The 237,322-nt window shown below is 40.2% G+C and overlaps 7 protein-coding genes and 1 long non-coding RNA gene across 11 annotated transcripts; 4 read left to right on the top strand and 4 right to left on the bottom strand.

The window, feature by feature from the left end:
* Positions 1 to 36,968: 36,968 nt before the first annotated feature.
* LOC134301275 (C-C motif chemokine 20-like) lies at positions 36,969 to 43,484 on the bottom strand. 3 transcript variants are annotated; one of them, XR_010007427.1, is made up of 3 exons: positions 43,325 to 43,484; positions 38,690 to 38,807; positions 36,969 to 37,637 (listed from the first exon to the last, which is right to left on the bottom strand). XR_010007427.1 is itself a non-coding variant. In XM_062985914.1 (3 exons), the coding sequence occupies exons 1-3, from the start codon at positions 42,387 to 42,389 to the stop codon at positions 37,466 to 37,468; spliced, it is 306 nt and encodes a 101-aa protein (XP_062841984.1). In that variant the 5' UTR covers positions 42,390 to 42,497; the 3' UTR covers positions 36,969 to 37,465. The 3 variants fall into 3 exon arrangements, 2 of the variants coding, with proteins under 2 accessions (XP_062841984.1, XP_062841983.1); XM_062985914.1 differs by lacking the exon at positions 43,325 to 43,484 and adding an exon at positions 42,374 to 42,497; XM_062985913.1 differs by lacking the exon at positions 43,325 to 43,484 and adding an exon at positions 38,917 to 39,086.
* Positions 43,485 to 55,115: 11,631 nt separating this feature from the next.
* LOC134301335 (uncharacterized) lies at positions 55,116 to 57,220 on the top strand. Its single transcript, XR_010007440.1, has 3 exons — positions 55,116 to 55,264; positions 56,256 to 56,337; positions 56,921 to 57,220. It is a non-coding gene; the product is annotated as an uncharacterized LOC134301335 (long non-coding RNA).
* A 4,751-nt stretch (positions 57,221 to 61,971) lies between these two features.
* On the top strand, positions 61,972 to 62,720 carry LOC134301266 (C-C motif chemokine 19-like). The gene is made up of 4 exons (XM_062985896.1): positions 61,972 to 62,047; positions 62,138 to 62,249; positions 62,371 to 62,445; positions 62,539 to 62,720. Exons 1-4 carry the CDS (start codon positions 61,975 to 61,977, stop codon positions 62,624 to 62,626), a joined length of 348 nt encoding a protein of 115 aa, XP_062841966.1. The 5' UTR covers positions 61,972 to 61,974; the 3' UTR covers positions 62,627 to 62,720.
* A 5,050-nt stretch (positions 62,721 to 67,770) lies between these two features.
* ccl34b.4 (chemokine (C-C motif) ligand 34b, duplicate 4) lies at positions 67,771 to 70,988 on the top strand. The gene is made up of 4 exons (XM_062985461.1): positions 67,771 to 67,874; positions 69,290 to 69,416; positions 69,518 to 69,585; positions 70,835 to 70,988. The coding sequence occupies exons 1-4, from the start codon at positions 67,802 to 67,804 to the stop codon at positions 70,855 to 70,857; spliced, it is 291 nt and encodes a 96-aa protein (XP_062841531.1). The 5' UTR covers positions 67,771 to 67,801; the 3' UTR covers positions 70,858 to 70,988.
* Positions 70,989 to 71,304: 316 nt separating this feature from the next.
* Positions 71,305 to 74,491, bottom strand: ino80c (INO80 complex subunit C). The gene is made up of 5 exons (XM_062985460.1): positions 74,183 to 74,491; positions 72,942 to 73,043; positions 72,371 to 72,482; positions 72,222 to 72,289; positions 71,305 to 71,613 (listed from the first exon to the last, which is right to left on the bottom strand). Exons 1-5 carry the CDS (start codon positions 74,378 to 74,380, stop codon positions 71,482 to 71,484), a joined length of 612 nt encoding a protein of 203 aa, XP_062841530.1. The 5' UTR covers positions 74,381 to 74,491; the 3' UTR covers positions 71,305 to 71,481.
* Positions 74,492 to 81,312: 6,821 nt separating this feature from the next.
* On the top strand, positions 81,313 to 193,261 carry galnt1 (UDP-N-acetyl-alpha-D-galactosamine:polypeptide N-acetylgalactosaminyltransferase 1). The gene is made up of 13 exons (XM_062985270.1): positions 81,313 to 81,793; positions 124,857 to 124,951; positions 144,353 to 144,499; positions 153,730 to 153,898; positions 169,387 to 169,553; positions 175,789 to 175,996; positions 177,850 to 178,020; positions 179,856 to 179,973; positions 181,579 to 181,759; positions 183,508 to 183,647; positions 187,287 to 187,385; positions 187,491 to 187,625; positions 191,339 to 193,261. The coding sequence occupies exons 3-13, from the start codon at positions 144,361 to 144,363 to the stop codon at positions 191,483 to 191,485; spliced, it is 1,674 nt and encodes a 557-aa protein (XP_062841340.1). The 5' UTR covers positions 81,313 to 81,793; positions 124,857 to 124,951; positions 144,353 to 144,360; the 3' UTR covers positions 191,486 to 193,261.
* Positions 193,262 to 199,473: 6,212 nt separating this feature from the next.
* tmem245 (transmembrane protein 245) lies at positions 199,474 to 227,268 on the bottom strand. Its single transcript, XM_062985907.1, has 17 exons — positions 226,672 to 227,268; positions 222,398 to 222,515; positions 221,464 to 221,559; positions 220,254 to 220,376; positions 219,651 to 219,839; positions 218,499 to 218,668; positions 212,458 to 212,562; positions 211,925 to 212,007; positions 211,747 to 211,837; positions 210,870 to 210,968; positions 210,391 to 210,522; positions 210,100 to 210,222; positions 209,812 to 209,957; positions 204,275 to 204,375; positions 202,646 to 202,820; positions 202,322 to 202,516; positions 199,474 to 202,242 (listed from the first exon to the last, which is right to left on the bottom strand). Exons 1-17 carry the CDS (start codon positions 227,251 to 227,253, stop codon positions 202,197 to 202,199), a joined length of 2,574 nt encoding a protein of 857 aa, XP_062841977.1. The 5' UTR covers positions 227,254 to 227,268; the 3' UTR covers positions 199,474 to 202,196.
* A 3,141-nt stretch (positions 227,269 to 230,409) lies between these two features.
* LOC134301234 (DOMON domain-containing protein FRRS1L) lies at positions 230,410 to 234,424 on the bottom strand. Of its 2 annotated transcripts, none has more exons than XM_062985851.1 (5): positions 234,212 to 234,424; positions 232,643 to 232,727; positions 232,360 to 232,498; positions 232,000 to 232,246; positions 230,410 to 230,683 (listed from the first exon to the last, which is right to left on the bottom strand). In XM_062985851.1, the coding sequence occupies exons 1-5, from the start codon at positions 234,405 to 234,407 to the stop codon at positions 230,511 to 230,513; spliced, it is 840 nt and encodes a 279-aa protein (XP_062841921.1). In that variant the 5' UTR covers positions 234,408 to 234,424; the 3' UTR covers positions 230,410 to 230,510. The 2 variants fall into 2 exon arrangements, with proteins under 2 accessions (XP_062841921.1, XP_062841922.1); XM_062985852.1 differs by having other exon boundaries at positions 232,000 to 232,168.
* Between the last annotated feature and the right edge of the window lie 2,898 nt (positions 234,425 to 237,322).

Below are 237,322 nucleotides of genomic sequence, written 5' to 3'. Positions count from 1 at the left end.
CTGGGGCTAAAGAAAGCTTACATCCTGCTTTGACTGTTAAGATCCACCAGGAATACCCAGTATGTACCCTGACATGGCTGTCCCAACAACTTGTCAACTTTTAGTCGGAAGACCTGTCATCTTAGTCCTCACACCATGAAAAAAAAAACACAAAAGTGGTTCCTGGACAACAGCCAGAACTAGCTTATTCTATTCCTATTCTGACTTTTTCTCCTGTATAAAGCACAGTATCACCAATACTTTCTCACTCTAACACATACCTACGCTTCCAAATCTGGTTGCAGCAGCATTGATTAGATTTGTTATTCTTTCAGAAAGTAACAAGGGGCTGGAGGCAAAGGAGTTGTCAAGCTTGTCGACAGAAAGTCATGAACTGCAGTAGTATATCATAACTAAAACACATGTGTTCAGCAGCAGATGTTGAGCTTCTGCAGATAGAGTAGCCACCAAAATATCAACACAATCTTTCAGACGGATCAGAAAGATCACCAGGCTCACTGTGGTAGACCAGTAAGCAGATGTTGACTCGGATCCTTCTCTTATCCAAGCTATAACAGAAAAAGAGACCGACCCAAGCATGAGAAGTCCTTATGATTCCTATGATGACAGGTTTCATTTAAAATATCATATAAAGTGTTACAAACCAAACCTAAGTGAAAAGGCCAATCCCATGTATTATGTAAACATAAGCTTTTTATGAAGAACAAGTCATTTGTGTCTGTCTAAAAAGTCTTAAAAAACAGAAAGAAATAGAAACAGTGATTGAGCAAAGCAGAAAAAGGCAGCAGAACCATTCAGCGAGTTAATAGTGTGTATAATGTGTGCCACAGAGCACTGACAGGCTCCAGAAAGCAAAATTTAATGATGAGTGGTACAAACAAGGGTGCTAGATGTAGCGTGAGATGATGGCCTGTAGGAGCAGGAGCTCTTGGGATGCTTCATTACGAGAACACACATCTTGTCACACACCTGCCTCCTGTTTGTGAGATTACATGTGTGTGGCTCTCACCAAGGGTTATTCCTGTTCTGGAAAGCTGATTAGATACCAGGTCCCAGAAGAAATCTTGCTATGTTAACAATGCCATCACAAGGCACAGACTGGGACCACACACTCAGAGACTGACATCAGTGTCCAGATTTGAACTGATCGAGCTGTTATGTGCCATGTTTCTGTGCAGAAGCATTAAGGTCTAAAAAAAAGACAATGTTACCTAAGACAAACATGTTTTTTCAGTGGAAATCTGATAATGCATTAACTTAAGCTACAATATGTTGAGGATCACTGTAGGAAAGCAACTGGGTAAAGACAAAGCTCATCTAAAGAAAATAATTCATTTATTAATTATCTGTTTTACCACCATTTCATCCTGGTCAGGGTCGCAGTGGGTCTAATTCATTGGGCGAAAGGAAGGAAACACCTGGGACAGGTCACTAGTACATCACAGGTCAGACACTCACACATTTACACACAAATCATACTTAGGGCAATTTTAGAAGTTCTGACAACATGTCTTTGGACTTGTGGGAAGGAAACCACACAGACACAGGGAGAATATGCAACCTGCACACAGAAAGGACCCTGACTGCCCAGTTGAGGACTAGAACCCAGGCCACCATGCCGCCCCTTTAACACTATTACAGTAAATTAATAATAACTTAAGAACAACAGTATATAAAGGATGTTTTTAGGAGTATTGTCTGCTTGTTAAAACATACTTAAGCTGTTAAATGCAGGAAAGTTTATAAAAGCATCTTGCAAGCTGTTCTTGTTCTTGTTCGGGCCACCAGATTTCAGCAGTAACGTTATTTACTTATTCCAGAACCATGCCTTTTTCATTTTTCAATTCATTTCACACAACTTCACGTCAAACACTGCGTTTCCACTTTCTGCCCTGTTTCAGAAGGTTATCTGTGATAGTTTGGACAGGTCTGACAGGAGAGCAGCCGAGACCGAAATGAAGTTTTTCATGAGGGACGAAAGTGAGGCGTTTGATAAAATCACCTTGAAGAGCTGCAGGAGAGAGCAGAGCCACATGCAGCTGAATCAATACATGCCCTCATCACACGTTAGATTAATCCTGTTCAGCAAATACAGCTGCTACACTTGAGCTTCACAGGCAAATTTGAGCCTCTTCTAACAGTAGGGATGTGAACTAGAGGAGGACATTTCAATTTCAGATATTCGGTATATGGCCAGACATATGTGAACATTTGACCTTGACTTTGTAAAGATACCGTTCCAAAACCAAGGGCTTTAATATCAAACAAACATTTGTGAGGTCAAGATCTGACAGGCTCTCTGAAGGCGCATATTTTAAGTGAGGGGGGGATGCCAACTGAATGTAAAATGTAAAGCAATGCAATTCAAATTATTTGAGTGCACACACACACACACACACACACACACACAAGGACTAAAACAAAAGCATGAACAGACAGTGTGGTAGCACTTTTACCAACAACACTATTAACTTTATCCTACCTGCTGTCACAGATGCCAAATAACTGAACCCCCACTACCGAGCAGCAGTGTTTTAATAATATCATACTCTAACTGCAATTTTGGTGTTTTGAAACTTCTAAAAATGGTGCATTTGCATTACAGCATGTGTGACAGCATCTTTTAGATCATTGTGCTTTACAACTAAGTTTTAAGTGGCCATATAGACCTTTGTGAATAGAACAGCTAAGTCTGGGTTTTGGATGTAACACTTGTCAGAAATTTGGCAACCTCTTGCACATTTTAAGTGCATGTCCATGATTAACTGTTTGCATAATACACTTTCTCATCAAATATTGCAGTACAATATAAAGACAACTGCCCATAATAAAAAGCAAAAAGTATTCAAATAAAACATAAGAAATGTTGGTGAGATACACCAATACAGTGCATGATCAGGGCTGCGAGTGAGCAAAATGTCAACAAAATAATGCAAATCAAATCTAAAGAAATAAGAAGAATTTGGTAAAATGTGTATCCATACTAGTTAAATATACATTCATTTTTTTTAATGTAGCCTATTTGCTTAATGTAGATTTTGCACGATTTGCTCCAGACCCCTTTACTGATACATCTTGGCAATCTGGTACTAAGCTACAAATGGTTCAGTGATTGGGAATCTCTGAAATATGACATGTAAAACTCAATCATCATTGCAACATTCTTCATAATGCTACATTAGGCATAAAACATATAGTAAACAACACTTAAATAGCCTATGACTCAATCTGTTGCCTCAACCACACTGACCATGTTAATGACTCTCTAGTCAATGGGGTAAAGCTAAGACTGCATATTGGGCCAATTAGGAGACTGTATTATTACTCTCACACAAAAGCTAGCGTTTCATTCTCCTCAAAATCTAGGAGCCCAAAACAAGCAGAGCGACAGCAAGAAAGAAAAAAAAAGGAAAGACCCAGGCCTTCCTTCACCATGGCCACTGAACATGGTTGAACTGGGCACAAAAGAGAACTTTTTCTCATGCAAATTTCTCTGCCACAGCGGAAAGAGAACAAAGACAGTGAAAAGGCCTCTCCAAACAAAGTAGGAATGCTTACAAAAAGAGAGCTAATGAGAGCAAGCTGCAAAAGATGGGGATCCTAGAAGGTCTCACAAAGACACAGGGATCATGAATCAATGGGCAAATTAAGTTATTTGAACTACCTGTGTGTAAATCTCATAAATGTATAAAGTACCATAGATAATGACGGGTGCATTTAAATGTGGATAATATTAAGGCAAATCTTTATTTGGTTTGGTTTCATATAAAATGTATGTTTTGTTTGTTTATTAGGACTTTAACGTCATGTTTTTACACTTTGGTTACATTCATGACAGGAACGGTAGTTACTCATTACACAAGATTCATCAGTTCACAAGGTTATATCAAACACAGTCATGGACAGTTTTGTATCTTCAATTCACCTCACTTGCATGTCTTTGGACTGTGGTAGGAAACCGGAGCACCCTGAGGAAACCCACGCGAACACGGGGAGAACGTGCAAACTCCACACAGAAAGGACCCGGACCGCCCCACCTGGGGATCGAACCCACTTAGCCACCGTGCTGCCCTAAAATGTATGTACAATAGTATTCGGGGACACCTTCTAATTACTGAAATGATCTGTTTTAGCCACAACAATTACTAACAGGTGTAGTCAATTAAGGAAATAAAGGAAATTATATGCTTCTAACTTCGCAAATTTTGCAGCAACAATTTAGGGAAGCTTATTTGCTATTCCAGCATTACTGTACATTGGGCACAAAGGTTGCAAGAAACTCCAGTGGCCTGCAAAGAGCTCTGACCTCAGTTTTATATGAATATAAACCTGAAATTGAGACTTTCTTAACCAACATTGGTGCCCAGCTACACAAATAGTCTTTGGACCTAATGGGCAAGTTCCTACAGACACAAGTCTGGTGAGAAGCCTTCTCAGAAGTTTGGCTGTGTTTGTAGCTAAAAAAAATCACATGAAGGTTTTTTAATACCATTAATACCATTTGTCTTTTAATACCATAGCCTCTTTTTGTCAAACTGGACCTTTTCACAAGCATGTAAACACAAGTCTTACACTTGGATGTAATATATAATACATTTTGCTGTATTTATCTCACCATTGTTTACTGTACAATGATGTTATTTACCTACTAACAATGGTTTTCTAGCTGAACTAAGACCTTTTCTCTCAGTCATTTAAGCTTTTGTGTTAACATGACTAAGGATTTAATTAACTCATAATGTGTTCTGCCTTACGAAAACCAAAATTAGACGTCTGTTGACCAGATTTACTCCACTAACCTCTATTCAGACAAAACAACATTAATAGAGCAATGCCCCTGAGGACAGGGCTTATGACTCGCCTGTCTGCACTAAGCTTTCACACACATACACAAGAAGGGCCTCCAGGGTACCACCTACTGTCTATTACAAGGACTGCAATCCCCTGAACTAATGCTGATTTTCCAATAAGCACACCTCAATAGAACCAACACAATTAACATCACAAACCACACAGTGACGTGATTATATTGACAAAGATTGCAATAATCAGAAAATCATGTATTTGTAGTCCAATCCAGAGGCACTCTATTATGCTAGATTCTAACCTGGATCTCAGCTGTACTATCAACTGGTCGAGCGTCTAGACTTAATTGGCTATGTCTGTTAGGGGTGGGGGATTGGGGGGTAGGCCAAAGCTCTCCAATGAGTTGGCGCTTTCTTCAGGATATTCCTGCTTTGCACCCGGTGTTTCCTGGTGGAACTGCCATGACCAGGAAAATGTGGTTGATGAAAATGAAATATTAAAAGAATCATCTAAAAATCATTGGCTGGGTGTTTGGATAGTAATTCACTTGCTTTACACTAAGGTCTTGCCAAACCTTTAAATCATTTAACACAGCACCATGGCACCAGGGACCAAGTTCAAACCTTGTCTTTGTTAACCGTCTGATTGGGGGCTGGCATGTTTACATCTTTTCCACATGGGTTTTGTCCAAGAAGTCCTGTTTCCATCCACCTCCAAAAATCTGCCAGTGGTGGATTTACTTCTCTAAATCTCTCCTACATTTGTGTTATTCATTAAATTAATGGAATATATAGGGTTTATCCACCCCCTGTACCTAGTGTTTCTGATTGGCACAATACCTCATTTGGAGTTAAAGTAATTAGTTAATATCTTAATATGTTAATAAATTAATTACTTAGTAACTAAATCCAAGTTAGTTTTACCACAAACTTCATGCAGTACCAGTAGTAACAAATACAACAAATTATCTACAAGTGTGACTAGGAATGCACTGAGCATCAGTTTTGGGACAGATACTAGTCTAAAATTATGGTTCAGTATAAGACAAGACATTTCAATCATGCCACATTGTTATCCAAGCATGTCGTCATCACTGACATTTTGAATAGTTTATTTACAGAGAGTTAAATAAGCTACGGTACTGGCTAATAATGAGCTATGATATCTGTATTATATAAAAAATGACAAATGAGAAGGTGTGACACACTGTGAGAGTAACGTTGTTTTTAAAGAAATGCCAAAGCCTAAAAATAAGCTTTTTACTGGTCAGAATCATTAAGGGCCCAGAGCCTATCCCATTTATCAAATTCACGCTAAACAGCATGTCAGTCCATTACAGGACAACAGGCATTCACCCACCCACTCAATTATTCACAGCTAAGGGTGTGAAATTGGCATAAAGCCATGTGGACATGGGGAGAAAATGCAAAACTCAACACAGACAGTCAGTAACTGCAAGGGGGACTGACAGTCCCTAAAACTATAACCAAATCATTTAATACTTTTTAGAGAATTATTTATTCTGTCATTACATTTGATTGTGTTAAATCTCAGGAAGACACTCTATCAATTCTACTCACTTTTCCAGCCTTACTTATAAACCTAATGAAAGCTTTTTAAGTCTTGCTGAGCTGATTTGGTTGACAAATTGACAAAACTGACAAAACAAAACTCTTCTGCTTTCCATATTAGTAAGAAATATTACTGTTACTAGACAATAATTCGCAGTATTATTCCTTTATCCTGGACAGGGTTGCCGTGGGTCCAACTGAGCACAATGCAGCAACAAATGACGATCCATCGCATGTCCCCAGCCATCCCTTACCCCACAGTCGTAGCTAATCATGTCTGTATCTAGACACTCCACCAGCCGATAGCACTGCAGGGGATTTAAACTCTGGATCCTAGCTGTAGTGGGCAAGTGTAGTTTCCCGCTGTGCCACCTTAGCACTTTAGATTAGTCATATTTCTGTACAGATCTGTAGAGGGCTTTTAAGATTTTAAAGACCCAATTTAATGCTTGTAGCTCACTCTAATGGGTCGAACTACTTTATTTAAGCTATATAGATACATAGAAGTCACCAGCTGCAGTTAATCCAAACTGTTTGAAGTATATGTGTGTATATAAATCTGTGTGTGTGTGTGTGTGTGTGTGTGTGTGTGTGTGTGTGTGTTTAAACCCCATTATAATAAAATAAAAGTCTTATTCAAACATTAAGCTGCATGAATGATGAAACCCCAAGACTGGTCATCACATTCAGGTTGCTTTGACAGTAGCTGCTGTAGCTGGCTTGTCTGTTTAACTCTCGAATCAGTTAATAAATCCTTAATTAACAGCTAAACAAAAAAAGACAAATTAGCCACATTTGTTTGTGCATTTTGTGCAATTTATCTGTTCTGTAGTGGTAACAAACAAACACCCAGTAACAGTATGATATACATCAAATGAGTTCACTTTATTATGGAGTTTTGTTATATCCAGGTAGGGCTGGGCGGTATGATGGTACATTTGATATACCGTTGTTGATTCCTCGTACTGTATGGATTTTTAAAATACCGCCATACCGTAGCATAGTTAATACAACAGCTGTAGGCTTCAGTAGGCAGCAAATCACATAATATTCCTCTATAGACAGCTGAGAAAGAAGCTTTCAGAGCAATAATTAAAACACTGGATTCCAGGTTTGTCTTAAGGGATGAAAATTGTTCAGGTCAGTTGCTAAACCAACGATATAAGTGAACTAGAAGCGGAGATATATAAAGTCGTCCACTTTTCTACAACATACCAGTGGTCAAGTTGTACAGTGAAGTTTGCAATCGTCGTTTTATTTGTTAAATGGAGAGCTAAGGGTAATTGTACAATACTTAAATACTAAATAAACAATAACAATTTTATATATTGCAACAGTTTCACGCGTACTGATTCCATCATATGTATACTGTGTCATTTTGTGGGGCCAAGCAAAGTTTATAGTCCTCAAAACCTGCATTATATACATGGTGAAATAAGCACTTTTTTTTTTCTATGTACTTATGACAGTAGAATAATCCACAGACATATAAAAAGTCCCAATCATACAAAAAAACCATACTGTGGTATACCGTGAAACCGTCAGAATTTTAAAAAATACCGTGATACAAATTTTTGATCATACCGCCCAGCCCTAGACATTGTGACTACAGGGAACTTACCCTAAAGTGTCTCTTTTTGTCATTTAAACCACTTAATAGTACACTATACAGCATAACCACTGTCAAATCAAACACTAGTTTAAACTTATGAGAAATATATTATCTGTATTTAAGCATTTAATCCACATTTACATCCCTGAACTGACCTGTTCGGAGGGCTGTTAATGCGCGAGAGCCGTTCAAACTCAACCGAAATTTCCGTTAGCGAAGCCACCAAACCAAACAGCCTTAAGAAATGTTCGGGAATAATAAAAAACACTTCTACCACTTACCTTCATTATCGGGATAATTCCTTAACGCCTGACAGTCTATTAAAGTGTGAAGAAGAAGGAAAAGAAGGAAAAGGGAAGAATAAATCCGATAGAGAGACATGTTCACGCCGCTCGCGCATCCCTGTGCGCTAACTTGGTTTGTGTGAGCCTGAGCGACTGGAAGGAGGTTCGGTCAGGCGCGCGCCCTGTCAATCATCCCAAAAGTAGGCGGGGCTTGTGTGTGTGTGGGTATAAAAGACCGACCGTTGGGCTCAGGAGCGCATTGATGAATGTTTATCGATTGGAAACAGCCTGACTTCGAATCGAATGTATTCGTTCATTGATTGACCATTTTCCTAATCGGGGTTGCGGTGGGTCCGTCGCCACCCATAAAGTCGCAGGTTATCGCAAACCAGCTCACGTCTTAATAAGTAAAATCATATGTTGGCGTACAGCCTTTTTATATACTGTATGTTATATTAATAAAATTTCATATATAAATTAAATATATATGCTAACATATATATACAACATATAATGGCATATAAAACTAGTCCTATAAATATATTTAATATATGTACATACACATTTTATTAAAGATATTCCATATATGTTTTAAACTTATATTTCAAGTAAATACTTCTGAAGTGAAAAAAAGAAAAATAATTTTATTATTCTGTCTGTTTTTCTATAAACATTTCTAATTGATATTTAAAATGTAATTAACATGAAAACTAAGAAGAAATCAATATATTTTTTTCAATTGAGCTCAAGATAACGAGTAGAATTATTGGGAAAAGCAGTTGGTATAACAAAAAAAAGAAAGTTTAATCAACTTGCTTTTTAGGTGTAATAAATTAATGTTTTAAGTTATGCTAACTCAAGTTTTCATTATACATTACTTAACTTTTTTAAGGCAACTGGTTTCCTCAATTTTTTTAAGTAAATTGAACTTATCCGGGCTTACAGTGATCCAGAGGATACATGTATGTTACAATAATATATCACCTTACATGTAACATATGTGGAAAAACCATTATTGCTATAGGGGCATATATGTCATACAGTATATTACATTTCTGTGGGGGATGTTAGAGCAGCCAGTCCACCCTTCGCATGTCTTTGGGAAGTTGAACAAAATCTAACTCCTCAGTCAGGGGTGAAGATCAAACCCACCTCTGGCTCATCTGGAAGATTGGTTGGCATACAGCAACATAACTTCCTAAATACCTGTCAAATGTACATGCATTCAGTTTTATGGTTATATATATATATATATATATACACTGTATATATATATAGTTTTATGTTTTATACCAGACCCAACTGAATCACCAAGTAGTTTTATGTTTTATACCAGACCCAACTGAATCACCAAGTAGTTTTATGTCATATACTGAGAGATTCACCAGATCCTACTTAATCACCAAGTAGTTTTACATTTTATATACTGAAAGATTGACCAGAGCCAACTGAATCACCAAGTAGTTTTAAAGAGACCATGGACAAGACCTTAAATAAGCAAGCAAGAAGCAACAGTGGCATAGAAAAACTTCCTGCAATGCATAAAGAAGAAACCTTGAAAGCAACGTGACTCCAAATAGAAACTCATTCTATGTGACGAAGGACAGTAAGGTTAAATAAAAAAACTAAATGAAGAATTTATAAACTCTTTGTAATCTTAGTAGTAGTTCTTGGTTAGTTAAAGTCTCTGGGTTAGATAATGCAGCAAGGGAATGCTTACAATAAATTGTGGAAGCACAGAGGTGCATCAGGATCATGCACCACTATCTAATCAGCCAGGACCAGGGGTGAGAACCCACAACAGGCAAGTGTACTGGGGTTTTCATTCAGCAAAGGGATCATGATCCACAGCAGCATTAATGAGTATCCTAAGTACAGTTCCAGACAGAGAGAATTGATTATAAGAAATATAATAAAGTGTACAAAATCTTGAACAAGGTGTAACTGCTGATCATAGAGCAGGTATCTATTGTGTTTTGGGTTTTTTTTTTATACGTCTGATTTTTCAGTTAGTCAAATAAAAAACAAAGGTGCAGTTGGCTTTACATGGCAAGGAGGTCATGTGCTAGTCAACTTGCATACCTAATATTGGTGCAAATGGATAGTAGAAGTAGAAGTTTAAATGTTAAAAAGTGGTATTGTTTTAGGTGACCTCAAGCCCATCTTAACATATGTAGTGGTTATAACATCAATTTATCTGTATGCCTTATTTTAACTGACAGAGAATCCATTGTGCATCCAATCCAAGCTCCATAATCTCCATAACCAGAGTTTAAATGTTAATTGACAGTCGAAATTGTTCCCTAAATTGTTGAATTGTTTTCTGATTTGTTTATTTGGTTTGTCAGTTGGTGCCACAGTAGTTGTAATTACTTTTTGCTTACTTCATTTTTCCTACTTCATTACTTTGCATATAGACATTTTCCTATCATCATTTTATACCAGTGTCAACAAAAACCCTCTTTTTGTGCCTCTCTTCTGTCTCTCCCAGTGACAGATGGGACTGAATGTGTGGGTGATTTTAGTAAAAATTGATGACCCATAAAAACAACCTCTTCATGCTGGATAAAAAGCATTCACTTGACTTAAACCAAGCAACAAACACACTTCTTTCAGTTTGTGAATGTGTGTGTGTATGTGTTGTCGGTTAATCTACATATGGTGTCAGGTGTCATTAAATCTGCATGGTGTCTTCCACTCTTTTGTCCCTCACATTTTAACCGCCTTTCACATTTTTAATTGACCTCCTTAACCCCCATTTACATGCATGCTTCACTGAGACTCACTCTTGAACAAATACAAATAAGCTGTCTACTTTATTCTGTAGCAAATTATCACTGCTATTAATTTATCAGTCAGCGCTGTGAAGACAAATCATCTACATGCATGTTTAGTGCATTAGGCTAAGTAGGATGAAAACAGGCTATTCCTTTCCCTCCGCATATAGGCAGCCAGGCTTTGACAGCTCCAACAAGGCTAAGGAATACTTAGCAACCTTTAAACAGAAACCTCCCCACTGCTCTGTGGTCACAGTTCGAGCCTAATAAGATGTGTTCAAGCTCATAGGGCCAGCTCTGATGATCACCATATTCCAGTGGCGGCTGCTGGTCTTTCAAAGAGGGGAAGCTCATTGTCGGCTTACATCATAAAATTTGTCAATTTATTTACACATAAATTCTGCCCTCTGTTCCTTTTACAAGAAAATGGCCTGAAATGGGTTGCAGTTTGTCTTTCGACTTCACTCGCAAAATCCGCGATGGGACTGAAGCTCCTAGTGATTAAGTGACTAATGAAGTGTATTGCTTTGGCAATACGAATGTCCCTATTTGTCATGCCAATAAAGCTTCTTTTGAGTTTGAGAAGTGACGGTGTAGCGCTCAAACGAGCTGTCAATCAAAACGGGATTCAGTCTTTCCACTGATCCTCCAATCATCTTGCAGAAGCTCAGCGTCCGTTTTTTATTGAGTTTACTTGTAAAAATCGGCCAATCTTTGTGAGGTCTATCGGTATGGTGTACTATACAAATCAAATTAAAGAAATGTTATTCAGAATATGCCAATGCCAGGGATCTAATCATAGAGATGTACATACCTTTTTATGTCAGTTTGGCATGTGGGTATGTGATGCATATCAATGGTCCAGGATGTATTTTCACATTTCAGTGTTCCTAGAATAGTCTCTGGACCCACAGATTCCATGATAAGAGTAAAGTATGACTATGAAAGACAGAATTAAGCCTTTAGAAAAGAATAAACGCTGTTAAACCAACTTGTGAAAGTTCCAATGAAGTTCTTTGTAGATCATCCTCAGTTGCCAAGTCTTAAAGTAGAAAAACAAATAAATGCACATAGGACAACCCCAGGTGTTTTCAGGCTTATAAATATTTAGCTTTTCTGTCATCAGCCAAAGCTAAACCATGTATTATACCTCAAGTCGTTTAATCTTACTGAAAGTAAAGTGGTTCTAAAGATTCAAGCAGGCCAGCTTTTATGTTTTGCCCTTTAGTGGTCTCTTGGCCTTTCCTTAAATAAGTTTCTCATTTAGATAGCTGGCAGCAGAAAATGTACCATTCATGAAGCCAAACAAAAACCTGCTACCCTGCTGCCAACTTTCTAGTGCCAGTAGCTTTAGTTTTAAGGTCATTGAGTGTTTCCCAAGTGTTTACCCTCCACCAGACACACATTCATACATTAGTGTCTGTTTGCACAGAGTCAGACAACTACTTGTGACAACAAACTCTGCTCTTCTACCACATTAACCACTACACTAACCTACTGCAAGTTCACTATGTCCTTAAAACTCTGTAAAAGAAAGTTCCTGGATCTAGTAACAGCACCCCCCGCACTTCCTTTTTTGCGTCCTGTGCACTAGACATCCTTTGAGCAACCAAACAAAACAGCGACTGCATCTTTTGTGACAAGAGCGCGGGCCATTAGAGGTTGGACGCTGCTGGATTGACAGGATCCCAGGCCCTACCCATCAGAGGTGAACAGGAGTGTGGGAAGTGCCTGGCACACAATGCCTATCTCGGAGAGGGGTGGAGGCAAGGGGCCAAGGCCTCAGCTCTGTGGCAGATAGGCCAAGCTCTCATTCTCCACACTGAGCCCCTGGGTCAGGACTGAGGCCCTGCAGCACTATAGTTCTGGAGAGTAGCACAGCCTTCATGTAACCTTGCCCATATGGTCCTGTTCTGCCTGTTTAAAGGCAGCCGGTGCTAGACGTGGCCAGTTCAGTGCAAGACTGTCAAGTTCAATGTAGAAATGCAAATAAGTTAATGAGTTTCATTTTTCTTTTATTTTCTTAGCTCAAGGCAATGTAATCTGTAACTCCCAACCTTGGCAAAAGATAACTTACTCATGACAACATAACAGTACTGAATTCTTTCTCTAATACTTGATGAGATTGAAGTATACAGACCAAAGAGATCTCAAAACACTCAATACAGAATCTCTCTGATCCTCTGGACACATGTATTTTATCTTGTGGAGTTCACTTTTCAGCTCACCCCACAGAAGACAGGAATTTTAAGGTAGTGCAGTTGTTTAGATGGTAGTGGGAATGTTTGACAGTGCAAGATTTTGAGGGATTATATATAGTTTTATTTTCATATCTTTGACAGAGGTTCTTCCTGCAGTCATAAAGATAGGGATAATAATCAAGGGCAGATGTAACGCCTTTATTTGTCATATATGAATGCTTATTCTTGATTTGATGGCTGCAACAGATTGCAAATAATAGGGAAATAGGAAATGTAAATCACTTTGCTATATAACCTATTCTTTTAATCTGTAATTGTTTGGAATACACACCAATCAGCCATAACATTAAAACCACCTCCTTGTTTCTACACTCACTGTCCATTTTATCAGCTCCACTTACCATATAGAAGCACTTTGAAGTTCTACAATTACAGACTGTAGTCCATCTGTTTATATACATACTTTTTTAGCTTGCTTTTACCCTGTTTTTCAATGGTCAGGACCACCACAGAGCGGGTTTTATTTAGGTGGTGAATCATTCTCAGCTCTGCAGTGACAATGACATGGTGGTGGTGTGTTAGTGTGTGTTGTGCTGGTATGGGTGAATCAGACACAGCAGCACTGCTGGAGTTTTTTAATACCGTGTCCACTCACTGTCCACTCTATTAGACACTTCTACCTAGTTGGTGCACCTTGTAGATGTAAAGTCAGAGACGATCGCTCATCTATTGCTGCTGTTTGAGTTGGTCATCTTCTAGACGTTCATTAGGGGTCATAGGATGCTGCCCACAGGGCGCTGTTGGCTGGATATATTTTTGGTTGGTGGACTATTCTCAGTCCAGCAGTAACAGTGAGGTGTTTAAAAACTCCAGCAGCGCTGCTGTGTCTTATCCACTCATACCAGCACAACACACACTAACACACCACCACCATGACAGTGTCACTGAAGTGCTGAAAATGACCCACCACCCAAACAATACCTACTCTGTAGTGGTCCTGTGGGGGTCCTGACCATTGAAGAACTACAAAGTGCTTCTATATGGTAAGTGGAGCTGATAAAATGGACAGCGAGTGTAGAAACAAGTAGGTGGTTTTAATGTTATGGCTGATTGGTGTATATATAGTAGATATAACACTTTTATTGTTGTATATTGTACTCCCTCCTTCAGACATAGCCAAATGTGCCTGTTGGGCACCCCAGCCAATTCAATAGCACCACTAAGATTCAAACTTGAGAGCTTAAGCTCACTACAGTCTCACTAGGGCAGTGATAGCTCAGTGGTTAAGGTACTGGACTAGTAAACAGAAGGTTGCCGGTTCAAGCCCCGCCACCACCAAGTTGCCACTGTTGGGTCCCTGAGCAAGGCCCTTAACCCTCAATTGCTCATCGTGTTCAGCTCATTGTGTAAGTCGCTTTGGGTAAAAGCGTCTGCTAAATGCTGAAAATGTTAATGTAAATGTACAGTGGTAGGCTAGTGTTAGATGACTGCTTTTCCTGAGCACCCTGGGGTAGTAGTTGTTAATGAGTGCAGTTAAACAAGCCTTACTTATATTGGTACAACACAAAGAAATCACTAGTTATAGTCAATATTAATTACTTATTAGGTTATTAGAATCACTAACTAAATAATCTAAAGTTGCTGTATTTAATTGTTTACGTAAACAAAAAGCACAGTTGCAAAAATTATATATGTAAACTTTGGACAATACAGTCAGTATTGAAATCATTTTCCTGGAATCTCAGAATGACAAATATCTTTTCTACTTTTGTCTTTTATTATTACCATAAGGCTGAAAAAATATTTTACTGATTTTGTCTGTACTGAAGCGTAAAACTGAAACCAAGCAGATCAATTCCTGGTGCTACTACCCTGCTAGGTATTTATAATTGTTCAGAATCTCATTATTAAACAGCTGCTTAGCCTAATTTGATCAATATCTAGTGATCAGATATCAAGCGTGTACTCTAAGTATTGGCAAACAGACGCTGGAGGAGGCTGTTTATGGCAATCAAGCGAATCCTTGTATAGCATCTACTTAACTGGGTCAATATACAGAATGCTTATAAATATTATAATTGTGTTACTTGGAACAGCAGCAGTCTGTGAAAGTGAATAGTGAGGCTCGTTTTCTAAAATCCTTGCAGTTGATTATGTTGCAGATATGCTGGAAGGTCTCTCCAGGGGTGTTGCTGTTTCTATATGGCAGTACACAAGGATTAAGGATTTTCTTTAACACAGTTCATTTTGACCTGTTCTACTCGCAAGACCTCCTGGGAACAACGGCACAGTGCTTTAGCAGACACTATTAAACACCTCTTCTTTCCAAATGCAAATGTTCTATAGGGTCAAACATCAAATCCCTAACATATAGGCCAGGCTCTAATCTGGAACACACAGCCAGGCCCTCTGCCCTCTTCCAACACAAGGTTTTAATGACCTCAGTTAACCCCTTAGCTTTAACACCAAAATCCCCAAAGCAAACTCTGCTCTCTTATCTCCCACACACAGTCAGAAATATGTTTAACGCACATAACAAGAACAATAAAAAAGAAACAAGTACAAGGACACAATCAATGTCAGTAATGATTCAAATCCTAAATATATGGTGCATGTCAGTTTGGCTCCAACAGTAATTACAGTAATACATTTCTTGATGAGGCTGCTTAGGTAAGGGAACATGATCTTAGCTGATGCTCTGGACCCAGGCTGGACATTTATTTAGCTAATAGACAAAGCTCTTTATTAGATGTGTTAGTACCGTAGAAGTTTTTTTTTCTGGAATATGGTGTATGACAAAGTTGTTAAAAGCAATCATTTATTATTATTATTTTTATTATTATTTTATTGTTTTAATTTCCAGCAAGAGCTTTATCCTTGTCAGGTTTGCGGCTTGTTTGATTCCACTAAGAAACCCTAGGTGCAAGCCAGGAACACCCTGGACAAGGCTTTAATACAGGGGCAAAGTAATGCTAGAACAAAAACTGACTTTTCACAAACTTTAGCTACAAATGTGGAAGCTCTTCACTCACTCACTCACTCACTCACTTTCTTAACCTCTTATCCAGTTAGGGTTGTGGGGGGGGTGCTGGAGAATATGGGCGCAAGGCACACAGTAACACCCTCCAATTAACCTGACTGCAGGTGACTGACAGACACAGGGAGAACATGCAAACTCCGCACAGAAAGGACCCGGAACAACTGCCTGGGGATCGAACCCAGGACCTTCTTGCTGTGAGGTGACAGTGCTACCCACCGAGCCACCTTGCCACCCGGAAGCTCATTAATTATTTTATATAATTAATTTTAGACACCTGTCAGTAATGGATTTTGCTGGGTTTAGGGCATAGTGATGCCACTTCAGAATGGTAATTTTTAATTGAACTGTTGTTTTTAGATAGCAGTTTACTTTAGAAAACAATTAGCTGTATGATTCAGGTTTTGCACAGCAAGACACCCAATGGACACCACTTTATACGGGCACAAGTACAAAAGAATTAAAATACTCGTATTCCTTGTATTTTGACGGTTGGCACTTCCAATCAAGAACCTTCAATAATGGTTCATCGTAAGGTGAGATTCCAGTATTGCTACAGGGCAGTGGACAGTCTTTTACTTTGCAGTCTTCCTCTCTACACAGTGAAGGCCCAAGCCCTGCTAATGGCACTAAACTACATTGACAATGAGCACCTTTCCCGGGCACTGATTTGGACTGACTCCAAGTCCTGCTTACAAGCAATGGAAACTCTATCACCCCACCACCCAATTATAAACAGAGTTTTGGAAAAATACAAGAACTCACCAATATAAACTACAACATAAGATTCTGCTGGATTCCGGGACACTGCAGAATTGCTGGTACTGAAAATGCAGACCAATTAGCAAGAAACACAGCAGGAGATGAAACAACAGACTGTAAACTTCCCCCATCAGATGCTAAACCACTTATATCTGTCTAGATTAAAAATATGTGCCAAACAGAATGGAACACAGAATGTGAAAATAAACTTCATGAAATATGTCCTGTCATTTTCACCAAAGTAAAAATACAACCAGAGAAACGTATTGATCTACACCAGATGCCGCATTGGACACACACATTTAACACACTCTTATCTTGTAAGGGGGGAAGCTACACCACTCTGCAATATTTTCCAAATACCCATTTCAATCAAACATATACTAACTGAATGCCTCAAAAACTTACAAGACCGACAATGTACAGCAATAACAAAAACTGTGGAATTTTCTTTTTCACCAAGACAAAGTAGAAACAATCCTCAAATTCTTGAAATAGATTAATCTAAAAGAATGCATATAAAACATACTAAAACAACACTTGACAATGGCTATAGACTGATACCCTTTCCTGCTGTGAATATAACCATTGTGTTACTTTGCAGTCTTCATTTACAGTTTTTTTATTCTAATATGTGAAAAGAAGTTTGTGGAGGGAACACAGCAGTATATTGTATGAATTTTAAAAGATTGAACCCATTTCTTTCTTACTGAGTCACAGATGATGGTGATGATGATGAAGCGTTTGCATCATTGTATGCTCTGAAGACCATGGTCTATGGAAAAGGTCTCTGTATTGATCCTCAAGAGATTGTGGATATTTGTATATATGTTTTCTTTTATAGATTAGGATAGATAAGAAGGCAGTGGCAAATATTCCATAAAAATAGCAATCAGAAAGTTGGAGTGTGGATTAAATACATTTAAAAAACATTTTACTGGAAGCTAGTTTAACCAGCTGTTTTTTTTTAGCCAAATTATTTTTTTAATACACCCAAATTATACACTATTCAGCTTGCAAAATTCAGTTGATATTATTTTAATCTACATTATTTTGTTTTATAATTTAAATTTTACTTTATTTTTTCTCAAAAATGCAACTGGAAAATATGACCCAAACTGTCATTATTGCATGTTGTGTTCCCAACCATCTGCTAGACAGTGCATATAATTAGTACACTTGCTCTTTTATTTATACATTCAACTGCATCATCCTGATCAGGGTTGTGGTGGTCGTGTAGCCTTGCATACAAAACAGGGATTGACTGATGAATTGCTCCCCTAATCCTGCCTTGTGATCAGTGCTTCTTGGGTTGTGAGAAGCAACACAAACCTGATTTGGGTGAAGTACCTACTAAAAATAAAATATTATGTTCAAACCTCAGTTAGTAACAGTATGATTAGAAAGCAGTGATTTATAAATTCTCTTTAACCTGTATTAAATTAAAAAGTGTGAGTACTCCCATTATTCCCATTATTCCCATGCTGGTGTGTGTATCAGCAAATAATCAAGTAATACTTTCTGAATGAATGTGACCTGGACTAGCATTAACATTACTTGTGTTGTACTACACTTTTTGAGTGAATGGGAACAGGTGCCCCCTGGGTAATGCAGTTTCTATATAGTCATTTAGAATTTCCCAAAACTTGAGAAGGCAAAAAAGAACTGGCAGCTTATAAAAAGGGCTGGTACACAAGAAGATGTAACGGTACGCCATTGTAAAAGTGCCATTACTGCCAGTACTATAAGTTGTGCTATATAGTATCTATAAAGGTTTTTTTTTTGTATATTTGTCAGTTTCTACTCAGAGCTTGTGTGGGTGTTTGTGAGAGTAGGGTATAGGTGTTTGAAAATAAGCTCCTGGTGGTACTCTTGATTTGATCTTCCTGATCCAGAGCTGCTGTGCTCTCCCTCTGGCCATGTGTGAAGAGAGCAGGTGTGTTTTCCATTGCAATTTACACTCACATGGCATCTAATAGCATTCTGCTTTATACCTCCAGCTCCCCATATGTGCACATTCACACATACAGACACAAAAAAAAAAAATGTAAACCATTTGGAAAGACCAGGATTTCATCAATAAGTCCCATTAATATTATTATTAATATATTGTTTAATAATAATAATAATAGCTGTAAATTACACTAGCTCACACCCACTGGGATCCAGGGTGCTATCCCCAATGTGGCTATCGGCTGGTCAGGCATCTATATCCAGACTTGATTGGCTCTGTCTTTGTGGCCGAGGCCCCACAATAAATTGGCGTCTTGTCTGGGGTGTCTTACTGCATTGCGCCCAGTGATTCCAGGAAAGCCGGTCCCATCTAGGACCCTGAGCAGTGCTAAAACTAAAAATGAAATAAAACGTATTATCAGTGTTTGTTGTATCATTAATTAATTAGAAGATGACATTTAAATGCAACAAATGCAGCCTTTTAGACTGGGTTTATTTTAGGAATGTCCATGCTTATTTTAACATGACAATGCCAAACTACATTCACATGTGTTACAACATCATAATTGCATAATCAGAGGATGTGGGTGATAGACTGGCCTGCCTGCAGTACTGATCAGTCCTTGTACAGCCTCTTTTATACAGTTGATGTATTATGAGTTTTCATTTTTTAAGTAATATAAAAAAAACAAATATTGTAAATATGAAGCCATCAGCCAACATCTCTAATACACAAATAAAGAATGTAGTCTCAGTTTTTGTAAAGATTATACAAGCTAATACGAAGTACCAAAGAAATGACCAGGATGTCAATCATTTTCTCTTCTACTTGTTAAAAGGTCAAAGGAAACCAGAAAACATGCAAGGATTGATTTCTAGTGATATATGGCACTCACACTACCTGACCTTTATTAGGACTCATGATGAGCAATTTTCTAGCGCCAATGTCCAGTTTTAGTTTGACTGAATGCTCAAAAATTAGACAAGTAAAGTAAGACAAACTATTTCTTGGTCCACATGACTAAGCCATTGGGACAAAGTGTAATAACATTCCAGAGATACAGCATACAACGTCAGTGCGTAGTTAAATGATGCAACATTAACATTTGCCCTCAGATGACGACTATTATTCTGCCTTATAGTCTAGTTCATTTCTGTGCTCTGGAAATCTGCTTTAAAACACTGATACCCCGACTTTATGAAATGCATTTCTCAGAAGTCCTGCCACGAATGCATTGCACACTGAGTGTAAAAAGACAGACTGGGCTATTAGACCTGCTGCTGGCACATATACAGTGTATCACAAAAGTGAGTACACCCCTCACATTTCTGCAAATATTTTATTATATCTTTTCATGGGACAACACTATAGACATGAAACTTGGATATAACTTAGAGTAGTCAGTGTACAACTTGTATAGCAGTGTAGATTTACTGTCTTCTGAAAATAACTCAACACACAGCCATTAATGTCTAAATGGCTGGCAACATAAGTGAGTACACCCCACAGTGAACATGTCCAAATTGTGCCCAAAGTGTCAATATTTTGTGTGACCACCATTATTATCCAGCACTGCCTTAACCCTCCTGGGCATGGAATTCACCAGAGCTGCACAGGTTGCTACTGGAATCCTCTTCCACTCCTCCATGATGACATCACGAAGCTGGTGGATGTTAGACACCTTGAACTCCTCCACCTTCCACTTGAGGATGCGCCACAGGTGCTCAATTGGGTTTAGTCCATCACCTTTACCTTCAGCTTCCTCAGCAAGGCAGTTGTCATCTTGGAGGTTGTGTTTGGGGTCGTTATCCTGTTGGAAAACTGCCATAAGGCCCAGTTTTCGAAGGGAGGGGATCATGCTCTGTTTCAGAATGTCACAGTACATGTTGGAATTCATGTTTCCCTCAATGAACTGCAGCTCCCCAGTGCCGACAACACTCATGCAGCCCAAGACCATGATGCTACCACCACCATGCTTGACTGTAGGCAAGATACAGTTGTCTTGGTACTTCTCACCAGGGCGCCGCCACACATGCTGGACACCATCTGAGCCAAACAAGTTTATCTTGGTCTCGTCAGACCACAGGGCATTCCAGTAATCCATGTTCTTGGACTGCTTGTCTTCAGCAAACTGTTTGCGGGCTTTCTTGTGCGTCAGCTTCCTTCTGGGATGACGACCATGCAGACCGAGTTGATGCAGTGTGCGACGTATGGTCTGAGCACTGACAGGCTGACCTCCCACGTCTTCAACCTCTGCAGCAATGCTGGCAGCACTCATGTGTCTATTTTTTAAAGCCAACCTCTGGATATGACGCCGAACACGTGGACTCGACTTCTTTGGTCGACCCTGGCGAAGCCTGTTCCGAGTGGAACCTGTCCTGGAAAACCGCTGTATGACCTTGGCCACCATGCTGTAGCTCAGTTTCAGGGTGTTAGCAATCTTCTTATAGCCTAGGCCATCTTTGTGGAGAGCAACAATTCTATTTCTCACATCCTCAGAGAGTTCTTTGCCATGAGGTGCCATGTTGAATATCCAGTGGCCAGTATGAGAGAATTGTACCCAAAACACCAAATTTAACAGCCCTGCTCCCCATTTACACCTGGGACCTTGACACATGACACCAGGGAGGGACAACGACACATTTGGGCACAATTTGGACATGTTCACTGTGGGGTGTACTCACTTATGTTGCCAGCTATTTAGACATTAATGGCTGTGTGTTGAGTTATTTTCAGAAGACAGTAAATCTACACTGCTATACAAGTTGTACACTGACTACTCTAAGTTATATCCAAGTTTCATGTCTATAGTGTTGTCCCATTAAAAGATATAATGAAATATTTGCAGAGATGTGAGGGGTGTACTCACTTTTGTGATACACTGTATGCTTTCTCTTATTGCTTCTATTCATGGTTTATTAGAATCACAAAGCTTAGCAATGACAATGTCTCAGTAGAGACATTATCCTAGGAACAATCTCTCTTTTACAATCACAAAAAACTGTGTGTCATATGTACAATGGTGTGAAATTGTAATAGCACCATTCTTTCATTGCTATGTATTTGTCACTGAATAATTTTGATTCATAAAACAAAACATGCTATGACACTTCATGAATTAAGGCACACTACTAATTTTCAGGCCTGAGATGCTACTTTAGGTCTTGCCACACCATCTTTACTGGTTTCCAGTAAAGTCGAGGCTTGTTTATGTGTTTGGAATCACTGTATTCCTTAATAAGCTAGTATTACATCTGCTTACAGACAGATGAACATACCTTCTCCTCAAGACTCTTATGATGGCATGTATACTTAGTCTTATCTGTAAGGACACCATTAACATTGAAATACATTTAAATGCAGCATATGCTTTCTTTTAAACTGGATTTATTTTAGCAATCTTTGTGCTTATTTTAACTTGACAATGTCATGCCACATTCTACATGTCCTACGACATCATATCTGCATAATCAGAGGATGTGGGTGATAGTCTGGCCTGCCTGCAGTACAGACCACTCCTTTGTTGAAATGAAGTTTAACAACTAAGATCCCATATGGTTGTACAGCCTGTTTTATACAGTTTTCAAGTTAATACGAAGAAGTGCAAACATTGTAAATATGAAGCCATCAGGCAACATCTTTAATACACAAACAAATAATGTAATGTAAATGTAATGTAAAGATAATAATAATAATAATAATAATACAAGCTAATACAGATTAACAGGCAGAGGTCAGCAGTAATTCAAAAGAGAATTGTAGAAAATAAAAGACATAACTGTTAGATAATAATACTTAACAGTGGTTATGATACTACACAGAATGTGTGAGTGTGGAATACAAATCAATTTCAACAGTTTTTACCTCACAAAAACACCAAAATGCTAATAATCATCATGCTAATTTGTGATCACATGTTTTAAAGAACACGTGACAGCACTGTGACTAAGTGGCTAAGAATGGAAGAAATGCTCTTGGAACTTTATAAGGGTCTCAATAAAAGAGAAATAAAACCTCTACTATAGTGTAATTAAATAAGTGAACATCATTTTTCAATTATAAGTGGTATTTGTAGTATGCAGAGCAATAAAAGTCAGTTAACATTATTCACACTGTAAAATAGAGCGGTATGATGTTTGTGGCAGAAATCTGCTCAGGATTAGAATGGTATTTGTCCCATAAAGTGTTCATAAGTGTATATAATCTTTAAGAAAATATGGAAAATGACCATTAACAAGAAGCTACATTGCTAACGGCCAAGATTAGCTGACTTTATAAAAGGTCAATGGTAAATACTTAATTTCTTGTCATTTAGCTCCTCCTGGTGGCCATTTAAAGAGATGCACTCAATCCATTATTTATATATATATACTGTATATATACAGTATATACTGTATATACAGTATATATGTGTGTGTGTGTGTGTGTGTGTGTGTGTGTGTGTGTATGTATGTATGTATATATATATATATATATATATATATATATATATATATATATAATGTATGAGGTGTGATCACATGAGGTGTGATCACATCATTATATGAAGAGTAATGATAAGATAAGATTCCTTTATTGATCCCCATGGCGGAAATTCGTGTGTTACAGCAGCTCCAGTACAGTAACTATAGTAAATAGAGTAAATAAAATAAAAAATAAGGAAATTATAGAAAAAAATTAGCTATGCAAATAATAATGACCACTGTGTTGGGTCAAAATGCATGGTGCACAGTTAGAGTTTCAGTTCATTTTAAACATCAAATTGGGTTAAGGTCAGAGCACTGTGCTGGACAGCCTCTTCAAGTTTTTCCACATAACAAGGAATACTCAAACTTGTTGAAGCGTTTACAAAAACCACAACACTTGGTTGTGCAAAAAAACCCAAACACTTTAAGGGCATTAATACAGATGCTTATCAGAGGTGGGCGTCACGGTGGGTAGCACTGATGCCTCACAGCAAGAAGGTCCTGGGTTCGACCCCCAGGTGAGGCGGTCCGGGTCCTTTCTGTGTGGAGTTTGCATGTTCTCCTTGTGTCTGTGTGGGTTTCCTCGGACTGGCTGGAGGGGCAAAGTTGCCTTTGTGAAAGTCAGGAAGTGTTGCAACAGTGGATGTTTGATGTTGGCTGGGTCAGTGAAGTGGGTAGGAAGTGCATGGAGTAAAGTAACATCCCCTTTGGGCACCGGGAGTGGAGCGATGCCCTCAGGTAGAGCAGGGTCAGCAGTGCAGGGTGCGGGCCACAAGTTATCAATGCAGCTAATCATGTTTAGTGTTTGGACTTTCCTGATACATGTGGTGCACCAGCAGGGCTGAAAATGTTTGCACTGTTTACAGAATGGAGCAAAAAGCCAGATCATAATTCCAATGGCACATCCTTCTCCTGCTTGGCATTTCTCTGCAGTGATTGGCACTTCCCTCGCCAAGTCGTGGCAAAGTCCTCTATAATGAAAGGCAAGCAGAGGCAAGATGCAAGTGCAATCTATTAGCAAGTGCTTTATTATGGTAAGTCTAATAAGCAAGTCCAAAACAAAAGTCAGCGCACATGCAGACAATCAGATACAAGGATAATCCATCATTAAAATAGTATTAGAAGTATCAAGCACAGGTCAGACACAAAGCATCAAACAAAGAACAAACAAGATTGTAAATACAACAACACATTTTCAAAGAACAAGGACACACGGAAGATGTTCATGCAGAAGGTAATTACGATGTGATGGGGAACAGGTGTAGACAAACAAGGTACAAACCACATTCAAGGGCAGAGACACAGACATAAAAGCAAAACAGAAATGCACAAGAAGGCGTTGCCATGGGAATGGATGTTACTGCTGGAACTTGGCATTCAGGAAGGCAACATTCTACTGGCATCCAGCACACCCAGATTTTTCAGACAAATACACCAGATGGTGAAGTGTTACTTGACCAATAATAGAGTTATATAAATATGTAAATGTTAATAATGATGATGATGATGCTGCAATTGCAGCGCTCCAGAGTACAAGAACAGTGTGCTTTACACTTGAACTGTTGTTTAGTTCTGCCCATGGTGAACTTTGTATGCAGTTGTTTGCTCACATGCATCTGAACTTTGTCACATAGGTTTCTGACTCCAGAAATGCAAACCAATATATTTCGAAAAGGATAAAAACAACATGCCATGAATTGATTCTGGACTAGGATTTAGTGCAACTGAGAAAATCATCCAAATATGACACAGTTTCTATTTTTAACTTGGGTTAAAAACCACTGGTTTGTGGGTTTACATCAGAAACATTTTTCTTATGATGGTTTTAATCATAGCTGTAACTAGGTTAAGAGGAAATGATTTTGCTGAAATCGCTACTGTATGTTTCAAGGTAAATACATCAGTTATGTCAGTGTTAAATGAACCAATACTTACAAATTTCAGAAGGAAAGTATCATAAATAAAACACACAGCAACGAAGGTTGCCATTTGAAAGAAAATATTAAATTCAATGTATATCAATTTAAATAGATACATTAAACACACTGCACATGCTTGTTGCCATATAGCAGGGGTGGGGAACCTCCAGCCCGTGGGCCGTATACACCCCCCCGCTCAATCAAATGTGGCCCGCCATATGTTTCCTAGATTTTATTGTCTGGGCTTTATGCAATTAATTGAACTTTAGACGAGACAACAGACATAACAAATACGAGTTATGTTGCCACATACCAGTTGCGTGTTGCCACGACGTCATTGCCCCCAGATATTCCACAGCTGGTCAAGACCAAACATTCACAACCGTCAAATTGAAATTATGATAAGGTAAGTCTGAGATCAAATATAAACACTACATACCATCAGCATCATGTATTTATATAGCCAATATTATTTGGCTGTATGTTGCATCATTGTAGTCTGTGGCCCATGACCAGATATGTAATTATTAATCTGGCCCTCAGTGGGAAAAAGGTTCCCCACCCCTGTCATATAGATTTAAACAATCTGAAATCAAAATTTCCTGCAAATGCAAATGGTTAAATTCACTCACTCACTCACTTTCTTAACCGCTTATCCAATCAGGGTCGGAAGAGGGGTGGTGGTGCTGGAACTTATCCCAGCTTTTCAATGGACGCAAGGCACATAGTAACGCAGCTGGCCAGCTGTAGCCTAGTGGTTAAGGTACTGGACTAGTGATCAGAGGGTCGCTGGTTCAAGCCCCACCACTGCCAGTTTGCTGCTGTTGAGCCCTTGAGCAAGGCCCTTAACCCTCAATTGCTCAGACTGTATACTGTCACAGTACTGTAAGTCACTTTGGATAAAGGCGTCTGCTAAATGCTGAAAATGTAAATGTGGACAGGGCGCCAGTCAGTCGCAGGACAGACACACACACACACCCATTCACCTATAGGGTAATTCAGTGTCTCTAATGAACCTGACTGCATGTTTTTGGATTGTGGGAGGAAACCGGAGCTCCTGGAGGAAACCCACACAGACACGGGGGGAACATGCAAACTTCGCACAGAAAAAATCCTATTTATTCAAATAATCCTCCAGGCCACCCAAGAAGGATGGAGGTCCCTGCTGAGTCTGGTTCCTCTCATGGTTTCTTTCTGTAATTTTTAGGGAGTTTTTCCTCGCCACTGTCGCCCTCGGCTTGCTCAACAGGGGTTTTTGTATCTGTTGGTCCTGGATTCTGTAAAGTTGCTTTGAGACAATGTTTATTGTAAAAAGCGCTATATAAATAAAGTTGACTTGACTTGACCGCCCCGCCTGGGGATCGAACCCAGTACCTTCTTGCTGTGAGGCAACAGTCCTACCGTGAATGGTTAAATTGTGCACCCTTATTTTAATATATGTCAAAGGGCCCCCTTTGACATTTATTAAAATAAGTAGTGCACAGTTTGACCATATGCATATACTAACTAGTGCAGGGGTGCAAGCAGGTTTTGTGGTTGTAAGACTGATGAGACAGATGATCATGATGATCACTGGTTTCTAGGTAAAAAGGAAATGGTTTTACTGGTGAAGCTATGCCTCAGGACAAACTGTAAATCTGTCAGAGTTTTAATAGTATAACTAAAATCAATTATCAATTGATATGATATAAAGTAGTTGTTTAAGTGTATAAAGACACTTGACATATGTGATGACATATGTACATAACAGACATTTCCAAGCTTACCGTAATATAGGTAAAATACAGTAAGTTTACTACAGCATTTTACTGGCTATGATCTTCTCCAGCCACTGTCTGAGAGGATGATTGTTAAGTTCTCCTCATGTCTGTGTTTGCTCCAGGGACTCTTGGTTCTTCCCACACCCCTAACACATGCTACCAGTGATTAATGGATTGATCACTCTAAATTTCTACATGTGGATGAGTGGGTGAATGTTTCACTGTTTTGGCATCATGTCCAGGATGTATTTCTGCCCTGCACCCAGTGTTTGCGGTTGGAACCAGAGTCGCCGTGAATCTGACCAGTGTCATGACAGACTTTAAGTGAAGTGTTACTCAAGTAAAGGCAATTTATAATGGTCTAAAAATTCGATTACAATATGAATACAATTAAATAATGCAGTATAATTTATTAAAAACAATGACAACAATATATTACATATTACAACAAGTGCAACAGATCATTTGAAAATATATTTCTAATAGGACAGATAACAGACTAAACATTTTAAAAATCCACTTTAAAGATTTCAAATTCAGTGTTTATTCCTCTGGTTCTTCTGCCTTTTTCTTCCATGTCTCCTTTTATTCTTTCCAGTCGATTTGTGGTTTTTTGCTACACGCATTATACATGAGGTTTCATTCACCACGACGTGTTTATTAACCCAGACTGAGTCCAGATCATAACACAGTTTCTTGTTTATTATTGTCTTCATCCTAAAAAGCACATAAAAATTTAACATGCTGCAATATGTAAATTAGCAGTAAGACTTATTAAAGGACAGTATCTGTTGAATTAAACTGAAGTACTAACCTGACTGCTTTAAAAGGACAAAGTCCCGGCTGCTGGATTTCACAACTCTTCACATTTCTGATGGGTATTTCTTTATTTGACATTGACAGACAGCACTCAGGGGCCCAGTGCACTGCTACAGGTAACAATCATTCAGTTAGGAATACAAACTTCTCTAATAGAAATACTAAACAAAATACATTTAATAATGTTATGGAGCCTTTATCATTGTTGTGCTAATTTAGTAAAAGATAGCATTTCAAAATCAGTTTAGATGAAGTTACTCACCAGCAGTGCTACAAAGGCAGCAGAGCATGCAGAAGAAGATGGACTGGTACAGATTCATTCTAACACACAATTCTGTCTGAACAGTTCCTCTTCAAAACTACAAGCTTTATACATCATAACGCCCTTTCTTTCCATCCCCCCTCAGCCCCCAACCCACAATATAGGAGAAAGTACAGAGGTGTGCTGTTGTGTGGTGTAAAAAGGAAGACAAAAAGTGTGTAGTGTTAACCAGAACCCATATAGAGACCACTGCTGCTGTAGGTCAAATTATGGAAACTTTTGACTTAAGTGACCAGTTCTCAGTAGGCGATGATGTATTTAGGGCCAGTTATTTACATTTACAGTGTTTAACAGATGCTTTTACACCAATCAGGCATAACATTACGACCACCCTCCTATTATTGTGTTGGTCCCCCTTTTGCTGCCAAAACAGCCCTGCAACTGTGATGCACTGTGTATTCTGACACCTTTCTATCAGAACCAGCATTAACTTCTTCAGCAATGTCAGCTACAGTAGCTCATCTGTTGGATCAGACCACACGGGCCAGCCTTCGCTCCTCAGATGCATCAATGAGCCCTGGCCGCACATGACCCCGTCATCAGTTTACCACTGTTCCTTCGTTGGATCACTTTTGATAGAGACTGACCACTGCAGACCGGGAACACCCCACAAGAGCTGCAGTTTTGGAGATGCTCTGACCCAGTCGTCTAGCCATCACAGTTTGGCTCTTGTCAAATTCTCACGCTCACCCATTTTTTCCTGCTTCTAACATCAACTTTGAGGATAAAATGTTCACTTGCTGCCTAATATATCCCACCCACTAGCAGGTGCCGTGATGATGAGATGATCAGTGTTATTCACTTCACCTGTCAGTGGTTATAATGTTATGACTGGTCTGTGTATGTTGCAAGCAATTTAGTATTGAGGACCTTTGTAGGCTGCAGTCATCTCTGTTGCTTGTGCACATTTTCCTACACGTTTACTTCTTCCAGTCAACTGCATTCCATTTGCAAACAGCCAGTCTTTTCAGCAATGTGGCTTCTTTCACCTTCTGTGGCTTACGGTCTTTGTGAAGTGTTTCAATGAACTATCCTGTGCGGGTCTTTTGGACAACTATCAAGTCAGCAGTCTTCATGACAGTGGTTATGTTTGCTGACCTTGAGGATGTGAAAAATGTCCGAACCTTAAGAGCCAGACTAAATAGGAAAATGAAACTTTTCCTGGATGATAATGAATATATGTCAGGTGTAGCATGTTGCTAGAGTCATGATGACTAGGTTTTACCTGATTAACCTCTAATAAATAAACTCCAAAATAGAAAGTTTAGTCATTTTGATTTTTGAAATGAATAATCTAAACACAATAGGAATCGAGGCAATAATCAAAGTGAAAGTAAAAGCTTTACTGTACTTTTTCTCATTTTTGGTGAGAAACCACCAGTTTGTGGTTGTAAGACTGATGATGAAGATGTTCACGAATCACTGGTTTCTTAGTAAACAGGAACAGTGGTGTACATTTACCTCAAGACAAACACACTTTAAATCTTTTAGAGTATTAATAAACGAAAACTTGAGAAAAGTACAGATTAGAAATAGAAAACTGTGTGACAGGGCCGGCACTGGGCTTTGGGGGACTGGGGTGGGCATTGCATTGCAAATTGGGACTGGGAATTGGGAATTACACCTGTGTGCACTAAGGGGTGCTGCCAAAATGGTAAATCTTGTCTGTTATTTTAAATATAATTAATATGAAGCCCAATGACAAGGAATGACAGTTCGAAACACTCAAAAAACCATGGCAAACCACTACAGCTATAAATTTGGATCAGACTGTATATTTAATTTAAAACCTATTAAAAGACCGTAAAACTGTATATGAAATTTATTTACTTATAAAATGACCTACCCATAAAACACCTATATAATAAAGTTTATTGTGACTTTAATGGTCACCTGACGTCCAAGACATCATTCATTTATTTTTCTTGTTTTATAGTATTTCTTTGGCCTCGGCCAATAAACATACAAACATACAAACAACAAATATATTTCAAAAAGTTATTTAGTAAATTTTTAGTTAAAGCTGTTTCTTAAATGTGAGGTTCATCAAGGGAGCGTCTAAAAAGTGCATGAAGCAGAACGCTGATTAAAATGCATTAAATCTTGTAATAGTTACACAGTGACGTACGATTAGTTATGCCTGTATTACAGAATTGAGTCCTACACAGTAAAAAAAAAAAAAAAATTCTCACTGCCCCCCCAAGCAAAGCAGTCCAGAACCGGGGCTGCTGTGTGATCAATAGAAACTGCATTTTTAAATATAAGAAATACAGCAGTCATTCAAGTGTTAAAATACAAAGAGAAAGCATTTGATTAAATGATACATGTAAATGACACACGTTTACAAACTTACAGCATTTTACACAAGAAACACAGTGTCCCGGGGTTCTCCAGTCACTATCTGTGAGGATATTCGTTGTGTTCTTCTTATGTCCGTGTGGATTTTCTATCCATGTGGGTTGGTTACACTGAAACTGCTAGATGTGAGTGAGTGAGTGAGTGAGTGAGTGAGTGAGTGAGTGTGTGAGTGTGTGATGGATGTATTTATACCTTGTGCACAGTGTTTGCAGTGGTACCAGAGTCACCATGAAATGAACCTGACCAAAATATAAAATATGGGAATCTGTAGATCATATCAGTGTCATGACACTTGTCTAAGTAAAGTTTTACTCCAACATTTTTCAGTATTCTTGGTGGTATTGACATGGCTATTAATAATATGATAATTAATATTCAGATTAGAATATGAATAAAATTATGTAATGCATTCTAATATATCAAAACATGCATAGTCCAATACAAACATGTACATTAAATTACATTAGGACAAACTTTTTAAAAGTCCACAGTTTTAATCAGCCTTACTGGAGCTAAGCACTGGTATCCGGGTGGTATGCTTCTTATTTCCATTGTTCTTCTGCTTTTTTCTCCCTTTTTTTGTTTTTTTGCTGTTTCTGGGTTTCTTCGATTTTGCTAAATGCAATTCACAAGAAGTCATTCCATTTATAACAACATTTTGTTTAACCCAGTCTGAGTCCAGGTCATAACACAGCTTCATGCCTTTTTGTGTGCTGATTCTGAAAAAAAAAAACATATTCACAAACTGAGTCCTCTGTGTTTAAAAAAGATTGAAGTTATTGAACTTCACAGGTAGCAGTTTGTAAAGTAGCACAAAGAACTCACCAGCACAAAATCAAATGAAATGAAATTTAATGCAGAGCATTAAAGTATTTTACCTGATTGCCTGAAAGTGGCACATTCCTGCATCCTGGATTTCACATTTTACAATTCTTCTCACAGGCAAATTTTGGTTTGACCTTTTTAGACAGCAACTGGGATCCTTTCGGAACGCTGGAGGTAACAAACATTTATTTAGGAATGATAAATTCTAATAGAAATACTAAAATGTCATGATGCTCACATGACCTCTATTGTCTGTTTCGCTGATTTCCTCAAAGACACAGATGAGATGAAGTTACTCACCAGCAGTGCTACAAAGGCAACAAATCATGCAGAAGAGGATGCACTGGTACAGACTCATTGTAACGCCACACAGTTCTGTCTGATCAGTTCCTTTTCAACACTGCAATTATGCAACATAACACCCTTTCTTTCCATCCCCCCTCAAACCCCAACCCACAATATAGTCTGAACAAGTACAGGGGTGTGCAATTATGCGGGTGTAAAAAAAAAACACGGGAGAAGAATGTGTAGCATCAACCAGAACTCATATAGATACCACTGCTACTGTGTTGCAATAAGGGAAAGTTATGACCTAATTGACATTTGCAACCGTTTACCACAGTAGGCAGTGATGTATTTTTCCGCCGTATTCAAAACAATGAACCATTAGAGCTTTATTAATGGACCAATCAGGTCAATATCAGGTCAATCAGTTATTCAGTTAACTGAATAATTATGCAGATTATTATATATATATATATATATATATATATATATATATATATATATATATTATATATATATATATATATATATATATATATATATATATATGTATGTATACTGATCAGCCAAAACGATTAACAACCCACCTTTTTACTAAGCACTTAAGCTGACTTGTACTTATTTTCTAACATTTTTTCCATTTAAAACAAAAACAAAAAAAAACCACACTTTGGTTCTAACAGGTTTCAGCAGATTTGTGTTCTTCGACTGTTGTTTACTAAAACTTGAGAAATGAAATGTTTACTATGGACGCACTTCTGTAAGTCGCTCTGGATAAGAGCATCTGCTAAATGCTGTAAATGTAAATGTAAAACCACCTCCTTGTTTCTACACTCACTGTCTATTTTATCAGCTCCACTATAGAATCACTTTGTAGTTCTACAATTACTGACTGGAGTCCATCTGTTTCTTTGTTAGCCCCCTTTCATGCTGTTCTTCAATGGTCAGGACCACCACAGAGCAGGTATTATTAAGGTGGTGGATCATTCTCAGCACTGCAGTGACAATGCCATGGTGGTGGTGTGTTAGTGTGTGTTGTGCTGGTATGAGTGGATCAGACACAACAGCGCTGCTGGTTTTTTTTTTAGTAAATATATATTTTAAATATCTGTGTATATATATATATATATATATATATATATATATATATACACAGATATTTAAAATATATATTTACTAAAAAAAAAACCAGCAGCGCTGTTGTGTCTGATCCACTCATACACAAACTCACCACACACACTTGTGTGTATATATATATATATATATATATATATATATATATATGTATATATATATATATATATATATATATATATATATATATATATATATATATATATATATATATATATATATATATATACACACAAGTGTGTGTGGTGAGTTTGTGTTTGTCATAAAGTAATATTTTGCTTGAGATTCAGACAGATCTCAGAACACTGGAAAGACTCTCACACTCAATGCTTATGCTTGTTCTTTCAGACTTAGATAGAATAGATAATAGATAGAATTATCCCAAGTGTCATGATCTCCTATAGATTATGTAAAATTAAACAGACAACAATGGTTGTCCTAAACCTTTACAAAAGTATGTCATTTAGACCTCTACACTGCTTTCAGTGTTTATTGCATTTTTAGAAAGTGTCCCAACTTTTCTGGAAAGGGTGTGTGTATCTGGCATATATCTAGTTTTTTTCTCCAAAAAAGAACAGTTAGGACAGGTAGCAGAAGAAGAGTTAAAGGCAAGGTTTAAAATACTACAGAAAGGCTACAAATGCGTTTACAAGATGTGATACTTGCCAAAGGGGGTCTTACTAAATACTAACTATGCAGGATTTGGGCCCTTTTCCTTTTATGTTATTTTGAAACTTTAAAAGTTGGAAATTAAAAAGTAAGCTTGCTTAAAATAAAAATGTTTTTATGACTTTGGAAAATCTGGTTTACACAATCTTTTACGTAGTGTGCTATTCACAGAAACACAAATTTTAATCAGAGGTGTCTGGTGACCAAAACTAGAAGTGCACTATGATTAACGATGATTATAATTATCATTACATTTGTGGCATTCAGACGCTTTTATCCAAAGTGACGTACAGTACTGTGACAGTATATACTGTCTAAGCAATTGAGGATTAAGGGCCTTGCTCTAGGGGCCCAACAATAGCAACCTGGCAGTGGTGTAGCTTGAACCAACAACCATTCAATTACTAGTCTACAACCACTAGGCTACAACTGCCCAACTACCCAAGCTGTATACATTGTGTGCTATCTTGTAGTGTATGTACAGTGTATCACAAAAGTGAGTACACCCCTCACATTTCTGCAAATATTTCATTATATCTTTTCATGGGACAACACTATAGACATGAAACTTGGATATAACTTAGAGTAGTCAGTGTACAGCTTGTATAGCAGTGTAGATTTACTGTCTTCTGAAAATAACTCAACACACAGCCATTAATGTCTAAATAGCTGGCAACATAAGTGAGTACACCCCACAGTGAACATGTCCAAATTGTGCCCAAATGTGTCGTTGTCCCTCCCTGGTATCATGTGTCAAGGTCCCAGGTGTAAATGGGGAGCAGGGCTGTTAAATTTGGTGTTTTGGGTACAATTCTCTCATACTGGCCACTGGATATTCAACATGGCACCTCATGGCAAAGAACTCTCTGAGGATGTGAGAAATAGAATTGTTGCTCTCCACAAAGATGGCCTAGGCTATAAGAAGATTGCTAACACCCTGAAACTGAGCTACAGCATGGTGGCCAAGGTCATACAGCGGTTTTCCAGGACAGGTTCCACTCGGAACAGGCTTCGCCAGGGTCGACCAAAGAAGTTGAGTCCACGTGTTCGGCGTCATATCCAGAGGTTGGCTTTAAAAAATAGACACATGAGTGCTGCCAGCATTGCTGCAGAGGTTGAAGACGTGGGAGGTCAGCCTGTCAGTGCTCAGACCATACGCCGCACACTGCATCAACTCGGTCTGCATGGTCGTCATCCCAGAAGGAAGCTGACGCACAAGAAAGCCAGCAAACAGTTTGCTGAAAACAAGCAGTCCAAGAACATGGATTACTGGAATGCCCTGTGGTCTGACGAGACCAAGATAAACTTGTTTGGCTCAGATGGTGTCCAGCATGTGTGGCGGCGCCCTGGTGAGAAGTACCAAGACAACTGTATCTTGCCTACAGTCAAGCATGGTGGTGGTAGCATCATGGTCTTGGGCTGCATGAGTGTTGCTGGCACTGGGGAGCTGCAGTTCATTGAGGGAAACATGAATTCCAACATGTACTGTGACATTCTGAAACAGAGCATGATCCCCTCCCTTCGAAAACTGGGCCTCATGGCAGTTTTCCAACAGGATAACGACCCCAAACACAACCTCCAAGATGACAACTGCCTTGCTGAGGAAGCTGAAGGTAAAGGTGATGGACTAAACCCAATTGAGCACCTGTGGCGCATCCTCAAGTGGAAGGTGGAGCAGTTCAAGGTGTCTAACATCCACCAGCTCCGTGATGTCATCATGGAGGAGTGGAAGAGGATTCCAGTAGCAACCTGTGCAGCTCTGGTGAATTCCATGCCCAGGAGGGTTAAGGCAGTGCTGGATAATAATGGTGGTCACACAAAATATTGACACTTTGGGCACAATTTGGACATGTTCACTGTGGGGTGTACTCACTTATGTTGCCAGCTATTTAGACATTAATGGCTGTGTGTTGAGTTATTTTCAGAAGACAGTAAATCTACACTGCTATACAAGTTGTACACTGACTACTCTAAGTTATATCCAAGTTTCATGTCTATAGTGTTGTCCCATGAAAAGATATAATAAAATATTTGCAGAAATGTGAGTGGTGTACTCACTTTTGTGATACACTGTATGTGCTTTAAATGTTCTATGTAAGTGACCAGTAAAACAATCGTTTCTGTTTTTCCTTAGTCAGGCTGTGGTTTTCTTTATGAGTATGGAAAATAACCACCTACTGAGTTCATTTAACCCACTCACCCATTCAGCTGGTTTTTCTCACCTCCCCCACCGCATTTTTATATTCATGAAAACTGTTGCTAAATTTAAATAAGCCTTTTGACTACCAAAGTTCATTTCTCTACACCTCTTCATTTGTACTGTATATACACAGAGTCAAGAGCATGCCGAAGACTGTGAGAAATAACTTATTTTGTTACTATTTGTTACTTTCTTTATTCATTAATAGTTTCACAAGTAAGCCTGTTTAGATGCCCATGGCATGGGTGACTTGCATTTGTGTAAAGTTACCATTAAAGCAAAGGCATATATTTGGAATTTAGAGAGACGTACGCTGCCATTTAGATTATGTATTTTCCCAGTAAGTTCATCTATCATTAAGAGGAGAATCAGACAATTACAACCACAGTCTTTCGACCAGAATAACCAGAAAAATAGCCAAAAATAATAAATAAGAACAAATGAAATAACTTATTAGAAAAAAAAAAATTTTCTCTTTTTATTTTTCCTTTGGGTGGTACCTGGGTTTGATTCTCAGATGGAGCAGTTAGGGTCTTTTCTGTGAGGAATTGAACTGATGAATCATGTGTAACCTGTAAACAGCAATAACTTTAAGTGATTTTGATACTTAAGTACATATTATATAAATAAAGGAAATACTGTGCTCTGATAGATCAATACTCTGTATCAGGATGAATAAATTAATAAAAAAATTCCAGTATTTGTCGTATGGGAATAATCGTATGGGCTACTTTAACTTTTTATTTAGTACATTGTCTAAAAATATATAATTTGCAGAAGTACGATGACTGAGGATCCTTAAACCACAAACTCTCTACTACCACATAAATTATATTCTAACACACTTGTTCTAAAATAAAAAGCATAAAGCATATCCTAAAACGAATTTTCTTTTCTAGCCAGTTCAGCTTGTAAAAGTGCATTAGGTAAGGGTACATTTTGATTGTACAGGGGAAAATACCCACTTTTATGGGTGGTTAAACCTGCACGCTATGCTAAACCTTCAATGAAGGTTGAACAAGTGAACGCTCACCCAGAAATGTCAAAACTTCACACACAGACCACTGTTCTCACTTTCAAACCCATTAACATTTACAGAATCATACGCATTCATGCATACCTACATGTACTGCCACATTTAAACTGTCAAAACACAAGATTTTATTCTTCACCACTTTTCACCTTAGTGTGTATTAAACACTGAATGTATCATCCAAATATCTTTATTGGATTAATTATTGCACAAGAGTGTTACAAAATACACGGCATACAGAGTAAAGATACATGGACACCCCTTCTAATTATTAAGTTTAGGTGTTTCAATCCCTCCCACTGCTAACGTATAAAATCAATTACATCATATAAATTATTAGCTTCCATATTCTAAAGTAAAAAGTAGCACTGTCGCCTCAAAGCAAGAATTCTGGATTCAATTTCCAGGTGGAGCACTCTGGTACTTTCTGTGTGGAGTTTGCATGTTCTCTCCATTTTGGCATGGGTTTCCTCCAGGTGCTCCGGTTTCCTCCAAAGACATGCAGTCAGTTTAATTAGAGCTACTAAAATAGCCCTGTGTGTGTGTGAATGTGTTTGTGAATTGGCCCCCATCGCAGCCCTGAATAGGATAAAGCGGTGGTACAACAGTAAATAAATGAATGAATGAATAAATGTGCTATACAATAATTCATTTGACACATATAGAGTAGATTATGTGTTTATCTGTTGTCCTGCTGTATTTAATCTTGTCGATCTGAAAGCAGCTCTTGTAGGAACTGCTGTCGTGGATTTATTTTTCTTGGCATCCAGTATCTTCTTGGCTCTTTCCACCCATGGCTTCTTTGGGTCTGAGCAAACCACTTTACCTTTCACAGTTTTAAATCTGTAAAAACATAAGTAAAAACCAGGTTAGTACTGCAACAATTTAAAGCCCAGACTTTTTCTTCATAACATAATTACTGTACCACATATATTCTTAACAATTAGAGAAAAGATTTAAGTGACCTTATGCAAAACATGTCTGAATGGTTAGATTGATTCCAAGAAACATGAAATAACATAAAAGTAATGCACAGCTTTTACTGTTCATTTTTAAGCAAGATTTCTATTGTCGACCTACAGGCACCTGACTTACGTTTATTGCTAATTACAGCCAGAAAAGGAAGGAACTTGAATGTCATTCTTGCCTTGTAGCATCTAAACTCATACTGATGTAAACCTTGCTTGAGTGTAAACAGAGATGTCGATGTTTCATAGTGTTGTAATCTGGTCAAGTTTCCTCTGAGCATAAGCGTTAGTTTGAGTTTTTTTCCTGATTACAGAAGATTCTATTCCACCAAATTAATAATCTAATATCCTGTATGTATAGTTTGACATCACTGAAATCACTGAAATCCCAAGACTACCATGACATAAATGTATGTACAATTTTGACTTGAGTTGTCACTGTTTGGCATTCAGAGACCTCCCCTCCAAAAATATTTCATCCTTTAGATCACTTTGTGTCTCAAGAACAAGTTTGGATTCAAATTAATGTAATTGTCAGAAAAGTTCTAGAGTTGTGATTTTATTTCATGATGATTAATACTGTTTGATAATTAAAACATCTGACCAGAATTCACATGGTTAGATTTACATGTTTGTCACAATGTTGGCATTTAACAGCCACTTTCATCCAAAGTAACATACAATTATGATTGAATACAATTCTAATGAGGGTTAAGAGCCTTGCTCAGGGCCCAACAGTGGCAACCTGGCAGATATGGGGCTTGAATCAGCAACCTTCAGATCACTAGTCTAATACTTACCACTGCCAAACATGATATGATATGCAATACATTAATTCTGTATTTATAATGACATTCATAAATAAATAAAAAAAATATATATAATTTACACTCAGTATAAATTATATTAAATAGCAAGTATACTCACACAACAGCTGCAACATGGCAGAGGCCTAACTTTTGCTCATAGTAACCTCTTATTTTTGAAAGAGGAAGAATCGTTTCTGAAATTTTAGGACAGGAGCATTGAGATCCAGTCCTATATGCTGAGAGAACGAAAAAGGAGAGAGAAAAATTAGACACCAGTGTGCGAAATATTAAAAATAAAAAAAGAGTAAATTATGAACAATACACAGAAGAAAAAAAATATTTCACCTTGGCAGGTTGAACCTGCAAGCATTACTACAGCAAGACAAAACAGTGCCGCTCTCATGTTTACCAGTGCCAGACTGAGAAGTGAAATCTGATAAAGACCACCTTGACTTTATACGTGTGTACATGTATACGAGGGGAAAAAATTTCTCAAATCTTCCTATCACATACACCCCCAACAATGCAGTCAGCTGGCACCTTTTTTTTTTTTTTACCAGCACACCTTTGGTCTTTGTTCACTATTAATGACTTTTGACTGCTTGACCAACACTGTGCACAAGGTGTGACTTAAAGTAGAAAGTACCTAAACACACACAAAAGTCCAGAGAGACATTATACAAAAGCGAAACCACGTCTCAAATTTACTGTCCAAATAGATTCCTAATAGATAAATGTATGTTAAAATGTGTTATATATACATAAAAAAAGTGAGATTAACTTAAAATGACACTTTAAACATTGTGATTCTGAGTTACTATGTACTATGTGTATGAGTAATATTGAGAGAACAGTGCTGGTTTCCTGTAGCATCCTGTGGTCGGGTATAGAGGGTGTGAGATGATAGTGGCTGTGTGGTCATTGGTAGCACAGAAAGGAAATGCGCAAAGGGTTGATGACAAGTAAAAACAGTTTCCAAGTAGAAGACAGGTCTTTCTAATTAGTGAGCCACTATATAGAGGAGCCGTGTTCTTAGAAATGTAAAAACACTTTAAAATAAAACATGTTATGTGTTCATTACATAAGAATTGGACCACACACTTCTTTGTCTAAAAAGAATTTTGAGGATTTTGAGCGCATTAATAGAAGTATTGTGAATTGTCTGAAAATATGGCAGGTCAAAAATATCCAAATGGCTTACATTATTTTATGGTGTAAAAAGTATACTATACTATAATGTAATTTAACTTTGTGGCATGGCCTCCAAATTCCTCATTACTGAATAGGAACCACAAATTTTTCTCTGTCCATATAAATAAGGGTTAGTTAGACGGCACCCATGAATATTTGTTTCCATTTTCTACAGAATTTGTAAGTCATGATCTAGTTATTATTCAGTAGCGGTCCCTGACCAATTTAATGCTGGTTGGAAATAATTGGTTTGGTTAAATTAATCTGAACCCAGCAGTGACGTTTGATATTGTGGTCTTTAAAAACCCAGCCATGCTGCTATTCTTGACACATTGTATACAGACAAGTTTGTTCCTGTCGTGACAGTGCTGCTCGTCTGAGAATGGCAAATAATCATCAGCGGTGTCCCTTTTTAGTGGTAGAAAGTGGGGGCTGACAAATAAATTTTACCATAAATGTAAAACCTTTTTATTATGGTTTATTAATGTTTAAATCTGTTGGTTTATTAATTAGGAGTGCGTATGCCACTCAGTTCTACGGTCTATCAAACTTGTTTTGAATCTCCTAGTTAGTGTCCTACAGGGGTTTGACATGTTTTCCGAATGCCCACAGGGGTTACATTTAGGTATCTATGGTAAATGGTACATGGTTTGACCCTAGACATGACTGAGTGCAAGACTGAGTGAACTGCTAAGTGTGTTAAGTGCTACAAACCACTGGTGCCCTTTTTAAGGGTGTCTTCTTATCTCACACACAGCGTTTTCAGGCCTAGGATGGTGGATAGTGGAAGTATATAGTAATGATATATGAATTTAGTTTAACATTATTGGGAAAGATGAAGATAATCTACTGTAAAATTGTTTCATGTTTTTAACTATGCACCTATATCACTGAATCTAACAACTGATGCCTGCTTATAATAGTATGGTACCACATTGTACTTTTGGCTTGAACAATTAAATGGGGTCTAAGTATTGTGATGTGATGAGTCCTTGTGGAAAGGCAGTAATTACATCATATTTATCTAAATAAAATCATTCGATTTAGCACTTGGGTGGCAGAGGGGTAAATGACTCTAGCACACTATTGCTGGAATCGAGGATTTGAATCCCTATCGGTGCATGCTATTAGCCAGTCAGGTATCTATTAACATACATTATTGACTATGTCTAAGGCGAGTGTTTCACGAAGAGACAAATTGAAACTTTTAAATTAAGGGTTACCTTATATTCACAAAGGCAGCATAGAGGTAAAGTTTTAAAAAGTTTACATTCATTTGTAAGTAACATGTCCTGTGTTTAATGGTACTTCAATGATTTTAATACTTTCTGGATTTTATTGTTCTTTGACCAAATATATTTTTATTTTAACTTCTTTCACATGTTTACTGTGAGAGTTCTAGAATATTTGCTAGGTCAAAAATTCACATACAGCAACTTAAATCATCAAAATCATTCAGAAGTTCTTGGTGTTTCATTGCCTTCAAATTCCTTGTTGGTGAATATAGACTTCAGTTGGGGACTTCTTTTCTGCCACATACAAGGACATTTAAAAGCTGTCTTTTGTGAAGCCTGTGAAAACAAAACTGTTTTGTCCAAGCATTACGCTAAGGGAAAATCTATTTGAAAGGTCAGGTTTCATTTAATAAAAGATAGTAAACACTGTGCGATGTCAAGAGAGCTACAAGTAGTCATGGACTTCTAAATATATTAATATTTTGTTCATCTCTGCTTGCAAAATACTGGATGATTAGCCTGTTTTAAGCTTTTTGAACATAAATAGGCCAAACATGTTTATACTTACATCTTCAGGTAATACTGAGAATTGAACAGTTCAGAGAGACATGACTTATAATGTTTCAGTTGTGTCATTCCATCCTGTCTCTCGTATTTAAAAAAAACCCCACAGACATGCTACAGGCAGGCAATGTTTACATTGTTTATTTTACAGTCTCTACGGTCTGGCAGTCTGAATAGTCTGAAATTAACATTATGGGGAAAAACCCTTAACCCCATTTTTTTACACAACCGGGGGAAAACCCGAGAGCTATAAATTAGCACTTATAAATTAGCATCGCCAGAAGGTTCTGGGTTCGATCCTCAGGTGGGGCGGTCCAGGTCCTTTCTGTGTGGAGTTTGCATGTTCTCGCAAGTGAGGTGAATTAAAGACACTAAATTGTCCATGACTGTGTTTGATATAACATTGTGAACTGATGAATCTTGTGTAATGAGTAACTACCGTTCCTGTCATGAATGTAACCAAATTGTGTAATCCTAATAAACAAACAAACATTACCATTGCTACGATTTTCTCACTAGATGGCACCAGAAACCGCCTGAAAGTAAAAATTTTACTTCACAACAAAACATTCCCCATTGCATTCTGTGATGATTTGTTTTAAGCCAATTTAAAAAAAAACTATTTCCAGCTATTGTTAATTATAATGTTTTTCTATGTGTTTATATTGTGCGATAGCCTTGTTAATATTGACACATTTATCTTGTTTAGCTGCTTTAATTATAATAACAACTAAAGAGTAAAATAATGAAAGTTTAGTTGGAATATATACTCTTAATTTATATTTAATTTGTTAATTTTAGTTTAGTTTTACCTTTTCTCCGCAACATTCAGCACGTTTCTCCTGTTTTATCAGAAAGGAAAGTACAGAAAGTAAAGTCTGTACAGACTCTGCTCCTCTCACATCTTACAGGCACACCTTACTGCTCCTTACTCTTACTGTGTTATGTTGGTAAAATCCTTACAGACATCAGTACATTTGTAGGCATTGAAAGATTGTAAGTTTTTGAATACTTTGCTTTGCACATACAGAAATCGGGGCAATTTTATGGAAAAATAGTGTAAAGTATTAGTACGTAAAGTACGGACGCACCTTACGTACTTTGCGCAGCCTACGCATTGTACGCAAATGAATCGGCGCATGCGCAGTGAGGCTCCTGTTCCGTGTTTGTGTTTTGGTGAATGAGAGCTCTTTTCATTTGACTTTGTGCTTATAAATGTAAACAGAATAGCATCTACTTATTTTAAATTAACAATGACACGTGTATTCGGTCACTATTAAACATTTACAAATGTATTCACCCAGCAAACACAACTACGTGGTATGAGTTAGCCGCTTTGTGGTAATACATGATTGTAACGAAGTGAGAAAGTAAAAACACCCAGAAACAAGAGCGGACCGCTTTAAACAACTGAATTTATCTACAACTTTACTGAGAGCAGCTGCTTACAAATATGTATGTATTACAATATTAATATGATGAATAATTATAAATACAGAGTGCTTATATAGAAACAGAAATCACTGCAATTAGCTTAGCGCTAGGCTAACAAGTACCGGTGTTGTTTACCTCAGATATTAACTCACATCTGTAATATCTTTCGTATAGTTAGTTTACTGCACACAGTGCACAAGTCTTTATTGTATCTTTCATAATAATAATAGTTATGGTGTATTTATGGAGTTGTTTGGGTTTAGTCAGTATCTCAGCTGTGAACTAGTTGGCTAGGCTAGATACTGACACATTCACACGGATGTTCTAACCTTATTAGTAGGGATGGGCGGATCGATCCAAATATCGATAGTATCAATCCTTCAGTTTTACTTTTTCTCCGCTACATTCAGCACGTTTCTCCCGTTTTATAAGAAAGTAGAAACCATGTTAGTACAGACGCTCCTCTCACATCTTACATGAACACATTACTGCTCCTGATCTGTTGTGTTGTGGTCACGTGACTAAGCGGCACATGTAGCAGTACAATTAATTAAAAAATTACAAAATATTGTATATGATTGTATGAAAAACCTCTAACTGAATATGAATTTAAGTTATTTAATAATTTTGTGTATTTTGTTTATTTTACAAAAAGCCAGAAAAGTGGAACTTTGGTCAATAATAAATACACGTTTATTATTCATGTACGAGTATTATAGCACTGGACACTCAACTGTTTCTATCATAAGAAGAAAACAGCCATATTGCGTTAAATGTGTGATTTATACATCGTATTTTAAGAAGTAAAAACACGTTCAGTTCGTATAAAAGCACCCGGTTTCTTGTGCTCACTTTCACTGTTCAGTTTGACAGTGAAGCTGCTTTTTCCTCTCGTAAATCACTCGATCTGCTTCAGTGCTCAAAACACAACATGGAAACGTGTTGAATTGTATTTTCTTTAGTATTTTAGCTCCTGAACAGACGCTGTTGCGGTGCAGTCACATTGTTTAATGTTTATTTACTCTTTATATAGTAAATCTCCCCGGAATACGAGCAAATCCAAACTAGGAACTGGACAAGTTACCTTAGCAAATATTCTGAAAACGCTTCTTTTGGTCACATTTCCGTTTATTATCAGAACTGTCATAAATAACGAGCACAAATTATTATTTTCATATCTGGAACTTCAATAAATTAATTTATTTTAATGTAAATAAGCAGTATTATAATACGCCCTAAAATGAATGATGTCGGTTTAGTGATTCAATAGTTCAATACTAGTTGCTCAGTCAGAGGTTTTTCACGTGTGTTCAGTAGTAGTGTTCGGCGATACTGCAAAATTTGGTATCGATCCGATAAATCATAATTCATCCCTTTCATTGCACTTTTCTGAAATTATCCCCACAGCTCCTCTCTCTCTCTCAGCTTCTACTCTCTCTCTCTCTCTCTCTCTCTCTCTCTCTCTCAGCTTCTACTCTCTCTCTCTCAGCCTCTACTCTCTCTCTCTCTCTCTCTCTCTCAGCTTCTACTCTCTCTCTCTCTCTCTCTCTCTCTCTCTCTCTCTCTCTCAGCTTCTACTCTCTCTCTCTCAGCCTCTACTCTCTCTCTCTCTCTCTCTCAGCTTCTACTCTCTCTCTCTCTCTCAGCTTCTATTCTCTCTCTCTCTCTCTCTCAGCTTCTATTCTCTCTCTCTCTCTCTCTCTCTCTCTCTCTCTCTCTCTCTCTCAGCCTCTACTCTCTCTCTCTCTCTCTCTGCTACGTGTTCGGTCTCGGTGCCGCTTAGTCACGTGACCACAACACCACAACAGATCAGGAGCAGTAATGTGTTCATGTAAGATGTGAGAGGAGCGTCTGTACTAACATGGTTTCTACTTTCTTATAAAACGGGAGAAACGTGCTGAATGTAGCGGAGAAAAAGTAAAACTGAAGTATCGATACTATCGATATTTGGATCGATCCGCGCATCCCCAGTAATAAGGTTAGAACAGCCGTGTGAATGTGTCAGTATCTAGCCTAGCAAACTAGTTCACAGCTGAGATACTGACTAAACCCAAATAACTCCATAAATACACCATAACTATTATTATGAAAGATACAATAAAGACTTGTACACCGTGTGCAGTACACTAACTATACGAAAGATAATACAGCTGTGAGTTAATATCCAAACACGGGTACTTGTTAGCTTAGTCGCTAGTGTTAGCTGCTAAGCTAACTGCAGTGATTTCTGTTTCTATATAAGCACTCTGTATTTATAACTCTTCATATTAATATTGTAATACATACATTTAGTCAGATTTCTTGTTTCTGGTGCTTTACTTTCTCACAACGTTACAATCATGGTGTAATTTCCCTCGGGATAAGTAAACTATCATCAACAAGCGTAGCCATTTGTGTTTGCTGGGTAAATAACCATGTACATTTTTAGTAGTGACCGAATACATGCGTCCTTGTTAATTTAAAATAAAAATAGATGCTATTCTGTTTACATTTTTAAGCAGAAAGTCAAAAGAAAAGAGCTCTTAATCATCAAAATACAAACGCGGAATGAGAGCCTCACTACGCATGCGCAGACGGAATGGGCCTGGGAGCCTCACTACGCATGCTCCGATTCACGAAGCTGATCTACGTACTCGGGTGGTTTCGTGAATTTGCGTAAAGTGCGCAAAGTACGTAAGGTGCGTTTGTACTTTATTTATGTATAATTTACACTATATTTTCCATAGAATTGCCCCTATTTCTGTATGTACACAGAAAAGTATTAAAATACTTACAATCTTCTGACAGAAATAAAATAAGAATGAAAAAATATGAATTAGATCCAAGAGAAAGTTTCAGCAGGGAGATTGATATTATGCTTCTGCTAGCTTTAAGTGGCATCAAGGACACAAAAAATCGTGGACTTACATTAAATGTGGTTTGCATTATTTGTTTTTCTGATGATAATTAGGCTACATTTTATAAGTTTTTATAAGTTTTTCTACAAATGAACCATCGTCTTGACTAAAGAACCATTGTTTTTCAGTGTGTGCAAATCAGGACAGTAATCAAGTACAGTTATGTATCATTTCAAATATATGTACTTTATTTGTACTTGTAAACAGACACAAACAAAAACTAAGTACTCTGTACAAAATAAGCAGCATGAACGATACAAACATTTACCGCTACAAGCGCAACATGGTCGCTCTTCCACCTGCTCACAGCCAACTTAGCTCATCAATGCTGTTAACAGATGATCATTAACAGATGATCATCATCATCCAAACAACGATCCCTGGTATCCTAGCTGAGTTTGTCTGGTATTGTTTCCTCTCATTTCGCTTCTGATTCTCCAGATTTTACTGCTTCAAAAGAATAAAACAAGTGTCTCTGCTGCTACTTTCATTCCGTGTTTGTGTTTTGATGATTAAAAGCTCTTTTCTTTTGACTTTGTGCTTATAAATGTAAACAGAATAGCATCTATATTTTTATATTAAATTAACAAGGACGCATGTATTCGGTCACTATTAAAAATGTACATATTTATTCAAGCCGTAGCCTAGTGGTTAAGGCACAGGCCTACTAATCCAAAGGTTGCTGGTTCAAGCCCCACCACTGCCAGGTTGCTGCCGTTGGGCCCTTGAGCAAGGCCCTTAACCCTCAGTTGCTCAGACTGTATACTGTAACTGTAATGTAAGTCGCTTTGGATAAATGCATCTGCTAAATTCTGAAAATGTAAATGTAAATTCACCCAGCAAACACAACCGCTTGGTGGTGATAGATCCGTTACTAATACTAAGGGAAATTACGGCATGATGATAACATTGTGAGAAAGCAAAGCAGCCAGAAACAAAAAAATCACTGTAGTTAGCTTAGCAGCTAACACTAGCGACTAGGCTAACAAGTACCGGTGTTGTTTACCTCAGATATTAATTCACAGCTGTAATATCTTTTGTATAGTTAGTTTACTGCACACGGTGCACAAATCTTTATTGTATCTTTCATAATAATAATAGTTATGGTGTATTTATGGTGTTATTTAGGTTTTAGTCAGTATCTCAGCTGTGAACTAGTTGGCTAGGCTAGGTACTGACACATTCACACGGCTGTTCTAACCTTATTATTAGGGATGGGCGGATCGATCCAAATATCGATAGTATTGATACTTCAGTTTTACTTTTTTTTACTTTTATGCTCCTCTCACATCTTACATGAACACCTTACTGCTCCTGATCTGCTGTGTTTTGTTGTAGTACCGTCACGTGACTAAGGGCCACATGTAGCAGTGAGGGAGAGAGAGAATAGAAGCTGAGAGAGAGGAGCTGTGTGGATAATTTCAGAAATGTGCAATGAAAGGGATGAATTATGTTTTATTTATTATATAATTGGTTATGAACAAAAACCTCAGACTTAGTTTATTATAGTAATAAATGTCCTACTAATAAATCATGACACACTGCTCTCCCCCACATAAAAGTAAACAGTATTGGTATCGCATTTCTAGCTATTATTATTTATAATGTTTTTATGACTACATATTGTGTAATAGCCTTGTTAATATTAACACATTTATCTTAATTTGCCACTTTAATTATAATAACGACTAAAAGAGTAAAATAAGGAAAGTTTAGTTAGGAGACAAAATGTTGCCTGACCACTTCATTATTCCTCTATTTTGTAGAGGTGAGTATTACATTTCCACATGGGCGGGTAGCACAGCAAGAAGGTCCTGGGTTCAATCCCCAGGTGGGGCGGTCTGGGTCCTTTCTGTGTGGAGTTTGCATGTTCTCCCTGTGTCCGCGTGGGTTTCCTCCAGGTGCTCCGGTTTCCTCCCACAGTCTAAAGACATGCAAGTGAGGTGCACTGGAGATACTAAATTATGATGAATCTTGTGTAATGAGTAACTACCGTTCCTGTCATGGATGTAACCAAAGTGTAAATTTTAAAATATATATTTCCAGCTATTATTAATTATAATGTTTTTATGAGTACATATTGTGTAATAGCCTTGTTAATATTGACACATTTATCTTAATTAGCAACTTTTATTATAAACAAGAGTAAAAGAGTAAAATAAGAAAAGTTCAGTTTGGAGACAGACTCTTAATTTGTATTTAATTTGTTTAAAATGACCACTTAATTATTCCTTCTGTTTTTTTGTAGGGCAGGGTGTTACATTTTCACACAGTTCCAAGCAATGTAAGCAATGCTAATATGTGTACATGTTGTGCAATAGCCTTGTTAATATTGACAAATGTATCTTAATTAGCAACTTTAATGATAAAAAAGAATAAAAGTTTAGTTGTATTTAATTTGTTAAAAATATTGCCTGATCAGTTCATTATTCCTCCTTTTCTGTTCTGTAGAGGACAGTATTACATTTCCACACAGCTCTTTTAAATACCTACTGTTAGATTCAGCAACATCATTTTTATATCCATCAGTAATTTATTCAGTCTTATTTGCTGTTTTTTTTTTTTTTTTAATCATACAGCTTTTATTTTTAAAATGTTTCATCTCACGATGAGGCTCCACGTTTTCTCATTTTGTACACCAGGTTCTCACGAAGTTGGTAAAGTAGTTATGAAAGTCTGAGTTGTGACAGCATGGGTGAAACTTCTTCCACACCCTAACCGACTGCCTGTATATTTACCCATCATTCACTTCTCTTCAGCGTTGTGAATTTTTACACCCACCTCCTCCCCATTTCCTTCCCCCATTTTCTGCACAGCTCTTTAAAATGTCATGTTTTCTTTATTTAAGTAAATAACTTAAGGAGAGTGGGTTCTGTCTGTCCAGCACAAAGCAAAAAGAAGCCAACTTGTGAGACTTACATACAGTATGTGTTAATGTTCCATATGTGGAGGCATATATTGAGATATTTGAGAGACATGCTACCATAAAGGTGACATCTTTTGCCGGGAAGTCTGTCCTAGAAAAGACAGTGCCAGGCCTTTTCCCATGCCATACAACATTGTGGCTTTGTAGACAACGAGTGCCTCTGCTTGACTGGCCAACCACTGACTGTTAGTCTGGTATCAGGCAAAAATTTGAAAAATTCCACTTGCAACAATTTGTGTCCATGTATGAACTGATTAAAAAGTGTAATTTATAGAAAAAATGTTGTAACACAGTGGTAAACATGCCTTTGTCCCAACTTTTTGAGTCTGTTGCAGAGGCATCACATTCTAAATTTGTTTAGAATTACAAATGACCAGTTTGTCAGTGCAAAGCTGGTCAGTGCAAACACTTTAAATCTTTTTGCCAGTTATAGAAAGGTTCAAAGGAAATTAGCAAATCACAGATTCTTAATTTTATTGCATTTTACAAACTGTCTCAACTTTTCAAAAAAAATTGAGGTTGTATTAAAAACATAGGACCAGTACACTAAAATTTGATGGATGAGTAAGTCCTAAGATTTTACAAATGTTGAAAGTACTGAAGTATGCAGTTGGTGGACAAAATAATAGAAATCCAAAATATAAGTAGATAAACTTTGAAGTGACTCACACCTATCATCACGGCCGCGCAATATGATGCCGATGCTGTTTGAGATAAGTCATAAAAATACCTGTTATCGTGACACCATCATATTCTGTGGTTTGTGGATAAGTTAGCGGATCCTGAGATTTATGAGATATATACATATAATAGTGAAAGTACAGTGGCGTACAGTTGGTGAACAAAATGATGGAAACACTACATAAAAAGTAGCTTGACTGAAATGAAGAAAAGTCACTTATGAAGACAGCTGCACAGGGGGTGTATGTGATGCTGATGCTGAGGTTAGTCATAAAAATACCCTAATCAGATACCATCATGTTCTGCGGTCGGTGTAAAAAATAGTGCAAGGACATGCTTGTTTTTCTTTTGATTCTATGCAATGAGTTACCTTATTACGGTGGATTAATAAGATATGATTTCCTTTTAAAAACTATAAAAAGACCTTTTTGTGAAGGATGTGAAAGTCTCCATGCTTTAATTTATCTTAAACCCCAATTAAAGTTACTTAATTTCTGAATTAAAGTGTTCACATAAAACAATTATTAATATATGTGGCAACAATAAGCTTTAGTATGTTTAGTGGAGAAAAGTTGAGGCATTAAAACCTAACAGCACATTACATTTGAGAAGCAGTATTATGTCCTGGAACTGTTTTGCTAAGCTTTGGAACTGGTGAATAGCATAAAGTTGATGAAATGCTTCAGAATTTTTGAAACTGATACAGTTGGGTGGTCCAGAACGACCATGGCTATATTGGGTTAAAATTAAGCTTTTGGGATCCTGACCTTAACATTATGAAGAATATGTTACTTGTACTGAAAAGTCAAGACAAGAAAATGTACAAATTAGGAACACCAAAGTTGTGCCAAAAGCTTGTTCACGGCTTATAAATATCTGATTTCGATATCTAAATATCGAGATGAAAATAGCAAAACCCACAGTCTATTTCCTCGGCTGCTCCCGTTGGGGTTCGCCGGCAGATCGTGATCCGCATTATTGATCTGGCACAGTTTTTTATGCCGGATGCCCTTCCTGACACAACCCTCCCTATTTATCCGGGCTTGGGACCGGCACTACAATGCACTGGTTTATGCATCCTAGCGGCCGGGTACCTATAGGACAATTCAGTGTCTCCAATTAGCACCCGGAGGAAACCCACGCAGACACGGGGAGAACATGCAAACTCCACACAGAAAGGACCCAGTACGCCCCACCTGGGGATCGAACCCAGGACCTTCTTGCTGTGAGGCGACAGTGCTACCCACTGAGCCACCGTGCTGCCCTAGCAAACCCACAGTAAACCTATAAAATAAATGAAACCTTTTAAACAACATATTTAATCCAATCATTTCTGGCCACTTCTATATTTAGGGGTTGCCACATTTACATTTTCAGCATTTAGCAGATGCCTTTATCCAGAGCGACTTACATTACAGTTACAGTATACAGTCTGTGCAAATGAGGGTTACGAGCCTTGCTCAAGGGCCCAACAGCAGCAACCTTCTGATTACTAGTCCAGAACCCTAACCACTAGGCTATGGCTATTTCTATCCGGGTCTGAGACCAGCACTGGCCTTCCAATGGCTAGGATGTTTCAGCCATATCCCTTCCCTAACATTAGCCAATGTTGTCCGTGAAGACGTCTGATCGGCCGATAGCACTGCTGTGATTCAAACCCTGAATCCCCTGATCTTAGAAGTGGTGGTTAAGCTTACTTTACCACTGCACCACTTGAGCGCTATTTTAATCCAATCATTTAATCACAAAAAAAACTCAAGAATATCCCGACATTCATATTTAATACAAACATACGTATGTAATATATTATAAACATATACGTATGTACATATGATTCATTCCACCATTATCAGATTCCACAATTCCACTGCATTACTAGCTGTGCTTCTTATAAAAGGACTGGTTTGGAACATGTGTGCCAATAACTTTGATACATTCACTTTCTTATTTCTTATACCTGAAACTGAAACACGTCTTACAGTGCCATCTAAATGACATCATCAGACTGTGGTTGACGAATAGGTTAGCGGGTCAAATTTATTACAGAAAGGAAATTATTCAACTTTCATATTAATCCATGCAGTGATATTTAAAAATTACAGTGCCTTCCATTACAGTGTGGATGGAAGATTACTGACTCTCCGATGACTCAACCAGGGATGTTGTATGGAACATGAGTGAGAAGATGAGCCATGTTGTGACTTCCTGAGCTGTGGTTTTCAGAGTCTGCAGATGTATGAGCAGTTATATTTTGTATGCATCACCTTCATTTCTGCTGGTCTACTAGAAACTTCTAGAAAAAACTAGCTCTTTCTACCCTCAAGTTCATGTTCAGAACCTGCATCAGTTAAAGCATCATCTTGGAAAAATCCATGAATTTCACAAGATTGACCTCTTTGCCACGTGATGGATTGGCACTCCGTCCAGTGTATTTATGTTTTGAGCCCAGTGTTTCCCATTGGTTTTTAATTTACATGAACTAATTTATCCTGGTCAGGGTTGCGGCAGGTCGGCAGGCCCAGAAATACCCTAGACAGGGCACCAATTCATCACAGGGCTTTAATTTCTGTGTAGGCACCCAGTTAGCCAATATCACCATTGAGATTTGAACCCAGATCTTAGCAGTAGTTGGTTAGCATAACAGAACCCTCAGTTATTAGATTAGATTTTCTGCACTGTATTTGCCCTTTAATGTCAACTTCACTGTCTGTCATGTGTCTGGTGGGGATTTCCTCTAATGTCCCTCTATGTGACACTGAGTAAGCTCTCATGTCACAGGGGTTACTCATGGCTGTCAGAGCCTTAAATAAACTTCCTGTGTTAATTATACAGATGATTGTTGAGCAATTAACTTTTTCCAGAACCACTCAAACACCCACCTTTTTACAGTATGAAGTATAAAGATAGCCCTAAATGGTATGATAAGTGATTTACTCATCAGCTTTACAACCATTGAATCACAACCATTGAATTACGATCAAATCAGATGTCTGTATTATTTCTGTATAGTTTTCTGAAATATCTGAGTTGTACTGTATATTTGACATTTAACACAGTTTTCCCTTCAGTTATTCATTCATTCGTTTTACCACCACTCCATCCTATTCAGGGTCACACTAGGTTCAATTCACTTATCCATTTTTGTCCACTGTTTTTTTTCTAATAGTAGAATTAAAAACAGCCTGCAGTTTCTTATACAGCTATCTGAAATCTTTTGTGACTTTGTGGATTAACCATTAATGCTTTTTAAATAATTTTGGTAGGTCAAGTATCTGTGCCTAAATTGGAAACCAAGGTTTGAATCTAGGTCCTCAGGACACCTATTCCTGTGTGGCAGCCACTCTACCGGTAGTAACACACAGACAGTAGTAAAAATAAAACTGGGTGCTCTGGTGTCTTAGCAGTCTAATCAGCTCTCCCACTGCTCTAGGAGAGTTTATCCTCCTGAGTTCAAGTCTCAGCGGTGAAGCCAACCAGACACAATTAGCCTTGTCTGAGGGAGGAAGGGTTGCAATAAGGTTTTTCCTCATTGTTTGTTTGTTTGTTTGTTTGTTTATTAAGATTTTAACGTCATGTTTAACAATTTGGTTATATTCATGACAGGAACGGTAGTAACTCATTACACAAGACTCAGGTCACAAGGTTATATGGAACACAGTCTTGGACAACTTGGTGTCTTCAATTCACCTCACTTGCATGTCTTTGGACTGTGGGAGGAAACCAGAGCACCCGGAGGAAACCCATGCGGACACGGGGAGAATATGCAAACTCCACACAGAAAGGACCCGGACTGCCCCACCTGGGGATCGAACCCAGGACCTTTTTGCTGTGAGGCGACAGTGCTACCCACTTAGCCACCGTGCCGAACTTTTTCTTCGTTGTCACTGTAACAGCTACACATGCAGTCTGGTTAATCGATGAAATACAGAGACAGGAGCATGGTCCTCCATACATGCTGAAGCCATTTGTAAGAAATATCCAACTGCAAATGCAAAATTAAGAGAAACAAGTTTCCATTTTAATGCTTAGTTCATATTTTTACTCTTTTAATCATAACTTCAAAATTCCATCGAAATATGTCAGTGCAGTAAACGTGACATGTTCGCAAGATCTTCCATTCATGTTATTCATAGCTCAGACAGATACATTCATCACCATCACTTCCCTAACTATGAATATAAAGGTGCTGGGTTTGAATGCTGTTTCAGAGAAGAACAGGAAAGTTCATTCACAATTTATTTGGTTGTTTTAAACAAACAAGCGAAGATGCATCTGGTTTTGACTTCTCGCCAACTCTTCTGTCTGTTTTACTTACTTACACTTGTGTCCAGCTGTGTACTTGGAGGTGAGTATTTTTATACACCTGCATACAAATGTATTGTGTTTTGTAAGGAATAAATAATGTGTGATAGATTTATATTTTCCACCATTTTTTTGTGTAATTTATGCAGAGATTACTTTCTTCTTAAGGCACAACATTGCAAAACTGTACATTGTTGGCATATTGGGGCATCTGAATGGCGAAACAGAAAAGCTTTTACCATTTACCCTCATTAGGAGGGTTGCATTATTAATAAAGAAGGTTTAGATAATACAAATTGGCCTTGCTGTTCTGAGTGGGAGATATTGCAATCCTAGGCCGTTCAATCATGTGTATGAAAGTTTATCAGTCAGTGGTATCTACCATAGTTGGTAAGGATACAGTAGCTGTTTTGGTTTGACATGTCTTAAAGGAAGCACATGCTAATCTCATCCTAACAGATGACTACAGATGTGGTAGGGTAGAGTCAGTGGGTGAAAATAAGCAATGCCTGAATTAAAGAGAAACTGGGGTTTAAAAAATCCTCATTTTTATGTAAATGTTGCATTGTTCTTTTTTTTTTTTTGGTAAATGAATGTTTACTGTATATTATTGGCTTAATTGCATTATTACACACGTTTCCAGCTTACTTACATATTTAGTTATAAAATAGTTTTGCAAATATGACAATTTCTTAGTATTTAAATGTTTTCTAGTGGTCAGATGGTGTTGGATAATTCTATAACAACATCTGTTACATCTATTGTAATGGAGTTTTACTTCTATTTTTTTCGGTGGTGGAAACACTGACCCAACCTGATATGAGCCAGGCCTGTAGTTCTTAGACTTTTTGTGAGTTCCTTTGGGACTTGAACAAGTTGTTAATGCACTTTTATTTATTAAAAAAATATATAATAATATTAATAATAGGATAATAAATTCAGAACCTGAGCTCTATGTGTTTGGATTTATCTAACTGACCTTTATCTCAGTGCCTGATAGTTTGCAGTATTTGTATTTCTTCTGCCATGTCATTAAATAATGGTAACCATTAACACCATAGACATTGGAACATTGGCCTTTACTGTTTCCGAAGCACTTTGCTAACCATTTTTATGTGTTAAAGTTGTCTGTTCCTTCATGATAGAAAAACTGGGTGGTTATATTCATAAGATGTAGTTATATTCTATCTAAATAATCTTCAGGTGGTTAATGGCCCCTCTGCTTTACATGGGGTCACGCTGCACCTGCCATAATTGATTATTTTCTTCTTTCTTCAAAGCCTTCTTGCTTTGTTTTATTCACTATAAATCCATGTTTGTAACATGTTGAATTTGTTTGCAGTGCATTCTAATGACACCAAGCCACAAACATGCTGTGAGCAAACCAGCAATGTACATGTTAAAGGCCGAATCACAAGGTGTGCGTATGTTCCTGCCAGAAGGAAATGCCTTGAAGCCTATGTGTAAGTTTCTGAATTTAAAAAAATATATATAAATACTCTCATTTAACAGAACATTAAACTGCAAATGGTCATAATTGGAGAGAGATTTCAGTGATATTTCATCACATTTTGCATTGTACTTGTATGTGTAAATTGAACTTGGGGTCTAGGCGTCACAATAGTAAAGCAATTCCACATATAAAAGGTGAAATGAATGTAAACAATTAGGTTCAATGAACATTTTATAGGTAGTTAGAGAAAAAACATGTTGATGTTACTTATCTTGTGCAATTTACATACTGTACAGTTCACATACAGCACTTACTTACTTAATATTACTGATCAATCAATAACGTATAATTACAAATCAATTTATTATTTGATAAATAATTTGATTATTGTGTAGTTTTCTGAATGACCCACTTTTTGCAGGTCTACTTTTTGTTTACATTTACTAGTAAGAATAGTGGGTAACACTGTCGCCTCACAGCAAGAAGGTCCTGGGTTCGATCCCCAGGTGGGGCGGTCCAGGTCCTTTCTGTGTGGAGTTTGCATGTTCTCCCTGTGTCCGCTTGGGTTTTTCTTCGGGTGCTCCGGTTTCCTCCCACAGTCCAAAGACATGCAATTGAGGTGAACTGGAGACACTAAATTGTCCATGACTGTGTTTGATATAACCTTGTGAACTGATGAATCTTGTGTAATGAGTAACTACCGTTTCTGTCATGAACGTAACCAAAGTGTAAAACATGACGTTAAAATCCTAATAAACAAACAAACAAACTAGTAAGAATAGTAAGAAACTAAAACACTTTACTATACAAAACCTTCAATTATATTTCCTGTCTATTAAGAATGAATTAAGATTTGGTCATTTGATTTAGGTAGGAACATTGAAAGCACATTGAAAGAACATTGTGAGAAGTTAGAAGTGTATTGGATTTAATAAAGAATGAATGGTTTGTAAGCACAATGACAAAATACATTTTCTCACTTCAAGTTTGAATCCCTTCAGGTTCCTTATGGAGAATGGACAGCTTCACTGCAGCAGCATGAATGCCAGAGGAATCAAAGCAACACTAAAAACATTAGAAAAGGTAACGACTGATACATTTAGCTGCACTTAGAATAAATTCAGTTATATGCACGTTAAGGGTGGCTTGGTCTTGGTGGGTAGCATTGTTGCCGCTTGACAAGAAGGTCCTGGGTTCGATTCCCAGGTGGGGCAGTCTGAGTCCTTTCTGTGTGGTGTTTTCCTGTTTTCCACGTGTCTGTGTGGGTTTCCTCCTACAGTCCAAAGATGTGTAAGTTAGGTATAGAGATACAAAATCAATCTGTCATAAATAGAACCAAAGGTTAAAACATGACGTTAAAATCTTAAATATAAATATATGCAGCTTGACTATAATCAGGGAAATGCAGTATAGCAATTTAAACAAGGAAAAGTTCAGCAGCAGCACTAAAAAGGAAACTATTTTAAAACCAAGTTACCATGTGACCTTTAACCACAGCTTAGCAATATGGAGGAAGGAAGACAAAGAACTGTCTAGACAGATGCCTGGATTATAATAACCTGTGTATTTAAATTTTTTAAACCTGTGTTGTCTTGATATTGTTTAATTCCAGCTTATTATCCAATATTCATAATATAATAATACATTTTTGTTACATTTACAACAGAAAGGAAAACCATGTGCGGGCATAACCAGGATCTAATATTTACAGCTAAGAAGACCAGAGGTTCCAGTCATCATGCAGCACACTACAAAGCATTCATGTTCATTTATTCATTCATTTTCAATAACTAATTTATTCTGGTTAGGGTTGTAGTGGGTCCGGCATCACCTGCTATTATGCCAGTTGTCAAGAGGAAAATGTGTATTAATAGGTCTTTATTTTTGTATTCCTGTATTCTGTGATATTTATTTAATATTGTGTTAACCTCAGATTAGATGTAATAACTATTTATTTGAATTTTATTTATCAAACAATGTGTATTTATGGAGATATATTTTGTTATTGGATTGTGTAATCCTATGTGTGTTTTCTTTATTTTTTGTTTTGTTTACAAAAGAAAGGCAAAAAAGTTTAAGTGTTACGGATACAAATGTCTAACTGTGTTGAATGTAATTATTGTTTACATTCTTGGTTAGTTACAACTTTTCAAGCAAAGAAATGGTTGGAATGTCATTGGAACAAGAAGTGACACTGGAAATGTGCTAAAAAAAAGTAGTAATTTAAACCCACTTTAAGTCAAAAGTGCACATAGACTTCCCTTTAAGCCGCTCCTGTATTTTCCTGAAATGAAAATAAATTTCTTAATATAATCCCTTTATAGCTTTTTTGTCTTTCAGCTCATGCAGTTACTAAATATAAATCAGACAGCTATAACCGGTTTGAACCAGTTATAAAAATAAAAAAAAACTGGTTCAAACTGGTTTTGAAAAAAAAAAAAAACTAGATCAAACTGGTTCAAATCAGTTCAAACCAGTTTTGAAAGGAAAAAACTGGATCAAACTGGTTCAAACCGGTTTTGGGGAAAAAACCTATTGTGGGGATTAAACCGGTTCAAACTGGTTTTGAAAAAAAATGGATCAGGCCGGTTTAAAAAAAACCCAACTGGATTAAACTGGTTTTAAAAATAACTGGATTAAACTGGTTCAATCCGGTTTTGAAAAAACAAACTGAATCAAACCGGTTCTGAAAAAAAATTGATCAAATCGGTTCAAACTGGATCAAACCGGTTCAAATCGGTTTGGGGGGGGGGGGGGGGCTGAATCAAATCGGTTCTGAAAAAAAACTGGATCAAACCGGTTCAAACCAGTTAAGAAAAAAACTGGATTGAACCGGTTTAACAATTGATTAAATGGAAATATTAATAATATCAGTTTTATATTTGTTTTTTTTCCCTCGTAGTATGGTAGTGGGTTGTGGAAATGCTCTTTTTATGTTAATAAGCCACACTGTAAGGAATAAGTGGTTTTTAGTGGGCGTGTAAGTTTCAGGCGGATTTTTACTATTGGTAAACTTGTAATTCAGCACACGCCAACTTCTGCCGCATTGACAACCGGCTTGTAGGTGGTCTGGATTTACAAAATCACACGCATCTATATTTAGGGTGTGAGGTGCAAGGTGTGAGATTCGGAAATTTGAAAAAAAGCTTACAGAAACATTAGTGTGTCGCGTCATGTAAGCGCTACAATAGCAAAGGGTAAAAGTAAATATCAATAAACAAAAAGAATTATACAGGAGATATACAAAATAATCTAAAAATATAACAATATATTCATTTAAAGGAAGTAATAGGGAAGAGGGCTAGCTCATAATTCTCATAATTTCCAACATATGACTGCTCATACCATTATGTGTCCTACATGGGCAGCTGTAGCCTAGTGGTTAGGATACTGGACTAGTAATGAGAATGTTGCCGGTTCAAGCCCCACCTCTGCCAGGTTGCAACTGTTGGGCCCTTGAGCAAGGCCCTTAACTCTCAATTGCTTAGATTGTATACTGTCACAGTACTGTAAGTCGCTTTGGATAAAAGCGTCTGCTAAATGGCGAAAATGTAAAATGTAAATGTATGCTATTAAGCTTAAAATTGCCACCTTTGTTTCTCTGCGCTCATAGTAGAGCTGGGCGGTTCCTGAATCGCCCGGGTTAATGATTCGAATCTTTGTACTGAATCAGGAATCACGAGTCTGAAATCTCAATTAACCCGGATCCTATGAGTCCTCTGACTGGCTGTACACTAGGCGAGTGAGCAGGCCCACCAAAACACCGCGGAAATTTGGCTGAACCGACTTTACTCCAGTCCGTGAATCTAAGTAATAAGTTAAATATTCCAATAAACAAGCAGTTAAACTCACTGGTGTTCGTTATGTGGCTGATTTTATGCACATGCTATTATTATTATTATCAGTAGTTAAGGTATAGATTAGTAATGCAGCATATTTTCTCGTAAGCAAAACAACAACAAAATATAGTTATATTATTATTAAAATGCAAATGCTTACAGGCTACTTTATTACTGTACCACTTAAGGAGTATTATAGCCCCCATGGTCATTTTAAACCCTTGACCCATTAATATACCCACCTGATTGGTACGTGAGTCCACCCCCCTCTCCCACATGATCAAGATTCCACTTTTCATGCAGTAAATCAATCGCAATCAGAATGTCAGTACAAGTGACTCAACTGACCCAAGTGAACCGGATCACATTACTGAGTGACTCAGATTAACCCGAGTCTATAAAATGAACCGAATTTACCACCACTAGCTCACAGTGTATTTAAAACACTATTTAATATTTAAAAAAAGTAGTATTAACTATTGTGGTATGTTTTTAAGAGAATACTAGACAGTGGTATAAGAAAAGATGTAGGGTAAAGTAAGCAGGGTATTGCATCATACTAAAAAAAATCAAGGAACATGTTCAAAATGTTTGGTCATGGAAAATGTGTTGCATCAGTTTAATACACCAGTCACTTAAACTCCAGTCTCAGAGGTGCCACCGCTCAGAGCCAATGATTAAAGTCATTTTAACTGGAACACTGGAAAGTACCAAGAAGCATCAAGAATGATGACAATGCTGTAAAAATATTGGACAGCAACAAATATAGACTAAAAAGCAGATGTCAGTTCTGCACACAGAAGATTTGCCGGTGATATGAGTCATTCTAAGAGATGGGTACTACTTACTAAATGACACGGCACTTTAAACACATTCTAGCTGTTACAGAGGAATAAGAATTTAGTAGTTACATACACAAATTCAAGGAAATCCAATTTACAGGTCTTGGTAATAAGCTGTATCATTATGAGAAACCAGAACACATCTAAAGCCCTTAGCCATATGTAACAAGCTTTTTAAGTCACAAGGAGAACTCAGGAATCTCAAAGCACATTTTGCTTTCCGTCTGGCCCTTTTATCAATGGAGCCTGGATAATTATTAACAGCTTTTCTAATTAATCATCTGCTTCTAAAGTTTCTAACACATGCCCTTGTACAAGGTAGAAAGGTTTATATTTATTTATTTATTAGAATTTAAACATCATGGACAGGTAGTTACTGGTTACACAAGATTCATCAGTTCAAGTTTAATATCAAACACAAACAGTCATGAACAGTTTTTGTATTTCCAGTTCACCTCACTTGCACATCTTTAAACTGTGGGAAGACACTGGAGCTCCCAGAGGAAACCCACACCGACGCGAGGAGAACATGCAAACTCCACACAGAAAAGACCCACAACACTCCACCTGGGAATCAAACCCAGGACCTTCTTCAAATTAATTTAAACATTTTCACTAAAATTTGAATGATCTTTTAAATAAAGTAAAATAAAATGTGTTCAACAGTGTGTATTGAATGACTTGGCACATAATTTCCTCTTTAAAAATTATTTGTATGGGTTTTGTTTTACTTTATGCATCTAGAGGTCATACACAAACTGTCATTATTACGATGCCCAATGGTTATGATTATGGCATATTATGATTTTTATTATGATTTCACAATAAATCATATTATTTTAAATGAATGTAATACATTTTCACATTTATTTTAGCTAAAAGCTTCATAAAGACTGTGATAAATCTTTAAAAAATAAGCATAATTGTGTACATTACTTTTATAATAATGTTTTAATATCATAATCAGTTATTCATTCTTTCATTTGTCCTTCGAGCTTTATCATCGTTAGGTTTGTGGTGGATCCACTGAGCAAAGGGCAGGAATACAGCCTAGACAGGATGGCGAAAGAAGTTTACAACATTTATTTATCCATTCATTATCTATTTTACCACCACTTTATCATACTCAGGGTCGCTGTGGGTCTGATTCACTGGGTAAGAGGTAGGAAACATCACATGGCAAACACACACACACACACAATCTCTCTTTCTTCGGCTGCTCCTGTTAGGGGTTGCCGGCGGATCGTGATCCACGTTATTGATTTGGCACAGTTTTTATGCCGGATGCCCTTCCTGACACAACCCTTCCTATTTATCCGGGCTTGGGACCGGCACTACAATGCTCTGGTTTATGCATCCTAGCGGCCGGGTACCTATAGGGCAATTCAGTGTCTCCAATTAGCCTGGCTGCATGTTTTTGGACTGTGGGAGGAAACAGGAGCACCCGGAGGAAACCCACACAGACACGAGGAGAACATGCAAACTCCGCACAGAAAGGACCTGGACCGCCCCACCTGGGAATCGAACCCAGGACCTTCTTGCTGTGAGGCGACAGTGCTACCCACTTAGCCACCGTGCCGCCCACACACACGCATACACAATAAATTCATTCATTGTGGGAGAAGCAAATCTAAATTTTCCATGTTTTTGGATGGCGTGTGGATGCCAGATTGTCTGTAGAAAACCTACACTGAAACAGGGTATTAACAGAGTATCAAGCCCAGTTCCTTGTTGGACCAATGTTGCTGTGCAGTAAAAGTTTAGGCAGTAAAAGTGACCATTGTCCCACAGAGGTTTCCAGGTTGTGGTCAGATTCACAGATGATGTCTTAAACAGGAAACGGGGAAACTACCCAGAACTGCCATGTATGGTGATACGACAATTAAAAGACTGCATTTTTTTCTCAAATACACACTCTTGTGAAAGAGTGGACACAGTCTTCGAAACTTTGTAGTTCCTCATTTGCTGCTACTTAAGATCCGGGCTTGGTCTGCAATAATCAGTTTCTCCTTCTCAAGAGATAAAGATCTGTCAAAACAATGCAGACCAATGCAGTAGTGAGGAGCCTGGCTGTAGTAGCTGTTATTGCTTTTACAATCTGGACTGTAACAGGTACGTGTCATTACTCACCTGTTTTGAGATTGATGGTTGTGAATAGGAAAACATTTGTTTGATGTGTTTTTGGGGCTTTTCTTCATGTAGATGCTGAAAAGGTCAACACCTGCTGTACAAAAGTCTCTAGGTCCATGAAGAACGAGACCATCACTAATTACAGGTTTCAGAAGAAGGACCCTCCTTGTGTTAGAGCTGTCATGTAAGAACTGTCTCCTGATTAAATCACAATAATCACACTTGAAGCTACACAATTTGTCTCAAATTCTGTAAAACATATTTATAAAACATATACTACATTTTTCATGATTTGTCTTCCACAGTTTTTACACAGAAAGAGGGCAACTCTGCATCGATCCAAGTCAACCCTGGGTCCAGAAGAAGATCATTTCATTTAAGTAGGTTTAACATTTGCTTTTAAAGAATGTAAGCACTATTTTCGTCCCATACCAGACTAGTCTTATTGTTTTCCTCTCATTTCTATGGTATAGGAATTCACAAAAGAACAAAACATCTTCAACTTCTGCCTCACCACGTGTGACTGCCTCAGTATCGATGAATTCAACTGCCAGCAGCTAGAAGCCTTAAAGAAAGAAACCAAAAAAATAGTCATGGCTCGTTCCAGTGTATATTAAGAAATTAATGCACACTATAAAAGTAAATATTTCAAATGTAAAGCTAATGTTACTACTAGATTTCTTATTTATGGTCTGTAAGTTCCAAAATCAAGTATTTATTAGAACATTACTGTGTCATATATTATACTGTATACTATTTATAACTGAAAAGCCATTTGTGTTAAAACTATTTATTTGGATTAAAAATAATCCATGATTCTCTGTATTACTGTCATTAAATGACAAATAAATAAATTTAAAAAAATAATCAGTGTGGATTATTAAAGCAGTGTTGCATTTAGGTTCAGACGGGTTCAGACGGGTTCAGACGGGACTTTGAGGGTTGATTGTTGTTGATTGTTATAACCAGAATTCACATATAACATAATAACTACAATCAAAGAAAAATAAGACAAAATGGGTTCAAAAGTTTATCCAGTCAGCTAGCACACCAGCACCGAGATTCTGAACTACCGGGTTCGAAACTGGTCGACTGGGCGCCTTCTAGCTAATGCTTGCAGCAGACAAAATTGACCCCCAGTCTGCTGGGTGGGAAAGACTGGACCAAGGGGTGGGGTTATCGATGCTGTGTAAGGACCTTGGTTTCTAGGGCAACTGTACAGAAAGTGGAGGAGCAAATCCACCAAAGTATGGGAGAATAAGATCCAGGGACACTGTACAATGGCTGACCCTGCACTCTGACCCCAGCTTCCAAACAAGCTGGGATTAGAGAGAAGAAACATTTTATTGTACTGTCATGTGTATGTACATATGACAAAGGCATTATGGTTTGTAGCTGTAGTGTAACAGTTACAGGTTTGTAAAGCCTTTTTCAAGGTTTAATATGTGTTTAAGAAGTGTATCATCCACTAAGAGTGTTGATTGTTGTTAATTATACTCAGAATTCACAAATAACATAATAACCACAACCACAAAACCAATGAAAAAATGACAAAACCGTCTCTAAGTCCATAAGAAAAACCCAAAAAGAAAACAAATAAATTAGGTAGCTCTCACCAGGATGTGTTTTAACTGTAGCATACTCCAGAAGCAGTCAAGAACTATTTTGTGTTTTCAGAATGCCCTGCCCGAGCCAGTGTATTCCACTCTAGTGTTGTAAGACTGAGCCTGTCCTGAAAACAGACATAACTGGAAGAAAGGGAACAATAAAAAATAGGTAAAATATAAAACTTACACTGAGATTGGGTGCTTTGGGTTCCTCAAACAAGGGTCTTAAAGCACATCCTAATGAGGCATGACTAACCACTTTTACTAGACCTACCATGCTACCTAATAATTCCCCTTTTTAGCCTGCTAACTGCTCCCCCACCCTAATACTGACCTCTAGTGGAAAGGGTGGGAATTACAATAAAAAACGTGACAAACTCTCCCAGTAGTAAATCAAATCACTTTATTATCACGTCACATAGTGCATAGTCCCTCACAGTTGTAATACACATTAAATACAAAAATATACACATTTACTTACATACACTAGCACTATCTGTTCGATATACACTGATCAGCCATAACATTAAAACCACCTCCTTGTTTCTACACTCACTGTCCATTTTATCAGCTTCACTTACCATATAGAAGCACTTTGTAGTTCCACAATCACTGACTGTAGTCCATCTGTTTCTCTGCATACTTTGTTAGCCCCCTTTCATGCTGTTCTTTAATAGTCAGGACTCTCCCAGGCTCACTACAGATTAGGTATTATTTGGGTGGTGGATCATTCTCAGCACTGCAGTGACACTGACATGGTGGTGGTGTGTTAGTGTGTGTTGTGTTTTAAACACCTCACTGTCACTGCTGGACTGAGAATAGTCCACCAACCAAAAATATCCAGCCAACAGCGCCCCGTGAGCAGCGTCCTGTGACCACTGATGAAGGTCTAGAAGATGACCAACTCAAACAGCAGCAATAGATGAGCGATCGTCTCTGACTTTACATCTACAAGGTGGACTGTCTAATAGAGTGGACAGTGAGTGGACATGGTATTTAAAAACTCCAGCAGCGCTGCTGTGTCTGATCCACTCATACCAGCACAACACACACTAACACACCACCACACATGTCAGTGTCACTGCAGTGCTGAGAATGATCCACCACCCAAATAATATCTGCTCTGTAGTGGTCCTGTGGGGGTCCTGACCATTGAAGAACAGGGTAAACGCAGGCTAAAACTTATGTAGAGAAACAGATGGACTACAGTCAGTAATTGTAGAACTACAAAGTGCTCCTATATGGTAAGTGGAGCTGATCAAATGGACAGTGAGTGTGGAAACAAGGAGGTGGTTTTAATGTTATGGCTGATTGGTGTATATGTATGTAGATGTGGTGGATTTAGCTCAGTGAGTAAAGTGCAGAGTGCAGTATGGGGTGTGTATAGTGTGGATTGTCTATGGGGATCACTGTACTGATGATGAGGAGTGTGAGTGTCCATTACTGTTCAGCAGCCTGATGGAAGAATCTGTCTCAGAACCAACTGTTTCTTGAAACTAGTACTATTATATATCAGGAGTTATAAAATCGATGGTTTAGTGTAGCATTTCTCTATCCTGTACCTTTCTATACTGGGTTTGAAGTCGAGACTGCCGTGCCAACGATGCTGCTCCTGCCGGATGTGACGGACACCTAGCGTGTTTGTACCAAGAATGTCAAGAACTCACTACAGACTTTATCACAGACTGGACTGAATAATAACTCCAATTATTTTTGCTAGTTAAAACTTTTAGTTTATTTAAATTTTGTGTGTGTATGATATTGTGTAAATCCTATTTATTCAAATTATTCTTCAGGCCACCCATGGAGGATGGGTCCCTGCTGAGTCTGGTTCCTCTCAAGGTTTCTTCCTGCCACTGTTGCCCTCGTCTTGCTCAACAGGGGTTTTTGGTCTGTTGGTCCTGGATTCTGTAAAGTTGCTTTGAGACAATGTCTATTATAAAAAGAGCTATATAAATAAATTTGACTTGACTTGACTTGTTTATGGTGGCTGTTGGGAAGCCCACATGAACATTAAAACCTTTAAATGTAGCAAATCAAATTGCTTTATTGCAATACAGACATTTGATTTCAAGCAGGACATGTACAGTGTATCACAAAAGTGAGTACACCCCTCACATTTCTGCAGATATTTAAGTATATCTTTTCATGGGACAACACTGACAAAATGACACTTTGACACAATGAAAAGTAGTCTGTGTGCAGCTTATATAACAGTGTAAATTTATTCTTCCCTCAAAATAACTCAATATACAGCCATTAATGTCTAAACCACCGGCAACAAAAGTGAGTACACCCCTAAGAGACTACACCCCTAAATGTCCAAATTGAGCACTGCTTGTCATTTTCCCTCCAAAATGTCATGTGATTTGTTAGTGTTACTAGGTCTCAGGTGTGCATAGGGAGCAGGTGTGTTCAATTTAGTAGTACAGCTCTCACACTCTCTCATACTGGTCACTAAAAGTTCCAACATGGCACCTCATGGCAAAGAACTCTCTGAGGATCTTAAAAGAAGAATTGTTGCGCTACATGAAGATGGCCAAGGCTACAAGAAGATTGCCAACACCCTGAAACTGAGCTGCAGCACAGTGGCCAAGATCATCCAGCGTTTTAAAAGAGCAGGGTCCACTCAGAACAGACCTCGCGTTGGTCGTCCAAAGAAGCTGAGTGCACGTGCTCAGCGTCACATCCAACTGCTGTCTTTGAAAGATAGGCGTAGGAGTGCTGTCAGCATTGCTGCAGAGATTGAAAAGGTGGGGGGTCAGCCTGTCAGTGCTCAGACCATACGCCGCACACTACATCAAATTGGTCTGCATGGCTGTCACCCCAGAAGGAAGCCTCTTCTGAAGTCTCTACACAAGAAAGCCCGCAAACAGTTTGCTGAAGACATGTCAACAAAGGACATGGATTACTGGAACCATGTCCTATGGTCTGATGAGACCAAGATCAATTTGTTTGGTTCAGACGGTCTCAAGCATGTGTGGCGGCAATCAGGTGAGGTGTACAAAGATAAGTGTGTCATGCCTACAGTCAAGCATGGTGGTGGGAATGCCATGGTCTGGGGCTGCGTGAGTGCAGCAGGTGTTGGGGAGTTACATTTCATTGAGGGACACATGAACTCCAATATGTACTGTGAAATACTGAAGCAGAGCATGATCCCCTCCCTCCGGAAACTGGGTCGCAGGGCAGTGTTCCAGCATGATAATGACCCCAAACACGCCTCTAAGATGACCACTGCTTTATTGAAGAGGCTGAGGGTAAAGGTGATGGACTGGCCAAGCATGTCTCCAGACCTAAACCCAATAGAACATCTTTGGGGCATCCTCAAGCGGAAGGTGGAGGAGCGCAAAGTCTCGAATATCCGCCAGCTCCGTGATGTCGTCATGGAGGAGTGGAAAAGCATTCCAGTGGCAACCTGTGAAGCTCTGGTAAACTCCATGCCCAGGAGAGTTAAGGCAGTTCTGGGAAATAATGGTGGCCACACAAAATATTGACACTTCAGGAACTTTCACTAAGGGGTGTACTCACTTTTGTTGCCGGTGGTTTAGACATTAATGGCTGTATATTGAGTTATTTTGAGGGAAGAATAAATTTACACTGTTATATAAGCTGCACACAGACTACTTTTCATTGTGTCAAAGTGTCATTTTGTCAGTGTTGTCCCATGAAAAGATATACTTAAATATCTGCAGAAATGTGAGGGGTGTACTCACTTTTGTGATACACTGTATTTTATGTATTTCTGCTCATCTTTCTGATCTTCTGATAGCACTTTAGATTGTATTTAATAGCTAGCAATCTGAGAGTTTCTGATAGAGATGTCAGGATGTTCCTGCACTTTCTGTAGATGTTTTCTTCACAGCCTTGAGCTACAAGCATGCTCATTTCTGCTGACTCTGTTGCAAGGGGCTCAGTTTTGGTTAAAGGTGTTAGGCAAATTTTTTAAAATGTGGTCAGTTTTAGTGTGAAGTTGCAGAGCAATTTTTTTTGCAGAGGTGTTAAGTTAGTGACGCACTTTTGGACTGTTTTTTTTCCAAGCCTTGATAATAAATAGAAGCATCCTTACAATTAACAGCAAGTAACTAACCAGCACCAGCAATCAACTTAAGTTACCTAGACACGGAGAACCATGTTGGATAAACAGTTGACTTTGGTTGTACTTCTCATGCTGTTTGGATGCATCACTGCCGCACATGCTAACTGTAAGTATTGAGTTACATCAGCAGATTAATTTGTAAATCATTTTTCTTGATAATTTCTTGATATTTAAAATACTTAAAGTTCTAGAATGTTACATTGGTAATAATGTTTTAATATAATATTTGACACTTTAAACAAGCTATTAAACACCAGAACTAGCTCTAGCATATTTTTTTATTACCTTTATTCACATGGACTTTGTTCGCAGTACAGTGCTGTGTCGCAAAATATTACTTTAGTTATATTATAATTTTTATAATATTACATACAGGCACTCAGGTGCAGCAGTAATTTACGCTATAGCTGTTACTGATGAAAACCAGGGTTCTATAATTCCCAGTGGTACTGGTGGATTATAATTCCCAGTGGTACTGGTGGACTTAACACTGTTCATTTTCTGTGGTTATTACTATTTTGTACTTTTAATTCACTGTACTAAGTCTTTATAATTATAATAATTTGATTACATACAGGCACTCAGGTACAGCAGTAATTTATACTAGTAACTAGCTGTTACTGATGAAAACCAGGGTTCTATAATTCCCAGTGGTACTGGTGGATTATAATTCCCAGTGGTACTGGTGGACTTAACAATGTTCATTTTCTGTGGTTATTACTATTTTGTACCTTTAAGTGGTGGTATTTGTTTTCATACATTAATTCACTGTACTTTAATTCAAGTCTTTATCATTATAATAATTTGATTACATACAGGTACTCAGGTGGTACAGCAGTAATTTACACTAGCTGCTACTGCTGGAAACCAGGGTTCTATAATTCCCAGTGGCTGGTCAGGTGTCTGTATACAGACATGATTGGCTAGGTCTGAGAAAAGTGTGGATGGCCAAGGCCCTGGGATAGACTGACATTGTCTCCAAAAAGTAACAGTGCCCACGGCCCAGTGATTCTGAGATGCATATACACACAGTGTTCAGTCAGACATCGCAACCACTTGCCTAATACATTGTCAGAACAGCTCTGACCAGTCGAGACATAGAATGAAGATGACTGCAGTATTTGGTGCCAAGACATTGCCAGCAAGCCCTTTGACTTCTGTTGTAATTTGGATCATCTTGCAATGGATCTTTTGGACTGCTCCAATGTCCAGTCACGATGCCTGCGTGCCCATTGTAGGGGTTTGGCTGTTAAGACAGATTCACAAAGAAATTACATCAGTTTTAAAATGATCTGAAATTTGAGCAACAGTAGCTCTTCTGTCAGTCTGTACCAGATGCCATAGCATTCATGTCAGCTGGCATTAATGAATCTTCACCACTAGACAACCTGTAGGCAGTTCATGATGACCAGTTAGAGTAAAATAAGGCCAAAGCTGCCACTGTACACCATGCCTAACAATAAATACATTATAATGTGCTTATTTTCTAACACTTTCTTTTTCTCTCTCTTTATTTTGTAGATCGCCGACCTACTAAAGTTGGTGTTTTGTGCTGTGAAGCAGTTTCCAAAGCCATGATACCACATGACATAAAGCTCACCGGCTACAAGCACCAGAATGATCTGTCACCTTGTGTGGAAGCGATTGTGTAAGTTTTTTACCACCATAATAAACATTGGTATTTAAAAAAATATAAATTTGCTTAATCTGTTCACTTACTTAATTTTTCTCCCATACTGTTGCTTATAGATTTTACTCTAAGGATGAAAGATTCTGCTCAGACCCTTCTGCACGCTGGATCAAAAGGAAACAAAAAGGTACTGTCCTACCTACAAACTATTCTTTATTTTAAATCACTACTCTAAAACTACACTAAAATCTGCCTTCATCTGACTCAAACTGAATCTGATTTGCTTGTGATGCCACTGCTTAACTTGACTGGAACAGAAATAAGAACATTAATTATTCTGAATATGTAAATCAATGGTTCTGCAAGCATACTCATCTTAATTAATAAAACCATATTTTCATGGGTATAACAGTGCTACAACTGGTGCCGCTGGTGACACACAAGAATACATAACCTTCCTTTCAACATTAATTTTAAATCATTTTATGCTTAATAGATTTTGCTATGGAAATAATCCATCCTTTTAAATACAAATTAGCATTTAAAAAAATACATAAATAAATAAATAAAAATAATAATAAATAATAATAAATGCATCTTATTTTTCCTACTAGTTTTGAAATAGAAAACGAATTAATAATAAATAAATAAAAGATAAAGAAAATAAATAAAAAAGTTAATAATAATAACAATAATAATAATATAATCATATGTTTATTATACTACTTTTGCTAAGATCCTAATAAATAAATAAAAGTAATAATATTATTAGTAATAATAAATAAATAAAAATAATAAATAATAATAATAATAATAATAACTACTTATAATAATATGCAATGTATTTTACTACAAAAAGAAAATAACAAATACCCTATTAATGAAATACGTGGTAAATTATTTATTTAAATGTTTACGCAGACAATAATACATTCTCTTTTTTATAAAACCAAAAATCTGGCAGGAAAGATTGGTATTTGGTGTTTGGTATTTAACTTCAAATTTAAAACACACCCATTGCATTTATTTTGCTGACACACCTTTCAGAAAGTTCAAATTTTACATATAAAACAGAGACAAAGCTTCCAAAATTAAGCTGTAAAACCACCGACACTTTGTAATATTAGTAAAGCTTAACAAGAGAACAATTCAAACAAATAAAATTGCCACAACCCCAGTACACACTTAATAACATCTATATTGATCGTCTAAATTTATAATTACTAAAATATTACATGTAATAAATAGATCAATTTGTTTCAACAAATAATTACAAAACCTCATAACCTAGAGTTTTTAAGTTGGTACTAGCCTGTAGAAATATATCTGTAATATGTCTGTAGTTATATACAGTAGCTGCACAGATTTAATGTCATTTACAGCAAAATAAAATGGAAATCTTAATAGTAAACATGTGATTGTGTTCTATTTCACAGGTCTGCGAGAGATCAAGGACTAAAATGCCAAGCACCAAAGGATTGTTCTGTTGCATTTGCTGTGTTTGTTTAATGTTGTGATATTAGCCTGGTAATTTAAAGTAATGCTTTTTCAAGAATTAAAGAAAATTAGCCAAATCATTATTTTTATTACAACTTGATTTAATAAAAAGAACCAGTCTGAACAGGTTTGAACTGTTCTGATTTGAACTGGTTTGAAAAAAAGAACCAGTTTGAAAAAAGGGAACTGGTCTGAATCAGTTAAAAAAATTTTTTTTTTAACCAGTCCAAACTGATTTGGTTGGAAAAACAACTAGTATAAATCAGTAAAAAAGAACAGGTCTGAACCGGTTTGAATCGATTTTAAAAAATGATTTAATAACTCATAAACTTAACCAGTTTAAACCAGGCTAAACCTGCAGTCCAAATATGTCAATGATTATAATAGACAATACACAATCAGAGAACCATTGACTGTTGAGCAGATAAAGTATTTTATTAAACAATTACGAGAAAACTTTACATTTATGAATAACAGCAGTTGGTGTTTTCAGTTCCTAAATGATTACAGAACATTATTAAAAGAACAGGTGCCGTAACAGTGGAAAACATGTCAGTACATGTGTGCAATCTTGTAAGAAGTTGCGTCAGGGCACAACGCAGGTCGCCTTTCGTAGAATCAGATACCCTGACACGACATCTGTTGGTAGAAGGCGGATGTATGAAAACTCTTCTGATGATGTGAAGCGCAGTTTAGTCTGAGGGTCTGTGTAGTTTGCCTGATAGACAAAAGAGTCCAAAACCAACAATAAATCAATCTGGGAATGTCAGTCTGAAATATGCATATTAAGACATTTAAACAGTTTGTCTCAGTAGTATGTTAGTCATGTCAACTTCAATCTCTATTTAATAAGTAGCATTTGATTTAATGTGCAGCCTTGATTAGCCAAAATGCCTTTTCTGTACAAACAGACAATTATCGATTCATATTAGTCAATTTTTATGAAAGGTCCCTGGTACAAGCCCCACTAATTCCAGGTTGGCACTGTTGGGCCTAGTACTGTAAGTCGCTTTGGATGAAAGCATCTGCTAGGTGCTGAAAATGTAAATGTAATACACCTGGTATATGAACGCATTCCAATATTAAACCAGACAACATATATACTGATGCAGAATTTGTTCGCAGACCTGTGCCTATAGCCCACTGAATGTTTTCATTTCATTTTTACCACCGCTTTATCCTGATCTGGTTTCCCCAAGAAACACTGGACACAAGGCAGGAATACACCCCAGACTGGGTGCCAATCCATCACAGACTTTGGCCCTGGTATGGAATGACTGTCTTTTTAAACAAGGCTTGACATGGATAAAAAGCAATCATACTCACCGGTAATCCAGAAATATCTGAGTACTTTTTAGGAGGGATCAATGAAGGATGTGTATCTATGTTATAATCTGTCAAAAAAATTTGAAATAAAATCAGAATTTGTTAAATGGAATTTCTAAATAAACAGAAGGTTTCAAACTGAGACATACAGTTGGGATCACTGATTTTCCAAGGCAGCGCTCTCTCTGCTGCTAGGATCTGCTTTAGATTCTTCCATGTTCTGTTCTTCTTCCCTGTTGCTGCCCCACCTATACCAGAATGCTAGAACATAAAGAAGAGTGCAGACAGTTCAGATCAGCTAGTGTGAAACCAAGGAGGATTTACATATTTACTGAAGGCTTACACAGACATGGAACTTTGTACCAGTTATTTCATCGTGTAAAATTCTTGATTTGACATGTCATACATTTACAATTATGACCTTCATCCTCTGCTCAATCAGTTCATGAATATGTGCCATGTTGCTCCACCTTTAGCTGTTTTGCACTTTTTGTAATTTCCTCTGGATCACTAATAGTGATAATCTGGCAAATGACTAAATTTAAATGGTCAAGCCTTGCATTTATATTAATATTCATCAATGAGCCAAAACGTTAAAACCACCCAACTAATGACACAGAGACTCTATAAGACATCTGAAGGTGACCTGTGGAACCTGGTACCAGGACATCACCAGCAGGACCTTCAGCCTCATTGAAAGGTGGATGATCTTGGGCTTACCACAAAATTTGGGTTCTTGAAGAACAAAGGCTTTGCAACGGGCTCTGCAATGACATCCACCGGAGTAACCAACTTCCCATCTGCCAAATCAACTGGTATTATCTGAGAAAGAAAAAAACAGACAATGTGCATTTAGTTTGTGCTAGATACAAATATGCTTTGATAATATGTGATCATGTGGTCTTGAGTGCTGAGATGAAACAACTAAACTTATTTTTAGGTTTCTGGAGATGTTTTACTTCTCATCCGAAAGGTTCAAGAACTGAATGAGCCTTTCGAATAAAAGGTAAAACGCCTAAAGAATCTAAAAAGAAGTCCAGTCACCATACAATGACCTGGATGAATAAGAACCTACACAGACATATGTGAAAGTATACTACAGGGTGTGGACAAAACTATCAAGACCCAAAATGATATAATTTGAAGGAGCTGATAAGAAGTTAAGCCAAATGTTCATACAGAAATCCTGGATTTTTGTCAAGTAGTACTAGGCCATGCTTCAGGAACAGAATTCTTTAGTACTTACAAAGACGAAGGAGACAGGTATAGCTTGCATACTGTGAAATGCCAAACAAACGAACCCAATTTTTTCATCTGGTATTATTCAGCTGCAGATAGATGTGGTGGGAGGGATGGACAGACAGATAGATAGATTTATTGATAGATGGATAAGTAGCTGGTAGGGCAGACAGACAGACAGACAGACAGATAGATAGATAGACATGCAGACAAATAGACAGACATATATATATATATATATATATATATATATATATATATATATATATATATAGAGAGAGAGAGAGAGAGAGAGAGAGAGAGAGAGAGAGAGAGAGAGAGAGATAAACAGACAAACATATATATATATATAGAGATAGATAGGTAGACAGACAGACAGATAGATTAGATAGCTGGAAAAAGAGAGAGAGAGAGAGAGAGAAGAGAGAGAGAGAGAGAGAGAGAGAGAGAGAGAGAGAGAGAGAGAGAAACAGACAGACAGATATATATATAGAAATTGATGTGTACTACAGTGCAAATATAAAAAATGTGCGGACGGATGTACAAAGAGGTGCAAATGTGCATGTCTGTGCATGTACACACACACACACACACACACACACACACACACACACACACACACACACACACACACACACACACACACACACACACACACACACACACACACACACACACACACACACACACAGAGATATATAATGCATGTTGATGAGTTGTACCTGACTCTGACTGGTACTTGATAGCGGCGGTATTTTCTTCCTCTTGTTGTTGCTGCTGTTGGTCGGTGTTGCTGGTTGAGCTGCTGGGCTGGCGGGTCGTTTCTTTCCTTTAGCTTGAGCGAGTGGTAACTGCTTAACAATATTTAATTCTCCAGTGAACGAGGATACCGGAGTTACCGGAGTTACCGGAGTCGCCATTTGTTATTATAAATTAAACTCTGTATACAAAACCATGTGGCTACATGTTTATGCTAAAGTGTTTATTCCACAGCTCCACTTCTTGCTCTTCTCATTCTTTAGCGCTCAGTGGAGGTTATTAGACCAGCTTAAGGTTTATTACCGCCACCTACTGAACTAAAATATGTACAAAAGTTACTCAGGATTTCGGCTACTGCGTGAAAAACATGATATAAACATAATTAAAAGATTCTGTAACTCTTTATCTTCTAACAAACGTGTTTGTGTTTGTTCTCTATCAGCATGGTTACTAATTGTTCAATTTCTCTGTTGTATGCTTAGCAGTAGTAGATGTTTCTCGCTATTGGTAGAACCATGAGCCATGGTCATTTTAGATAGAAGATATACTGTACTTCTTCATGTAAACATATACACGAGTGCCGTACAATGAAATTCTTTCTTTGCATATCCCAGCTTGTTTGGAAGCTGGGGTCAGAGCGCGGGGTCAGCCATCGTACGGCGCCCCTGGAGCAGACAGGTTTAAGGGCCTTGCTCAAGGACCCAACAGTGGCTGCATAGCTGAGCCTGGATTTGAACTGCCAATCTTCCGGTCGATAGCCCAAAGCTCTACCCACTGGGCTACCACTGTCCCTTTTATTTATTTATTTATTTATTTATTTATTTATTTTTAGAAGAATAATCTTTTTATCTTTTTACTGGACAGAGTCAGATTTTTTACAGGAGTCATCTCATTACTGTTGAGGCTAAGACAAGTATTTGCAAGTAGGCCAACTATTTGTTTAATGAGATTAAGGTTCTTTTCCTCTTTAACCAAGAGAATTTGTTTGTTTATTAGGATTTTAACATCATGTTTTACACTTTGGTTACATTTATGACAGGAACAGTAGTTACTCATTACACAAGGTTATATCAAACAATTTAGTGTCTTTGATTGACCTCACTTGCATGTCTATGTCTTTGGACTGTGGGAGAAAACCAAAGCACCCGGACTAAACCCATGCAGACACGGGGAGAACAGGCAAACTCCACACAGAAAGGACCCAGACCACCCCACCTGGGGATCGAACCCAGGACCTTCTTGCTGTGAAGCGACAGTGCTGTCCATTTAGCCACCGTGCCGCTCGGCCAAGAAAAAAAGTAGTTGGAGTAATACTATTGATACTACTACTACTACTACTACTACTACTAATAATAATAATAATAATTATTATTATTAACAGACATCTAGATTCTGAAAAAAAACTGTTCTTTTACCTAGACAACTGTTTACTGAAGTTCCTCTGGACTGAAGCTTCAACTAAACGCTGTAGAACTAAAAGTAAAATGTAAATTTTAATTACATTTAAATAATTTCTCCTGCAATTATCAGGTGTGTCAACCTTAAACAAAGAGTTTTAAGCTTCTATAGTATGTGCAAAGTGAGATTCATCTCATCATTTCTTTTCATTTTTATTACAGTTCTCAGTTTTTCCTCACTATCTCTACTCATTCAGGCTACAAACACTCTGTAGTAACGCAGTTTCTCTTTTTTCCCCCGAGACTATGGCCTAATTTGTCTTTCTAGGGCCCTCTCATTATAAATGATAAACTGTCCTTATTTGATTAATGACAAACAAAACTACAACTGGGTTTCCTAATTTAAAAAGTTAAATAAACAAGAATCACTTGGTAAGGAGAAATGTATAAAGTTGGAAGTTTAACACTCTTAGATTTTATATGAACCTTAATTGTCAGAGCAGACACAGACGCAAAGAAAACAAGCAAAGAAAAATAATGTAATCATAAACCCATAAAGGCCTGTGAAGGGTGGGGTGGTTTGCACCATGCACCAAAAGAAAAACCAGACACCCTTACCATCAGGGCTGTACTGTGCCCAAGAATTAACAACAACCAGGACACCAGAGCACTAACTGTCACCATTCTGTGGTATATATGTGGTATTATGTGTGTATAAAAGTGTTTGTAATACACACTTTATTTTGCTAATTATTTTTGAGAGGAAAATGAGTGCTTTGTCACCTAAGGCCAGAGTGTGAATTTTCAGCTATGTTAATGTCATATACTGTATATAATGTCACTTCATAATAACATTTATATACAGTGGGGCCAAAAAGTATTTAGTCAGCCACTGATTGTGCAAGTTCTCCTACTTAGAAAGATGAGAGAGGTCTGTAACTTTCATCATAGGTACACTTCAACTATGAGAGACAAAATGAGAAAAAAAATCCAGGAAATCACATTGTAGGATTTTTAAAGAATTTTATTGTAAATTATGGTGGAAAATAAGTATTTGGTCACCCACAAACAAGCAAGATTTCTGGCTCTCACAGACCTGTAACTTCTTCTTTAAGAAGCTCTTCTGTCCTCCACTCGTTACCTGTATTAATGGCACCTGTTTGACCTCGTTATCTGTATAAAAGACACCTGTCCACAGCCTCAAACAGTCAGACTCCAAACTCAACCATGGCCAAGACCAAAGAGCTGTCGAAGGACACCAGGAAGAAAATTGTAGACCTGCACCAGGCTGGGAAGAGTGAATCTACAATAGGCAAGCAGGTTGATGTGAATAAATCAACTGTGGGAGCAATTGTAAGAAAATGGAAGACATACAAGACCATTGATAATCTCCATCGATCTGGGGCCCCACGCAAGATCTCATCCCGTAGGGTCAAAATGATCATGAGAACGGTGAGCAAAAATCCCAGAACTACACGGAGGGACCTGATGAATGACCTGCAGAGAGCTGGGACCAAAGTAACAAAGGCTACCATCAGTAACACACCACGCAGAGAGGGACTCAAATCCTGCAGTGCCAGGCGTGTCCCCCTGCTTAAGCCAGTACATGTCCAGGCCCGTCTGAAGTTTGCCAGAGAGCATATGGATTATCCAGAAGAGGATTGGAAGAATATCATGTGGTCAGATGAAACCAAAATGGAACTTTTTGGTAAAAACTCAACTCGTCGTGTTTGGAGGAAGAAGAAAAACCCAAGAACACCATACCTACTGTGAAGCATGGGGGTGGAAACATCATACCTTGGGGCTGTTTTTCTGCAAAGGGGACAGGGCGACTGATCCGTGTTAAGGGAAGAATGAACGGGGCCATGTATCGTGAGATTTTAAGCCAAAACCTCCTTCCATCAGTGAGAGCATTGAAGATGGAACGTGGCTGGGTCTTCCAGCATGACAATGATCCCAAACGCACCGCTCGGGCAACAAAGGAGTGGCTCCGTAAAAAGCATTTCAAGGTCCTGGAGTGGCCTAGCCAGTCTCCAGACCTCAACCACATAGAAAATTTGTGGAGTCCGTGTTGCCAAGCGACAGCCCCAAAACATCACTGCTCTAGAGAAGATCTGCATGGAGGAATGGGCCAAAATACCAGCTACAGTGTCTGCAAACCTGGTGAAGACTTACAGGAAACGTTTGACCTCTGTCATTGCCAACAAAGGTTATGTTACAAAGTATTGAGTTGAACTTTTGTTATTGACCAAATACTTATTTTCCACCATAATTTACAAATAAATTCTTTAAAAATCCTACAATGTGATTTCCTGGATTTTTTTTTTTCTCATTTTGTCTCTCATAGTTGAAGTGTACCTATGATGAAAATTACAGACCTCTCTCATCTTTCTAAGTAGGAGAACTTGCACAATCAGTGGCTGACTAAATACTTTTTGACCCCACTGTATATATATATATATATATATGTAGTACTAGTTCTTATGTGCTAAATGTACAAACTAATAACCCAGCCAGCTGTCAACACTTATCCATTTATGGCTTTTTATCTTTGTTATAGGTTTGGTATTTGGTGTTATAGCTTTGTTGTTACCCTTTAACATTCTTCACATCATTAAATGTCTTTGAATCTTTAAAAGAAAGAATGATCCTCAAAATAATATAACTACAATTACTGCTCTCACAAAAGCAGGACTCGTTTAGTTTCAAATTCGCTCTTGTAATTGTATACTTGCTTAACTTGGATTAAGATTAAATTATTTGATTAGATGTAAACATATTTTGCTACAATCTAGATCTGTATTTATTTCATTTTATTTCACAAATCAGAAAAAAAATCATGACTCCAGTTGTAGCATTGAAACACATTTTTAATTGAAGAAATGAAACACGTTTAGACTTGTAGGTATTAATCAGTGGTTCTGTTTCTGGGGAATATGTTGAATGAGTTGGCACAGAGACTTGTTGTGTTGTTTTTTTCAGGTGTGACAAAAAAGCAGCACACTGAAAAACTGTGGATTGTGCCACAGAACATATAAATATGAACATATGTATATAAACAAAGAACTGAAAAGCTTATCTGGACATGCTGTCATCTCTTAGCCTCCTAGAGAAATTTAGACTTCATATCTTGACTTGGAAACTCTCAGCATTAGTAATTTTCTCTTATTTTTATCACTCAGGGATCATGTACGGTATAATTTATTAATTGGTGTGTGCAGGATGTACAGATTAACAACCCAGCCAGCTGTGACACAACAGTGATTTAGTTAAGGGTATTAAACTCTCTTTGAAGTTATAGACAACAAGTCCTATCAGTATTGACAAATAATGCATGAATATGTAACAAAACTACAGTTACTGCACCAGTTATTACTGGTGTCAGTATCAGACAATGTGTAAAACTAGGAACTAGAAAGCAAACCTTGTTCCACTGTCTGTTACTCTGCTAGGGCATATGTACAGCCGTGGTATTTATATTTAAATTAATTCTTTTGAAACATTGTTTTTAAAGGGAACAAACCAAGTAGTTTTAGTTTCTTTTAAATGCCTGGTAGGTATCTATAACAGGCAGTAATTCAGGGCATATAAGAGCCAACCATGGCATGGCATCACGTTTTCAGTCCCTATAATTTGACAAGGTCTTTGCCCTTCTATTTACAGAAGAGTCTTTCAACTCTGATAATTGGCACAAAGTACAAGAGCATTGGCTGCATCTCTATGTTTTATGGGCTGCAAAATTACAACCCCAAATCAGAAAAAAAGTTGGGACAGCATGGAAAATGCAAATAATAAAAAAAAAAACACAATTTCTTACATTTACTTTGAATTTTATTTAATTGCAGACAGGATGAACCTGAGATATTTCATGTTTTGTCTGCTCAACTTCATGTCATTTATTAATAATCATCCATTCCTGCATTACAGGCCTGCAACACATCCTAGATGCCTCAGAACCCAGAGAATTCAACACAGATTCTGGACGTGGTTAACATAAGGCTTCTTTTTTGCACAGTAAAGTTTTAAGTGCCATTTGTGCATGTAACTCTGTATTGTAGTGCTTGACAAAGGTTTGCCAAAGTAATCCCTTGTCCATGTGGTTACATCAGCTATTGTTGAGTGGCGGTTTTTAATACAGTGCTGTCTGAGGGATCGAAGATCACAGACGTTCAGCTTATACTTGCGCCCTTGTCTTTTACGCACTAAAATTCCTTTCAATTCCTTGAATCATTTAATGATATTATGCGCTGTAGAGGGAGAATTATACAAATCTCTTTCAATCTCTCTTTGAGGTACATTGTTTTTAAACATTTCAATCATTTTCTTATGTATTTGTTCACAAACTGGAGATCCTCTGATCATCTTTGCTCATCAAAGACTCAGCCTTTCATGATGCTGCTTTTGTACCAAATCATGATTACAATCACCTGTTGACATCACCTGTTTGAAATCACATCATTATTTAGTTTTTTCACCTCATTACTGCCAGCACCGCCAGTCTCGGGCAAGAACCAGGCAGAATGCGACTTTTTCAACATCTGTAAGGGTTTCTTACAAGAACACGTCCACAGCTGTCAAGTCATCATATTCAAGGTATGCAGATACCCAGTAATACTGTGTTTTAATCACCATGCTCCTTTTGTACCACATTTTAGTTTGTAGATATCACGATTGCTCTGGGATTTTCTGGATGTCTCTTTTGTACCAAACCTTGATTACAATCACCTGTTGACATCACCTGTTTGATTTAGTTTTTTCACCTCATTACTAGCCCTAAATTGCCCCTGTGCCAACTTTTTTGGAATGTGTTGCAGGAAATGCAAGAATGAAGGTTTATTAACCAATGAAATGAAGGTTCCACAGGTGGAACCATAGAGTTCTGAAGTGTTCCTGTGGTCTGCCACAACTTGTTGGTACCACAGGATCAAATTGAAGACCCAAATGGAGTGCTAGATTAAACCTTTTCCTTGTAACTATGTTCAAAAATCTATCAAGTACTGATTATTTTAAGGGGTCATATTCGTACCCCTTTGGTTCATCCTAGCAGGAACACTGTTCTCCCCTAGTTCTCCCTAGAGAACACTGAAAGTAAGAAAAGTAATTACTATGATGGAAACTTTAATAATTTTGATAGATCGGCTGTTTAGGACATCAGCATGTGCCTACTTTCTTGGAATGTGTTGCAGGAAATGCAGGAATGGAGGTTTATTAACAAATGAAATGAGGTTGAGCAGATAAAACATGAAATATCTTGAGTTTAAACTGTCTGCAATCAAATAAAAGTCAAAGTAAATGTAAGGAACACTGTGGTTTTATTTGATTTGCATTTACTGTCCCAACTTTGTCTGATTTGGGGTTGTAATGTAATCCTGACAGTGACCTACACAACTGTTATGGTTATGCAATAGCGATTTTCATGCACATTTTTGGGATGAGGGGGGTTCCTTCCTAATGTCAAATGTGACCTTACGTTTCAAATAGCATTGTTAGAGCAGATTTCCTCTGGGGGGTAGTATGCACCACCTCTCTGGTAGTGATCTTGGTGGGGGCTTTTGGGCTGATCAGCCTCTCAGGCTGCAGTTTCAGACAGAACCGTTGTGTGTGCATGTCGTTCCGGGTTGAGTCAGTGGGCGGAGTTAGAAAAATCCCCGGCCCCGCCCCTTCCAGCAGCAGCAGCAGCTCTTCAGCTCCAGCCGAGTCTGATCAGCGGTCCGTCCGTCATCCCACCGGTCATTTCACCCGATATTACCGCTCAACGCTGCGATCGCGCATCGCCAACTGTAGGCCGCTATTTCTCATTAAAGGAGCAGAGGAAATTTGGCGATCAGGGTTCCGTTTCCAGCAGAGCTCTTCCTGCACCCCGTTTTGAGGTTCCGCTATATCAGGAGCGCGTTTTTTCCTGGAACGAGAGCCGCACATCCCCCCGAACACCTCCCGGCCTGAACCCCTCTCCCCTAATGACCGAATCCTCAGCTACAGGCTACACCGTGGAATAACGGAAAATCATCGTGAACCGCCTTCGTAAGGGATTTTCTAGCTTTCCTACTCAAGAAAGCCGTTTTTCTGGTTGCCAGCACCGCCAGTCTCGGGCAGAACCAGGCAGAATGCGACTTTTTCAACATCTGTAAGGGTTTCTTACAAGAACACGTCCACAGCTGCCAAGTCATCATATTCAAGGTATGCAGACACCCAGTAATACTGTGTCTTAATCACCATGCTCCTTTTGTACCACATTTTGGTTTGTAGATATCACGAGTGCTCTGGAGGAACTTACAAGGTTCACTTTCTGAAAACATGGTTCCTCAGGGTATGGCTGATTGTTCCATAGGTGGAACCATAGAGTTCTAACTTGTTGGGACCACAGGATCAAATCGAAGACCCAAATGGAGTGCTAGATTAAACCTTTTCCCTGTAATCTATCAAGTACTGATTATTTCAAGGGGTCATATTCGTACCCCTTTGGTTCATCCTAGCAAGAACATCCTAGCAAGAAGGCGTTCAATGTTCTCCCTGGAGAACATTGAAAGTAAGAAAACTAGTTACTATGATGGAAACTTTAATAATTTTGGATAGATCGGCTGTATGAGACATCAGCATGGATGTGCAGCAGGTAGTGTTGGCTCCCCAATGGTTCCAGGTTCCATAGGTGGAACCATAGAGTTCTGAGGTGTTCCTGTGGTCTGCCACAACTTGTTGGGACCACAGGATCAAACACGAAGACCCAAATGGAGTGCTAGATTAAACCTTTTCCCTGTAACTATGTTCAAAAATCTATCAAGTACTGATTATTTCAAGGGGTCACATCCTAGCAAGAACACCTAAGGTTCCCTGGAGAACACTGAAAGTAAGAAAAGTAGTTACTATGATGGAAACTTTAATAATTTTGGATAGATCGGCTGTTTAAGACATCAGCATGGATGTGCAGCAGGTAGTGTTGGCTCCCCAATGGTTCCAGGTTAAATAAGTGTATTCCAGCCTTGTGCCCAGTGTTTCTGGGATTGCTTCAAGAGCTATTACAAATCAGAATTAATCTTCTGATATTTTTTAATAAACATTCTGAATAGTTTGTGAGAACCCGTGACACTTACCTTTGACACTTACACTTACCTTTATTCAAATGACCCAGCATTCGGCTAAAGGTCAGATCTATGAACGTCTGACTTCTAACAGTAAACACTTGCGACTTGGGACATTTTCCTATGTATTCCAGCCTTGTCCCCAGTGTTTCTAGGATTGATTCAAGAACTATAACCTACAAGAATTAATCTTCTAAAAAACACTCTAAGTAGTTTTTGTTAACCACCAACAATTAAAATGAGTTTCTCTTCGAATGACTCACCAAGGGAACAAACTACACTCTGTAGGCGTGGTAGATGAACCATGTAAGCTACCGTTGCTCACTTTATTGGTTATTGCATAAGAAGAATGCCAACAGAGTACTGTATACAAGTACTCATGTACAACACATTGGAATTATTTTATTCACTTATACGGCACCCCTGGAGCTGAGGGACCAATAGTGACTTCTTGGTAGATTCAGTCAGTATTCAAACTCTCAACATTTCTAGTAATAGCCCAGAGCCCTAACCACTGAGCTACCACTTCCATAACATACAGTAATTTGAATAGACTTGATTTGCGGTGGCATGGTGGCACAGCAGGTGGTGTTGGTATCTCCAGAGGTCCTTACTTAGTCTTAAGGTATATTTTCTGTATGCCCACAAGAATTCCTACATATCTAAATGTTAGTTGTGGGGTTTGTTCATTCGGTGTATATGTACCATTTATAATTTCTTCAACAAAACCTAAATCCTAGGGTGTTCTTGTTGACCACCCACAAGTCACTCTGCTTGGTACCTTGTCTGAAAGGGTTTTTGCCTCAGGAAGGGCATCTTGTGTAAAAACTGTGCAAAATTAAATGTAGATAAAAAGTTAGGTTGACATACCAGATTGGTTACAATGACCACCACTTTTACTGTTGGCCAGCAGGGAACTGGTGGAAAATATGTTACTGTTAGGCCAGAGTGAGAAGTTGATACAGGAGGATGTTTAGGACAGGCTAGGATGGAGATGAATGATCTGCTGTGGTGACCCCCAGCAAACAATCAACAGTATTTTGATGAACACATTGTTAATAGCTCACAGTTCAGGCTGGTAGAAGTACGTGAATCTTCTGTGTTACAGACATTAGGTGATTAGGTGACATTTGTTAAGGTGATGACCTAATGAAAAACGTCTGAGAAGAAGAATTAAAGTGATGCATATATATATATATGAACAAGGCTACAAAAGCATTTTTCTACAAATGGTTTAGTCTTGTTTTTGCTTTACTTGGCAGTAAATGACTTGTAAAGATCACAGCAAAAGCACATGTGTTGCTGATGAAGGTGAAAAGTGAAGCCAAGAGTAACAACAAGACAGCTGCAGAAATCTCTTAAGTCTTCTTAAGTGTGGTTTACTACAAATACATTAATAAATAATAATAATACATTAATATATAAATTTAAAAAACAAGTTTTATTAAACCCCAGTAAATTAGACACTTACTGTGTCAGATTTAGCAGATGTAGATTAACAGTTTAAGTATTTAGAAGCATAAATTGCATCGTGAATCTCATGTGTCTGGCATTGTGGAATGTCCTGTTTGTAAACTGTCCCCAACGTACCATAAAGATCATTTGCAATGACCAAAAGTCATTTGCTAAAGAATAAATGTATTTTTGGTGCTCTGCACCCTAAACCATAACAGTGACTGCTTTTGTGTTCGGCAGAGCTCAGTAGGACGCTCTGACAGTTCATCAGTCAAAATGTCATGGCATGTGACTTTATGGTCTATTTGTGAATTTTTTGGGTAAAATACTCTGGGAATTCAACATTGTTTTTAATCACCAGTAATCATCAAAGCTCATTTTAAATTTAACAACATTTCAAATGATAACTTGATAGTTTTGTTGCATGATTCATAATTATGGGCATTAAAAAAGCATGTCTTGGCTCTGCGATGTACCTAGTATGTTGTATGTAATGGTATGTGAGACAAAATGACAGACCTGCGCTGTACACCCAATCAGAACCTCCTTTTAACCATAAGCTGCCCTGCTGCCTTAGGACTCGTCATCTACCATAATTCAGGAAACAATTTATTCAGAACTACACTGATCAGCCATAACATTAAAACCACCTCACTGTCCATTTTATCAGCTCCACTTACCATATATGAGCACTTTGTAGTTCTACAATTACTGACTGTAGTCCATCTGTTTCTACATACTTTTGTTAGCCTGCTTTTACCCTGTTCCTCAATGGTCAGGACCCCCACAGAACTGCCACAGAGTAGGTATTATTTAGCTGGTGGATCATTCTCAGCTCTGCAGTGACAATGACATGGTGGTGGTGTGTAGTGTGTGATGATCGCTCATCTATTGCTGCTGTTTGAGTTGGTCATCTTCTAGACCTTCATCAGTGGTCACAGGACGCTGCCTATGGGGTGCTGTTGGCTGAATATTTTAGGTTGGTGGCCTATTCTCAGTCCAGCAGTGATAGTGACCACCATGTCAGTGTCACTGCAGTGCTGAGAATGATCCACCACTCAAATAATACCTGCTCTGTAGTGGTCCTGACCATTGAAGAACAGCAAGAAAGAGGGATAACAAAGTATGCAGAGAAACAGATGGACTACAGTCAGTAATTGTAGAACTACAAAGTGCTTCTATATGGTAAGTGGAGCTGATAAAATGGACAGTGAGTGTAGAAACAAGGAGGTGGTTTTAATGTTATGCTTGATCAGTGTATGTTAGAAAAATTTAGAAAGAATCCATGCTGGCCTTGCCAGACGTGTAGAAATTTAATCATTTTTTCTGGATCTCCCAATCAGTCATTTCCAATTTCTGATTGTGAATCTGCTGCATCTTGCACAACCCCAATGTGATCAAAACGGGACAGATCACCATCTCCCCCAGCAATATGTGTTCAATTTGCGGTTATTTCCTTACCTGCCAATGTTGGTTCCTACACAGAACCTAAGCTCCATGTGATCGCCTTTATTTTACTGGTATATCGCAGTGGTAGTGGGAAGAGACTCTGTCTGATCTTCCCTTCCTCAAACAGCCAGTTGTGACCAGCTTGGTATCTGTGCTGAGATTTCAGCTTGTGAGTTCCAATACTATGCTCTGATGTGGTAGTGCATTAGACCACTTCGCCACATGAGCATCCAAAAACTGTTGTTTAATTAGTTTTATCTGTTATTATTACTTGAATAAAGATCAGACCACATTTAATTAGTAATTAAAGCAGAAATTCAAGTCATTGCGATGGGTTTGAAATGACTTTCTTTTAAGATGTAATGATGTTAGCAGAGTTTAACCACATAATGTTGGTTAAAGAGCTTCCTGTTACTAAACCCTCTCTACTAATAGCCTTAAAAGATTACAGCCCACAGATGACATTGTGATTCAGGACAAAGAGTTTTATAAATAGGTCCACTGACAGTCCTGACAGCGTTAACCACGCAATACTGGTCAAAGTGTTTTCTGTTGCTACTTTATTAATCCAAATAGCCTCATGAGCTTATTAAGGAGAAAAAAGCAGACATTCGCCTGACGTAAAAAGAGTGGCAACATCAATAACGTTTATGGCATCCGGAGCTGTTCGACAAGTTGTCAGTCAAGCTTACGGCATGTGACAGCCTTTGACTGCTGAGGCTGCTGCATCACTGGATTTGATTACACTGGAGACTTGGTGAATTGGACAACTTTGAAGATTCAATAGTATGATTGATGATCATTTGTGGAGTCGGAAGAAGCTCTTATGGCTCAGTAATCACTTGCATGCCCATTAGGAGATGAGAGAGTGGAGTCAGCGGCCGATTGGCCTCCGGAGGCCGCCAGCCAAGGTTTCTGCTGGACAGGGGAGCAAAGGATGACATTTATTTCTTTTTACATTACAGAGATTTATCTGCTCTTCCGTTACTAGCCCAGTGGTGCAGCGTGTTCATTGGAGAATTCCTTCAAGCCTTATTCGTTTGTGTTATTTTAAAGAAATTGATAGGCCAGATGTGTTGTTCGGGAGGCGTGACTTAGGGTTATGGGCCCGTTGAAGTAGACTTTCCTTATAATTAAGCAGCAAGGCACATCTGCCGGGTCGAAATATGACACCCATGTGTTTAAACAGAGCATGACTGCTTTCTTCCAAGGTGGGTTATCCTAATAACAAAACTTCCATTCATTAATGTCATTCATTTTCATGTTTTACCATCACCTGGTAAGGGTCACGGTGGGTCCGGTTGTATAATTCCAGTGTATCATGTCTATAATTAATACAACTTAGTTCCAAACTAATATAATATAATAAGTTCACATTGGAAGCGGTGTGACCGATCAGAAGTCATTCATGTTCTGCACAAGCTGTATGAAGGTGAAGTGACCACTGCCCAGGCAAAGTGGGTGGAGTCAGCAGCATGATAAAGTTGAGTGGAGTTTAACTGTATATAAATGAGGAGCAAATAATGTACCGATAACCAGGGTTTGAGCATAAAGGGACTGGCGGTGGACGCACCACTGGTGTAGTCCATCTGTTTCTCTACATACCTTTTTAGCCTGCTTTCACCCAGTTCTTCAATGGTCAGGACCCCAACAGGACCACCACAGAGCAGGTATTATTTGGGTGTTGGATCATTCTCAGCACTGCAGTGACACTGACATGGTGGTGGTGTGTTAGTGTGTGTTGTGCTGGTATGAGTGGATCAGACACAGCAGCGCTGCTGGAGATTTTAAATACTGTGTCCACTCACTGTCTACTCTATTAGACACTCCTACCTATTTGGTCCTCCTTGTAGATGTAAAGTCAGAGACGATCGCTCATCTATTGCTGCTGTTTGAGTTGGTCATCTTGTAGACCTTCATTAGTGGTCACAGGACGCTGCCCACGGGGCGCTGTTGGCTGGATATTTTTGGTTGGTGGACTATTCTCAGTCCAGCAGTGACAGTGAGGTGTTTAAAAACTCCATCCAATCCATCCAACTCCAATACATACTAACACACCACCACCATGTCAGTGTCAATGCAATGCTGAGAATGACAAACCACCCAAATAATATCTGCTCTGTAGTGGTCCTGTGGGGGTCCTGACCATTGAAGAACAGCATGAAAGGGGGCTAAAAAGTATGTAGAGAAAACTGTCAGTAATTGTAGAACTACAAAGTGCTTCTATATGGTAAGTGGAGATGATAAAATGGACAGTGAGTGTAGAAACAAGGAGGTGGTTTTAATGTTATGGCTGATCAGTGTACATGTGCTTACATGTGTTTGTGCTGGTCTAGAGTGACCCCGGTTTGTAAATAGTGAAACCATTTAGTGCATTATTCATTCAAGTTTTTTTTACAGTATGTGTGAGAGGTCTTGCATACAGTTAGCATGTCTGTGGTTTTGAAAGTGGTCTTGGAACAATAGTCCCATTCTACCATTCAACTTTGTCCAAGAGGTTGCCGGTTAGACACACACACACACACACACACACACATTCAAGATGGAAAGGATTGAGTTCCTGCCGGTACCTCACATCACTGAAAAGACTGACTCGCTTTTCCTGCAAAAAAGGAAAAAGCAAGGAGCAGAATATCAAGTCATTCGTCTAACAGTATAGATTATTCACTTAAAAGCCATAGAGTTGACAAAGGAACCATAGAGTTGAGAAGAGATGCGAGATTGAACCACCACAAGGAGAATACTGGCATCTGAAAAGAGCTTTTGTAGCAGAATTGATTAAGCTCTGACAATTTGGCCCATTTAGGGCTGCTCTGATATTGACACTCAGTGTAAAGAAGGTGCTGATGGTGTGGAGAAGTCTGAACAGATTTGAAAACAATGTGTTCTGCATAAAAAAACGGGAAATGTTACAGCACTGCAGTCATTTTTGGTATAAATTGCTCTGTTTGCCTAGAATTATAAATATGAGTGTTCTTCAAAAAGCTGCTGCACTTTTTAAACTCTATTTATTAAGAATTTCAAAAACAAATGGCATCACTTTCCTACACAATCACCTTCTGAAGCATTTTTCCCAGCGTCGTACCAGCTTTTAATGCCATCAGTGTGTTTCAGTGTGTAGCCACTGATGCACTGCTGCTTTCACATCATCATCACATGAAAATCTTCCTCCCCTTAAAGCTTCTTTGAGCAGTCCAAAAAGGTGGAAATCAGATGTCGCTAAATCCAGACTATAAGCGTCTCTCAGTCTCTCAGACACGACCGATTACTACTCCTCCCACCCTCACAGTTTCCAACCAAAATATAAAAGTGTATAAAAGTGCGGAAACTTTTTAAAGATCCTTTGTATTATTTAAGAGGACGCTTGGGTGGTTTAGTAGTAAAATTACGGTAGCCCACTAGTGCTGAGATCCAGGGTTCAAATATCTAGTGGTAATATGGGCCGGTCGGGCATGTATGTACAGACTGATGGGGGGTGGTCGAGACCCTGTGATGAATTGGCTTCTTATTCTGGATGTGTTACTGCAGCGTGCCCCACTACGACCAAGACCGGGATAAAACAGTGGTAAAATAATATGCTCGGACATGAATTCAAATTTGTTTCTGTTTTTCTTCCAGTCTAATCAATGCCAATCCACCTATTGCATTCAGAATTGCCACTCGCCAACATGTGCACAGTTGCCGGCTGCATATAGAATGCCTTTATTTGTCATACAGTGAAGCCCGAAATTATTCATACCCCTGGCAAATTTTGACTTAAAGTTACTTTTATTCAACCAGCAATTTTTTTTTTGACCGGAAATGACACAGGCGTCTCCCAGAAGATAATAAGACGATGTACAAGAGGCATCATTGTGGAAAAAAATATCTCTCAGCTTTTATTTACATTTGAACAAAGTGGCATGTCCATTGCTCATCTGGACAAAGAAGAAGACTTCTGGTCTTCTGTTTTATGGTCAGATGAAACAAAAGTTTAATTGTTTGGCCACAATGATGTATCCTTCATTTGGCGTAAAAAAGGAGAAGCCTTCAACCCTAATAACACCATCCATGGTGGTGGGAACCTAATGATTTGGGGGTGTTTTTCAGCCAGTGGACCAGGGGACCTAATCACAGTAAACGGCACAATGAAAAAAGAGCAATACATCAAGATTCTCAACAACATCAGGCAGTCTGCAGAGAAACTTGGCCTTGGGCACCAGTGGACATTTCAGCACGACAACGACCCAAAACACACAGCAAAAGTGGTGAAGAAATGGTTAGCGGACAAAAACATTAACGTTTTGCAGTGGCCCAGCCAGAGTCCTGACTTGAATCCAATTGAGAATCTGTGGAAGGAGCTAAAGATCAGGGTGATGGCAAGGAGACCCCCCAACCTGAAAGAGTTGGAACTCATCGCTAAAGATGAATGGGCAAAAGTACCAGTGGAGACATGCAAAAAGCTGGTCAGCAATTATAGGAAGCGTTTGATTGCTGTAATAGCCAATAAAGGCTTTTCTATTGATTATTGAGAAGGGTATGAATAATTTTGGACATGCCACTTTTTGTTCAAATGTAAATAAAAGCTGAGAGATATTTTTTTCCACAATGATGCCTCTTGTACATCGTCTTATTATCTTCTGGGAGACGCCTGTGTCATTTTTGGTCAAAAAAAAATTTGCTGGTTGAATAAAAGTAACTTTAAGTCAAAATTTGCCAGGGGTATGAATAATTTCGGGCGTCACTGTATATACATATTCAGATGTACAGTACAATGAAATGTATTTTCCGCATATTCCAGCTTGTTTGGAAGCTGGGGTCAAAGCTCAGGGTCAGCCATTGTACGGCACCCCTGGAGCAGACAGGGTTAAGGGCCTTGCTCAAGGACCCAACAGTGGCTGCATAGCTGGGATTCAAACTCTCAATCTTTCAACTGATAGCCCAAAGCTCTACCCACTAGACTACCACTACCACATATTGTTTCTCGCCAGTGGTGGACTCTTACAGGGAGACACCAGTGTGGGCATCTCAACAAGAGACCAGAGGTCATGATAGATAGATAGATAGATAGATAGATAGATAGATAGATAGATAGATAGATAGATAGATAGATAGATAGATAGATAGATAGATAGATAGATAGATAGATAGATAGATAGATAGATAGATAGATAGATAGATAGATAGATAGATAGATAGATAGATAGATAGATAGATAGATAGATAGATTCTTTATTGATCCTTTATTGATCCTTTGCAGGAAATTTCTTTGTTACAGCAGCTCAGACAACAGTCAACAACAACTTCTTGATTGTACAGCTGCAATTAAGACCCTTTGACAGCTCTACCTCAGACACAGCCAGTTATGCCTGTATGGACACCCAGACAGGTTTAAAGCACCGGTTAGGATTCAGACTTGAGTTATCAAGATCTCATCAATGATGGGCTAGCACAATACTCCACTGTTCCACCCAAATGCTCTACAATCATGGCTTAACCACATTTTACAACTGGTTTATTGTTGGTTTGACATTGAGTTTTACTGTGCTGTGTCCAAATCGGGAAGTTACGACAGTATCTGCAACATTTGCTCACCACAGCTCTTTTTAATAGAGGTTTTATGGCGCAAACATGCCTCACTTCCTTTTCAGTACACAAAAGGCTTTGTCCTGAACCACATATCCCTCACGCTTTTCTGTTCCAGCTTGAATGTGTTTTATTCTATAAAAACAGGTTCGGTTATGATGCTCTAGTGGCCTACAAATTCCCTCCCTCCCTTAGACATATCCAGTCATATCTTGTGTTTGGCATTTTAAGGCTGCATTGACATCATATGCGTTTTGTGCTCCGTTCACCATGAGACTGGGGGCATATTGCTGCTAAACACGGCGTTTACACCTTTCTCATGATGCGCAACAAAACCGCTTTCTGCTAGCGGTGCCACTGAGCGGCAAGTTTGAAAACAATACGCAATATTGACTTAAGTATTGACAAAAGTATTCCGCTGCTTTGGATCCCTGATTGCGTTCGAGGAGGGTATATTGCTTTTCACATGCCCTCGGACAGTGAGAGGATTACGATGTGGGGTTGTTTTTCAGGACCTGGGCTCGGCCTCTTAGTTCCAGTGAAAGGAACTCTTAATGCTTCGGCATACCAAGAAATTTTGGACAACTTCATGCTCCCAACTTTGTGGGAACAGTTTGGGGATGGCCTCTTCCTGTACTAACATGACTGCACTCCAGTGCACAAAGCAAGGTCCATAAAGACAGGGATGAGTGAGATTGGTGTGGAAGAACTCGACTGGCCTGCACAGAGTCCTGACCTCAACCCGACAGAACACCTTTGGAATGAATTAGAGAGGAGACTGTGAGACAGGCCTTCTCGTCCAACATCAGTGTCTGACCTCACAAATGCGCTTCTGGAAGAATGGTCAAAAATTCCCATAAACACACTCCTAAACCTTGTGGAAAGCCTTCCCAGAAGAGTTCATATTAAACCCTATGGATTAAGAATGGGAGTCACTCAAGTTCATATGCGACCCCTTCTTTTACCCCCGTGCTTCTGCACAGGCACCTCGGTCTGCTAATGCCTAGTTCACACTACATGATTTTTGCCCTGATTTTTGCTCGCCGACTGGTTTTGCTAGATTTGCCAGCTCAGGAGCAACTCGACGATTGAAACTCAGCTCTCAATTGCTATGTGTGAACCACTCAACAACTCGATCCGAGCGGACCGAAGAGAGATTTCTAGCTTGTCAAATATCTGGATCTGAGTTGCCCGACTGGCAATGAGTGCTCTGTCGAACAGCCAACGAGAGCGCAAGCTACGGTGTGAGGGGAAACGCAGGGGAGGACTTGTAAAAAGGTGGGACAGGGCGTACACAATCGGCACACACTCAAGTTTTACAGTATTTCTGACCTTATCATCCTCTACAAAACACCCAACACTGCATTGCATAAAATATTTATTAACCTCCAACTCACTATAGAACAATTAATGCTGCTCGCGTTGCCAAATCCACTCTACGCTGCACATCAGCACACAAACTTTGATCGCTCGCTACTTGTTGACGTGCATTTTTGGACGTGGTATCATTAAACCTTTCGTCACTTCTCGCGTTTGTTTTCGTGACAAAACGTAGTTTGGGAGACCAGACAGCGATTCCAGTTGGTGATAGATGGTGTAGTGTGAAACCCCCTAACGTCGATCAGTCGTGTAGTGTGAAAGCCACACCGACTTGAAAGACTCCCGATTACAAGAGATCCGGTTGTGTAGTGTGAACTGTACAGTGACTTGACGACTTGGAAAGTCGTGTAGTGTGAACTTGGCATAAGCAGGGTCCTTGCACAGCGTTTGATGACCCCACCCTATTGGTCCGACCCCCACCCCCTACCCACCCAGCAGACACAGTGGCCAATTTGTGCCGGCTAGATGGTTTCCAGTTGACCGGTAGCAGAGCCAAGAGGACACTGGTAAAACAGTACTCTCTCTGTCATGTCTGTAAAATGACATGTTTTGTCTCATTGGATGCCCTTTGAAACGGTCAGCGTCAATTTGGGTCAGAGTTCAGTCAGATTCGGTAAAAAGTGAACGTCAGTATGTGTGGATCGTGATGCTCAGATAGGACAACGGCAAGGTAAGCGGCACCTCCTCGCTTCATTGGAAACAATGGCACATCCAGCACAAAGGCCATTTTCTCACCTATCGTACGGATGCAGCCTAATGAGGTTATGCAGGGAGCCGTGCCTCTGTAGAGGTACTTCACTACAGCACATACATTTTCTAAAATGAGAATTTTATTGTCGGGTTCCTGTAATGGAAGCGGTGACTTGCATATCACCCCAATTTGCTCCGCGCCTGTTATTTTGTAATTTAATTACAATGAAAATGATTTGATCTCAAGCATGTTGTGCAACGTGGACTTGCTTCATCATTAAGTTCCCTATTAGCCGCCGTGACATTATCCTTGCCGAGCTGCTGAGTCGCCTGGCCGACTGGAGGAATCTCGAGCTGATTGACTGCCGGGGTGATCACCACTATGAAAATCTGCATTTGAGGGACTTGAAACAGAGAAGCTCTAACCTTATATTCTCTTATCTAAGCGCTTACACCGATAAGGCATAACATTATGACCACCTTCCTAATATTGTGTTGATCAAAACAGCCCTGACCCGTCGAGGCATGGAGTCTGACACCTTTCTATCAGAACCAGCGTTAACTTTTTCACTCCCCACGTGCATCAATGAGCCTTGGCCACCCATGACCCTGTCGCCGGTTTACCACTGTTCCTTCCTTGGACCACTTTTGATAGATACTGATCGCTGCAGACCAGGAACACCCCACAAGAGCTGCAGTTTTGGAGATGCTCTGACCCAGTCGTCTAGCCATCAAAATTCGGCCCTCGCTCAAATCCTCACGCTCACCCATTTTTCCTGCTTCTAACACATCAACTTTGAGGATAAAATGTTCACTTGCTGCCTAATATATCCCAGATAATCACTTTACCTGTCAGTGGTCATAATGCTATGCCTGGTCGGTGTATATTTTTATCAAATCCACCTTTTGCACTTGAATTATTTCTGCTGATTGTCGTAGTCTTAAATATTTGCTATTTACAAGCAAGCTGTAACAAGCAAGTCTAATATAAGAGGTTAATCAGAATAAGGGTGTGAATGCTTCTCAAGTTAGTTAATCCCTTCTGCTATTTAAGTCTCTAACATCTCCCCAGAGGTGCCTCTTCCAAACCTATAAACTGACATATGTAGAATCAAAGGGAAAAACAGGAATACTGCTACTCCCACCCAGAAAGCAGATTCATTCAACTCCCAGCTCCTGAAAACCTGTGGTCTGGACTCACGCTGATGAGCTATGCAGAATAGGGTGAGCACTTTAACGTTGCACCTCTTGGGAGCCGTGAGTGATGAGTCTAAGAGGGTTTTTTAGGTCAATGACAAAGTAAAAAGTACCACATTTTTGGTTGTACCCACTCTGTTGCAATGTAGGTGAAAAGGATCTGCGAGTTCAAACAGGCAAGTATACACACAGGTGGCCGGCCTTATACAAACCCCATTACCAGAAAAGTTGGGACACTTTTTAAAAATGCAGTACAAACTAAAAAGTGTTGTCATTTTGTAAATTGTATTTCGTATTGATGTTTATGGTACATCCAGCAAGCTCATAATCAGGATTCCATGTTTCCATTTACAATCTAAGCAACTCAAGGTTAGGTGTCATACTCAATCCAATAGTAGTGGTAACTTGTCAGTGGTAGGGCTTGAACCAACAACTTTATGATTACTAGTCCTGTGTCTTGCCTGCTGGGCCACCACATACTTTTAACAGTATGTAGAATATTGTGTGACAAACAAATAGAGGCATATTATATTTGATCAGCACATGACATAACATAATTTCCATTCTTACCAAGAGAATAAGACCTTAAATCCTACAGATAGTCCACTTCCTCTCTGTTTCTCGATTTGACTCAGCCTGTTCCTCAAACGAGACACTGCTTCTTATTTTTATCTTACTTCTTCATGTCTGCTTTTCACTCTAGGGAGAGGTTCAGTCAATAAACGAGCCTTCAGTCATACAGGAGCTGAATACTGCATGCTAATTAATTGATCAGTGTCACTTAAGGAAAGCATTGACTTTCAGCGAATGAACAGGAGATGTACGGGGAGTGGAAATAAATAAAGGAAACTTGTAACTAAACTTGGAAACTTGTCCTGAATTTCTTTTGGTGAAATGAGAAACCTTTGAAGGAAACATCTACATGAAGGTTCAGTTCTGTCTCAGTCTGGTCACTGAGTTTGTCATGAAAGCTGATTGACCTCATCCTGGTGTTTCAGCAGTATGTACTGGTTAGGTTTTGTACTTCTTGCACCTGCAGGGCTTTTGGGAGCTTGGGCACTTTGGCGGCCCAGTGGTCTAACAAGCCAACACACCACTGTTTAAACTCGTAAATTTGAGACTCAGCAGAGCCACAGACCTGACCATGCACCCACACAAACACAATTGGCTGTTGTGGAAAAAGTCAAGTCAAATTTATTTGTATAGCGCTTTTTACATTGGACATTGTCTCAAGGCAACTTACAGAATCTAGGACCAACAGACCAAAGACTCCTGTTGAGCAAGCCGAGGGTGACAGTGGCAGAGAAAATACAGGAAAAAACCTTGAGAGGAACCAGACTTAGCAGGGACCCCCGTCCTCCTTGGGTGGCAACTTCCAAGAAGGGAAGGTCAGACAGGGTCTCTTCACAGTTAATAATAGGAAATGACTAGATTTGGAGATAAGAGTGGAAAAAATCCAGCCTAGACATGTGTGGTGCCCGTGTCGGTGCATTCTCAGTAGCGGTCCCAAGATTGATTAAAAAATAGGTTGCATCAGGATGGACATTTGATGTAAAAACTGTCCAAGGGGCACTGTTGGCTGGATATATTTTTGGTTGGTGGACTATTCTCAGTCCAGCAGGGACAGTGAGGTGTTTAAAAACTCCATCAGTGTTGCTGTGTCTTATCCACTCATACCAGCACAACACACACTAACACACCACCACCATGTCAGTGTCACTGCAGTGCTGAGAATGATCCACCACCCAAATAATACCTACTCTGTAGTGGTCCTGAGGGGGTCCTGACCATTGAAGAACAGCATGAAAGGGGGCTAACAAAGCATGAAGAGAAACAGACGGACTACAGTCAGTAATTGTAGAACTACAAAGTGCTCCTATATGGTAAGTGAAGCTGATAAAATGGACAGTGAGTGTAGAAACAAGGAGGCGTTTTTAATGTTATGGCTGATCAGTGTGTGTATATATATATATATTAGGGCTGTCAAACGATTAAAATTTTTAATCGCGATTAATCTCAGAATTTCATATAGTTAATCGCGATTAATCGCATTTTTTTTTTTAAAGAAGAAAACAAGGATTTTTAAGTGAAATGTTACCATTAAAATGGTGAACACATTTCATGCTAAATGTACTGATGTTAAAAACTGCTGGGACAAGAGAAAACTGTAAGGGAGTTTTATTCACTCACATACTAGGCAGTAATACAGGGGTGGGCAATTACATTTTCCAAGGGGCCACTATAAGGTGAACTTAATTCTGCTCAATATTAATTTTATCTCTTTATTTACATTTACATTACATTTTCAGCATTTAGCAGACGGCTTTATCCACAGCAATTTACATTACAGTTACAGTTTACAGTCTGAGCAATTGAGGGTTAAGGGCCTTGCTCAAGGGCCCAACAGCAGCAACCTGGCAGTGGCGGGGCTTGAACCAGCGACCTTCTAATTACTACTCCAGTACCTTAACCACTAGGCTACAACTGCCCACTCTTTATGAAAAGCAGTAAATTGTACAGTTCTTGTTTAGATGTTACAATCAGAAAATTAGAAGTAAGCAGAGTAAAAACATCAACATTATTTCACTATTTATACAAACAAATGCAAAAAAACAAAAACAAATGTGAACAAAATGTGCAGGTTTTTAAACTTTACACTATTTTGTTTTGAGTCTAATTACCTCATTTGTTTTTCAGTCCTTTGTTACTGTTGGATTAAAATCACAGAGCTGGTCCTGACTGCTTCAGTTCTGGATGTGTTAAACTTTATAAAAAGTCCGTGTTGCTTTTGCAGTTTAGTTAGTGAAGCTTCAGGTGTAACCCCCCCGCATCGTTCATGTTCTTGTATTTCTCTGTTTAGTACCGTAACAGCGATTTAGAGCCTAAAGTGTGATCGTTAACCAGCGTTACACCTGACTTCAGTAAATAAATACTTCAGAAGTTCACGTCTTGTTAAAAACTCCACCATCAGTCACACTCAGTTCTGTTCGCATTACAGTGAAGCTGATACACTCGCGCACACGTCAATCCAAACTTGCGGATATTTAAAGACACAGCGCTCCCGTCAAAACAGTCCTGTTATAATGCATGTGTGATGTACATTTATTCACATCAAATTTTTAATTGCCACGAATCTCATGCGGGCCGGTTGGGGATGTCTCGCGGGCCGGACGTGGCCCCCAGGTCTGCTCAACATGAACTACGGATGACTGGCAGGGTCAAATAGATTTTGCGTTAATGGCACTATTTTTTTTAATCGCGTTAAATTGAGTTTGCGTTAATGCGTTATTATCGCGTTAACTTCGACAGCCCTAATATATATATAAATACATATCTATTTATTACATAATTTCTGTCTGAAATTGTTACTATTTTGTCTTAGCTACATTAATAATTCAGGTCTTATGTCGAAACCTCACACTACATACTAAACACTGTATCTTAAAAAAAAAGGACACCACTAGTTCACCTCCACAATCCCCATAGTTGTAACATACAGTATGTGGATGTACTGTATCAATGTACTACAGCTTGTCTTAGCAGGTAACTGGTCTCGCCTGCCAAACCTTAAGCCCTGTATGAACAGCATGCTCAGACACCAGAGCTGATTTTCTCTCCTTCAGTGAACAACCTTTGCTGAGTCACTTGTGCAGCAGGCTTTTTATGCCTTCACAACCCAATTGGCATTTTTCAGGCAGTTCAGATGAGATCAGAGTTAACAGGGTGAGCTAGTGGGCTATTGTCGGTGCTCTGGCTCAGACAGAGGAGGTGAAATGTAGTGTCACGCTGGTGGTGCTAGATGTATGATTATTTGATTTCTGGAGTGCTCTATATGGAGTGCATTGTATATACCCTGTACGCCCAAAATCTGTTTAATAAAATTTGTTGTTTTATATAAACACTAACTGTTTGTTTATGTAAGTAGACATAACATTATGACCACTGACCTCCACCTGTTAGTGGGTGGGATATATTAGGCAGCAAGTAAACATTTTATCCTCAAAGTTGATGTTAGAAGCAGGAAAAATGGGCAAGCGAAAGGATCTGAGAGAGTTTGACAAGGGCCAAATTGTGATGGCTAGACGACTGGGTCAGAGCATCTCCAAAACTGCAGCTCTTGTGGGGTGTTCCCGGTCTGCAGTGGTCAGTATCTATCAAAAGTGGTCCAAGGAAGGAACAGTGGTAAACCGGCGACAGGGTCATGGGCGGCCAAGGCTCAATGATGCACATGGGGAGTGAAGGCTGGCCTTGGTCGTCCGATCCAACAGATGAGCTACAGTAGCTCAAATGGCTGAAGAAGTTAATGCTGGTTCTGATAGATAGGTGTCAGAATACACAGTGCATCACAGTTTGTTGCGTATGGGGCCGCATAGCCGCAGACCAGTCAGGGTGCCCATGCTGACCCCTGTCCACCACCGAAAGCACCAACAATGGGCACATGAGCATTGGAACTGGACCACGGAGCAATTTCTTTTACATCATGTGGATGGCCGGGTGTGTGTGCGTTGCTTACCTGGGGAACACATGGCACCAGGATGCACTATGGGAAGAAGGCAGAGGCAGTGTGATGCTTTGGGCAATGTTCTGCTGGGAAACCTTGTGTCCTGCCATCCACGTGGATGTTACTTTGACACGTACCACCTACCTAAGCATTGTTGCAGACCATGTACACCCTTTCATGGAATCGATATTCCCTGATGGCTGTGGCCTCTCTTAGCAGGATAATATATATATGCATTACCCACAGTGCACAGGGATTAACTCTGCAATGGGGAGTAGAGGTAAGAATATAATACTTTGAGAAGCAAATCAAGTCATAAAACAAGTTCAGCTGACATTTATACGTCACATGACTTGATTAATGGTTTAATAATTAACAGAGAAGATCATAATCAAAGGAATCCGTCTCTAATGCTCTTACACGCTCAAATATACTTTCTGTCTTATTGTATTTACCACATACCTCATTCACATGTAGTAAACAGGAAGTGATCTCACACACATACACACAAAGTCAATTTCGTAGAATAAAAAAAGACTATCTTAAGAGTTTGTTAGTTTTATTAGTATTATTTTGCATCGTGTAGTGTTGTATGTACATGTCGGAGGGCTTGAAGGACCCACGTTACTGGTAACTCAGATGCCAGTTGATCTACTGGGTTGAGTTCACAATAAGAGTAACAATTTCTTTTAGACTTCCTTCATCCTGATAATTTAGCCATATTGGATTTTAGCGTTTGTGTTTCTAGCCAAGAGTTGGCACACTGCTCAGGAGTCTGACACACTGCTCTGTGGTGGGTAGGTGCCACACAGAGGGGGGTATTTATACACACTGTAATTTAGTTTTTTTTCTCGTCTCACTATTGTTCATTTTCTGAAATACCAGTTCTGATTTATTTACTGTTTAATATAGAGTCATCATCGCTTTGTCCTGGTCAGGGTCACCAGGACCACTGGGTGCAATGCAGTAACACACCCCGGATAGGATGGGTCCATCGCAGGGTCTCGGCCTTGGTCTCGGCCATTTCCATTTAGACACAGCTGATCGTTTCTATATGTAGATGCCCAACAGCACCGCTGGGGGTTTGAACCCCAGATCCCAGCACTAGTTGGCTAGGGCAATTTACCACAGTGCCTCGTTACCCTAATATAGGGTATTTACATTACGTTTTAGTTCTTACATTACTATCTGTGTAAACTAAGTACACCAGTCTGATCTGGTTCCAGGTTTGGTCCTTGTATTAGGCCCCATGGACTCTATGGCTGTACTTTCTCTCACAAATTAATCTTAATTTTTATGTTTTATGTGCCAAAAACTTTTTCAGATCATCAGAGTAAAATAAATGTAAAAAAAAAAAAATAATTGCACTTTTTATTACTCAATAAACCAATAAACCAAGATCTGTATATAATTAGTATTAAATCAGTTAAACACACTTAAGCTTAATTTCTGTAGCAGAGCTGTTAAGGTCCTGGACTATTGATCAGAAGGTTGCTGGTTCGAGCCCCACCATTGTCGAGCCCCTGAGCAAGCCCCTCAACCGTCAAATTGTTGGATTGTAATTCTAAGTTGCTTTGGATACAGGCGTCTGAACACTTTACTTGTAAATGTTAGTTTCTGCCACCCTTGGTCTGCTGGCCAAAGATCTCAGGAAGCAGGACGCTATATCTCATGTTCTTTATCTCTAATGGAACATATTACTGGTTACATTTTGTATGAGAAACCGAAACTATTTAGTGTGATAAATATGCAAAACTAGGGGAAATCTGAGGACATTAATCAGTTTTTCCAGATACTGTTTTTGATTGCTGACCTGAGCTCAAGCTGGAGTATAAAAATCTTCAGCTGAAGCTCTCCTAGTGCTCAGTTTTATCCGTGTAACAAATGGAGCATACATTTTTCATTTATATGCTAATAGATGACCATATATTAACATGCTCCAATTTCTTTTTGAAATGACTAATATAATGATACGTGTGGATGTGATAACCCACTTAACCACACGCATGGGTGATGACCATTGTTGGAGTAACATTTGCTTCAATTATGTTTAGAAAATTTAAAAATGGAGATTTCTAGATGACCTGCCAATCTGATCCGAATCTAAATGAATTATTTTATTGTAATAACCTAGTTTTAAAGTGGACGTGTTTGATACACAATTAGAAATAGACAGGACAGATAAACAAACTCTAGCCCATCCAGACACCACACTAGACACCACACAGCACTATGATAATAGTGACATAACCGTTATGATTTATAAAAATAAGATGAAGGAAATGCCTGAAAGCAAGACTGAAATGTGTAGACGAGAAAATGGAATGGCTTAACCTGACTTCTTTAACATAATAGAAAGGAAAATGACATAAATGTAACTGCACTGGCTGTGCTAGTGTTTCTTTAAGTGTCAGGCAGTACTGCTTCCCTTGCTGCTGTGCTTCCCTGAGATTCAGCACATTGGCTCTCGGTTTTTATTGCTTGCCGCTGCGCTCAAAGTTAAATCTGATTGAACTTTGATCCAGTTTGCCGCTAACCTTATCAAAGCACCACCAATGAGACAAATTGTTTGTATGTAGAGAAGCACAGACATTTTACAAAACCTTGAACTGTTATAGTCAACTATAGTGCTGCTGCTATTTTTAGTTGTACATTTGTAGTAGTTCTTCAGTTTCCTCTTATTCTTGTTCAGCTACTGGAGGCCAATCATTTCCTTCGGGATAAAGAATGGATCTATTTATCTATCCATCCATCCATTCATCCATTCATTCATTCATTGCCGGCACTGTGCGTCCTGAATGAATGCAGCCTTAGGTCTTACATGTGATTTGCTCATAAACACACAGATCCGTAGAGATTCTCCTTTTAGTTACATCTCTGTATGGCAGGTGTAGCCTTGTGGTTAAGGTACTGGACTAGTAAATAGTAAAAGGTCACTGGTTTAAACCCCACCACTGCCAGGTTGGCAATGTTGACCCTTGAACAATGTTCTTAACCCTCAATTCCTTAAACAGTATACTGTCCCAGTACTGTAAGTCACTTTGGATAAAAGCATCTGTGTGTAAATGCCGTAAATGTAAATCTCACAAGACTCTTACTTGGGCAGTTGTAGCCTAGTGGTTAAGGCACTGGACTAGTAAACAAAACGTCACTGGTTCAAGCACCACAACTGCCATGTTGGGCCCCTGAGCAAGGCCCTTAACCTTCAATTGCTTAGATAATATATACAGTCACAGTACTGGAAGTCACTTTAGATAAAAGCGTCTACTAAATGCCGAAACTGTAAATGTAAATCTCACAAGACTCTTACTTGGGCAGGTGTAGCCTAGTGGTTATGGTATAATATATACTGTCACAGTACTGTAAGTTGCTTTGGATAAACACTAGGACAGTTGTAGCCTAGTGGTTAAGGTACTGGACTAGTAAAGCCCTTGAGCAAGGCCCTTAACCTTCAATTGCTTAGACTATATACTGTATACTGTCACAGTAAAGTCACTTTGGATAAGAGCGTCTGCTAAATGCTGAAAATGTAAACTTTAAATGCATATTGGGCCTTAAGAAAACGTGGATGGGAGCTCTGCTGACATGAGTACATGTTTAGTGTTCTTATGCAGAAGTGTGGAACAATTGAGTAAAGCTTTAACTAAAGTGCAGCAGATGTACAGATTATTGGCTGGGAAATACAGTCTCATTCTTTTAACCAATAATTAGGGACAACAGGAGGGGTTCAACATAGATTTATTCTTTTCTTGTCTAAGCAGTTCCTTTCCTTTGAAACGAGCTGGATAATGAGTGGAATTAGTTTCTGTGTATGTTGTTCGGCTCTTGTTTTGTAAGAGCATGGGCGACAACCTAACATGACCACCTTACCCTCCACTGAAAACAAAACTTAATCTTTGGGGAATTGATCAAAGGGGAGATGTTGTTTCTGCACCTTCCGATTCCCTCTGTAGTCTTATGTTGCCAAAGTCTGTAATGATGGGTTTTGAGAAACTTGGAAGGGATTTTGGCTTAAAGATGAGTGGGAATTAATTCTTACCTGAGCCAAACCAAGCTTTAAGTTTAAGGTATCTTGGGTACCTGCCAGTGTTGAGATTCAGAGTTGTTTTTATGTGTTGGTATCAGCAACACTGTGTGTTTAAAATGACCTTTAATGGAAATAAAAAAAGAATGAAGCTCTTCAAAACGTATTATCTTACAGTCTGCTCATTTTCCACTCGTTTTTCAAGGCTTTTAACTCGAAAAGATCCTATTTAAAGTCTTAAAAAGCAGATAAAAATAAAAGACAGGCCTGTTTGCTTGAGATACATTTGAAACAGCTTCCTCGTGTCCCTTTGAGGACTTCCAACCAACCAGCCATCCAGCAGGGATTTACAGAAGTGCGGCAAATCGGCAGCGAACACGGCTGTCCGATCCCTTCTCTCATCCCTCCATTATCTCTGAGGCTCTAGCTGTGTCTTTCGTGGCATCAATCCACTCATCCCTCGCTCAGGTCCTGAGGATTAAATCAGATTTAGGTACATGCAGCAGAGAGTGGCTTCTGCTGGGCTCGACAGACTGCATCAATGTTTCATTGCATTACGCAGCTCTGCTTGACTCAGTTTGGATTGATTTGTCCCTGTGGTCACACTGTGGTGCTGTTTTGTGAGCCACACTAGCCCTACTGATGGGCCATCCCAGATGCCCTAGCCTTCATGTCCTCAGGCATTAATGAGGCTTGGTTGCCCAAGAACCTGTCAGCAATTTGTGGTTTTTCCTCTGTGGATCACTGTCAGTGGGGATATTTTAACCCAGTCGTCTGGTCATAACGATTTGTCCCTTATGAAAGTCAGTCAGGTCTTTATTGTGCCCACATAACTGCATCTAACACATTTAACACACAGTCTTCACACATACAGTATATTAAAAATGAGAAATGTGGGTGCTTATGTGGCGCAGCGGAAAAACGCACCAGAGCTGACATTTCAAACTCGTCGGTTCGAAACTCAGCTCTGCCATCTGGCTGAGATGAGGCTGGACAGAGATGAGGAATAATGCGTTGATCGGGGTGTGGCTCTCCGTACACAAAGCTGATCCGCATATGAACTCACCTCATGCAGGTGAAAAGATGCAGTTGGCTACTGCACACGTTTCGGAGGGGGCGTCTCGCTTTCCTCAATCAGGACGGGGATCGGCATCAGTACAGAGGAAGTGTGATTGGGTAATGCAGTTGGGTAATTGGATGTGCTAAAAATTGGGAGAAAAAGGGGAAAAATGCATAAACACATATATATATATATATATATATATATATACGTGTATATATATAAAGCAAATGTAAGGATACATAAAAATTTATGAAAAAATACAAAAGGTTTAACAAATATTGCACTGTTTTATAAAATGTATTGCACAGGCCACAACATTTAATTTGTGAATTTGTGGTAAAATTCAAAATTTAAAGTCTGTGTTTAACAGTTTAACATTTTTGTTTACATAGCCTTCAAGTGCCTCGCATTTACTGGTTAATTTGCACTATGATGCATCCTAGCAATCATATGGCAATTCAGTTAGCAATTAACTAGTCAAAATGTCCAAGATGTCACAGTGTAAAGCAGCTAAAATATGACTCGAATAACTGAGTTTGGAAAGCTCCCAACCAATTCTGTGGACGATGGGAGGGGGTCAAAACATAGATGGGTATTTTTGTCAGTGAGACGGAGCATTAAGCCTCGTACCGTCGCTTAATGTTCTAGGGTTACGTACAACAGTTAAGGTAGGCTGAGCTGCTTCCATTTATTCTGTCATTCAATTTATGAGTGTAATTTAATGACTGCCATGAAATGTTTGGGAAATCTGTGATTTTTGAAAAACGAGGTCCTTGAAATTAAACACATTCTCTCGAAAATTGAGTAGGGTCATAGAAATAGGCATTGGCATGCACATTTTTGGGGGGATGGTCGTGATGTAATTTAGAGCTTGGGGACCACACATCCTGTGCGCTGGTTAGGTTTCCTCAGGCTGATAGCTCTGGTATGTTCTTATCTGAACTACAGAACAAATGCAGCTCCTAGAAGCTCTGTATAATAATGTGCCATGTTTAAATGTGTGTAAATGTGTTTAAAGGAATGGAAGAAAGAAACGTCAGACGTGGTCGACAGATTGACTTCATGTTTGTGTATTTATTTGGGACTAGTATGTTTTCACTCATTAGCTGTGTGTGTGTGATTATATGCTGTAGGGTTTTCCTTATCAGCAAGGAAGTTGTAGAACGTTGACAAGTACAAACTGTATATACGGTCAAGGACACACACGCAGCTTTAACCACAGCACACAGTTAAATGAGACATTATGATAGTGCGCGTGTGCTCATGTGTGCTTCCGTGTGTGTATTTTAATGTGTGTGTCTGTGTGTTTGTATGTGCTTGTGTGTGTGCTCGTGGGTGCTTCTGTGTGTGTATTAATATTTGTGTGTGTGTGTGTGCTTCTGTGTGCTTCTTTGTGTATTCATATGTACGTGTCTGTGTGTGTGCTACTGTGTGTGTATCAGTATGTGTGTGTGTCTGTGTGTGCTTCTTTGTGTATTCATATGTACATGTCTGTGTGTGTGTTGGTGTGTGTGCTTCTCTGTGTGTTTGTATGTGTGTGTGTCTGTGTGTGTATTCGTATGTGCATGTGTGTGCTTCTGTGTGTGTATTCGTATGTGCATGTGTGTATGTGTCTGTGTGTGTGCTTCTGTGTGTGTATTCATATGTGTGTGTGTGTGTGTGCTAATGTGTGTTTCTGTGTGTGTATTCATATGTGCGTGTGTGTGTGTGTGCTCATGTGTGCTTCTGTATGTGTATTAGTATGTCGGCAGTGTAGCCTAGTGGTTAAGGTACTGGTCCAGTATTCAGAAGGTTGCCGGTTCAAGCCTCACCACTACCAGGTTGCCACTGTTGGACCCTTGAGCAAGGCCCTTAACCCTCAATTGCTTAGACTGTATACTGTCACAACTGTAAGTCGCTTTGGATAAAAGCGTCTGCTAAATGCCGAAAATGTAAATGTAGTATGTGCTTGTGTGTGTGTCTGTGTGTGTATTCGTATGTGCTTGTGTGTGTGCTCGTTTGTGCTTCTGTATGTCTTTTAGTATGTGCATATGTGTGTGTGTCTGTGTGTGTATTTATATGTGCATGTGTGTGCTTCTGTGTGTCTATTCGTATGTGCATATGTGTGTGTGTGTGTGTGTGTGTGTGTGTGTGTGTGTGTGTATATGTATATTCATATGTGCTTGTGCATATGTGTGTGTGTGTGTCTGTGTGTGTATTTACAGTGTATCACAAAAGTGAGTACACCCCTCACATTTCTGCAAATATTTTATTATATCTTTTCATGGGACAACACTATAGACATGAAACTTGGATATAACTTAGAGTAGTCAGTGTACAACTTGTATAGCAGTGTAGATTTACTGTCTTCTGAAAATAACTCAACACACAGCCATTAATGTCTAAATGGCTGGCAACATAAGTGAGTACACCCCACAGTCAACATGTCCAAATTGTGCCCAAAGTGTCAATATTTTGTGTGACCACCATTATTATCCAGCACTGCCTTAACCCTCCTGGGCATGGAATTCACCAGAGCTGCACAGGTTGCTACTGGAATCCTCTTCCACTCCTCCATGATGACATCACGGAGCTGGTGGATGTTAGACACCTTGAACTCCTCCACCTTCCACTTGAGGATGCGCCACAGGTGCTCAATTGGGTTTAGTCCATCACCTTTACCTTCAGCTTCCTCAGCAAGGCAGTTGTCATCTTGGAGGTTGTGTTTGGGGTCGTTATCCTGTTGGAAAACTGCCACGAGGCCCAGTTTTCGAAGGGAGGGGATCATGCTCTGTTTCAGAATGTCACAGTACATGTTGGAATTCATGTTTCCCTCAATGAACTGCAGCTCCCCAGTGCCAGCAACACTCATGCAGCCCAAGACCATGATGCTACCACCACCATGCTTGACTGTAGGCAAGATACAGTTGTCTTGGTACTTCTCACCAGGGCGCCGCCACACATGCTGGACACCATCTGAGCCAAACAAGTTTATCTTGGTCTCGTCAGACCACAGGGCATTCCAGTAATCCATGTTCTTGGACTGCTTGTCTTCAGCAAACTGTTTGCTGGCTTTCTTGTGCGTCAGCTTCCTTCTGGGATGACGACCATGCAGACCGAGTTGATGCAGTGTGCGGCGTATGGTCTGAGCACTGACAGGCTGACCTCCCACGTCTTCAACCTCTGCAGCAATGCTGGCAGCACTCATGTGTCTATTTTTTAAAGCCAACTTCTGGATATGACGCCGAACACGTGGACTCAACTTCTTTGGTCGACCCTGGCGAAGCCTGTTCCGAGTGGAACCTGTCCTGGAAAACCGCTGTATGACCTTGGCCACCATGCTGTAGCTCAGTTTCAGGGTGTTAGCAATCTTCTTATAGCCCAGGCCATCTTTGTGGAGAGCAACAATTCTATTTCTCACATCCTCAGAGAGTTCTTTGCCATGAGGTGCCATGTTGAATATCCAGTGGCCAGTATGAGAGAATTGTACCCAAAACACCAAATTTAACAGCCCTGCTCCCCATTTACACCTGGGACCTTGACACATGACACCAGGGAGGGACAACGACACATTTGGGCACAATTTGGACATGTTCACTGTGGGGTGTACTCACTTATGTTGCCAGCTATTTAGACATTAATGGCTGTGTGTTGAGTTATTTTCAGAAGACAGTAAATCTACACTGCTATACAAGTTGTACACTGACTACTCTAAGTTATATCTAAGTTTCATGTCTATAGTGTTGTCCCATGAAAAGATATAATGAAATATTTGCAGAAATGTGAGGGGTGTACTCACTTTTGTGATACACTGTATATGTGCATGTGTGTGCTTGTGTGTATGTGTGTGTGTCTCTGTCTATTCTCTCTCTGGCTTTATCACCAGCCTTTTCAGAGCTGGTATCAGTCTCTTGCAGCTGGACATGCAGAATGCACACAGTGGCCCTTCTGTCTGTAGAAAATGTGTGTGTGTGTGTGTGTGTGTGTGAGAGAGAGAGAGAGAGAGAGAGAGAGAGAGAGAGTACACACTTTCAGTCCTAAATCTTAATTACTATGGTACAAATGTTATATGAGTGATGTTCATTAAAGATGGAAGTTGAATCAGAATTGGCCAGTGTCTGGCAAAAATGGTCGTCCAGTCTCTTTAATTAGGCTGATAATTAAAAGCTCCTCTGCACACACACACACACACACACACACACACACACGCTTGCCATGTGTCTAAAATCAGCTGAGATGAAGGCACTAACATATGTGCAGCTCACATATGCCGTTACTACACTAGTTTCAATGTGTTTCATTAATATGAAGCCGGCAATTTTTCTTTTTATTCCTAAAACATGGGACTGAGACTTTCTAGGGAAAGATGGAAAAATAAAATAATACAGGATGCAATGAGCTGTGGGATTAACAGGATAGCGGAACTGCTGTATGCATGAGAGTCTGTGAGCGCATCTGTGTGTCCGCCCATCTCTGCACTTATCAAAGGCAGAGATGCAAATTTTGCCAATGGTTAACCCGCAACCGACAAGCTTATAGCGTCCCATCAAAACATAAAACACATCACAGACGTTCATATAAACAGAGGGCAGCACGGTGGCTCGGTGGGTGGCACTGTGGCTTTACAGCAAGAAGGTCCTGGGGTTGATTCCCAGATGATGTGGTCCGGGTTCTTTCTGTGTGGAGTTTGCATGTTCTCCCTGTGTCTGTGTGGGTTGCCTGTGGTAGCTCAGGTTTCCAAAGACGTGCAAGTGAGGTGAATTAGAGATACAAAATTGTCCATGATTATAATTAACATTAAAAACTTGAATGAAAACTTGATTCCAAATAACCAACTACTTTTTTTTAAACTTTTTTAATTTAATTTTTTTCATTGAGTAAGTAACTACCTGTCCTGTCATGAATGCAACCAGTGTGTAACAACATGACATTCAAATCCTAATAAAATATAATAAATAAACATATCAGTGTTTTACTGATTTAAAATCAGTGTAAGATAGTGATTGTGTCAGGAAGGTAGAACATTAAAAAGAACATCATGCGCCCAGGTGGTGCAGCGGGATATTTCACTAGCACACCAGCACCGAGTTTCTGAACTCCTCGGTTCGAAACTCGGTGTTGCCTCTGCTCGGCTGGGCGCCATCTAGCGGGCATAATTGTCAGTGCCTGCAGCAGATACTAATTGGCCACCGTATCTGCAGGGTGGGGGGGGCCGGACTATGTGTGGGTAGGGGGGTCTTCATATGCTGTGTAAGGATCCTGATTGGCGGATGAGATGCCTGTGCAGAAAGCACGGGCGGGAAGAGAAGGGCTGGGCACGTGTCAGAAAGAGGCGACGTGCTCTCCTCGGATGCAATCGGGTATCCATCAGCAGCGGTAAACAAATTGAGTGCGCTAAATCGGGAGGAAAACGGGGAGAAAATGCATAAAAAAAAGAACGTTATTATAAATATAGATTTTGTACAGAGTCAGTACCGAACAGTTTATTAACCCTAACTAAACATGCGAACCGTAATGCATAAACATGCAGTTGGTATTTTAAAGCTCTTTGTGACATCAGTGTCATAATTATAATACAAAAAGCAGTTTGGATTATTACTTTTATTAAGGAACTTGATTAGAAAACGTGCATTCAGACTCCATACAGACACAAACCAGCTTCTGTTTGCTATTTTTAAGGGTTAATAGTTCTGTCATTCATTATTTAATTAATTCAAATGCATAAAAAGTGTTTCTGTTCGGAAAAGCCGTTTCCAAATGAGTTTGAACGCCTAGCTGCCACATGCACACTGAGGCTGGGTGAGAGCGAGTCTCAAATCAGCAGTGTGTTATGCGGAATTCTGCTTCTCCTTTAATTCGTTGAATAAATAGTCTCTAATTACTACCATGTTAATTATTATTAAATGTATTGAAATTAATTAATCATTTGAAGCTTTGACATTCTGAATTAGGAATTCATGATGCATTATTTTGGAATTGTAGACAGACCCTACACAAGTGGATTTGTGTCATTTTTCATCAAACTGTAAGGATAAGTTGCCTCATGCCCCAGACTGGGAATGCAGCGAAGACGTATGCTATATAATCTAATTTAGTCAGGAACAGCTCAGAGATCCAAGCTGCACTTCTGATCAGTATAAAATTGTAATTTTCTGAATAAAATAGCCCCTCTGTGAGCAAGTAATAGCCCACATATGTTATTTTGGAATAATAAATGTTGTATGTCTGCATTTTGATGCTACTCATTAGCTCATAACTCCAGTGCCTCCGTTTATGAGCAAGTAACTAAACACCAGTAAAGATCGAGTCATTAGAGACGGTGGTTAGAAGCCACGTCTAGACGTTCTTCAATACCTGAAATATTTCTGTTAAGTGCTTAAGTGTAGAGAGTGTAAAATATTGTTGTGGCCGGACAGTCCGACTACGGGGAGGTGCACTTGTTAGTGGGCTCTCAGTGCCGGTCCCAATCCTGATAAATCACACTAGCACACCAGAGTTGACATCTCGAACTCGTTGGTTCGAATCTCAGCTCTGCTACCGGCAAACAACGATTGACTTGTTGTTCAGGGTGGGTGCTGGAGGGGATCCCTCATAACTGATGCAATAACGACCTCTGCTGGCTGACTGATGGCGCCTACACAGAGACGAGGGATATATGTGATCAGGGCGTGTCTCTCTGTGCATAAAGCTGATCCACATATGAACCCGCCTAGTGCACGTGAAAAGATGCAGTTGGCTGCTGTACATGTGTGTAAGTCACGGCTCTCCTCGGGCAGAGTGAAGCTCAGCATCAGTAGAGGCAAAGCATTAAGCAATCGGGGGATTGGATATGACTAGATTGGGAGGAAAATTGGGGGGAAAATGGACCGGAATGATCTGCTGACCCCTAAATAGTTTGTTGGACTTCCCATTCCAACACCATGCAAAATAATATGGTTGGAATTTGGTGTACCATAAGCACAAAGGAAGGTCCATTGAGGAACATCTTGTATAATTGGTGCACAGAGACTTGATCGTAACCCTATCAAACATTTTTGGGATGGTTTAGAATACAGACAGCAACCCAGTGCTCTAGTGGATGCAATTTCCAGCAGCCGTGTTGCAAAATCTAGTTGTAAGCCATTCCAAAACAGTGACAGAGTGGTGGAAACCACCATAAATCAATGCTCAGGGCTTTTTGATCTGATGTTCAATAGTCCCACATGGGTGTGTTATTTTCTTTTATTCTTATTTTCTGTAAACTGTTCTCACGGCAGGCCTGATCAGATTCTGTTTTCATTTTTCTTCCCCCGACTGCTGATTTCTGAGAGGCTTTGCATGTTGAGTAGGTTCGACGTAGAAAAAAAAAAATAAGCACGTAAGGGCGGAGGGATGGAAAAAAAGGTACAGTCAACGGGTGATGTCAATTAAAACTACACAGGCGGTGCTCGCCAGCATAATAAATGTCAGACTTGTTTGTTTTCTGTCATCATTGATGAAATTCTGTTCCACTGAAGATTTTTGAGAAGGTTGTGAAATGCAGACTTGCGGATACTGGAACGTATTAACGTACGTCCCAATCAGAAAACAACTGCACAAAATACGTCTTAGGCTGCGCTCACATGGACTTTCATGGCATCAATCAAAAACGCAATGATGTTTTGGATTAAAATAAGAACAAAACGTTAACAGATAGTGTAGACGGCCAACAATTACTGAAGGTGAGTTTACTCTATAAAACCCAGATCTGAGTATAAATGATTCCATAACAGAGCAGCAACATGGTTTAATCCTCCAACAGCTTACCATATAGGAGCACTTTGTAGAACTGTATGAGTTCTACAATTACTGACTGTAGTCCATCTATTCCTCTATATACTTTTTTTAGCCTGCTTTCACCCTGTTCTTCAATGGTCAGGACCCCCACAGGACCACCACAGAGCAGGTATTATTTGGGTGGTGGATCATTCTCAGCACTGCAGTGACACTGACATGGTGGTGGTGTGTTAGTGTGTGTTGTGCTGGTATGAGTGGATCAGACACAGCAGCGCTGCTGGAGTTTTTAAATACCGTGTCCACTTACTGTCCACTCTATTAGACACTCCTTGGTCCACCCTGTAGATGTAAAGTCAGAGACGATCGCTCATCTATTGCTGCTGTTTGAGTTGGTCATCTTCTAGACCTTCATCAGTGGTCACAGGACACTGCCCACAGGGCGCTGTTGGCTGGATATTTTTGGTTGGTGGACTATTCTCAGTCCAGCAGTGACAGTGAGGTGTTTAAAAACTCCATCAGCACTGCTGTGACTGATTTACTCATACCAGCACAACACACACTAACACACCACCGCCATGTCAGTGTCACTGCAGTGCTGAGAATGATCCACCACCCTAATAATACCTACTCTGTAGTGGTCCTGGGAGAGTCCTGACCATTGAAGAACAGCATAAAAGGGGGCTAACAAAGCATGCAGAGAGACAGATGGACTACAGTCAGTAATTGTAGAACTACAAAGTGCTTCTATGTGGTAAGTGAAGCTGATAATATGGACAGTGAGTGTAGAAACAAGGTGGTTTTAATGTTATGGTTGATCAGTGTATAGAAGAAACCCAGGTAAAAATGCAGATGTTATTGGAAACCACATTTTCTTTATGTGGGTCACAATCTGCTGCTCATATTTCAGTCCATCACTGACACTTTATCATTTCTGCTGCTTAAGGGAGCAGCTCTGATTGCACTTTAATCCTCAACCTGGAATTAAGGACACTGCCTGTGTAGAGCAGAATTTATAAACACTTATTAAATGAGATTATTGTTATAGAGGGACGGTCCTGTTCTGATTTCATCCCAGGATTGCAGTGATTATCAGTAAGATAAATCAAATGATGATGGATGTGTGCGAACTGGCTTCCTGTAGCTGCACTCAGATGCTCGGCTACAAAGCCAATAATGGATCTGTACCGCGCAACCTCCGAGCCATTAGTCTCTCTTGACTTGATCCTCCACCCAGAACTCAAGGAAGACGGGCATCAAGGCTTTTCTCTGTACTGGCACCCAAGTATCTTTCCCTGGCTTTCCTTATCTTTCCGAAAATTCGAGTCTATCTTTAAAACACCATTAAAAACCCATTTTTCTTGCATAAAAAAACTTTGGTTCTTACAGGGTTTTCAACAGATTTGTGTCCTTGGACTGTTGTCTACTTAAACTAGAGTAAGGTGATGTTCACTATGGAAGCACTTTTGTAAGTCGCTCTGGATAAGAGCATCTACTAAATGCCAAAGATGTAAATGGAAACATGGACATCACAAGTCTGTAACGTCTAACATTCTTTCCTTTACTTGTGAAAAGATATCGGATCTTTATCTTCAGCATTGTTGGCATTGCAGTGTTGTTTTGGTGATAAAGTCATATGGTTTAAAAAAGGTTAAGAAGAGTCTCGTGGGTCCAGCTGCCATTCACTTAATAGGATTTGGGATCAGTCACTTCTGACCTTACAAATGCTCTTTAACTGAATAGGCACAGAGATCTAGAAGCCAGAAGTGTACTTATATTAATGGCTATTGTTTTGGATTAGGATGTCCAACAAACTCATGCTCAAGTATTCACTTACTTTTACTCCCAACATACACTATATTGCCAAAAGTATTCGCTCGTCTGCCTTCACACGCATATAAACTTGAGTGACGTTCCATTCTTAATCCATAGGGTTTAATATGATGTCGGCCTACCCTTTGCAGCTATAACAGCTTTAGCTTTTCTGGGAAAGGCTTTCCACAAGGTTTAGGAGTGTGTTTATGAGAATTTTTGACCATTCTTCCAGAAGCGTAGTCCAAGTGTAGTCCAACACCACTGCATCCGACACTTTGCATTGCGCTTGGTGATGTAAGGCTTGGATGCAGCTGCTCAGCCATGGAAACCCATTCCATGAAGCTCTCTACACACTGTTCTTGAGCTAATCTGAAGGCCACATGAAGTTTGGAGGTCTGTAGCGATTGACTCTGCAGAAAGTTGGCGACCTCTGCGCACTATGCGCATCAGCATCCGCTGTCATTTTACGTGGCCTACCACTTCGTGGCTGAGTTTCTGTTTTTCCCAATTGCTTCTACTTTGTTTTAATACCACTGACAGTTGACTGTGGAATATTTAGTAGCGAGGAAATTTCACGACTGGACTTGTTGCACAGGTGGCATCCTATCACGGTACCACACTGGAATTCACTGAGCTCCTGAGAGTGACCCATTCTTTCACTAATGTTTGTAGAAGCAGTCTGGATGCCTAGGTGCTTGGTTTTATACACATGGCCATGAAAGTGATTGGAACACCTGAATTCAATCATTTGGATGGGTGAGTGAATACTTTTGGCAATATATCTTACAAATGGAAGTATTTTATTTTCTAAATGCTGAGGTATAGATTTCAGTTTTCTTTCTAACCATTCATTCCTTCTGATATCTGTAGGACTGGTTTGAAAGCACAAATGTAAAATTGTTGCGATACAAAGCAGCGAGCTAATAAATAGCCTTCAGTTTACACAAAGCATGAGCGAGTGTTAAGAAATCCTGTATAATGATATGGTAGCGTTTAAGAGAGGAAGGACCTGGAAATCCGAAGCACTGAGAACATGATTGATGTCGAGACTGTCTGGTACAACAGTGATAAACAAAGTCTGTAGTTTTGGTTTGTATATGTTTTGTGGTTTCACTTTTCTTTGTGAACAGAGGTAATAACTGCTGATTTAGGACTAAGGAGGGGGGAGAGAAATTTTACGATGCTAAGAACTAAATGTGAAGCTTTAATTGTAGTGGTTGGCATGTTTACAACTGTGTAAGATGTGTGTGGTGGTGGGGGAGGTGGTATTGTTCACATGTGCCTACCGCAGTCCAAGTATTCATGTGCCAATCCTAAACTTTGAGTTTTTGCTCTTGTTTACAATATGATTATGATATTAAGCTATGAAATGAATAATAATTATAGATTTCAGACCTCTTGATGGTTTAGTCTCACTCAGGTCTACAAATGGCAGTCTGATCCACTCAGCTGACATGGTTCAAATCAGCCTTTAAAAACTATAAACTTGCCACCCAGGTGGCGTAGCGGTAAAAACACACGCTGGCACACCAGAGCTGGGATCTCGAATAGATCGTATCGAGCCTCAGCTCTGCCTGCCGGCTGGGCTGAGCAGCCACATGAACAATGATTGGCCTGTTGTTCATATAGGGGCGGGGCATTAAGCCGGATAGGGACTCTGTCATAACTGATGCAACTACGACCTCTGCTGGCTGGTTGATGGCGCCTGCACAGAGGCGGGGATCTGGCTGTCTCTCCGTACACAGAGCTGATCCGCAGCTGATCTCTTCTATAGTAGGTGAAAAGATGCTTACGGCAGCTGCCCACGTGTCGGAGGGGGCGAGAGTTAGCTTTGTTCTCCTCAATCAGAGCGGGTGTCAGCATTAGTAGAGAGGAAGCATGACGCATTTGGGCTAATGGATGTGCTAAAAGTCCAACATCCTTGCCTGACCTCAGATGTTCTTTTGACTGAAGACACAAAAACCTTGCAAACATTCCTCCAAGGATTCTGGAGTCTGAAGATCCTTAACTAGTGATTCTCTGCACCCATTAAAAAGCACAAAGAACCCAGAGTTAAAAAACAATCAAGTTTCTCCTGGTCTCCTGGACTGGTCTAATGTTAAATAGGAACCACTAAAAACAGGTCTGGTATGAATTAAGTGCTAAATCATCCTGGGCTTGGCGGCTGCCATAAAAAAGAACCCCTGCTCCAAACGGGAGGAACGTCAGCAATTTTTGAGAAGCCCTTATTGGGTGTTGAGCTTTAGAACGTTATAAAAACTAATACATGTAGCCCAATTCATAGATGGTTCACTTCAAATTACACCCAAAACACACTTGTACTTGAGCCTAATCCTTACATGCGGTGTGGAAATACAAACATGATTGAAAGGCATGTGGATGGTGACATATTTTTGGGTTTGGTGGGGAGCCTGTGTGGCGTAATGGTAAAAAGCACAGTGCTGGTCAGAGCAGTGCATCAGTTCTGGGAGAAGGTGTTTGGCATTACGTCAACCTAGCCATTGGGGGACACAAATAAGTGCACCCTTAGTTCAGGTCCCAAGCCTGGATATTCAAAAGGGTTGTGTGAGGACGATCATCTGGCTTAAAAAACTGCCAAATCAGATATATGGATGAATGATGTGTGGTCCTAATGATTTGGTTCTTCAGTGCAAAGTAAATTAGTTAAAATATTATAGGTAAACAACTAAGAATTAAAAACACTACCGTAAGTCCTGAGTCACTGCAGTTTATATTGGAACCAAATTAGAACCAAATACAGTGGGTTATGCTGTCTCGTGCTATGCTAAAGTTTTTTTTGTGTTTCACTTCAAGTTTGCTCTTCCTCTTACCTTCAAAGTTCAGGCGTCCTTTACCCAGTTACTTTCCATAAGCTCTCCCATGTGCAAAAGCAAGTGTGGTACGTCATACAATGTCTGCCTTTTAAAGTGCCTCTATTCTTCTATAAATACTAAAAAGCCTACATTTAAGTGTGTCTACTTACACTTTTAGATGACAATGTGTATTTTTTTAGTCAAAACATCTTTTTGGACTCGGTTTAAAATAGATGATCAGTAATAGAAACTCTCCACTGTAATTTACACAGCAGGTTACATTTCATCCAGGAGCAAAAACAGCATTTATGGTTTGTTTTGTTCAGGATTTCACAGGATGATGGCAGAGATTATTGGCATGGCAGTTTGATGGGCATTTTTTCTCAGAATCTAGTCATTTCCAGTTCCATATTGGGATTCCTCTGGCGCTTGTTTCTGCATGTTTCTGTTGAGCCATATTGCAAATGTGAATCTCTCACTGCTTTTGGCGCCACCTCAAACAGCCCTGGATAAAATAAGGGGAAAACCTTGATCCCACCATCCCACCCTTCCTTATGCCAAGTTCACACTACACGACTTTCCAAGTCGTCAGGTCGCTGTACAGTTCACACTACACGACTGAGTCTTTCAGTCGGTGTATATTTCACACTACACGACTGATCGGCGATAGGGGGTTTCACACTACACGATCCATCACCAACTGGAATCACTGATGAGCTTCTCTGGTCTCGCTTTTTTCTTTTCTTTACAAAAACACGTGAAAAGTGACGAGAAGTTTAACGATACCACGTCCAAAAATGCACGTCAACAAGTAGCGAGAGATCAAAGTGTTTGTGGTCTGATGTGCAGCGTAAAATCAAAGAGGAAAAATAAATGAATCTGAGTGGATTTGGCAACACGAACAGTATATGGCTTGTTCTGTAGTAAGTTTGAGGTTAATTAATAATTTTGTAATGCAGCGTGGGTATTATGTTTTGTAGAGGACGATCAAATCAGAAATACTGTAAAACGTGTGTGTGCCGGTGTATTCTGATATAAATTATATCCTCTCCTGCGTTTCCCTTCACGCTGTATCCTGCGTTCTTATTGGCTGTTCGACATGTCACTCATTTCCAGTCGTACGTCTGAGATCAGATATCTGTCCTGCTAGAAAACTCAATCCAGTCGCCGAGCGGTCGGCGAGCCGGTCGGGTCGAGTTGTTGGGTAGTTCACACTTAGCGACTGAAAGCCGAGTTTTGATCGCCGAGTGAACGCTGAGTTGCTCCCGACCCGGAAAATCAATCGCCGACCAGTCGCCGAGCGAAAATCAGGGCAAAAATCGTGTAGTGTGAACCAGGCATTAGATGGCCATTTGTGTCTGTCAGATGCCCCACCAGTTTGTTAGCGCTGCTGAGATTTGACCTCAAGTGCTCAAGCTCTCTGCGGTGGTGAGATTGAGAGTGGCGGGTACATGATATATTTCATCAAGAAATATTTGTGTAGAACATTAAAAATCTAACTCTAGCAGCTGCACAATACAGTATACAGTATAAAAATATACATTAAATCCTAATTTGATGCCTGCAACATACCCCCCAAAAAGTTGGGACTACAATGAGCAGAAGCCATACGTCAACAACATCCAGAAATTATGTTGACATCTCTGTGCTTAAGCTTGTCTAGGATAGACTGACACGAAGTGGAAACCAGTGCACTCTTGCCCATTTGCCATCAGATCATTTAAAATTAGTCTTAAATACAGGTATATACTGTTCATGATACTGCATATACTGTTCACCTTTACATGCGTGTGTGTGGGCGGCACGGTGGCTAAGTTGGTAGCACTGTCGCCTCACAGCAAGAAGGTTCTTGGTTCGATCCCCAGGTGGGGCGGTCCGGGTCCTTTCTGTGTGGAGTTTGCATGTTCTCCCCATGTCCGCGTGGGATTCCTCCGGGTTCTCCGGTTTCCTCCCCCAGTCCAAAGACATGGACATGCAGTGAGGTGAATTGGAGATACAAAATTGTCCAAGACTGTGTTCCATATTAACTTGTGAACTGATGAACCTTGTGTAATGAGTAACTACCGTTCCTGTCATGAATGTAACCAAAGTGTAAAACATGACGTTAAAATCCTAATAAATAAACAATAATAAACAGAAGAAACGTGTGTGTGTGTTTACAAGTGCACTTCACATGATAATAAATTGTAAGAATAGAAGTTGTAATTGGAAGCAGAAGACTTCGTTGGCTGGGTGTGTTTGTGTTTCTGACCAGCACACAGTCATGTGAATTGTATTTGCTGCAACATTTTCTGCACTGAATGTGTTATTCCAGCCATTGGTTGTGTATCAGTCTATTAAATGGCCAAAAGTATGCGGATACCTAACTATTAGCTCATTGGGCATCCTGTTCCAAAACCATAGACATTAACTCCTTTGCTCTCATTTTCTCTTCTGGTTAAGCTCTTCACATGGGTTTGACCTGTTCTTTGCAGGTCACTGTTGTCCTTATGGATGTTGTTTTGTGCTCAGGGACACAGCCACACTGAAACAGGAAAGGGCCTTCCCAAACCACATATGTGCAAACCTAGCTAAACTTTCTTTATAAACAATTATACTAAGAACTTTCTGTATTGGGAGTGTCATCTTGGGTTCCACATCTTGGGAAAAACACCAGTAAATATTACCAGTGTAAAGTTCAAAAGCCGGAGTTCGTCATGGTGAGTTCTCATAGATTGGCAGCACAATTGCTGTCTTGCTTTTTAGATCAACTGTTAGAGTACCGTGGTGCTGTAGTGTATAAATAACTGTTATTTGATTTAATGTGGTCCCAAAGCAAATTAGCTAAGCCAAAGCAAAACTGTAAAGCGATTAAGATAAAAAAGTTAATACAGAAAAAATGGTTTGGTATTATCTGTGGTTTCAGGTGTCCGCTCGGGGGCTTGGAACATATCCCTCGTGGATAAAGGGGGGCTACTGCATATTATACTTTGTTATTTAAATTTAATTTCTTAGCTCTGAGTCAAAACATAGTAAAACATGTTTTTTTTCCATTTCATTTGCCACTGTGTCTTTAAATGATGCACTGAGCGGCCTAAAAGTATGAACATAAACATAGACTTTTAGGAAAGAAATAACAGACAAAGCACACAATGGTATTTCCGCACAAACCACTTAAACCTCTCGAACCATTTGTCTTACCCGAATGAGATCCATTCCAGTTCCAGTTCTGACATTCCACCTGAGATCTGGTACAGTTAACATTAGGATGATAAATGTTGTGCAGTCAGTAGTGGACCGGTGAAACTGGGATTGCCCGGGTTAAAGAAATGTTAAAGAAATAAAAGCAAGGCCACATGTAACGGGGCTCGTCACAAATCGCGAGTAGAGCATGAGGTGAAGACTCGCACCTCCAAGAACAAAAAGAAAAGAACAAAAAGTGCAAAATGCTTAACCAAGGTAAAATGACACTGTGGATATAAAGCCATTACCAAAAATGGGGCAATTGCAAATAAATCAGGTGGTCAAAATAATGGAAACAAAGTAACAAATTTACATTTTCGGCATTTAGCAGACGCTTTTATCCAAAGCGACTTCTAATACTGTGATAGTATATATTGTGTAAGCAATTGAAGGTTAAGGGCCTTGCTCAAGGGCCCAACAGTATCAACCTGATTACTAGTCCGGTACCTTAACCACTAGGCTACAACTGCCCCAAATGAAAGACATAAAAACTTCTGCATTTGCAGCCTGCATCGGAGAACATGGATAAAACAGGGATAGTGCAGTACTAAGAACTGCTTGTTACAATGACAGGCTACTGAAACAACCCAGTTCTCAAAAAAGAAAAGATATGGAACCCTGAACACAAACCAGGGACAGAAATAAATGAGTGACACTCCATTCCAACCAAGCTCTGTGGATTTACAGTTGGATTCTGCTCATGAAAAGTGATGTCACAACACCTTTGGGGCAATTCGCTCTCCCAGGGCAGTTCCCTACTAAGGCCTGTACAATGCCACAACACCAGAAAGAGATAAAATTGTGTCTGCAGGAAATAGGACCGGAGCAAGTCTGTTATCACAGTTCCAGAGGAAGCAGGTTTGCCAAACAGAGGGGATGGCAATTCTGTGAAAGAGAAGCCATGATACATAGAAAGACTCCCGACTGAAGCAAATTAAAGCTAACAAGGTGCAGGTGACTTTTTTAAAGAGGAATGGACACATCAATCTACTTGTCGACCAAAAATGGCAATGCAGAAGGAAATGACTCCAACGAGGCCCATTTACTGCCCATTACTACATTGTGAGTAGTTTAGAGCTGTGTTTAATAGAGCTGAAATAATTGATTAATGAATATGTATTAAAATACTCAGTTGTTGACGATATGTTTATTTGTTCTGAAAATTTGATTGGTTTTGACAAAAACTGTGATTTGTAGCTGCAGACCATTCCTACATCAAGCCAAATGATGGTTTTCTGTTGACACATGCATACTTGTTTACTCGGTCACGCAATCCCTCACCATTCTGTGTAATAAGCGGAAAGGTGTAGTGAAGTTGTCCAAGCACAGTTTGAAACACAGCCTATGAACACAAATGCGGACAACAGCTTTTTTAGAAGCGGTTATCAACAAAAATTAATTACCTCAGTTTGTTTGGATAGGGCTGCTGTGATCAATGTAATTTATCTGTTTGTGCTCATTGTTACTGAAGCATCGGGCATCAATCCATTATCTCTGTCTCACACACACAAGCATACACTGATCAGCCATAACATTAAAACCACCTCCTTGTTTCTACACTCACTGTCCATTTTATCAGCTCCACTTACCATGTAGGAGCATTTTGTAGTTCTACAATTACTGACTGTAATCCATCTATTTCTCTACATACTTTTTAGTCTGCTTTCACCCTGTTCTTCAAAGGTCAGCTGGAGTCCACTCACTGTCCACTCTATTAGACACTCCTACCTAGTTGGTCCACCTTGTAGATGTAAAGTCAGAGACGATCACTCATCTATTGCTGCTGTTTGAGTTGGTCATCTTCTAGACCTTCATTAGTGGTCACAGGACGCTGCCCATGGGGCGCTGTTGGCTGGATATTTTTGGTTGGTGGACTATTCTCAGTCCAGCAGTGACAGTGAGGTGTTTAAAAACTCCAGCAGCGCTGCTGTATCTGATCCACTCATACCAGCACAACACACACTAACACACCACCACCATGTCAGTGTCACTGCAGTGCTGAGAATGATCCACCACCCAGATAATATCTGCTCTGTGTAGTGGTCCTGACCATTGAAGAACAGCATAAAAGGGAAAATACATTTGGAAAATTGACAAAGCCATTGCTTAGGCTGTGGGACTCCAGGGAACCACATTGATAGCCATTGTCCATAAACAGAAAAACAGGTGAACTTTCCCAGATCTTCCCAGGGTGGCCAACTTACACACATTTCACCAAGAACGCATTAGCGACTCATCCAGGAGGTTACAAAAGAACCCAGAAGAACATCTACAATCTACGGTCTTACTTGCCTACAGTTAAGGTCAATGTACATGATTCTACAACAAGACCTTAGACATTTGGTATAATATTCTGTGGACTGATAAGTCAAAGGTGGAGCTTTTTGAAAGACACAGGTCCCGTTACATTTTGTGTAAAGCTAACACTGCATTCCACCTCTAGAACACCAACAGTCAAACATGGTAGTGGCGGTCGTGATGGTCTGCGGCTGTTCTGCTCTCACAGGCCCTGGACGACTTGTCATAATCGATGAAACCATTAATTCTGCTCTCTATCAAAAAATCCTAAAAGAAAAATGCCTGCCTGTCCGATCATAATCTAAAGCTCAAGCACATTTGATTTATTCAGCAGGTCAATGATCTGAAACACACGAGCAAATCCACCTCTGAACGGTTCAAATGGAATCAAATGAAGTTGTCGGAGTGGCCGGAGTGGTTGTCAAAGTCCTGATTTGAATCTTGATTCGAATTGAAATGCTGTGGCACGACCTTAACCGGGAGTTCAAATATTGTATGTATATTTAAAGTATGCTCATTCAGTCAAAAGAGCATCTGTATGGCTGGGCACTGATGTTGGTCAAGAAAGCCTTAGCTGACGTTCCTGTTTATTCCAGAGCTGTTCAGTGAGGCCCCTGGTTCACTTGTAAACTTGTTTTACAGCTCGGGGTTCTGAGAAATTGTAAGAATCAGCTTTTCCGAAAGAGTTTAAAACGCTTATCATTAAAAAAAATTAATTGTTCAATGTATAAAAAAACGAATGTATTAAAAGAACATAGAAACACTATATAGAAACTTCTCTTAATTATTACTGCTTATGAGTTCTCTCCACTAATAAAGAAGCATAAGAAAACAAAGAAGTAAAGGTGAAATGCAGCTTTTATTGTATTTTTGATTGATTTGTAACTGTTTTTTAATTGTATTTCAGTGTTTTTATATTATATTTGTGTTATTTTCATTGTATAAGTGTTTAAAACAACCCCATTATTTTACATTAGCCTAAAATATATGCAGTTCCACAGGACCATGTAACACATTAACAGGTTTCCTATACATCCTTATGGGAAAAAATACCTTGAAAGTCAACGTCTTTTAAGCTCAACGCCACTCCCAAAACCAATTGACACTGAGTTTCAAGGTACCACTGTATTATTATATCATGTTTCTAAAATACAGGAATAAAAAATGCAAAAAAAAACATATAAAGAATCAGATCCAAATACTCTTGCAGTGTGCATGTAGCCGTATGGATAAACCACTAGTAGGTGAGTGTAAGGTGTATTTTACTTCACTTCCACCTCTAAAACAAAAAAAGGGTCTGTGATGTGCCCAACTAAACAGACGAGGGCTTTTAATTGCTTTTTCACGTAGCAGCCGTTGCCATGGTACCAGCGCAGGTTTGTGTAAGGTTTGATTAAACACAGACGCTCGTGCTTACTTTCAGAGGAAGGTTTTGCAGCCAGGGAAATGAGGATCAGAAAGTGCTCGTGGTGAAGTGTAGCTCGACGTGTGCTCGTGTTGTGGCGCCGGCGCCATGTGCACGCCGAGACGTGTGTGGAAGTTTGATCTTCTTATCTGCTTTCTTTAGTAGAGATGTTGGGTTGCATGCTGATGTTTTATTCATGCAGACTCAGAACGCTGCAGGCCGGAGGCTGATCGACTGAGCGCTTACTATAAGTGATTCTCGTCTTTAACAAACACATGCACACACAGACATATACACTCTGTGGCCAAAAGTATTTGGACGCCTGACCGTGAGTTTGTTGGACATTGCATTTCAAAATCAAATTGTATTTAAATTGAGTGACCTCTGTGATCTTTACAGCCACTCTTCTCAGAAGTCTTCTGACTAGACTTTGAAGTATGTTCATTTGAATACTGTATATATATTTGAAGTATGCTCATTCAGTCAAAAGAGCATTTGTATATCTGGGCACTGATGTTGGTCAAGAAAGCCTTAGTTGACGTTCCTGTTTATTCCAAAGCTGTTCAGTGAGGCTGAGGTCAGGGCTCTGTGCAGGCCACTGGAGTTTCTTTAAACCAAGCTTTATAGATCTTGCTTTGTGTAGGGGTGCAGTAGTCAAGGAACAGTAAAGGGCCTTCCCTAAACTGTTGCTACAAAGTTGGAAGTGTATAATTTCCTTTATATGATTGTCTTACTACACCTGTTAACTATTGTTATGGCTGAAACACATTATTCAATATCTAGAAGGGGTGTCCCACTACTTTTGTCCATATAGTTTGTCCATGATCATTACCGTGACCCAGGCAACACAAACGATGCATCAAACGAAACACAAAACAAAATATACTTAATTAATGGAATTGGTGACAATCTGGTCCCACTGTGGTTTACAAGATGTAACATAAAGCCTCCACAAGGAGGCGTTTGAGTGCATGTCCATTTTCGTGTTTTGTGCCTGTTAAAATTTGTTTACTCACTCACTTTCTTAACCGCTTATTTAATTATGGTCGGGGGGGGGGGGAGCCTATCCCAGCTTGTCGATGGGCGCAAGGCACACAGTAACACCCTGGACGGGGCGCCAGTCCATCGCAGGGCAGACACACATACACACACCCATTCACCTATAGGGCAATTTCATTAACCTGACTCCATGTTTTTGGACTGTGGGAGGAAAGCAGAGGTCCCGAAGGAAACCCATGCGGACACGGGGAGAACATGCAAACTCCGCACAGAAAGAACCCGGCCTGCCCTGCCTGGGGATCGAACCCAGGACCTTCTTGCTGTGAGGCGACAGTTCTACCCATCGAACCACCGTGCCACCCAAAATTTGTTTATTTCATTCTTATTATTTTTCTGGTGTAAGTGATATATGACCAAAAGTTTCTGGACACCCCTGTAAATTATTTTCCCAGATTAAATTAAATGTGTTCATATTTAGAATAAAAAATATTAATCTAAAATATTAATAGAATAATTAAATATTAATAAATTAATACATTTTGGTGTCTGTTCCACAGGAGGTATGTGTGATTAACAGATTTCAGAGGTGGGATCACAATCTCAGTAGGACAGAAACCCCTTCACTTTACCCACACTGTCTTCAGCCCAGCAGGTATGGATTTGTAAATGAGCACTACATATACTAATGTTTGTATGCATCAGATACCCCAATATTACACCCAAAACTGATGTTTTATACATGGCGTTTCCTTTCTTTGCTGCTGTAACAGCCTCCATTTATCTGCTGGGGACCCTGATCGCATCCGAGGAGGGTATATTTGCCTGAGGCATGCTCCCTCAATCTCATGTGCAGTACTCTTTCTGATTCGCCCATATTTTGGTGGATTCACAAATGAGGCCAGTCTAACACACGTAGAGTTCTCTGCATTCCTCCACTTCTGTACAGGCATTTCAGCCTTCTTACCAGGGTCCAAACATGTGAGGGGGGTTTAACGAGAACGCTATATTTAATGTCACACAAGCTCAGTGCAAAACAACAGAAGAACACGAGCACAGACGGAAACGATAAATTCCGACACCTTTCCTACACACTCGCTCCCTGCGCCCTATAGTGCACTTAACATTCTTAAAGGGCCAGACAATATATTTGTAATTGCTATCCGGTATGTACCAGCATGCCTCTGAACGTTGAGGGGGACCGTTGAGGGAACGTTCGTGGGGGAACGTTCGTGAAGGAATGTTCAGGAAACGTTCGCTGGGGAACGTTGGGGGAACATTCGTGAAGGAACGTTAGGGGAACGTTCGGGGGGGAACGTTCGGGGAACGTTCGTGTGGAAACGTTGGGGAAACATTCGTGAAGGAACGTTGGGGGAACGTTTGTGAAGGAACGTTGAGGGAACGTTCGTGTGGAAACGTTGGGGGAACGTTCATAAAGGAACGTTGGGGGAACGTTTGTGAAGGAACGTTAAGGGAACGTTCGTGTGGAAACGTTGGGGGAACGTTCGTGAAGGAACGTTAGGGGAACGTTCGGGGGGGACGTTGGGGGAACGTTTGTGTGGAAACGTTGGGGAAACGTTCGTGAAGGAACGTTGGGGGAATGTTTGTGAAGGAACGTTGAGGGAACGTTTGTGTGGAAACGTTGGGGGAACTTTCGTGAAGGAACGTTGAGGGAACGTTTGTGTGGAAACGTTGGGGGAACGTTCGTGAAGAAACGTTGAGGGAACGTTCGGGGAGAAACGTTGAGGGAATGTTCTGGGGGGACCTTTGTGTGGAAACGTTGGGGGAACGTTCGTGAAGGAACGTTGGGGGAACGTTTGGGGGGAACATTGGGGGAACATTCGTGAAGGAACGTTGAGGGAACGTTCGTGTGGAAATGTTGGGGGAATGTTCGTGAAGGAACGTTGAGGGAACGTTCGTGGGGGAACGTTCGGGGAACTTTCGGGGGGACCATTGAAGGAATGTTTGGGTAGATTGTTGGGAATGGTTGGGTGGATCGTTGAGAAAACGTTTGGGTTTTCAACAATTCACCCAACTATTCCCTTAACAATCCACCCAAACGTTCCCTCAACAATTCACCCAACCATTCCCAACAATCTAGCCAAAAATTCTCTCAACTGTTGAGAAAACGTTTGGGTGGATTTTTGTGAAAACGTTTGGGTGGATTTTTGTGAAAACGTTTACATTACACGACAGGAGATACCTTAGAAACAACTTTCTTTTTCTTAGAATAGCTCTTTTTTTTTTTAAGTAAAAATAGTTCTCGTGTGAAGCTTCCCCAGCATGAATTTTAATAAAAGTGCCTGTAAAAAATTTTGCTTTGTCTCAGAAGTGTCTTTTTGTTATTACCTTATGGGATAAAAAATATATCCAGATATATATCGTATATCGCCGTTCAGCGAAAAAATATCGAGATATTATTTTTGATCCGTATCGCCCAGCCCTACTTAGACATTACAATCAAAGGCATTTCAGTCTGCTTGCTTAATTTATGCCCCTGTTATCTATGAATTTGTCTGTTATACAGGATATGTCCAGAAGTATGTGGACACTCTACCATGAGCTTGTTGAACATTCTGTTTCAAAACCATTAGCATTAATATGGAGTTTTACCTTCATTTGTGGCTATAACCTTCATTTGTCTCCACTCTTCTGCTAAGGCTTTCCACAAAATCTTGGAGTGTTTTTGTAGGATTTTGTGTCTGACCTCCACTCTGACTGAGGAGAGCCGTGACTAACACACGCCCCCTCGCGCCCCCTTTGATCTGCACGAGGCGAGTTCAAATGTGGACACACCCTGATCACATTATCCCCCGTCTCTATGCTGGCGCGATCAATCAGCCAGCAGAGGTCGTACACTTTGTGTATGTGACCACATAATATGTAACTAAAAGATGCATTAACAAACGGTTGAGCTGGTTATTAAAGGGTTAAGTGGACGGTGTGTGTTTGCGTGTATGTAAATGCACAGAAAAAGAATCTGTAGAAATTATTGGGGATTTTCCAGATATGATTGACGATCATCAGACCAGAAATGACGGAACTATCCAGGCAATTCTCTCCTGTAAAACCTGCTCATCTGTCATACAGTCCTGTGTGTAGGTGGCTGTCAGTGTGTTTGTGCGGTGAGGCCGGATGTGGGGATTTATGTGGTATAAATACATTGGATTTAAGCAGCACATATATGTTTAAATATATTTATATATTCTTTATTTATGTTTGCTAACCGCGTCATGCTGATGTGGGTTGCAGTTGGTCCTGAGCCACTTGGACACGACACACACGTACTCATTCGTTTTACTCACATCTGGGGCCAATGAGGTGCCTACGTACACCAATTAGCATGCTTTGGGAGGTGGGAGGAAGCCGGGAGCACTGAGAGTAAATCTCTGCAGACATGGTGAGAAAGAGAACAGAAAGAGACAAACAAAGAGGGTTTGGACTCTGGGTTGCCAGATTTACAGTACCTACTGTGCCATCTTCTAAGAAAGTGTGTGTGCGAAATTGACAGTGATGTGTATTGACCAGTACAAACGCAAAGTGGATAAACGGTTGTAAACTGAGATATTTAATTCCACTTGCTGTTAGTGTCAGACTTTGCATTGATAATCAATATTTATTTCTTATTTTTTATTTACCATGCCGTTCGTTTGCCCAGTACTTTTTTTCTGTGGTCTCTGACTGTTCACTGTGTTTGTATCTGTGTTTCTGTTTCCTGCAGTTTTGTATGTTTGTGTGTGATTACTATCAATAAAGATAATGACGCTCCCATCATGCAACCTTTTTTTGGAAGCACATTTCACATCTGGCTGAAAACATCATCACCGTGACGCTTTGCTATATGCTGTGTTACTATTTGCTCACTTTCTGCATTTAACATTTTAAAAGAAAGTGTTCGATCCCCAGGCAGCGTGGTCCGGGTCCTTTCTGTGTGGATTTGCATGTTCTCCCCGTCTGCGTGGATTTTCTTTGGGAGATCCGGTTTCCTCCCACAGTCCAAAAACATGCAGTCAGGTTAATTGGAGACACTGAATTGCCCTATAGGTGAATGACTGTGTGTATGTGTGTGTATGTGTGTCTGCCCTGCGATGGACTGGCACCCCATCCAGGGTGTTACTGTGTGCCTTGCACCCATTGAAAAGATGGGATAGGCTCCAGCACCCCCTTGCGATCCTAATTGGATAAGCGGTTAAGAAAGTGAGTGTATTTCTTTGCTCTTTTTGTTTTTGTGACACTCACTTCTGGCATTGGTGAGGCATTCATCATGGCATTGTTTGCTGCTTCCTAATTGAGTCATTTTTATTTCCCTATTACAATGTCTTTTCCACTTGCACCACCACCCCACTCCCTTGCAGTCGCCCCTCTTTGTGAAATCACAGACCACTTCTACACACCAGCCGGTTGTGGAACCGTATCATGTTTGGAGGATCACACTATAGTCTTTGTGTACCTCCACTACTCATGCTGACACCTCGGCCAGACATCAGGGTTCGCTATTGAGGAGCAATGAGAAGAAACCCTATATCTGACTTTTCCTAACTTAAACATGACCATTTGTGTCTCCGAGTGCCTGACCAAGCCGGTACCACCACTGAGCCTCAAAATTTGGGAGCCCACTTAGTGGCATAGTGTATTGGCTGGCGCAAGCAATTCAATTTTTTTTCTATATTTTGTTTATGCATTTTCTTCCCTTTTTCTCGCGACTTTTTAGAGCGTCCAATTGCCCGATTGCGTCATGCTTCTTCTCCACTAATGCCGATCCCCGCTCTGATTTGAGGAGAACGAAGCTAACCCACGCCCCCTCCGACACGTGGGCAGCAGCCGTATGCGTTTTGTCACCCACACTAAGCGAGTGCATATATGCGAATCAGCCTTGTGTACGGAGAGATACACCCTGACAGCACTCTTCCCTCGCCTCTGTGCAGGCGCCATCAATCAGCCAGCAGAGGTCATGGTTTCATCAGTCACGAGGAGTCCCTATCCGGCTTAATACCCCACCTCTATATGAACAACAGGCCAATCGGATGGCAGAGCTGAGCTTTGATACGATGTATACGAGATCCCAGCTGTGGTGCGCTAGCGTGTGTTTTTACCCACTTTTCAACCCACTTTAAAAAAGCTCAGCCAAAAGTAGTACTGTTCCTTTACGGTAACCAAGTCAACCCTGCATGTGAGTTATGCTAGTGTTTTTAAGTTTGTTTTGCATTTGGTTTGGATGCTCGGGTGTAACCGATTCTGGATTTGTTTGGAAGAGGTGCAGTCTTTCCGAACTCTCGCTCCAGTCAGCTTGACTCAGTACAACTTTACAGTATGATAAATAAAAGGAACGGTTCTATATTGAGGCGCTCGGGTGACGCAGCGATGAATTACCGGTGCTTACTCACTACCTCTAGGATCCAAGGTTTGTATTCCAGCTGTTCTATTAGCCGGTTTTGTGTCTGTATACATGGTGGGGGCTTATACATGATAGTAGGGGATTGCCGGGGCCCAGCAGTAGGTTTGCTTTGTGTCCGGTTGTGTGACTGTTTTGTGCCCAGTGATTCCAGGGACCTACTGCAACCATTCTATTGCTTTCTTTACCTCGCCAAATAATCTTTTAGTTAAAACGATTTTAATGGGTTGTATGTATATCTATCTTGCTCAATATGTATTAAAAGTCATTTATAAATGATTTATGATCTTTGTAATCTATCCGCTGGTTTGAGCATCCTGTCGATACGGGAGATACGCAGCACGAACGTGCAGCTAACAAATCTGTTTCAGTTACGTTATCTCAAATAAATGTTTTTAACACATTGCGAAATCCACACCAAAAAGGAAATAGAAGGAGGAGAAGTATTCTACACAGTGTCAGTATGTAGTTCCTAATAAATAGACCAGTCACACCCAAACACATGTACTGCAGTTTACGCTACACTGCACTGCCTTGCATGTCTTAGCTGAATGAATGCATGTCATTACAATTGTATGGTAATAAAGGGTAATGAGGGCAGGGTAGGTCAAGCAAAAACATGGGAGAGAAAATTGTAATCATTCTGTGTGTGTGTGTGTGTGTGTGTGTGTGTGTGTGTGTAAGAGAGAGTGAGTAAAGTCTACGTTGTGTTTGAAACTAATAGTTTATTCAGTCTTTATTTAGTCTGGGTCCTTTCGGTGCAGAGTTTGCATGTTCTCCCCGTGTCTGCGTGGGTTTTCTCCGGGAGCTCTGGTTTCCTCCCACAGTCCAAAAACATGCAGTCGGGTTAAGCGGAGACACTGAACTGCCCTATAGGTGAATGTGTGTGTGTGTGTGTGTGTCTGCCCTGCGATGGACTGGCGCACTGTCCAGGGTGTTACTGTGTGCCGTGTGCCTTGTGCCCATTGAAAAGCTGGGATAGGCTCCAGCACCCTCACACGACCCTAATTAAATAAGCGGTTAAGAAAATGAGTGAGAGTTTATTCATTCATTTTTACTAACACTAACAAACTTAATACCCGTCAGTGTTGCAGTGGGTCTGGCAAACCCAAAAGCCAGCTTTTAACAGCACTACTGACCTAGCAGGGTGCTTAACAGCCATGTTTGGCTGCATCTAAAGAAAATAGAGCTTGATGGTGTGTAACCTTTATGCATCTGCAACATTAACTCCTGTAGTCTACTGAGAGAGTAGAGACTTGTAGTACAAATTTACTCCTGTCCAGTGTAAATGTGGGGTCGTTGACTTGGGTGTAAAGGTTCCCCTGATAGAAGTAAACAGTGTGTTTGTAATAAACAAATTCCATGTGCCAGTAATGATTAAAGTTCCAATGTTTTACCTTATGGCTAGTTTTGCATTCATGGGTCACCACAACTGGATTGTTCTGATCCACATACCTGATTTGGCACGGTTTTTACACCAAATGCTCTTTCTGACTCAACCCTCCTTATTTTTATCCAGGCCTGGGACCTGCACTTAGAGTGCACTGACAAGTACACCTTTAAATTGCTAGGCTGTTCGGTCATCCCCACCCCAAAACATAGCCTAAATATAACGTCTGTGTAGATGCCTGATTGACCGGCTAGTGGGCTAGTGTACGGGCTAGTGTACTTTTATCGCTGCGCCACCCGAACACCCAGGTTACATTTACATTATTACTAAGGTTCTTCAAAAAGTTTCCGCACTTTTAAAACTTTATTTATTACGAATTTTAAAAACAAATGACGTCACTTTTCTACATAATCACATTCAGATGCATTTTTCCCAGCGGCGTACCAACTTTTTAATGCCATCAGCAAAAACTGTTTTTGGCTGAGCGCGTAGTCATTGATGCAGCGCTGCTTTCACATCATCATCACATGAAAATCTTCTTTCTCTTAAAGCTTCTTTGAGTGCTCAAAAAAGGTGGGAATCAGATGGCGCTAAATCTGGACCATAAGCGTCTCTCAGTCTCTCAGACACGACCAGTTACTACTCCTCCCGTCCTCACCGTATCCAACGGAAATATAAAAGTGCGGAAACTTTTTGAAGATCCCTCGTATTTTACTTACAGTGTAACAGTTGTGTTATAACTTACAGTAACAATTGGATCGAATATAATGGAAGCTACTCAGCATTAAGGGCCTTGCTCAAGGCTCAAGGGCAACTCGCCAGCCTTTGATTAACAGTCTAGTATTTTAACTGCTGAGCTACCATTGCCCTACCATGCCCTTCATACACTATGTATAGACTAAAGTAAAGACGTACGAGTTAACATGATGTAATCGACTGAACCAATACTATTGACAATGAAAGATGATGTATTGTTGCAGTTTAAACATTTGATATTTAAACATTTACATTTTCAGCATTTAGCAGATGCTTTTATCCAAAGCGACGTAAGGCCTGAGCATACTTCATGCGGAGACGATGTTCGCCTGGCTTTGGCAGGAGCGGGTAGTGTGTCCGAGAAAAGTACCTGGATAATGTACTGCTTCGGCCAAGCAGTGCGCACTGCCTCTAATTTAGTACGTACAGTTTAACTATGCGATTTTGGACGCAGCCATCGTTTTTCGGTAGTCATGGAACTTAACATTATAAATGTCACAGCGTCACGTGCAGCTGTGGAGCAGACGCGAGAGGCAAAACGAAACCAGTAGAAGTATGCCAGCTTGTAAGCTCGAAAAAGCGCATTCGGCTTCGTGTGATGCAAACTTAGTTTCGCAGGAAGTATGCGGAGGCCTTTACAGTACTGTGACACTTTACTGTCTAAACAGTTAAGAGTTAAGGCCCTTGCTCAAGAGCCCAACAGTGACAACCTGGCAAAGGTGGGGCTTAAACCAGCGACTTTTTTATTACTAGTCCAGTACCTTAACCGCTAGGCTACAACTGCCAAACATGTCTGTGGGTAAAGCCAGTCTGGGGTGTTGGGTAGATCTAAGAAAAGAGAAAGACAAGTGGCTGTGCTCCATTTAAATTGTTCCTCTGATTTAATATGCTGGTGCTCATTCCTCCTGCCCCTCGTACTCTATTACTCCCTCTTTGATCCGGCTTTTCTCTCCTCTACTTCCTCACCCTGTCTTTTCCTCTGTCGGTCTCTCTGTAGTTCAGGTGTGTATGCTGGCAAGTCTGTGTGTCTTATAGAAGCAGATTGTAAATGTCATGTTTTCCCTCAGGGTGCAGTGTTTTGGGTCCTATGCTATTTACTATAGAGACTATGTGTTTGCTCTTTACCTGTAAATTTACAGAAGTAAATTAAAGGGACGGTGTAAAAGAAGACAGAGCATCAATAAAATGTAAGACGGAAAGAGGGAGCACCCAAGGGGTTCGAGTCTCAGGTGTGCTATCAACCTATTGCCCGTGTCTGAGGGAGGGAAGGCATAACAGGGAATTGCTTTAATGCTGGTGGGGGAATACTTAAGTCTTGTGCGTTCCTCTGTGCGTGTTATGACTGTATGTAGGAATCCAATGCCAGCTGGTAAAAAGAAGAGACAGATGGTGCAACACATGTCAAGAGGCAAGTGCTAGCCTGGAAATCTTGGCAGGCATGAATATTGTGTATGTGGTGGATTTGGACAGCAAAGAATCCAGAACCTCAGGATTAGACATGTTAAAATAAAAACAAGTTACGGTGCTCAGGTGGTGCAGTGGGATATTCCGCTCGCACACCAGCGCAGAGATTCTGAACACCCTGGTTCGAATCTTGGCTCTGCTACTGGGTGGCTGGGTGCCAATTGGCAATGCAGACACAAAATTGGCCAACGTGACCAATGACCGGACCAAGTCAGTGGGGTCTTCAAATGCTGTGTAGGGACCCTGATTGGCAGATAGAGAGGCGCCTGTGTGCAGAGTGCATGGGTGAAAAAAGGTTCCGCTAAGGGCTGCGGGTCAGAGGAGGCGTAAGCAGCAATATACCCAGTGGTAGCCTAGTGGGTAGAGCTTTGGACCATCAATTGAAAGGTTGAGATTTTGAATCCCAGCTCTGCCATGCAGCCACTATTGGGCCTTGAGCAAGGCCCTTAACCCTCTCTGCTCTAGGTGTGACGTACAATGGCTGACCCTGAACTCTGACCACAGCTTCCAAATAAACAAACTGGGATATACGAAGAAAGAATTTGGTTGGACTGTATACCTGTACACTGATCAGCCATAACATTAAAACCACCTCCTTGTTTTTTTACACTTACTGTCCATTTTATCAGCTCCACTTACCATATAGAAGCACTTTGTAGTTTTACAATTACTGACTGTAGTCCATCTGTTTTTCTACATACTTTTTTAGCCTGCTTTCACCCTGTTCTTCAATGGTCAGGACCCCCCACAGGACCACCACAGAGCAGGTATTATTTAGGTGGTGGATCATTCTCAGCACTGCAGTGACACTGACATGGTGGTGGTGTGTTAGTGTGTGTTGTGCTGGTATGAGTGGATAAGACACAGCAGCGCTGCTGGAGTTTTTAAACACCTCACTGTCACTGCTGGACTGAGAAAAGTCCACCAACCAAAAATATCCAGCCAACAGCGCCCCATGGGCAGCGTCCTGTGACCACTGATGAAGGTCTAGAAGATGACCAACTCAAACAGCAGCAATTGATGAGTGATCGTCTCTGACTTTACATCTACAAGGTGGACCAACTAGGTAGGAGTGTCTAACACAGTATTTAAAAACTCCAGCAGCGCTGCTGTGTCTGATCCACTCATACCAGCACAACACACACTAACACACCACCACCATGTCAGTGTCACTGCAGTACTGAGAATGATCCACCACTTAAATAATACCTGCTCTGTAGTGGTCCTGTGGGGAACAGGGTGAAAGCAGGCTAACAAAGTATGTAGAAAAACAGATGGACTACAGTCAGTAATTGTACAACTACAAAGTGCTTCTATATAGTAAGTGGAGCTAATAAAATGGACAGTGAGTGTAGAAACAAGGAGGTGGTTTTAATGTTATGGCTGATCGGTGTATATGTATATATGACAAATTATGGCAATCTAATATGGGCAGCTGTAGCCTAGTGGTTAAGGTATAGGACTAGCAATCGAAAGGTCACTGGTTCAAGCCCCAGCACTGCCAGGTTGCCACTTTTGGGCCCTTGAGCAAGGCTCTTAACCCTCAATTGCTTAGAAAACATACGGTCACAGTACTGTAAGTTGCTTTGGATAAAAGCCTCTGATAAATGCTGAAAATGTAAATGTAAAGCTTTTTTTCAAGGAAAAGTAATTCTAAAGGTTTCCAAAGGTAAGTAAGATAGCTAGCTATTTCAGCTCACTTAACAAGAATGTGGTACAAAACAGAGTGCAGGCGTTGAATGTTAAGCCAGTAAATACCCTGATTTCTAACAAAGGGAAAATATAAACACTTCCTTGAATTGGCATTGATGGAAATACCAGTCACTTTAAAAAAAAAAAAAACAACAGCCCACATGTATGAATCTACTGATTATTTCAACAGTTTATTTACTCATATTGTCTGTCTAGTTTGCAGCTGCACCAGACAGCTGTGTAATTTATGAGCGAACATGTTTTCCATGACATTGACCCGCCATAATTCAGCACGAGGATATGCCCGGATCTGGCTCGTTCAGTCCAGCGCTCATGTTCACTCTGTATTTTAATCCAACACGCGGTGATAAATCAATACAGCCTGACAAAAAATGTTTTCAAATAATGCCAAGAAATTCTGATGCTTAATTACTCTGAATCATGATTAATAACCGCAACCTCCCAACCCCACCGCCGCCAAATTGTCTGTTATATCACAATTATGGTGATTATGTTTCTGCTTTAGTCAGAAGTTAACAATGGGGCAGATTGAATATTTGTATTTGTAGTTTTGTAGATTTTAAAGGCTAACCTGTTACAGGGTGTGGTTCAGGGGTGTTTGATTCACTTGGGACACTAGGTAGCGGCATTTCCAGCCATTATTCATCCCCCAAACTACAACTGCAAATAAATAAATAATATATAAATAAATAAATATGTTGTGTGAAACAACTGACATCTTGCTTTAAAACGCTTGGGTGGGGGCACTTGGGTGGTGCTTTTTACCAGACTTTCTGGAAGAATTAATCATTGGCTGGTGTAATGACCCGGTCAATGTCTGCACATGTGTTGGAGGAGGTATGTTCTAGTCCATGACTAACCATCCTGGTGTCATGCCAGTGAAGGGGCTGCCAGAATGCACATTGTGTCTTTGGTACATTCAGCGAATTCAGAAACTATTCAGACCCCCTTACTTATTGCTGACTTATTGGGTCTGTTCGAGAACCTAGTGAGCTGTCTTGCTGCCTACTGCCTACCTAGGCAGCTGCCTAAGTAGAGAGGATTCTAATAAAACATCAAACTTATAAGGCAGGTTATTTAGACGCACTACTTAGACAGCGGTTATTCAGTCAGATTATCGCTTCGAATTAAGGCACCATTTAGGCAGCATTTAAGGCATCTAAGAATTTAGACAGACTTCTTCTCTAGGCATGAAGGATGACGTCAAATGCGTCTATGTAGAGAGCTCACTAGTTTTTCGGACAGACACATTATGTTGTGGATTTGGTTTTAACAGCCATAATTATCAATTTTACCTATTAGTCTTGGAAAGCCTTCTTGGCAGTGCCTCTGACAGCTTTATGCACTTGGATTTGGGTAGTTTGTCTCATTCGTCATGGCAGATTCTCTCAAGCTTAGTACAATTGAATTGCGAGCATTTGTGAACTGCCATCTTTAGGTTTCTCCACTCATATTCAGCCACTTGAGGACATTCAGATACTCACTCACTCGCTTTCTTAACCGCTTATCCAATTAGGGTTGCTGCAGCCTATCCCAGCTTTTCAATGGGTGCAAGGCACACAGTGACACCCTGGACCATCTCAGGGCAGACACCCATACACACAGACATACACACACCCATTCACCTATAGGGCAATTCAGTGTCTCCAGTTAACCTGACTGCATGTTTTTGGACTGTGGGAGGAAACCGGAGCTCCCAGAGGAGACCCACACAGACACGGGGAGAACATGCAAACTCCACACAGAAAGGACCCGGACCGCCCCGCCTGGGGATCGAACCCAGAACCTTCTTGCTGTGAGGTGACAGTGCTGTCCTCAAATCTACTGTAGTGTTGTTTTGGCATTATGCTTCAGGTTATTGGGTCAACCTTGATTGTGTACCACCACCATGTTTTACTGTAGTAATGCCTGATTTTTTGACATAGCATTTGCTGTTCTGCCCAAAGAGTTACATTTTCATCTTATTAGACAGGGTGTCCTCTGGGTACTCAGATTTTCTCCCTCCTTGTACAATTAGTCAGTAGGTGGACTGACTGCTCTTAATTGCTCTTTATTATAAGTGTGTGAGTGAGTAGGTCAGTGGGTGGGAGATTGATGCCGTGTAAAGGGTAATTTCCTAGCCTGGCTTGACCCTTATCAAGATGATGTGGTTGATGAAGATTAATTTTTACTAATAGAGTGATATAGAAGTGGGCAAATATGTACATGTAAAACTCTTGTTCTAGGACAAATTCCTCCTCTGTTAAAAAAGGACTCTAGTGTGTGTGTGTGTGTGTGTGTGTGTGTGTGTTGGTTTGCTTATGTAATTTTAATGTGATTGTTTGTCCCTGTATATGCTTGTGCCCATAGGTGTGTGTGTGTGTGTGTGTGTGTGTGTGCTGTCAGGGTGATAAATGTCTAGCTAGTCAAAAATGGGCAAGGGCCTCTGGCATTGCCAGAGTGATGAACGAGGGCCACCCGGACCATGGCATTTCTTGCTGTGCCAGTCATAACCTTGAGCCATGCACAGTTTCTTTTTCTATCTTTTCTTACCCCCACTCTCACAGTTACAACCCAATGCAGACATAGTAATCTTAAATATGCTAATAAATATGCCCAAAATTTGCATTTTTATGCCATCTGTCTGCCATTTGACAGTTGCTGGGTTTCCCTGCAAACATGTAGTAGTTTTCCTCCACGTTTTGGAAACGTCTGCAAATTGTGCACATTTTAAAAATCCCTGTAGATGATGTATCATGAAGAAGGAAACAACACGATAGCTGCACATGTGTGACTATTATTATATAAATAAGCTTTGTTGCATTACAGAAGGAAGCCACTTGTGCCAAATATAGAGGAAGGTGTGAAACGTTGGCCGTTTCGGTTTCATGCCTGCTGCCTGCCTGGCTGTAATTTCCCTCAATTTTTCTCCCAATTACCCAAATACATCACGCTTCCTCTCTACTGATGCTGACCTCCACTGTGACCGAGGAGAGCCGTGACGTGTGTTTTCACCACCAGCTTAGACTGAAGAAGTCACTTTGGATTGAGTGGCGAAACGTTACTCTACAACAAACTTGTGTCCAGATGAACTGATTCAACTTTGTGGATTTGTGTACCTGGATTATTGAGCATGCATCAAGAGAAACTGTTGAATGTAAGTGACCTTGAAGCTCTCAGACAGCTTTGCATGAAAATACATCACTGTCACGGTATGTTTGTGCATCAGTGCCCGTGACATGGGTGATTTGCATCTGGGATTTTAGAGAGACATATGCACTCATCAACATATATAGTTGTTATATATATAACAATATAACAATATATAACAATGCCTCCCAGAAACCAAAAACTTGCTAAATATGCTGCCAAACCCTATCATGTTGCTCCTGTTCTTTCATGTTAACTACACACATGTGGTACAGCATGGAACACACCTACTCTCTATAGGTGTAGTTCAAGTAGAGCGGATGTGTAAGACGTTTGACAGTGTCCTTAGCAGCACTCCCAGAAGGACGTGAATGAGAGAGACAGAGAGACAGAGACAGGTAGTAGAGGAAGTATTCAGCTTTGTATTCTGTTGGTGGCGCCATGGAAGACAACCTGTCTTCTAGTCAAGCTGCACTATGCACAGACACATCAGAGAGAGAAATACTGTAGGACGGGGGAAAACACACACACACACACACACACACACACATCAGAGAGAGAAATACTGTAGGACCGGGGAAACACACACACACACACATCAGAGAGAGAAATACTGTAGGACGGGGGAAACACACACACACAATCAGAGAGAGAAATACTCTAGGTTGGGGGAAACACACACACACACAAACACATACACACACAATCAGAAAGAAAAATACTGTAGGACGGGGGACAACACACACACACACACACACACACACACACACACATACCAGAGAGAGAAATAATGTGTAACATAGCACAAACACACACACACACACACACACACACACACACACATACCAGAGAGAGAAATAATGTGTAACAGTGTAACATAGCACACACACACACACACACACATACCAGAGAGAGAAATAATGTGTAACATAGCACACATACACACACTTGAGAGAGAAATAATGTGTAACATAGCACACACACACACTAGAGAGAGAAATAATGTGTAACATAGAACACACACACACACACACACACACAAACACACTAGAGAGAGAAATAATGTGTAACATAGCACACACACACACACACTTGAGAGAGAAATAATGTGTGACATAGCACACACACACACTTGAGAGAGAAATAATGTGTAACATAGCACACACACACACTTGAGAGAGAAATAATGTGTAACATAGCACACACACACACACTAGAGAGAGAAATAATGTGTAACATAGCACACACACACACACTTGAGAGAGAAATAATGTGTGACATAGCACACACACACACTTGAGAGAGAAATAATGTGTAACATAGCACACACACACACTTGAGAGAGAAATAATGTGTAACATAGCACACACACACACTTGAGAGAGAAATAATGTGTAACATAGCACACACACACACTAGAGAGAGAAATAATGTGTAACATAGCACACACACACACACTAGAGAGAGAAATACTGTGTAACATAGAACACACACACACACACACACACTTGAGAGAGAAATAATGTGTAACAGAACACACACACACACACACTTGAGAGAGAAATAATGTGTAACATAGAACACACACACACACACACACTTGAGAGAGAAATAATGTGTAACATAGAACACACACACACACACACACACACACACACTTGAGAGAGAAATAATGTGTAACATAGAACACACACACACACTTGAGAGAAATAATGTGTAACATAGCACACACACACACACACACACACACTAGAGAGAGAAATAATGTGTAACAGAACACACACACACACACACACACATACTAGAGAGAGAAATAATGTGTAACATAGCACACACACACACACACACACACACACACACTAGAGAGAGAAATAATGTGTAACATAGCACACACACACACACACACACACTAGAGAGAGAAATAATGTGTAACATAGCAAACACACACACACACACACACACACACACTAGAGAGAGAAATAATGTGTAACATAGCACACACACACACACACACACACTAGAGAGAGAAATAATGTGTAACATAGCACACACACACAAACTTGAGAGAGAAATAATGTGTAACAGCACACACACACACGCACACACACTTGAGAGAGAAATAATGTGTAACATAGCACACACACACACTTGACAGAGAAATAATGTGTAACATAGCACACACACACACTTGACAGAGAAATAATGTGTAACATAGCACACACACACACTAGAAAGAGAAATACTGTGTAACAGAACACACACACACTAGAGAGAGAAATACTGTGTAACAGAACACACACACACTAGAAAGAGAAATACTGTGTAACAGAACACACACACACTAGAGAGAGAAATACTTTGAGAAATGCTTGTGCACATGCTGTCATATCTCCTTCAGGAAGAACACATTACGTCTCTTCTCATCCTCAGCAGCCCTCTGTCTTTCCCCCTCCGCTTTTCCTCCTGGTCTGTAAGTATGAGTGCGGGTGTGTAATAATGGGGCTTAATTAAATGTACACAGTTTGTTGCTGAAGTATGGTGACGGACGATGGACAGCCAGATTTTATCCCTCCCTAAGGTCACTGCTCAGGGTATTTGACAGTCATGATCACTCATAATCACTGAGGGGCTGATTTATTAAGTAATGGAAGTTTAGTGGGGTGTGCAGTTAAAAGTACTTAATTAATGATCAGATAGTGTGATGCTGTGTTTGTGTGCTATAGGAAAATGGGTTGTTTTTCGTTTACCACATGACTCAGAAAGCTTTATTCCATATATTTTAGTCTTATACTAACTTGCTTATATAAACAATGCAATAATAATAATGGTTTTCTAAACCAGGGTTGTTCCTTGTCTAAATGGGAAAAATAAAAAAATTGTCCTTTAAAATTTGCAGCTGTGTTTAGAATGAAATAATTGTACTCATTGTAGACCTTGGCATCTTGTATGCATACAGGACCCCTCCATCTTTTGGCTGCTCCTGTTAGGGGTTGCCACAGCAAATCATTAATTTCAATCTTTGCCCCCTCTCCGTCTTCTCCTCCTTACATAGTTTTTAGGGCTGGCACCGATCCGATACTCGGTATCGGTATCGGTTCGATATTGGCCCAAATCACTGGATCGGATATCGGAAGGAAAGAAACATGTAATCCGATCCAATACTGTTGCTTAATGTAAATAACACTTAATGTAAATAAGGTCATTGTTTGTGTGTAAAACAAATAACACACGAAGATATGTTCCAACAGAGTGCCGCTTATTGCCACTCACGCTTGATGACATCATTAACATGTGCCACTGATCTACATTTCATCCGCAACAGTCATTTAGAAATTAAAACACACTAATTTACTTCAACTTTTAGCATTTTAAAAATCATCTACTACTGCCACATCTAGACACACTGTTTAAACACAGTAAAAATCATCTACTACTGTCACATCTAAAAGCACTGTTTAAACACAGTAAAGATCATCTACTACTGCCACATCTAAACACACTGTTTAAACACATTAAAAATCATCTACTACTGCCACATCTAGACACACTGTTTAAACACAGTAAAAATCATCTACTACTGTCACATCTAAAAGCACTGTTTAAACACAGTAAAGATCATCTACTACTGCCACATCTAAACACACTGTTTAAACACATAAAAAATCATCTACTACTGCCACATCTAAACACACTTTAAACACAATAAAAATGATCTACTACTGCCACATCTAAACACACTGTTTAAACACAATAAAAATCATCTACTACTGCCACATCTAAACACACTGTTTAAACACAATAAAAAACATCTACTACTGCCACATCTAAACACACTGTTTAAACACAATGAAAATCACCTACTACTGCCACATCTAAACACACTGTTTAAACACAATAAAAAACATCTACTACTGCCACAAATAAAAACACTGTTTAAACACAATAAAAATCATCTACTACTGCCACATCTAAACACACTGTTTAAACACAGTAAAGATCATCTACTACTGCCACATCTAAAAGCACTGTTTAAACACAGTAAAGATCACCTACTACTGCCACATCTAAACACACTGTTTAAACACAATAAAAAACATCTACTACTGCCACAAATAAAAACACTGTTTAAACACAATAAAAAACATCTACTACTGCCACAAATAAAAACACTGTTTAAACACAGTAAAAATCATCTACTACTGTCACATCTAAAAGCACTGTTTAAACACAGTAAAGATCATCTACTACTGCCACATCTAAACACACTGTTTAAACACATAAAAAATCATCTACTACTGCCACATCTAAACACACTTTAAACACAATAAAAATGATCTACTACTGCCACATCTAAACACACTGTTTAAACACAATAAAATCATCTACTACTGCCACATCTAAACACACTGTTTAAACACAATAAAAAACATCTACTACTGCCACATCTAAACACACTGTTTAAACACAATAAAAATCATCTACTACTGCCACATCTAAACACACTGTTTAAACACAATAAAAAACATCTACTACTGCCACAAATAAACACACTGTTTAAACACAATAAAATCATCTACTACTGCCACATCTAAACACACTGTTTAAACACAATAAAATCATCTACTACTGCCACATCTAAAAACACTGTTTAAACTAAAAAAATTGCTTTATAAATGATCGCTCATCTGAGATAAAGATCCTATCCTGTCCCAGCTTGGAGATCGCTCACATCCTCAACAATTAATCCATTAGTGTTATGAAATCAAACAAACTACACCGTTTCCCGTTTACCTCTTCAAAATCCAGCAGGGTTTTTTAATAAGCGCGCTTTTTAATCATCTAAAAACTTGACAGAACTGTAACAAAAAATCTCAACTCTGCGTCAATTCTAATTGGTCCATCGTGTTTGATTGATATCCACAACTTCCAATTGTAGACACTTTTGTTAAACAAGACAAAAATGCTGCTAAATGTTCTGTGTGTAAAAGTGAAAATAAAAACAGCAGTTTTGTATAAGTGTGATGTTGTAGGTTCTGTATTTATTCCTTTAGAATATTTGTTTCACAGTCTGAGCGTTGTTATTTAGATAGCTAGTTTAACCATGGTGCATTGTATAGACATGTATTATTACTGCTTAGTTGTTTGAGAGGAGAAATGACGGTATCGGATTGGTATTGGTATCGGCAGATACTCAATTTGCAGTATCGGCATCGGACATAAAAAAAGTGGTATCGAGCCAGCCCTAATAGTTTTCTCTGGTACCCTGCTGGTCAGCGGTGCTAGATGCGGTTGTTGTTATCCCTGGCCTCGACCTTTCCAGTGTAAAACTCTGACTTTTGATCTGCATATTTAATTTGGCATTGTTTTTATGCCCGATGTCCTTCCTGACCTGACCGTCCATATTTGTCTGGGCTTGGGACCTGCATTAAGAGTGCACTCAGACGTGAAGCATTAGGAGAAAAATCACTATGAAAGCCAGACTGTGGACTTTTGATTAAAGCACCACAGTCTAGAAGAGAGACACTCCTTAACTTAAGTGCTTATGAGTCAGATATGACTGCTGTAAATAACCATAATATGGTACAACCACACCTCTTAGGTACTATTTTAATCTCAGATTCACATTTAAAAAGACTTGATGCTTTTTACAGAATTCACTGCTTAAGCTCGGAACTTCAGTCAAACCAAAATGCAGACTCAACCAAAAAACATTCTTACCCTCACTATTACGATCAAGCTTCTAATCCATTTATTGTTGGACTATATTTTAAGACACTTAGCATTCAGTATGCAAGTCCCTGTGAAGAATGAGAGTTTTTAAAAGATTAAATAACAGATTCATATGTTTTTGTCATTAACCCTGCAGTCTGCACAACCCATCTGTTCTCAGACTGGGAAGTTAATTGGGAGTCAAGCCTTTCATGCCTGATCTCACGAATGCTAAATTCTAAATGGGTTCAAACTCTAACAAAGACACTTTAAAATCATGTGTAGGTTGTTGTGTGGCAACTAAACACCTTCCCACATAAGTAGAGGCTGTTATGGTTCATATTAATTTCCATGGTTTTGGAATACGATGTCCAACAAGCTCTTGGTCAGGTCTCCATGTTGTATTAGGGTATAGGGTGTTATTTTTAAAAGAGTGGAGGCATTTAAAGCCGTGCATCTGTATTATTGGTGTGTTTGTAATCTTGTCTGTTCCTGTGTTACAGGAGTGAAGATGAGGAGGTTTGCGTACTGTAAGGTGGTACTGGCTACCTCTCTGGTGTGGGTGATGTTGGACATGTTTATCCTTCTTTACTTCAGCGAGTGCAACAAATGTGATGACAAAAAAGAGAGAGGACTGCCAGGGAGAGAAGGTGGGTACATACATACAGTGTATCACAAAAGTGAGTACACCCCTCACATTTCTGCAAATATTTCATTATATCTTTTCATGGGACAACACTATAGAAATAAAACTTGGATATAACTTAGAATAGTCAGTGTACAACTTGTATAGCAGTGTAGATTTACTGTCTTCTGAAAATAACTCAACACACAGCCATTAATGTCTACATGGCTGGCAAGTGAGTACACCCCACAGTGAACATGTCCAAATTGTGCCCAAAGTGTCAATATTTTGTGTGACCACCATTATTATCCAGCACTGCCTTAACCCTCCTGGGCATGGAATTCACCAGAGCTGCACAGGTTGCTACTGGAATCCTCTTCCACTCCTCCATGATGACATCACGGAGCTGGTGGATGTTAGACACCTTGAACTCCTCCACCTTCCACTTGAGGATGCGCCACAGGTGCTCAATTGGGTTTAGTCCATCACCTTTACCTTCAGCTTCCTCAGCAAGGCAGTTGTCATCTTGGAGGTTGTGTTTGGGGTCGTTATCCTGTTGGAAAACTGCCATGAGGCCCAGTTTTCGAAGGGAGGGGATCATGCTCTGTTTCAGAATGTCACAGTACATGTTGGAATTCATGTTTTCCTCAATGAACTGCAGCTCCCCAGTGCCAGCAACACTCATGCAGCCCAAGACCATGATGCTACCACCACCATGCTTGACTGTAGGCAAGATACAGTTGTCTTGGTACTTCTCACCAGGGCGCCGCCACACATGCTGGACACCATCTGAGCCAAACAAGTTTATCTTGGTCTCGTCAGACCACAGGGCATTCCAGTAATCCATGTTCTTGGACTGCTTGTCTTCAGCAAACTGTTTGCGGGCTTTCTTGTGCGTCAGCTTCCTTCTGGGATGACGACCATGCAGACCGAGTTGATGCAGTGTGCGGCGTATGGTCTGAGCACTGACAGGCTGACCTCCCACGTCTTCAACCTCTGCAGCAATGCTGGCAGCACTGAATGACGCCGAACACGTGGACTCAACTTCTTTGGTCAACCCTGGCGAAGCCTGTTCCGAGTGGAACCTGTCCTGGAAAACCGCTGTATGACCTTGGCCACCATGCTGTAGCTCAGTTTCAGGGTGTTAGCAATCTTCTTATAGCCCAGGCCATCTTTGTGGAGAGCAACAATTCTATTTCTCACATCCTCAGAGAGTTCTTTGCCATGAGGTGCCATGTTGAATATCCAGTGGCCAGTATGAGAGAATTGTACCCAAAACACCAAATTTAACAGCCCTGCTCCTCATTTACACCTGGGACCTTGACACATGACACCAGGGAGGGACAACGACACATTTGGGCACAATTTGGACATGTTCACTGTGGGGTGTACTCACTTATGTTGCCAGCTATTTAGACATTAATGGCTGTGTGTTGAGTTATTTTCAGAAGACAGTAAATCTACACTGCTATACAAGCTGTACACTGACTACTCTAAATTATATCCAAGTTTCATGTCTATAGTGTTGTCCCATGAAAAGATATAATGAAATATTTGCAGAAATGTGAGGGGTGTACTCACTTTTGTGATACACTGTACATATACATTTTATTTTTGTACTTTTCTTACTGTTCTTGCATTTGTCATGGTAGCATCCTATTTCCATAGACAACCAGTGTGTGTTTGTGTCTCCGAGTTTTACCTTTATACTAGTGCATGATGCAAAATACTAATATCATTTTTATGACACTAAACACATTACACACTGCGGAAGCAAACTGGCTTCATCATTCTAGCTGTGTTATATTCTTATTTATTTATTAGGGTTTAAAGTAATGTTTTACACTTTTTGTTTACATTCATGACAGAAACGGTAGCTACTCATTACACAAGCTTCATCAGATCACATGTTTAATATTAAACACAGTCATGGACAGGCCTCTCAGGTAGCGCAGTGGTAAAAACACGCACTGGAACCAGAGCTGGGATCTCAAATACATCGTATCGAATCTCAGCTCTGCCCGCCGGCTAGACTGAGCAGCCACATGAGCAACGATTGGCCTGTTGTTCAGAAATGGGTGGGATTAAGCCAGATAGGGTCTCTCTCATAACTAATGCAATTACGACTCTGTTGGCTGATTGATGGCACCTGCACAGAGATGGGGAATAATGCTGATCAGGGTTTGTCTCTCCGTACACAGTGCTGAGCTGCACTGCACTCGTCAAAGTGTTTGTGACAAAATGCATACGGCATGCTGCCCACGTGTCGGAGGGGGCATGGGTTAGCTTCGTTCTCCTCAATCAGAGCAGGGATTGGCATTGGTGGAGAGGAAGCATGACGCAATTGGGCAGTTGGACTTTGTGAGGAAACCCACGCAGAGAACATGCAAACTCCACACTGAAAGGACCCTGACCACCTCACCTGGGGATCGAACCCAGGACCTTCTTGCTGTGAGGCGACGGTACTACCCACTGAGCCACCGTGCTGCCCCCTGTTCTATTCTTAACATGACTGCTGGATAATTACAGGGCTGGAGAATTTACTGCTCAAGCTCGGTTCTCTTTCACAACATGACTTAGTAGTATTTTGTCGAGCTACATTCACTGATATGGCACAGCTGTGAATATAAATTACTAAGGATGTAACATTTAGGAATGAATGCACTGATATATAGTTTTAATTTGCTTACTTCCCCCCCTGCTGCCGACAGAACTATGCAGTAATATATTCATGTAGTAGGACTCTAAAGTTGTTTCAAACTTGCAGTGCTACTAGAATTAATGTGTGTTATTCCTGGTGTGGTTTGTATTTAGAAGCAATTTAGTATTATTAGTGTCCATTTGTTGCTTGCATCTATAATTTAGATCAAGTGTTAGTAGTGGTCAGATACTGTATGTGAATCCCATTGCTGTGCATTTTTAATGGTTTATGAGCAAATTTTAGAGGTTTTGTGGGGGGCATGCAGCTGCATGCCCCCCACAAAACCTCTAAAATTTGCTCATAAACCATTAAAAATGCACAGCAATGGGATTTCAAGTATCAAGTGCACCATTTCTGGAATGAGGATATATTTATAGTCCAGGCTTTTTTAACCTTTGTTTTTTTGCTGACCGTAATATAAAACCTAGATTCATCTTGATTCAGCTCATGTTTTACTGCCCTCAATCCCCTGGATTTGTCTTTTATTTTCCGGTCAGTAGTAACCATAAACACACTGCATGGTGTTTGATCATTCATAGTTCATATTGTGTATGAAACTGTTTTTTCCTTTATTTCTAGCTTCCAGATTTGCTGATGTTTTATCTATAGAGTGCATGACATTTACATTTTCGGCATGTAGCAGACGCTCTTATCCTGAGTGACTTACAGAAGTGTTTCCATAGTAAATATTACCTTACGCTAGTTTACAAGTAGACAACAATCCAAGAACACAAATCTTCTAAAACCCTGTTAGAACCAAAGTTAGTGTTTTTTTTTTTTTTTCAGAAGATGAATAAGAGCATTAGTATGTAAGTACAAGTCAGCTTAAGTGCTTAGTAAAGAGGTGATGAAGGTTTTCAATCGTTTTTTAAAGACAGCAAGAGACTCAGATAAGGAAAGTTCGAAGGAGAAAGTTGCAGTAGTCCAACCGTGAGATTACAAGTGACTGCACAAGAATCTGAGTGGCTTCCATAGAGAGAAATGGCCGAATTTTTCTGATGTTGTAGAGGAGGAACCAGCACGATCTTGTCATGTTGGCTACATGAGAAGAGAAAGTCACCTGGATGGATAACCAGCATGACAAAAGATCTAAGTATATATATTTAAATTCATAAGTTGTGTACCTCTGATGAATGGAATGTTCAGTAATGCAATGAGTAATAGAAATATTTAATTTAATTTCCTTACCACTGCTTTATCCTGGTCAGGATACACACACTGTGCAGTAACACTTCCCGGGCAGAACACCAATCCTTCACGGGCCTCTTCTACCCTGATTAAAATAATAATAGTGGACCTTGGTGATTCTCAGACGTTTTGCTATGACAGCAAAGATTTCCTGCTAAACAGCTCAGCTTTAATGAAACCAGAATCTTCTACAAATAAAATCTTAATCTTGATTTAATTAAAACCAACTCTTATGTACATTCTGTTTTAATTAGAGTGAATGTAAAATGACTCTGGGGAGGATAATGAGTGTAAATCATAATGTGGTGACGCCTGTAAACACTCCGTGTCGTTTCTTTCTAGAAATGTAATTTAAGGCACCAAGGTGGCACAGCGGGATATTCCGCTAGCACACCAGTGCCGAGATTCTGAACTCCTCGGTTTGAAACACCGGTCGACTGGGCACCATCTAGCGGGCATAATTGGCAGTGCCTGCAGGGAGGGATGACCGAAATATGTGGGCAGGGTCTGCAAACGCCCCCAAAGGACCGTGATTGGCGGATAGAGGCATCTGTGCAGAGTGCATGGGTGGAAAAGGGTTCCGTTAAGGGCTGCGTGTGGGTCAGAGGAGGCGTGAGCAGCAATAGACCCACCTCAACTGCAAACAATTGGGGATCCCCAGCAGCGAAAGACAAATTGACTACAAATTGGGAGAAAATGCCTAATATACAGTGTATCACAAAAGTGAGTACACCCCTCACATTTCTGCAGATATTTAAGTATATCTTTTCATGGGACAACACTGACAAAATGACACTTTGACACAATGAAAAGTAGTCTGTGTGCAGCTTATATAACAGTGTAAATTTATTCTTCCCTCAAAATAACTCAATATACAGCCATTAATGTCTAAACCACCGGCAACAAAAGTGAGTACACCCCTTAGTGAAAGTTCCTGAAGTGTCAATATTTTGTGTGGCCACCATTATTTCCCAGAACTGCCTTAACTCTCCTGGGCATGGAGTTTACCAGAGCTTCACAGGTTGCCACTGGAATGCTTTTCCACTCCTCCATGACGACATCACGGAGCTGGCGGATATTCGAGACTTTGCGCTCCTCCACCTTCCGCTTGAGGATGCCCCAAAGATGTTCTATTGGGTTTAGGTCTGGAGACATGCTTGGCCAGTCCATCACCTTTACCCTCAGCCTCTTCAATAAAGCAGTGGTCGTCTTAGAGGTGTGTTTGGGGTCATTATCATGCTGGAACATTGCCCTGCGACCCAGTTTCCGGAGGGAGGGGATCATGCTCTGCTTCAGTATTTCACAGTACATATTGGAGTTCATGTGTCCCTCAATGAAATGTAACTCCCCAACACCTGCTGCACTCATGCAGCCCCAGACCATGGCATTCCCACCACCATGCTTGACTGTAGGCATGACACACTTATCTTTGTACTCCTCACCTGATTGCCGCCACACATGCTTGAGACCATCTGAACCAAACAAATTAATCTTGGTCTCATCAGACCATAGGACATGGTTCCAGTAATCCATGTCCTTTGTTGACATGTCTTCAGCAAACTGTTTGCGGGCTTTCTTGTGTAGAGACTTCAGAAGAGGCTTCCTTCTGGGGTGACAGCCATGCAGACCAATTTGATGTAGTGTGCGGCGTATGGTCTGAGCACTGACAGGCTGACCCCCCACCTTTTCAATCTCTGCAGCAATGCTGACAGCACTCCTGCGCCTATCTTTCAAAGACAGCAGTTGGATGTGACGCTGAGCACGTGCACTCAGCTTCTTTGGACGACCAACGCGAGGTCTGTTCTGAGTGGACCCTGCTCTTTTAAAACGCTGGATGATCTTGGCCACTGTGCTGCAGCTCAGTTTCAGGGTGTTGGCCATCTTCTTGTAGCCTTGGCCATCTTCATGTAGCGCAACAATTCGTCTTTTAAGATCCTCAGAGAGTTCTTTGCCATGAGGTGCCATGTTGGAACTTTCAGTGACCAGTATGAGAGAGTGTGAGAGCTGTACTACTAAATTGAACACACCTGCTCCCTATGCACACCTGAGACCTAGTAACACTAACAAATCACATGACATTTTGGAGGGAAAATGACAAGCAGTGCTCAATTTGGACATTTAGGGGTGTAGTCTCTTAGGGGTGTACTCACTTTTGTTGCCGGTGGTTTAGACATTAATGGCTGTATATTGAGTTATTTTGAGGGAAGAATAAATTTACACTGTTATATAAGCTGCACACAGACTACTTTTCATTGTGTCAAAGTGTCATTTTGTCAGTGTTGTCCCATGAAAAGATATACTTAAATATCTGCAGAAATGTGAGGGGTGTACTCACTTTTGTGATACACTGTATATATATATACAACTGCACTAAAAGTACAGAAACATTTATTAAGGAAACAACAAAAGTAGCCATAAGGGCGCCCAGGTGGCAAAGCGGGGTATTCCGCTAGCACACCAGCGCTGAGATTCTGAACACCCCGGATCGAATCTCGGCTCTGCTACCGGTCGGCTGGGCGCCATCTACCGGCACAATTGGCCAATGCCTGCAGCAGATACAACTTGGCAACCGTGTCTGCTGGGTGGGGAAATTACCCTGGTTAGCAGACCAAGGTGCCTGTGCAGAGGCACGGGCATAAATACAAGGTCCGCTAGGACTGTGCATGTGTCGGAGGGCACGTGAGCAGCAACATACCCTCCTCAAATGCGATCAGCATAGCCAATTTGTCTTCTGCTGCTGCTGCCAATTATGCCCGCTATATGGTGCCCAGCCGACCGGTGACAATGTTGAGTTTCGAACCGAGGAGTTCAGAATCTCGGTGCTGGTGTGCTAGCGGAATATTTTGCTGTGCCACCTGGGCCCTAAAAGTGAAATTGTAAAAGTGCACAGGTGCCGCAGTGGTAAAATACGCCATCTCATCAATGCTGAGATCTCAAGCTCTGGAGTTTGAATCTCAGCTCTGCTATCAGCCAACCGGGAGCAGCAACAATCTTCCTCAAATGCAATCAGGGATCCACAGCAGCGGAAGACTACGCCAAATCAGGAGAAAAAGAGAGAAAATGCATGAATAAATATTTAAAAAGTAGCCATTTACATTTTTACATTTTCAGCATTTAGCAGACGCTCTTATCCAGAGCGACTTACAGAAGTGCTTCCATAGTGAACATTTCATTCCTTAAGTTTAGATAGACAACAGTCGAAGAACACAACTCTGCTAAAACCTGTTAGAACCAAAGTGCCTTTTTTTTTTTCTTTTTTTTTTTTTTCTTTTTTTTAAATGGAAAAGATTGGAATAAAGTGTTAGTAAATAAGTACAAATCAGCCTAAGTGTTTAGTGAAAAGGTGTGTTTTTAATCGTTTTTTAAAGACAGCAAGAGACTCAGCTGTTCGGACAGACAGAGGAAGTTCGTTCCACCATTTGGGCGCTAGAACAGAGAACAGCCTTGATGCTTGTCTTCCTTTAGTCCTGGATGGAGGCTCAAGTCGAGCTAGACTAGAGGCTCGGAGGTTGCGTGGTACAGAGCGGGGTTTGATTAGACCCCGAAGGTAGCTTGGGGCTGGTCCATTTTTGGCTTTGTAGGCGAGCGTCAGTGTTTTAAACTGAATGCGTGCAGCTACAGGAAGCCAGTGAAGAGAACGCAGCAGTGGGGTGATGTGGCAGTGTTTAGGTTGGTTAAAGACCAGACGGGCAGCTGCATTTTGAATGAGCTGTAAGGGTTTAATAGTGGCCATGGGAGCTCCTGCCAGGAGGGAGTTGCAGTAGTCCAACCGAGCCATAAAGGCCATAGAAAGTGGTAGAGGGGCTTAAAAAAAGTAAACTAACAATAAAAATAAAATTTCTAACAGTAACATGAACATAAACACTGTGAGCAGAACCAGATCAGCATCAGAATGTAGATTTTACATTGTAGTCGTTTACATTTACATTACACTGACTGAATAAGCTTTTTTCATTTCTTTACATCACACTTTACAGACCCACATGTACAGAGTTTAACATGCAGTCCTTTGGACTAATAAGTCTACGGTAAGAACTGAGAAAATCAGGAAGTAAGGCGAATACTTTTTCAAGCCACTTTACACGCTGCGTGTTTATTTGTTAGGCTAATTTGAACCGATGTTAAACATTTGACAGCTGCAGTGACCACTTCTGCATAATTGATTAAGTCTTTGCAAATTTCTGCCAAGTCAAATTATAAACACACTTAAACCTCAGGGTTTAAAGAACTAAATGAAACCCTTCCAGACTAGACTGTTACCAGCTGGTAAAATAATCCCAAAATATGTGATCCCCTCTGCGATAACCTTGTTAAACGCTATAATGCGGCCACTTCTGGGATTGAAAGGAAGCCGTTAAATGTGTCAGGCTCTCAATTTCAGGGGGTTTTCAAGTCCATTTATGTGTGCCGGCTTTAGAGTATGGAAAGATGGTAGATATCTGGAAGATCAAAAAAAGAGGGGATTTCAGAGGATGAGACATTTAAGAGAACAGTAAAGGATAGTTTACACCTATTATTTATAGTGTCTGGAGAATTGCTGAGTCCAGAGTCACCCTGGAGTCACCCCGGACAGAACAGGTTTTTATTCTTTTCAGCTTGTAAACCAGCTGACTCAGCAAATCGAGAGTCTTTAACTGGTTAACTTTTTATTTTGTTTCTTTTTCTTTTTGCTGGAATGGAACCAATCAATTACATGAATTCCTCATCGTTTATCTAAAGCGTTTTTTCAACTGTGGTTAAAATATTGTAGTTTGGTTTGTAGTCAATTTGTCTCCCGCTGCTGGGGGATCCCTGATTGCAGTCAAGATGAGTATATTGCTGCTCACGCCTCCTTCGACCCTTGTGCAGCCCTTAGCGGAACCCTTTTTCACCCATGCACTCTGCACAGGCGTCTCTCTATCTGCCAATCAGGGTCCTTACACAGCGTTTGAAGAAAAAACGAATGGCTGTTGTTCAAGGGGGGGTGCCGGATAGGGACCGCATAACTGATGCAATTACGACCTCTGCTGGCTGAGACGCACGGAGACAGAGAGGGGGGATAATGAGTATCAGGGTGTGTCTCTCCGCACATAAAGCTGATCCACACATGAACTCCCACCTGCAGGTGAAAAGATGCAGTCGGCTACTGCACACGTGTCGGAGGGGACGTGTGTTAGTCTCATTAAAGAGGAAGCGTAATGCAGTAGGGTGATTGGATACGACTAGATTGGGAGGAAAATTGGGGAATTGCATCATCTGTATTGCATATTTATCTTACAAATGGGGTATTTGTAAGATAAATATGCAATACAGATGATACAATCAGAAATAATACATTATAAATAAAGCGTATTAGTCATAACTCTCTTTCTCTCTTGGTTTTCCAGACGTGGTCCCAAGGCCGCATGAAGGACCGGGTGAAATGGGGAAGCCAGTGGTGATTCCCAAAGAACGGCAGGAAAAGATGAAGGAGATGTTTAAGATCAACCAGTTCAACCTGATGGCCAGTGAGATGATTGCACTCAACCGTTCGCTACCTGACGTCCGTCTTGAAGGGTGAGTGTGTGCTTTTGAGATACAAATAAAAATGCCTTATTTGTCACATATATATTTACACTACTATAAAATTGTAAATCTTGTTTAGCATATTCTTGCTTGTTTGGAAGCTGTGGTCAAGAGCGCAGGGTCAAGTAAGGCCCCTTTTGAGCTGAGAGGCTTAAGGACCTTGCTTAAGGACGCAGCAGTGGCTGCTTGGCAGAGCAGGGATTCAAACCCACAGACTCTCTATTGATAGGCGGGACTCTAGCCACTGAGCTACTACTGTCCCTACAAACTGTCCCTACAACAGCTCCAGTGATAAATTGAATGTATCGCCACTTTTGATTGACTTAGTTGCAGGTCTATGGACCGTGACTTTGGACGGTGTGTGTAAAAAGCTAGGGCAGTGATCAGGATGCAAACACTCATCCATGAAATGTGTTTATTTTCTCTCTCACTTCTTAATTACCACAAAGCTTCAATATTAAAAAAACATCCGATAGAATTGACAAATTCAATTAAAAGATAAGAGTGCACCAATTACAAAGTCATATCCAACGCTCGCCATAAAACGTCTTCTGGCTCTGTCTGTCTGTCTCTAGCTGTTAGATAAACCAGGTGTAAAAACAAACACTGCTTTTTTTATTGACATGAACTTTTTTTCATCATGAGCGCGTCGGTAAACTTTATGGCCAGAGATAATGCAAACACCGCTTCTTTTTTGCAGGTTTCTTTTGCAATTTTCATCCCAGTCTAGTCGTGTTCGATTACCCGAATGCATTTCAGTACCTCTATTGCTGCAGACCTTCACTTTGCACCAACAGAAGCCCCCTCAAGCATGTGTGATGCAGTCGAGGGCTTATTTTGCACCTATATATGGAGACCCATATCGCACACGCATCGATCTCCATTATCCCCCGTCTGTGTGTAGGCGCCATTGGTCAACCAGCAGAGGTCATAATTGCAGCAGTTATGAGGAATTGATCCCGGGATTCTCACCCTTAAGATAAGTCAATCATTGTTTGTATAGGTGCCCAGCCTGCCAGTACTACAGCTTAGATAGATGGATGGATGGATGGGAGGATAGGTAGATGGATGGATAGGTGGATGGATGGATGGATGGGAGGATAGGTAGATGGATGGATAGGTGGATGGATGGATGGATGGATGGATAGGTGGATGGATGGGTGGGTGGATGGATGGATGGATGGATGGATGGGTGGGTGGGTGGGTGGATGGATGGATGGATGGATGGGTGGATAGGTAGATGGATGGATGGATGGATGGATAGGTGGATGGGTGGATAGGTAGATGGATGGATGGATGGGTGGATAGGTAGATGGATGGTTGGATTGATGGATGGATGGATGGATGGGTGGATATGTAGATGGATTGATGGATGGATGGGTGGATAGGTAGATGGATGGATGGATGGATGGATGGATGGATAGGTAGATGGATAGGTAGATGGATGGATGGATGGATGGATGGATGGGTGGATAGGTAGATGGATGGATGGATTGATAGGTAGATAGATGGATGGATAGATGGATAAATGCTAGCGGAATATCCCGCTGCGCCACCTGGGCGCCCTTGCTTTGGTTAGTTTGATGAGGAGTAATTCCAGAGTCCTGCTTTCAACGCCACTACACACATTTGGAATGAATTAAAACATTAGTTGCTAACCAGGACATCTCATCTAAGATCAGTGCCTGACCTGATGCTTGAGAAATGCTCTTACGACTCAATGGGCACAAGTTCCCACAGGCAGAATAAATGCTGTTGTGGGCACAAAGGAAAATCAATTTATTTTTATGGTTTGGGAATGGCACGTCCAACAAGCTCATGGTCATGTGTCTACATACTTTTGACCATATAATGTATGTGTTTGAGTCTAGTGTATGAGTGATTATAGTGTTTGTTTACTTATTATAAACCTTTAGGGTTGTCCCTGGTAGCATTGGATGCCAGCTTGGCTTAGATGCAGCTTCCGTGGCTTAAATGTGCCAAGCATCAATCAGCACAGATCTCTCAGAAGCTAATCCATGCACTTGGCACAGTCCAGTCATTGTGTGGGTATTGTTGCTGCAGGTTCTGCACTGGCATCTGTGTGTGTGTCTTTCTGAGGCTTGGCATGACGCCTGGGCATGGATTCTAACTTATTTAAACATCATTGATCTGCATGCACAAAGTATAAGGTTATCAAGTATTAATATATACTATATACTCAAAAGTATGTGGACACTTTGAGCTATGAGCTGGTCAGACATTACGTTCCAGAAAGATGGGCATTAATATGGTGTTACCATCCCTTTTCTGGCTATGGTGGTTTGTTGCCATTTAGTTAAAAGAGCATATGTGAGGAGAGGCACTGGTGTTGAATAAGGATGTTCTAATTCAACCCATAGGTATTCGGTAAGGCTGAGGTCAGGGCTTTGTGCAGACCACTGGTGTTCCAATTTACCAAACTCATTAAAGCATGTCTTTACACTCATGCTGGAACAGGAATGGACCTTGCCTAGACTGTTACAACAGTCTTGTTTTGCATTTTTCTCCATATTTCATCCAGTGTTATCATTTCCAGTCACCCGTTGCAACTCTCTTGGCATTTGTATCACCACTGAACTAAGACCATCATGCACTTCCTTTGACATGCGCATTTGCCAACCACATCTTTTCACCTACCAGTGATGAAGCCTTACAGAAAATCATGCCATGCACTGACCCAACCACTAGTGCAGACAGCAGTGTTCAGACAGACACTGAGTCAACTGTGACTCAAAAGAATGCGAGCACCTGAGGATTAAGAGCTTTTTTCAGGTGCCCAACACTGGAAACTTGGTAGAGACTGGACTTGAACCAGCAACCTTCTCTTTATTTTACACTCTATTAACTTAACAACTGAGCTATCACTGTCCTATTACCCTACAGTGGTGGCTTCTTAAAAATGGTGCACCATGAACGAGAAGGACCGTATGTGAGTCCTACACCATTTGTACTGCCACCACTCCTGAGATTTGAACCCTCTAAGATGATCAGTCAGCTTATTAGACTGCTGCACCACCAGCAGCCCAAGTACAGAAGTACCTTTGGACCTTGTTCACATGTTCAAAGAAAAAATGAGTAAGAAATTAAAAAGGTGATTTGATTATAATCAGCAGTTATGCAGATGTTGTAACATCATCTATGGTCATGAGCGTAGGTATGACTAAAAGAATAAGGTCAACGATATAAGCGGTGAAAATATGCATCTTCCGCCAGGTGGCTGGGCTTAATCTGTTTAACAGGATAAGAGCGAAGCTCTCTCGGGTACAACGGCTGCTCCTGTGACTTAAAGTGAGTCTGATGAAGAAGTTTGGACAAGAATGTTCTCCGGTTGGCTCACACTGGAGCTGTTTTAGGCAAGTCTAGTTGAAAGGAGAACACAGGGCACACCTAAGTCCTAATTAAGATGTGAAATCTAACAGATGCATGGAAAAGCCTGGGGATCCCTGAGTATTCAGTGGTCGGGGATACAGAACTTTGATATGAACTGCTTATTGAAGAAGCAGATGAAAGATGAGATGACGAGCGTTTTGAAATACCGGATGGTCGGGTGCGTGTGCGTCGCTTACCTGGGGAACACATGGCACCAGGATGCACTATGGGAAGACGGCAAGCCGGCAGGGCAGTGTGATGCTTTGGGCAATGTTCTGCCATCCATGTGGATGTTACTTTGACACGTACCACCTACCTAAGCATTGTTGCAGACCATGTACACCCTCTCATGGAAACGGTATTCCCTGATGTCTGTGGCTTCTTTCAGCAGGATAATGCGCCCTGCCGCAACGGAATGCTTCAGGAACAGTTTGAGGAGCACAAAAACAGGTTTGAGGTGTTGACTTGGCCTCCAAATTGTCCAGATCTCAATCCAATCGAGCGTCTGTGGGATGTGCTGGACAAACAAGTCCGATCCATGGAGGCGCCACCTCCAACTTACAGGAGTTAAAGGGAGTTAAAGTATCTGCTGCTAACATCTTGGTTCCAGATACCACATCACACCTTCAGGGATCTAGTGGAGTCCATGCCTCGACGGGTCAAGGCTCTTTTGGCAGCAAAAGGGGGACCGATACAATATTAGGAATCGGTAATCGGTGTATGGATGTGATGTTTGGGTGTCTACATACTTTTGGCCATGTAATATGAATACGTTTTCAATCAGGTTGGGAAAGCAGCCCTGATACATGTTCAGTCGTGTATACGATACACAGATCGCCCAACGTGATGAGCTGTTTACTCTGTGTGACACGAAGGCTTTGCTGTAGATTGACGGGGTCTGTGAGGGGTGTAGTGAAAATAGGGACATGCTTTTCGAAGATGTGTGGGGAGATGAGTGGGTAAAGAGGTCACACTAGGGGTGTGTGACTGTGTGTTTGCACTCATTCCAGCCCTAGTGATTTTCCTGTGGTGCAGTCTGATGTCACTGGCTGTCTCTTCAAATGAAAAAAGAACTCAATATACGAGACACACACACACACTGCAATGCTGTAGTCAATTTACAGACTTCATTTAAAACTGGATTCCATTCAAACCCAGAGCTTTATGTGCACTGACAACCCAGCTTCATGTTTGAAACTGAGTGTTTTTATGAGCAGTACAGGCCAGGGTGCGTGCGGGTCGTATTTCTGTTTATATAAAATGTCATAGAAAACACAGCGAGAACGACAGAATAAAGAGTAATAATACAAATGCTATCTGTTCCCGAAACTGGTTGATCTTCTTGATCTGAATGTGAATAGTCTGGTACATTACAGGTGAACTGTTGCTCTGCACATGCAGGTCGATTCAGCAGCAAAATCCATTCAGGTTTTTGTCAAATACACCTACCAGCAAAATGAGATTAGGGCGAAACATCTAAGTTTAGCATCCGTCATTTCAGCATCAGTCAAAGCAACTGCTTTATCCTGGTCAGGGTTGTGGTGGATCAGGTATCATCCGGATAAAATATATATATATATTAGGGCTGTCACACGATTAAAAAATTTAATCGCGATTAAAGAACAAAATTAATCTCGATTAATCTCGATTAAAATTTTTAATCGTGTGACAGCCCTAAATATATATGTATTCATCTCAATTAATCGCAAACTAATAATTAAGCAAAATTTGAACAGTTATGCACATTGTTATTGCAAGAACGTGTTTACCAATAAACCATTCATAAAATATGATAGAATTATTTAATCTAAATTCATTGTAGACAGCACATTATCTGACAAAAGTGAGGATCTTTTCCTGTTCATGACCCTGACACTGAAAACAGGTGCACCAACCATAATGTTTTGATCTAATATAAGGCATCAATAAAGCATCAAAACACAGATATGATTATTTCATAGATCTATTAAGAAAACCCTTTAATACTGTGTTTGTGCAGAAAGAATACTGGGAAATACCATTTAAACACCTATAAATACCTGAAACAGTCAAGTTAGCAGACATTATCTATAAGTAATTGACTGTAGCTATATAAAAAAAGTGTTAATTAAAACAGTCCATGTAAACGCTTAGTCCATATAAATATCAGATACGAATGTGTTTTTAGAAAACTACAAACATCACAAATATAAATCATGTTTATAACCATGTGATAGAATAACCTGAATAAACTGTAGAGATGAAACATCACACAGAGTTTCACTTTTTACCGGAGGGGGAGGAGGCGGAGCTACGCGGTTTTGATGGACAGCTCTAGCAGCCAATGGAAATACTCGTTACAGAGATCGCGTGGTTTCATTCATCTTTTCATCAACACGTAAAAAAAAGTGAAAACCGCTAAAAGTAGTTTATCATCGGACAGTTCATGCGCTTTACATCCTAATTCATCTGAAATACAGATAATTACCACAGAGACACACATGTATATGCCAAATAAAAATAGTTAGATTAAAAATTTTAATCTTGATTAATTTTTTTAATCGCGATTAAAATTTTAACGCGTTAATCGCGTTAATTAACGCGATTAACGACAGCCCTAATATATATATATATTGTTTATGCTTTTTCTCCCCTTTTTTTCCCTTTTAGCGCATGCAATTGCCTGATTGCGTCATGCTTCCTCTCCATCAATGCCGATCCCCACTCGGATTGAGGAGAGCGAAGCTAACCCACGCCCCCTCCGACACATGGGCAGCAGCCGTATGCATTTTGTCACCTACACTTTGACGAGTGCAGTGCGGATCAGCACTGTGTATGGAGAGACACACCCTCTTCCCCGTCTCTGTGCAGGCGCCATCAATCAGCCAGCAAAGGTCATAGTTGCATTAGTTATGAGAATCCCTATCTGGCTTTTTAATATCCCTCCCCTATCTGAACAGCAGGCCAATCGTTGTTCATGTGGCTGCTCAGCTCAGTCGGTTAAGCATCCGTCATTTCAGCATCAGTCAAAGCGACTGCTTTATCTTGGTCAGGGTTGTGGTAGATCCGGTTTTTATATGGAATCATTATGCGCAAGTCATGTACACACCCTGGACTAGGCACCGATCCATCACAGCTTCAGCCCTCCACACTTTTTTGCCACAGACATAGTCAATCATGACTCCGGCCAATAGCACGTAATTCAAACTTGGATCTCAGGGAAAAACACACTAGCACACCAGAGCTGACATTTTTAACTCGTCAGTTTGAAACTCAGCTCTGCCATCTATGCCTACATGAACAACGATTCGCTGTTGATCAAGGGCAGGGTGTCGGAAGGGACCTCATAACTGATGCAATTACAACCTCTGCTGGCTGATTGATGGTGCCTGCACAGAGTCTGGGGATAATGTGGACAGGGTGTGGCTCTCTGTACACAAAGCTGATCCACATATGAACTCGCCTCGTGCAGGTGAAAAGATGCAATAGGCTACTGCACATGTGTCGGAGGGGGTGTGTGAGAGTCACGGCTCTCCTCAACCAGGGTAGAGATTAACATCAGGAGAAAGGAAGTGTAATGCAATAGGGTGATTGGATACGACTAGATTCTGAGGAAAATTGGGGGAGAAATATAAAACAAAAGAAGCTAGCGTTATGTACCACTGCATTCCTGATCGCCTTAAGCATCAGTCTTTAGGTCAAAACAAAGTTAGTGCAGCGGTCTGCTACAAACCCGGATCTCTATCATCTGGACGGCTGTCTTCACAGACATTATTGACTATGTCTGTCCTGAAGCCCTGCTGTGGACTGGCTCCCTGTCCAGGATATTCCTGCCTTGCACCCAGACCTGACCAGGACCCAGAGTTTGATTAAAAAGGAATTGTATTTTTTACTCCACTTTGACTCTAGCTGACTCCATCTCAGCAGCTCCTTTACAGTACGTGTCTTCAATTAGTGTCGGGATTGATGGAAAAACTGCTTGACTGTGTTATTTTTCACTGAAACTTTAATGTTCTCACTAAGACTTTATAGCCTAGTTCTGCTGTAATTAGCAAGTTACCGAGCAGCTGTGAAAACCATGTGAACCTCAAAACACACACGCACAAACACACGCACACAAACACACATCCATGTTCATTTATTAGTGTTGCTAAGGGAAAGTGGGCGCAGCAGGAGACAGTTGAAAACCCTCTCATTTACTGCTTTCCAGCTGTCTGGCAATGTGCGTGTGTGTGTGTGAGCGTGAGTGAGTGTATGAATGTGAGTGAATTTAGTAATACGCTAAATGCTACACAGCCTTCATTATTATTATTATTATTTTTATTATTATTATTATTATTATAAAAGTGTGTACTGCAGCTGGAGTGGTGTATTTATTTCTGATGCAGAATGAATACAGAGAACATGCAGCTACACAAGTTCCCACAGTTGCATGGAACAACACATATAATCCCGGGTACAATGATCAAGATCAAGATTAAAGAGGAGGATTCTAAGATCAAGACTTATCAAAGTTTGGAATTGTTTTAAATTTCTAGAGTTATAAGCCTATGCAAACCTGAAGTAAATATTTTTTGTGCTGGAAGCACCGTCTTTTACAATGAATCAAACAAATAGCATAGAATTTAGTTTCTATACTGTATGCCCATAAGTAGGAGTTTAGTTGTTGTAGCCAGAACCATTCCTAAATTAATTATATGAACTTATTATTGCTTATAACCTTACACACAGAGCCATATCACATACGGAAAGCCACGCTAAGCTCCAAGTGACCCATTATTCTCACAGACCGACCAGACCTGTACCATAGATTGCATAGTCCGACCTTCCTTCCCTCAAACACGGCCAACTGTGTTTGTGTGGATGCCCGGCCAGGTCTGTAGTTCAGCTGAGATTCAAACTTATTTATTAATGTCAAACCCAGCGGGCACTCAGGTGGTGCAGCGGTAAAACACGCTAGCACACCAGACCTGAGATTTCGAGCCGCCATCCAGTTATGATACCTCATAACTGATGCAATTACGGCCTCTGCTGGCCGATTGATGGCGCCTGTACAGAGAGAGGAATAATGCGTCGATCAGGGTGTGGCTCTCAGTGCACAAGGCTGATCCGCATATAAACTCTCCTCGTGCAGGAGAAAAGATGCAGTCAGCTACTGCACATGTGTCGGAGGGGGCGTGTGTCAGTTGCAGCGCTCCGTAGCCAGCAATGGAGGGTAGTATCGGTAGAGGGGAAGTGTAATGCCATCAAGGTAATTGGATACAACTAGATTGGGATGAAAATTGGGGAAAAATTGATCAAAAAACACACACACACACACAGTCATGCACAATTTTGTATCTTCAACTCACCTCACTTGCACGTCTTTGGACTGTGGGAGGAAACACAAGCTTCTATTTCCTATACAGACATGGGGAGACCATGCAAACTCCACACAGAAAGGACCCAGACCGCTCCACCTGGGAATTGAACCCAGGACCTTCTTGCTGTGAGGCGACAGTGCTACCCACAGAGCCACCGTGCTGCCTAGATTCGAAATTAAATAACTTAACACATTCAAATCATTAAAGATAAAGCTGTTTTGTGTCAGTAGAGTCTGACTGCATGTTGAACTCTGCTTATTATCTCAGAATTACTACACAAGTGTTGTCAGGATGAGCTTTAAGACTCCGGCTGTGTCTCTATTTTTTTTTATCTAATTAGCATGATCTGTTAGTCCTTGTAAGTAGTTCTGCTTATGGTGTTTATGTTACTGTTCTATGTTACTGCCATGCTCGCTACATTATGCTGTTTTTACTCAGTAAAGTAGAAAGATTTGTTGATCTGAAGCTCAAAGATGTGTTTAATATTTGATGGGACAAAATAAGCTTGATAAAATTTGCATCCCTACTTCAAAGCTTTAGATTTAAACATGATTGAACTGAATGTTCAGCAAAAGCATCGTAGACAAAAAAACAATACGTGTCATAATCTGCTAAATAATTAAATGCAAACAGAAATCCTAATAATAATAATGATAATAAGGGAATATTCTGTTTTGATGGTTAGAGAAATTGATGTTCCATTTCTGGCCTTTTAGGAAATGACGGCCAAATCTCCGAGCTCCTCTTCAATCAGGGAGGTAATGAGAGGCCAGCCAATCAGACTCCACGGCTGCAAATTAAGCTGCTGTTAGAGAGCTAAGAGTGGCATCAGGTTAATGAATTTAGCGAGAAGTGTGTGTGTGCGTCATTGTGTGTTTCCAGAATGACAAAGGGCTAATGAGTTTAAGAAGAATGGGGCAGTGAGGGGGATGTATTACTACACTGATGGGACAGGATGGACTATAACCCCTGTGGTATAGTGTGTGTGTGTGTGTGTGTGTTTGTGTGTGTTTGTGTGTGTGTGTGTGTGTGTGTGTGTGTGTGTGTGTGTGTGTGTGTGTTTGTGTGTGTGTGTGTGTGTGTGTGAGATAGAGGGAGAAAGAGAGCGGCAAAGTATACTATTTAATATATATAAAAAGTATGTGGACACCCCTAACTGTTTATTTTTAGCCACACCTTTTGCTTACAGGTGTATAAAATAAGTTTACTCTTCCAAGTTTGTGCCAACAGGTTGTTGAAAACCCCCTTTGTGTTCCAGCACAACTGTGCCCTTGTGCAAAAAGGGCACAGCTCATTTATAGAGATATGATTTGACAAATTTTGCTTAGAGAAACTTCAGTGGTCTGAGTGTTTGGGATGAGATTAAACAGTGATTGTAAGCCTGGCCAACATCAACGCCTGACCTTACATATGCTCTTTTGCCCCAGTGTTTGCAGTGTTTGGCCCCCAGTGTTTGCAGAAACACTCAGATCTAGTGGATATCCTTACCAGAACAGTGCAGGCTGTTCTTTTTTCTATTTATTTATGCATTTTCTCCCATTTTTCTCCTGATTTAGCGTAGTCAATTTGTCTTCCGCTGCTTCCGTTGCTGTCCATGCCTCCGACCCATGCACAGTCCTAGCGGACCCCTTCTTTTCGCTCATGCACTGTGCACAGACGCCTCTATCTGCTAATCAGGGTCCTTACACAGCGTTTGAAGACCCCACTCACATAGTTCGGTCATCTCGCCCTAGCAGACACGGTGGCCAGTTAGTGTCTGCTGCATGCAAAGTCGGTTATGCCCGCTAGATTGGGCCCAGCTGACCTGTGGCAGAATCTTGGCGCTGGTGTGCTAGAGGAATATCCCGCAGGCTGTTCTAGCCACAAGAACTATGGGATGACTCTGTAAGCACTGTCCTTAGTTTTACTTAGGCATGTCTAACAAGCCCACAATCAGGTGTCTGCATACTTTTGACCATATGGTGTATTTGGTATTATTGCATTTAGTCCCTGCAGACTAGATGATTTCTCTCCCATTAGGACACTGATTTTTGCTAGGTTTAGTGTTTTCTAGTTTTGAAGTCATCTCTATGGTCAGTGTGTTTTAGAAACAGCGAGAAGGAAACTGTAGGGGTGGATCATAATTGGTTAGACAGATACGTAAATTCGGTGCTTTTGATTGGTTGTTTTGAATGAACTGTAACATCTCATGTAAGTTATATTACTGTTATTGCTGCTTTTGTTTTGCGTCGTTTGAGAAAGCCAACAATTGGAATCACAATTAAAATACAATCAATTATACAAGCCAAAAATTAAAGGTCAGTTAATGAAGGGAATGAAGTGCACTTCTTTCTGTCTTTCTCTCTTTTTATTACACACACACACATCCTGTTGAATGCTTGTTCAGCATCTGGCAGAATCATTTGGCACAGGATTATAGTTTTGACGGTGAAAAGGAGATCCAAGTGTAGGGATACCGAAACTAAAGGAAACTTAATTCACAGAAGCAAAACAAATTCTTGAATGCCAACGAGTGTAAACCGCATTGCATCAACTTGTCAGTGTCAAAAACGAAAAAAAGAGTTCAAAAGTAACGTTAAAGTAAAGGACTTGGAGAAAATTCATGTTTGTGGGTTGCTGTGAATCACAGAGGCCGGCAAGCCCTAATTAAGCAGGCTTGCTTACCATTGTAGTGAAGTAACGTACACCAGTGGTCCCCAAACACTGGGCCACGGACCGGTACAGGTCCGTAGGTCATTTATTACTGGGCCGCACAGCTTCCATTTCTGACATCCTATCTTTGTAAAGCGGGAATTTCTGCAGTGAAGGCAACCAAAACAAAGTTACGGAGTAGACCGGACACAAGGAATACACTTCGGGTGTTATTGTCACCCCTATCACCCCTATCACCCCTAGGTGGGAGCGTCTCGTTGCAGCGAAATAAGCTCAGTGTTCCCACTCCCGCCCCCGCCGGTCCGTGAAATGATATATTATATGAAAATTATCCGTGGTGCAAAACAGGGTGGGGACCGCTGATGTACACTATACTGGGAAAATAGTGTGTGGATGCACCTCTGTATTATTAATTCAGGTTTTTATTTATTCAGCCACACCTATTGCTACCAGGTGTATAAAATCACTGGGGGGGGGGGGGGGGGGGTGCTGGAGACTATCCCAGCTATTTAATGGGCGCAAGGCACACAGTTACACACTGGACGGGGTGCCAGTCCATCGCAGGGCAGACACACATACACACACCTATTCACCTATAGGGCAATTTAGTGCCTCCAGTTAACCTGACTGCATGTTTTTGGACTGCATGTTTGAAACTGCCCTGCCTGGGGATCGAACCCAGGACCTTCTTGCTGTGAGGCAATCTGTGAGGCAGCACTGTGCCACCCATTCTGCACCACCTGGGGATCAAACCCAGGACCTTCTGGCTGTGAGGCGACTAGTGCTAGCCACCGTGCCAACCTGTATAAAATCAGTGATATAATATAAATGATTTCCAACTTTGTGGTAGCAGAAGAGGAAGGACTTTTCCTGTTCCAGCATGAAGTGAGTTCCATAAAGCACATGGTTTGTGGCAAGCCTCGTTTTGTAAGGAGGAACTCCAGTGGCCTTGAGCTACAGAACTCTTTGCTCAACCCCATGAACTGGAACATTAATTGTGAGCCAGGTCTTCCAAAACAAGATCAGCGCCTGACTTCACAAATGCTCACAAGTTCACAAGTTTAATGTCAAACACAGTCATGGACTATTTTGTATCTCCAGTTCACCTCACTTGCATGTCTTTGGAAACCAGAGCTCCCGGAGGAAACCCTCGACACGGGGAGAACATGCAATCTCCACACAGAAAGGACCCAGACTGCTCCTTCTGGGGATCGAACCCAGGACCTTCTTGCTGTGAGGCGACAGTTCTATACACTGAGCCACTGTGCCGCCCCATTGAATAAAATCCAATTATTCAAAAATTATTATTAAATTATTTTTTTGTTGTTGATGGAAGCTGTTGGAGCCTGTTATAGCTGCAAATCTTTATACTTTATAGAAAGCTTTTTCTGTTTTCGGCATAAATAAATATTATGGTAAATTGTGAGTAGCATCAGAGCAAACAGGAAGCAAAGCAGGAAACTCAAGCATATGTCCCGTTTTAGCTCCTCACATACAACAAACACTGACTTTCCTGTTTCTTCTCACATACTGCTACAAGATCCTGCATTTACACAATTCCCTAAAACACCAACCACCCTCCTCCCCCTCCCAAATTAAAGGCCCGCCAGACATGAGAAATGGCAGTGACTAATAGGAATAGCAGGCATCTTTGTCTGTGTGTGTGTGTCAACTGTATTTGTTTCAGCTTTTATCAAAAATAGCACACCTCTCAGTAATGTGCATTCACAGACAGCTTTGATTCGCCACTTGGTGCCTAGCAGCAGGCTGCCAGAAATTTATTTTGGTGCCAATCACTGGGGCATTTCTGTATGAGGTAAAGGTAGCAGAATCATAAATAAAATGCTTCCTCAAGTGCTTTTAAACAAGCGCTTTTTCCTAAAAATATGTACATTAACAGGGTTCTAGTAAGCAGTAAGCAGTTTCATTCTGATTCTGGGTCCTTCACCATTTATGAAAATGCCCGAATCATGCCTGTTTGATTGGCAGCATTTAGCTAGCTTTCAAACACCAAGTGTCAAGCCAGATCTGTCTTTGAAAGTACCTCATGTGGTAAAACGCTAACGGTAGGACACCCAGGTAATTTGGATTTCAGCTTTCATTTATCATCACAGCCAGAAGTCAAATCCAATCAGCAAACTGAAAGATATTTGGCTGATCCAGATTTAAAATTAGCTTTTGAAGGTCGTTTTTGGAATGAATAAATTAGACTCGAATCTCACAATCAATGTGTGTGTCATCTCAAACCTGGGATATGAAAAGGAGGGATCCAATCACAGGAGGCTCGAGCCGAGACAAGAAAACACTGTAGCTGAAAAGCCATGGAAACAAGAAGCAATGAAATATTAGCGTAATGATCAAGCAGAAAAAATACAAAAATACACTAACATGAGCCTTAAGAAGAATAGAAAATACACGCGACTGCATTACTGAAGAAGAAACGTTGCACTCTACACGATTGTTAGGAAACACGGAAAACACAGATACAGACTTGAGAAGACTCAAGCTACTTAGTCCACCAGCGAGTTCCAACCCAAACGCTAAACAGAGGACCAGACAGGGGAACACAGCAACCAGTATAAAAAGAAACACAAGAAAGCTACCACACCACCCATGAACAAAACACAAAAACAGCATTTGTAGCTACAACACAAGAATGCCGCCATAATTCACCGGCTAACGGAAACCAGAACTAAAGAGAAACGGTAGGTAGTCAAGTCCGATCATCAGCCACATGTGTCAGACAGATAGACAAGCGAAGGACTAACAAACACAGGACTCAGCCCTGAGTCACGGGTAATGAGTAAGATTTGATTAAGTGCAGGGAATGCCTTGAGGTGGACTTCAAAGAGAACCACACTATACATCTAACAGCGCCTCCTCCAACTGGTAGATCAAATTTAATATGGCAATACTGTGAAACCAGAGAAGTATGTAATTTGGTGCAGCGGGATATTCCGCTAGTACACCAGCGCCGCGATTCTGAACACCTCGGTTTGAAACTCGGCGTTGCCAACGGACGGCTGGGCGCCATCTAGCGGGCATAATTGGCAGTGCCTGCAGCAGACACGTTTCTGCTAGGGCGGAATAACCGGATTATGTGGGTGGGGTCTGATTAGCAGATAGAAAGGCGCCTGTGCAGAGTGCATGGGTGAAAAGGGTCCCGCTAAGGGCTGCGCGCGGGTCGGAGGAGGTGTGAGCAGCGATATACCCACCTAGACTGCAATTAGGGATCCTCCAGCAGCAGAAGCCAGATTGACTATGCTATACTGGGAGAAAATGCATAAATAAAATAGAAAAAAAGGTGGTGTGTTTGTTGGCATTAAACAGGTGGGTTTTACACCCAGAATGTGTCTGTGGTGGCGGTAAAATAAAAGACCTTTTTGACTAATTAGTAAGGAAGGTGTAATTAAGCTTTGAATGATGACTCTAACCTTTGCATTTGTACTGAATCTAATGGTGATGCTTCATTTAATTTATCTTGACCTTTCTCAAGTTTACCATGTATTACTGCATGACTGGAATTACATTACAATCAGCATTTTTTATTCCATATTTTTTGCCATCACTTTATCCTGGGGTCATGGTTGCAGTGGATCTGGTTTTCTTGGAATCACTGGCTGTAATGCAGTAACTCACATTGGACAAGACATCAATCTATCATGAGGCCTTGGCCATTCTCCCTTCATACATTGCCAATCATGTCTGTATGTAGACATCTGATTGGCCGATAACCCTGGATGCCAGTGGTACAGGGCTAGCACAATTTAATGCTGCGCCACCCAAGCTGGTTGGCGCATTTATTAATTATTTTATAGATTTCATCTTATATGCAGATGGTCCAGGCCCAGTGATGGATTAGCATCCTGTCACAGGTGTGTTGCAACATTGTGCCCATTGATATGACAGCGCAAACAGAATTAAGGGATTTTACAGGACTTACAGGTGGCTGCTTCTAAATGCAGTATGTTAAATTGTCAAAGTTGACAATTCTCTAGTATTCTGACCTGTGATCTAACCAATTATCGGCAAACTCTTAGACTGGAGTGCTTAATTTGTGCATCATTGTAACTGGTTCTCCCGTTTTCTGTGCAGGTGTAAGACGAAAGTGTATCCGGATGATCTGCCACGGACCAGTGTGGTCATCGTGTTCCATAACGAGGCGTGGACGACGCTACTACGTACCGTTTACAGCGTCATTAACAGATCCCCGCGACAGATGCTGGAAGAGGTGGTACTGGTGGATGATGCCAGCGAGAGAGGTTTGTGTGGGCGTGTGTGTCAGTTTGCGACTGGAGTCTGATTTGAATACTCGAATGTGTACCAGAGCCATAGGGATGTGACATGCTTTTGTTTCCAGGCCTGAGAGGATACTGCAGCTGTGTGTGTGTGTGTGTGTGCTGGGTCTACGTCTGTAGGAAAAAGATGGCTGGTGACCTGTGAAGTGTTAACGTCAAGGCTGGATTACAGATGACAAACTCTTTTTTAGAAAGGGGGTGGGGGGTTGAGAGTCCTTCAGTGTGACTGAGTGGTGTTATTGTGTGGAATGGTTGATCTGATGTGTGTGGGGGTGTTTAGTTCTCGTCTTTTAGCCGTTTTCTGCAACCCCGGTCCTGTAATTTAGATAGATTGAGGGATCTGTAGGCATAATGAACACTTCCATCTAATTCTACCATATCACTTTCCTCCTACGCATGCACACTTATATTCTACTTTACAACACTGCAGTAGTCATACAGAAAATCCCTCGAGAGACTGAACGTGACCATTTAAAGAGAATACAAATCTTTTTATTTGTATTTTTATGCTTTAGTGTAAAACATGTGAGTTAGTGCAAAAACAAAGCGCTCAGGTGGCGGTAAAACACGCTAGCACACCAGAGCTGACATCTCGAACTTGTCGCTGGACAATGAACATGAACAGCTATTGGCTGTTTTTCATACAGAGTGGGAGCCGGATAGGGATTCCTCATAACTGATGCAATTACGACCTCTGCTGGCTGAGTCGAGGAATAATGTGTTGATCAGGGTGTGTCTCTCCATACACAAAGCTGATCCACATATGAACTCACCTCGTGCAGGTGAAAAGATGCAGTCGGCTACTGCACACGTGTCGGATGGGGCGTGTGTTAATCACGGCTCTCCTCATTCAAAGTGGAGGTCAACATCAGTAGAGAGGAAGCGTAATGTAATTGGGTACTCTAAAAGTTGACAGAAAAAGGTAGCTAAGCAGTTAAGGTACTGGATTGGTAATGGTAATCGGAAGGTTCCCAGTTCAAACCATGTACAGCCAGGTTGACACAGTTGGGCCCCTGAGCAATGCTCCTAACCCTTAATTGCGTGGATTGTGTTTGTTCAGAATTGTAAGTGACTTTGGATAAGTGGATAAGTGTCTGCCAAATGCCATAAATGTTAAATTGTGGGGTGGTAGCTAAACTTTTAATTGGAAAATTGCTGGGTTAAGCCCCACCACTGCCATGCTGCCATTGTTGGGCCACTAAGCAAGGCTCTTAACTAGAGATGGGACGATCGATCGGCTACGAATCGGTATCGGCCGATTTTTTATCAAAATATGCTGTCGGCGATCGGCCAATATTTCCTAAAAGTAGCCGATCCGATCGTGTGATATATAAAGACCATGTTAAGTTAACAGCTCAGTGGATTGATCCAGACTTTGAGCTACGAAGCGCCAACCATCACATCACCATTCATCAACCATCGTACAGAAACCACAGTGAAAGCTCTTCATGACCTAAAATAACATCATTAACGTTGTGCATCATACATACCATGTAATTTTGCTGATTGTAATATTTACTTTAAAAAGATAATTCAACCCGGTCACATCTGAGTCGATTCTATCGGCACGTTATATAAACTCCTGGTTCACTTTGGTAACTCGTAAGCGGTTCTTACTTGTGATGTAGATGAGAACAGAAAACGTTACAGAGCCAATCAGAGGCAAAAGTTTATTCATTACCAAATTCGTTAGTTCAGGATCATCTGCTGAACTTTTAGGATCAGAAAACTTTTAGCTCCTTAGACGGAACGAGTCTGACTCGGTGACCGCTCTGTGGTAATAGCAGTTTAATTAAGCTTTTTAATTAAACTTTTTAATGTAAGAGAGTCACACAAAATGTTCTGTAGTAGCTGGTGTTTATTTAAAACCATGACATTTAATTAATAACAGTAAACACGGAGAGATAACTGAGAAGAGAAACTTACGCTTCACATAAAACGAATCAACTCATGAATCAATGAATTACTTATAGCGATACTGTGAACAAAGCGTCTCTTCTAAAGGCACAAACACACACACACACACACACACACACACACACACACACACACGCGCTGCTCCGGTTTATCTTTACTGTGAGGCTCTTTTTAAGTTTATTTATTTTATTTACTGCTAACCCCCCCCACCCACCACCCACCCCGATCGGAATCGGCTATCGGCCGATGTCCCTGAAAGGAGATCGGAATCGGTGCCAAAAACCCCGATCGGTACATCTCTACTCTTAACCCTTAATTGCTTGGATTTAGGGCTGTCGAAGTTAACGCGATAATAACGCATTAACGCGACCTCAATTTAACGCGATTATAAAAATTAGTGCCATTAACGCAAATTCTAGTTCATGTTGACACTTGACTGGTAGAACAAACGTTTTAATGTCGGACTTGCCACCGTTTTTCATTTGCGGTTTGTTAACATAATGTAACCGATCGTGGTAGTGATGCACTTGCATAATAAAGAAATAAATACACGCTATATTCACAAGTTGTCGGGAGCAAAACACTTTATTACACTTAATTAACTTCTTCTTCTGTACCGAATACCGGAAAGCTGAGTCGAGCACGTTAGTTCATGAACTATGGAAGCCCCAAAGGGTCAAAACACACTCACTTCGTGTAGAAACGTCCATCAAACCATCGTCACGATACAACCACAGACAAGTCTGATACAATAACTACGCCTTATCCCACCTAAAGCACCGCTGATCTACAATGTTTGCTGATGGAGAAATTCTAACCTACAATCTGACATTTACTGCCTAGTATGTGAGTGAATAAAACTCCCTTACAGTTTTCCCTTGTCCCAGCAGTTTTTAACATAAGTACGTTTAGCATCAAATGTGTTCACCATTTTAATTGTAACATTTCACTTAAAAATCCTTGTTTTCTATAACATTTACACAGATTTTTTTTTTAATGCGATTAATCGCGATTAACTATATGAAATTCTGAGATTAATCGCGATTAAAAAATTTAATCGTTTGACAGCCCTACTTGGATTGTATTTGTTCAAGATTGTAAGTGACTTTGGATAAACGTGTCTGTCAGATGCCATAAACGTAAAATTGGGGCAGTGATAGCTAAACTTAATTGAAAGGTTGCTGGTTTAAACCCCACCACTGCCAGGTTGCCCTGTTAGGCTCCTGAGCAAGGTCCTGAAGCCTGAATTTCTTGCATTGTATTCAGTCACAACTGAATGTCGCTTTGGATAAAAGCATCTGCTAAACGTATGTAGTTTTTAAAGGATACTGAATCACAGTCTCTCACACACCAAGGAAAAGCTTAAGCACTGATCACATGCATGTTTACAGCAACTTAAACAGACTCAATAAGCCAAGCCTGAGAAAGCCCTCTAGGTCCAATTTTATAGCCAGCTGTGCCCTCTGGTGCAGACGGGTAAACATCAGTTCCCCACACTGATCAAATCCCATTTTCTAGCACAGGTCTTACTGTGACAAAGAAAGGAAGTTGTCACTGAAATGAGATGTTGTGGTCAGCGGTTGAAACCTGAAATAAAACACAGCAGGTCTCATTTCTTCTGCACTTTCCTGTCCTCGTTATTACCGACATTCACTTCTGATCTCGCCGTCACTCATTTCTTTTTACTCAAGGCCATCTGTAAGACATAGCCTGCTCTCCTGAGAATAGCTGTTCTACTATCTAGTAACAGTATGAAGGACACATAATATTTCTCTCTGTCTCTCTCTCTCTCTCTCTCTGGCTATGGGTCTTGCTCTCTCTCTCTCTCTCTCTCTCTCTCTCTCTCTCTCTGGCTATGGGTCTTGCTCTCTCTCTCTCTCTCTCTCTCGCTCTCTCTCTCTCTCTCTCTGGCTGTGGGTCTGTGTTATCAAAACTGGTGTTTATATAGGGAAAGCAAATATTGATCTTCGTGTGGCTTTAACCTTTCTTTTTCTCATTAGTGCTTTCATAAGGCAGTTGAAAGTCAAAGTGTGTGTGTGTGTTAATGTTTTGACATGCATAGGTCCTCGAATCAGATGTGTGCACTTCTACAGCCAAGATTTACGGTGTGTGTGTGTGTGTGTGTGTGTGTGTGTGTGGTAGGGGGAGGGAGGGGGTTCGTCTTGGACCACTTTTATTTAGCTGCCTTGACTCTCGTCACCCATCGTCCATGCATCCCGGACCGGACACTGTAAATTGTGGAATGGTAGCTAAATTATTAATTGGAAGGTCGCTGGTTTAAGCCCCACCACTGCCAGGTTGCCACTGTTGGGCTCCTGAGCAAGGCCCTGAAGCCTGGATTTCTTGCACTGTAGTCAGTCACAATTGAATGTCGCTTTGGATAAAAGCATCTGCTAAATTTGTGTGGTTTTTGAAGGATACTGACTCTTTGCCTTGACTGTCTTGACTCTTGTCACCCATCATCCATGCATCCAGGACATTTTTTTTTCAAGTGAGAAGAAGTTAACACAATCCAGGACTAGAGGCCCATCCATCAAATATCATGGGACATAGCCAATCAGGGTATAAGTCCGTCCCAGGGCAAGATACACTTACTTATTCATTTACGCTTAAGAGGGAAATTTAGAGTAGCCAATCCATTCTCAAGTTTCTAAGAGATGGAAGTAACCTAAGTACCTGGAGTAAGTCTACAAGACCAAGGGGAATTACAGATAAAATATTTGTATCTCATTGTGGGTATACAATTACTGATTACTGACCTATGTATTGCTCTGTACACTTACATTTCAAGCTTAGAGGATTTTTACTGTTACTTAGCAACTGGAATAATATAGTTCCAGTAGAGTTAGAAATCTTCTCCACCAATCAGATTGCACAGTCAGAACTACCTGTTTTATAATGCATTATAATGCAAATGCATTTAATGTGATAGATTTTGTTGTTGAGTTTTTGCACATGTGGAAATTGGCATGTTCTCCCTGTAGGGGTGTATCAGTATGCATAATAGTAGTCAGTTTCAGACATAACCCGAGTGTAAATCATGTCCGGGATTAACACCAGCTGAATTTGCTTCATTTAAGCACTTGTCACACAGTATCCTCCGCATTGTGTAACACACACACACACACACACACACACACACATTCCCATGCAAGCCCACTAAGAACGAAACACTCACACACTTCTTTTTCAATCCTCCAGAGAGAAAAGAGTCTTTTGGTGTATAAAGGCTAGCCCTGGCATCAGAATGTGCTCTGGGGGGTAAACATGGTTGACTGGGTGACAGGGTAAAGAAAAGCTTTTCTTTAAACTGTTCCACAAATAGTGTTCCGTCAGTGATCTGTTGCACTGTGTTTATGCTGCTGCATATGTGTTTACAAGAAGCTGTGATGTGAGCAGTGTTGTTTACATCCTTGTGTAAGTATTTTTTTAATGCAGATCACGATGTACTTACTAGCTCAGGGTTTCTCAACCACTGAGCAGCAAAGTACCCTTTGCTGGACCACAGATCTACTTTTACAAGAAGCCGTTGGGCCTTACTGGGCCAGCAGCCACACTCATGATAGTCTTATCAAGATTAAACTTGATTACAAAAATGTGTGTGTGTGTGGCAAGTGGGTAGCACTATCTCCTCACAGCAAGAAGGTCCTGGGTTCGATCCCCAGGTGGGGTGGTCTGGGTACTTTCTGTGTGGAGTTTACATGTTCTCCCCGTGTCTGCGTGGGTTTCCTCCGGGAGCTCCGGTTTCCTCCAACAGTCCAAAGACGTGCAAGTGAGATGAATTGGAGATATATACATATATACATTGTCACAATACTGTAGGTCGATGTGGATAAAAGCATCTGCTAAATGTTGAAAATGTAAATGTAAATTTATGGTTTTAATTTAATGTTTAAATTCCTCATTGTGTAAAAAAGCGGGTCATGCTGAAGCCCTGCAACTCTGTGGCTGAAAACTCACTAACAAAAAAAGTGTATAAACATAAATAAATAAGGTCAAAAGAACAGAAACGAAGCACCAAATGCAATACAAAAATATCCGCAGCCCACAATGGAGAAAGTGGATAGAACAGGGATAGCAATAGGGATAGAACTGAAAACTGGTTGTTACAGTATGACAGGCAGGTCCGGCCGTCGAAATAAGCCGGGGGGTGGGGGCAATGAATGAGCGGCTGATGCTGAACTGGTGTTGCTCAGGGTTTTTATGTTCATCTTACTGTTCTAAATTCACTACATTATACTGTTCTTTATGGTCATACGATTGTGTTTGTATTTCTGAACAGACTTTCTAAAGCGACCTTTGGAGCAGCATGTGAAAACTTTGGAGGTGCCGGTGCGGATCGTACGGATGGAGCAGCGCTCCGGTCTGATTCGTGCTCGGCTGAAAGGAGCAGCGCTTTCCACTGGTCAGGTGATCACCTTCCTGGATGCTCACTGTGAGTGCACCGTGGGCTGGCTGGAACCGCTGCTCACTCGCATCAGGAATGACAGGTAAAAAAAAAACTCCCACAGTGCACCGCTGTCTTAGTGGACATCCTTCACATAGCAATATGATAAAACTTAACTGTTTACTCCTGGATTTCTAATAATCATTTTTGGATGGAATATATTGAGTTATAAAGATCTACAGACTCAGAAGTAGAGACAGGTTACATGTTGAAATATAGAAAGGATTGCATGTCAACCCTAAAGTGCTACATTAGTAACAAGAATTAAAGATTTTTAACAAGTTAAACATTATCCTATAAATTTAATCCCTACAGGTGTTCTAACACTAAGCCATCATTGTTTGCTTGCATAGTATTGGGTCACAACTGTAAGCCACTTTAGATAAAAGTGGCTATTAAATGGTGTAAATGTAAATAAAAGCAAGAATGGCTACACGTTATAGGGTAGAAAGGGTTATACTTACTCTATAGGCCCTTTTTTCTATGCACATTTCTCCTGGTGTTAATTCGCTCCAGGTGGGAAGTTTTTTTATATATCACGGTTTCTCCCTCTCATACTTACCAGTTCCTTTTCTCTGAAACCATAATACCTGGCTCCTTAGTCCGGTCTGGTTTTTCTACGGGTGTGTGATGTCAGCAAACTTATTCTTTTCTGAGAACTTGCCTGGTGTTGCTGCACTTTGAGCTCCCTGCTGGAATGGCCCTGGGATAGTGGGCAGCCCTGCTTGATAATCCACATTATAAACAGGCAGTCGGACATCTGCATACAGACGTGATTGGCTCTTCCTAGGGGTGGGTGTAAAACATGGTAAAACATAAATATTACATGAAATGTGTAAGGCTCAGCCTTTGGGTGGTGCAGCGGTCTTATTAAGCACACCACTAAGATCACATGACCAGTCATGTCTAAAGGGGATGGGGGTGGCGCTGGATTGGTGCCCTGTCAGAAGTTTGTTCCGACCTTCCCAGAAAACTGGACCCATCTTGGTGTTAAAAATGAAACGGATCATACCGGTCTCTCTACTTTCAAAGCGTGTAAGGTACTGGACTAGTAATTGAAAGGTTGCAGGTTCAAGCCCCACCACTGCCAGGTTGCCGCTGTTGGGTCCTTGAGCAAGGCCCTTAACCCTCAATTGCTTAGACAGTATACTGTCACAGTACTGTAAGTCGCTTTGGATAAAAGCATCTGCTAAATGCCGAAAATGTAAATGTAAATTGACAAACTCTGATCTTGTGTGAAGAGGATTAACTGTGCCAAAGTTGTCTCACAGATGGCTTCTGGGTGAAGATAATTTACTACTGAAAAAACCCAGCTGTGCTGAATTCCAAAAAAATTAAGTCATTTTTACTAGGTAGCATGCACGCACACGTGCGCACACACACACACACACACACACACACACAAAATTGCAAGTTCTGTGCCCCTGGCTGTAGGGCAGAAGCGTGATCAATAGCTCTTAGTTGAGGCAGCCTTTATTTTTCCGCAGTTAATCACATGTTTGTTGTTTTGGTTCAACCCAAGGCTGAGTGTGTGTGTGTGTGTGTTTGTGTGTGCTGCACACAACTACATATTTTTGTCTGGTCTTGTTTTCTTAAGGTGCTTTATCCAGTAACACAAGCACATTTTCAAATTCTGTGTTTCTTTGAGTCTTTCAACTTTTTGGCAATTAAAATGATGAGAAGAACCTCCGGCATTCTGAATCCACAGACAACAGAATGGATCTGCACTCCTTAAGCTCATAATTAGGTGTATTTGTACATTTGTATTTGTTAACATTATTGGCAGTGTTAGAATCTTAAATATACATTCATTGCCCGGCCAAAAGTATGTGGACACCCCTTCTAACTACTTCCATTTCACGTATGACTTTCTTGCTGCGTGTGTGTGTTTGACAGAAAAACGGTGGTGTGTCCAATAATTGACGTGATCAGCGATGACACGTTCGAGTACATGGCGGGGTCGGATATGACGTACGGAGGGTTTAACTGGAAACTGAACTTCCGTTGGTACCCAGTTCCTCAGAGAGAGATGGACCGCAGAAAAGGGGACCGAACACTGCCTGTCAGGTAACACACACAGACACTCATGTAGACTCATTTAGACTGTGATCATACACTATATGAACTGATAATGTTGGACACCTGAACAAGAGCTTACATTGGCATTAATACTAAGTTAGCTCTCCGTTTATGACCATAACATAAACGGAGAGCCTGAAATAACCATGGGCTTTTATCTCTGTGTCTGCGGTACCTTCACACATGGAAGTCATGTGTGACTGTTGCAACTTTCACTGATAACAGTCTGGATGGTCTAAAGAGCATCGCGACATTACTGCCAAGTATTAATGTATGGTGTTCTCTTTGCGTAATGGACTTTGAGGTTGCGTTTCTTGATACAGCAGAAGACTGAGTATAGTGATAGTTTTCTGAAGTACTCTCGAGCCTGCCGGGCTATAATTATGACAGTAGCACTGACTGAGATTTTTCCAGATTTTTTCTGAATCTTTCTGCCATATTATGTACAGTATATGGTAACATTATTGCAATCTTTCATTAGGAAATGTATTTATTGACCTGGTTGAAAGCTCTACCACAAAGTTTGGCACAAAGTGGCCATGGCTGATCTTTGCTTGCAAAAACTGAGCCTTTGGTGGATCCTCCTTTGATACCCAATCATGATTCCTTTACCTGTTACCAATTCACCAGCCTATCTGGAATGTTTTGCCCCTGTTCTTACTTTTTAGAGTGTGTTCCAGGCATCAAATTCAAAATTTGCTTATACGAGGGTTCTTCAAAAAGTTTCCTCACTTTTTTAAACTCTATTTATTAAGAATTTTAAAAACGAATGACATCACTTTTCTACATCGTCACCTTCCGATGCATTTCTCCCAGCGTCGTACCAACTTTTTAATGCCATCAGCAAAAAAATTTTTTGGTTGAGTGTGTAGCCACTGATGCATCGCTGCTTTCACATCATCATCACATGTAAATCTTCTTCCTCTTAAAGCTTCTTTAAGCGTCCAAAAAAGTGGAAATCAGACGGCGCTAAATATGGACTATAAGCTCTTGCTCAGTCTCTCAGACACGACCAGACTACTCCTCCCATCCTCACCGTTTCCAACCAAAATATAAAAGTGTGGAAACTTTTTGAAGATCCCTCATATTTACAAAGTACAATTGGGTTTGATTTGAAATTTTGTCAGTTAAGTGAAAGATTAATAAAATGAATAAATCACAGATTTTTCCTTATGTTGGATTTAACAATACATCCCAGCATGTTTAATTTGAAGAGGCGTCCACATATTTTTGGCTACACAGGGTAAGTTTTATAGCACTACTTACTGTAGTTTAATGGAATGACCAAATAGCTGTTGTTTGCCTTCCAGAACAGATTTAATTCACAGCGGTTGTGTTTTTCTGAGAACGAATTTCAAAGTCATTCTGCCTGATGGCTCTTCAGATCACACTGATGTATTTTTTTGCTCTCTAACGCCCGCTGTTTTTGGTTGGAGGCCTTTCGCTCTTATGATCGCAGCTTGTTTTTGTGAACAACAAAGAAACTTTGCTTTTATGGCAGAAACCTTTAGGTGTAAAGACGAGCGTAGAGAGAGGAGAACAACATCAGGGCATCGCTGGTGGAGAGCGTTTGATGAGATTGGATGGAGGGCAAAAAGAAAAATGAAAGTGCCCAGAGAATGAAAGAGCGAGGGAGGACGATCTACTGAGTGTAGAACATTTTTTAAAAAGTGCTGGTTTACTGACGATAAGATCGCGTTGCCCTGAATGACAAATCGAAAAGTGTTTGTTCCTCTGAGAGAGAGAAAACAGAGCTGGAGCTGAAGACGATCCATAACCCAAAGGCCTGATTTGCATTTTGTGTGTGTGTGTGTTCTCTGCAGGACTCCTACCATGGCAGGTGGGCTCTTCTCTATAGACAGAGACTATTTCCAAGAGATTGGTACATATGATGCAGGCATGGACATTTGGGGAGGAGAGAATTTGGAGATTTCATTCAGGGTTAGTATCTTCTGCACTTCATTTGCAGCATTTATCTCTAGAACTTTATTTATTTATTTAAATATATGATAATTTGTATCAATTAGTTTTGGTTTCTTGGTTTTTCGACTATCTTATCTAGTCGTCTCCAATTTTCCAGTCCGATCCAGTTACCCAAATCCATATCAAATTACCCAGTCTAATCCAATTGTCTTTCCTTCCCCGCTGCAGACCCCTAACCTGGCTGAGGAAGGCCAGACATAATACACCCCCACTGACACGTGTGCAGAGACAGGTTCACACAGAGAGCAGTATTGAGTACGGAGAGTCACGCACTGCTCTCCATTATTCACCATCTCTGTGCAGCTGCCTTCGACCAGCCAGCATAGGCCACAACTGCAGCAGTAATGTGGAATCCTTTAGTCCCGCCCAAACTACAAACATAGCCAATAAATTCTGTGTAGGTGCTTGGTGGGTCGATAGCACAGCTGAGATTTCATCTGATCTCAGAACATAAGTGTTTGTGCTGATAGAAACAAACTTCTTTATAATTATATAAAATCTGCAAACTGTATAAGCTGCAAGCTTATGGTCAGGTGTCTACATGCTGTATTTTAATATTTCAACACTATCAGTTGAATCACTAAGAATAAAATGATGTAAAGTAAGATCCTGATACAGGACGACCCCCTCCCAATTCTACCAATAATGAATGCAAACAAATATATTTACATCAACATGTAACGGTTCTGCTTTACTGTTATGTACTGATTATAAAACCTCCTCCTTGTTTCTACACTCACTGTCCATTTTATCAGCTCCACTTAACATAGAAGCACTTTGTAGTTCTACAATTACTGACTGTAGTCCATCTGTTACTCTGCATGCTTTGTTAGTCATTCTCAGCACTGCAGTGACACTGACATGGTGGTGGTGTGTTAGTGTGTGTTGTGCTGGTATGAGTGGATCAGACACAGCAGTGCTGCTGGAGTTTTTAAACACCTCGCTGTCACTGCTGGACTGAGAATAGTCCGTCAACCAAAAATATCCAGCTAACAGCGTCCCGTGACCACTGATGAACGTCTCTAAGATGACCAACTCGAACAGCAGCAATAGATGAGCGATCGTCTCTGACTTTACATCTACAAGGTGGACCAACTAGGTAGGAGTGTCTAATAGAGTGGACAGTGAGTGGACACGGTATTTAAAAACTCCAGCAGCGCTGCTGTGTCTGATCTACTCATACCAGCACAACACACACTAACACACCACCACCATGTCATTGTCACTGCAGTGCTGAGAATGATCCAACACCCAAATAATACCTGCTCTGTGGTGGTCCTGTGGGGGTCCTGACCATTAAAGAACAGGGTGAAAGCAGGCTAAAGAAGTATATAGAGAAACAGATGAACTACAGTCAGTAATTGTAGAACTACAAAGTGCTTCTATATGGTAAGTGGAGCTGATAAAATGGACAGTGAGTGTAGATGTGTAGAAGTGTAGAAGGAGGTGGTTGTAATGTTATGGCTGATCAGTGTATATTTAAACACATTTGACTCCCAATAAATGAATCATTGGGATACCGTGTGTGTTCATTTTTCTAACGTGTTGATCTGTGTGTTTCAGATCTGGCAGTGTGGTGGAACGCTGGAGATTGTGACGTGTTCTCACGTGGGTCACGTGTTCAGAAAAGCCACACCGTACACGTTCCCTGGTGGAACGGGTCAGATTATTAATAAGAACAACAGACGTCTGGCGGAAGTCTGGATGGATGAGTTTAAGAACTTCTTCTACATCATCTCGCCTGGTCAGTTCCACTATCTTTCTCTTTTCTGTTTTTTTTTTTACCTAGGCCAAGATCTAGAGAAATTATTCTACCTTTCGATCTGTCTATGAGAAAGCTGCCTTTGGCTTTGCAGTGACCCTACCATCACTCTGGTCCTTTGTTTTAGTATCGGATTCTTTCTCTTCTGTCTCTTTCTTGCTTTCTTTCTTTTCCCCTCTCTCCTTATTTCTCATTTTCTTGCTCTTCTTTTTCTCACACTATCTTTCTCTCATTCACTTTCTCTGTCTCTCTCATTTTTTCTCTGTCACGTCCTTTCTTCTTTCTCTCTCGTTCTCTTTTGCTCTTCCTTTTCTTCTCACTTTCTCACTCTCTCCTCTCTCTTTTCTCTCTGTCTCTAGAGTATTAGGGTATTTGTATTGTCAGTGCTCTTGGGTGAATGGCCACTATCGACTTAGAAATGGAGCATAATGGATATTAATGTCACTGTCAATATTTCACATTGCAGCACAGAGCTATTGAGCGAGCGTTCGTGTGTGGGCGCCTTTGGAAGAGATATAGAATGACTGCCTAAAGGAAAGTCTTCATTTGAATTGGTTCTCTTATTGCCACTGACAAGAGAAAAAGAAAAAATATAGTCGTTTCAAATGAGTTTAGGTTTTTTGTGGCAATTTCCTCTGGTCAGTTTGGTTTGCCGGGCGTAACTGTACTGCAGTGAATATATCAGGTCAGGTGTTTGTTTAATTCTTAACTCTGTGTCAGCTGATGTGGCTATTATCATGGCTAGCTAGTAGCTAATAGTCTTTACATGTCAAAGTAGGGGGTCGATTTTGCTTTCTTTACTTGTGCATATGGTGGTTAGAGGGTTTGTGTAACTATGAGGGTGTAGAGCTTTTATGGTGTTTTTAAGTGCAAGTGCTTCTAGAAATGTAAGCAGTCTTTGGGGGGTACTGAGGTGAAGATATCATTGTAGCTGTTCGTATTGGAGAATTTTGTTCTGATGGTTTTCATTTGTTTAATAGAAGTTCTTGATCCGCCGCTCAGGTGGTGCAGCTGTAAAATACGCTAGCACACCAGAGCTGGGATTTCGAAATACATTGTATTGAATTTCAGCTCTGCCATCCGGCTGGGCTGGGCGGCTACATGAACAACGATTGGCTGTTGTTCACAAGGTTCACGGGATGGGACAAGCTGGACCAGGGTTCCTCATAACTGGTGCAATTACGACCTCTGCTGGCTGATTGATGGCGTCTGTGCAGAGTTATGAAATAATGCTGATCAGGGTGTGGCTCTCCGTGCACAAGGCTGATTTGCATATGAACTCGCATCGTGCAGGTGAAAAGATGCAGTCGGTACTGCACACTTGTAGGAGGTGGCGTGTATCAGCTGCGAAGCTTCTCAGTCCGCAGTGGAGGGTTGTATCAGTAGAGGTGAAGCGTAACGTAATCAGGGTAATTGGATACGACTAGGTTATGGAAGAAAATTGGGGGGGGAAATTGGAGTTCTTGCTCCACAGAGGGGGCAAATGGGGGCCTGGTCTCCTTTTAGCAAGTAGGTATGGGTCAATTTGGTGTGTCCTATGCATCTTGTGTAGATACTTTGTTCCCATAGTTTTTTGGGGTATTGCACTCTATCTGTTTTTATGGTAGTTTGTAGGTGATATGTATTTCCCATTCTTTTTGCCAAACTCTACCAGCATTTGGCAACATTTTGTCATAATTGTATATAAAAATGAATTCCCTGCATTATTATGTGTGGTTTTGTGTGTGAAGGTGTGACAAAGGTTGACTACGGAGATGTGTCAATTAGGACAGCACTGAGACAGAAACTACAGTGTAAACCCTTCTCATGGTACCTGGAGAACATCTATCCCGACTCCCAAATCCCACGCCACTACTACTCCCTGGGAGAGGTAACAAACCCACAAATATACAGTAACAGGGTAGATTCTGCATGTAGTCTAACATTCATAGCTTCTTGCATACTAGCAGGCGACTGTCTGTGGGTGTATGTATGTGAGACACAAAGATAAATGAGAAGAGAAACAGAGAATGAAATCTAGGCGGTTGCATGAAGTTTAATTAAATTACTTATCTACCCACTCCAGTCTGTAAATTTGATATTTCTGTTTACATAGACTTCTCTGTCTTCAGTAGTCATTAGTGTTTCTCAAATGCTTACTTTCTCTTATGATTTCTGCTTTTGTGCCTTACTAACATCAGGCCCCAGTGATTAACACTGGCATCCTAGCTTGTTATGAAATAAAATTTAGGCCAAGATCTAGAGAAAATAATAATAGCATTGATAGTGGGTATTGATTTAATGTTAACCTCTTTTGTAGGTGTTTATAACATGTGAATCAGGAATAGGCTAGTATTCTGTCAACTGGACAGTCTAGTGGTTATTGTACTGGACTGCTAATCGAAAGTTTGCTGGTTCACGCCCCACCACTGCCAGGTTGCCACTGTTGGGCCCTTGAGCAAGGCCCTTAACCCTCAATTGCTTAGACTGTCACAGTACTGTAAGTCACTTTGGATAAAAGCGCCTTCTAAATGGCGAAAATGGAAACTGCCTCTTGGTCTGTCTTGCGTTACACCATCACTCTGGTTCTTCGTCTTAGTATTGGATCCTGACCATCACAAGCAGTAATCTTGATTCTTAGTGCAGTTTGACTGGTTAAAGGTTGTTTCATGGTCTCTTTTAAACCCACATAAGAAATAGTGCTAACAAAGCTTACAGTACAGCTATGGGAAGTCCTGCTGCTTTATACGACACCCTTTTTGACAGACTCTAACAGAGAGGATCACAGTATGCTCTATGTATTCCTCTACCATTCATGCCAGTGCATCGCCCAGCAGCAATGAGATGATTCCCAACCAGAAACAATGATTCTTTTTCTCTCTCTGACTTGGCCAGTTGTGTCTAATGTAAGCCTGAGACTCTAACTCATTTCTCCATAGAGGTATGAAAGCAGGTTAGACTGCTGGACCATTAAATGACCCCACCATTAAATTACCAGACTTAAACAGCTTTACATTAGAGGTCTAACCTACTATGCATGCACAGTACTGAGTCTGTAAGTTATTACAGGTGAAGCCTAGCAGTTAAGGTACTGGACTAGTAATCAAAAGGTCGCTGGTTCAAGCCCCACTACTGCCAGGTTGTCACTGTTGGGCCCTTGAACAAGGCCCTTAATCATCAGTTGCTTAGACAATATGCTGTCACAGCACTGTAAGTCCATTTGGATAAAAAAAAGTGTCTGCTAAATGCCGAAAATGTAAACATAAATGTAGGTACAATGTCCTAACAACAAACATTTATCATTGATGCATTGATAAGTTTGCCTTTAGCGTTTTTTCCACAGATGTGGATGCCAATTAAGTTTACATTTACTCATTTGCAAATTTGCAGGTCTTCCATTTGCACATATACAGTAATGCAGCCACATGCAGGTTTGTTCTAGCAGCATACTGACCGGTCGCTATCATGATCCTGAACTATTTTTGTCTGCTCCCATCTGTACAAACAGTGTGGCAAGCCCTTTCCCTTCAAATTTGAACCTGCTCTGTTTATCAAGAACCGTTGTCCCATGGTCCCATTGACATTTCCGTAATTACATAGAAATCAGCCATGGCGTGCACTTTACACACAGTTTGTCAGGCTGTATATGCAAATCAGGCATTTGAGTCTTTCTCTTTGACTCTGTTGACTTGTGGGCCTGTCGTTCTCCCACGTTCTCCGTGTTTTCTGTTCCTCACATCACAGCTCCATAAGCTTCTGTCTCTGTAGTCTGACACTCGTCAACCCCTGTAATGTCAGTCACTCTTTGAAATGGGTCTCCTCTTATCCCACCAACGAAGTTGACATTTTCACATCTGAAGCAGGAAATGATGGAGACCGGAGTGCATCTGCTGGATTTGATGTCACTATAAATGTAGGCAATTACAGGCCTAGCTCCAGGGTGTGACTGGGACAGGAGGTCGTAATGTGTTTTTATTTAATCGTGCTGCTGCTAAAAGTGGAAAATGTTCAGTAATGCCATGGAAGATTTGAGTTAATGCATTAGTCGTAATTTAATCATGCCTCACAAACCTAAAGCTGTGGGCACGCGTCCGTGCCTTTGGGTGTGGTTGCTAGTCAACAAATCCCTGCAGGCGTGGATGTATAGTGTTGTGATCGTCACTGTTCACGTTTTACCCAGGGCCACGTATAAACAGATACTTTATGTAGAGGCCGACGTGTACACAGGGAAGCTATTTATAGAAATTAGAGGTTAAATGTCACTACACTACAGTCGACAGTTTACGAACACCTTATAAAGACTGCTTGCACCAACCCTGTCTTGACCAAGGAGAGCCACGGACTATCACATTATCCTCCGCATAACAGCCACTTCTTTTCACCCATCAGTGCAGAGCCTTATCACATACAGGCACACGCTATATGCTCTCTATTTCCTCGGCTGCTCCCTTCAGGGGTCGCCGACGGATCGTGATCCGCATTGTTGATTTTTTTACGCCGGATGCCCTTCCTGACACAACCCTCCCTATTTATCCGGCCTTGGGACCGGCACTACAATGCACTGGTTTATGCATCCTAGCGGCCAGGTACCTATAGGACAATTCAGTGTCTCCAATTAGCCTGGCTGCATGTTTTTGGACTGTGGGAGGAAACCGGAGCACTCGGAGGAAACCCACGCAGACACGGGGAGAACATGCAAACTCTGCACAGAATGGACCCGGACCGCCCCACCTGGGGATCGAACCCAGGACCATCTTGCTGTGAGGCGACAGTGCTACCCACTTAGCCACCGTGCCACCCACACACGCTATATGCTGTTTTGTGAGATTCCCTCCCCTCATGCAAACGCCTTCGAATAGCCAGCAAGGCTGATGCCTTCCTCAGACACAGCCAATTCGAGTCAAGTCATGTCAAATGTATTTTTATAGCGCTTTTTACAATGGACATTGTCTCAAAGCAACTTTACTGAATACAGGACCAACAGACCAAAAACCCCTGTTGGGCAAGCCGTGGCCAGAAAAAACCCTTAAAATTACAGAATGAAAACTTGAGAGGAACCAGCCTCCTTGGGTGGCCTGGAGGATAATTTGAATGAAATTGTGTCTATTGAACTTCCAACCAGGTTGATGACACAGCTGAGATTCAAAAATAAGCTAGCTCATTAGTCTGCTTCACCACCCAAGCGCAATGTATTAGTGATATTATACCACTGTGGGCAATGGCCATGACTAAAGCATCAGAACTCAATGATTCAGATGAGTCCAGATACAGTGTACTAACTATAGTTAGACAAATTGGTTAATTACACTGAGGCTACTCTAAAATGTCACCAACTACTCTGAAGCTCATCAAGGGAAATGGAATTACCCATTAATACGCAGCTTTATGTTGATTCCAGTAGATTAGTAGCATAACAACATTGCTACTCATTAGTAATAGCACAATTCCTACCTCATTTAAACTGTACACTCTTTTCTTGCCTGTCTATATCGTTAACTGTGTGTCTCGTAATCTTTTTTTAATGTTTTAGATCCGGAACGTGGAGACAAACCAGTGCCTGGACAACATGGCCAGGAAAGAAAATGAAAAAGTGGGCATCTTTAACTGTCACGGCATGGGAGGAAACCAGGTCAGTCAATTTTTCACTCGCCCTCTCTCATCAATTCATTATAATTCTCTCAAGCATAGTGAATTGACTGAGGAACTGGATGATGTATGTGTGTCCTCTCGGCAGGTTTTCTCCTACACTGCCAATAAGGAGATCCGGACGGATGATCTGTGTCTGGATGTGTCTAAACTCAATGGGCCGGTAATGATGTTGAAGTGCCATCATCTGAAAGGAAACCAGCTTTGGGAGTATGACCCTATGGTGAGTGTGTGGACTGGTATTTTGGCTATTTTTTGCAGACTGGGACTGAATGATAATATGTAGTGCCTGTCTGTCTGTCTGTCTGTCTGTCTGTCTGTCTGTCTATCAATCTATCCACACAACCACCCACCCACGCATCCATCCTCCCATCCATCCTCCCACCCATCCTCCCACCCATCCTCCCACCCATCCATCCATCCATCCACCCATCCACCCACCCACCCATCCACCCACCCACCCACCCACCCACCCACCCACCCATCCATCCATCCATCCATCCATCCATCCATCCATCCATCCATCCATCCATCCATCCATCCATCCATCCATCCATCCATCCATCCATCCATCCATCCATCCATCCATCCATCCATCCATCTATCTATCTATCTATCTATCTATCTATCTATCTATCTATCTATCTATCTATCTATCTATCTATCTATCTATCTATCTACAACCCAGCAAACCCATCCACCCACCCATCCATCCATCCACCCATCCATCCAGACAGTAGTGGCAAAGTGTTGACTTCTCATCTGGCTTCCCTCCCTTAGACATCACCAACGTGTCTGCAGAGAGCAAGAGAAATTATGCTTTATATGTTTATTACTGCTCTAAATGGCTTTTTTTTATCTGTGTATAATAAATGGACTAAAATAGGTTTTATTGGTGGAACCGTGTCTGTGTGTGTGTGTAGGAGGGTTGGCTGTTTATATGTGAATTTGACTCAGATGTTTACCTCAAGGGGCTCGACTGCCTTTCAAATCATGTGGCATCTAAGTCAGCTTTTATTCCATCTGCAGCATGGTGTGTGTGTGTGTGTGTGTGTGTGTGATCGACATTCTTTATACCCATAACCCCCCTACACATACCTTGCAGTCTGCCTTGTAGCCTATACTGCGCTGAAGGGACGATGGTAGAGTTGGATGCAGACGGTTGTCACTCTGTCTGAATGTCATGCTGACGTTAGGGTGAGTCGCACAGCTGAATGCGCTGTAGCTGTAGTGCATGCACATGAATTAGAGAAGGGCTAACTGAAGAGCGCTCAGCATTCCACTCAAGCTGGCAGTGGCTTTCGGAAATAGCTGTCACCCTAAACCCTGCCTCTCCTACTCGCTTTCTCTCCTCTCTCTTTTCAGCACCCCATCAGCCTGGCCTAGTGCCCAGACAGAGAAAAAGAAAATTATGGTGAATAAAAGGAACACGTCGGTGTTTTTCAACATAACCTTTATCTATCATCTTTGGTCTGTATGTCACATTACTGGGAAACAATCATTTCAACATGCTTCAACATGTTTTTATAAAAAAAAAACACATTTAAATAGAAAAACAGTAAAAAATTGTAAATGTGGCATGCGCAACACTCCTATAATGCTAAAGTCCCCTAGTAATAACGAGGGTTTTTCAAAAAGTTAACGCTCTTTTTTAAACTCTATTTATTAAGAATTTCAAAAACAAATTACGTCACTTTTCCACGTACAGTGCCAACAATGCTGCTCCTACTAGATGGGATGGAAACCTGGCGTGTTTGCACCAAAATTGTCCAAAACTTACAACAGACATTATCACAGACTGTACTGAATAATGAAGAACTCCAATTATTTTTTTGCTAGTTTTAACTTTCAGTTCAATTTAATTTTGTGTTTGTATGATTTGTGTAAATCCTATTCATTTAAATTATCCTCCAGGCCACCCAAGAAGGACGGGGGTCTGGTTCCTCTCAAGGTCTCTTCCTGTAATTTTAAGGGAGTTTTTCCTTGCCACTGTCGCCATTGGCTTGCTTAATAGGGGTTTTTGGTCTGTTGGTCCTGGATTCTGTAAAGTTGCCTTGAGACAATGTCTATTGTAAAAAGCGCTATATAAATAAATTTGACTTGACTTGACTACAGTCACATTCTGATGCACTTTTCCCAGCGTCGTACCAACTTTTTAATGCCATCAGCAAAAAAGTTGAGCTTTTGGTTGAGCGTGTAGCCACTAATGCAGCACTGCTTTCACATCATCATCACATGAAAATCTTCTTCCCCTTAAAGCTTCTTTGAGCGTCTAAAAAGGTGGAAATCAGATGGCGCTAAATCCGGACTATAAGCTCTCTCTCAGTCTCTCAGACACGATTACTACTCAATTACTACTACTGCCACCCTCACCATTTCCAACCAAAATATAAAAGTGCGGAAACCTTTTGAAGATCCCTCGTACTTTTATACGTTACTTGACAAACATAATGACAATATTGTTATTTATGTGCAAAATTGTCAGCTTGTGATTATTCCAGAGCCAAATACATTTTCTGACTCTTTAAAGCTGTGCAAACACTCAACAATCATGGGCTTGACCATGACCTAACTGTAAAGCAGCTACACCAGAAACATTTGTACAAATTAAATAATAAATTGAATATTTTTGGAAGCTTCATCACAGCAGAACGTTAAAAGAGTAGAACGTGAGATTACTGATAACACTCATGCAACTTATTTCAGTCTTACTCAGTGTGTTTGTGTGTTTATGATTATGTGAGCACCTTGTTTATCAGCCTTTGAGTTTTGTATGAATAAATGAATGTGTGTTATTGGCCTAAATGGGCGCTCGGGTGGTCTGTTACGCTAAACCATCGTGGCAGTGCAGTAAGCCAGCGGGTGACTAAACAAACTTGATTGGCATGATTGGATGGCCGAAGCCCTGTGAAGGATCGGTGGATTGGCCCTGTACCTAGTGTTTCCAACTGGAACTGGACCCGCTGTGATCCTGTTCAAGATGGTACTGGACTAGAGAGCAGAAGGTTGTTGGTTCAAGCCTCACCACTGCCAGGTTGTCACTGTTGGGCCCCTTTGCAAGGCCCTTAACTCTCAATTGCTTGAACTGTATACTGTCACAAATGTAGGTCGCTTTGGATAAAGGCGTCTGCCAAATGCAGAAAATGTAAATGTGTGCAGACACCCCTGTAGTTGTAGCCTAGTGTTTAAGGTACTGGACTAGTACTTGGAAGGTTGCTGGTTCACGCCCCATCACTGCCAGGCTGCCAATGTTGGGCCCTTGAGCAAGACCCTTAACCCTCAGTTGCTTAGACAGATAGCAGCATCTGCTAAATGCCAAAAATGTTAAAGTAAATGCTTTTTTTATGACTCACAGTCCACTACTGCTGGGATCCATGGTTCAAATCCCCAGCTGTGCTATCGACCGGTCAGGCGTCTGTATACAGACATGATTGACTATGTCTGGCTATGCCTTGCTTTGAAGATGGAAGCATAGAATTTCGATAACATCTTTATTATTATTTATATCCCTTTGTCAGTGCATTTTAAGCCAGTCATTGTCAGCTGGCTGAGTTACACTTGGCCAAAAGTATGTGAACACCCCTCCTTATTATTATGTTCAGGTGCTCCAGGCTTCAGCCATCTGTCAGCATCTGTTAACACCTGAACTCAGTGATACGGAGGGGTTTCCATATAGCCTTGGCTGTATAGTGAGTGTTTTTCCTTCATAATGTCTCCAGCAGTGGCATTTAAAATTCATATTTGTTTAATATCTGAAACTCATGAATGCTTGCTGGTCTATTAATATTACATTTGTGTGGGCAGTAAGGTGCTGTAAGAATCAAATTGAGGCCAGCAAGGGTCACCGGCATAGCTCTGAAACTGCAATGTTGTCATTTTAAATACAGTACACGATTCTAAACAACTCTCTTTGTGTCTCTCTGTTGATCTGTACAGAAGCTGACCCTGGTCCATGTAAACAGTAATCAGTGTTTGGATAAAGCATCAGAAGACGACAGTCAAATGCCCAGTGTTAGAGACTGTAGCGGCAGCCGTTCACAACAGTGGCTCCTGCGCAACGTCACACTGCCCGAGATCTTCTGAGCGCACACACATAACACACACGTACACGCAAACACACACACACACGCTCAAGGACGTACAGAGAGAGACTGACGGACACTTTTCACCTCGGCTCTGGTGATAAGATGAAGAGAGAGAAGAAAGGCGAGTGGGAGAGGGTGTGGATGATTTTTTCTACACTTCTCTTTCACGTTTTGAACGATGTGCACTTGAGAAGGAGCCAAACTAAATCTGTACATCTGTAAATCTCCCATCACTCCACTTTACTGAGATGAAGATTGAGATGGAAAGAGACAGAGACAGAAATAAGGAAAGGACTCTGGGTTTTGTGCAGAGACATTTTAGTGCCCATGTCTTCCTTTGAGAAGCTGAGGATGTTTACCAGAAGGTTCCCTTATAGGATATCAAAATATTGTGTGCATGTGTGAGTGAGTAATACTGAGACTGAGGAAATAAGTGTTTTGATAGTTTGATCTTTTTTTTTTTTAATTATTATTATCATTATTCTTTTCAGATTTTTATGGAAATAAGTACTGAGCACACGGGCTGAAACAGATGTGTATGTGTACAATGTGTTTCCTGTTGGAGCTCCAGATACATGACATCTACATTGTTATTTATGTCCTTTTCTACCAGCAGGGCGCCAGTGCATTTTTAAGCCACAGATGAGTCGTTGTCAGCTGGCCGAGTTACACTTGATGGCCAAAAGTATGTGGACGCCCTCCTAATTAATTAATTAATAGAGACCATGGTAGACTAGTGGGTAGAGCTTTGGGTTGAGAGTTCGAATCCCAGCTCTGCCATGTATCCACGGGCAGCACGGTGGCTAAGTGGGTAACACAGCAAGAAGGTCCTGGGTTCGATCCCCAGGTGGGGCGGTCCGGGTCCTTTCTGTGTGGGGTTTGCATGTTCTCCCCGTGACTGCGTGGGTTTCCTCCGGTGCTCCGGTTTCCTCTCACTGTCCAAAAAACAATTGCAAGTAAGGTGAATTTGAGATACAAAATTGTCCAAGACAATTTTGTGTTCGATATAACCTTGTGATGTTAAAATCCTTATAAAACAAAACAAACAAACCATGTATCTGTTTGTGCCCTTGAGCACGGCCCTTAACCCTCTCAGCTCCAGGGGCGCTGTACAATGGCTGACCCTGCGCTTTGACCCCAGCTTCCAAACAAGCTAAGGTATGCAAAGAAGAAACATCATTGCACTGTACACATGTATATGTATTATATTCTATAATTAATAAGTTCAGGTGCTTTAGCCTCCCTGACTGCTTACAGTTGTACAAAATGTAAAAAAAACAGTGTCCTGTTCCATCATAATTGTGCCCCTATTCAAGAAGCAAAGTCTCTAAAGATATGATTTGACAACCTTAACCTTGGTGAAAAGAACCTCCAGAAGCCTGCACTCCAGCTCACTAACCTTAACACCACTGAACACCTTTGGGGTGAATTGGAACGTAAATTGTGAACTAGTCCAACATTAATGTCATACCTCATGTAATGACCAACATTGTTTGGTGACCAAAATGGTTTGGTGTCCTCATACTTTTGGCCGTAAAATGTATATGGTTCTTAGCACTAAAATGCTGCTTGTCTGGAACCAAGTACCAGTTACTTTGAAGCAGTGATTAGAAAGGAAACATTTTACTGTCAATTTCAGATTACTCAATAGCTAACAAAGAGCTACCAGAAATGCTCTGAAAGGATCTGAAGTGTGTGCAGAGTTTTAAAGCATTTTGTTAGAACTTTAATCTGATAAACAACCAACAAACTAAATAGAAATTTCTACCAAAACTTGAGTTGCGTCTCAAAACCAATAGCGTTTGTGAAAAGTACTAATCTGAGGTATTTAATTTAGTATTATGTGGTTTGGGACGTGACTTGACTTTTGAGCTTGGCTTTGAGCAGCTTTAGGCCCCACTCTTCCCCAAGTGAATGCAAACCCAGTCAACTTCCCCCTTAGACACAGCCACACAGTTGTGTGTTGGATACCCAGCAGGTCAGTAACACAGCTGAGAATTCAAGTTCTCAAGATCTCAGCTGTGCCACCTAAATTATGGGTAAAAATTATTTGACAATCAAATTTTTCTGTGATTTTAGAAAAATATGTAAGAACCCTGTACACGTGATTAGGTCAGGGATCTGGTTCCTGATTTCTTAACCTTTAGCACTGGTACCGTGTCTATGAAAAGGAAAATTTTAATGATCTGTTCTCTTGATTGTGTCAGTTCAGGAGCAGTAAGTCCTTGCATTGGTCAATGGTGGGCCTCCTCTCATAAAGAAAGCCTGACCAAAAAGAAAATACAAATTAAGTGTTCAAATAACAAACATCTTGGTGGTAGGTTACTATGTTTGGGACTTAGGATGTTAAAGTCAAAATTATAATTGTTTTATAGACATTCCCCCTCCAATCGCATTGTCAGCCTCCACCTCATGAAGGAGTACTGATGCGTGTAAAGCCATTTGGCTTTTCTTTTCACTTCTTTTCACTTTTTAAACTCAAAGAGGAACACGCTTTAATCCAAGGATTCCTCCACCACTCATGTTGCTGCCCGGAGAGCTGATGCCTCATCTGGCCTTCCATTGTTTGGACACGACCAATTGTGTCTGTATAGCATCCAACCAGAAAAGCACCACTGAGATTTCATTTGGTTGGGCTAGCATAACAGTGTTGCGCCTCCCAAGCGCCCAATGCGGGATTTTTTAATTTTTTTTTTTACTGTTATTTTTTGTTTGTTTTAATAGTCTAGAATTTTTTTGGCTATTTTCAAGAGCCCCATAATGTATTTTTAGTTCTTATTTTATGTTTAGCTGTCGTTCTTTTGTCATTTGTCTATATGTTGGAATCGTAGAACTAACCTGCAGACCTGCCCAGATCTGGGCCAAACCTGAACTGCTGCCTTCCTTTGGATTGAAGCCCTCTGGAGCCCTCTCTGGTCTACACTATATGGCCAAACGTATCTGGACACCCCTAATCATTATCAAGCTAAGATGTTTTGGCCACATACGTTTGCTAACAGGTGTACAGTAAAGTCACATCTAGAAAGTCAATGAAATACTTCCAAAAATGCTTTGTGGCAACAGGTTGCTGTTCCTACAGAGTGATGTCCATAAAGACATGGTTTAACAAGTATGCAGAGAACAATGATCTCAACTCCAATGAACACCTTTGGGACGAGTTGGAATGCTGATTGTGAGCCAGTGCTCTTATTTAACGTCAGTTCCCTGGCCTAACAAATGCACACAGATGTGAAAAAAAATCCTCTGGAAAGCCTATCAGAACTGGATGTCCAGCAAGCATATGGTCAGCTGTCCAAATACTTTTGACCATATAGTTAGATGAAACGGATTCAGTGTTCTGTTTTTCTGTATCTTTTACAAATTCAACAGTGTAGACTTTTTCGTATGCATCTAAAAGGAAGTGTTGTGAGGTTTTTATGGAAATCATTTCTGTTATTAGTCTGTTGATTCTAGATGTAATTCATTCATTCACAAATGGTGTGAAGGCCAAATGAGATTCACCTAGCATTTCACATTTCCTGTTTGTATGTTTCATTGTCTTTTTATTACTTTCTAAAATTGTGTTACTGTTATGTGTTAGGCTGCAAAAACGAATGCTGCTTTAGCTCTAATGACTGAAATAAGCGAATGAGTGATTCCCCGTCTCTGCTTCCTTCTTTCTCACCCTCTGTGACAATGGACTACTACAGACTCAAGACTTGTGGTATGACTGCATTCGGGAATTAAGAAGGAAACAGTGCGAGAATATACTGTGGTCACTGTGTATCACTGGGGGCATCTGTCCACTGTCACACTTCCTCGGCCCCACATGGACACCTTGAGTTTACAGTTTTTACCTTCTGTCTGATCTGACTGGGTGGCATCTCGACAGAGGGGGTGTATGTATGTATGTATGTATGTATGTATGTATGTTTGTTAGTGTGGATGTATGTTTGTTAGTGTGGATGTGAGTGTGTGAAGGTAGCATGTAAGTGTGTTTCTGTTTCTGTCAGAAAGATTTCCCCCTTTTTTGTAAGATGACTGATGGTCTGGTGTAACACTCTGATCCACAGACTGGGAGAATAAATAGAGAACGTTTACAGTCCAGAAAATCTGCTGTGCCTTGGTCTTCCTGCCAAAAGCAACACAGAGCAGCTTGCACTGGTTGCAGGTCTAGCTTTGAAGTGCTTGTTTTAACTTTGAAATGTATTACTAGGTCAGAAATGTGGACACATTTCTTTTAATTATTGTGATCAGGTGTTTTACCTAGACATATTGCTAAAAGGTGTATAAATTGAGTAATACACTAAACATTTTCTGTTTCAGCATTGACATCAGGGCCGGCGCTAGGGGGGGGCTGAGGGGGGCATTGCCCCCCCAAATTGTGTCTTTGCCCCCCCAAGCACAATGCAAGCAACGGCTATTTTTAAAATTATCTCTGAACCAATCACAAAAATGCATTTTGTTTTACAGTGTGAAGATATTTCCTTGCTTATTCCTGATTGGCTCTTTGAGTCATATAAAAATCGGCAGACTGCCCCAAACAGTTCAGTTCGGCAGTATATGTTCTGTTAGTGTGAGCGAGAGGCAGGTATACTGGTAAACACTCTTCTGAGTTTAAACTGACTTCCACATGGTAATATTTGCTTAACTGTGGATTTTCGTTGCTTTAATGTTACTTACCTCTTACATAGGTGTTGCTTAAATTATTTTATTAGCCGTTAGCGGTTAGGCTAATGAACTAATGGCAATTTAATTAAGGGGGCGTATTAAAATGAAATACAATTAGATAATCTTTTTTCTCCATTTACATAATCAACATGTATTTTTTAATCATTGGGTTTTAAGTTTAAGTTCGAAAACATGCATTTTTATTTCTTTACCTCATACATCACTTTAAGCCAGTATCAATAGCTTGGCTGTCATCATTCATGCACAAATCAAGCCTTGAATATATTTCTGGCTTCAAAAACATGACTATCAAAATGCCCCCTCATTAGGTTTTACTGCCCCCCCAAGCAAAGCAGTCCAGAACCGGGGCTGATTGACATTCTTGATAAAGTGTCAAACTCAAGGCCTGCGGGTCAAATCCGGCCCGCCACGTCATTTTATGTGGCCCGCGAGAGCTTAAAAGATGTATGGTTGTCTTAAAATACACTGTAAAATCGTACATAAACTGCATTTCCCACAATGCATGTCGATTTTGTGACCCGCAAAGTGACCGCATCCCGCCACTAGATGGCAGTGTTTCCACATTTCCCAACAAGTGATGTTGCCGTGTCTGTGGTAAAGGAGTACAATGTAAATGTAGATATACATTATAAATATACAGTATAAATTTGGCATTTTGACACCAAACACAGAATTTAGCCTCCAAGAAAAATGACAAACAAATTGCAATCACAGCAGGATACGTTACAATCGGCCCTTTGAGGGCCACCATAATGCAGATGTGGCCCTCTGAAAATTTATTTGACACCCCTGGTTTAAAGGATTTGGTGCAGAGGAACTCCTTTAGCCTGCACAAAGCCCTGAATTCAACCCTGCTGAACACATCCAAGATAAAAAGAAACTTCAAGCCAGGCCGCCTTCTTTATGATAAAGTTTTAACCTTCTTGAATAATTAAGTCTAAATCTTATACAAGCCATGCCGGAGGATTGGAGGCTGTTAGAGCTACAATAGAAGGGACAACTCTATTTGGAATAGAATGACCATCCAGCTCAAGGTCAGATGTGTACATACGTTTGGCCATATTTATTTATTTATTTATTAGGATTTTAATGTCATGTTTTACATACTTTTCTTACATTCAGGACAGGACAGGTAGTTACTCATTACACAAGATTTATCAGTTCACAAGTTTAATGTCAAACACATTATGGACAATTTTGTATCTCCAATTCACCTCACTTGCACGTCTTTGGACTGTGGGAGGAAACTAGAGCTCCTGGAGGAAATCCACGCAGGGGAGAATTGCAAACTTCACACAGAAAGGACCCAGACCGCTCCATCTGGGGATCGAACCCAGGACCTTCTTGCTGTGAGGCGACAGTGCTACTCACTGAGCCACCGCGCCGCCCTGTTTGACCACATACTGTGCGGTTTTAGGTTGCATGCCAACCTACTTTATCATACCTACTGTGTTTCCTCACAGATGCAGTAACAGAATGTTTGGTAATGGGTTTGAATGGAACATTAAAGGACGAATGTCATTTAAGAGTCAGTGCAGTGGTTCTGGACTACTCATGCTCTTAGCCACGTGTCTTTGTTTTATTTAACAGATGAGTGAGCAGTGTGATGCCGTCAAGTTGAAAGAGGACGGCAATCACACACACTCGGACACACACACACAGAAAAATAAGCTTCCTACGATGAAAGAATACAGATAGATCTAAAGAATAGAGAAAAAAACAGAGTCAATAGCTCAGTTCAATGTAATTGAGAAAGGCTGAAAGAATCGATTTCAATTTTCTTCTCGCCAGAGGCTGACAGCTCTCTGATAGTTCTAATGGGGCGTGGGGAGAGGGCATGGGACCTTACCACAGACTATCAGGTACAAAGGTACAAAGGGTCAAACTGTTAAAGGTTAGCGTGACATTGTAGATTGTTATTAAATATTTACAGCATTTACTTTTGTTCCTCTGGTATTTATAACAAATTAAAATGAAAGTTCAATAAATCATCTTGGTAAACAAAAATAATACAATACAATAAAATGTGCTCACTAACTTTTTGGCTTGTGAATTGGTTTAAAGACTCAAACTTTTGCAACGTCACGCTTGACCCATTGTTTGGTAATCCTAAATTATTTTTTGTACATTTGCACTTTAGAAACACTAAGCACACGTTTCACACCAATAGATGACATTGTCAAGTCGTATCAGTGAGAAAAATATTTTTAACATGTTTACCTGCATTTATTGTGGCATGGTGATTCAGTGGGCAGCACTGTCACATTACAGCAAGAAGGTACTGGATTTGATTCCCAGCTAGAGCAGCACTGGAGGTGGTTTGCATGTTCTTCCATTTCAATGGGCGCAAGACACACAGTAACACCCTGGACGGGGCACCAGTCCATCGCAGGGCAAGATGTAAACTGTTGCACTTATTTATTTATTAGGATTTTAATGTCATGTTTTACACATTCATGACAGAAACGACACAAGATTCATCAGTACACAAGTGTAATGTCAAACACAGTCATGGACAGTTTTGTATCTCCAATTCACCTCCCATAGGAGCTACCATAGGAAACCCATGCAGACACGGGGAGAACATGCAAACTCCACACAGAAAAGACCCGGACCGCTCCACCTTGGAATCAAACCCAGGACCTTCTTGTTGTAAGGCCACTGTGCCGCCCAACAGTGCTTTAAAATACGTTAGTGACCATGCTGATGGAATATAGGAACTTGAATATTTATCATTTCTGACATCCATGTTTGAGCTACAAACTTTGATGCCCACCTTAAGTTTGGTCTGTCAGAACACCAAAAGAAAGGTTTAATAATCCATGTAACAGACATAACCAACTACAGTATCTTTGTGTTTAATAATTTGTTGTAAATACTTCAGTAGTTCACAATAAAAAGTAGCTTAATGGTGCTTTATTACTGCTAATTGTGAACAAAGTTATGATGTCACATTTCTATCTCAGACTTGAGGAGACGTCCTAGGTAAAGACGTTTTCCTAATTCTTTTTGTAAACAGAATTTTCAATTTAACGGCTGATATATACTGACACATGAATATAAAAAATATTATTGAGTAACATTAAATGTTCTGTTACTCCCTGTTAATTGTGTCTGAGTGCCCAACCACGATCTCCTGTAGTGTGGCCTAGCCTATTAGACCTCTGTGCCATATGCGAGCCAAGTGTAAAAAAGCAGGTTAGTTGTAAAATTGGTATTTATGTCTATCAGGGCCTGATGTCAAAGTACTAAAAGAAAACACTCATAGTAAAATTGGTGTCTGGTGGGGTCAAATAATTATCAACAAACAGGAAGCAAGTTTAATTCCAAACATTTTAATAGTGTCATATATTGAAGTAGAAAAAACACATTTATTAATAGCTATACAGTTTCGATCTGAAAACCCATTAGTCAGTCATTGATTACTTACAGTCAGTATGTTTGTACAAATACAAACCAAGAAATTGACATAAATCAGGTTGCAGTCATCAAAGTGCATCAATCACCTCCTGAGTGAGTGAAATTAAGTGGACACTTAGCTCAAATGAACCCTCAGAAATGAGGACTACTAGAGGGCAAAGCTACATATATCAGTGTTTCACATTCAAGGCTGACATGAGGTACAGCACTGATTCAATTTTTGATATGATACACATTCAAGAACTTGGTTGCAGTGCTGAATGAGTCAGACATCTTCCTTTTGCAGTGAAATGATACATTTAATCACATGAATGTACATTTTGAGGAATATTCACTGCTCTGCTGTTAGTACTCACCTCCTAAACGCATGCAAAGCAGCCGGCTGCATCTTAAACTCTTATAAGGAGCCTTGGCAGTACAGGGAACCTGGGAATGCTACTTATGTTATTTTTCTGCCACTTGTGCAGCAGCATCCCTGTTCAGCCTTATCTCACTTGGATACGGCCAATTGTGTCTGTTAAGCGCTTAGCCAGGCATGTGCGTGTTACAGATTTATTTAGGAATCAGCCACAGGCTGTTGAAAAAAACGCCAGATGGCATTACAGTTGCCGGGGGGTATGTTAGTCTACAGTTCTCTGTATGGAGCATAGATGCTGTGCATAAGGTGAAGGCTGACAACTAAATATCATATAAAATATTATAATTATTTATTCATACTAATAAAGGAATATAAAAATAATAAAAATAATATATATTTGTTTAGATATTTTTATATCAATTATTGTAAATAACCATTAAATTGATTGTTTAATTAGTGAAATAATTATTTATAGGCTACAGGGTGTGTACAGTATGTAAACCAATCGACCAGCATGTAAAAGCCAGTGAAGGTAAGGAACTACTTTAATAATAATAAATACATTATGATAACAGATGCACAGCATAAAGTAAAGCCATCATTGCTACAGAGGCAGCTGAAAATGCCTCTAAATGATTGTATCAAGGGCTACTTGGACACAAGTCGGGGTAGGATCAACCCCGGCTGGGTCACCTGGGTGAGAGTATCGGATGTTGAAAATGGCGAAACACCCAGTAACCTCAGCATTAAAAAAGCATTAAAAGGGAGCCCAGGTGGCGCAGTGGGATATTCCACTAGCACACCAGCGCCAAGAACTCCTCAGTTCAAAACTCGGCGTTGCCACCAGTCGGCAGTCATAATTGACAGTGCCTGCAGCAGACTCTAATTGGCTACCGTGCCTGCTAGGGCGGAATGACCGGACTATGTGGGTGGGGCCTTCTAACACTGTGCAAGGACCCTGATTAACAGATACAGGCTCCTGTGCAGAATGCATGGGTGAAAAAAAGGGTCCTCTAAGGACTGTGCATGGGTCAGAGGAGGCATAAGCAGCAATACCCTCCTCAAATGCAATCAGGGCTCCCTACCAGTGGAAGAAAAATTGACTACGCTAAATCGGGAGAAAAATGGGAGAAAATGCATAAATAAATAGAAAGAAAAGCCTTAAAAGATTTACATATCAACAAAAAATATTTTAGGTTTTTGAGAAACATTCTTTGGTAGCTGGCCAAGGTATAAGCATGATACCAGCAGGTGAGGATTCCTGCAACAAGAACATAAAGAACTTTGCTGAGAAAACAATGCTCTGCAGCACATCTAGGTGCCGTCGCCTCCAGCCTGTTACATAGTTCCTTCTAACAGGACAGTTTATTAGCTATCTCTCACTTAATTCACAAAAATCTAGCTAAAGTGCAAACAGAGCTGAGCTGAGGCGCTGTTGGCACCTTTAAATTGAAGGGTTGTGCATCAAACTGCATACTGTTTACTGTGAGTTTGAACAGCAGGTTCAAAACAGTAACAGGGCAGTTAACTGGGTAATGAATTGCAATAGCATTAGAGTTTTTTGAGTGACAAATCAATGACTGTAAAATTGGCTTTTCAAACTAACCGTACTCATTAACGTTTAGCGCAGGTTTGCAGACAGAGTGTAGTTACTGGAAAGTGTAGGGTAAACTGGTTTTTAAACACACACACACACACACAGCTGTAAGTAGTGAAGGCGTGATATGTGATAACACCTAACTGCAGGCATTCAAACCCAAGTTTATCAGTGAGATACTGAAACCTATTTGCAACACCTACAATGTTCAGTGCTGTACAGTGCATCCAAATCAGTGCATCAACGTAGTATAAATATTTCAACAAAATTGTAAATGACGAACAAAACAGCAAAAACATGTTAGTCCAAGTTTTTCAGTGAAATGCTGTGCGGAACCGATTAGCCTAACGCAGCTAGTGTGCAACAATAGAGTGCTAGCTGAATTTGTAGCTGCTACGCTAGACGAAACACCAGCGTGATAACTGAACTTCACCCTTAGGTGCTAGCAATGAATGCTGCCCTCACTGAGCCCATGTTCCGAGCTGTGAGGGCATCGTATTTTCAAGTTACCCCTGATCCCGATCATTTGTGTTAAAATACTGATCTCGAGCTGATCAGCCCTGCAGGAGACGGAGACGTCTGCGCTGTCTGCTGGAAGCTCCACGCTGGCTCGTCTCGGGAGTGAGAGCATAAGCGGACGTAGAAGCAGTAGTCTGGCGGGTTTCACTCAGCTCCTCTTTTGATCAGCTGAGGAGATTCCATGAAGGACCTGAAAGAAATGAACGGAGGTCAGAAAGGTCTTGTCTGACGGTTTGCGGTTTGCAAATCATACACTTGTGTAGGGGTACCTGCCCGGGTGTGGAGGGAAGTTGCTTTGCACTGGTGTTGGTTGACTGCTGCTCGGGCTCATCAGCATGGCACTGTAGATGTTGGAAGCTACCACCAGAATGCAAAGTAAGATGGGACCTATGATTGCCCCCTCTAAGCCCAAATAGTATGCTCCTCCAGCCACTGCCAGGCCCGTCAGATAAGGATGACCACCCCTGGATAATCACACAACCACATTATATAGCAATTAGCTGCTACTCGGATTAGAGCAGATACATTAAAAAAAAACAGTCAGATTCTCATAAATAAAAAGAAAAAACAGCCAGACACTGGTCCACTCATACCCTGAGATGTCCGAATAGATGGCTGTGTCCACAAAGTAGGTCGGCAGCAAGTGGCAAAGCAACAGCAGCAGGGCTTTGACGCCTTCACCCTGAGCCAGCCACAGATCCAGCACAGCAGGCAGCGCCGCCCAGTAGGTACCCAGGAATGGCACAGCTCCAAGAATAGCTGCCATTGCTGCAACACACACACACACAGAATTTGCTTACTCAAAAAGACAAATTGTAACCTACAATGGTAATATACTCTCAAATGCACTACATAGCCAAAAATATGTGGACATCTGACCATGAGCTTGTTGGACATCCTATTCCAAAACCATGAGTTACTGATTCCCCTGCCACCATATTTCTAACAACCTTGACTCTTGTAGAAGGACTTTCCATAACATTTTAGAGTGGGGCATTTGTAAAGTCGGGCACTGACAACACATGAGAATGCCTTGCTTTCAATAGGCATTCCAGTTCATCCCATCAGGGTTCAATAGGGTTGAGATCAGAACTCTTTACAGCTTCCTTCAGCTTTCTTTGTACACAAGGGTGCAGTCATGCTGAAACCAAAAGGGTCTTCTCCAAACCAAACACTAAAATAGGCCAAAAGTATAAAGACACCTTACCATGAGTTGTTGGAAATCACATTCTGAACCACACTGCCTAAGCTGACCCATTTGACTTTGTTTTTTAATCAAAATGACAGGAGAAAAACATCTGAGTGATAAGAAGGTTGGTTCACTGTTTGGACACAGATTGGCTTCAGTCAAAAACACTGCTCAAATGTATTGGATTTTAATACAAACAGTGCCCAAAAGGAACAAGTGTTGAAAGTGCACGTTCCTTGACTGCACTGCTTGTGCATTAATGCTAAAAACAGAACCGTTTCTCAAGGTGACTGAGAATGACGGTGCAGGATGTGATCAGGCTGTGTCAGCAGGAATAGTCCATCCACAATGAAAGAGAGGAACAGCAAGAACAGTCCGTCCACAAGTGAAGAAATAAGATTAATATAGTCGTGTTGCAGAGAACAAACCTCCCATTAAAAGGCAAATGAACATTTATTTGAGTGTATCACCTCCCATATTTAATTCTTTATTATATTCTAGACAAGTGAGCAAATGCTTGTGTGTCTTGTACCAAGAGAATGGTACAGTGACTACAACAATAAAGTGTGGCTGTTATGCTGTGAAGAAAACTTGCAGGCATGTTCTCAAAAACAGCCTTCACACACGCACACACCTAATGTATCAAGCTCAAGGTCCAAATGAATGTGAGCTCGCAACAAAAGGGCAAATATTAAAACATTTCTGATAACTTTAAAAATCGAGCTCTTTTCATGAGCTTCAGGCCAGAACTGAAACTAGTGAGCTGGAAAGAATAGCTGATAGGATGGTGTGTGTATGAATGTGCGATTTGTAAATGTGACATTTTCAGAATACAGCTGAGGTGCGGGGGTGGAGAGTGTGTGTGGGAGAGAGAGGGAGAGAGAAATAAGACTCGAGAAACCAGCCAGCTCTCTCCCACGAGGGTGCTGGCAGATGGATTGGTGATTCCTATGTAAACAGAGTGTGTGTGTGTGTGGCAGATAAAACCTGCATGTACCCATAAATAGATAACTACTCCTCTTGTGTGCGTTACCTGAGGGGATGAAGACGATGTTGATGCCGAAGATGGTGTGAGTGAGCCAGGTGTACAGCCCATAAAAGCCTGCCATCTTCAGAGAGGCATCGAATACACCTCTGGGGAATACAGACAGACGGAGACATTACTGGACGTTAATGTCATGGTGAGCAAATGTTTGAGAGGACAAACAGTTGGGCAACACACGACTTCCTTAACAAAACACTGGAACAGTCACGGTGTGAATCATGCTGAATTCCTCCCCTAGTTTCCCTTCAACAATGACAAAAACTCAGCCGCAGCTGCATCCTGACTCTTTCTCATGGAAACTGTGTGTGTGTGTTAGCATTGGCACAAATAGTGTATGTAAACTCTAAGGTTTACATACGCTATATATATAGAGCATGTTTGCCCCCTTTTTGTGGCCGTGACACCCCAAATCTCTAAGGAAGCCTTTTTTTTTTTTTTTTTTACAAGATTCTGGACAGTGTCTGGGGGAATTTGTGCCTATTCTGCCCAAAGAGCATTTGTAAGGACATTTGTATGCATTTGTAAGTTCTGTGCAGACCACTATGGAGATTCTTCCATACCACACATCATTTATTTTTATATAATGTAGCTACACCTGCTAGCAATTACTGTGCCTAAAACACCAAAACGCTATCATTATGAGTGAGCGTCCACATACACTATAGTGCAGATGACCATAACAAGTGTGTGTAAAATCTGTACGTGAGCCAACAACAAACAAGAACTCATATCTGAGCAGTTGTAGGTGACTGGTATTCTCCTGCCCTCTAATGGTTCCACTAGTGACTGCACCCAGAACGTCCTGGAGGTTCGAGCTGTGCTACCTGTTCCTAAAGTATTCTGTTCTTAAACCAAAGGAACAGACCAAACTCACATGCCATAACTGGACTATAGAAGGGATTATACACTGTAATCTGCCATCACTGAAGGATATTTACAGTGAGTGATAATTAACTGAGGGATATTTACAGTAAGGGATTATTGAGGAATATTTACAGTAAGGGATTATTAATTGAGGGATATTCATAGTAATTAGGGGATAGTTATAATGAGGGATAATTAATTAAGGAATATTTACAGTAAGGGATAATTGGGAAATAATTATATATTTATTGCGGGATATTTATAGTGAGGGATAATTAATTAATGGATATTTATAGTGAGGGATGATTAATTAAGGGATATTTATAGTGAGGGATAATTAATTAAGGGATATTTATAGTGAGGGATGATTAATTAAGGGATATTTATAGTGAGGGATAATTAATTAATGGATATTTATAGTGAGGGATGATTAATTAAGGGATATTTATAGTGAGGGATAATTAATTAATGGATATTTATAGTGAGGGATAATTAATTAAGGGATCTTTATAGTGAGGGATAATTAATTAAGGGATATTTATAGTGAGGGATAATCAATTAAGGTATATTTATAGTGAGGGATAATTAATTAAGGGATATTTATAGTGAGGGATAATTAATTAAGGGATATTTATAGTGAGGGATAATTAATTAATGGATATTTATAGTGAGGGATAATTAATTAATGGATATTTATAGTGAGGGATAATTAATTAAGGGATCTTTATAGTGAGGGATAATTAATTAAGGGATATTTATAGTGAGGGATAATCAATTAAGGGATATTTATAGTGAGGGATAATTAATTAAGGGATATTTATAGTGAGGGATAATTAATTAATGGATATTTATAGTGAGGGATAATTAATTAAGGGATCTTTATAGTGAGGGATAATTAATTAAGGGATATTTATAGTGAGGGATAATCAATTAAGGGATATTTATAGTGAGGGATAATTAATTAAGGGATATTTATAGTGAGGGATAATTAATTAAGGGATATTTATAGTGAGGGATAATTAATTAATGGATATTTATAGTGAGGGATAATTAATTAATGGATATTTATAGTGAGGGATAATTAATTAAGGGATATTTATAGTGAGGGATAATTAATTAAGGGATCTTTATAGTGAGGGATAATTAATTAAGGGATATTTATAGTGAGGGATAATTAATTAAGGGATCTTTATAGTGAGGGATAATTAATTAATGGATATTTATAGTGAGGGATAATTAATTAAGGGATATTTATAGTGAGGGATAATTAATTAATGGATATTTATAGTGAGGGATAATTAATTAAGGGATATTTATAGTGAGGGATAATTAATTAAGGGATCTTTATAGTGAGGGATAATTAATTAATGGATATTTATAGTGAGGGACATTTAATTAAGGGATATTTATAGTGAGGGATAATTAATTAATGGATATTTATAGTGAGGGATAATTAATTAAGGGATCTTTATAGTAAGGGATAATTAATTAATGGATATTTATAGTGAGGGACATTTAATTAATGGATATTTATAGTGAGGGATAATTAATTAAGGGATCTTTATAGTGAGGGATAATTAATTAATGGATATTTATAGTGAGGGACATTTAATTAAGGGATATTTATAGTGAGGGATAATTAATTAATGGATATTTATAGTGAGGGATAATTAATTAAGGGATCTTTATAGTAAGGGATAATTAATTAATGGATATTTATAGTGAGGGACATTTAATTAATGGATATTTATAGTGAGGGATAATTAATTAAGGGATATTTATAGTGAGGGATAATTAATTAATGGATATTTATAGTGAGGGATAATTAATTAATGGATATTTATAGTGAGGGATAATTAATTAAGGGATCTTTATAGTAAGGGATAATTAATTAATGGATATTTATAGTGAGGGACATTTAATTAATGGATATTTATAGTGAGGGATAATTAATTAAGGGATATTTATAGTGAGGGATAATTAATTAATGGATATTTATAGTGAGGGATAATTAATTAAGGGATATTTATAGTGAGGGATAATTAATTAAGGGATATTTATAGTGGGGGATAATTAAGGAAGGGATATTTATAGTGAGGGATAATTAATTAAGGGATATTTATAGTGAGGGATAATTAATTAAGGGATATTTATAGTGAGGGATAATTAATTAAGGTATATTTATAGTGGGGGATAATTAATTAAGGTATATTTATAGTGGGGGATAATTAAGGAAGGGATATTTATAGTGAGGGATAATTAATTAAGGGATATTTATAGTGAGGGATAATTAATTAAGGTATATTTATAGTGGGGGATAATTAATTAAGGTATATTTATAGTGAGGGATAATTAATTAAGGTATATTTATAGTGGGGGATAATTAAGGAAGGGATATTTATAGTGAGGGATAATTAATTAAGGGATATTTATAGTGGGGGATAATTAAGGAAGGGATATTTATAGTGAGGGATAATTAATTAAGGGATATTTATAGTGGGGGATAATTAAGGAAGGGATATTTATAGTGAGGGATAATTAATTAAGGTATATTTATAGTGGGGGATAATTAAGGAAGGGATATTTATAGTGAGGGATAATTAATTAAGGTATATTTATAGTGGGGGATAATTAAGGAAGGGATATTTATAGTGAGGGATAATTAATTAAGGTATATTTATAGTGGGGGATAATTAAGGAAGGGATATTTATAGTGAGGGATAATTAATTAAGGTATATTTATAGTGGGGGATAATTAAGGAAGGGATATTTATAGTGGGGGATAATTAAGGAAGGGATATTTATAGTGAGGGATAATTAATTAAGGGATATTTATAGTGAGGGATAATTAATTAAGGTATATTTATAGTGGGGGATAATTAAGGAAGGGATATTTATAGTGAGGGATAATTAATTAAGGGATATTTATAGTGAGGGATAATTAATTAAGGGATATTTATAGTGAGGGATAATTAATTAAGGTATATTTATAGTGGGGGATAATTAATTAAGGTATATTTATAGTGGGGGATAATTAAGGAAGGGATATTTATAGTGAGGGATAATTAATTAAGGGATATTTATAGTGAGGGATAATTAATTAAGGGATATTTATAGTGAGGGATAATTAATTAAGGGATATTTATAGTGAGGGATAATTAATTAAGGGATATTTATAGTGAGGGATAATTAATTAAGGTATATTTATAGTGGGGGATAATTAAGGAAGGGATATTTATAGTGAGGGATAATTAATTAAGGGATATTTATAGTGAGGGATAATTAATTAAGGGATATTTATAGTGAGGGATAATTAATTAAGGGATATTTATAGTGAGGGATAATTAATTAAGGGATATTTATAGTGAGGGATAATTAATTAAGGCATATTTATAGTGAGGGATAATTAATTAAGGTATATTTATAGTGGGGGATAATTAAGGAAGGGATATTTATAGTGAGGGATAATTAATTAAGGGATATTTATAGTGAGGGATAATTAATTAAGGGATATTTATAGTGAGGGATAATTAAGGAAGGGATATTTATAGTGAGGGATAATTAATTAAGGGATATTTATAGTGAGGGATAATTAATTAAGGGATATTTATAGTGAGGGATAATTAATTAATGGATATTTATAGTGAGGGATAATTAATTAAGGTATATTTATAGTGGGGGATAATTAAGGAAGGGATATTTATAGTGAGGGATAATTAATTAAGGGATATTTATAGTGAGGGATAATTAATTAAGGGATATTTATAGTGAGGGATAATTAATTAAGGGATATTTATAGTGAGGGATAATTAATTAAGGGATATTTATAGTGAGGGATAATTAATTAAGGTATATTTATAGTGGGGGATAATTAAGGAAGGGATATTTATAGTGAGGGATAATTAATTAAGGGATATTTATAGTGAGGGATAATTAATTAAGGGATATTTATAGTGAGGGATAATTAATTAAGGGATATTTATAGTGAGGGATAATTAATTAAGGGATATTTATAGTGAGGGATAATTAATTAAGGTATATTTATAGTGAGGGATAATTAATTAAGGGATATTTATAGTGAGGGATAATTAATTAAGGGATATTTATAGTGAGGGATAATTAATTAAGGGATATTTATAGTGAGGGATAATTAATTAAGGGATATTTATAGTGAGGGATAATTAATTAAGGGATATTTATAGTGGGGGATAATTAAGGAAGGGATATTTATAGTGAGGGATAATTAATTAAGGGATATTTATAGTGAGGGATAATTAATTAAGGGATATTTATAGTGAGGGATAATTAATTAAGGGATATTTATAGTGAGGGATAATTTATTAAGGGATATTTCCAGTAAGGAAAATACTTACGGAGGCATATTTCCAGTGAGAGATAAATACAAGGAGAAATATTTCCAGTGAGGTGTAATTTAGTGATGTGTACTTTATTGAGGGATGTTTAAATGGGAGATTTGCAGCAATTATGTAATTCAATCTAAAAAAGCTTCCATCACCTTACGATTCATGGTACAAAAACTTAAGGCTGTTCCAGGTATATGTATGTATAAGTATATTCCTTATAAAGTGGCTGGTGGGTACATATACAAATCTAAGTGGTAGATGAAAGAGAAAAGAAGCTATAACTACACTGCTGTGTACCTGATGGCCTCCTCCACAGACTGGCCAATGATGTTGGATGAAGGTCCAGGTTGGGACAGTGGTGTCAGACTAATCACCCATTTAACAGGCTTGTAGTATTCACCACTGGAGCTCAGCAAGTAGAAGAGTGTAGTCAGAAATATCACCTAAACACACACACACAAGCACCACTGTCTATGAGACAACTCAACAAAACATATGTGTAATGAAGTGTAGTATTATTACACAGATGGGACACACTAAAGTTTTATTTGCTTAGTCAGTTCTTTATAAATGTGAGTACATTACCAGTGAGAGGGCGAAGTTAAGCAGTGCTGTGCCGCTATAAAACAGTACAGTAAACAGTGTGGTGGTTGTGGAGATCAGCAACCCAACGTTCCGGCTCATCACAATCCACAAAGACTCCAGAATCTACAAACAGACACCACCTTTATTATACTGCATTCAAAGAAAGACTCACTCGCTTGCTCACCCACACAAGACGTGTACTGAAATCACATTCAGTGACCTTGGTCATCATTATACTGATGTGTGTGTGTGTTGCTTATGAATACAACACAGGCATACACATGCACTCACCGACAGAAGAGTTTCAATATTTTCCTGTACAAAGGCAACAACGTCCTGCCAGTCCAGTATGTCTCCCAGCCAGCTAGACTGTCTTTGCAGGTGATGCTTCTGTCCGCGGTGGCGTCCACTAAGTGTAACATTCTACATCAAAGGAGAGAGAAAACTACTATAACAGATAATGTAAAAAGAATCACCAAAATGTTTACTATCTGCTGTGGCGATGCCTGAATACGGGAGCAGCCGAAAGAACTGGACCACAATGGTGGACTATTTCTGGCAATAATTGACCAGTCTTAGCCTGACCATGTCCACAAGGAAACATGCAATGCCCAGTGACTATATGTAATTTAATGAATAACCAATAACCATTGTGCATATGACAAATGAGCTACCATCAGTACTTGTATACCTTTCAACTTCACCCAAAGAGAAGGAGTTTCCAAAAAACAGGCAACACAACATGTTGAGACAGAGATTTTGTGTATTACCTTGACAAACCATGAGTGGTAGAGTCGGTCCCACAGCTCCAAAACTTGCTTCTCTATCACTGCTGTGTTGTTCACCTTCTCACCAAGCATCTTGTGGAGCTACATCAACACAAAGGAAACAATACTGAACTGATTTACAGTACTGACCTGATTTAAGGTATATGAGCTGTCTCAAACAGCAACATGGGGGTTTCTCTTCACCCCCATTTTCACCACATTAAGACAAGAAGGTATACCACAAAGCAGGGTTTCATTTACTATGGTGACCTACTTTGGAGCAGATCAACTTGTTTAGGTTAAAGTTCATGCAACAAAAAAAAAGAATCTGGGTCCTAACCAAATGAAAACAGGAATCACTTCATTCATTCATTGCCTGTTTTACCATCGCTTTATTCACCACAAGACACCCCAGACTGGTTGCCTGTCCATTACAGGGCAAATACACACCTAAAGGGACTTTAGCATCTCTAATGAACCTCACTGCATGTCTTTGGACTGCACAGTCACGTTTTCGACCTAGCCAGACATATACACACACACACAGTTGGCTATGCCTGAAAGAGGGGAGAGGTTGAATAGGTTCCTCATTGCTGCTGCAATTGTGGCCTCTGCTGGCTGGTCCCGGCACCTGCATCAGGGGGGTGGCTGAATCATAGAGAGTAGTAGTAGCAGAGTCCCACAAACTTAATCTGAAACACTTTTCGTCACTCATCTAAGTGACTTCTTCAGTCTGAGCCGGTGGTAAGTCCTGCCCAATCAACATTTACTTTCAAGGTCTACATTAAGCTATAGCTTAATATTGAGCTCTAGCATATATATCATGCTACATAATCTGAATAAATAATAATAAAATAATGAAATGCTTGAACTCTTGTACCTTCAGAGTTATCCATTCTCTCCCGTGCTGGTACACATTTGTGGCAGCGGAGTTTAAAGCCTTCTGAACAACACGAGCCTCCGGAAGCCAGCTACAACACAAACATGTCCAAACTAATTTAGCTAAAGGCCGTGTAGAATGCATGTAGTATCTGTGTGTTTGTAGTTATGTCTCTTACTTGGCCCACTCAGGGTGGTTGGCAAGAGTCTCGTTGATCAGGTTGCTGGTGACCTCTATGATATGGGCACTCTCATGATGTACCTAAGAATGACAAACACATTACAGACTGAAACGTGAACAAGAACACACGAGCAATTTGTAAACACGCTTAAAGCAAGCATACGACAGAACCAAGACTAGTGTTTAAGGTGGAATAGACACTGAGAAGATCTATCCATATATACCTGTACTGATTGGCCACAAAGTTTATTTTCTGGGTGATGTGATTAGATCTGTAGTGTACATGTTGTTTATTAATATTATTCAATGTACTTTTTGATGACTGGGAGTAATCATTGACTATTACAGAATAAATGGAGTTTATAAGGATAGTGTATTGTTGATACATACTGTAGATCTCCAACAAGATAATCGTCAAGTACTCACATACTTTTGGCCATATAGTGTATGTAAGGTGACAAGGTATTGTTTGTTTAGTACAACCCATGGAACTAGAGTTTACTGTGGTTGTGGACTTGATGCACATTTTACCATAGCTGTGAGCAGAAGAGCCATGAGTAAAGTTCCGGTGACCAGGAGGAAGATGATAAAAATACTGATGAGTTTATCCAGAGATTTCTCCAACCACACAATCATCTAAAAAGAGAGAGAAAAAAAGAGAGAGAGAATATAGATCAGCTTTTTGCAAATTACATACCGAAACAAAAAGTGGGTGTGAACACAGAGAGAAACCTGCTTCCACTGTTCTCCTAATTAACCATAAGGACCTACCCAGGTGAGCTGAAACTTCACCATTATTTAACAAGGCTCTATAAATATGTATTAATATCAATCTCCCATTACCTTGTCATTCTGTAATTGCAGGATAGCTAGCTGCTGGTTATTAAAATAAACCAACGACCCAAGAAAACAAATGGGATTTTAGTGACTGAGTGTTTATGTGTGGTCATATCCTGAGTCATTTCTTTATTAGGGGGCATAACTGTAAAGGTAGACATCAATGATTAACCGTACAGCCGATAACCGAAAGAAACCAGTTTGAAGTCTGTTTGATATACACCGATCAGCCATAATATTAAAACCTCCTCCTTGTTTCTACACACATTGTCCATTTTAGCAGCTCCACTTACCATATAGAAGCACTTTGTAGTTCTACAATTACTGACTGTAGTCCATCTGTTTCTCTGCATGCTTTGTTAGCCCCCTTTTATGCTGTTCTTCAATGGTGTGTTAGTGTGTATCGTGCTGGTATGAGTGGATCCGGCACAGCAGCGCTGCTGGAGTTTTTCAGTTTTGGTTGGTGGACTATTCTCAGTCCAGCAGTGACAGTGAGGTGTTTATAAACTCCAGCAGCACTGCTGTGTCTTATCCACTTAAACCAGCACAATACACACTAACACACCACCACCATGTCAGTGTCACTGCAGTGCTGAGAATGATCCACCACCTAAATAATACCTGCTCTGTAGTGGTCCTGACCATTGAAGAACAAGGTGAAAGCAGGCTAAAAATGTACGCAGAGAAGCAGATGGACTAAAGTTAGTAATTGTGGAACTACAAAGTGCTCCTACATGGTAAGTGGAGCTGATAAAATGGACAGTGAGTGTAGAAACCTTAAATCCTTTTTACCCAAAAGCAAACCCCTTTATATTTGTTTTTATTTGTACCTTCAGGGCCACTGATCCATTGCAAATGCCAACAAATGCTCATGCTGTTTTTTTATGCGAGCTCTTTTACGAGGAAGGTTTGTTTTATTTTACCTGTTCTATCAGCCATGCTGTAAAACAGCCATTCTGCTAATACTAAGCTTTCATAACTGGAGCTTTCATAAAAAGGATGTGTAAGCAAGAATCTGATAATTACTTGATGGATATCTAACACTCATTTTGCAGCAGACCAGGTTTCTCTTTGTGCCCGGTGTCTCAGAGACCTTGTTTGAGGCAGTTTAATCCTGTTCCCATGTCTGATTTAGTCATGCAGATGATTAGTATAGCGTTTTATCATGCATTAGCATGCATGGTTTAATTGTTGTTTCATTGCACGTTAGTCATATTTTGCGAGTAAACATCAGATGTTAATCAGCACTTTGTTTTGCCAGTGTTCTTCACACAAAATGGAAGTGCCGGCGTTTAATGACAATGAGCCAAATTGCATGCCGAGACCTTAACGTGACCTTCAGCACCATCTGTTTCTTCCAGAATGGTGAGTGTTCTATATCAGGCACTGAGATTCAGGAAATGGCATGCAATGTGAGAGTGTTAGCATTTATGAGGGCATGATCTTTACAGAGTATTCTCCTGAAATTAGGGTAGTATACATAAAGGTTTAAAGATTACTTGATCTTTTGTGTTTGGTTAAAAATTGACAACGTTTAAAGGAAATGGTGTCAGGTTTTATTTCCTTGTGGGTTAATTTCAGTGTTTAATGAATGAACTCATTGGTTATGCCTAAATACTCATGGATCTATTAAAAGAACTGGAAAGAATGGTTAGCGTTAGACCAATGGTTCCCAACAGTAGGGCCATGATGCAGAATGTCATCATATGATTACAGAATATTTAAAAACCTTGTTAATTATTATTATATGTTTATGCATTTTCTCCCCTTTTTCTCCCGATTTTTTAGCGCGTCGAATTGCCCGATTGCGTCATGCTTCCTCTCCACTAATGTTGACCCCGCTCTGATTTGAGGAGAACAAAGCTAACCCATGCCCCCTCTGACAAGTGGGCAGCAGCCATATGCATTTTGTCACCCACACTAGGCGCATGCATATATGCGAATCAGCCTTGTGTACAGACAGACACACCCTGATCCGCCTCTATGCAGGCGCCATCAATCAGCCAGCAGAGGTTGTGGTTTCATCAGTCACGAGGAGTCCCTATCTGGCTTAATACCCCACCCCTATATGAACAGGCCAATCGTTTTTCATGTGGCCGCTCAACCCAGCCGGATGGCAGAGCTGAGATTCGATACGATGTATTCGAGATCCCAGCTCTGGTGCGCTAGCGTGTGTTTTACCGCTGCGCCACCTGAGCGGCTCCTTGTTAATTATTAAAGACCAATCATTCATTTTGGCATGCTATAATGCATTAGATTATGTCATAAATGTGATTCAGGTCTCCATTTATGGATTTAAGAAATGAGAAAATCACTCATTTTGAGAAATAAACAGATAAAATAGCCCACAGTGAAGGGGAAAGGGGTGGTGGTGAGATCACAAAACATCAGTCACTGGTCATGAAAGTTTGAAAACCCTGGTATTAGACCCTATTCATTTCAATACAGTTTGCTTGGAAGCACACAGTAATCCTGATAAAACAAGACATTCTATGGCAGAACTGAGAAGTGCCAAACAAGGTTGGCATACAAGGGGACAAAAAGCCTGATATGTCTTATCTTAATTTAAGTTTATTTTTTATTGTATAATAATATAAATAGTTGTATTGTCCCTTTAGCTCTAGTTTTCTGTAAATATAAAATAATCCTGAACATAATCAAGCATGTATTATCTTCTTATAAATGTCCCATCTAAAAATAGTAAAGCACAACTGCCCCAAAAATATTTCCCCTCTTAATATGCACTCCAAACACAGCAGACCCACCTGCCCTTCCTTGTCTGTGTGATTTAGGCATGTGCTGATGTGGCATTTTCGTTTTACGGCTGTATATTTTACACCACTGATTGAGCTGTCAAAATTGGACAAAATAAAACCTCAGCCAAACAATTCATTTAAAACACAACGCTTGAACAGTACAAATGTATGTACGCTTTATAATACAATCACTAACAGCTTTTATGTCCTGGAACAAACCAGATGGATCAAGTTACACTATATGGCCAAAGTGGACACTCATTTTAACAATCAAGTTTGGCAATTCAGCCCTACGTATCGCCAACAGGTCCAGAAACCAAGTATATAGCTATTGCAACCGACCTTGGCCTTTTAATCCAGTGACCTTAAGGCTTTAAATGATTTATACTGCAACCTTCTTCACTTCTTATGGGCTTATTTTCAGTGCTGTAGTGTAAATAAGTCCATATTCCACCAAACGTCAGCTAAGTACTTTATCTTAGATAAAAGTGAGCCATAAAATGAGCTTCAAACTGAACTTACAGGCAAATGTATTATATTAATAGCATGCTACCATTCATTATTTAATAATATTTAATCATTCATATTTTTTAGCATACAAACCTATATTAGTGCTTTCATGCAATCTCAGAATTTCGCCAAAGCAAAGTCAAAAGCATCAACATTATTATTTATTTTATATTATTAATTTTACACACCTTTACAGCAATAGGTTTGGCTAAAACACCATATCTCAATCATTAAAAGGGTTGTCCACATACTTTTGGCCATATAGTGTATCTTTCTACTAAATGTTGTAGCACTGCATATAACTGATCATTAGCACATGCCTAGTGTGGGTTTCTCTCCATGTATCTCACACACTTCAAAGCCAACCAAGCCAACACATCCACAGCTGTGAAAAAGACCAGAGCCTTCCAGATGACATCGATCAGGCATAACATTATGACCACCTTCCTAATATTGTGTTGGTCCCCCTTTTGCTGCACCATATGCAACAAACTGCAATGTACTGTGTATTCTGACACCTTTCTATCAGAACCAGCATTAACTTCTTCAGCAATTCGAGCTACAGTAGTTCGTCTGTTGGATCGGACCACACGGGCCAGCCTTCACTCCCCACGTGCACCAATGAGCCTTGGCTGCCCATTAGCCTGTCACTGGTTTACTACCGTTTCTTCCTTGGACCGCTTTTGATAGATACTGACCACTGCAGACCGGGAACACCCCACAAGAGCTGCAGTTTTGGAGATTCTCTGACCCAGTCGTCTAGCCATCACAATTTGGCCCTTGTCAAGCTCATTCAAATCCTTATGCTCGCCCATTTTTCCTGCTTCTAACATCAACTTTGAGGATAAAATGTTCATTTGCTGCCTAATATATCCCACCCACTAACAGGTGCCGTGATGAAGAGATAATCAGTGTTATTCACTTCACCTGTCATAATGTTATGCCTAGTGGGTGTATAATCTTTCAACAAAGGGTAACAGAATATTTTATGTCAATTATTTAACCTCTAGGAGGTCATCCGTTCCCTTCCACAGCACCAAAGCATTTCACACGCAAAAGAAAAGCGACAGCCGTCAGTCTGCGAGCTCAGCTGAGAACAGAAAGATGGAAGGATGACAGTGGATGGATTCGGAAGAACAAAAGCATTAGTTCAAGCGTCTACTAAGTTTGCACACTGTCACACTTTTTCTTTCCCTTTCTGTTATGTTTCTTTTCATGTCTCTCTCTTGTGCTCGCTAGCGCAAACCATTTACCTGCTTGTTAAGCCAATGCCAGAGCTTTGAGGAGGAAGACAGAGAGACAAAGTGTTATTAGACAACCGATAAGAGTGCAGAAAAGCAGCAAACATCATGTTTCAGGCAACAGGAGAACAGGACAGAGTCGGAACGTGGAAATACTAGAAAAGTCAGTGACGAATGGACGAAAAGTAACAAAGTCTAACAAACTTAAAACCTTTAAGTACTATACTTTTAAAAAAGCATTGCGAATCTTTTCTTTGCGTTTTTCAGTTAAATCAAAATTTGCACATATTATTCAGGTGTCTAAGCCACACTTATTACCAACAGGTGTATCAAATCTAATGTATAAAATAACCGACATTCCACTTTGTGGCAACAGTTTGGGAAAGGCCCTTTACTGTTTCAGCATGACTCTGTCCCAGTACACAAAAAGAGGTTCATAAAGAGTTCAGTGTGGCCTGCACAGAGCCCAGACATCAACCCTATCATACACCTCTGGGATGAATTGGAATGTCAACTGCAAGTTAGCTCTGTGCCCGAGATCACCAATACTCATTAAATGAACAGGTACCAGTTCACACAGGCACACTTCAAAATCTTGTGGAAAGATTGAATGCCAGGAGATTGGCGTCTGTTATAGCTGAAACGTGAGACACCTCTATATTATTGGCCATGGTTTTGGAATACATACAAATGCATGTGGACTTTTGACACTCATCATTGTTCTGGTGAGGTTGTTTGCTTGTAGGTACAGCAGTCTAAGCAGCCCACCACTACTGAGATCTCAAGCTTGTACACGGTATGGCTCTCTGCAAGACTGGCCGGTTAAAAGATGATAGTCTGCAGCTTCCCTCGGTCAGCATAGGGGTGGTACAAGCGGCAAGGAAATTAAGAAAATATCATATGTAATTATCAGAAAAAAGCATCTATGTGTGTCGACATTTTCCAACCATTTACATGAAACTCGAACACTACATCATCAAAAGTATGTGGACACCTGAACACCACATGCATTATTTATTTATTCTTTGTTTATTTTCCTGCTGCATCATCCTGATCAAAGTCACGATTGGTCTGTTGTAGCAGTACTTAGCAATAGCTGCAGCTAAAGCACAATAATTAAAAGCGGTGTCCACATACTTTTGACCATATGGCTTAGTGTGTTTTAGAAGAGGTTCCTGATGGAGATTGTGAGTGCAGATCTGAGCAAAATCACTAATGAAGACGTCACCTTGGTATCGACCCGCAGTAGAAATTGTACGAGTCCTTTGATTGGTCCAGGCAGTAGAGCGTCCTGTCGTTCTTTGATCAACTTCTCTAGCACCACCCACCATGCTGCCAGGGTCCGTTCAGCAAAATTCTTCACCCCGAAATGCACCACCAGCCTTTTAATTACCCACACTGGAAGAGGAGAATACACACGCATATTTCATCTTCTAACACAAAAACTGGTATAGAAATATACAGTGCTGTGAAAAATTAAATGGCCCCATTTATCTCTTTTTTAGTCTTCGTCACTGCAACCCTGATCAGGATAAAGCAGTGGTAAAACATGAAAATGAAATGAAATGATCCAACACCCATATTATCTGGCATATTGTATTAGCATAGTGGTGACTCACTGTAGAACTGCAGAATATAAATCAGTCAATCATCTTGAACCATCAAAGTCAATGAGTTACCTTAAAGTTTCCACAGGAACACTACTACACACACCAAAAAGGGCCTCCATCAAACCACAGTGAGAGCCGTTACAATCAGCTTAATTAAAAAAAACTTTGGTTTCAAGGAAGAATTAATAGTTAATTAAAAAGCAAATGCATCTTTTTATTGTAAGATTATCGTGCCAACAGTCAACAGAAATGTTATTTTTATATGCTTGCTCCGTCAAGAGCTTGAGTAAAATGTAAGGCTAGCTGTCCAGGAGTTGAAGCCCATGTGTGACTGGATTATGCAGAAGGCTACAAAATCAAGATACAAAATCAATCAATAAATCTAAATCAATAACTCATCAAAGTTCAGACTTTAACCCAGGAATGATGCTGAGGCTAAACCTAAAATAGGCGGTTGATGGCCAAAAACCTGGTAATATGTCTGATTTAAAGCAGTCCCACCTTGCTTCTAAAGGTGGTACCAATTATTTAGTTCACAGGGATTTTTGTCACATAGATTATATAGATTTAGATTTGTTCTTTAAATAAATGGAACAGTAGTATTAAGTGTGTTTTTGCTTTATTTTATCTATTAAAAACTATGAAAACTATTCCAGGTGACAAATATGGACTAACAGATGCAATCATGAAGGGGATAGTTATTTTTTCACAGCACTGAACATGAACCTGAACATGATTAATCTTGCATTAAAAACACAAACACAGATTACCAGCAAAAGGGATGGGCAGCAGCTGCAGGATCCAGAGGTTGAGCCAGATCTGCATCAATACTATGGCCCAAACCAGCAGAACAAAGTAGATATCGCTGGTCTTCTCTTTGTGTGTCAGGCTGTGGAAGTCAGGACGCGGGCACAGCGGAGAGAAGGGAAGTTCAGCAAACTTTGTCGTGTCCACTTGATCTATGTAGAGAGGAGCATTAACAAAAACGCCACTGAATCAAAAATCAAGCATTAGCTGGCTGCACTATATACACCAAATGGCCAAAAGTATATGGACAACCCAACTCATTATCACAATCATTGCTGACAAGTGTATAAAATCAGTGTTATCCAATAAACTATATTCTGTCCAAAAAATGAATTTGAACAGAGTCTGAACAGAGCCCTGACCTTAAAAGCACTTAACAGCTTCGGAATAAACTGGAACTTTGACTGCAAGCCAGGCCTTCTGTCTAACATCAATGCCTGACCTAAAATGCTCTTTAGCTACTACACACTCCAAACTTTTGCGTCAAGGTTGATGGGATTGAGACATCCAGTAAGCTCATGCTCAAATGTCCAGATCCTGTTTATATGGGTGTGTTTCTTTTTTACCTTCAACTGATGGTTTGACATCACTCTCTTCTTTAGTTCCAGACACTGTACGGGAGTTGCTGCGGGTGATGGCCATGTAGATAGTGTTAGCAGCAAAAGAAATGACCTGACCTGGAAGTTCCCCTAGAAACAAGACATAAGGAAGATGACGTTTGAGAAAGCAAGAGAAAAAACAATCAATAGTGGCTGAAACAGTGTTAAGGAAGTTGACAAAGATGCATATTGACAAATACGTCATTATGTAACATGGTGTTTGGGAATTGTCTTTTCTTTTCTGAACCAGAATGAATGTTGATGATGATTGTGGATTCTTTGTGATTACTATGCACAAAGACAAAAGCTATTTTGCTATCAAAACATTGTGAACCACTGTATGACATAAAATGACTAATTCATTATTCTTTTAATTGTTTCCCTTCAGATATTTCTAACATAAGGGACTTTTCCAATAAATTGGCTCCTCTTAATGTGTCTACAGTAAGACAGCTTCAGTTTGGTTATCTTGGTTATCTGGGCTTTAAGTGAGAGGTAATGTTTCATTTGGTTGAGGATCCATTAATTTGTCTCATTTGCCATCCAATGTATCATATTCTTTCTGTCCTGTTTTTTTATACTTCAGCTTTCACTTCCACACAAAAACAGAGAAGATCATAACCATCATTTCCACTTCCTTCATTCTTGTTCTGCCAATGGCTGGTCAGAGTCATATTTCCTGACTGCTGGATCCTTTGCTGTTATCAATTAATCCAACTGGAAAAAAGCTGTCCACCACATCAACACCTCCTCAATAAATTGTGATAGTGGTCTTTCCTGTTGTCATGACATTGTCTGGCAACATCCCATCTTTTTACTCCATTCTTCAATTTTCCTTATGAGGAATCATCTGCATATCAAAGGTCATTGGTGTTTCCTCCACCATTCTTTATTCTCTATTATCCCTATTATGTTAATAAAGAACAATATCAGTAAAGCAAAGTGCATTAAATCTGCACCATCATCTCCCTGACAAACATGTGACTGAGTGGGTTACAAACTAGCTCTATGTGGTGCTTCGTATCAAAAAAGAAGAAACTGATTATGTAATAAAAAGCATCAAGAAAAAAACTAATTCTGCATATTTGTCTATATTTGTTTTCATAAAATAAACCCATTAAGAGTCCTTGGCTTCAAATGTTTAAAAAGCTCAGTTTTAAATGATGTGAAGACCTACCGTTCCCCGGTACGGGTGTTTTTTCCTGGGAGCCCAATATCAGCAGAATGACCACGAACACAAACACAGGCACCCGCCAAGACCCAGTCAGCGACACTGTACAAAAGGAGGGAAAAAAACCTTGAGATTGGTAAATGATTTTTTTCAGAACTGATGCATTAAATTAAGTTCATGTAGCTTAATTTATTTTAAATAGCCGATGAGTGTGGCTAAAACACCCACATAATAACAGAAATGTTAAACAATAATAATGTTATGTGGTGCTACACATTGCAGTTAGAATAAGTTTATTTTTACAGTAGAACATGTGAAAGTCAACAAACCCATGAACCCAAAACATTTAATGTAAAAGCATTAAAGCATAAAGTAAGCTTAAGTAACCACATGCAGATGAATAGAAAGGCTTGTGTATGTGTGTGTGTGTGTGATGGGGGGGGGTTGTGTGCTATTTCCCAGCGCTCCCATTTTATTACTCTAATCATATAAGCATGACAACATAGCAGCTCCCTTTGACACAAATATTTAAAAAGCATGTCTGATTTATGACCTTAAAAAAGTGCATAGTCACTTTAGCCCAGAAGGGATTGGGGGGGGGGGGGGGGGGGGGGGCGGAGTCATCTAAACATAAAGTGCACCCTCTAATGGTTTATTAGGCCTCTGTCAACCCTCTCAGACATAGCCAGTCATGTCTGTATGTAGACTGGCTATAATAATAAGATATAATTTCACGGACCGGGTGGAACGATGTAAAATGAGCTTTTTTTTCACTGCAACGAGATGCTGCTTCCAACTAGGGGTGACAATAACACAATAATAAACAGAAGCAGTGAAAACTGCTTTTCTAGCAATCTTTAATTATTCATTCTTTCTGTGCGGCCCGGTAATAAATGACCCCGGTGGTTGGGGACCACTGCATTAGAGCACAGAGTCTTACCCAGGTAAAATATGAAGACTGTCCAAACAGGCACAGACATGGCACGCAGGTAGCCCTCCATGCCAGAGGTCCATTTAAAGGCCACAGCCAGCACATACCCCATCACTAATGTGCCAACCTGAAAGAAAAAGAGGACTGAGGATTATACATGGTAACGTTTTGTAAGGAGCATTTGAGAATGATGTTAATTAATGCTTACAAAGCCATGAAAAGAAATAAAAGGTATTGACCAGGTATAGTTAACAGCAGGTAAGATGGAATAAACTAGAATTCTAGCTGACTACAAAAGTGTTTGCAAGCTGTAACATCTGCACTGATTTTATTTTTTAGCTCATAAAATATAATTTATATGCACGAGCTGCATTTTTATAAACTTTTGAACAGTTTATTGCAAATTATGTCATTTGATTTTTACATCCAACTGGAATCAATTCTACTGTATATAATATGGGAAAGACCCATTCCTGTTACAGCTTGACAAAACCTTGTGAACATCCTCACGCAGGAAATGCATGTGGTTTTGAAATGTGACATCCAATGCTTACAGTCAGGTGACCACGTTTTCTTCTGTTCCTCTTCTGCTAAGTCCGGCAACATGTTGACATATTATTACCAAGCAAAATTTTAATCTCTGGGTGTTTGTTTCAATAAACGAATTGTTCCATTAGTTGTTTGGTTTTTTCCTGTCTTATGGTACCATCAGCCAACACAAGCTGTTAGTGTTTCTAGCCTACGAGGTCAGTGTGGGTTTTAGAAGCCTTATGAACTAAACATAACAATGATTAGGTCTCATATTTTCATGTTTAGGTTTCTGCACATTTAGGTGAGCAATCAGCATTGAAATTAATAGATCCATGGTGGAATCACAGCCCACTGCCGAAAAGATTCCTGCACTGGAAATAATGTACTTGGCACTACTGGGAAAGTCCACTATACAAGCCTTAAAGTACCATTTGACTGAAATGCAAAAAGAAAACCACAGAGCAGAGCTTTGCATGATTTCTTCAGTATGTTAACAGGGTAGTGACGAGGACCTTTAATGCAAAACAACCTGCCACAGGTAGTGGCTATAAGTGACCTATAGGGGATGTGGACATGAAAGTGGTAGCATTACTATTACAGCCAGCTAAGTTCATGATATAAATCAGACAGTTTGTGCCATGTAGTTCAAGAATCACCTTGGCCACATCTTATTTATGGGTGGCCACCCCATTTTTTGCTGTTCTAAAATTGCCTTAGCCACATTATTTACTCAGTTGTAAGATCACCCCACATAAAACAGCTTCACAATTGTAAAATCGACATAGTCAAAGTATTTAAACAGTTCTACGTAGAACCATCATGTCTGCCTTATTTACACCATATCAAATCGGCATTGCCACCACATTTGTACAGTTCTACAATCAACCTTATACTGTAGATCGGAGGTCACTAACAGGCGGACCGCTGTGGGACCCAGAAGCTGTCCCATACGGACCCGGACCTACAGCCAAAACAGAAAGTTATGATTTGAAACCTGACGGAGCGCTTCTATTTTAACCGGCGCAGCTTCTGTACCATTTACGGTAGCGGTTTAGTGGATGAGAAAACGCACAGACACCAGAGATCACGTGACACCACTCAGCCAATCAAGTCTGTGCATTCCAGTCGGTAAACACTGCAACTCTACAGATGAGAGAGTTAGAGGCGAGTTACATGTGAAAAGACGGTGGAAAGAAAAAGAAAGATAGCGAACGTAGAACAAACGAAGGGAGAGATACAGACGACCGTGCCGGAGAAAGTTGAGAAAAGACGAGTGAGACAGGAGACAAATGACGCTCTCCAAAAAAGAAACGTGTACAGCGAAATACAGCATTTAATCCGTGATGGAGAGACTCATCTCTGTTCTTACTTCCCACTGGAGCACAATTTATTTTTATTTTCTCCTAATTTGATAAGAGAAAGGTTTGATAAGGTGGGGCGGTCCGGGTCCTCTCTGTGTGGAGTTTGCATGTTCTCCCCGTGTCTGCATGGGTTTACTTCGGTGCTCCGGTTTCCTCCCACAGTCCAAAGACGTGCAAGTGAGGTGAATTGGAGACACTGAATTGTCCATGACTGTGTTGGATATAAACTTGTGAACTGATGAACCTTGTGTAATGAATAACTACCGTTCCTGTCATGAATGTAACCAAATTGTAAAACATGACGTTATAATCCTAATAAACAAACAGACATTTGATTTGACAGTCAGTTATTGATTACATGCAGATGTTGATACAACTACTAGGCTACTTATATATAATATATATCAATATATATATATTATATGTTATGCAGTGATAGCTCAGTGGTTAAGGTACTGGACTAATAAACAGAAGGTTGCCGGTTCAAGCCCCACCACCACCAAGTTGCCACTGTTGGGTCCCTGAGTAAGGCCCTTAACCCTCAGTTGCTCATTGTGTAAGTCGCTTTGGATAAAAGTGTCCGCTATGTGTATATATATACACATATATATATATATATATATATATACAGGGGTTGGACAAAATAACTGAAACACCTGGTTTTAGACCACAATAATTTATTAGTATGGTGTAGGGCCTCCTTTTGCGGCCAATACAGCGTCAATTCGTCTTGGAGATGACATATACAAGTCCTGCACAGTGGTCAGAGGGATTTTAAGCCATTCTTCTTGCAGGATAGTGGCCAGGTCACTACGTGATGCTGGTGGAGGAAAACGTTTCCTGACTCGCTTCTCCAAAACACCCCAAAGTGGCTCAATAATATTTAGATCTGGTGACTGTGCAGGCCATGGGAGATGTTCAACTTCACTTTCATGTTCATCAAACCAATCTTTCACCAGTCTTGCTGTGTGTATTGGTGCATTGTCATCCTGATACACGGCACCGCCATTGGATGCACATGGTCCTCCAGAATGGTTCGGTAGTCCTTGGCAGTGACGCGCCCATCTAGCACAAGTATTGGGCCAAGGGAATGCCATGATATGGCAGCCCAAACCATCACTGATCCACCCCCATGCTTCACTCTGGGCATGCAACAGTCTGGGTGGTACGCTTCTTTGGGGCTTCTCCACACCGTAACTCTCCCGGATGTGGGGAAAACAGTAAAGGTGGACTCATCAGAGAACAATACATGTTTCACATTGTCCACAGCCCAAGATTTGCGCTCCTTGCACCATTGAAACCGACGTTTGGCATTGGCACGAGTGACCAAAGGTTTGGCTATAGCAGCCCGGCCGTGTATATTGACCCTGTGGAGCTCCCGACGGACAGTTCTGGTGGAAACAGGAGAGTTGAGGTGCACATTTAATTCTGCCGTGATTTGGGCAGCCGTGGTTTTATGTTTTTTGGATACAATCCGGGTTAGCACCCGAACATCCCTTTCAGACAGCTTCCTCTTGCGTCCACAGTTAATCCTGTTGGATGTGGTTTGTCCTTGGTGGTATGCTGACATTACCCTGGATACCGTGGCTCTTGATACATCACAAAGACTTGCTGTCTTGGTCACAGATGCGCCAGCAAGACATGAACCAACAATTTGTCCTCTTTTGAACTCTGGTATGTCACCCATAATGTTGTGTGCATTGCAATATTTTGAGCAAAACTGTGCTCTTACCCTGCTAATTGAACCTTCACACTCTGCTCTTACTGGTGCAATGTGCAATTAATGAAGATTGGCCACCAGACTGGTCCAATTTAGCCATGAAACCTCCCACACTAAAATGACAGGTGTTTCAGTTATTTTGTCCAACCCCTGTATATACATATACAGTATATATACATATATATATACACTGTATATATAGTTAAACATTCCGGACCTTTGCTTCAAGAAATTTTCTCTAACTGGACCTCTTCAAATTTTAGTTGAATACCCCTGCTGTAGATCATCTTGGCCACCCCAATTCTCCCATTTGTTGATATCTTAGGGATCCCTTTGACCACCCTTTTAATGCAGTTCTAAGATCACCATGACCACAGTGGCTCAGTGGGTACTGTCACCTCACAGCAAGAAGGTCCTGGGTTTGATCCCCAGGCGGTCCGGGTTTTTTTCTGTGTGGAGTTCTCCCCGTGTCTGTGTGGGTTTCCTCCGGGAGCTCCGGAGACATGCATTCAAATAAATAAATAAATGAAATCATCTGACCAACATGTAAATAAAATAAAGACAATCATGGCGTTTAAAATGACCAGAACATTTAAGTACAGCTCTGACCATTTCAAGTCATTGAACCACCCTTGCCATCTCTTTAACACAGCTCTCACCCACAAACTCACCCACAGGGTATTAAAGCAGTCGAGTGCCTGGCCTATGAGGGTACAAAGGTACTGGAGAACATCCTGCATGCCAATGACACTCCAGAACAGGTAAAGAAAGTAGAGAAGTGGCGCACCAGCCCCGATCACCAGCAGCATCTTGAGTCGCTCCATCAGCAGCGCTCCCAGAGTCTCCCCCCCGTGGTTCACACATCTGACCGGTACGAGCAGGGTGCCCAGCAGGATAGGAGTACCACTGGCCCGCAGCCCGCTCAGCCAGGAGCGCCCCACCCGCGCCAAGGAGTGTTTAAAGGGGTGCAGAAAAGTCCCGCACAGCACAGCCCAGAGCAGCGGCCGCAGAAACGCCTCCAGGATGAAGTAGACCAGCACCGCCGCACCGCAACAGATGGCCACGAAGATCATGGCGCCTGTGTTGTAAAAGGCCTGCTTAATGTTTTTATCAAACTTCAGTGACTGCTGTTGCCCCAGCAAGTGTCCAACAACCCCGACCGCGGGCTGGACCGACTCCCCAAACCAGACCCGGGAACGGGAGGCGGGAGTCGCCGGATCCCCCTCCAGATCCGGGGCCTCGGACTCGGCCATGTCTCCTTCTCTCCCTCTGGCTGCACCGATAACGGAACCTGAAACTACACAGGAGTTGCCGACGGGACTGAAATGTGACGTATTTGTGCGGGCATGCTGGGAAATGTAGTGTCACGCTGCTAGGCTGTCAGTGAAAACGCTGCTCTGAGTGCACCAGACAGGATTGCGCATGCGTGATATACATTTACCTTTTCAACATTTAGCAGACGCTCTTATTAGTGGTGTGCGATACTGCAAAATGTGGTATCGATCCGATACCAAGTAAATACAGGGCCAGTATCGCCGATACCGATACTTTTTAATAATTAAGGTAGATGCATCATCAAATTGCTGAATCTGAATGAATTTTCATGAGCTTTAAGTTTATTATTGTAATACATTTTTGTAAGTAGCTGCTCTCAGTAGGGTTGTAGATAAATTCAGTTGTTTAAAGCTCAGATTTCTTGTTTCTGGTGCTTAACGTTCTCACAACGTTACCATCATGGCGTATCACCACAAAGTGACTAACATACCACGTAGTTGTGTTTGCTGGGTGAATACATTTGTACATTTTTAATAGTGACCGAATACACGTGTCATTGTTAATTTAAAATAAAAAATCGATGCTATTCTGTTTACATTTTTAAGCACAAAGTCAAAAGAAAAGAGCTCTCATTCACCAAAACACAAACACACGGAATAAGAGCCTCACTGCGCATGCTCATTTGCGCAAAGTGCGTAAGGTGCGTCTGTACTTTACGTACGTATAGTTTACACTATTATTTCCATAAAATTGACCCTATTTCTGTATCTGCAAAGCAAAGTATTCAAAAACTACCAATGTACTGATGATGTCTGTTAGGATTTTAATAACATAACAACATGACGGTACTACAACAAAACACAGCAGAGCAGGAGGGGAGGAGCGAGATGTGCATGTAAGATGTGAGAGGAGCCGTTACTGTCTGTACAAACATGATTTTTACTCTCTGATGAAACAGGAGAAACGTGCTGAATGTAGCGGAGAAAAAGTAAAACAAAAGTATCGATCCCATCACACTAGTATCGATTCGATACCAATACCAACGTTGGTATCGATAATATCGATATTTGGATTGATCCACCCACCACTAGCTCTTATGCAGAGCGACTTACAGAAGTGCTTCCATAGTAAACATTACCTTACTCTAGTTTGAGAGTAGGGTATATGTATATACGTTTATTTCTATCTTGGTCATGGCCGCGGCAGGTCCATTTAGGTGCAGGGCTTCAGCCACTAGCATAGACTTAGTCAGTCATGTCTGTATGTATAGGGTTTCTGTGGTGGGTGGCTGCGCGTTGGGTGTTTTTTCTCTTATAATCAGATGATTCTGCACTTTTAAGCTGTATGGCCAGTATGTGGACACCCTCCAGTTTAGTTAAAGCATTTTAGTCACACCAATTGCTACAGGTACATACGTAAATGTCATGTATAAAATAAACAATCAGCTTCCAACTTTGTGGCAAAGGTTTGGGCAAAAGCCTTTTCAGTTCTTGCAAACTTGCAACTTGCAAAATGTCTCAGTTTATGATGGCACCTCAACCAGACAGCCGCTGTTGCACTGACAAGAAGATGATTCCTCATCTAGCCTTCCCTCCCTCAAACATGGCCAATTGTATGTGTTGAGCATGTAAGCGAGTCATAGTGGTAGATTAGCATGTTAGACTGCTGTGCCAGCCAAGTGCCTGAGAGCTTGGGCTGGAGGTCACGACTGAAAATTAAAGAGAAAATAGTCTTTAGTGGAATGGTGATGGGGAGGTGGTGGGTACAACAACTTTGTCACTTGGCACGAACAAAAGGAATTTAGACTAGACGTAGTAAGAAAATCTAATTTTGAACATCAAATTTATGAATGCATCATGTCTAAACTAGCACACAGATGGAGCAAAAACAGACTCCTACTGTCTGGTCAAGGTGCCAACAAGAGCGGTGGAAGAATACTCTACTCTACCATGTTCCTCCATGTGTATTCCTCCATGTATTGGCTTTGTGTAGAAATCTGCCACTGTCTGGTAAAAAGAAGAACCGGATGGCTTTAGACATTTTGGGAGGAGTGTGTTTTAGTCTGCGGTACTTCTTGGCCAGCCTAAATGTCAAACATGAAGCAGGGGTTAACAGTTTAGTAAGGGGATTGGTGATGCTTAAATTTAGAAAAAACAACGTAAAGTGATTTCTGTGCTTAAAACTTTATTTTTGTGGGCAAGGGTCGAAATTTGCATGGAATTTTCAAGACGTTTATGTTCCGTAAGTCTGTAGAGTACCACTTGATGATGATGATAATGCAATAATAAACATAAAAAAGGCAAAAACATTTGTTTACATGTACATTAAAACAAACTCTAAACATGGCACTAAAATGGCACTAGAAAGTCATTAGAAAAACACAGTAGACACCCAATGGTGGCATTAAAACATTGACATTCACAGCATTTAGCAGACGCTCTTATCCAAAGCGACTTACAACTGTGACCAAATACAATTTGAGCAATTGAGGGGTAAGGGTCTTACTCAGGGGCCCAACATTGGTGGACCAGTAATATTCTGGATTGCTAGTCCAGTACTCTGAGCGTCTGGAGCTGCTTTAACCCTGTGTCAGTCCATGTTAAACAGGATAGGTGAACTAGCTCTGCAACAGCCGGTTTGTTGACATGCCTCCGCTAGTTCAAATTGCTAATACTAATCTTGCGATGCAGAAAGTAATGTGTACATGGGCTCAACGTTGTTGACAACAAATTACAGGCATCCACAGTTATGTAATGTGGTGCTATTTGTGATTAACCAGACACTTTCTGATTAATCGTCATACTCTATGCAGCTGTTTGGTGTTTTTACTGCAGCACCCCCCGGTGGTAATGCAAGTGAATTACTCATTAGAGTGCAGTGCTAATTGTGCTGTAGTGAACGTATTGGCACTTGGAAGTAGTTACATGCAGTGGCACTTCATTTGACAAGCCACATAATAATAAATGCTGTATGGATCATATAGGAGACAGTGACATTACTTAAGTCCAGGTAAGATTAGGCAAGTTATCTACTAATCTTAACATACACTTGATTAATTAATAGTGGCTCATATAATATAATATTCCTAATCTGTACCTTAGTTTAAACTAATGGTAGATGATCTATTCGTGTCATTTCACTATATTTTCAGATGCTGTTTTATTGTTGCATGTAATAAATAACTCATGCTTGTCCCTGTGATGACTCCATAGGTCTAATCGGTGAGGCGTTGTGGTTACGGGGTGCCCATGAGCAGATAGAAGGTGAGAGCCACGATCAGCAGGAGGCAAAAAGGAGATGAAAAGGTCTGGTATGCAGTAGCGGGCATGAAAATGTCCTCATATCTGTAAATGCTGATCATGCGATCAGACACTGGTGGGTTGTCAATGTCGTGCCTTGTGATAGAACCTGGAGACAAAATGAAAGACATGTTAGTAACATCAGGACAGCTAGGCCAATAATACAGATCCAGATGTTGGATTAAATACAGAGTATATACAGTTGCAGATGGACACATGAAAGAATAAAGAAGCCCAATTTTAAACCTACGTAGTTTGGTAATCACGGATCATTATGAAGAATTCTAGTTGTGTCCGATGTTATTTGATTAGCATTGTAAAAGGTCAGCAAAAGGCCAGCCAGCCCTTCGGTTGCCTTGATGTGCCCACACTGGCCAGTGGGTGAGGGATGAGGGCTTGGCGCAAAGAGTAGTTTTCTAATACACGGTTGCTGTGGCAACTTTCTAAGCTTCTTTAGTCACAATCCGTTTGGTTAGCGAGTCGACATTCACTTAATAGCGCAGTTAAAGGGCACTTATCTCTAAACCTCTAGAACTAATGTCCCACTCTGGGCTGTTTGTTATTTTTTACATTTAATTTCAACAACCACTCCATCATGGTCAGGGTTGTGGTGGGGCACAAGGCAGGAATATATTGGAGAGGGCAGAATCCATCACAGACTTTAGCCAGTCCCCCCTCAGATGCAGCCAATCATGTCTGTGTAGACGCCAGTCCTGCCAATAACAGTGCCGAGGTTCTTTGATGGCCACCCTAGCCACCCATTTTTGGTTCCTAATTTATTTATTGAGTTTCAAGTTTATTTTTGTATTTTCTGTTTATGGGTTTTAACTAGTTTTTATTTCCTTTCTTTAGTTTTGTTTTCATTCTGTAGTTATGATCACTTCCCTTCAGCCCTATCCCGTTACAATAGCCAGATCATTTGTTGATGTCACCAACACATGGTTTGTGTAGCTATATTGTTGTGAACAGAATTATGGGAATTTTTCAGTAATCAAAACTATCTGAATAGGTCATGTTTCATAAACTGAACACAAATTCTTCAAGCCATCCATTTTTACTGCTTGGTCAGGGTTTCATGAGCCTGTTCTGAAAACACTTGATACAAGGTAGAGATACACACTTCACAGGGTGTCACTTAATATCAGGGCATGATTGTAAACCTGGCAGTGGTATCTCAGGAGTTAAGGTATTGGGCTGGTAATCGGAAGGTTGCTGGTTCAAGCCCTGCAACTGGCAGCTTGGCACTGCTGAACACTTGAGCAAAGCATGAATTGTATATACAGTCAACTGGAGGCTGCTGTGGGTGAAAGCGTCTGTAAATGCTGTAAATTTGAATGAGTCCCACATTATTACCAAGGAATGAAGAAGATTTTGTGAATCATACGCTGTCTGCCTTGCATATAATACACATATATACACACATACCTTGTATAGCGGGTCCCCAGGCAAACAAGTAGTACCAGCTGAGATGTAGGTCCACCAGAGTTTCCTCCCGGGGCACATGAAGCGGGCGCTTGAAGCGACATGTAACCCGGTTGTTCTCAAAGAGGCCCTCTTCATCTCGTGCTGGGTTTCGCTTTATCTCTTTGGCCCACTGGCCCACATTGTAGAAATGATGGATCCTCACCCGCCCGTTGTCATCGTGGACACAGCCCATGACATCATCACCTCCCTGATACAGGGGCGACAGACCGTGAACAAAAAGCTAAAATAATAGGTAGCCATAGGTCCCCATCTAGATAGTTTAGCTTTTTTGCTCTAGATAATTTTCATTTTTCTAATTACCATTTTCTTGTCAGAAGAAAATCCAACAGCAACCCAGCCATCTGTGTCTGCGCTCATCTCGAATTCAACATCTGTACCGATACGCCTGTAACTCAGAAAATAGTCGCATGTCTCTGCATCACAACCCGGCTTTCCATACCTACACACACACACACACACACACACACACACAGTTACAGTTTAGCTTCATAGCTTAAAGTATAGAAATGTATGCATGTTTATTGAGCTGTAAAGTATGGCTGGAATTTGTCAGCTTATGTTGTTTACTAAACACTATACTCACCTGATACAGCCCTTGGTTACTCCACAATCACTGACTTTGATGCGTGCAAAAGGGTCAACAGGAGGGGCAGTTGGAAAAGGATAACCTGGGTGACAAAGTTTATAAATAAACTGAAACATCATACTTTATATGTTTTACCATGTAAATTTGATACCACAGCAAAAATATTAACTATATTAATAAACCTACACTGCTGTCACACCTATATTTTGTTGAACAGGCTTTAGCCTTGATTACAGCGTGCATTCACCTTGACATTATTTTGATAACCTTATGCCACATCAGATTTATTTTACTCCAGAGTTGTATTAATTTTTGGCTGAGATCTTGCATTAATAATGGAAGTCTAAACACTTAACAGAGTTATCTCCACCACATTTCAGCACTAGACTCTCAGTGGGGTTAAGGTCAGGACTCTCTAAGGTGGCCAATTCATGAGTGAAAGATCCTCACGCTCCCTAAACCACTTCACAATTAATCTTGGCATTGCCACATAACGTTGCTGATTCTGGACCTGACCGACTAAAGTAACCCCAGATCAATCAGACTGCCTTCAGAGGCTTGCACAGTGGGCATGATGCGTGCATTCCTTCATGTGCATCCCTTCCTACCTAAAAGTCCACATCGCTTTAGAATAAGGTTAATTTGGACTTATCAGACCATATGGAAGAAACTGAATAACCAAAAGGCATTAAGAAATTATACAATCATGCAGTTTTGCCTAATGTCCTTTACCAAATCATTGTTTTCATAAAATATTTTTTTTTTCAGACGCTCTTATCCAGAGCGACTTACAGAAGTGCTTCCATAGCAAACATTTCATTACTCTAGTTTAAGTAAACAACAGTCCAAGAACACAAATCTGCTAAAACCTTGTTAGAACCAAAGTTTTTTTTTTTTTTTAAAGAAATGAAAGTGTGTTAGCAAGTAAGTACTTAAGCTTAAGTGCTTAGTGAAAAGGTGGGTTTTTAAAGACAGCAAGAGACTCAGATGTTCAGACAGACAGAGGAAGTTCATTCCACCACTTGGGTGCCAGTACAGAGAAGAGCCTTGATGCTCGTCTTCCTCTAGTCGTGGGTGGATGATCAAGTCGAGCGAGACTAGTGGCTCGTAGGTTGCGCGGTACAGAAAGGAGTCATTGGCTTCAAAAAGTTTAAGAACCACTGTTCCAGGGCTCTCACAAAAACTTTAAACGTTGTTCAAATTGTCTCTGCTTAGTTTGTCTATCAATGTATCACCTGAAGTCCACTTCAAAACCAGCAGGTAGAGAAGGTGTGTTTGAATGAAGGGGGCGGGTCAAGAAGGTTGCTGACCAAGGTGCTGATTGGCTGACGGCCATCTAGGACGAGGCAAATTCCTGTGTATAATAGATATGAATACAGCAAACGCGCATTCTAGAGTACTAAGTAGTACGTTAGTATTATGCGCTACAGTGTACTGAGTACTGTCCTGGTATACTACTTAGTAAGTCAAGCTCTTGTAGACATTAAATGAGCCCTAACGTCTTAATACATTCCTAAAATACATATACTCTTAGTATGTCTTTTCCACCTCAAGCTGGCGTCTTACCTTCATCTGAGAGATACCTGGACTCGAGAAATTCCGAAGCAAAAGTGCTGTAGGAGTCTTTATGATGCTCGTTGTATCCCGGCTCTCCTTGCTCTCCATGGCCGCTCCGCAGTGCGTTGTCGTCGGTAGGACTGCCTGAGACTGGCCGCCACAGGCTCAGCTCCAACAGCAGCCGACAGAGCTGCAGTAGAAACATCACCACAAGATTCTGACGAGATTTATTCAACAAACAAAGAAAAAAGAGGACTAATATTCGCCTGCCGTCTCATTACATTGTCTAATCTAAGCACAAAGCGTATACGCGAATTATAGCATTATTATGAGGGGAAATTCAGAAATAACAATAATAAGGCCTCGACGACACTGAGGGGTCTGAGGCTGGGGGTTGATAGGCTACTTAGCAGCGAATAAGGCTGAACCATCTGCTCAGGAGAGGGATTTCTAACACATACACATATATTCTCGCTGCACTAATAAAATCCCGAATAAAAGGTGACGAAATATATAATTTATCATGAACTTATGAGAACTGAATATGTTATAGAGCAAAAATAATGACGTTCGTTTTATCAAACGATAATGTAATTATTTGCGCCCCCCTCTTATTACCAGCGTTTCTCTCGTCCTTCTCAAACCGATGCACAAAAACCGACACGATTCGATTCCTGTGAACACTAGTGGTAAGCGATACTGCAAAAGTTGGTATCGATCCAATAGCAAGTAAATACAGGGCCAGTATACCAATACAGATACTTTTTACTTATAAAAGCGGTTTGTTTACTTTCATGTGGGGGAGAGCAGTGTGTCATGGTTTATGAGTAGGGCATTTATTACTATAATAAACTAAGTCTGGGGGTTTTGTTCAGAACCAATTATATAATAACAAAACATAATTCATCCCTTTCATTGCACATTTCTGAAACAGCGCTCCTCTCTCTCTCTCAGCCTCTATTCTCAAAGATTCAAAGTAGCTTCATTGGCATGACTGTAAGAAACAATGTTGCCAAAGTCTGTTGATGCATGCTCAATAATCCAGGTACACAAATCCACAAAGTTGAATCAGTTCATCTGGACACAAGTTTGTTGTAGAGATACGTTTCGTCACTTAATCCGAATGACTTCTTCAGACTGAAGAAGTCATTCGGATTGAGTGACGAAACGTATCTCTACAACGAACTTGTGTCCAGATGAACTGATTCAACTTTGTGGAAATGTTGCCAAAGCATTACAACGAGAATAACAGAATTACAAAAGAAGCAAAAGATGACAATAAAACAATAAACAATAAAAGTGAATAAAGTAATATAAATAAAATATAAATAATATAATACAAATATTTTAGCAAATTTACATGAAGATATACAGATATATATATACAGTGTATCACAAAAGTGAGTACACCCCTCACATTTCTGCAAATATTTAATTATATCTTTTCATGGGACAACACTATAGACATGAAACTTGGATATAACTTAGAGTAGTCAGTGTACAACTTGTATAGCAGTGTAGATTTACTGTCTTCTGAAAATAACTCAACACACAGCCATTAATGTCTAAATAGCTGGCAACATAAGTGAGTACATCCCACAGTGAACATGTCCAAATTGTGCCCAAATGTGTCGTTGTCCCTCCCTGGTGTCATGTGTCAAGGTCCCAGGTGTAAATGGGGAGCAGGGCTGTTAAATTTGGTGTTTTGGGTACAATTCTCTCATACTGGCCACTGGATATTCAACATGGCACCTCATGGCAAAGAACTCTCTGAGGATGTGAGAAATAGAATTGTTGCTCTCCACAAAGATGGCCTGGGCTATAAGAAGATTGCTAACACCCTGAAACTGAGCTACAGCATGGTGGCCAAGGTCATACAGCGGTTTTCCAGGACAGGTTCCACTCGGAACAGGCTTCGCCAGGGTCGACCAAAGAAGTTGAGTCCACGTGTTCGGCGTCATATCCAGAGGTTGGCTTTAAAAAATAGACACATGAGTGCTGCCAGCATTGCTGCAGAGGTTGAAGACGTGGGAGGTCAGCCTGTCAGTGCTCAGACCATACGCCGCACACTGCATTAACTCGGTCTGCATGGTCGTCATCCCAGAAGGAAGCTGACGCACAAGAAAGCCAGCAAACAGTTTGCTGAAGACAAGCAGTCCAAGAACATGGATTACTGGAATGCCCTGTGGTCTGACGAGACCAAGATAAACTTGTTTGGCTCAGATGGTGTCCAGCATGTGTGGCGGCGCCCTGGTGAGAAGTACCAAGACAACTGTATCTTGCCTACAGTCAAGCATGGTGGTGGTAGCATCATGGTCTTGGGCTGCATGAGTGTTGCTGGCACTGGGGAGCTGCAGTTCATTGAGGGAAACATGAATTCCAACATGTACTGTGACATTCTGAAACAGAGCATGATCCCCTCCCTTCGAAAACTGGGCCTCATGGCAGTTTTCCAACAGGATAACGACCCCAAACACAACCTCCAAGATGACAACTGCCTTGCTGAGGAAGCTGAAGGTAAAGGTGATGGACTAAACCCAATTGAGCACCTGTGGCGCATCCTCAAGTGGAAGGTGGAGGAGTTCAAGGTGTCTAACATCCACCAGCTCCGTGATGTCATCATGGAGGAGTGGAAGAGGATTCCAGTAGCAACCTGTGCAGCTCTGGTGAATTCCATGCCCAGGAGGGTTAAGGCAGTGCTGGATATTAATGGTGGTCACACAAAATATTGACACTTTGGGCACAATTTGGACATGTTCACTGTGGGGTGTACTCACTTATGTTGCCAGCTATTTAGACATTAATGGCTGTGTGTTGAGTTATTTTCAGAAGACAGTAAATCTACACTGCTATACAAGTTGTACACTGACTACTCTAAGTTATATCCAAGTTTTATTTCTATAGTGTTGTCCCATGAAAAGATATAATAAAATATTTGCAGAAATGTAAGGGGTGTACTCACTTTTGTGATACACTGTATATATATATATATTATTAGGGTTGGGCGGTATGACGGTATTACGGTATACCGCGGTATTTAAAAACGGTGACGGTATTTTAAAAAATGTGAAGCGCCAATAAATAAATAAAGTATCTATCTATCTATCTATCTATCTATCT

The sequence above is a fragment of the Trichomycterus rosablanca genome, chromosome 23 (genome assembly GCF_030014385.1).
Source record: "Trichomycterus rosablanca isolate fTriRos1 chromosome 23, fTriRos1.hap1, whole genome shotgun sequence".
NCBI lineage: Eukaryota > Metazoa > Chordata > Actinopteri > Siluriformes > Trichomycteridae > Trichomycterus > Trichomycterus rosablanca.
Note: the sequence above shows the minus strand (reverse complement) of the source record. Positions and strands in the feature narration are given on the sequence as shown.

What these genes read in the sequence shown, in the direction of transcription:
- tmem245 (XM_062985907.1), bottom strand. Translation starts at nt 227,253, where the DNA reads ATGGCCGAGTCCGAGGCCCCGGATCTGGAGGGGGATCCGGCGACTCCC. An exon ending in AACACCCGTACCGGGGAACG is followed by an intron (nt 220,377 to 221,463) that starts GTAGGTCTTCAC and finishes TCTTGTTTCTAG; the next exon opens with GGGAACTTCCAGGTCAGGTC. An exon ending in CTCTTCTGCTCACAGCTATG is followed by an intron (nt 212,008 to 212,457) that starts GTAAAATGTGCA and finishes TGTCATTCTTAG; the next exon opens with GTACATCATGAGAGTGCCCA.
- LOC134301234 (XM_062985851.1), bottom strand. Translation starts at nt 234,407, where the DNA reads ATGTTTCTACTGCAGCTCTGTCGGCTGCTGTTGGAGCTGAGCCTGTGG. An exon ending in TTTCTTCTGACAAGAAAATG is followed by an intron (nt 232,247 to 232,359) that starts GTAATTAGAAAA and finishes CCCCTGTATCAG; the next exon opens with GGAGGTGATGATGTCATGGG. An exon ending in CTGGGGACCCGCTATACAAG is followed by an intron (nt 230,684 to 231,999) that starts GTATGTGTGTAT and finishes TTTTGTCTCCAG; the next exon opens with GTTCTATCACAAGGCACGAC.
- ino80c (XM_062985460.1), bottom strand. Translation starts at nt 74,380, where the DNA reads ATGGCGACTCCGGTAACTCCGGTAACTCCGGTATCCTCGTTCACTGGA. An exon ending in GAAAATCAGTGATCCCAACT is followed by an intron (nt 72,290 to 72,370) that starts GTATGTCTCAGT and finishes TTTTTTTGACAG; the next exon opens with ATTATAACATAGATACACAT. An exon ending in CAGATATTTCTGGATTACCG is followed by an intron (nt 71,614 to 72,221) that starts GTGAGTATGATT and finishes TTTGTCTATCAG; the next exon opens with GCAAACTACACAGACCCTCA.
- ccl34b.4 (XM_062985461.1), top strand. Translation starts at nt 67,802, where the DNA reads ATGTTGGATAAACAGTTGACTTTGGTTGTACTTCTCATGCTGTTTGGA. An exon ending in CACTGCCGCACATGCTAACT is followed by an intron (nt 67,875 to 69,289) that starts GTAAGTATTGAG and finishes TTTATTTTGTAG; the next exon opens with ATCGCCGACCTACTAAAGTT. An exon ending in CCTTGTGTGGAAGCGATTGT is followed by an intron (nt 69,417 to 69,517) that starts GTAAGTTTTTTA and finishes TGTTGCTTATAG; the next exon opens with ATTTTACTCTAAGGATGAAA.
- LOC134301275 (XM_062985913.1), bottom strand. Translation starts at nt 38,974, where the DNA reads ATGAGAGCGGCACTGTTTTGTCTTGCTGTAGTAATGCTTGCAGGTTCA. An exon ending in TGCAGGTTCAACCTGCCAAG is followed by an intron (nt 38,808 to 38,916) that starts GTGAAATATTTT and finishes TCGTTCTCTCAG; the next exon opens with CATATAGGACTGGATCTCAA. An exon ending in TGCCATGTTGCAGCTGTTGT is followed by an intron (nt 37,638 to 38,689) that starts GTGAGTATACTT and finishes ATGTTTTTACAG; the next exon opens with ATTTAAAACTGTGAAAGGTA.
- LOC134301266 (XM_062985896.1), top strand. Translation starts at nt 61,975, where the DNA reads ATGCAGACCAATGCAGTAGTGAGGAGCCTGGCTGTAGTAGCTGTTATT. An exon ending in CCTTGTGTTAGAGCTGTCAT is followed by an intron (nt 62,250 to 62,370) that starts GTAAGAACTGTC and finishes TGTCTTCCACAG; the next exon opens with TTTTTACACAGAAAGAGGGC. An exon ending in AAGAAGATCATTTCATTTAA is followed by an intron (nt 62,446 to 62,538) that starts GTAGGTTTAACA and finishes TCTATGGTATAG; the next exon opens with GAATTCACAAAAGAACAAAA.
- galnt1 (XM_062985270.1), top strand. Translation starts at nt 144,361, where the DNA reads ATGAGGAGGTTTGCGTACTGTAAGGTGGTACTGGCTACCTCTCTGGTG. An exon ending in CCTGACGTCCGTCTTGAAGG is followed by an intron (nt 153,899 to 169,386) that starts GTGAGTGTGTGC and finishes TTTTCTGTGCAG; the next exon opens with GTGTAAGACGAAAGTGTATC. An exon ending in ACGGCATGGGAGGAAACCAG is followed by an intron (nt 187,386 to 187,490) that starts GTCAGTCAATTT and finishes TCCTCTCGGCAG; the next exon opens with GTTTTCTCCTACACTGCCAA.